The sequence below is a fragment of the Musa acuminata genome, chromosome BXJ2-7 (assembly GCF_036884655.1).
Source record: "Musa acuminata AAA Group cultivar baxijiao chromosome BXJ2-7, Cavendish_Baxijiao_AAA, whole genome shotgun sequence".
Lineage (NCBI taxonomy): Eukaryota > Viridiplantae > Streptophyta > Magnoliopsida > Zingiberales > Musaceae > Musa > Musa acuminata.
The window spans coordinates 7,775,096-8,053,539 of record NC_088344.1 but is presented as its reverse complement, the minus strand read 5'-3'; the positions used below and the strand labels follow the sequence as shown (position 1 = coordinate 8,053,539).

At 40.0% G+C, this 278,444-nt stretch overlaps 35 protein-coding genes, 1 long non-coding RNA gene, 2 other non-coding genes and 1 pseudogene across 100 annotated transcripts; 22 read left to right on the top strand and 17 right to left on the bottom strand.

Annotated features, from left to right (window-relative positions):
* Window positions 1-7,824: 7,824 nt before the first annotated feature.
* On the bottom strand, window positions 7,825-8,247 carry LOC135618055 (uncharacterized). The gene has a single exon (XM_065118955.1). The coding sequence runs from the start codon at window positions 8,245-8,247 to the stop codon at window positions 7,825-7,827; it is 423 nt and encodes a 140-aa protein (XP_064975027.1).
* A 4,718-nt stretch (window positions 8,248-12,965) lies between these two features.
* LOC103991347 (ethylene-responsive transcription factor CRF2-like) lies at window positions 12,966-14,940 on the bottom strand. Of its 2 annotated transcripts, none has more exons than XM_018828753.2 (2): window positions 14,572-14,940; window positions 12,966-14,314 (listed from the first exon to the last, which is right to left on the bottom strand). In XM_018828753.2, exon 2 carries the CDS (start codon window positions 14,271-14,273, stop codon window positions 13,257-13,259), a length of 1,017 nt encoding a protein of 338 aa, XP_018684298.2. In that variant the 5' UTR covers window positions 14,274-14,314; window positions 14,572-14,940; the 3' UTR covers window positions 12,966-13,256. The 2 variants fall into 2 exon arrangements, with proteins under 2 accessions (XP_018684298.2, XP_009409040.2); XM_009410765.3 differs by having other exon boundaries at window positions 12,967-14,314; window positions 14,685-14,940.
* A 3,146-nt stretch (window positions 14,941-18,086) lies between these two features.
* Window positions 18,087-19,482, bottom strand: LOC135616998 (F-box/kelch-repeat protein At3g61590-like). Its single transcript, XM_065116831.1, has one exon. The coding sequence runs from the start codon at window positions 19,480-19,482 to the stop codon at window positions 18,265-18,267; it is 1,218 nt and encodes a 405-aa protein (XP_064972903.1). The 3' UTR covers window positions 18,087-18,264.
* A 3,716-nt stretch (window positions 19,483-23,198) lies between these two features.
* Window positions 23,199-26,822, top strand: LOC103991344 (RING-H2 finger protein ATL67). Of its 4 annotated transcripts, XR_010488566.1 has the most exons (4): window positions 23,199-24,530; window positions 25,841-26,128; window positions 26,222-26,262; window positions 26,515-26,822. XR_010488566.1 is itself a non-coding variant. In XM_018828665.2 (2 exons), exon 1 carries the CDS (start codon window positions 23,939-23,941, stop codon window positions 24,509-24,511), a length of 573 nt encoding a protein of 190 aa, XP_018684210.2. In that variant the 5' UTR covers window positions 23,199-23,938; the 3' UTR covers window positions 24,512-24,530; window positions 25,841-26,306. The 4 variants fall into 4 exon arrangements, 2 of the variants coding, with proteins under 2 accessions (XP_018684210.2, XP_009409038.2); XR_010488565.1 differs by having other exon boundaries at window positions 25,841-26,262; XM_018828665.2 differs by lacking the exon at window positions 26,515-26,822 and having other exon boundaries at window positions 25,841-26,306.
* Window positions 26,823-28,795: 1,973 nt separating this feature from the next.
* Window positions 28,796-36,712, top strand: LOC135616994 (ABC transporter G family member 4-like). Of its 38 annotated transcripts, none has more exons than XM_065116817.1 (6): window positions 28,796-31,900; window positions 35,043-35,198; window positions 35,775-35,792; window positions 35,875-35,957; window positions 36,068-36,269; window positions 36,358-36,712. In XM_065116817.1, exon 1 carries the CDS (start codon window positions 28,879-28,881, stop codon window positions 30,799-30,801), a length of 1,923 nt encoding a protein of 640 aa, XP_064972889.1. In that variant the 5' UTR covers window positions 28,796-28,878; the 3' UTR covers window positions 30,802-31,900; window positions 35,043-35,198; window positions 35,775-35,792; window positions 35,875-35,957; window positions 36,068-36,269; window positions 36,358-36,712. The 38 variants fall into 38 exon arrangements, with proteins under 38 accessions (XP_064972889.1, XP_064972888.1, XP_064972885.1 ...); XM_065116816.1 differs by having other exon boundaries at window positions 35,866-35,957; XM_065116813.1 differs by having other exon boundaries at window positions 35,749-35,792.
* Window positions 36,713-37,281: 569 nt separating this feature from the next.
* On the top strand, window positions 37,282-48,394 carry LOC135616993 (transcription initiation factor TFIID subunit 12b-like). Its single transcript, XM_065116789.1, has 9 exons — window positions 37,282-38,106; window positions 38,242-38,460; window positions 41,502-42,071; window positions 42,655-42,729; window positions 44,120-44,198; window positions 44,560-44,624; window positions 46,920-46,955; window positions 47,068-47,304; window positions 47,975-48,394. The coding sequence occupies exons 1-8, from the start codon at window positions 37,474-37,476 to the stop codon at window positions 47,245-47,247; spliced, it is 1,857 nt and encodes a 618-aa protein (XP_064972861.1). The 5' UTR covers window positions 37,282-37,473; the 3' UTR covers window positions 47,248-47,304; window positions 47,975-48,394.
* Window positions 48,395-49,194: 800 nt separating this feature from the next.
* LOC135616992 (uncharacterized) lies at window positions 49,195-51,535 on the top strand. Its single transcript, XR_010488563.1, has 2 exons — window positions 49,195-49,466; window positions 51,245-51,535. It is a non-coding gene; the product is annotated as an uncharacterized LOC135616992 (long non-coding RNA).
* A 1,698-nt stretch (window positions 51,536-53,233) lies between these two features.
* LOC103991340 (BTB/POZ and MATH domain-containing protein 3) lies at window positions 53,234-60,379 on the bottom strand. 2 transcript variants are annotated; one of them, XM_009410759.3, is made up of 4 exons: window positions 59,684-60,379; window positions 58,538-58,886; window positions 57,109-57,385; window positions 53,234-53,598 (listed from the first exon to the last, which is right to left on the bottom strand). In XM_009410759.3, exons 1-4 carry the CDS (start codon window positions 60,073-60,075, stop codon window positions 53,399-53,401), a joined length of 1,218 nt encoding a protein of 405 aa, XP_009409034.1. In that variant the 5' UTR covers window positions 60,076-60,379; the 3' UTR covers window positions 53,234-53,398. The 2 variants fall into 2 exon arrangements, with proteins under 2 accessions (XP_009409034.1, XP_009409035.1); XM_009410760.2 differs by having other exon boundaries at window positions 53,448-53,587.
* A 1,845-nt stretch (window positions 60,380-62,224) lies between these two features.
* On the top strand, window positions 62,225-66,845 carry LOC135616988 (very-long-chain aldehyde decarbonylase GL1-8-like). Its single transcript, XM_065116784.1, has 7 exons — window positions 62,225-62,386; window positions 64,482-64,619; window positions 65,123-65,268; window positions 65,500-65,619; window positions 65,690-65,902; window positions 65,989-66,069; window positions 66,416-66,845. The coding sequence occupies exons 1-7, from the start codon at window positions 62,357-62,359 to the stop codon at window positions 66,483-66,485; spliced, it is 798 nt and encodes a 265-aa protein (XP_064972856.1). The 5' UTR covers window positions 62,225-62,356; the 3' UTR covers window positions 66,486-66,845.
* Window positions 66,846-68,094: 1,249 nt separating this feature from the next.
* Window positions 68,095-69,952, top strand: LOC103991336 (AT-hook motif nuclear-localized protein 20). 5 transcript variants are annotated; one of them, XM_009410754.3, is made up of 3 exons: window positions 68,095-68,452; window positions 68,638-68,732; window positions 68,821-69,952. In XM_009410754.3, exon 3 carries the CDS (start codon window positions 68,873-68,875, stop codon window positions 69,827-69,829), a length of 957 nt encoding a protein of 318 aa, XP_009409029.2. In that variant the 5' UTR covers window positions 68,095-68,452; window positions 68,638-68,732; window positions 68,821-68,872; the 3' UTR covers window positions 69,830-69,952. The 5 variants fall into 5 exon arrangements, with proteins under 5 accessions (XP_009409029.2, XP_009409026.2, XP_009409025.2 ...); XM_009410751.3 differs by having other exon boundaries at window positions 68,570-68,732; XM_009410750.3 differs by having other exon boundaries at window positions 68,555-68,732.
* Window positions 69,953-70,995: 1,043 nt separating this feature from the next.
* Window positions 70,996-73,201, top strand: LOC135616989 (L-type lectin-domain containing receptor kinase SIT2-like). Its single transcript, XM_065116785.1, has 2 exons — window positions 70,996-71,275; window positions 71,377-73,201. The coding sequence occupies exon 2, from the start codon at window positions 71,617-71,619 to the stop codon at window positions 73,030-73,032; it is 1,416 nt and encodes a 471-aa protein (XP_064972857.1). The 5' UTR covers window positions 70,996-71,275; window positions 71,377-71,616; the 3' UTR covers window positions 73,033-73,201.
* A 319-nt stretch (window positions 73,202-73,520) lies between these two features.
* Window positions 73,521-77,127, bottom strand: LOC135616991 (pumilio homolog 3-like). Of its 3 annotated transcripts, none has more exons than XR_010488561.1 (3): window positions 76,309-77,127; window positions 74,165-75,118; window positions 73,521-73,918 (listed from the first exon to the last, which is right to left on the bottom strand). XR_010488561.1 is itself a non-coding variant. In XM_065116787.1 (2 exons), exons 1-2 carry the CDS (start codon window positions 76,761-76,763, stop codon window positions 74,944-74,946), a joined length of 630 nt encoding a protein of 209 aa, XP_064972859.1. In that variant the 5' UTR covers window positions 76,764-77,127; the 3' UTR covers window positions 73,522-74,943. The 3 variants fall into 3 exon arrangements, 1 of the variants encoding a protein (XP_064972859.1); XR_010488562.1 differs by having other exon boundaries at window positions 73,521-73,829; XM_065116787.1 differs by having other exon boundaries at window positions 73,522-75,118.
* A 9,703-nt stretch (window positions 77,128-86,830) lies between these two features.
* Window positions 86,831-89,881, bottom strand: LOC135616987 (UPF0161 protein At3g09310-like). Of its 2 annotated transcripts, none has more exons than XM_065116781.1 (5): window positions 89,637-89,881; window positions 89,474-89,533; window positions 89,249-89,389; window positions 88,998-89,060; window positions 86,831-86,969 (listed from the first exon to the last, which is right to left on the bottom strand). In XM_065116781.1, the coding sequence occupies exons 1-4, from the start codon at window positions 89,854-89,856 to the stop codon at window positions 88,999-89,001; spliced, it is 483 nt and encodes a 160-aa protein (XP_064972853.1). In that variant the 5' UTR covers window positions 89,857-89,881; the 3' UTR covers window positions 86,831-86,969; window position 88,998. The 2 variants fall into 2 exon arrangements, with proteins under 2 accessions (XP_064972853.1, XP_064972855.1); XM_065116783.1 differs by lacking the exon at window positions 86,831-86,969 and adding an exon at window positions 86,976-87,198.
* Window positions 89,882-97,410: 7,529 nt separating this feature from the next.
* LOC135616986 (expansin-A4-like) lies at window positions 97,411-98,849 on the top strand. Its single transcript, XM_065116780.1, has 3 exons — window positions 97,411-97,652; window positions 97,752-98,070; window positions 98,158-98,849. The coding sequence occupies exons 1-3, from the start codon at window positions 97,508-97,510 to the stop codon at window positions 98,465-98,467; spliced, it is 774 nt and encodes a 257-aa protein (XP_064972852.1). The 5' UTR covers window positions 97,411-97,507; the 3' UTR covers window positions 98,468-98,849.
* A 3,521-nt stretch (window positions 98,850-102,370) lies between these two features.
* On the top strand, window positions 102,371-104,782 carry LOC135616985 (transcription factor AS1-like). 2 transcript variants are annotated; one of them, XM_065116779.1, is made up of 2 exons: window positions 102,371-102,703; window positions 103,539-104,782. In XM_065116779.1, the coding sequence occupies exon 2, from the start codon at window positions 103,598-103,600 to the stop codon at window positions 104,594-104,596; it is 999 nt and encodes a 332-aa protein (XP_064972851.1). In that variant the 5' UTR covers window positions 102,371-102,703; window positions 103,539-103,597; the 3' UTR covers window positions 104,597-104,782. The 2 variants fall into 2 exon arrangements, with proteins under 2 accessions (XP_064972851.1, XP_064972850.1); XM_065116778.1 differs by having other exon boundaries at window positions 102,373-102,703; window positions 103,555-104,782.
* LOC103991331 (transcription factor MYB3R-3) lies at window positions 103,406-116,253 on the bottom strand. Of its 5 annotated transcripts, XM_018829292.2 has the most exons (11): window positions 116,087-116,253; window positions 115,662-115,818; window positions 112,015-112,066; window positions 111,134-111,191; window positions 108,876-108,970; window positions 108,684-108,787; window positions 107,477-107,605; window positions 105,833-107,019; window positions 105,441-105,530; window positions 105,055-105,356; window positions 103,406-104,967 (listed from the first exon to the last, which is right to left on the bottom strand). In XM_018829292.2, the coding sequence occupies exons 2-8, from the start codon at window positions 115,796-115,798 to the stop codon at window positions 105,888-105,890; spliced, it is 1,707 nt and encodes a 568-aa protein (XP_018684837.2). In that variant the 5' UTR covers window positions 115,799-115,818; window positions 116,087-116,253; the 3' UTR covers window positions 103,406-104,967; window positions 105,055-105,356; window positions 105,441-105,530; window positions 105,833-105,887. The 5 variants fall into 5 exon arrangements, with proteins under 5 accessions (XP_018684837.2, XP_064972848.1, XP_018684836.2 ...); XM_065116776.1 differs by having other exon boundaries at window positions 105,055-105,530; XM_018829291.2 differs by having other exon boundaries at window positions 105,184-105,530.
* Window positions 116,254-116,673: 420 nt separating this feature from the next.
* Window positions 116,674-116,746, bottom strand: TRNAK-CUU (transfer RNA lysine (anticodon CUU)). The gene has a single exon. It is a non-coding gene; the product is annotated as a tRNA-Lys (tRNA).
* A 50-nt stretch (window positions 116,747-116,796) lies between these two features.
* LOC135616309 (uncharacterized) lies at window positions 116,797-120,714 on the bottom strand. The gene is made up of 4 exons (XM_065115505.1): window positions 120,606-120,714; window positions 120,222-120,482; window positions 119,206-119,288; window positions 116,797-119,120 (listed from the first exon to the last, which is right to left on the bottom strand). Exons 2-4 carry the CDS (start codon window positions 120,346-120,348, stop codon window positions 116,808-116,810), a joined length of 2,523 nt encoding a protein of 840 aa, XP_064971577.1. The 5' UTR covers window positions 120,349-120,482; window positions 120,606-120,714; the 3' UTR covers window positions 116,797-116,807.
* Window positions 120,715-121,153: 439 nt separating this feature from the next.
* LOC103991327 (epsin-3-like) lies at window positions 121,154-122,580 on the bottom strand. Its single transcript, XM_009410738.3, has 4 exons — window positions 122,412-122,580; window positions 122,211-122,333; window positions 121,974-122,135; window positions 121,154-121,886 (listed from the first exon to the last, which is right to left on the bottom strand). Exons 1-4 carry the CDS (start codon window positions 122,549-122,551, stop codon window positions 121,490-121,492), a joined length of 822 nt encoding a protein of 273 aa, XP_009409013.3. The 5' UTR covers window positions 122,552-122,580; the 3' UTR covers window positions 121,154-121,489.
* Window positions 122,581-132,670: 10,090 nt separating this feature from the next.
* On the top strand, window positions 132,671-137,394 carry LOC135616983 (uncharacterized). Of its 2 annotated transcripts, XR_010488560.1 has the most exons (5): window positions 132,671-132,848; window positions 133,271-135,047; window positions 136,272-136,431; window positions 136,506-136,777; window positions 136,896-137,394. XR_010488560.1 is itself a non-coding variant. In XM_065116774.1 (2 exons), the coding sequence occupies exon 2, from the start codon at window positions 133,476-133,478 to the stop codon at window positions 135,009-135,011; it is 1,536 nt and encodes a 511-aa protein (XP_064972846.1). In that variant the 5' UTR covers window positions 132,671-132,848; window positions 133,271-133,475; the 3' UTR covers window positions 135,012-135,172. The 2 variants fall into 2 exon arrangements, 1 of the variants encoding a protein (XP_064972846.1); XM_065116774.1 differs by lacking the exons at window positions 136,272-136,431; window positions 136,506-136,777; window positions 136,896-137,394 and having other exon boundaries at window positions 133,271-135,172.
* A 785-nt stretch (window positions 137,395-138,179) lies between these two features.
* On the top strand, window positions 138,180-143,489 carry LOC135616982 (UDP-glucuronic acid decarboxylase 6-like; annotated as a pseudogene).
* A 1,110-nt stretch (window positions 143,490-144,599) lies between these two features.
* On the top strand, window positions 144,600-144,673 carry TRNAV-AAC (transfer RNA valine (anticodon AAC)). Its single transcript has one exon. It is a non-coding gene; the product is annotated as a tRNA-Val (tRNA).
* Window positions 144,674-145,240: 567 nt separating this feature from the next.
* On the bottom strand, window positions 145,241-147,984 carry LOC135618054 (probable ADP-ribosylation factor GTPase-activating protein AGD6). The gene is made up of 4 exons (XM_065118954.1): window positions 147,846-147,984; window positions 145,961-147,702; window positions 145,691-145,780; window positions 145,241-145,621 (listed from the first exon to the last, which is right to left on the bottom strand). The coding sequence occupies exons 2-4, from the start codon at window positions 146,765-146,767 to the stop codon at window positions 145,241-145,243; spliced, it is 1,278 nt and encodes a 425-aa protein (XP_064975026.1). The 5' UTR covers window positions 146,768-147,702; window positions 147,846-147,984.
* Window positions 147,744-151,788, top strand: LOC103991324 (pentatricopeptide repeat-containing protein At1g62720-like). Of its 2 annotated transcripts, none has more exons than XM_009410735.3 (3): window positions 147,744-150,735; window positions 150,918-150,971; window positions 151,510-151,788. In XM_009410735.3, exon 1 carries the CDS (start codon window positions 148,423-148,425, stop codon window positions 150,163-150,165), a length of 1,743 nt encoding a protein of 580 aa, XP_009409010.2. In that variant the 5' UTR covers window positions 147,744-148,422; the 3' UTR covers window positions 150,166-150,735; window positions 150,918-150,971; window positions 151,510-151,788. The 2 variants fall into 2 exon arrangements, with proteins under 2 accessions (XP_009409010.2, XP_018684569.2); XM_018829024.2 differs by having other exon boundaries at window positions 147,744-150,831.
* Window positions 151,789-152,431: 643 nt separating this feature from the next.
* LOC103991323 (probable histone H2A.2) lies at window positions 152,432-153,269 on the top strand. The gene is made up of 2 exons (XM_009410734.3): window positions 152,432-152,688; window positions 152,772-153,269. Exons 1-2 carry the CDS (start codon window positions 152,479-152,481, stop codon window positions 153,006-153,008), a joined length of 447 nt encoding a protein of 148 aa, XP_009409009.2. The 5' UTR covers window positions 152,432-152,478; the 3' UTR covers window positions 153,009-153,269.
* A 145-nt stretch (window positions 153,270-153,414) lies between these two features.
* LOC135616981 (small ribosomal subunit protein uS8-like) lies at window positions 153,415-157,033 on the top strand. Its single transcript, XM_065116773.1, has 4 exons — window positions 153,415-154,922; window positions 155,787-155,930; window positions 156,012-156,172; window positions 156,766-157,033. The coding sequence occupies exons 2-4, from the start codon at window positions 155,798-155,800 to the stop codon at window positions 156,862-156,864; spliced, it is 393 nt and encodes a 130-aa protein (XP_064972845.1). The 5' UTR covers window positions 153,415-154,922; window positions 155,787-155,797; the 3' UTR covers window positions 156,865-157,033.
* Window positions 157,034-158,988: 1,955 nt separating this feature from the next.
* On the top strand, window positions 158,989-168,029 carry LOC103991805 (protein SODIUM POTASSIUM ROOT DEFECTIVE 3-like). Of its 2 annotated transcripts, XM_065116770.1 has the most exons (7): window positions 158,989-159,332; window positions 159,413-159,467; window positions 159,545-159,592; window positions 160,792-160,899; window positions 166,639-167,308; window positions 167,389-167,464; window positions 167,572-168,029. In XM_065116770.1, exons 5-7 carry the CDS (start codon window positions 166,895-166,897, stop codon window positions 167,745-167,747), a joined length of 666 nt encoding a protein of 221 aa, XP_064972842.1. In that variant the 5' UTR covers window positions 158,989-159,332; window positions 159,413-159,467; window positions 159,545-159,592; window positions 160,792-160,899; window positions 166,639-166,894; the 3' UTR covers window positions 167,748-168,029. The 2 variants fall into 2 exon arrangements, with proteins under 2 accessions (XP_064972842.1, XP_064972843.1); XM_065116771.1 differs by having other exon boundaries at window positions 159,545-160,899.
* LOC135616980 (actin-101-like) lies at window positions 162,056-165,222 on the bottom strand. Its single transcript, XM_065116769.1, has 5 exons — window positions 165,078-165,222; window positions 163,716-163,786; window positions 163,227-163,620; window positions 162,520-163,133; window positions 162,056-162,430 (listed from the first exon to the last, which is right to left on the bottom strand). Exons 2-5 carry the CDS (start codon window positions 163,773-163,775, stop codon window positions 162,365-162,367), a joined length of 1,134 nt encoding a protein of 377 aa, XP_064972841.1. The 5' UTR covers window positions 163,776-163,786; window positions 165,078-165,222; the 3' UTR covers window positions 162,056-162,364.
* Window positions 168,030-168,411: 382 nt separating the features above from the next.
* LOC135616978 (phosphatidate phosphatase PAH1-like) lies at window positions 168,412-176,837 on the bottom strand. Of its 2 annotated transcripts, XM_065116768.1 has the most exons (12): window positions 176,535-176,836; window positions 174,928-176,084; window positions 174,501-174,853; window positions 173,798-174,390; window positions 173,641-173,714; window positions 172,156-172,240; window positions 170,780-170,866; window positions 170,509-170,581; window positions 170,036-170,079; window positions 169,128-169,256; window positions 168,945-169,043; window positions 168,412-168,768 (listed from the first exon to the last, which is right to left on the bottom strand). In XM_065116768.1, the coding sequence occupies exons 2-12, from the start codon at window positions 175,893-175,895 to the stop codon at window positions 168,712-168,714; spliced, it is 2,562 nt and encodes an 853-aa protein (XP_064972840.1). In that variant the 5' UTR covers window positions 175,896-176,084; window positions 176,535-176,836; the 3' UTR covers window positions 168,412-168,711. The 2 variants fall into 2 exon arrangements, 1 of the variants encoding a protein (XP_064972840.1); XR_010488559.1 differs by lacking the exons at window positions 168,412-168,768; window positions 170,036-170,079 and having other exon boundaries at window positions 169,023-169,043; window positions 176,535-176,837.
* Window positions 176,838-179,937: 3,100 nt separating this feature from the next.
* LOC135616976 (protein GAMETOPHYTE DEFECTIVE 1-like) lies at window positions 179,938-188,398 on the top strand. Its single transcript, XM_065116766.1, has 6 exons — window positions 179,938-180,461; window positions 181,326-181,403; window positions 181,523-181,603; window positions 185,093-185,250; window positions 185,352-186,454; window positions 188,029-188,398. The coding sequence occupies exons 1-6, from the start codon at window positions 180,009-180,011 to the stop codon at window positions 188,151-188,153; spliced, it is 1,998 nt and encodes a 665-aa protein (XP_064972838.1). The 5' UTR covers window positions 179,938-180,008; the 3' UTR covers window positions 188,154-188,398.
* Window positions 188,399-188,537: 139 nt separating this feature from the next.
* On the top strand, window positions 188,538-195,441 carry LOC135616977 (zinc finger protein CONSTANS-LIKE 2-like). The gene is made up of 4 exons (XM_065116767.1): window positions 188,538-192,514; window positions 194,032-194,563; window positions 194,677-194,820; window positions 194,905-195,441. The coding sequence occupies exons 2-4, from the start codon at window positions 194,228-194,230 to the stop codon at window positions 195,193-195,195; spliced, it is 771 nt and encodes a 256-aa protein (XP_064972839.1). The 5' UTR covers window positions 188,538-192,514; window positions 194,032-194,227; the 3' UTR covers window positions 195,196-195,441.
* A 2,123-nt stretch (window positions 195,442-197,564) lies between these two features.
* Window positions 197,565-222,463, top strand: LOC135616975 (phototropin-1A-like). 5 transcript variants are annotated; one of them, XM_065116761.1, is made up of 24 exons: window positions 197,566-197,773; window positions 198,707-199,383; window positions 199,690-199,872; window positions 200,066-200,157; window positions 200,292-200,571; window positions 200,894-201,110; window positions 201,190-201,260; window positions 201,650-201,756; window positions 203,633-203,682; window positions 203,785-203,889; window positions 204,763-204,822; window positions 204,897-204,986; window positions 205,897-205,973; window positions 207,111-207,195; window positions 208,208-208,288; window positions 209,412-209,515; window positions 210,636-210,685; window positions 212,738-212,844; window positions 213,465-213,587; window positions 215,019-215,070; window positions 218,377-218,489; window positions 220,236-220,379; window positions 221,874-221,978; window positions 222,094-222,463. In XM_065116761.1, exons 2-23 carry the CDS (start codon window positions 198,710-198,712, stop codon window positions 221,970-221,972), a joined length of 2,964 nt encoding a protein of 987 aa, XP_064972833.1. In that variant the 5' UTR covers window positions 197,566-197,773; window positions 198,707-198,709; the 3' UTR covers window positions 221,973-221,978; window positions 222,094-222,463. The 5 variants fall into 5 exon arrangements, with proteins under 5 accessions (XP_064972835.1, XP_064972836.1, XP_064972837.1 ...); XM_065116762.1 differs by having other exon boundaries at window positions 197,567-197,773; window positions 220,239-220,379; XM_065116763.1 differs by lacking the exon at window positions 204,763-204,822 and having other exon boundaries at window positions 197,565-197,773.
* Window positions 222,464-223,501: 1,038 nt separating this feature from the next.
* Window positions 223,502-228,999, top strand: LOC103991318 (equilibrative nucleotide transporter 1). Its single transcript, XM_009410727.3, has 2 exons — window positions 223,502-224,077; window positions 228,052-228,999. The coding sequence occupies exons 1-2, from the start codon at window positions 223,540-223,542 to the stop codon at window positions 228,780-228,782; spliced, it is 1,269 nt and encodes a 422-aa protein (XP_009409002.2). The 5' UTR covers window positions 223,502-223,539; the 3' UTR covers window positions 228,783-228,999.
* An 8,633-nt stretch (window positions 229,000-237,632) lies between these two features.
* On the top strand, window positions 237,633-240,899 carry LOC103991317 (DNA repair RAD52-like protein 2, chloroplastic). Its single transcript, XM_009410726.3, has 4 exons — window positions 237,633-238,046; window positions 238,768-238,805; window positions 239,803-239,894; window positions 240,513-240,899. The coding sequence occupies exons 1-4, from the start codon at window positions 237,655-237,657 to the stop codon at window positions 240,648-240,650; spliced, it is 660 nt and encodes a 219-aa protein (XP_009409001.3). The 5' UTR covers window positions 237,633-237,654; the 3' UTR covers window positions 240,651-240,899.
* Window positions 240,900-241,230: 331 nt separating this feature from the next.
* Window positions 241,231-243,673, bottom strand: LOC135616974 (uncharacterized). The gene is made up of 2 exons (XM_065116759.1): window positions 243,138-243,673; window positions 241,231-241,641 (listed from the first exon to the last, which is right to left on the bottom strand). The coding sequence occupies exons 1-2, from the start codon at window positions 243,543-243,545 to the stop codon at window positions 241,468-241,470; spliced, it is 582 nt and encodes a 193-aa protein (XP_064972831.1). The 5' UTR covers window positions 243,546-243,673; the 3' UTR covers window positions 241,231-241,467.
* A 535-nt stretch (window positions 243,674-244,208) lies between these two features.
* LOC135616973 (14-3-3-like protein GF14-C) lies at window positions 244,209-247,376 on the bottom strand. The gene is made up of 6 exons (XM_065116758.1): window positions 247,238-247,376; window positions 246,544-246,981; window positions 246,348-246,426; window positions 245,721-245,843; window positions 244,514-244,630; window positions 244,209-244,433 (listed from the first exon to the last, which is right to left on the bottom strand). Exons 2-6 carry the CDS (start codon window positions 246,948-246,950, stop codon window positions 244,374-244,376), a joined length of 786 nt encoding a protein of 261 aa, XP_064972830.1. The 5' UTR covers window positions 246,951-246,981; window positions 247,238-247,376; the 3' UTR covers window positions 244,209-244,373.
* Window positions 247,377-250,497: 3,121 nt separating this feature from the next.
* On the bottom strand, window positions 250,498-251,419 carry LOC135616972 (HMG-Y-related protein A-like). Its single transcript, XM_065116757.1, has 2 exons — window positions 251,204-251,419; window positions 250,498-251,113 (listed from the first exon to the last, which is right to left on the bottom strand). Exons 1-2 carry the CDS (start codon window positions 251,252-251,254, stop codon window positions 250,652-250,654), a joined length of 513 nt encoding a protein of 170 aa, XP_064972829.1. The 5' UTR covers window positions 251,255-251,419; the 3' UTR covers window positions 250,498-250,651.
* A 3,053-nt stretch (window positions 251,420-254,472) lies between these two features.
* Window positions 254,473-274,556, bottom strand: LOC135616971 (probable serine/threonine protein kinase IREH1). Its single transcript, XM_065116756.1, has 18 exons — window positions 273,584-274,556; window positions 273,197-273,267; window positions 272,888-273,073; window positions 271,398-272,771; window positions 270,348-270,520; window positions 269,881-270,127; window positions 267,906-267,998; window positions 267,655-267,795; window positions 267,484-267,576; window positions 264,179-264,389; window positions 264,007-264,092; window positions 262,454-262,542; window positions 258,012-258,063; window positions 257,852-257,908; window positions 257,603-257,776; window positions 257,335-257,412; window positions 254,972-255,131; window positions 254,473-254,889 (listed from the first exon to the last, which is right to left on the bottom strand). The coding sequence occupies exons 1-17, from the start codon at window positions 274,293-274,295 to the stop codon at window positions 255,048-255,050; spliced, it is 3,921 nt and encodes a 1,306-aa protein (XP_064972828.1). The 5' UTR covers window positions 274,296-274,556; the 3' UTR covers window positions 254,473-254,889; window positions 254,972-255,047.
* A 672-nt stretch (window positions 274,557-275,228) lies between these two features.
* LOC135618052 (non-specific lipid transfer protein GPI-anchored 9-like) lies at window positions 275,229-276,379 on the top strand. Its single transcript, XM_065118953.1, has 2 exons — window positions 275,229-275,574; window positions 276,297-276,379. Exons 1-2 carry the CDS (start codon window positions 275,229-275,231, stop codon window positions 276,377-276,379), a joined length of 429 nt encoding a protein of 142 aa, XP_064975025.1.
* The last annotated feature ends 2,065 nt before the right edge of the window (window positions 276,380-278,444 follow it).

The following is a 278,444-nucleotide window of genomic DNA, read 5'->3' as shown; positions in this document are numbered from 1 at the left end:
TTCTAATAATGCTTAAAAAAGTATGACTCATATTTTAATAATATAATTCTGTTATAATACACTGGATAAGGTATACTGAGCACAGATATCATATTTTTCTAAGACATAGTAAAAAGATTAAGATTCTGACCTAACTCATGATATTTACAATAAAACTATCATTATTAGATTTGATAATTTTATATTTTTTTATCTAATTATCTTTCGACCTCATTTATGTATACCTCAAAGGTGTTAATGGCTTAAAATTTTTTTATATATTAGATATACATAATCATATATTGATAGGTTATCCATAAATATGATGAAATATTTCTTTCCATTAAGATAAGAAATATTAAGTTGTTCATAGATTTTAGCGTAAATAATCTCAAGAAATTCTTTATTTCTTGTGATAATTTTTTTTTACTTGCATAATTTACTTTTTCTTAATGCAATCTATGCAAACATCAAAATTAGGTCTAAATCTTTCAAAATATTATACTTTACTAATCTTTCAATTCTCTCTTTGAAGATATGCTCTAACAGTTTGTGTCATAATATAAAAGATTTCTTATCATTGAAATTATGTTTCAATCAAATATTTAATTGTAATCCAACTAATGTCTTTATAAACTCAATGTTGGGAAATTTTTGGGACGACATCACATGCGCAGCAGAAGAACAAGAAAACAAAATCCCTAATTTCCTAAAAAGATGTTCGTCATCGTGCGAAGATTCATGCGTAAAAATCTATGAAACAAAATGCGTATATGATAGATTGTGTTACCTATGGAGATCGTATATCCCTATTTCCTCGTAGATCACTAGGAGAGGGTAAAGGAGGTCAAGCGTCCTCCTCTCTAGCGGTGATCCACACAGCAAGGCTACAACGATGCTCCTCAAAACTCCAGGCCTGCTCTGAGGTGGAGAGGGGAAGGAGAATAGGAGAGGCAAGCAAAGGCCCTAGCCTATGAACCACTGAATCCCTCATATTTATAGACGTCTCCGGTCAAACCCTAATGAATCCTCTCATATTGGGTATTGGATCGGCATCTAATTACCTAAGTCTTTTATATTAGTGGATTTCTATCCAATAATCTCTCATGAGCTCTTATTGGATCTCATCCATAGGATCCAATAATTCATGAGCTTATTGGATATCCAATAAGATAGGGGCTCCGACGGATATCTCATATTCGAACCTCTACTCATCGCAATGCCTGCCATATATGTGTGACCCTCTAGGCCCAATATCAAGCTGGCCATGAGTCACACCTGTCAGAACTCCTTCTAACTCAGTGAATTATTATCTTTATAATAATTTACTCGACTCATCGACTACGGACGTATTAGGCCACTACACCGTAGTCCCCAAACGATACAGGGGAATCCAATTCATTAGACATGTCTGTCCTCAGTTACCACATACCTATAGTCCCTCATCCATCTAATATCCCAAAGACCGTATATTGGGCATAGTGTTATCAGATTCATACGGTTTCTACTCGAGTCTCGCTCTAATCGGATTCTCCTAGAGAACTCTTTCTCTCTTAATCCGAATGACCTTAGCTAGAGATTTGTCTGAGTAAGAACATATAGAATATTTCTCTCATGACGCCGAGAGTGGATGATCCTCTATCAACACTCAATAGCCCTCGTAAGGTCGACTGTCACTCCCAATGACCAACTGTACTAGATCTGGGACATCTAAACATATAAGTATGGTATCAAAGAGTGGAGCACTCATACAGGACATCCTTGGTATCTCAAGTCTAAGGATCAGATACACCACTATGACTACGGAATCACTGTCTGACAATAAGGCATCATCAATCATCCAACATTCCGTAAGCGAATCAATCAGTGAAGTCATTCTCCAATGAGCAGCTATGAGACCAACTGCATCCATCATATTGATAGGTATACAACACACTAGTCTATCCGGTTATCTCGATGTTCCTCTCGAGTAACCTATAACCGGGATTATTTAGGATCTATGTTTAAAGGTGAATCAGTCTCATTATCATAATCTCATCACGATCTGATTCTCATTGCATAGATCTAAGGACATCACAATATATACATGCATATATGCAATAGTCAATATAAAGTGATAAATGATAAAATATAATAAGCAAAAAGATTATGTGTCAAGTCATACGTGTCATCACTCACGTGATTGGCTTGTTGGGCACCTATGACTAGCACTCAAGATTTAAATTAATTTTATATAAACTATTATACAAAATTTCAAAAATAATTTTTATTAAATCATGAAATATAATGAGTTTATAATTACTAAAAGAAATATAATATCCTAACTAATTAATTCTAAATAAAAAATTAGAAATAGTAAAAAATATAACATGTGTTTGCAAGATCTATCAGATAACCCGTCTCTAAGTATAGATGATAAGTTACCACTACTATCACTTTCACTTTGAAATAATTCCCTATAGCGATAAATATTTTATGTTATTTTAGTTTTCAGTTTTAAATTTTTTTTTAATATTATTAGTAACCTGAGTTGAAGAACCAAAATCAATCCAACAAATATTATAAAGAACCTCTACAATGTTTAATTTAAAATATATATTTCTTTTGAACTAAGCCTTGCATTGAACATAATCATTTTTCATATATTCTTTTTTATCACAAATAAGCACTTTATCACGAAGACTTCACAAATTTATTTTGTGGATGATGCTATGACTTTTTTTTTTATTACCAACTCCTTAAGTCATAGTGATAACATTATGAAATCTTTCGTGTCTTAACCTTAGTTCTTTTTTAATATACATATATACTAGTCAACTTATTCAAATCTCATTTATTCATATTTATATTATAGTTAATTTTAGATAGGCCAAAGAAGAGAATTAAAAATAAACTCCATAGGAAAAGACACATCCATATTTATGTATAATATTTTAAGTTTTTAACTTTATGACTAAGATGTACTCCTTAATCCTTTGAGTGTCATTATATTGAGTCACAGTTGGTTCCTTTATAAATATATTAGCCAATGGCTTATCAATGAATTTAAATATATCTTTAATAGCTTCAAATATTCTTGTACACTAATTACAAGTGATAATGAAGTTTTTTTTATGTTACTTACAATCGTTATTCCTATAACATTAGACAAAGTCTATTAGATCTTTTCTAAATATTTATTTTATTAATTTATTTTATAGTACTTTTATCACTTAAGTCTATATATCTTTCAACATGTAATACTAGGTCAAAATCTAATATAGTATTAACTACACATGTTCTAACTATTTTATATAAATGATAAAATATTTATTATAATTTATATTTCATAAGCCTATCATCCTAGGTTATCTTGGCAGCTACAAGTCAAATAAAATATAGGGATATAAGTTATAAATAATATTCACTAAATAATTTTTATCTAATTTATGCATAAATAATTTAATAATAATAATAAAATAAAATAAAATTATTGAATATTATTCAACATAAAAGAAAACTCATATTATGATTGTAATCATGATAAAACATACATTGTGCTTTTATATATAAAAATATATTATTTTATAATTTTAAATATATACATATAAATAAATAAATATCTAAAATAATAATTAAAATTTAAATATCACAAATAATAAAAATTTGCCAATATTTCATATGAAAAATTATAAAATAAAATAATAATTTATATTTTTTTATTCTATATAGAACTCTAAATTAGACGAACCAAACCTATTTAATTAGATAGGCTCAACATTGGGCTAAACATTAGCCCAATTATGACAATCAAAATTAAAGTTGATCAAAGTAAAATATTAATCAAAATTTAACTTTTTCTAAATTCGATCAATGAGATTAATCAAATCTAAATTTAGTCATGTAGTTAAAATACTATCAGAATGAAGTTTGATCAAAATATTTGATTAAAGTATATCAAATTAGTCAATTTTATATTTGATGACATAAATTAAAGCCTCTCTTTTAATTTTTTTAATTGAAAAAATTAATGATGAAAGAATAATTGACGTTAAATGTTTTACCTCCATAAGTGTAGAGACCTAATACTATTTTTTAAAGTATAAAAATCAGGATGCTAATCATAGTTAACTATAGGGGTTATCTGTAATTACAATTTACTTTGTTTTTGGTTATAGATTCCTCGCACAATAAGGCTCCGGAGAAAGAAAGGGCTTCCAACTAATGCAGTATCAAATTGGATAGGACAATAAGAGGTTGTTTTCTTTTATTCTTGAATCATAGTCGATTGGTGAGCCTGTTCTTGAACGGTGGATGAGCACCGAAGCACACATTTCTTCATCCATTCGACATCATCTAGTGTGAAACTTCAAAAGTTTGGAACTCAAGTCCAAGACAGTCCCTCTGTTGAGACTCAAATCATGATTTTGTGCGACTGATGTTTCTTTTTCTTCCTAAAACCTTTCATTTAGGATTTCAAAAGGTGGTTTTTCCGCCTCTAATCCTTCGTTCTTTTGAGGCTTCGATGGATGCAGGCTGATGCGGCAACAGACGAGGTCCTACCCCCAGCTTTCTCTTCTTGCTGAAGGCGAGTTTAGGCTTCTCGATCTGCCATTTTATAGATATGTAAGACCTTTCTTATCTCTTCTGAACGTGTGAGCTTGATCATGTGTAGTTGATCTCCAATCAAATCATTTTTCTGTTGTCAACTATATTTGCATGCATACTCCTCTTGGTTTTTTTCTTTGAAATTAAAAATGTTGAGCACACACATACTGTGCCTAATATGCTCTTCTTCCTACGACTTGCAATCATTTTACATTTCATTATTTTATATATTGTACGTATTGCTAAGGCTCGATACTGAAGGTAATGTTATTCTACGTATTGCTATGGGTTGCCTTCCATTATATCGTGTCAATGTGTTAGAGAAACTTAGTTTTATTCTTAATACCATTATTTGTGTTATACTTGTTGAATCTCATATTTTGATTATGAAACCAATTGATATGTGTTTATGATTTAATTTACGTTTTGAGTGATGCGAGATGCTTTGATCAGGATGAGACAATTAAAGTAGAAAGAATCATGTTGTACCGGGGGAAAACATATCAGAATATTGGACGTCGGGCAAGAGGATCGGTCGACGTATCGACAGAAGACTTAGGGCCAAGAAAAACAGATATTGCACCAAGGATATCGGAGTTGCGGAGTCAACTGACCGATTGGGAAATAGACCACAAGAGAGGACGATGCGTCAAAAAATCGGATGAAGCATCGACGGTCCAATGACATGCCAGATAACTTGATTAATGCTTAGTATTAATTGTCTAGATCGAAATATATTTTTACATGTGTAGGATTAACTACGAGAGCAAGGCATGAAGCAAAATGAAGTCCCGGAGTCAAGATCAAAATTACATTGGGAGTTCGAGAGCTCATCGAAAGTCCGGACGTTCGTCGGAAGTTCTGGAGGAACCAGCCGAGAAGTCTCGGAGCTTGCCAAAGAAGCTCGTCGGAACTCACTAAGAAGATCGTCGTGAAGTCCAGGAGCTTGCCGGGAGTCCGTCGGAACATTGCTGAGAGATCGTCGGAAGTTCACCGGAAGCTCGTCCGAAGAATAGACTTACAGACTTTGTTTAGCTTAGAATATATCTTAGGATTCATAGTTAGTACATAATTGGGATTGGATTTGAGCCAACCCAATTATGGGCCAGCTAAGCCCATATAAAAACTGTGTTGGGCCCAATAAGAGGCCCAAACAATGCCCCAAGAAGTCTCACCGTCACGGCACAGTCTTCGAGATTATGTCAGGCGGTGGTATCGCTAGTCTGGGCGATTGTACTACCCCTGGCAGGGTGCCAGGCAGTGGTACTGCTAGTCTGGGCGATGGTACCGCCCAAGGCAGTGTCAGTGTCAGAGGGCGGTGGTACCGCCCGTGCCCGGGGAACCCGAGATGAAAAAGTTTTAGGCTCAAAGTTTGAATCAACTTAAAGCCTATAAATACCCCTCTTATCCTTGGTTAAAGTATACAAGTATTGAGTGAAAAAAAAAGTATAGAAACGCTGCTGCAATCTTGTATGAGCTCCTCTCAAAGTTCTAAAGTGTTAGAATAGTTTAAAAGAGGAGTGAATGAGGGTGTAAGGGTTATCTCCTAAACCCGGTAAAAGGAGAATTGAGTTGTAAAAAGTTATTGGCCTTCGCCTGTTGAAGGAATGCCTCTAGTGGACGCCGATGACCTCGTCGGAGGAGGAAGTCGAAAGTGGATGTAGGTCACGTTGACCGAACCATTCTAAAAATATGGTTTCATTGTTTTGAGTAATTTATCTTTACTGTAAAACTCTGCAAACTACCTTCCTTCCTTTATATCAACTATACTTCTGTATACTTTCAATATAAAGATATTTCTGAAATCGATTTTTCGTCGGAAATGATTTTTATCCGCTGCACTAATTCACCCCCACTTTTAGTGCGGACCCTTATCCTAATAATACTATGTGTTATTTATTCTTGTTTTAATTATTTGTATTATACTATTATATTGTACTAATATATTAAGTTGACTCAGAGAAAAAATTATTCTAGTTAAATATATTAATTAGTTGATCTAAAATTTTTAAAATTATATTAAAAATTGAAGAGTCTGAACTCCTTTTGTATTAAATTCATTCATTTACTATTTAGGTATCTTACAAAGTCATATTATAGATTTTTAAAAAATATACTAATTCTTTAGAAAATTACTTTTGAGAAATATTAATTATCTTTATTAATTGTACGAAGGCTCCTAAAGCCTATAATAGTGGTTTTTATTAATAAAATAAATATTTCAAATTTGAATGAAAAGAATTATACCTTTTTTTCTCTTACTTTCCTACTTATTCTACATCACCAATACATGCATTTTTAACATGAGAGTTATTGCAGAAGATATTCTTTTGTTTGTATATTCCTTATAGCCAAACTCCATCTCCATCTGTGTTGACTACGTGAATGTGACAATTATATAAAAATTATGATAAAATTATGATGCCAATGTAATAATTAGAGGAATTTCATGATATCTAAGACTATAATTTTTGTTCAGGAGATTTGCAAGTGTTTTGAGCTTTGCTCACATTTCAGCAAATCCATTTTTTCCTTCTTTTTCTTCTGTGTTGGCAGGTGCTCCATTACTCATCACACAGTTTGTAGTCTGTAGGAACACAATCTTAAGTTCCTTCACCATAAATGTAGAGAGAGAAATCCAAGCAACATAATATTATTATGTGTTGTTCTTGTCTTTTGGAATTCTTATGTGTTGTTACAACTGCAATTTACATAAACATGACATGCTGCTTATCTTCAAACTATGCTAAGATGGAAATACTAGATTTCCATAGTGATAGTTGTTGGGAACTCTTTTTCTGTCCATAGTCTATGCTGCAGCAAATAACTTACAGCCTGTCATCCTGTCACATTACATTATATAAATTATTTATATAATATTTTATATTTATGTTATTCACGTAAATTTAAACAAAAAATTTCTCCATAAAAGAGCTCTTAACTTCATATATATAATCTATTATTTAGGAGTTAATCAGCAATTCATAAACGCAAGCCATCACATCATTCTCCAATCATGCATGCAGTGGATAACATAACATATACGATCACGTCAGATCAGTGTTTCGATCTGTAACATTATATATGCCGGTGTTGCCTTGACTTTATGTCCACTGTCTACATTCCTAGACATCATGCAATACCTACTCTCGTCTGTTCATACAAGTCAAAGTCTTCATGTCGAAGCTTCCTCATCTCCTTCGTTCTCTCCCAAGAAACCCGCACCGTAGGAGCTGATGGACCTCAACTGAATTATCCTCATGATAACGCCGGCGGCGGCGGTGCGGTCGCGCTGGTGAAGCGTGCTGACATGGTCTTCCTCACCGACGCGCGGATCTCCGGGGAAGCCGCCGCTTCCTTCTCCGAGATCTCCGGAATCGAAGCGAGTCGACCGGACTTCCGGTGCGGTGCTCGATCCTTGTGTTCGTGCGACCGAACTTGAACCTTGAGCATGGATGGAACGTGGAGCACCGACCGGAGAAGCCTGTGAACTGATCTGAAGAGCTTGGAGGACTTCTTCCGGGCCTGCGCGGGAGGCGGATGAGAGGTCCCGGACAAGTGCGGCATCGACATGGTCCGGGAGGTGATCGCGGAGTCCAGCTGCTGCATGAAGGACTTGAGCTCGAAAGAGTCGTAGAGAGAGCTGCCACAGTCCCACACAAGGCTTTTGTCCTTCTCCATCTTATTGTCTTGAAGAGGAGAAGAAGAAGAAGAAAAAGAGGAAGGACTTATAGAGGAAGAGATGGGGGAAGGTGCTTCACGACAGGGGGATGGACGCAGCCCCAACGCGTCTGTGACGCAAAGGAAGTGTCACATCCCGTGGATCGGTACAGTGCCACCATTTCTACTGGTTGGTCGTTAATGAGATGGCACATCTTAACTACACCAATGGAAGAAAGGTGCAAAATGAAAGCAGCATTTTTCTAACCGGTGATGGAAGCTGAGCTCACATGGAGTTGGAACATCTTGATGAGGGGGGATTGAATGCTTTGGAGTCTACTCCTCCATGTTGGTCTCGTTCTGACTTGTTTAAAGGGGTCGCCTCTATCCCCTGAGAGTACCAAAAGTCTAATGGAATTGGTTGGACAAACCCAACATGATCATCTGTTTAATGTGGATAAGGACTTATTGCATGAGTAGATTTTTTTTGTGGCAGTGAAGTGAAGTTTACTATTCTGATGAGGCATATTTTGGATTTCAGTTATGTCATCACCCGTACCTCTGCCACATTAGCATGAGGGGAGACTTTCACGTGCCAAGACAGAGGCCATGCCAAGGCACCCCTCGGTACGTCTCGTCCCGAAAAGCTCGGGACGGTGTCACCTGGCGTCATTCCACGCATTCCGGGACGACGGCCGCACGAAGGTACCATCTCGCCACTTAGGGATCGACCGTCACGCTAAACCCGCGTACAACTGATTCTCGCATGGTAGTATAAAAGCCCCTGATCGGCATCTGGTTGGGGGGAGGCAAAAAAAAAAAAGGAAATCAATCACTAACTTAATCGTTAAGAGGCCAAAGTCGGAAACCCCCGAAGAGGGCCTTCTGTGCCGGAGCGTGGCCACACCTGGGAGTGCGATCGCCCCAACCGATAGACACCCTCCCCAAAGACGATGCCAGAATTCCGACCGAGAGTTGCTTTCACTCAGACGGCTTCGGCATCTCGACGTGTCGTACATCGATGTCTCACCCCCATTGATCGTGAACTCCCAACATTGACCCATGGATCAGACCGTGCTGACCCACCAACCATGGTGCATCAGTTCCTTAATAATTCCATTCTTCTTCTATTTTTTTCGAAGATGGAGAAAATTATAAGGTTGGCTAAATTAATATTCCATAAGAAATCATATGCAACTATTTTTTGGATTGTTAACATATGATTCAAATTACTTGGTGAAGACAAAATATTCAAGTACGAAAAAAGAAAATCTTTTGTGAATTAGGGTTCTTCGTAATTTTAAGAATGAGAAGAAATAAAATAGTTTTTATCATCACTTTAACTTATTAAGTCTTTAATTAATTAAAATTTTCTGGTCGATTTTTAGAAAAACGGGCGAACTGCTGCGAGGTGGAAAGCTTTAATCTTGCAACGCTGCAGGCTTCGCCGGTGATAGTCGACGGTTCATTGAGGGCGGTACGTGTCCTCTCCATCGACGCCGCCGGCGTCGCTCTTTCCCGACTCGAGGCATCCCTCTGCAAACAGGCTGGCGACCCCGATGCCTGCGTGACCGATTTCTTCGACATCGCAGCCGGGTCAGGCGCCGGGGGAGTGCTCTCCGCCCTCCTCTTTACACGAGGCCACGACGGTCGGCCCCTGTTCTCCGTCGCTGAAGACCTACGCCTGCTCGCCTAGCCTCTTCGGCCGCCCAGCGGAAGGGAATTCTGGGGGGCCTCCTCTGCCGGTCGAGAGGGCTGCTCCGACGGGTGTTCGCCTGTTCTGGGAGGCGACCCTGCGGGACGCCCTGAAGCCGGTGTTTATCCCGTGCTACGACTGGCGACGGGGGTGCCCTTCCTGTTCTCGCGGGTGGACGCCGAGGGCGACGATACCGCCTCACCTAGAGACGCCGACGACGATGCTGCAGCCGTCGCCGAGGCGGGCACCCGACCGGATGGAGTCGATGTCGGTCGACGAAGCGAAGCCAGCGGAGATGGTGGCGGCGGCGGTGGGTGTGGTGGAGGAAGTTGAGGAGGAGACGAGTGAGCTGCGGCGGCGGTTGTGAAGTCAGGTTCCATATACGAGAGAGAGAGGTTATGCAGCAGGTTGAGTGAGTCGGAGCCAGAATTGAGGCCACTCACCAACTCTGCATTCTATGTCGGAGAGAGAGAGAGAGAGAGAGGTTATGCAGCAGGTTGGGTGAGTCGGTGCCAGAATTGACGCCACTCACCAACTCTGCATTCTTTGTCGGACATGGAATCGTGAAAGAGATGGATGCATGGTGCAAGGCCCAAGAAAGCTCAAGTTGTTTGGACCTCTGGGGACTGCTGCTTTGTCCTATCCAAAGAAAGGAAGCGGTGGCAATCCAGTCATCGGGGAAGAAGCCAAGCAAACCCACCATCGTAAGGTGGTGGCAAAATATGGTAGGAAAACAAGGATAAGAAGCTTGTCTTTCTCTTATTTTACATCAATCAATTCTAACCATTTTATTCTATCTTTTCACTAGATTTAGAGAGTGCAGATTTACGTCATACACACCCATTTGGTAGCATTTCCTAACTAGCCTTTCAGAATCTTGATATCCTACAAGATAGTGGAGGTTTACAACACCATGTTAATTTAATTTGACTCCAGGAAATGATGTTAGCACTTGAATAAAGTCAAAAGGGATCAAAGAAAATACAAAAGACCAGACTTAGAGAGATAGGTGTTGCAATCATATCTCAGATTCTGGGGATTAAAATATGCAGTGAAAATTCCTGATTCAACCTGGAGGAGAGATGCAACTATGCCAGTGCTTCTATGATCATGATCATCATCATCATCATCACCACTTTGCAGCTATATATGGTTGCTACTCAGGATCAAAGATTTTGTCTGACACAATCTACACATTGGAGTGCAGGGCCATGTCGTTGTGAAATGACAAAAAGTTCCAAGGACCACAGAGTGTGACCATGGTCCCTCATCTTCTCCAAGATTTTATCCTTTCTTTTCTTTTCATTTCAGGGATTCTGACATTGTCTAACAAGAAGAAGAAAAAATTCCTGAGTGACAGGGGAAGTTAATTAATTTGACATAACACCCCGGATTCGACGTAACCCCCCTCCTGAAGGTCTCGTGCGGCGCACTGTCCCAGAACGAGCATTAACAGCGACATGACACGCACCCATATCGAACGTACCCAAACGATCCCCCTGACGGAACCTCCACCATCGGCCAAGACAGGGGGAGGCGTTGACTGACACCCCCCATACCCTGCGAAGGTTCGGCCCTCCACGCAACTACCCCAACTGCGACAGACGCTATCAGAGGTACGAGCCCCTGCCCGGGTAGTGTGGCACATCAGGTAACATCAAACCCGCTTATAAATATCCCCTGATTCCTAACGGAAAAAGGGGAACTCTCTCACCCAACGCTCCACCCTACATCACTAACTCGATCGTCGGAGGGGTCGGGCCGAGCCACCGACCCGACCTGTGTGCAAGTACGTGAACGTAGCTGAGCCCTCAGCGTGGCGGAGCTTCCCAGCCAGACCCACTGCGTCCGCCATCTCAGCGACACGAGGAGAAACCACGTCTGAACCCAGCCATTTGAAGCCTTGAACCAGCCGCGTCGACCCCAAGGTCACGGTTAAAAAGTTACTTACCGTAACACTGAGCTTAACAAATTGCACCTACTGAATCATTGCACAAGCAGAGACTAATTAACTGTGAGATAAAGGCATAACTATAGAAAGTAATGTCACAACCTCAAGTCTCAAAATATCATCCTCTTGTTCCACTTCTTCACATTGAGTTCATCCCACACACAACAATGATTTGTCAGCGACTGCAAGCAACCTGGAGCAAATAGTTCCTTCTGTTTCTTTGATTGTGGATGCTTGTGTGCTACGCTTCCATTGGGCAACCTCTTAAAGATGTATGATTACATCTTTCAGCATTCTGCAGGAGCATTTAAACAAACATCTTCGAGGGAACACACGGCACAGCAATGTATTGAGATTGTTCGAGTTGAAAAGTCTGGGCTCCTTCTTCTTGACCAAGACAGATGGACTCCACATAATCTCACTGGTGGAGTAAGCATGAATAGCTCTGGGGTGCTGCTCCCCCAGTGGAGCAGTCACTGACATCTCATGGGACGATGCATGTCACACCTTCGGGAAATCTGCCATCAATGTCTAGTTTCAATCGGGCTCAAAGATCCAAAGCTACAGCTGGTGTAACAGCTCTGCACCTTGCCTGAACCAATCAGCTGGAGTGGCAAGTCAATGTTGTTCGGTGTGCGAGAAGAAATCTGTGGAAAGAATTGAAAGCAATACTGTTCTGTCCCACCGATGGTTTCAGATGCAGACGAGAAACCCCATGTACCTGAAAGACCCAAATCATACTGTAGACCACATGGTACAGAGAACCCCAGCCATGGATTTGTTTTGGAATCTTCCATTTGCCTGTAGTTGGATTGCCTGGAAACAGTGACTTGAATGAGCATTTGGAATGACACTGACGTGGAAAATGGAAGATCTCATGGAGCACAGATGTACAAAAGATGAACAGTGGATGTCATATTTAGGGACTAAACCATGCAGACCGATGAAAACATGCTGACAAATGCTTCCACCACAATGTTAGTTGAGCAAAGATGTGCTTGATCTCATCGGAAAGGAGCATCGATCGACAAACACAAAGAGAAGCTACGTTTTGAAAGAGAGATGAGATGTTTCACAGGCCATGCTTCACTTTTGGCAGCAAAAAACAGAGAGAGAGAGAGAGAGTGTGTGTGTGGTCACCACCCAAAGCCAGCTTTCTGTCCTCGAAACATCCCACTTTAAGTACTCCTTTTAACGTGGCAGCTACAAACTCTCTCATGTACAATATAAATTAGAGAGGAGAAGGAAAATTTCCACAGCGCACGGGATTCCGTTCCGTCGCCGTTAACAGACGGAGACACGTTGGAGGGCAAAACTGCAAATATCGGATGCGAGAAGGAGGGGGGAAGCCGCGTTCCTTCGGCTGACAGCCACGACGCCAAATTAGAGGGCGGGGAGAGCGTCGATCGGGAATAAGTCGCCGATGTCCTCGAAATAGTCGGCGTTCTGCCACGTGGACGACAAGAAGTCGAGGTCCAGCTTCGGACCGATGAGGGCGTCGGTCATCTCCTCGGCGAGGTTGCCGATCGGCGCGGAGTCGCCGAAGTAGCTCGGCTCCGAATCCCACGTGTCCAGGAACTCGTCGAATAGCGCCGGTACCTCTTGGAACGGCGGGAAGTCGCCGAGCTCCTTCAGTAAGCTCCTCGTGCCGGCGGAGTCTGGCGCCTTAGGTGGTGTCGGCGTGTCGGTTTCCTCCTTGAAGCAGGTGGCGGAAGGTGAGGAGGAGGACGAGGAGGAGAAGCCGCGGAGGACAGAGGTCGGGGAGGAGAGGTTGCGCGACTCGTCGCTGGAGTCGCACGCGTCCGAGACGGAGGCGAGGTTGTTGTCGGAGCGGTTCTTCTTGGGTGGCGAGGCGGCGGCAGCGGTGGGCCGGGAGAAGTTAGTGGTGGCGCTGGGCCCGCGGAGCTGGATGGCGGCAGAGTCGTACACCTTGGCGGCCTCCTCGGCGGTGTTGAACGTGCCGAGCCACACACGGACGCGGCGCCAGGGGTCGCGGATCTCCGCCGCGAACTTCCCCCACGGCCGCCGGCGGACGCCGCGGAACCGCTTCACGCTCCCGTCCCCTTCGCCCGCGACCGGGGCCTTCCTCTTCCTCGCGGGGACGGCCTTCATCCCCTTGTTGCTCCTGCCGGCGGAGGAGGGCCGGGCCTCGAACCGTATCTCCTGGACGTAGCGGCGGGACTGGCAAGGCAGCTCGTCATCGTCGCCGGAGGAGTCAGTGGCGTCGAAGTCGTCGCAGAAGAAGCGAACGGTGCGGGGCGCGGGCAGCGACGAGAGGGGCTTCCGGATCACGTCGACGTGCTCCCCGCGCACTACGGGCAAAGAAGGCGTCGCCTCCATCGCTCTCAGCGGCAGAGGAACGAAACCACAAGCTTCACTCCGCTTCACTCCACTGGCCATCTAAATCGGCATGTGCTCTGCTTTCGCCCACCGACGCGACCCTGTTCCAGAAACCCAACACCTCCCACCATAAAAAATCCAACCTTTTTCCACGCCAAAAAGCGATCAGAGAGAGGGAAGAGAGGCAAAACGAACAAATGGGAAGCCACAAAAGGGCGATTCCTCTGATATCCCCCAGGCGAGGCGAATAAAGACTGATCGGATGGCTTGGACATCCAACAACGAGTATACAACGGTAGAAACAGAGTCAGGGAAGCTGAAGACAATAAAGCAGTGAAATTTCCAGGAAAGTTGCGACCTTTGAGGGACGATCACACCATTTCACCCCCTACGGGATTCCACCACGCGCAGGAGAGGGGAAGAGAGACGGAAGGGAGAGGTTCAAAGGGCAAACTGAGCTCTTTTTGGTACCTCAAAAGGGAATGGTTTCGGCAGGAGAAGCGTTCCCAGGAGAGCAGGCACAGCTCTGGATTGGGTAGTACTAATTCTGGTAGCTCAGTGCAGTAGCAGCAGCAACAGCAGCAGGGGCTTGTATTGGTGGAGCCTCTGCTTGCTCCGTGTAACGAAACAGCAGCAGTACAAAACACACAGAAGAAGATTGACAGAGAGAGAGAGAGAGATTCGAGTGAGTTCGTTTTGGAGCTGAGAGAGAGAGAGAGAAGGCTACAGAGCAGGCGTCGCCGTGCAGTTTTATAGGATCGGCCAACGGCTCGGCGCTCCACATGGTAATAATTAATTGTAATTCTAATTAGTTTCGGGATGTTTATTTATTTAAATCGGGTCGGGTTCATAAGATTAATTTATTATGCTCATCAACATGCTATCGGGTTCGATTCACTTAAGATCCGAATCCGAAACCATTCTGATACGTACATGTACCTATAAAACAATCAGATTCCGTACCCGAATCTTAAAGTTTATGTACTACGCAAAATCAAATTGTTCTTTATTTTTTTTTATGATTATTGAAATCTTTCTCATCCTACTAAAAAAAATATTAATCTTTATATTGGATCCACTAATGGAGTTTTTAAACTCGCTAATTAACTTTCCTTTATTGTTTCATTAAATTCAACACATAGCTTTGGGGTTTTTGACTCGCCAATTAGATGCATTTGGGAATTAATTGGGCACCTTTAATTGCATTTATCTTTGCCTATGGTGCCACAGTGCTACGTTTCCTTTGACCTTCCTACCCCCACGAGGCACTGCCCGACTCGAGCCACGGCTCCCTTGTAGACCAGCCCCTCGTGTCGTGAGTCGTGAATTAACTCTACGCAACTCGCACTCGGTCCAATTAAACCAAGTGTTGAATGAGGTAAAGGAATAATGACACGCAATTAAGCATGAATTGGTTGGGGATTTTGGTATTAGTCCAAGCGAAGGTCAGTATATAGCAAGAACGAGACAATCGGAATTTCTTCGATCTCAAATTTCTTGATATCATTACTTGCCTTAAACTGAATGATTTGGTCGAGTTGATTGTCTCGCATTGAGATTCCAAAAAGATTTCATCAGACGACGATTGGATCAATAATCGCATGAACTCAAACAATCGAGTCGAATAGAAAGGGTTGTATTATAACTCATTCGATTACGATAGGAGGAGTTCACATTGCCATCGAGGATGCTTTGAGATTCACGCATGAACTTAATAAATATCATTGAGATTCGTGCAATAACTTTTATATTATTATTATTATTATTGTCATCTCCTTATGTTGGATTCAGCAAACAAAAACAACTAAAAATTAAGAAGACTTAAGTTTTGGTAGATTGTATCGATCTCATGTGTGTTTTCATGTATTTTTCAATCAAATAAAATTAATTTCATATTTTGTCTCATTTATAATTTATAAATTATAGGAGGTTGACTCCAATGGTCAAGTTGACATATATTTATCATCTAAATATTTTTTTCCCAATAATTAATATATAAAAATTGTATATAAAAAATATAAAAATTCCAATAATTACAAGTTAAAATTATATATAAAAAATATATAAATTTTTTTTCCAATAATTAATATTATATTACAAATATCCTAATATTCAAGATAATGGCTCACTTGTAAGCTTTTTTCCTCTATACTAAATGCCCTATGAATAATTGCCTTTACAATTTTGTAATTTGTTGGCAATAGATACATGAGATGGGATCAATTTTTGGCTTCATCAAATTCTTCTCCCTTGTGGTGGTAAGATAGCTAATCTGTCATATGTCATCAATGGTGCACCTATTTTCATTTATTTTATTTGATCCTTTGAAGAGACATGTGATCTTTTAGTTTGAAATGAATTGGTTAAAACTTATTCCGATTTAGTTTTAATTTTTAATCGATTCATCTTTTGTTCAAACCAAACTATCATTCGAAAAAATCAATCATACCAATGGCTTTATAACCCAAAATTAATTAAAAATAATATACTCATTTTACTATTGATGTCAATTCTCAAATAGGTAAAACTTAAGATTTTATCATTGTTATTATAATTATTAATGTCAATCCTTAAATATTATTGCTGTTGTATTATTGATGCCAATCAAACTTATAGTCGAGATGTATAAGTTTGGACAATGGGAAGTAAGACACCGAAGAGAGAGAGAACGGATAGGTTGCTACTTCCTACCACCATAGCTAAGCGATAGAATGCTAATGGTAATAAATGGGTTCACGTGATAGAGAAGGCGCCGCTTTGTGATTCGCGCCCGCCACCCCGACGTGAGCCCGACGGCATTAATTGTCGAATCATTAATGCACCTCATTAATGCACATCACATTTGCATGAGCTCAACATGTGGAAATCGAAGTGGGTCATGATATGATCTCCGAGAGGGTTTTAATCCTAAGTCATGTAGTTGGGAAAAGAAGAAAGAAGAAGAAGAAGAAGAGATGATGGAAAGTGCAGTTGGAAGTGCAATTTTAAGCTTGGGAGAAAGTAAGTGAAAAGAAAAAAATGTAACCAAAATAATCCCTCCCTACAAATGGAAATGAATTATGTAGTTTTTCTTTTTGTGGGAATCATTAAGAATTCTATGTTTCAAGATTTGTGTATGTATGTCCAATCTTCATAGTATTAATCATTTGGTTGCTTTTTGAGTTAATTAAACAAAGAAGAAGAAGAAGAAAAAAAGCAGCAGTAGGTTTCCATTCTTTTAATGGCTGCTGGTGATCCAGTTGGGGACAGCAGTGGCATTGACGGGTTGGTGGAGAAGACAGTGGCCTTGGCTGCCTGTGTGCACCAGCTGACATGCCCCGACCATAAATGGGGGAAGCTGTGGACTGAAGGCTCCCTGCAGCCACACTTTTCCGCACACACACCAAAACCTGATGCCAACACTTCTTCTTCTTCTTCTTCTTTCTCCACTGGGCAACAACCACCTTCTCTAACTAGTGTACCTTCTCCTAGGATGGATGATCTCATTCTTTCCTCGGCTCCAGTGCTCTCTCTCTCTCTCTCTCTCTCTCTCTCTCAGCTCATTACCCTCTCAGTTCTAGGGAAGCAAAAGAATCTTCCTGTGTTGTTACATGCCAAAACCTTCCAAACCCTCTCTCTGCCTTCTTCTTCCGAGAGTACCATTGCTAATCATTTCAACATCTGAAACTTCCCCCCCCCCCCCCCCTCCCTTTTCAGCTTTAACCATCACCGGAGATCTCGAGTACAGACAACCATCGCATTCTTTCTAGCCATTGCCTTCCTGTAATCTTCACCTGATGAAAATGGAAAGCATGGCTTATTATTCATTGGTTTACACAGCAATAAGTCACATAGTACTGTTCCTGAAGAACCTTGACTTTGCAGAGACGAAGCTGGCAAAAGATGTTATGATTTGATGTTCGTTGACCGACACTAAGTCAAGTCTCAAAGAAGAGACTTTTTGGAGGCATGCATTGATCTGATTCTACTGTGAGGGAGATGGACATCTTCTGGATTTCTTTGGTTTCGGTGGATCTAACAAGGAAAAGCTGTAACGAATGCCATGAACAGGTCAACAGGTGATCTCGAGCCTGGGCTCGAAGCAGAAGCCAGTGAAGAGCTGCAGGGGGAACCTCTTCGTCACGGGCGACTTGGCGGACCACCTCCACTGCTTCAGGCTCATGTCGAAGGTGAGCAGAGCCGGGGATCCAAAGCTTTGTATGTAGATGAGGTCGTCGGTGCCGCTGCTGGCGAAGACATCGTCCAACTCACCGAACCCCTGGAAGAACTTGTGGGGCATCCGAGCAACCTCTCGCCATGCCTCCTTGTGAAGTTCCCAGATGCCGATCCCCTTGATGATGCCCGGCCGGTCGTGTTTCCCGATCCCACCGACCATGACCAGCCTCTCCCGGAGGTTCATCAGCCGTCCGCAGGTCAGCGAACATGGGACAGGGATGGCCATGCGCATGAGCGGCGTGCGAGAAGACCTCGTGGAGAGATCATACATAACCAGGCAGTGTCTGGACTCGGCATTTCCCAGAACACCTGTGGGGTAGATCAAGGAGTAGAGGACTCCATCGCAGATCACGCACTCATCCCCTCCCCTCCATCCAACCAGTACTTCTCTGATAGCGGTCACCCATGTCCTAGTCTCCGACTCGTAGATGTGGATCGAGAAGTCCCACTGGTAGTAGTCCTGCGGCACCTGCTTGCACTTTGCCACCGCGACCACGTAGCCGTGAGACCTCCTGTCCACGGACATGGCGAGTGCGGTGTAGTCAGGGAACTCACCACCGGGCGCATCCTGCAGCCTCTTCCAGTCCTTGGTGATCGGGTTGCAGACGAACACCCGGCTCCTGTTCTCGCCATCCATCAGGCAGACCAGCCCGCAGGAGGATGAAGTGGACCAGTTGCTGTTCTCGATGCAGGGGAATCGGAAGCCGTACCACTTCCGGAGGCTGGGGTCGTAGGCGTAGCCACCAACCACGTCGTCGCTGCAGGTGAACATGAAGTACCATGGCCTCTGCGGCGACATGGCAATCCACGAACGTCTCCCGGCATGTACAGCTTCGTGCCATCTTTTGCACACACAGCCCGACCTGATGATGCTGACGATGGGCAAGAAGGAGAAGACCTTCTCCAGTAGGTCATCAGGCAAGACGGCGTCCAGCGAGACTAATGTGCTTCCTTCTCGGCAACCACTAGTGTCCTCAGGAATCGCTCTCAATCCAGCAAGCTCGGTTCGGTGGAAGGAAGCAGGACATGATTCCCGGGATGCCTCACCTTCCATGAAGCAGAACGGAAGAACCTGAGGGAACGATTACCAGAAGAAGAATCAAATCTACATAATCGGCAAACCAGAGATACGGATCCAACTCTGGCAGCTGCACGAGATCGAGATTGGTTTTGGCCACCTCCGAAAGATAGCTCAGATGAGACAAAATCAAACACATTAGCAGACTCAAATCACGAAGAACCAACAACAGGCCTTGGAAATGTGCCAAAGCATTACAGGTAGGCGAACACTCGACAAGCCAATATCCCATGATACTATGAAATGCTGGTCTTGTCACATCTAATCACTGTAATCCGTAAGGACTAATAACAAAAGGAAAACATAAATAAATAGCCTCAGCAATCAAAAAAATGGAGAAATAATAGCAATAATGCAATTGATGACAGTGAAAACAAAATGATGCTAATCATGACCATGATGATACCAAAAAATAATAATAAATAAATAAAATAAATGCTGTACCTTATCAGAAGAAGATTAGACAAGAAGAGACAGCCAGATCCAAAACTTTATGTGCTTGGTTCTTTCTCTTAGTATGAAAGAGACATGTTTGTTGCCCTCTAATATGTATTCTTCTTCAAGATTTGCAGCATCAGAGAGAAGCACCTCTGCCTCCTCAAGGTTGATGGAGTGGAGGGACATGCAAGGAGATAGATATAACAGTAGGCTTGGCTTGCCTTCGACAAGCTACAAGGAGTTAAAAAGTAAAGGATGGGTGATGAGGGGAAGCTGGGAATGGTGGAAATAGTGGTGTGGAGATGTTGGCGATGATGTCTTGTGTGCGCCACTGGATATAAATACCTGCTGAGGGGAGAGAAAGGATTGAAGGCTAAGCTTGTTTGGACTCACTCGAGGAAATGATGGCCACCTTCCTCACCCCCACCACTTTGAGCTTTGGCCCATCATGTCTTTTGTGCCATGTATTCCCCATCCTTTCTTTAGAGTAGGGGAGGATACGGAGAAAGGAGAGGCCCCAAGTGTTTTTTGGCACACAGTGGTGAGGAGATTGGACCTTTCCCCTTTATCCTACCTTTTACCTCCCCTCACCTCCTATAGAGAGAGAGAGAGAGAGAGAGAGAGAGGAAAAGGTTGGTGATGGTTCTTGGTTGGATTGGGTTCCTCTTATAGTTGGTGGAGACACCATGGTCCACCTTTACCTAACTCAGAACAACAATGCTGTGCTTGTACTCATTAGATGGTGTTGATTGTCCTTGGCATGGTTCATCAAGACATGAATAGGGATTGCAATGGATCACTTGTTTCAGGTATTGTGTCTGTCCAATCCACTTATGTTGGATTTAGGTACTCCTTTAGAGGATTCTAACTTGAGTATAAATAAAAAATATATTTCCAGATTCTAACTTGAGTAATTTTTTTTTTTTTTGTATTTTTATCTATTCGACCTACTTAACATGATGATTATATTTTGAAAAATATATTTATATGCGGTTTTAACTTTGGCTACGAATTACAAATTGATATTAGTTACACAAATTCCATATACAAAAGATATATATATATATTATCGATGTTTCTTTCGTAGAAAAAATTCCTATTAAAATTTAAATATAATAATAAAAGGCAACAAAAATGGTAAATAAATTAAATATGAATATTTGGTTATATAAATAATTCAATACTCATCATGACTCCGATATTTGAATGTAAGCAATTTAATACCTACTTCGTATCGTATATTCCTTAATAAATTAAAATATCTCATGATACCGATGTCGTATCTAATCAGATTCGATATAGATATACTAAGAAACACTGAACTATGAACAATCCAATCAACATTTACCTCCCGATTAATGGTTTTGATATCAATATTCGAAGATATTTATCTTTGAAAATTAATAGATGAGATAATGAATCATCGTCGCTTGTTTAATTTTTTTGATACAAAAATATTATCAAACAAGATTTCAAACCCATAAACATTCAGAAATAGGTTTAGGGAATAAAATTTAGAAATTTGACATCATGTATACAAATCAATCCAACCATTTGTTGTCCGAAAATCCTAATTTGATGATAAAAATTCTTGAGTCATATTATTATCATAGGGCACCAAATATTGGTTCCAGAAATTAGGAACTGAAGTATTCTTAAACACACATCATTCCTTCACCCTGTGAATGAGGCACTTGTATATGATGGAAGTCATTCCAAAGTGTGTTCTCAGCCCTCCTCCTGCATCTCTTCTCCTTGGAACGGGCAGCCAGCACAGGGTGAAACCAAAGGGATGGGATGCAGAGGAGGTCATGAGCTCTGTGACCTTCCCTTGGACTCACCATCATGTTGCCGGACAATGGGGGCAGTGCAGACACAGTTTTAGTGTTCATCAAAGCAAGAACAACTGCTTCTGCCACTAAATCTTGTGGCCAAAGTAAACGTGCTTTCTCATTGGCTCTGTTGTGGCCTCTCACCTTCCAAAGTGGTACTCTTGACACTGTGTTACTACAGGGGAACTCATCAAGTGGTGGCCACACCACTACACCGGTCATGCTTCACTCAGTTCCCGTGGAGAGTTAGGGATGTCTGAAGTGTGTCCTCAGGCCGGGAATAAGAAATATGGATCATGGAAGACTGTGGCTCTCCTAAAAAACAAGGCCATCCATGACTCAGTTTCCAAGATCCAAGTCACACTACAACATCATTGCAGCAATGACTTGTATCATCTTAGAATACATTAAACATGTTTGCCCAGTACGATATGAAAGCTCATGCGACAGTTCCGAGATAAGTGGGTGCGACGTTCCTCCCAACAAAAAATAAAGTTATACTCCCCAACCTGAATCAACATAAAGCACAGATAACAGTAATTATATATATATATATATATATATATATATCGAATAATATATATAATTTATCGAATAATTTTATCAAAATGATGATAACTAGAGGAAAGGAAAAGGGAAGGCTATGTATCAAAATAATTAATTCAGATGTCAAAAGTAATTTTTGTTATGATTGGTGATGATGTGGCACATCTAGCTCTATTTTATTGTGTAGTGTCCACGTATTAAGTATTGTCCCTAAATGATATATATGATGGGATGGGATGAGATGGGTGTTGTGAGAAACATAATTATAATAAATGAGTAGTGGAAGCCATTGGTGGAGAGAAAAGATTTTGCTGCCGAAATCAGGTTCATGTACATCAGTCACATCACTATCCATAGCCAAGTGAGTTGGCCAAGGCTTTAATTGGATACAGGGAGATTAAAGACACCAGTGATCTCAATATGATGGTGGAAGGTTAGTCAAGGGTCACACTCTTTTAACTTCCATCTTCTCCTCCAAAGATTAGCACCATTCAAATGTTATTCATCTAAACATAAGTCTAATATATATCTTTATGAAAAAAAAAAATCAACAACAACAACAAAACAACAATTATTTGGATCAAGAATTTGGTCTGATAAGCTTTTGGATGAGGATTAGGGTCGATGAAGGTGGCAGAGGCATGGTAAGGACTCATTGAGATGTCGCTCCGATGGCACTTTGATCGATAGGACCCAATGATCGCTTAGAACATTATAATGTAAAACCAACATGTGGTCCTCTCTCTCTCTTTTGTTGTGCTCTCCGAGAAAGCCCGCCCAATCAACAACGACATTAAACACACACTGGAGATAATTGTTTCTGATCCGACCAAATCCAATTCTACTCTTGAATTATATGAATCGATCACAAGCTCTCATATCTAAATTTCACATATAATTCTCATTTTTCCCCCAACTCCAATCGATCGACTCACTGCCAATTCCAACCTCCCAATTCGAAGTATGCCACTATGCGTCATGTCTCGTTTTATATTTATATCCAAGCCTTTGGGTTCGGTCACTCGACGCGTCATCTCCGGTCACGACCGCAAGCGGGTCGGCGATCCCCGGCCGCGAGACCCCCACCCGGAACCACAGTTTCGTGTTCGTGATCGGAGACATACTCGATCTACAGCCGGTGGTTGCAGTGGCGTTGGATGGGCCGCCTTATCGGGTCATGAGTGGCGATCGTAATGCCCCGGTAGATTCAACCTCGCAGAAGAAGAAGAAGAAGGGAAGAGGAGGAGGAACGATGGATGGTTGACAACACTGCTTGCAGGCGTGCGTTGCGATCGTTTATATTTAGGTTGAAAGCGAAGCACAAATCGATTGGAGTTGGGTATTGTTGTTCGTCGATCACCAGTTTTGTCGCTGCAGCTCCAGTGTTTGCTTTCTTCCACTTGGGCACCTTTTCCGTGGACGGTCTAAAATTTTGTCCACCACCTATTTGATGCAATGCTCCTCACTTTCTCTCTCCGTCTCACTTCCCATTCAATGCAGTTCCTGAGCAGACCCACCCACCTCCCCCCAAAAAGGCTAACCCTTCCTTCCCCCTTCCCTCCCCTTCCCTCTCCTCTCCTCTCCACAATGCCACTGCCGCTCCTCTCCGCCGCAACATGTCCACTCACGCCTCCCCCGGCGGCGCCGCCTCCTCCTCCTCGTCCTCTTCCCTCTTCACGACCCTCAGTTTCTCCTTCGCTATTGCCGTCTCCCTCGGCCTCCTCTCCGCTCTTCTCGTCGTCTCCTACATCTGCTGCCGCCGACGACCCCAGAACCCCGGTTCCGCCCCGGGCCCGATCCCCGCCGAAGGCGTCCTCCAGCGACACATCATCTTCGTCGCCGAGGACGACGACGGCGAGGACAGCGAGGGCGGCGGCCGGGCATCGGGGCTCGATCAGGCGGCCATCAGCTCGTACCCTAAGTTCCCGTTCTCGGCGGCCAAGGGTGGGGATACCGTCTGCTCGATCTGCCTTTGCGAGTACCGGGAGGGGGAGATGCTCCGGATGATGCCCGACTGCCACCACTACTTCCACCTCCTCTGCATCGATGTCTGGCTCCGGCTCAACGCGTCCTGCCCGGTCTGCCGGACGTCGCCATTGCCCACGCCGGTGTCTACTCCAATCTCAACACCATTGTCAGAGCTCGTCCCGCTCTCCCATTTCGCAGCTGACCGCAGGAGGAGGAGCTAAAGCTTTTGCAAAATAATCAGTGGGTTAATTAGATCATCTGTCTTTCTTTTTACTTACTTTCTTCATTCTTACTGTTTGATAGACACAAGATAGCAAAACAAATTAAGTTTTGGACTAGAATCGACGATATATCGAGATTATACACACACACACAGCAAGGTCTTTGGGAAATCCAATTTTGTTGCTCAATTTGTTAGTCCCATACCTGAGGTAACATTAATTAATGTAATGTTGAGTTGTCAGGAAAAATGATTAAATGTTGGATTTTTAGTGTGAGCAGAAAGATCTTTTGAGTGACATTGTGTGGATCTTCATGAACTAAATTCTATGAATTTTCTCGGTCTTTAGGCAGCTATCAAGGAAACATAGTGTAGTTGCAAAGAACTTGTTAAGTTTGCGAAATAATTGATATGAATTCATAGAACCATTATCTTTCTTGCTTTCCAAATGCAATTAAGTATGATCGGGTCACTTAAAGTGACATATCATTTTCCATCAAATTTATGGATGGAAAGCTGACCCTTTTTTGATCTATTGCTTCAATTTTTCATAGTATACTGCATTTGCAGATGTATATCCAAAGGTTAGCTTGTGCCATTCAAAATAAGTGTGTAATTTATGTAAATGTACCATAGAGAGCTTAAGAGATTAAATATGTCCAGTTTTAATATAAAAAATGACTTTGCTGGTCAAAATCATCTGTTTGGAAATGGGTTTGCAATGGAGTAGAGGTATGAAAACAATTATGAACTGGTTTAGAGAAAACAACTTGCCAATGTTAGGAGTATTTTGTTTAGGTTATAGTTAAGCAAGCTTAAATTGTGAGTATAGAATGGGTCTAAAGCATTCCAATTCCTATACACAAGCCTGAAAAAAGCTGCTTGGTAATGGAAAATATCTAATTTAGGTATACTTGATTTAAGCTAAGCTCAAACATAAGGGAACAACCCCTGTGGTGAATAATTTTGTTCTCTCTACAGGTTTGTAGCTTTTTTTATGCTATCAAATAGTGAAAATAGTATGCCATATATGTATACATGTGTGAACTAAATTGTATTTTAAGTGTAATTGACCGGATTCTGAATAAACTATGATATTCAAGGCACAGTTTCAATTTTATTCCATGTCTTGCCTTTCCAAATTTTAACTTTTTGAATTTGTCTTTTAGAAGCAGGGACCTCTCCTGAAATTAAAAGGTTCTCAGTATTAAACTTTTGAAGTGTAATATAAGCTGCATTTATGCAACTGCAATTGGTTTTCCTTTGACTCCATGTAATCACTGTAACATCTGACCATAATTTTTCTTTTAAAAATCTCATGAGGTGACAGGCAGAGGACATATCTAAGAAAGGTCAGTTTGCTCAAAGTTGGTGAAAGTTTATCCTTCAAAACATCAAGATGCCTGGCTATTTTCCAGTGGGCCTATGCTGCTTAAATTGTATCTGATGGTATATGTGAAATCCAGTATGGGCTTTGTTGAACATCCCAGTGGAAATATGATTCAGAAACATATGAGCAGCCTAAGATGGGCGTTTTATAGGAGATGTTTTCCCACTGCCTATTTTCCCACAAAATTTGGGGCCCCAAAATTGCTTTTATGGGATCAATCATACAAAGGTTGCAGAAATAGGGAAATGTGGCTTCCAGTCTCTCTTTATTTTGTCCTATGTGCTTTTTAGAAAACTAAACATATATGGTGGGATATTGCAGGATTCTAAACAACAAATTTCCTCCTTTTGTCCTCTCTGATGGTTAGTCATATATTATGTTCATGCTGTTAGATAATTTTTAGTCATGTATGGCTTTTACCCTCCAGTTTTTCCATTAATAGTAAGTATTTGCTTAATTTTCTGTTAAACTGGTCTTAACTGCAGCATTTTGCTATGGGATAATGTAGCTGTCTTGTATTTGTATTTTTCATGTATGAATTTTCCCCTTGTCTGTAGTCTATAACAAAAATATTAAAAATGGTTCACGAAGTTCATTGTATCTGTACATCGCAGAATACTCTACATGGAGCATACATGCTGGAGGTTTGTGGTGGTATAATCCATTAAGCCATCTGTCATCATCAGACTTTTAAGACCTCAGAAGTGTTGAAAACAAGTTTTCAATCCACGAAAGACACTCTCAGTCTGTTCTTACTCAAATATTGGTAAATTACTCTTTCCCTTAATCATGGGTAGTGGTGCTTTCTAACAAGGTGGAAATAGTTTCCGAATTTTATCAGTATCTAGCATGTCTCTGTTTTTAATGAGAAGCTGGAAGTTTCTGAATTTCTAAGTATATAAGATAGATTTTGATTGTGCAATCAGTATCCAAAATTTTTTGGGTACATGTCCAAAAAATGGTGTACTTCATGGAAGGTGCTTCTTCCTTGGCAAGTGAAATGGTATTCCATGGTTACAGGTGTATGTTACACACCTTTTATTCTAGCCCTAGGAAGACTAGCTACCATTGTACGCTGGGAGAGTATCACTTGAAAAAACTCTCTGAGAAAACCCAAATCCAGTCTCCCAGGTTTCATTGACCATAACTCTAGTTTGGCACAAGTGTGCTTGAGAGGCTGGGGCTTAACATGAGGAAGCAGTCTTTTTCATCTCTCTTAAAAGTTTGAATTTCCGAGCTTTACTTCATTTCTTCTCGCTTGAATGCTCTGTCATATTATTTTGCTGTTTTGTCATGTTTTGCGTAGACAAAAATATTGAGGTTGATGCGTGAAGTTGATTGGAAAATAAATGTTTTTAACGACAAACAATTAGATGTGGTTCTCATAGTAGATAAAAGGAGAAACTTCCGTCCGGGAGATTTGTAAATGTTATTACTAAACAGGATGAGATAAGTAACATTGTTGTGAGAGAGGAAAAAAGGAGACCCAAAAAAAAAAAGCATTGGATATTGTCAAAAGGTTTAATTGCTCTCAGTACAATCAAATATGTTGTCTTAGACGGATATAGCTGATTCTAAATTATTAGGATATTACCACTTGTTGTTATTTGCCATGTTAATTGATAAGTACAAAATTCTGGATTTCTGTTATAGAGAAGAAAATTTGGGATAGACGTGATGTTGCAGATGTCACTCAACTCTATGAGCATTTGATCTACTTATTTTAAAGGAGGTAGAACAAATATGTCTCTGGATGTTCCTAGATATGATTGTATTGTTAGGTGATTAGATCTGATGGAAGATGGCATGTGTCGAATGAAAAATGAGATAAACATAGTATAGTGATCAGAAGTTATGCATGTTGAGACATAGCAGACTAGTAGAGGGGTACATTCTATGTTTTTCTCAACTATACCTACCTCCACATAAGACTCTTCCATGATTGCTCATGAACAATTATGTATTTGCATGACTAATCCTTATTTATTGTTATTATTATTTTTCTCTATCTGAATTAACATCAAGCTATTTGATTAAAGAATAATTCCGAGAAAAAGAAACAAAAGAGACTTGTGTCATCCCATTTATTTATTTGAAGTTTTCAACCTATATATACTCTATTTGTTCTTATATGTTGTGGTCACTGGGTCCTCCTCTCTCACCTAAAACATACATATCCAAACGGATGGCCACCCCGGCTATGTGGAGACTCTCTCTCTAGCATAACTTAAGAAGTAGACAACGAGGACAGAATTATAACCCAGCAAGGTCACGGGAAAGCACATTCCACACAGAGGAGGCATCCTTAGCGGGCGTTTGCTACAGTGGACTCGTGACTCATGCATGCATGCATGGTGTAGTCACGAGTGTGTGCGAGCGTGGCCTCTTTTTGACTTCACGTGATGACGCCTTATAATTAAGTTGATTTCATGCTCCGAATGATTGCTTGATGTTGGCCTATTCATGCCCGAGTATGTAAATAAATCAGACGTAAATTGTTTTTGTTTGGCTTGCCTCGACTTTTAATTTAATGTTCCGATTCGGTGACTCCAGCTCACAACTTCATCCATGTTTTCGTTTTCTGTTCACGACTTCCGGGTTGAGATTCAGATTACGAAGCAATTTTGTTTCGTTGCTTCGTAATTCTTGGAGTTACGGAAGCGGAATAGGTGTCTGCATGTTACATATATGACCTGACACGTAGCATACGTGGAGCACACACGTGTCGAGGTCCATGTAATTAGGAATTCTGAGTCTGAAGCTGACACGTCGTCGTAACGAGGCATCGACAATCTCATACACAAAGAAGAAGAAGAGGACTGACGGAGCGTGCCGTTTGCATGGGAAGTTATAAAAACAGTGTTGTTTGTTCACATGGTCGTCACTTGGTGTTTGATTAAATGCTTTAGCTTTTGGGTATCAAAACCTCCTCCCTGTCTCTTATTGTTTCTTCTATTCATCCTCTCCCCCATTGCAGGATGGAAGGACAGCCATCTTTTTTCCCCTCTGTTAGCAGCACTCCTTCCTCTTCCTTTTCTTCTCCCACCGCTTCCTCCTCCTCCCCCTCGACCACCATTGTCATGGCCGAAACACCACCGTCACCCCCTCAGCGAGAACAGAAGAAGACGAAGACCTTTGAACTGACGGCGCACTCCATATTTTATGTCAAGCCCACCGCCGTGCACGCTTTGAAACTCCTCCTCAACCAATGCCGGCCCTCCCAACCGACGCATTACATCCTCCGCGACGTCTCCCTCACCGCCCGCCCCGGCGAGCTGCTCGCCGTCGTGGGTCCCAGCGGCGCCGGTAAGTCCACCCTCCTAGACATCCTCGCCGCCCGCACCGCCCCGACCGCCGGCTCACTCCGCCTCAACTCCTCCCCCCTCCACCCGGCCTCCTTCCGCCGCCTCTCCGCCCACGTCCCCCAGCACGATGCTTCCCTCCCACTCCTCACCGTCGCCGAGACCTTCGCCTTCGCCGCCCGCCTCCTCCTCCCCCGCCACGCCTCCGCCTCCGCCTCCGCTGTCATCGCCTCCCTACTCGCCGACCTCCGCCTTTCCCACCTCGCCCACACCCGCCTTTCCGGCAACCTTTCCGGCGGGGAGCGCCGCCGAGTTTCCATCGGCCTCAGCCTGCTGCGCGACCCTGCGGTGCTCCTCCTCGACGAGCCTACATCCGGCCTCGACAGCTCATCGGCGCACCTCGTCCTGCAGTCCCTAAGGAGCGTCGCTGCCTCCCGCTCCACCACCATCATCCTTTCCATCCACCAGCCCAGCTCTCGCCTTCTTTCTTCCATTGACTCCCTCCTCCTCCTCTCCAAAGGCTCCGTCATCCACCACGGCTCCCTCTCCTCCCTCGACCACTTTCTCCTCTCCGCCGGCTTCTCGGTCCCCTCCCAGCTCAACCCCCTCGAGTTCGCCATGGAAGTGCTCCACCAACTCCCCCACCCGACCACCACCCTTAAAGCACAACGAGCTTCCTCCACCAAGTTGATAGAACCGAAGATCCAAGAAGAAGAAGAAGAAGAAGACATCACAGTCCACTATTCCAGTTCTCGAGTTCGAGAAATCCTGACGCTCTACGGCCGCTGCTGGAAGCTCGTGTTCCGCACCAAACAGCTCCTCCTCGCCAACACTATCGAGGCGCTCATCGTCGGCTTCCTCCTGGGCACCATCTACATCAACTTGAGCTTCGACGACGAGGGCATTGGCAAACGGCTCGGCCTGTTCGCCTTCACTCTCACCTTCCTACTCTCCTCCACCACCGAGACGCTCCCCATCTTCGTGGGCGAGCGCCCCATCCTCCTCCGCGATACTTCCTCCGGCCTCTACCGCCTCTCCTCCCACCTGGTCGCTGGCACGCTCGTCTTCGTCCCCTACCTCCTCGCCATCTCCCTCCTCTACGCCACCTCCGTCTACTTCATCACCGGGCTCTGCGCGTCGTGGGCGGCGTTCACCGACTTCGTTCTCATCGTCTGGGCCCTCGTCCTCACTGCCAACTCCTTCGTACTCTTCGTCAGCTCCCTAGCGCCGGACTACATCGCCGGCACGTCGCTGGTCACGGTGTCGCTGGCGGGCTTCTTCCTCTTCTCCGGTTACTTCATAGCAAAGGAGAGCATGCCGGAGTACTGGGTCTTCGTGCACTACTTATCTCCATACAAGTACGGGCTGGACGCGCTGCTGGCCAATGAGTACAGCTGTCAAGCGAACCGGTGCTTCGAGTGGGCCGGCAAGGAGATGGGAGGGGGGTGTTTGGCGACCGGAAGAGATGTGCTGGCGAGGCGAGGCTTGAGGGAGGGAGAGAGGTGGGCAAACTTGCAGGTTCTCTTTGGGTTCTTCGCGTTCTACCGCGTCCTCTACTGGATCGTTCTCCGGAGGAGGGCCTCCATGTCCAAGAAATGATCGAAAGATGGAAGCTTGGCTCCTCATCAAGTTGCAGGAGTGGTGTATGGTATATCCTCAAGTACGTACGTGCATGTGTTCCACTGTCTTCTTCTCACGTTCTTCTTCTTCCATCTGTAACCTAAACCTGCAACTAAGATCTTTAACTATCGTGTGTTGTCAAGGGTTTGCTTCGTGTTCATAGCTTCATCTTTGGAGGCAAACTAACCCATAGAAACTATTTACTGAACCCTAAGATGGAAGCACCTGACAGCTGCAGAGGCAACCGTGAGCGGGCAACCATGTCGTCTCCCTCCACCACATCACCACATGCTGCTGGGGCCATCCATGGCTCCCACTGCGACCTAATCGAAGGAGAAGGGCGAGGCGACGGTGTCCCGTCCTCTGTTCCCTTCTTGGGATGTGCGCAGAGCTCACGGGTTCTTTGGGCGCATCTGCGTCATGTGAACTTTGGCCGTGTCCTCTCTGTCGAGCTCGGTGTCGTGGTTTCCATCTCTGTTCGTGAAGCCGAATCATGCATCCACCGTGGTCTACATCATCGGTTCTTCCGTCTCCCAAAAGAGATGCACTCATTGCAGCGTCAATTCTGGCATGTTTGTGAGACACGAATTGTCATACGATCACATAAGACTGGTTTTGCTATTTGTTTCGAGGAAGAAAAATGAAAATTTTATTTAATAATTAATTATTACGATTATTAGTTATTTAAGAAATAATAAAGGCAATTCGTAGACAGATGAGACCAGTAGGACTGAACAAAGAGACAGGTGGCGATACGTTACCAACCCAATCCCGCCTGCTTCGTCTCGCCTTGGAATTCATCCCTCCTTTGCTCGATCAATGCGTCGTGGTTTCGTTAATCTGGCGCTCCGCCCCTGGCGATCGATCGCTCCCGGTTCGAACTACAATGGATGATTTAGGGGTTGAGCTTGTAATCGGCTATTAGAATTGTGGGTGGATGTGGAATTAGGGTTTTGGCAAGGGGACATTGAAGGGAACATTTGGAGAAGCTACTGAGGACCGGGCAGTGTACACTTGCCGGTGCTTCGATCGGAGTGATGCTCTCCGCTTTTGGATTCTCCGACTACACCGATTTCTGGTAATCCCTTGCTTTTCTGAGCGGGTATTTGTCATTTAATGTGCGATTTGGTTGACTTGGCGAGTTCTTGGTGGCTTAATTGATTGATCTTATCAAACCTATGCTTGTGTTCTGCTTCCTAGTGTTTTTCTCGAGTGATTGAAGTTAATAGCTTATGATTTATCTATGCTAGTTACTTGATTGCTTCTATGGGTCTACAAACCTTGTGGAGCTTTGGGCTCTTATGTCTTGATATATATGATCTGAAGTTTAATATAGATCTGCATAATCTTTGCTAGTAAGCGTGTTCGTGGTTGGTGATTGGGTAAGTATTTTTACTCTTCTTCGAAATTTGTCATCACCTATATGCATCTGGATGACTTTCCTCTGGTTCTGTAGTCGTACCTTCATCCTTGAAGCTATGGTTCTATAGGTCAACGATAATGGCAACAGAATTCAAGTACCATGTTATTGTAGATTACAGAATTTCTTTTTTTTTTTCTTCCATAGATCTCCATGCCATTTTGCCTCTGCTGAAACTCATTCTCTGGTAGATCGTTAGTTTCACTTCTTTTTTTTTCACTTCTACTCTTTCCCTTAGCTCTTATTTACTACCATCTATGGCTTATCTGCATTGCATATCGATTTGATATTTCTTATGCTGAAATTACGTATATTTATTGGTTTGAAATCATTTGGACACGACTGTAATCTTTCTGACTACTAGAATACCACTTAATTTTAAGGATTTTGGTTATTCTTCACTTCTAGTTAATTGGCTTCCATTTATCTTGTTTCTAGGTAAATGTGCTGATGTAACTTTTATAAAATTCAACAGCTAATTGGATTAAAACGTGAGTCTTGTATCATTGCTCTTGTTAAGTTACTAATAGGTCATTTCCCATTTACATATTTATTCTACCAAATTAGTTACTTATATCTTTTCTGATGATTATGAAAATAATTATCACATAACATACTGGGAGTTCAAGTAATTGTTTAAGCTATAGAACTAAAAAAAACATTAAACACATGGTAGCTCGACTATTTCATCATTTTGTAGTAGATCATGATAAAACTGTCAAGATTGCTACCTTTTTGCCACTAAAAAGTTGTCAAATAACAATCTTGAACATCATTTTAGAGTATCAGTTGGTAGGATTAAGATCTACAAATGCACGTCACAATATTGTCTTTTGCTTTGGATTTGTTTGGTTCTGTATGTCTGAAGTAAAACTTCTTAACTAATTTATTTGAGGATTTTTAGTAATTCAGCTATTTGTATTTTATAAATTAGCACCATTATATCAACTATCCAATAAATTTAGCCTTGTAGATCAAGTATTGACTACAAACTTTTCTAGTTGGCCTACATTTTGAATCAGTTTGAACAGAATCCAAAACATCTTACAGTTTCAGCACAAAGCAAAGCGGATGTTTTAGTTGTGTGTAGGCTTGCTTGATCTAGTAGAGCATGGGTCAGCATGGTTAACATGGTGTGCTATTTTAAAACATGGTTATGTAAGTATGTAAAACTCACTGGTGACATGAGATGGCTTAAAATAGATTAATGGTTCCAGCAGATATAAAGGAAGACCAAAAATAATTGTTAGAAACAACAAAAAGAGAAGTAGCAATATTGCCATTAAGACAACTTCATGATGAAGAGGGGTCAAAATTTTGGAACCCAAATGTTCAGGAACCACAGCTTGTATCATTATTGACTCGTGGTTATATGGAAAAACTTACCCTTCTATGCATGCTGAGTTGGAAATTGTCAGTTCATGCAAGCAAGGTTGTGAAAGTGGCCAGGTGGTCCATAAGTAGCAAGGTCCTTAAATGGCTCAGCATCACCTAGGCATTCAAACTGATTTCTTAGTAACTTTAGCTGTCCAATATTTCAAAAATAAAAAAAAGACCAATTAAACAAGAGTACATCTTATCATATTTTCTCAACCGAGATATATAATTGATTGCACAGTAATCCACTAAAGTTCATTATAGTTTGATATGAAGTAAATGCATGTGGCTATCCGACTAACATAGAACCTGAAATCTTTATAATTTTTATTTCAAAATTTTCTTAGTTTTTGCTAGATTTTTTTTCTTTTCACAGCAATTTGCACAAGACTGGAGATCAGAACTTGTTTGATCATTGATGTTAAACACATTAATACCCAGGAAAATTCCTTGAAATGAATCATGAAAATCAAAGGATTGTCTTACAAATTTTTCACTGGGGGTAAATCAATATGTTTTCGTTTGTTTTGATTGCTGAATTTAGTTTTTGAGGTTGTCTCCGAAGTCATTCAGGATTTCAAGCTAGAGAAAAATCCTTATGTAGGTGCCAAAGATGGTTGAGTTGAGCTGAAAGTCACCTATTACAAGGTCTGAATGCCTTCACCATGTGTGGCACTCATTAGTTGTAGAATGTATCTGCTGCATCTTGCTTTCTAGTCTCCTAAACTTTGCTGTCTGGTGTAGATGTTGCCAAATATAAAGTCTCTGATTTCTCAACCTTTCTATTGGAGACATTTGCAGAGTGCACAAAATCGAATTCCTGTCCTGTAAATTCAAACAAGCAGTTTCACCTGATGCAGGTAACAGCGACTCTCTCACTTGCGGCGGCATGCTCTTCAGCAGGTGTGACTGTTTTATTTGTGAAGGATGTGAATTTTTGCTCGAAGTATCATGAGTTTTCATGTGGCAGATACCAAATCTCCACTGCAATGGCTTTTATCACATGTTTGTTACCCACCAAAACTTCGCTGCTAATGTTTTGGATCCTGGCATCTGTTTGACCATACTTGTACATCCTTCATTGTAACACTAGTTTCTGTAAAACTAAATCAGTCACTAGAGTAGCTTTCCTCCCCTTTTCTAATCCTTTTGTGGGGGCTGAGGGAATGTGAATGAGTTGTAATGTGTTCCTTAAGTAGTTAAGATGATTTGATTGTTCTGTAAGCCAATAAAATTCAAGCCTTTTTGAATTTTTATACAGTATTTCAGCTGTTGTTCTAATTTGTTGTATTCTGTTATATGACACTGCAGTTTCTTTATATACACCCTCTTCCATTGTTCTTTTTGAACTTTCCAGTTGACCACTTGCAGCTTGATGAACCAACACAATGGTTCCTAAACCTATTGTTCCTCCTTTCTACAGGTTCCTGTTACTGTGCTTTGATGATGATCAACACTCCCTGCCTGGATTGATCACAGCTTCCTTTCTTCTTCAGTATCATTTGTCTGTACCTGAGCATGTTGAGAAACTTGTCAGTGAGTTGAGACACATTATAAGAAGATGGATGTTAAAATTAAGGTTGTTTTTCTCCTAATTCATGGGTCCACATTTTTTAGTAGATAGGTGGAAAGTAATCCATTATATGTTCATCTTTTTGTTGATTTGGAGCCATCTGAAAATTGCTCTTTTTATATTTTCATCGTATCCTTGAATGATTCCTTTTATCATCTTGCACATGCAACTTCCAGGAGAACAAAATTTCTTATTCCATGGGGAAAGAACATTTGTACCAGCATTTTGCATTCCCTTTATTTTTGTGAGTTCTGTGCCACCATCTAATAATCCTGTATCGTGATTTCTTTTGTATTTGTTAGATTTCATTCCTTACTGATTGAGAATGAGATAATATTACTGAGAACTCTTTGATGATGGTATAGACTATAGAGTACACTCTTTGCTGAAATTTGCTATAGTAGAAAAAACTAATTATTCCTGACAATTTGGTACATGAAGATAGCATCACAGGATTAAACTTCTTCTGTTGCATCAGTAACTACAAACTTATATTTCTACTGTCATGACATCCAACTATGTTTTAACATTATTTTACGTTCCTGCATCAAGAAAGAAGTTGCATGTTCTTGACTCTTCCAGTTGCACCAAGACAACCAGGTTGGCCTTGCTCACCTTTGTGATCTTCGGACGAGCTGATGCCAGGTGGTTCGCCAGACTAACTTTGTTGCAGCTGGAGCAGGTGCTGGTGGTGACGTCGAGAAGCCTTTGATACCCGAAGATGACCGGAGTCCGCTGGAATCACTGAGCAGTCGCATGTACAAGGTGATTCATCAAACCATGAACCTTGTAAAGAATCTTCCCCTCCACTTGCATGCTGAGTTATAGCTCTGTAGATGAATGGAATGATACCTTCCATTGTGCTTGCTTATTAGATACGGATGCTGGGAAGCTTGTGCAATTCTCTTGAAGGGAAAAGAGGGAGAGGGGGTTCGCATAAAAGGAAGAGCCGGTTGAGGCTACATGAGGTACAGTACTGTTTGCCACTGCTCAAGCAGTAAGCCTAGCAACTGTGAAGTCAGGAAAGCGACTTCAAAACAATACAAACATGGTAGAAGGAGAAGTTGATTACGAAAGGTTTGTTTCTGGCTAATAGCAGTCTCTCAGTTGGCATCTTGCTGTATCCATTGGTAATATCTAAGTTGAGTTTGCTTTCTGATGGCAGATTAATTGGGTTAGTGATCCAGTTTCAACTCTTTCTTCATGGATCACTCACTACCTCTCTTCAAGAGGCTACTGGCCAATTTTATGATCTCCACAATTTGGTGAGATGTTCCTCTCAGTGGCATCCTCAAACATGGGATACTATAAATGTATAATGGATGACACTGTAAATGTCAAATGGATTAGAGTCTGTTATATAAGTTGAATGGGAGAATTGAATGTGATGTTATAACCATGAAGAGATAAAACTGAAATGGCAAGACTCTTCATGACTGATGTTGTATAATATTTCTGATGTGTTTAGTAGTAAAGTATAAGGGGTAAAACACCTCTCTGGGTGGGAAGATTGTTCTGCATGTTGACTATTCTGCATGTTGACCTCAGAATGCTACCTTAGAAATTTGATCGAACAGTAGAGATTGATTTAAGTGGCAGATAGTAGTACAAGATAAGATTGTAGTGGTTGTTCTTTCATCTCCCTCTCTCTATTGCGAATTAACTTTGAAGGATCGAGTATTTGAGACGCATATTGTCTTATGACCGTGAGTTGCATTGTTTTGGTCGGTTACACCTATGTTTTCTAAAACACGGCAAAAACGAAAAACAAAGTCAGTTGCTGGTAAGTAAATGTTAAGGCCATCCAGATTCGGAAAACAAAAGGCGAAGTGCTTTTTTAAGTGTATACTATATTTATGTTTCTTGTTTTAAGAAACACACAGTGGAAACCATGCACTCCCACCCGAGCAAGCAATTCACAGCCCGACCCAACAGCAAGAGCGCATAATTGGGCTCGATGCCACGAGATCCCGTCGCCCTGGTGCCGCTCAGCTGTCACTCGACGACAGGCAACACCGCTTTGCCCTATATTATAAAGCCACGCGGGAAAAGGTTGGCTTCTCTTGCCATTGCGAAGGTTGTATGCTGTCTTGGTCAAGACGGGAAAATCCGTCTCACCCTTTCCCCGGTCGATTCGCCCCCAAATCCCTCGTCTCCCTTCCTCGGGCTCGCCTCGTCCTCCCCCTTCGACTCATCTCCGTCGATTCGACGCCGCCGAGGTCTTCTAATTTCATATAGGGGGGAGACGGAGAGCGAAAGAGAGAGAGAGAGAGAGGTGGCAATGGCGGAGAACCCTGCGTCCGCTTCCCCCAACAAGCCCCTTACGCAACCAGCACCTGGCGTCAGCGACGCCTCCATAACGCCGTCCAACCCCCAGAACCCGAACCTCCCTTCCCCCCAAATCCCCCCTTCGCCGTCCATGGCCGCCAGCGATCTCGCGCAGATCTCTTCCCCCCAATTGTCCCAACCCCAATCGCAGGCCCTCAACGCCGCCGCAGCCCTAGACTACTCCACCAAGCAGCAGTCCATCCAATCCCAGCAACAGCAACAGCAGCAGCAGTTGCAATCTCAGCAGCAGATGCAAAACCAGCAGCAGAATTTGATATCGCCTTCTTCAAGCTTCCAGATACAGCAGAACCTGCAGCGGTCCGGTTCGATGCCGCGACTGAGTCAGATCCAGCAGCATCTCGGCGCAGCGGCGGCCGCCAGCGCGATGCGGCAGCACGCAGGGATCTACGGTGGACAGATGAATTTCGGTGGCGCCCAGATCCAGCAGCAGCAGCAGCATCTGGCCGCCGCAGCCGCCGCTGCAGGAATGGCACGGTCGGGGATGATTACGCAGGCAGGACAGATATCGATGCTGCCCGGGCAGACTGCTCAGCATTTCAATCTGCAGTCTCAGATGCTTGCTCAGGTTAACCAATGCTCTATCAATGTCACTTATTCACATTACCTTGACACATGAAAACTTTTATTTCGTTTGATTGCAAAGGAGGAACAGAGTAATGTTGAAATGAAGAGACTGCTAAATACCTTTTCTTATTTGCAGCCAAGACAGAAGAGTTTGGTCCAAGGTGGTCAGTTCCATTCAGCTAATTCGTCTGGTCAGGCTGTGCAAGGAATGCAGAATATGGGAATGATGAGTAGCCTTGGTTTCAATCCACAGTTAAGAGCAAATGGCCCTCTACCATATGGTCAACAACGTTTAGTGCATGGGCAGATGAGACAACAGCAGCTGTCGCAACCAACAGCTCTTACATCACCTCAGGTAAATGCCTCTTTGAGTATTGTACATTTTTAGTCTTTTCCGTGGTAACTATTGAGTTGGTGAAAGAGAAGGAATCCCATGTAAGCTACATGTGTATTCTGTCCTTAGTCTTCTAGCTCTCTCTTTTGATTAGAAGAATATACGGGAAAGTAGGTGCTCTCAATCTCACCACCGGAAAGAAGAGGTGGTGGAATTGACGTGCTTTGATGTTATGAATACAACAATAACAACAACAAAATCGTAAATCTCAACTATTTAGAATCGGCTGCATAGATCTTTTGTCGCCATTGAGATCTTTAAAAAATCTTATATTTAGTTAAGCTCAGAATATTTAAATATTTATTTATAGTTTTTATTAATTTTTTTTTAATCTTCTTCTACCTGTCTTCTTACCACTAATATTAATTATTTCACCTTTTCTGACTATCATTTCCGGAGGTCTCCTCGGTAAATACTCATACCATCTTAAACGATTTTCTCTCATCTTGTCTTTTATCGAAGCGATATCTAGTTGTTCACGAATCAAATTTTTTTTTTTTTTTATCTTTTTTGGTAATTTCACACATCCATCTCAACATTCTCATATCGACAATTCAATTTTTTTGTGTATGTTTTTTCTCAACTGTCCAACACTCAGATCCATAAAGCATTATTGGTCTTATAATTGTCTTATAAAATTTTTCTTTTAATTTTATAGGTATCCGATGATCACACAAGACTCTTAACGTCCTTCATCATCTTAACCATCTTGTTTTTACTCTATGAATAATATCTTAATCGATCTCTTAATTTTGTTGAATAATTAATTCAAGATACCTAAGGTTTTTTACTTAAAGGAACTTTTTGCTATCTAATTTAACTATATTTTCTTGTTTATTTTTAGAATCACCCCCCATAGCTTAAGTTTATAATTTATTTCACTTAGACTCTCATCAACTAAGACAATATCATCGGCAAATAACATACACTAAGGAGGTCTATCATGCAAGAGACTAATAAGTTCATCGATGGAAATACTTTGATGGCATGAATAAACATCTAAATTCTTTGCTCTAATTCATTCAGCTGAAGTATGCAACTTTTATTTCATAACTTTTGGTATATTCTGGTTGGATATAAAGCATTACAATTAGTATGCTTTTAGTCTGAATGCTTAAGAATATATGTAAAGGGCTTCTAAACAAGATAATGTACAAAATGAATGTGCTAGCTAGTTTGGTTGGTAAACACTTTATCATAACATCAGGCTCCCCTGAGATCAAACCTGCATTTACTACTTACCCTTTGCAAAAAAATAAAAAAAAATAAAAAAAGAAAAATAGAAAATAATAATAATAATAATAATAATCAGCTATATGTCAAGTAATACATGCAGCTGAACTTTTAAGTTGTTCTTTGTGAGTGGGTTTTGCTGACTTGCAACTTAAATTTCACAAACTTTGACCACGTAATGATTCTAGATTGTTATGCTTGTATCATCATATGTCTAATGCTTTTATCCTTGATCATGATGCGGGAATATCATGTTTTAAAATTTTGCAGCATGCAACAATTCCATGACCAGCATGCTCAAAATTAAAAACCTTGGAGTATCTCTTTTGCATCTAGTGAATTAACCTAAAACCTTACTTTTTATAAATTTGTGCCTTGCATTTTGATGCTATTGCAAGATTGATACTGGTATTAGGATTGGATAAGGATAATATAATTGTCATTAGCAGAACTTGTTCAATTAGATTGGTGGATAAAGATCAATCAAGAAAAAAATTATCAGAAGTTAGAAAAAAAAACAAATGATTTTAAAATAAACGAATTGTGTGCTAGAAAGGATTCTTTAATTTTCAGACTTCATAAGATACCCAGAATGAACATTAAACTTAAATATAAAAAATGATAAAAACAATAAAGTACAATAACAATAACAACAGACATCATGTCGCGGTGTCCCAACTATTTGAAGCAGCTATATGAATCTTTTGTTGCCATTGAGCTCTATATAAAACAATATCTTCAAAATAATTTATTAAAGTAATTATGATATATTTATTTATATAATAAATATTAGAGATAATATAGTGCTAAATAACTTTTTTATATGTGTCATGCAAAAAGATCTAAAACTTATCATCTTTGAAGATAATGGTGAGCACCATGGTGGCTTCAATGCCTTTTTTATCACTGAAGTATTGGACAATGCAAAGTTGATAGGAAAAATAAACCTTTTAAAATATAATGTCCATAGGATTTGAAATTAATCATGAATTTCATGTCATCTATCGCGATTATGTTCACAATTCTATTTTCAAAAGAGTTTAAGGATGATTAACTGTCATCTCCATATTTCTATATTGCCTTTTAATGGTGAATGTTATGATTGTTGTAAATATCAAATGCAATTGTGGCAACATCAGCTCCTTTATTTCACTGTCATAGTCACAATTCATTTTTGTCTTTCCTCTATCTTGGCTTCTCTTCTTCTCCTACTTTGTGTTCCCAGTTCTTTTTCTTCTATTGAGGCTAGCAAATCAGAACATAGTTAAATTCAATGAGTTCTGGCTGCTCACAACCTACTCTCGATATTAGGCTGAAAAATAAAAAAAATTGCTTGATCCTTTAATTAAACACATACAGATCAGGTGTATTTATCCAAATTGGTCAATACCGTGAACTACTGATGTGGGGAATTTGATCTCCTAGTAGTGGAGTTATAATGAATGATTTTTTTTTGTGTGTGTGCTTCTTAGTTTCATTAAAGTTCATTAGTGCTGATAAATTTTGGCAACATGTTTTCTGATTTTATTTGTATTTTAATATCTGTTTTAATTTTGAGCATTTGATTTTAGATGTTACTTCTTTCTTGCTGTCCGGCTATCAGAACAAAATTTATGCAGCATTTTGTATTGCTGCCATAGTTACTGGATGCATGAACTTCTGTTGATTGCCATGTGGTAATTTTGTTTTCAAAATTATTGGCAACTGTTTGTGTTTTGGTGGTACTTATTACAATAGGCTAACGGTAGAATACTTGGCTGGTCTGGCAGAAGCTGCCTGGTCAAAGCTTACCCAGGACACCATCAGCTGCTGCACTTAATCCACAAGTATCTGGGTTGACTCAAAACGGACAATCGGCACTTGTACAGACTAATCTTTCTCAACAGCAGCAGCAGTGGCTGAAGCATTTGCAGCCATCATTGCCTTCACCAGGTTCTCCTTCATTTCATCTACAACAGCAGCAAAGGCAGCAGCAGTCATTCTTGACACAGCAACTAGCTTCATCGCAGCTGCACCAAAAATCCATGGCCCTCACTCAACAGCAAATTGCTCAATTGGTGCAGCAGCCACAGCTACCTAGCCAGCAGCAGCAGCAACATCTGATACAACAACAGCAGCTGCAACAGATCCAGCAGTTGCAGCAGCAGCAGCAGCAGCAGCAGCAGCTACAATCTCCACGGCTACCTGGGTCTGCAATCCAAAAATCTTTAAATTTAACTGGATCACAACCAGAAACACCAGCTTCGGGCACTACCATGACTGGTGGAAGTTCTAGTCAAGGTGCAGAAGCAACTAATCAACTTCTTGGAAAGAGAAAAATACATGATTTAGTTTTACAGGTGCCCAACTTACCCAAATTATAGTCAATGACAATTTATCTGTTTTACCATGCATATACTAGTTGTTTGCTTTTGAAATCCATAATGTATGATAACTATTTGACATATCTAACCACAAATGTTGTCAGTATATATGCATAAACTGATACAGAACACTGTTTGGTGTTTATGTAGATGCCTTATAGACTTTGTTGGACAAAATTTGATATTAGGAGAAACAATCTAATTTTTGTTTGTTTGTTTTATAATTTAATTTTCCACAACCTGTACATTTTGGTGGATAGCAGCAAGCATGCTTGTCAATGTTTAGAAGGATAAAGAATCTGCCTGGATAATGTAATGAGTTAAGGATGAGGTTTAGTCTCCTTAAGGAGTTAAAAGTGTGATTTAGTTTGTAGGTGGAGTTCATATTAGATGCATGTGTATTTAATATCCTTGAATATGCATCTACAGTGTCGATTTGTGCAAACTTGATTTATTTATTTTGTGGTCTTTGGTTTATGTGGGTAAATTGGATGGTGGAATTCTTTCTTCCATGTCTTGATCGTTTGGCATTTACTTATGATCTTTGCTGTTGTTGCAGGTAGATCCCATGGGTAAATTGGATCCAGAAGTTGAAGACCTCCTTTTGGAGATAGCTGATGACTTCATTGACTCAGTAATGTGCATATATACCTTATGTCTTTAATTTTCTTAATAGAAGATGAAAGCATAACAGTATCGTTGGCTGTGAATATGAATCTTACTGATTCCTTCTTCTTCTTGTAATTTGTAACACTATCCTGGTATCTTCCTTATTTTAAGAGGTGAATGTATACTGATGATGCCACTCCCGCTTCTGTTTCTCATGTATTTCGTGTCCACATAGGCCTTGCTTTGAGCAGTCACGATTATCATATTTCGTTCTTGAGTCAACATCTATAACTCTTAAGTTAAATATATGGGAATTTGGCATATTTAGAAGACCATATTCAACCAGATTTCTGTGACAAAAACTGCCAAGAACTCTCTTGTCAAGCATTAGAATGTTGTTGTTAAGTTTGACACTAATAGCAACTAATGCATATTAACTAAGAAATATCCCTTGATATTGCTTTTTTGCAACAAAAAAGTTCTCATTTGGTCTACTTTTTTTAGCATATTTAATGCACCAAGAGTTTGAACCATTCCGATAAAAAAATGTTTATGCATTTTCATGCTGGAGCACACATGCAAGTGCAACAAATTTAACCATATGCAAATATGGTGAACTTGAGGGGCATATACACAAAAGTTCAGTTTATTTGAATAATCTAATTAGAAACTAAAGGAGGACAGAGTTTTGCCTATGGACTTACTAGTTCACTGCCAGTAACCGGAATCTAAAATTTTAGACCAAGTGCTAGGCATGCTACATAACAAGTTTCTAGATCTGAAAGTTATTTTTGTGCTGACAAATTAGGATAAACAAACTTTGGTTAAGAATGTTATGTGCATTATGTGTTGTATAGTAGTAAACATGTCTATGTTCAGCTGTGAGTGTTTTCCCATATGTGCCACTTCTAAGAACTTCAAATTATTAGACTAGTGTCAGACCTATTTCTGCATTGACCGACTGGAGCTAATCAATGAGCACCTATGGTATATGTGATGCATCCAAAATCCATCAAGATATTCTGTGTCAATTGACATTACCTTTTTTTGTCTGTATTCTAACCATTTGAAGAAGCCATTTGATGTTACAGACTAATGATATATGCAGTAGAATATATGCTGCATAGTCTTTAGTCTTCGCTGTAAATAAATAACTTCCACTGGTGGGCTTTCTAGAGCATTCTCCTATCTCTTTAGCATTTCTTTTATGTTGCATGTTTGTTGCTTTTCTAATGCACCTTGACCACATTGAATAAATGTCTTCTGACCTTATCATGTTGATGTTGCATAACATTTGAAGCTTGCGTTCTTTCCTGTAGATTTGTCTATCTAAATGATGTGAATGTTGTTTAGTCATCACATGATGAGTTTCTATCTGACCTGTGGCATTCATGCAACTACTTTTCGAAGTGCAGGTTACATCATTTGCTTGCAGTCTAGCGAAGCATCGCAAATCCTCAACTTTGGAGGCTAAGGATGTATTGCTACACCTAGGTTTGCAACTTAGATAACTCCTCTAAATATTTAATTAATTTCATTCAAAGAACTGCTTTAGCCAACATCCTTGTTGCAATTTGTGCTTTTCAATTCACTCTTTTGTATGTTAAAAGTTTATGCCCACCACCATTTCACCACTGGTTGAAATTTCTTGTTCATTTCTTTTTCTCTGTCTATCCACTGTGAAGTAATCAAAATGAAATTAGATCTTTGATATGTGAAAGGCTAAAAATTGTACTACTTCAAATATATATGGGAAAAGACATTATTCTTCTCATTCTTTCGAGTACTTGGCCAGCGATGCAATATGGCCATGGCTTTTATTTCTTTGACATAACTTGAGGTCGATCTTATGCAGAGAAAAACTGGAACTTGGCTGTTCCAGGTTACACAAGGGAGGAAAAGAGTTACCAAAAAGAATCTGTAAGTGTTTCTTTAAGTCTTTTCTTTTTGTCATTTGCTGCATGACCTATATATTGTACCTATTTCAATTCCCGACTTTACTTTCTGAATCAACTTAATGGGATGAATCAAATGAAATTTTATCATCAAAAAATTATCTCTAATCTAATGAATTTGAAGGTAAATCACTGGGTCACAGCCTTTAGGTCAGAATGCTGTGTTTGCATGAACAGGTCAGAATGCTGTGTTTCACTTCACCATTTTGCTTATTTCGTAATGATGATGGTTTTAATCAAATGAAAGCTGATTGTTGAAGAAACTATGTAATGATGATGGTTTTCGTCAAATGACAAGGTGAATTTGTTGAAGAAACTATGTATCACAATATATGAAGCAAGGGTTTCCATGTTGATCAGCACGTGTTGTCATGGATTAAAACATACCATTCCAGAAAGGTATGGGGAGGTGTGATGCCAACACATGCCGAAAGTCATGACATATGTTTAGACAATCTTTTGGCATGTGCCAACTATCATGAAGCCTTACCAACTAGCACAATGTGGAGGCCTGCTGTTCTAGGAAGATATTAACAGCTTCTCTGCCAAATAATTCGGTTTATGTCCAAGACTGAGGTGAATTTATAAGATATTCTCTCTTGACAGCATATCGAGCACTTTAGGTTCATTATTTTAGGTTATGATTCAGACTTAATCACCCAGAATCCTAAGGGTTTATAGAGGTTTAAAGTAAATGTTTAAATGTTTCTTTTAATTTTTCTTTCAATGTTTGACTGCAAGTTGTCGGTAGATTAAGGACATAAAGGATTTCCATGCAACAAATGTGGTTCCAATTGTCTGATTTTGTGTGTTTGAGTTGAACAGTGCTCATATAGAATTTAGTGCCTTACCTCTTATGGAAAGTTGTACCATCTCTAAAAGAGCAATGAAACAAGAAGGCACTTATGGTCGCATGATCTATTAATATAAGTGGCCTTTCTTGGGCCAAATATTTCTTTTAATTGATTGTCATATACCTTTTTCACCAGAGCTTGTGTTGCTCAGGGGCATTGTTCTGTATTTAGGAATTGACCTTGAAATAACACTTTATCATAATTTTTTTTTCAAATCATCCATGGAACCTTCTCAATAATGATTTAAGTTCCATAGCAAACCCACTGACGTGAAATGGTATATATTATGAGGAGCCTTTTAGGGGCAGTATTCATGAACATTATAAAAAATTCCTTTGATTTGCTTAGAAGAAAAGCATGAATTGATTTTCACTGCACCATTGATGTCTAATTTAATACTTATTTGACAAATATCATAAGTTCATCAAAGATGAATTGTGCAATGACAAGAAAGTTTAGCATTAGGCTTAACCATAAGACAAAGGTAATTAAACCACTGCAATAGGATGCCATTGATGTCTTTGATGTCAGATATTCAAAATTCTTCTACTTAGGATTCATGATAATGTGCAATACCTCAAGGCTTACACATACGATTTGTACGTAAGTCATGATTCACGTACTATTTGTAATTTGAGCATAAGCATTTTGCGCGACGTGTTAAGGCATCCTTTCTACAAGTTATTACACAGTCCTTGTGTCATGATTTGGTATCAAAGTAATTCTATGACCCTCCATGTGAACCAGCACGAACCATGATCGGGATTTCCTTGTGCATATCAAGTGTTCCCACATGTTGGTCACAGAATGAATTCTAGACATTGTGATGATTGTAGGCCTTGATTAAAAGACGTAGACAGGAGCTTTGTGGTGCCCCAGTAGTCTGACATTGGGAGATCACGAGTTGATTGGTAAATAAGATTTGATGGCCTCTGGTAGTAAGTTGGGCTTGAGTATTTTAGGTAATGAAGTTAAAGCTTTTCTAATATTGTGGGAAATGAATAACAGTTAGTGTGTGAGTTAGTGTATGCTATAGTGTCATAATTGTATAATAGTTTTAGTGAGTTGATTGCTATGTTTACTATTATGGTGGGAAATGTAGAAATTTAATAAGGTTGCCATGCAATTGATCTCGTGTTAGATCTAGAGTCATCACAAATGTTTGTTCCAAAGACAAACATGAGAACCCTTCCCCTATGGTTGCCATCCTGAATTTTAATGCTTTTCTTCGTTTACTTACAAATCCTGTTTTCAAGTTTCTTTGCTTCCATTCATATCTGTAATTTATAAATATCTTGGAGGGACATGTAACCTTTTTTGTATCTTTATCAATATTTTGTTACTTGATCAGCATGAGCTTCCTCAGATGATTAGAGGAGTTCTAATTTTATTATTCTAAATTGCAGTTGCCTTTGGATATCCATAAACAACGGCTGGAAATGGTAACCTTCTCTCATTTGCTTCTTGGCAAGCTTTTGTTGTATTATGTTTTCCTTGTAGACCATCATGTTGAAGATCTCTGCTAAGTACTAATTGAAGTGCAAAATTTATCAGATAAGAGAGTTGGCTGAAACACATCAATCAGATGGAGATATAAGTGGTGCTAAGGTCACAAATAAACAGGCCATAAACAATTCGGGAAGTGATCACTCAATAAAACCTTCACCAAGTTCAGAGCAGTTATCGCTCCCTGCAGTTGGCTCACAACTTATGCACAAATCCCAGCGGTTTTAGATATTTCTGTGCGTTACAATCTATGACTTCATCTTCCTCCCTGTGATTAACTGCCCTGTAAGTACTCTTGAATCAGTTTAGATTAATATTTGTCTGACAACTTATTGCTGCTTGGTGTCTGGTAACTGTGCTGCAAGAGCAATATATTCACACTTGAACCATTTTTCTGTGGTCAGATATGCTTCAGTAGATGCTAGAGAATTCTCTTAAAACGTGTATTCTGTTCAGACAATTGAAAAAATCGAAAACCGTCTAACTAAATAAGCTGGAGAAGAACGATGTAGCGTACCCATCACCTTGGAATTAAATATGAAACATCCAGTCCATGTTTTGAAAAATTATGACCCAGATCCAAGGCATCTATATGAGGGTTAAAGTTATTGGCTGAAGCTAGTATGTCTCTCTATGATCTCATAGCTACTGAATCTGATTAGTTTTCCATATGTTAAATAAGTTGCTTTAGCTCTTTTTAGATATATGTTATTTATCAAGTATATTTTTCCCTAGACCTAGAGGCAAACATCTTTTCACGTGGTAAACATAGCATTAAAATCTGGGTGGGAAGCATGATCATCCTCTAAAAGTTGACAGCATATCTTCTGTGTATCCTGATCTTCATGGCATATATTTCAGTTGTGTTTAGACTCTTCACTCATTGTAGGTGAAACTAAACTGTTTAATAGTTTGCTGGATGAGTTAACTTTTGTCAACTTTTCATGTCTTCCAGGTTAGTGGTTTGCAAATTCAGTACTTGCTTTCACTAGGAGTACGGTGATACCCGAACTCATGGCCAGATGTTTGCTAGTGAGTAAAGCATAGATTTCTGGGGACGAATTGTTGTGTGCATAATATGTAGAAGCATGCAGCTATTGCAGGACCTTGAATGGTGAAGACTTAACTGAAAATTAGCATCTAGATTATTATTTTTTTCCCTTATAATCCACTTTGTTTTCTTCTTAGAAGCTTAATTGGTGATAATTTGAATTTGTTAGTGGGGATGAACAAGAATTATTTGGGTGGTATTGCTCTGACTTGGTGGATCATATTTGTTCATAAATAAACTGGGGAATGAAATGGATTTGAAGGATAAGAAATGTCTGCTTGTTAGATGTTTTAAAATGGAAGTCTATAGTGCCAATTCGGTGTATCATGCTCTTAATTTTGTTGATTCTGATGATCATATGGTTCTTGGTGTTGTAATATGCTTGGAAGTAATCGCAACCTTCTGCATTAAATTTTCTTCGATGTATGAAAACCCAGCTGCCTCCTGCGGGGTCTTGTAGCTTTGATCACTCTTGGCTCTGTAACAAACCTTATAGCTTAAATGTTGTCTGTTAATAAAAGGAAAAATTAGATATGAAGTTAGTGTACGTAGTAGTTCTGATACAATCTTTGTTGTTCTTCGAGTTGGAAACTAAGAGTAGAAAATTATTCATGTGCTGATTGATTGATTCCTAATCCATATTATTATCTCCTGCGATGTTCCAAAGAAAACCATTTTTCATTAATAAGAATCATAGGTGGATGAAATCAACGGGTCAAAAATGAACCAACCTAAAGCACGTGATATATAGAATCTTGGGAAAAGAAACTTCAAAACCAATATAAAAAAAATAAGAAACATTAGAAATTACTACTCTTAAGTTACACAATAATACTTAATATTGAAGTATGAGATTTATCCATATCTGTAGATTAAAACCCATATTTTTGTATCAGTATCTAAAATTACATTATCCTATAATATATATATATATATATATATATATATATATATATATATATATTGAAGAAATGGCCATATCCTTTATATCATCATTCTTTATTTTGCCTCCGCCCTCCTGAGTTATTAAATACATTATTTGGATTATTCGTTTTGTTTATTTGATTAACTTAATAAAAAAAAGTTGGAGGGAGTCTATTTGACATGAGGTCCGTCTCCTCGTGTGGGTCCCGCAGAGGCCCGGTTGTTGCCTCCAATAACAAGAAGGGAAAGCGAGAGGGTACAGCAAAACAGAAAAAGACAAGTATTTTGTGAAGTTTTAAATGCAGTTATTCGCCCGCTTGACGTCCGCCAAAAAGCCACGGAGAAGACACGAAGAGCTCGAAGCTTTTGGTGGTGGGGTGGGGTGGATGGTGGCTCCGATCCATCGTGCGACCTCGTCATCGCCCTCGCGGAAGCCGCTTTTTCTCACGCCGTGATCGGAGAATCCAAATCGGTAACCTCCTCCACCCTCGTTTTCTCTCACATCTTGAGATCGCTGCGGTTCCCTCGTCAACAACCTCTTAAGAACGAGTTCTTGATCGGACAGGGCACGGAATTGCCAAAATCGGTAGTGTATTATGACTTCTTCCTCTGAAGATTTCGTTTCCCTCTCTTAGCTGGGTAGATCGGTAAAAGATTGGTTAGGAGAGTTCGTTCTTGGGGTTTTCTTGAGAGATCTTGCGGTAGAAGAGGGATAAACGTCAAAAGGTAAGCATGATGATACCTACAATAGCGCTTTCTTAGAATACTTGTGTTAACTCTGCGGTTGATAAGAATGTCCCACATGTAAAGATGATAGAAATCTGTGTTAGCTTTTAGGAGGCAAGAAAGATATCGATTAACTTTGAGATCGAGCATGAGAAAGGTTGGTCAGTGGGAGAACGTTCCTGGATTTTTCCTTGGGAAAATCTTATGGAGCGGTCGATAAGATGGTGCCTACACGAAACGATGATACAAATATGTGCTAGCTAGCTGTAAAAATGCTAGAAAGATATCGATTACCTTTGAGATCTCGAGCATGAGAAAGATTGGTCAGTGGGGTATGTTGGTTTTTTATTGGGAATCATGGGGGAGAAAGAGGAAGAAGCATCATAAAGCATAAAGGTTGATTTGTTACTCCTTTCCTTTAATCACTTAACATCTCTCGCCATTCGATGATAGCTTCATCCTCAATTTTTGATTCATTTAATTCAGCTCATTCGTGATAGCTTTTGACTGTTAATTCTAGCATAGTGCTTTTTCTCATGATCGACCAAATGTCAAGATATGATGCTGTATACCGATTAAAATGCAACAATGGCAAGGTTCAATCATCTATTGTTAGCTTCCAATGAAGCACCATGCTCTCTTAACCACTCAAATACCATAGCTAAAGTTCTCAATCAGTCCTTTCGAATTCTTTATCTTTTCCTGATCAAGAACGTGATGGCAGCTATCTTAGCGTCAGAGTGATGACATACAAGGAAATAAAAGAGGAATTATGCTGGGAAGTCAATTTTGATGGTAGATGGCAAATTTTTTAGCTTTCTTATTGAGTTAGAGCCACACAAAGCATTTGGATTACAACAAGAACAAGAACAAAACTAAAAGTCTCAATTATTTAGGATCGGCTGCATAGATCTTTTGCTATCATTGAGCTACTTAAAAAGTCATATGCTTAGTTAAGTCTAGAGTACTTAGACCTTTATTTATAGTTTCTATTAAGGTTTAGAGTACGCAAAACATTTGGACTAAGTTGGGAAAATGTGATGCCGGTTTCTTGCACATCAATGTCAATAGATGATAGATCCGTCAGTTCAATTATCACCTTCAGAACTGCAGGATTTTTCGCTCTGTGGGGAAGCTTATTGATTTTTCGCTACGAGAGCAAAAGTGAATGTGTGTTTTGGAATTGGGAAGTCTTCTTCTGGTTCCAACGAAGGTCCATGTGTGTATCAAAAGCTGAAGGATTCATGATTTCTCCAACTAGTTCTTAGTCCAAGAGTAGTATTTGAGGTCAATTAATGAAGAAACGATGACGCCATATAGCTAAAAGACAATGGTAGGAAGATGATGGACATGAACCAAAGAGATAGAAATGACAACATCAACACATCGCTAAGGGAATGCACGAGCCTATTCCTAATAAATAAAATGTAACCATTATTGGAGCTAAATGTTCGGTAGTATCACTAGCAGATTTTTTTTTAGTTTAAATCATGTGTTCTAATGACAATTTATCCTATAATACAGTGCAGCAGGGACACAATGTTGGACACAAATGCAGGCCACATGTTCCTGCAAAGTATCTAGTCAGGCTGAAATATCAAAATGATGTACGCAACCAGAGGTAGACTATTCTTCATGGAGCCTTTTTATGATCACGAGCACTGTTATGGGCAATATGTAAATTCATTAATATTACTTATTGTGCACCATTTTAGTACTCCAGCCTGGTTCTCTAGTATCTGAAACTTGCCTTGCCAAATATGTTACTGATATATCACAATGGTAGCATTTTGCACCGATGGATTTTTTTTCTCCCCCCCTAAATTGTTATGGTTCTTGCATTGGTAAACTTAAATTGATCCATTGTGATGGTTTTAAATATGACTGACTAATCGCAATCATGGGAGGTGTTGGCTATCTTAGTTAATAAAGACTTTTATAGATCATGCCAAGATCCTTTGATCAAATTTCGTCTCTGTCACTTCATCCATATCATGAGTTTTACCACTTATGTGACGTGTTCTTCTCGGTGTTTGCAACTTGGAAGTTCCATGTGTTATTATCTGAACAAATGTGTGGATAGTGCAAACTGTATGTTGGTGAATTGTAACAGGTGTCGCTCAAAGCACATTGTTATTGCTTATGAACATGCCTATTGGTTTGAGATAGCAGGCAGGTGACATAGAACATGTCAAGTAGCCCGTGAATGAATGCACGATATTCATTACATAGTTCATTGTTTTTCTAACTATATATTATCTTTTGTGGCTAGCTACCTTTAGCATTCATATTCCTATGTTTTAAAAAGTTATATTGATATTTCTATAGTTACGAAAGTAAAATATCTTGATTTTATCAACGAAATTACGAAAACAAAGGATAAAAAGATAATTTTAATATTTCAATTGGTGACGACGGATGATGGTGACATTGGGGGTCCCGAGTAACTATTGTGGATGAAAAAAATAAAATATATTATCTTTTGTGGCTAGCTATCTTTAGTATTTCGGTTTTTACGTTTTAAAAAGTTACATTGATATTTCTATAGTTATGAAAGTAAAATATCATAGTCTATTTACTCAAACATCGTTCATTTTATCAATTGAAATACGAAAACAAAGGATAAAAAGATAATTTTAATATTTCAATTGGTGGTGGAGGATGATGGTGACATCGGGGGTCACGAGTAACTATTGTGGATGAGAAAAATGATATTGAGATGTAAGAGATGCTCAGTAATTATGGTGACATCGACGTAAATATAAAATGATATTATTTTGTATTTGCATCGGCATTAATGCAAATGTCGAACGATCCTTTCATCGCTCAATAATTATGTCAACATCGATGTCGATGTAATTATGAAGCGACAAAAAGACCATTGACGTAGATGTAGAATGGTCCTAATCTCTTGTCACTATTCTCCTCGTTCACAACAGCCACCTATGGTGCTGTCGTTCATCACCACTGACATCGTCTGCCACCATCAATTAGTATGCCAAAATTATCTTTTTTTTTATTTGTTTTCATATTTTCGTTGATAAAATTGATAACGTTAACGTAAATAAACCTAAATGTTTTATATGATATTTTAAAATATAAAAATTAAAATACTTAGACGTAATATATAATTAATCTCTTTTTTTTCTTTTTTATGTATGTTATATGTGTTAACTATTTTCCATCTCCTTGTGAATGAGATAGCTGTGGCCTGGCTTTTATGAATTGATGATCTTAGTCCTCTCATGCAGCTTTTTTTTTTTTTTCTTTTTTTTTCAGCAAAAGTTACGTGCCAATCACGTTATGATGGATGGGGTTTGCCTTAAATCGCGCGAGTTTCTACCTGGGTTTGCTTGACTAAGTAGTGTCTTTGACCGCCAACAGAAGAAAAATAAATAACAGGTTAAATAATTGTGCAGAAACAATTATTTAACAGGTTAAAACAACAGGATGAATTATTCTCTCCCCTCCCCCCCCGCCCCCGCGGGAACAAACAAAAAGATGCACTGATGATAACCAAAAAGGAAGCAAAGTTTGAAATAAGCTAATAGAGTTGTATTTAGACACAAGTCAGTCGAACAACCTCATGACACAAATGTACAACAGAATCAGAATGCATGTGTGCGAGGTGGCTTACGCACATCAAAGGTTACATTTGAATTTTGAGAGACCTAACTGCTACATCCGCCTGCGCAATCGCCTCCCCCCGTTCAAATCAACACTGTCCATTGAATTCATCCCCAGGTTGCTGCTACTGCTCCTCTTTCGGCACACCTGACCAGCATCGTTATCCACAACAGCAACAGTTTCCAAAAGTTCTGCAAGCACCGACGGACACGTTCCCTCCAAATAGTTGTATCCTTCAGTCTGCATCACAGCTGCAAGTAGATGATGTAGAAACTTTGGACCATAAGCAACAACAAACAGTGATCATCTCACACTAATAGGCCTTTAAAGAAAACTGATTCTTCACCATTTCTCTAAATTCACCATCAAAAGATATTACTAATACGGCATATTTTAAGACAAAAAATAATAATAATAAAGGCATGCTGCTGGCATTTGACACAACAGATAAGTATGGCTTTTATACCACACCGTCACCACCATGAGCCAGAAAGATACAAAGTAAAATCTGGTTCAGAACATGCAAGACCACAAAAGACAGCAAATAAAAAGTATAAAAATTGGCCAGATGGGGAGAAATGAGAGTTTGTGATTTGTTGTCAAAAGATAACGTTTTTGTGGTACAACAAACCACCCTATCAGAAACTTTGGGTGACTAACATGGAAGGCTAAAACCCTATGGACCATATCAAACTTCAACAGTCACTCTCGACACATGCTCAGATCCAAGTCTTCTCTTCCATCCATCAAAACTAATGAGAGATCCACGCACAACATATATCTGAAAAAAAATGAACTAAGCAAGGTAACTAAGGGATTTCTTTTTTTTTTTTAAATAATCTCTTAGATGAAAATTATATGTCAGAGGAGGATTGTAAATTCCACCCATAAGTGGTAAGCAAAGAATTAAAATTGATCACATTCCATCCATCAAAACTAATGAGAGATCCACGCACAACATATATCTGAAAAAAATGAACTAAGCAAGGTAACTAAGGGATTTCTTTTTCTTTTTTTTAAATAATCTCTTAGATGAAAATTATATGTCAGAGGAGGATTGTAAATTCCAACCATAAGTGGTAAGCAAAGAATTAAAATTGGTCACATTCCCATAAAAACAGAAGTATATTGAGTTTTCGGGAAGAAAAAAGGATAAGAAATATGTGTTTTCAAGACTCAACAGAACTACCAACTGCACCCTCAACTTCACTGGACATCCACTTGTTACTCAACCACCTCTTAGGTTTAATCCAACATCCATATCTTTCAATTTGCTTTTGACATTAAACCTATATCGCATTTTGTTCTTCACGTAGCAAATTTAATATTCAAAGAGAAAAGAGGCCACTAGGCCTGATAATTACACACTACCAATGCCATCAAAGACACACTTATGTCATGCTATGGCTCCAAGACCCACTAAAGCAGATTTTGAGCCTCGCTCGAACAAGTCTCATAGCCTTTACTGACTTCTTTTATTCCAAGAACAATCACCAACGAAGCATGCCTCTATCAATTTGAGATATAATCCATTCTTCATCACTAATGAAAGATTTTTGTGATGCAAGAGATTTATGTTAAATTTACAAATAGAATGGGTAAATCATATTTTCCTTCATTAAAAAAAAGGAGATTGAATAATTGAAATATCAAATTGTCAATCTCATCTATATTCTCCTTTCATTCGACTCTTCTTTCCTTTGTTATCTTCTACTGTTGTTTCCCTCTTCATCTTGTTCTTCATCATCTTTAATCTATTGCTTCTTTTGAGATAATGAAACAAATTGTTTACAGGAAAAACTTAAATAAACTCATTGCATATTTAAGTTACTTTTAGTACTAGTATTGTTGCCTCATCTCAATCCTAGGCTTCAAGAGATGCTGGCACCTCGATGTGCTATATATAAACCACGAAACATAATCTAATCAAGGCTGGTGACTCAAATCTAACTATTTAAATTTCAGATGTCTATGTACAAATTTAAAACCCAACACAAATGGTGAACCCGGTGCAGGAAATTCCACCATTGGATCTAGAGAGGGTCCATGCACGCATCCTTATACACAAATTTCTCTGTCATCTTCACTTGCACTATTGCACAATAAACATCCATGTACTATAAGATCTAGAAAAACCACGCATCAATATACATAACTGTAACATGTATGCTAAATATTACCTGCAAGTGGACTGCCTAAGTCATTTACCATCAGGTAACCTACTTGCAAGTGTTTGGCTGCCTATAAGTATGACATTTGCAGCATTCACATATGCAACTAGACCTTTACATGCTACATGTAGGCTTGCAGTTTGAAATTCTAGGTTGCAAATCACAATTGGAATTGAATATCCCCTCCATCCTCTCATCTGTTGCCTCTTCAGACTTCCCACCCTTTTATCCTCTACTGTAGACCCAATAAACACTACCATGTCCTTCATCGTGCATCCTTTTACAAGCACCAGCAGTCATGTACTTAATTGCAACTGCAAGTAGCATATATACATACAAGCTCCCAGACAGCTACACATGTAACTGCTACTTCCAGCATTTACTTTTGACAACAATTGTCACTTGCTTGCATTCCAGGTCTAGGCAACCCAATGCCAAGGAAAGTACATTAGCTGAGCTTAAGCTGTTCTTCATCTGACTCGAAACTTGAACATTCACTTGTACATGTTCTTCTCTTGTATCTTTCTTCTTTATTAACCCTACATACATAAAGCTATGGCCTATACAACTAGTTCAGATCAGATTGCAAACATGGTCCACAGAACATAACCGAGCCAGCATTGTTCCAATATTATCAAAGAAAAGATATCTCTTGCCCATAGTAGATCATACTTGTATGCTTCTTGCAATATTTAAGAGACAAGGCATCAGTGAGAGTACATCAAGAACCTCAATAATTTGTTATACCAACACAACTCCAGAACCAAGTACAAAAACAAGACCAAGTATACAATTCCGTTTACATTTTTACCATCCAAAACCGAATACAAGTTTAAGTGTTTTAACAGAAATAAATTATCTATTATTCCTCTTCTTTGTTTCATTTTTTACATAATCTTGACAAATAGGCTAATATCTCATGTTGAATTGATTAAGTACCTTTAAATTCTTCCACTATGCCATCTTCATATCACTTGATATGAATTCTTTTCCCAAATAACTATTTTGTGCACTCTTCCAATTAACAGAATCTTTTTCTGAACATTCATCATCAATAGTCAATCGGTCAAACTTCAATTCTAGACACTTCCACTCTAATGATAAAAAATACATGCCAACAATACTGGTGCTATATATTCTAGGTCTCTAGAGTTCATACAATAAATCCCACTAACAAATCAGAATCGATAGGGCCTAAAATATTGACCTTCCAAATGCATCCATCAAAAAATACCATGAGCTTATTTAGCCTACGTTAGTAAAACTTTTGACTAATTTCTACAGTTAACTTAATGGCAGACCGGTAGTCACTCTATGATCTTCATAACCTTTTGACAGTTACATATATATATATATATATATATATATATATATATATATATATATATATATATATATATATATATATATATATATATATATATATATATATATATATATGAAGCATATATTGAATGTCAGTATGATGTGATCGGGTAGAAGCAGATTTCACTTCTGCACTTTAAAATGATTATGCTTGCAAAACAAAACGAAATGTCCTTGCTATAAACTGGAAAATTAAGTATTTTAATCATAAGAATTAAAACTTACCTCCTAAGTTTTCTCGAACAGCTATGAATTTTAGACACACATTCTTCAGTTGAACACATTGGTGTTGTTCAGCGAGGGCTAAGGTTGTTGCTACTGTGTCAGCAGTGATTCCTTCACATAATTTTGCTTCACACAGCAACCTCAGACGATCCAAACCATATCTATCAGCTGCAGCTAATAAATGTTGTATCATTATTGTAGATGTACACATTGAAATTGAACCAGTCAATTCATGAACATCAGGAAGCTCATCCGAATATATGAAAATGAGCATGGCCTGCAGCAGAGAGAAGTCAAATAACAAATTTGAGCACGAAGAAGTAAAAATTAGCTTTCTACAAATATCATAAATTAACTTTCTAAAAATTTGCAGAAACTATTCTGGAAAAAGAAAAGATTCTAAAATGACCATCCATATCCATAGCAGTACATTAAAGTGCTTAGTGTCTGATAGTAAGGAATGGCATTAAATTGTCAAACAGAATATAATGCCATATTATAAGAAATTGATGTGAATGCAAATGGTAACTGTAAGATTTATAATCATGTTCTAAGTAAAAATTGTGCCATACTATTTTATCAAAATTTGTTAAATATGGTTCCTTTTTTGTTTTGAAGGTTAACCACAATGTCAGCATGTTCTTCAATCTGGAATAAGTCATTGATTTAGGCAACAGAAATTAAGCTAGGCCATCCATACATCAAGAACAAATCTGCAACATGTGAATGTTAAACAATTGAAAAAAAAAAAGTAGAGGAAAAAAGATATAGGAAATACAAAAAGAAGTATCTGAAATATGAGCCTCAAAGCATTATGCATGTTTAAAAAGTTCAAGCACCATGAATAAAGCCACTGAGCAGAAGCAAGTCTATTTGACAGAACCAGACAAGAATCACTTAAACCTTTAAACATATCGAGAAAAGGTTCCAAAAGAAAAGAAAGGTAGGGTTCATGACTATCATATGTTCAACCAAAACAGTCCTTATAGGTCAAACAATATACCTGTCAACAATTTTCTTTTACCTGTCAATAAATTACTGCAAAACAAATGCCACTTGCCAATGCAAAAAAATAAGGGCCAAGGAGATTAGGACCAACGTAAGTCATAAATTTTTCTTCAATGTGGATAAAGTCCCTAGAAGAAGAGGTGATTTCTCTCTCTGAAAGAGTATCAGATACAAGAATCTTGAGTATGTTGAGAAGTGGTAAAAAATTGGTTGCAATTTCTTTTCTTCTTGACTGGATATATGCTTGCGTTAAGTTGTAAGTTCAATTATTAAAATATCAACTCAAAAGAAAGCCTATATATGTTTATCAGAGAGTAATTACTATCTGAAAGATCCACAATTTCTAAGAGCATAAGAGCCAGCCGCATATCCCTTTTAATCTTTCCAACAGAGGTGAACGCAAAAGCTGCAGTGCCATTACCTTGAAAACAGGGGGTTCCACATCCTCTACATCTACTCTATCCACATTAGGATTCCCAACGAGGCCATAGAATTGGGCATTAAATACTGGAGAGCGAGCAGCAAGAATCCGCTTGTGCGCTTTAAATGTCTCATCCCCAACATGAAAAACTATGTCAGAACCAATGCCAGATTTCAACAGCTCCTTTAGACACTGACCCAAGTCTGGTGATGGTACACTAACGGAAAACTGTGTTGGTGTTTCGATACGGTTCCTGACAACACCAACCGTACAATGCATAATCAGACAGTCGTCCTTGAGGTAATCCGATGTTTCTAAAGCTGTTCTTCTGTAAAATCTCTTGTAGCCCCTAGCAAAAATGAGAAATACTTTACACCATCATAAAGTTTAACAGTAATGATAAAAAAGAACCTAAAACAATGAATATGATAAGAAACAGAGTAAAAAAAGGCAACAGAACCGCCCCAAAAAAGGACTGAACAAATAATTATATACGACATTGGTATTATCACTCTAGAGGATAGGCCCTTGTATCATGGGAAGGTTATTCTTTTGTAATCTAAATCATCAGTAATCAAGTTACAAAAATGTTCTCTATTACTGCATGGGTAGGATTTGCATACATCGAAGCTCCCCAGACCCCCTGTTCGCAGAAACTCGTACACCGGGACGCCCTTTATAGTGGTATTGCCACCCTAATTGACTGACTGCAGTCGACAAATCAAGCTTAAAGTGACTCTCTCTGTATCAAACTTTTAATAGTACAATTCTTTTAAATATACCAAAAGTATTGTTTCTTCATATGAGAAAAAGAAAATCTATCTCAAAGTATAGTAGAAAACTCAAGAATTCAGAAATTGCCTATTCTATCAACTAGGAGGTGGATGTCGGCATCCATTCCTAGCCTCAAGTAGTTATCTACATGTGCACAACCAGAGTCAAATGCGACATGATACGAGATAATAATTCAAAACGATGTGCATATAACTTCGGCATCAGACAACGGGTTAAAGAAATAAGAAGTGGATGCTCTATATGAAAGAAGAAGATCAGGGCTCTGTACGATTAATCAGAATCGTAACACATAAAGATACATCGAGCAAAATGATGTCTCCATCTCGAAAGAGGCCAAGAAACAGGGCTTACCACATGCTCCCTCGGTACTTAAGGGTGTACGGCCCGCCCTCCAACGCCCGCTCGAAGTGACTGTGCACCTTGTGGCGGTCCTTGCCGCTCTGGTCGAGCATGGTCAGCTCGAAGAGTGCCCGCACGTCGGTCCCCTCGCTGGCCAGGGCGATGAACACGGACACATAAAGAGAGTTGTCCTCGGGGTTCTTTCCGTCGGGGTAGAAGTAGATCGCCCACTTGTAGCCCCCCACATCGAAGGTGCCGCTGGACATGTACTTCCCCAGCCCCATCCCCTTGGCCAGCGAGAACCCCTGGATGGTGTACCGGTGCGACCCATTCACGGTCTCGCACACCGACTTCGACTGCGACACGTTGATGCCGCCCCTATCGCCATGGACGACCTTCTCCATCTCATTCCAGAGATCCGGCTTCGTAGAACCCCCTCCCCTCCCCAGGAACCTCGAACCCTAACCCTAATCGAAATCCTCCCCAATTCCCCGACAATTTGCGACGGGGAGGCCAAATGGGGGGCGGACCGCGGGGGTCTGAGATCGAAATTGGGGGATTCGAGGGAAAGATTTGTTTCGAATCGAAGAAGGGAGAGGGTTTGACGTCTATCGAAGAGAGATGTCGGGAAGAATGGGAGGGGTAAAGAGGCGAATTAGGTTGGAAAGGGCTAAATGGCGAAAGCGAAGAATGAAAGAAGGGTTTAGAATTTATAGAGAGAGACAGAGGAAGAAATAAAACAGGAAACCGACGTGTGTGCTATGTAAGGCGTGCTAATGACCGCATATTAAATGTCTCTGCGGTAACACTTGGGTTCCATGGATCTCGATCATGTCGATCAAATCGAACGGCATTCTCAAAGCAGCGCCGAAGCCGATCAACGGGTTGGATTGGAATGGATGAATTATATAACAGATTATGTTATGTATATATATAATCGAAGGAAAAATAATCAAGTGATTTGGGCATTCATGATTATTGTTATATTTCGATGGAAAATGAGGACTAAGGTACAAATGAATAATATTAAGATATGAGTAAATCACATCCAATGTGCATTCAAATTATACTAAATTATCAAAAATAGTTCACCAAGTTAGAAACTTTTATGCCATATCGATTTTTTTTTTAATGTAAGTGATGAACATAAAATTCAATCATAATATTTTACTATTAATAATTAAGATCTTCATCGGGTAAGCATGATATGCCTAAAATTTTGGCATCGACTAAAGAGAGAGAAAAAAATTGGCTAAATTAGTGAATTCTTGAAATAGAAACATAATTTATGTACCAAAAATTACTTTTTAGTATATATAATTAGAGTTTCCTGATTTAAAGAATGAATTATTGTTATACTTTCAGATGTAGATATTGGGGAATAAATGCCCTCTAACATATCTGACCATGGAAGCTTGACTTGTGATGTTACAATCATTGATGACTAATAGAAGGCACTTATAAGCTTATTAATTTATAGTGATTTACTGTAAGATAAATTTTATTTGATGAGCTGTGTGTTACCTAAGGACAGATGCATTTGATTTGACTTTACAGAATTACTCTTGGCATTTGATTATAGCTATAAAAATTATATCTGTCAAATTTTAATATCAAAATCTGAAATTAAACAATAATATATTTAAATTTACGATGCACATATTCTTAAACAAAATTATCTAATTTATAAACATACCATCGTTGAATCTGAAGATTATAATAATATTAATCTGTAAGAAAAATTAGATTTATAATCTAATTACTATAAATGATGGATCCGTATAATCTGTAATCTCTCAGTAATTTGGTAATTTACTCTATCATACTTACACTTTTTTTTAATTATTTGGTAATTATAATTTAATTATATTAATAATATATCTTACTTAATTAAATAATACTACACAATCTAATATTGATATCGTAATTTAATTTAAATTTTAATATATTTTTAAAAAATATTTTTTTAATATTATATATTTTTTATTAAAAAATAACGATTCAAACCGAACCTAATCAGGCAAGCAGTACTCTTCTGCAGTGGCAATGGTTTGCCTATTCAACCATTGGGTCCCATCAACCCTTTCCAATGTTCAGCTGACACCGAGTCAATTAAACTAAAGCTGATACCCTCCACTCTACAACCAACTAAGCGAGACCTGTAAAGAAGAAGCGAAAACAAATGATGAGTCGTGGGGCTTCACTAACATGCCTCCATGTCGGATCCGATAATTCAAAGTCCGGATCCGCAACTCAACAACGGTCCTCGTGTTATCAAATTCGGATATGGATCACAAGCGGGCACGATCCGAATCCGATCCAGCGACACCCGTTTGCCGTGGTTTTATCAAAGCAAAGCACGTCGTGCGAGGGGCGGTCACCACACAGCACCCTCCGGCCCCCACGAAAGAAATATCATGTCCGGCTTCCACGTGTCGGAGCCGCAATGGTTCTTGGGTTTTCGATGAATGAAGGAACGAGTAGGAATGCCGGGTTTGTGGCGACGCGGACGCTTGCGTCTAATCAGGTAAACCTCCAAAAACACCACCACGGGGGGTGACAGACTGTCGATCTATTTGATTTGTGGTGTGCCTCCGCCTTCGCTTCCGCCTCCTCCGCCTCCACCTCTTCTTATTCGCCTTCCATCTCGCTTCGACGTCGCCAGCGATCGCGCCCTGCTCCGCCATGGCCTCTCCGCTCGAATCGTGCTGGCTGGTACTCTCCCTCTCTCCCCCTAATGTCGTGCTTCGGATCAGTTTCGAAACGGAGGCCGAGGGCGGATTCGTTTGTTCGAGCGCCTGTTATCTTTGAACTTCGAGCTAACCACGAGGACTCGTTGGTTGAGTAGGTTGTGATCACGATCTAGTTCGTCGTTGTGGTTCTTTCACCTCTGGATTGTGCTTTGGCGTCGCTCAACATGCCGATCGAGGCATTGTGTAGGTAAATGGTCATGTGTCACATTGGCGTGAGGCTTGACGTGATAATAAGCACGAGAACACGTTTTTCCAGCCCAATTTCTTTTTCCTTTGCGAACTTCATTTCGTCACCTTGTCAGATGATCTGTTGGGGATTTGTGGTGGGGGATTTTTAGCCATTGGTTCGGGGGTTACGGCTTTCCAGCTTGAAATGTGATCCAAATGCATACCGTTTTGGAGTTAAGTTTTCAAAGCGGTTCTTCCTGATAGGGATTTGACCCGTCACTCCAAGAACACGATGCTCCTCTGGTCTTGTTATGAATTCACTTTGCTCATTGTAGGCTTCGCTTGAAATCTTATGATCGATTTGAACGTGGGCCACTAGTTCTTGCGATAAAATATAACGTTTTCAGCATAGTGATGTTCTCTGTTTATAGTCTCTTATTAGGGATCGAAAATGAAGCTAGCAGGATGATGCGAACACTTGCTTGTTAGTTAAAACCAGAATGATTGGTGATCATTATGGTTCCATCTAACATACATGATGTAGAAGCTATATGGACTTGTTCTAGTGAGACCCTTTGAATTCTCTGCTTAACTTTTGATGTTGAGGGATCATTATGTTCTGGCTCTTACAGCTACCATGTCGGTGATTTAATGTAAAATATGATTCAGCCACAGAACAATTTGATGTTGCATGTTCATGGAATGATGATTGATGATCAGAAAAGGCTGGCAAGACTGAGGAGCAATATATATGCTCAAACATTTAGATCCTTTTACTTGCGAATTGTAGCCCTTTTCATTAAGGAACTGCACAAATTAACCAATCTACAACTTTTTTTTCTTATCTTGCCCTAAGCTTTAGTGCGGCGTCTTAAGTAGGGTTGTCGTTTCAAGTATGCCGTGTTGGGTTGCCAACAACACCTTTATGCTTTCCTGCTCCAGCTATTTGCTAGAAGCTGTTCTGCGGAGCTTTGTTGCTAACACTCAGGAAGAGGATGCCACTACTGTTGCATGATGACCAGCATCTTATAGTTGTTGGAATGTCAAAAGCCCAAGAGAAAATTGAAATTATTGGAATTATACTTAACTTCATCATTGTTGGCTAGAAAAAACAAACACCTTTGTTTTGGATGCATTGATGAGAAACTAACAAGCAATTATTGGTCACTTTTCTTGAAATCTATTAATAATTAAGAAATCATTTTGGATTCTAGAACACAAAGCTAAATACCGAATAAATGGTACTATGTCACTCTCACTACTATCTGTGCATTACCTTGAGGTGGGTTTATTTGCTTTGTTGTTGTTAAATTTGAATAATTTCTTTTTTTATCTCTTTCCCAGAACTCAATTAATTAGATTTTGATACTTTCATCTACAAAACTCTAAAGTAATAGCGCTTGAGAAAAGTGAGATACATGTGCTTTACCTGCAGGCATGCTTTGAGGAACTAATATGACCTGTACAAGTTGTTTAAAGTAATTGATGAGGTGCTTTTAAAATTAGTTGTCTTAGAAACTCTTCAGGCAAAACACATACTAATAAGAAGTATGTCAACCTTTGTGAATGTGGCATTTGAGTTTGCATTATTGCTTATAATACTATGCTGCTTGGATATAATTATCTTCTTTCATATTTGTCATGTCGACAGTTAACATGTCCATATTGAATTTGTTTGCCAGTAGTAACAAGTGAATTATGACATCATCTTCCATAAATTGGCTGGCTAGCTTGTGAGCACATAGGTTTGGCCTTTTTTAATATAAAGAGGGTATTTTCTCTTTTCACTGATGAAAATAGAGAATCTCTGGCTTTCATTTAAGAATCTCAACTATTGCTCTTTGACTTGTGTAGTCTATATTTAATGAGTCTTGTTCTCTGTTATGCAGTATCTCATCACTCATTTCAGCGAGTTCCAGTTGGCGACTGTCGGCACTTTCTTAATTCATGAAAGTGTCTTTTTCCTATCTGGACTTCCATCTATATACTTTGAGAGGTCAGGGCTTTTCAGCAAATATAAAATTCAGGTTGGTCAGCCTAAAATACAGAGATGTATTTTGTCAGCATTGATAAATTTGTATGGTTTTACCAAGCCTTTCTTTTTAAACTACTTGATCACCGTTGCTTCTGTGTGAAGAATCCTTATTTTAGTGACAACGAAATTTTAGATATAACCAAGGCCTACATTGATGTCCGTGACTAAATAATTATGCTTTATATTCTGGTAGTATCATGTTCTATGAGACTTGTATTTATGCGACTAAAAGCAACTGTGAGTTATATGCAATTCATGGACTGTTTCGTGGTTCCTCAGATATGCTCTTACCTGAATTGTACCAGTTTTCTTCTGATTTACCAGCACTAAAATATACATGCCATAAATGTAAATGTTCCACATGCTTTGATCTCTCCAAGTTTTGTTGCCATTATAAGATATATTCAAGAAAAGAATATTTTGTTTCTATCAGTTAGCCATTGCCTTTTTGCTTGAACGCCACATCTTGGTGAGCTACTTGCCTTGCGTTTTCAGAAAAAGAACAATACTCCAGAAGGGCGAGAGAAATGTATTGTGCGTCTTATCCTGTACCATGTATGTGTCAACTTACCAGTTATGCTCATCTCTTATCCTACATTCAGATTCATGGGGCTGAGAAGCAGTCTTCCATTGCCTCACTGGTATATTGTTATCTTCTCTTTAAAATGCTTTGGAATAATATTTGAATGTTAAAGCTACAATTGCAACCCAGCTTCACACACTTACATATGTTAGATAGAAGTACAAGTTTAAAAATATTAATTCAAACTAAAAATTTGACTGATGGAACATGGTCAATATAATATATCTAGCTTTCGTGCTTTCCTGTCTGAAGCTTTTGCTTGTAACTCTTTTTTTTTTTTTTTCTGTAGGACTGTCATCGTATCTCAAATTATTTTTTACTTCATCTTGGAGGATTTTGTCTTCTACTGGGGACACAGGATTCTGCACACCAAATGGCTATACAAGCATGTTCATAGTGTCCATCATGAGTACGTATGATGGCTTCTGTAGATATTTGTTTATGATTTCTTTCATTTATCAATTATTTTATTTTTGTAGATATGCTACACCTTTTGGACTGACTTCTGAGTACGCCCATCCTGCTGAAATCCTTTTCCTTGGATTTGCCACAATTATTGGTCCAGCTTTAACTGGTCCTCACCTCTTTACTCTCTGGTTATGGATGATATTGAGAGTCTTGGAGACGGTAGAGGCTCACAGTGGGTACCATTTCCCATGGAGCCCCTCAAACTTTTTGCCTTTATATGGAGGGTGAGTTACATCACGTTATCAGTGTGCTTGCAATAATACCTGTGTCGTGCGATGTTAATTTACTGATTGTTGATTGCTTGTTGCAGTTCTGATTTTCATGACTTCCATCACCGTGTGCTTTATACAAAGTCGGGCAATTATGCATCGACTTTCGTTTACATGGACTGGTGAGTGATATCTTCTTTCTATGTACATGTTCATTGCCTCAATTGAAGCAAATTAGGCAGCTCTACAACAACTAAACTTGCCATATCAAAATAATTCATAACAATCATATCATGGGTGAATTAGTAATATGTGGCAGTGCATCAGAGATGTCTTCTTATTAGCCTCTCTTAACTGATAACCATCTGGATTTTTTTTACCTTCACGTTTAAAAGATTTTATCACTTTTGGTCTATTAAACCTGTGGTTACTGTTTTCAGCTGACACAGCATATTTTCAGATTAATGTGGTTATTATTAGTTATGGAATCATCACCCCGATATCTAACATTTCCACGTTATCTGTCAGGTTGTTTGGCACCGATCAAGGTTATCGGAAGCTGAAGGCCCTCGAGGAAGTAGAAGGAAAGAAATACTAAGCACCAAGAAATATCTATTCTGACATCCTAAGCCTATCTGAAGCATCATCTGAAGTTTGGTGTCTCCTCTTCTATGTCTGGATGGCACAGAGATGATCTTCCAATTGTAGTAAGGACTTGTAAACCTCGTGCCTTTTCCACCCCAAAAGGATGAATCCTCTTGTGGGCATCCTCTCTCTTTGATCACTGAAGTTAGCCGAGTAGAGGTTGGGTTGTGAAACAGCTTCTATTTGAATGGTTATATTCAAAGTACTTGGAATTTGGAAGTGTCATGAGACATCAGTTTGACATTTGCATTAATCAGGCATGTAACAATGGGTCAAAATTCAGTTTAAGGTATATATTGTTATTTCCTTTTCATCCATCAGTGATCAGAGTCAAATATATTCTAAAATGGTGATGTTTTGAAAGATCTTTTTTGTTAAGTTCTACATGTAGTATGAATCCAATGATGAACACCTAATTCAACTTCAACTTTTTAACTGACCTATTACAGACCATTTGAAACACATCCAACAATAACAATTTACTCTTACATAATAATTCAACACTAACATAAATTGCATTATTTATGGTTTAATAGAAAGCATTTGGCAAAGTCGTCCATTTTGGCCTGACATGAGCCATGTGGTCACAGCGGATAGCAACTTTCGCAGAATCCAATATACAAATCGATTCAATTTGTTCTTGTAGGGTACAATTGAAAAGTACAAGTGGCCAGATTTTAAGGACTGCAAAGAAGAGTCAAGTTTTTTGCATGATGATGAACTCAAATCATGCTCGTTCATCCCCTGTCCCACCACTTTCTTGGTGCCTGCCTTTTCCCCTCATCAAGTACAACATTTTCTTTCAACATGCATTGCATGTACATGAATACTCCACTGCCAGCACACCATTTCAAGGCCTCTCCACATGTATAGCCCTCTGTGAGCGGTACGATCCTTCGTTCGCAGCTACGTAGCTCTCTGTGGCACGAAATTTGAGGTGGAGCTCTGTCACGGCGAGTGGAGAACAAACGTATATGCCGGTCAACTTCCATAAGAAAGCCATGCAAACAGCCACGCGTGGCGTGGCATAGGGCGTACCCAACTCGCCTAACCGCCCTATTATCGGAGGGACCGATGGACCGGAAAGCGGGTCCCGCATGGGCCCTCACAGCTGTCGTATGTGTACGAATGCTTGGTGTGTAGACGGAGAGCGTGACGAGGCACCGCCGCAGGCGCACCGCTGCCTGAGATAAGAAGACTGTGAGGCGAGTGGGTAACCCGTCGAGGGTGGGTGGGAACGCTGTTGTCGATGTAAGCGTAACAGCAGCGCGGGCAGGTTTTGACCGGCCCGGTCCAAATTGGCAGACCGCGATGAATTGATTAGAAGCTGCTTGGTCCAGCCAAATTGGCCGTCAAATCGCTCGGCCCGGTCGTGGAGAGCAGACTCCTCGAGGGATATATATATATATATATATATATATATATAGCCAGGAAGGACACGACAGATGTCTTATCTCCGACCCCATGATTACGGGATGGGCGCGCAACACGTACTGCTCTCCTGGCTTAAGAAACGGTGATTGAGGTTTTTGTCCGACACCACCAGCCGCTGTAGAGGAGGTGGAAGTCTCCCTCTCCCCCTCTCTCTCTCTCTCTCTCTGACCTTTGGGTACAGGATACTGTGTCGAGACTGGAGACATTGACGTGCTCCCACTCTCCTCCCACTTTCTCATGCGCACGTTATTACCCCACACGAACCCATGGATCACCTCTCACCCTCTCCACCCTCGAACCCGACGGCCAATCCTTCCTCGTCGACTAAGTGATGTCGCAGAGCAACCGGTGAGCCGATATAGCGCAAAGAAGAAGCTAGAGGAAGAGGGAGGGATAACCGTGCTGCACGTCTCTCTTCTTTCTCTAATGGGGCAAGATAACGACAGCTAATCGAGCAGCTGCAGCAGCATAAGGAGTCTCTTTCTGGTGAGACCACCACCTGTATCTGAAGCCTGTCGAGCCGCCCTTCTTGAACCTGTGGATCATCTGGCTCCTCTTTGGGAACCTTCATTACCGCAACTGGTTTAGTTCTTTATGTTGTAGGTGGCGATCTTGCAGTTGTTTGTGAGGAGTTTCTACGTTCTTATTCTTGGTCGCCGTCATGTCACCAGATCCGATTGAAGCAACCAAACGAGGAAGGATGGAAGCAAAGAGAACAAAGCGCTGATTGATCTGCATGATTATTATAAGGAGAGATCTGTAAAGGGTGGGTGTAATGATGGAGGAATCTTTATGATATGAATAACCACCCGAGTTCGTCTCTACACACTCTCCTTCTTCTTCTTGTGATGCAGACTGCAATTGACGGCAGAGCTGGCGAACCGTTGGTGGACCGGAGCTGTGGAGATGGGCAGGGTCGACCCTGGGGTCACGTCCGCGACCTCGGTCCCTCCCGTCCATCTCCGCAACCTCAACCGCGCCGACGACGTCCCCAGTCACCACTTCAACAGAAGAGACCGAGAGGCCGGCGCCGCTGCCACGACTACCACCGTCAGCAGCGGCAGCAACAACCACCCCAACGACGACGAAGGCAATGCCGACGACTCCGCCGGTGGCCTCGAGATGGTCGAGGCCGGATCTGCCGGCGCGCCGACGGGTACCGCCTGTCGCCGCCCCCGTGGCCGTCCGCCTGGGTCCAAGAACAAACCGAAGCCACCCGTGATCATCACGCGGGAGAACCCCAACGCGCTCCGCTCGCACGTCCTCGAGATCTCGAGCGGGGCCGACGTCATGGACGCCATGGCCACCTTCGCCCGCCGGAGGCAGCGTGGCGTGTTCATCCTGAGCGGCAGCGGGGTCGTCACCGACGTCACGCTCCGCCAGCCCGAGGCGCCGCCGGGGGTCATCACCCTCCCCGGCCGCTTCGACATCCTCTCTCTTTCCGGGGCGTTCCTTCCGGCGCCGTCGCCACCAGGGGCCACGGGCCTAACAGTCTACCTATCCGGCGGCCAAGGGCAGGTGGTGGGCGGCAATGTCATCGGCGAATTAGTCGCGTCAGGGCCGGTGATGGTGATCGCAGCCACCTTCTCGAACGCAACATATGAGAGGTTACCGCTCGACGACGAAGAGCCAGCGGCGGCAAGCGCTATGCCTGGCACAGAGGGAATTCAGCTTCAGCAGAGCCCGGGAGTAAGTGGAGGCGGCGGTCGGCCGTCCTCGCGGCAGCCACATGCAGGGTTGGATCCGTCGTCGATGCCGCTGTACAATCTGCCGCCGGATCTTCCACCAAATGGCCAGACGCCCCACGAGGTTTTCGGCGCCTGGGCCTCTGCTGCAGCTCCTCGGCCGCCATCATCCTACTAAGTCTCCTCCCTTCTACTTCTGCTCCTGCCGTTTCGTGCGACGGTGATGTGTTCGTTCATCATCCTCATGTTCTCCTTCCTCTGTAAACATATTTAGTAGTTGCAGGTCGATCGATTTCTTTTCTTTGTCAGTACAAATCACTGCCAAACACAGACTAAAATGTGGAAATCATAGGTCCAGCAGATTGCTTCGGTCTCAGGTTTCGGGAGAAGTCAGTGGGTATGGAAATCATAGTCATTCATGATGACTATGGGCCATGGCGAAACCAAACCAGTACCATTTAGTCCCTCCCATCTCTTTCTGCCCATCTGTCATGGAAGATGCTATTTGTCTTCCATGAGCTGACTCCTTGAATTCAAGGAAAGTTTCAGATGGCCTGTTAATTGCATGATATCCATCCAACTCGTTGCAGTCATTCATTCATGATGGTTGCTGCTGCACACAGGGGAGGGGCCCAACCTGAGGCCCGCAGGGCCGGCCTCTCTCTGTAGGAGGCCCACAAATCCGGCCCGTGGAGCACTACTTAGTATCTTTATCTCCTTGTGGCTATCAGAGACGGTCTTTTTGCTCCACAACTCGACAACATTATCATTAAAGCTAATCAACATCACGTGGTCTTCACTTATTGCGGCCGTCTCATCCTCTCTTTAAATAAAGCACACATCTTCATCAAGTCAACGTCAGGAAATATATCCCTCTTGTGTTTTAGCTTCATTCTTCTTATTTCTTTCAGCCATATATAGACTCCTCAGCCATGGTCTTTTCCAATGCCCTCGCCTCCATGGACTTACACAGAGGACACAGCTATTGTGGTCGTTGGCAGTTGGAATGACGTCTCCTCGTTACCGTGCTCACCCGGACATCGTGTCTCACGCACATCGACACAGCTCACCTCCCCGGTGAAAAAGCTCCCACACGTACTCACCAAAAACCCACTGTGGGTCCCACTCAACATAACGCAGGGACCCATCTACGGACTCCACAATAAATACTGTCTCCACAATGAATACGAGTACGGAGCAGGTCAACGTCGGCGACTCTCGTCGACCTCACATGTTAAAGTTGGGCCGACATATCTACCGCGAGACGTCATGTCGCTTTCTGCAGTAAAGATCTCTGCAAGTTGGGGAGTTAAAAACGTCGCTTTGCAGTTACTTTCCATGACGATAACCTGTCAATACAGGATACAAGGCGAGTAACTTGGTCTTCACTCTGCTCCTGTTGCAGGTCCGACACCAGCCATGCTTCTTCCCGGGATCCTCACTGTTATCCTTCTCGCCGAGCTCGCGGCGTCCTCCGATGGTAACTTCACCTTCAACGGATTCAGCGGCGCGAACCTGACCCTCAACGGCTTCGCGGCGATCACCTCCGAAGGCCTCCTGTGTCTGACGAACGACACGCAGCAAGTGATCGGCCACGCTTTCTACCCCTTCCGACTCCGCTTCGGTAAGCCTCCGTCCTTCTCGAGCACCTTCGTGTTCGCCATCAAACCCACTTTCCCCCAAACGAGCGGCCATGGAATTGCTTTTGTCCTCTCCCCCTCGAAGGAGCTCCGTGGGTCTCTGCCCAGCCAACATCTCGGCCTCTTCGCGGACACCGGCAGCGCCAGAGACCATATCGTCGCTGTGGAGCTCGACACGGTCGAGAACGTGGAGTTTAAGGACATCAACAACAACCATGTCGGGATCGATGTTAACAGCTTGGTATCGGTGAACTCGACGCCGGCGGCTTACTTTGACACCAAGGAAGGCGTGGTCAAGGGGCTCCAGCTGATCAGTGGAGAGCCGATGCAGGTTTGGGTTGATTACAGTGGCGAGGACATGCGATTCGATGTTGCAGTGGCTCCTCTCCGTGAATCCAAACCCAAGGCTCCACTTGTGTCCTCGAGGTTTAATCTCTCGTCGGTCATCTCGGATACGATGTACGTGGGCTTCTCTGCGTCCACCGGTGCGGCTACCGGATCCCATTACATTCTGGGATGGAGCTTTAGCCTCGACGGAGACGCTTCACCACTTGATCTCTCTGCTCTTCCTCGACTCCCTGGTTCGCCAAAGAAGAAATCGGTAGTCTTGGTCATTTCGTTGCCTGTAGCCGCAGTGCTTCTGCTGGTAGTCGCCATGGTCATCGTCGTCTTGTACCTCAGGAGAAGGAAGAAATTTGCAGAGGTCCTCGAGGATTGGGAGCATGAATTCGGACCTCATAGGTTTCACTACAAGGATCTGTACCGAGCGACCAAAGGGTTCGACGACGAGAACCTGCTTGGCGCGGGAGGCTTCGGTCGGGTTTACCGCGGCGTGCTGTCGAAATCCAAGATCGAGATTGCTGTCAAGAAGATCTCCCATGAGTCGAAGCAGGGAATGCGGGAGTTCATCTCGGAGATCGTGAGCGTGGGCCGGCTACGGCACCGGAACCTTGTGCAGCTGCTGGGATACTGCCGGCGCCACGGCGAGCTGCTCCTGGTGTACGATTACATGGCAAACGGCAGCCTGGATCGGTTCCTCTTCGACGGGAATCAGGCACCGCTGAATTGGTCTCAGAGGTTTCACATCATCAAAGGAGTGGCGGCAGGGCTCCTATACCTGCACGAAGGATGGGAGCAAGTAGTGATTCATCGAGACATCAAGGCCGGCAACATTCTCCTCGACAGCGAGCTCAACGGGAAGTTGGGAGACTTCGGGCTAGCGAGACTGTACGATCACGGGACGAATTCGCAGACCACCCACATCGTCGGCACATTGGGTTATCTTGCTCCGGAGCTCAGCAGGACGGGGAAGGCCACCACACACACCGACGTGTACGCCTTCGGCGCCTTCCTGCTGGAGGTCGCCTGCGGGAAAAGGCCGCTGCAGCTGGACGCGCCAGGGCTGGTGGATTTCGTGCTCGAGTGCTGGAAGATGAGTACGATACTGGAGGCGAGAGACCCGAAGATGGGGGACGACTACGCGGCGAAGGAGATGGAGCTGGTGCTGCAGCTTGGGTTGCTCTGCTCACACCCAGACCCCATGTTCAGGCCGAGCATGAAGCAGGTGGTGCAGATCTTGGAAGGCGACGCTCCCTTGACTGTGTCACCGGACGGCATGATCAGCTGCCTCTCCGCGCGACAGTACGATGAATCGTTCGATCATCTCGTCTTGTCGTATCCGTCGAGTTCGGCTGCTACGCATGTGTTACACTCATCGCCGTTGTTCTCTGCTACTCGCTGATGGTTCTTGCTGATGAAGCCTTGTAGATTTGGTGTTTAGATGTCCTTTTAGAATTGGATGGAAGAGGATGTTCATCTTTTGTTTCGACTTGCTGCAGTGGATTGCCGTAGACACAGAAGCACAGTGGAATCTGTTTCCTTCATAGTTCATAGCTTCCAATTCTGATCTAGGAGTTTGCTGGTGCCACTCTCTCTCTCTCTCTCTCTCTCTCTCTCTCTCTCTCTCTCTCTCTCGCTCTCGCTCTCTCTCCATGTGATGGTATTTCTGGACTACTGGCTTTCCTTTGTTTCCTACCTTTGTCTAGTGTTGGACAGACAATGAGCTGGAATTATCATACCTGCAGTTTATTTTATCCCCCATGGAATGATAGATCTGATTGTGTCTTATGAGACAACTTTCTTGGCTCTATGATGTTGAAATTGATATTTGGAGCTCATGTATTAACAATGGCATCTCAGATTTCACCATATCATTTCAATCAAGCCCAAAGAGATCTCAATTTTCATGAGGATCATAATTTACAAGTCCTGCAGAATCTCAAGAACCATTCAAAGGGTAGCAGCTCATGCTGTTGTTTTTCTGATATGATAACTGTGTCATTGATTACAGAGAGAGTGTCAAAGTTTACAGGAGAGGAGAAAGAGGATGAATCGATTGCATTTGAAAATTGTACATCATCACATACAATCCCATAATCAAATAAAAGAAGAAACAGAAGTAAAGAGAGAAACATCGAGCAGACTTTTCTTCCTTTGTGGGGCAGTATTCTTATTTCCAACCCAGCAGCTTGCACATACCTAAATAGATCAAGAGGGACTCAAAATTAGCATCGGTTAGCTATACAGTTTCAGTTTCATCCCCGTGCCGGCACAAGAGATTCACCTCTCTGCAGTAGAAAACAACATTGCAAACTTGTTTTGATAGGTCAAAGTGAAAGGAAAAATGTGAAATTTTAAGAAGCTCCTGCATGTCTAAAAAGAATCACCTATGTCCTGTGCATGTCTAATATTTGTGTTGAGAAGGCATAGCTTTCTTGAAAGCAAAACCTTTCGAGAATCCGTAGGAAGCCATTCCAGTTACAGTATGAAATATATGAATTGAAAGAAACAATAAAGGAAATCAATGCACTAACCTCCAGCTACAATGAGTTCTCCACATGGGGAACTACATGCTTCCTGTAAATATATTTTTTAAGGGTATTCAAGTGGATCTTTATTTGCAAGCCGATCAGCTCTCGTTGCTGATCATCCTGAGTCTCTAATACTTTCTGTGCAATGTAGTTAGCAAACTGGTCTTTCATCATAGACCACCGCCACCCATGAAGAGAAATAAAGGACAAATAATGCAAGTCAATTAGACTGTCTTGTAGCTACTCAACTCAATTATCAACCAAAAAACAAAGTACCAAGAAAGAGATACTGCCCTCGGAATGTCTAACAATGAATTCAGGTTTTGAAGATCATTCAGATTCAAACTTGGAGCTTTCTACTAATGATGCACTGATATGTCAAGTGTTAGAGGAATATGTTATATCCTCTACAAACAGAAGATATCAGACATAGGTACAACAAGTAACAATATCCAGCATGTTCGGAGCACAAATATGGCAAACATATTAAAGTATCCATATTCCATAGATATAAAGGTTTTTCAGCCCAAAATACAAATTTGCATCCGACAGCTTTCTGAGAAGTTTATCCAAAGGTCTCTTGTGATAATAAAGGTATTTCAGTCCAAAATACAAATTTGCATCCGACAGCTTTCTGAGAAGTTTATCAAAAGGTCTCTTGGTTTATCACATGTACTTGGTTCATGGGGTTTGATGCAGGGCAGCCGTGCAGCAGATATCAGAAGAAACATAATGTGAATGGAAGAATGATGGTCTTTTATATGGACAAAAAAATTCAAGGATTACAGAAACATTTCCAGTGGCATGCAATTTGAATTTTTCTTATTGGCATAGGCTACCGATAAGAACAATATGTTTACCTTGTTGATTTCTGACAGGAACAATATGGAACCTACAAAGCATCCATGAGCTGTCATAGACCGCATCCATGTGTCACAGTCACCATCATTTATGTGTCTGCACATCATTTTTATAAACATGGGTTAAGGATGTCATCTTTCGGACTCTCTGCTCTCTCATCTAACTTATATTACCATCTTCATAAATTGCCTTAGCTTGTGGTCCTTGGTAATGATCCAGACAGGCTCTGAATGCTAGATCAAATCCTCCATGTTTTGCAGCAACAATTTTCATATCATTTTTCAAGCACATGACTAGATAAAAATATGCTCACTTACCAGGCATTGACAATCTCTTTCAATACATGAGATTTGCTGTTCACTAATTGGACTAATTATCAAAGAAGCAACTTGTCATCTAGAATCAAGTTTCAAGCCAAGCATCATTTTCGAATTCTAGCAAGATGCTTATGGTGACATTTTCCATGTTTCATATAACTATACCCCAAATATATTGCCAAAAATTGAGTAGCATGCAACTCGAAACATTTCCGTAGAAACAAATATAAAAACCGCATCCTTCATTCTTTTAGATTTTGTGCATGGGTGCTAATTTTCGGTTTGATCTGACCAACCGACCTCGTCCAACCACAAAAAGAAGTTCGACACATTTGACTGAACTGCGTCTAACATTAGATTTATATTTACAAATTTCAATCAGACACGGGTTCGTGTGTTCGAACACCCTATGAGATAGGTAGTTCTAAACTATTCTTTTTATGAGAACCTGGACTGGCTTGACATGTTTTATAACTTTGATTAAGATATCTGGTCAAAATTGACAGGGATTTAATGGATCAAAAACACAGATCTATGCAAGTTGTCTCAACACGACATATCTGGATATTGATCGAGGTAGGTCATGAAGGGAAACCAAGTTCAGGTTCGAACAAGCTATAATGTAGATACCTGGGCTCGATCTAGCACTTCACATTACATCTTAATTCTGTTTGACACCGGACTAATCTTTTGCCACAGCTACTTCTAAATCTCCAACTTAATTAGTCATGCAGATAGGACGATGCCGAAGAGAATAACAAACGATACCAAAGCCACACTCCAGAATAATTTGCACACTTCATCTGAGGATCTCTGTCTGTTCAAGAAAGGAGAACTTTACAAAGAGATAGGACAGCAAGTTGAGCTATCACTGTGCAATTATAGCATAAGTAGAACATTTAGGCTAAAGTATCATCTGTAAACTAAATGCATATTACGAACAGGTTATTGCTTTGGATTGAGGATTACCTGAACAACGTCGACAAAGCTCCTCTTCCTCCTCGCAGTTGGTTTTCTTTGAATCCTCGATCCCTGCCCATAACGGAGATCCCCAACTGAAGCCTCTGCGTGGATCTCCAGTCCTCCTTGGAGAGCACCGGTGGCGGCAGCCGAGAGTTGAGATTCACGTGATAGTGGTGGTAGGAGACACATGCCGGATCGGATAGGAGTTCCTGCCCTGTTGAAAACCCATTCCCGTTCTTTACCGCCGGAAAATCTGAAATGCCGGACGCGACCTGGCGCCCAGATGTCCCTCCCATGGCGGTGAGAGAGCCCTCGACCGTGGGTGGAGCGGAGCCATTGCGGAAAATCCTGAGCTCCCTCTCTCGATCCCTCCCCTTTTGCTCCCTAAGGAGAAAGCCCAAATCCTCTCCACCAAAACCATCTCCGCCGCTGCCGATCATCGGTGGGCTCCCAGTGACCATTCCAAGAACACAAAAGGAAGATAAAACATGAAAAAGGAAGAGCAAGAAAGCGCAACTTTGGGAGCTCCGAACCTCAAGAACTACAAAATAGCGAGGTTTCCGCCAAAAAGATCGAATCTTTCAACATTAAAAGGGAGAGCAGTCACATCATTCCCCGACCGAGAACCCAAAATTCCTAGCTCGAACGCAGAAAACACGAACACATTTTCTCCGCTAATCCGAGAAATGATAGCAAAAAGATGCGATCATTGCAGCTCCGCCGATCCTTCCTTCATTTCTCGTCGGGAAACCCGTTCTCGTGACTCCGACCTGCCACCGGTAACTGCAATGGACAGAGCAGGGGAACGAATTAGAACAAGAGAAACGATATGGACCGTCGGATGAGCTCACGGACGGCGTAGATCGTTCGATGCTCCTTGAGCCCTCGGTGGTTTTATTACATAGCATTAAATAATCGAAGGAGGATCGGAATATTCTCGCACATCTATTAATATCTTAAACATTAGTATATCATATCCATTAATTTGATGATGATGATGAATGATAAGGGTAAAAACGGATTTGACATAACACACCAGATTTGATATAATACACCCCTCACGTCAGACACCCCTGTGCGGCACACTGCCCTAGTGTCACGACCTTAGCTGGTTTTGCCTAAGGCGTGCGGCACCCTCGCACGTCCGTCCGCAAAGGTCAGCCTCCCCGAAGCCTCCCATTGTCCCTTAGGACCAACAAAAGAGAGAACGGGTTAAAGAGAACGCCTCAATCGGGATCCACAAGCAAACATGTCCGAAAAACACTTCATAGACAATGCAAATTACAAACAGACTTTACAAGCTCTGAATAGTTGCACAACAAAGGGTAAAATGGTCCATTATAGATCGAAAAGCTCTCGAACGTGTCCACATGACACAACCTTTATTTACAAGCCTAAAGAGGCCACCAACCCAACTAAAATGGGACTATTAAGCCTTCGGCCGCCCCTTTACATTCTGTACAAGGCATGAACATGCCAAAAGACAACGGACAGACATAAGCATTACATCCAACATCTTGTTTAGAAGTTTGTCCGTTACATTCTCCCCCACATATCCCTTCGACGTCCTCGTCGAAGCCTTTGTGAACACTGCAACTCTTCGCCTTTGCTGAGTCTTCAATCTTCCGCTCCAGCTGCAATGCGCCTCCTGGCTCCCAGCTGCTCTCCGCTGCTGTTTCTGAGTAGTCGAACCTTTGATCCGCCATGCTGCTTCAACTCGCCAATGACTCTGACTCTGGTGTGGGGTTGGCTGAGTTGTATTGATCCTCGTTGATTCCTGCGGATCCACCAAATGAAGGAAAAGACCATTCTTACTGCGCCAGTTTCTCAAAATTTCCACATGCTGCTTGAACTGGGTGGATGCTTGTTGGAGCTTTAACGAGCATCGCCTCGCAAACTTCTGAAGTTTTGGGTCCTTCCTCCACAAAATCTGCTCATTGACTCTTCTTTCAGTTAGTTGTCACATCCAAGTAGGTTCGCATCACTTCCGCTTTCGATTGGCATTTCGTTGGGAAATGAAGCGGACAATCTACTCTCAGTAGCACTGATCACCGTTGGTGAGGATTTTGACAACTATTGTCTTCCATTATCTTCGAAGGGTCTTTGAACTTGTGCAGAGCTCCTCTTCTGGATAGATAAGAGAACTGGGGTACTCGGTTTCGCCCATTCTCTTAAGAGTTGAGAAGGCAAAGGTTACTTAACTTCGCCCGCCTCCTCGAGGTTGTACTTCATGCATCGAGCTGGTTACTGGCCTTCGCCTGCTCTTTGCTCACACTTCTGAAGCACTTGAAGTGTTTGCACTCCTTGCGTTGAGTTAGCTACTGTGATTCACCTTCTCAATGCCATTGAACTTCTGGAATGCAGGAAGTTTTCACCCCAACTTGGAGTAATTCTCTGATAGATGAGGTCGCCTCTGGGATTGTACCGTCTTCTCCATCAACCCTGCCGCCTACTCCACTGAGTAGCAAAGGTACAGCACCACGTACTGCCTGCTTCGTTCCTTGGTCGTGCACTCTTGCATGACCCGAAGTCCTTCACTTACGGCTATCTTGATGAGAAACTTGTTGACACCGGTCTTACGAAGTTTCTTGGCCTCTGCCCTTCAGCCTTGTCTCGGTACTTGGAGATTGCCTCTGCATGCTCCACCTCCTCGGCCCCTTTCACGACCAAGCGCTCTCCCTCCGTGAGAGCAAGGGATCAATGACTTGCACGGAAGTCCCGCCTCTGCGGTACCATGGCGCTGCCATGCCCATGGCCCTACTATCCGTCGCCTCGCCTCTGTATCCCTTTCCTTCACAATCAGTAGAGATGTCTCTGTGGCACTCCTCTGAGTCCACCTCCATTCTAACTGATGCTTGATTTTGGGTAGCTAAGTCCCTCTGGACTCGTCGTCGCTTCCTCGCCCCTTTCGACCTCCTGCTTCAACACCTCTGTGTTCTCCAAGCAGTCTGTTTGGTCGATGGAAAGACAAACTGCAACTCCCATGCATGGCCTCTGCCATCACATTGTCGGGTTTGTACCGATTCTGTTCTCCTTAGCTTCCTTGGTAGCAACGTTCGCTTACTCGACCTTGTCCTCTGACTTGTCGGGCTCCCTTAAGCGAATATGAGCTCTGGAGCAGTCCAACTCTCCAGCTGCTTCGATCATACCTCTGCATGATCAAGTCCCTCTCATGGGACTCACTGGTACTTGCATTCGAACTTTTCCCTTGGTGGAACCCAGCCCCCATATGCTGATGACCAAGGTTTTCATCCGATGCAAAATTCGGTGCACGCCCGGAAGACCCGCCTCTGCGGTACCATGGCCTTCACTCCTTGAATCCATAGCCCTTCTTGTCGTCGTGTTGTTCACCAAAGCGGAGCTCCCAGTAGCTCCCGATCATACCTCCATATGATCTCATCCCTCACGGGACTATGTCGTGTGTGTCGCATTGCCACGAACTGTTCCACCACGATCCGCTGCACCATGTCGCCTCCTGGTGACATCTCCATTGCATTCTGATCCTTGTGGAATAAACTCGAATTGTGAACCCTCCATGTGTGGCCTCTGCCAATACATCGCAGGGTCTCCTCCACCTTCGATTTTGTTCGCTCCTTTGGCAATCGACCTTCATCCACCCACTCTTGGGTCACACCTAGATGAAGCACCGCTCTAGGACAGTCCGTCGCCTAGTAGCTCCCGAAGTCCACCGACTTCGCTGTAATTTGTGCACCATTGCCTGGATCCTGGGCCTCTGCCCCTACCAGCACAATCTCCGCTGCGCACTGCTTCCTTCATAGCAACTCAAATGGCAACACTGTGGCATATTCTTCAAGAGTACCCGCCTCTGCGTCCTCTTGCCCCGTGCTAAGGCCTTCTGTACCCAACTTCGCCTCCGCAAATTGAGTCGCCTTAGTTCCTCCATCGAATGCTCCTCCGAGATAAGGTGCATGTGCCCCGAAGCTCCCTTCGTCTTTGGCACCATGCAAGATGAGTCCGCTCTGTCAGAATGAAGGACCCAGGGAACAGCATGATTCTACTCCTGCCTCTGCAAGAGTTCATGTCCTTGACCTCTGTCTAGGGAAAGCGCTGTGCCTCTGCTCCATGTTCCAACTTCTATGCTGGCTCCCTTCATGCGGCTTGGGTACTTCGCCAAGTTACACCCAAGTTGCTCCGCTCCTCGTTTTTGCATTGAGTCGATGGTGGCCCTCGCGCCCACCATTCCACGGGTCAGCCCTCCCTTGAGTCCGATCTCCATATCGACTCCAAGTGTACCTCCATTTGAGTTGCTTTGGGTCGCTCCCCCACTTGATCTCGCAATGCATCCACCAATGCATTCTCTCAAGCGAGATCATGCGACGACTCCTCGCCGCTTGCTCAGTCCATCGAGCTTCGTGGAGTTGTTGTTTGTGAGGTACTCCTCCTCAACATGTGAAGTCCGTCTCACATGATTCTCCCTCTGGAGAGCTGAGACTTATCCCTCCTGGATAACTGTCCCGTTGGAGCAACATCTCTCTTCGTTTCGGAGACCACCATCCCCTTGGACTACTCCGATCTGCTGAACAAACTGTGCATTGTTCTGCCTCTTGCAAACGCACTTACTAGATTGCGCCTCCACGTCAATACAGCCACCGCTGCACCCCTCAAGGCCTAGCAACATGCTGAACTCGTTGCACATTTCAGCCTCCTCCGGACGTATCCTTCGCATGTCGAAGAGAAAGTTTCAATGCTCCATGGCGCCGAGTCTCGACCGCCTTGGGATGGCCACGAACAATCCATCGTCCGCATACAAGCCCATGCATGAGTACCGAATTCTTCGAGTTAGCAATTCCCCTCACCTCTGTGAGCTTTGCACAACTCTTTCGGTCGCTGAGCAACTCATTCCACTTTGCATGGTCTCGTCCTTTGCCAAGCGCCTCGCTTGCCTTGAGCACCATCAAGTAAAGTTGTCAACGTTGAGCCGTAGCTCAAACTCAGCCATCCCAACCTTTGTGCGCTCCAAATTCTTCCAAGCTTGCCTGTTCTCGTGGTGCCTCTTGCGCGAAGGGTTGGCCATTCCTCTGAATGCCAATCTCAGATGCCCGCTCCTCTGAGCGACTCTTTTCCCTACATCTCCATGCTCGTTTTCCCTCAAACGGTCGCGCGTGTGCTGACTGCCCTCAACGCAGCCCCGCTAGGTCCCCCACGTTTGCATGTCAAGTGTTTCTATGAGTGCTTGTCCCGCTCTGATACCACACTGTCACGACCTTAGCTGGTTTTGCCTAAGGCGTGCGGCACCCTCGCGCGTCCGTCCGCAAAGGTCAGCCTCCCCGAAGCCTCCCATTGTCCCTTAGGACCAACAAAAGAGAGAACGGGTTAAAGAGAACGCCTCAATCGGGATCCACAAGCAAACATGTCCGAAAAACACTTCATAGACAATGCAAATTACAAACAGACTTTACAAGCTCTGAATAGTTGCACAACAAAGGGTAAAATGGTCCATTACAGACCGAAAAGCTCTCGAACGTGTCCACATGACACAACCTTTATTTACAAGCCTAAAGAGGCCACCAACCCAACTAAAATGGGACTATTAAGCCTTCGGCCGCCCCTTTACATTCTGTACAAGGCATGAACATGCCAAAAGACAACGGACAGACATAAGCATTGCATCCAACATCTTGTTTAGAAGTTTGTCCGTTACACCAGGGAGCGAGCATTAACACCGACGTAACGTGCACCCGAACCCATCGTACCCAAACGACCTCATCGGCTGATCCCTCATGACCGACCGAAGCAGGGAAAGGCGTCGACTGACCCTCCCCACACCCTGCGGCAGCTCGGCCTTCCACGCAACGCCCACGACGACTGCAGACGCCATCAGAGGTACGGCCCTGCTCCAGCAGGATGGCACATCAGGTAACATTAAACCCACTTATAAATACCCCCTGGCTCCCAACGGGCAAAGGGGGAGGATCTCACTCAAAAACTCCATTCCGCATCACTGACTTGATCGTCGGAGGGGTTGGGCCGAGCTACCGACCCGACCTGTGTGCAGGTACTCAACCGAAGCTGACCCTACTCGACGTCGCGGAATTTTTCAAACGGGTCCCCTGCATCGACCACCGTAAGATCCCAAGGGGAGCCACGTCTGATCTCAGCCATTTGGAGCCCTGAACCCGCGTAAATCCCGAGGTCACGGTTAAAAAATTACTTACCGTAACAATGATGATGACCTATATCTTATGGTGGCATACATCACATCCATTTATCAAAAACGATATATTTGGATTAATATCTTAAAAATATTTTTTATATAATTTTATCAAACATATTGCATCCACATTAAAAAAATATTACTTCTTTATCTTTGTGTGCGAGAGAAATATACATTTCATGGGAAACAAAATGATTTGTTCTCTCTCTGTCCATCCCTCGGCCGATCTCTATCTCTATCTCTATCTCTGTCTCTATCTCCTTCAAATATAGAATAACAAAAAGAATAAAAATGCTGTGGACAAGGAAGCTGTTTCTCTCTCATCCTCTCTGTCTCTGCCTCTTCCTCCTCGGACGACAGTGAAGGCCGACTCCAAGACAGAAGACGACGTGGGCGTGCGCCGTCACGGGTAGTCCCTCCAGCAGATGAGCATGGTGACGCAGCGGCGCATGATGTAGAACCTCGCCCGCTGCTCCTTCACTAGGCTCGCGCACCGGCTGGAGAACGACTGCCCTGCCCTCGCCGCCGCGCTGCTGCTGCTGTTCCCTCGCCCCTCCCGCATGCTCGCTGACCCCTTCCACGAGAGGCCGCCGCCCTCTCTCCTGCTCCCCTTTTTGGACAGCTTCCACTTCTCATCCATGTACAGCTCCATCTCCAGATCTCACCACCACCAAACTTTGCCTTCTCCCTCTCAGGCTTTATATAGAAGGGCCGAAGAGAACGAAGAGAGAGAATGAAGCAGAATGGAGAGAAGAAAAGATGCAGCGAGAAGCCAAGCTGGTTGGGAAAGTGAGATTAGTCTGATATATATTTATAGAGGAGAGGAAGAAGGGGGTGTAACTTCGGGTCCTTCATGTCTCCACCCACAGACCCACACCTCCACCCACAGACCTTACCATTTGGTCCACCGATGGTGGAATCTAATGTTTTCCTTAAAGGAATCTGTTCCCGAGGCCAGCATCGGCGCTGCCTCCTCCTCATCCTAGTTTACTCCTCCGCCGAATCTCAGTCGGCTCTTGACTCAGTCTGAGGAGCTGCCGAGGCTAGAAAAGCCACACTTTTCGAGAAGACCGTGCTCCAATCTTCCTCATTATTTCCTTCTGCTGCTGCTGCTGCAGCTGCATTACTGTGCTGAATCGCTATCGAGTTCGAATCTCAGATATTAGTTTTTCTTTCTTCCACAGAGCTCATGCATCACCACCGCCCACAGATCAGTGGCTGTGGTGCAGTCAAAGCAAGCAGAGGAAAAGGCTCTGCGTGTGCTGCTGCCCGAGGGGGCACCACTATCAAGCTTGAGCTTGAGGGTGTTTGAACTCACTGATAGTTTGCATTAAAACCAGTGCTCGTTCTCGGTGCGTCTGCAGTGGAAGCAAACGTCACGGCCTGGAAGCTACAGTAGAAGCGGTGGCGGTGCCTGACAGGCCGGGGAGGATCCAAAACGTTTCACTGCGAGCCTCGGTTGCATCAACAGTCGGTACTCCTCCATGGCGTGATCAACTCGTTCTGTAATGAATGGATGTCGTACTTGGTGACCACCTTTCTATATGCATCATGTCCTTCATGCTCTCGATTTCTTCTTCCTCGCGATGGCAGCCATTCATGTGCAGTCAAATACATTTTATTGATCTGAGACAAAGAGTTAGGTCGGAGAAAAAGAGATGATGAGAAGTCAGGTGTTACTTGAAGATGATCATGCAAATTATTCCTGAGATAGTGACGATTTAGATCGATCATTTTATTGATTTGAGAGGAGAATCTTAATGTCCTCGTTTGCCAGGTGTGGTCTCTGTCCTCGTCCGTTGGTCCCACACCGCCGGTCAACGGTCAAAGCAGATCCAGCCACCGTTCTCTGGAACAGGAGCTCATGTGGACGCAGGTCACGTGCATGGAGATGGAAAACATGCAGATGAGTCACTTCCATGTCTGTTCTTATCTAACATCATCTTCCTCTTTCCTCGCCATACCATAATCTATCCATAAACATGGAGGAGAAGGACGCGAGTCACATGGACAACAGTTCATGTGCACCAGACACCACCATGCATGGTTTGTGCTCGACGGAATGCGGCAGTCAAAGATTTGTATGTGAGCGGTTAATGACCCATACATACACCGTGGACGATGATGGGTTCAGGTTTACGCTGCACAGAACAAGTTGGGTAGATTAGATGGAGCAGGAAGAGTTGAGCAGTAGAAGTACTTTCGGGAGCATGTGATCACATGTCTTTTCATTTATTGGGCGAGCACAGCAGCAAACGACGAGCCTTTGACCGCTTGTTTCTTCGTCCTCATCTGCCTTGGAACGGCAGTGATGCATGTGGGTGGCGGAGACACGGCGCCGCCATGGAAGTCCGGTGGCTGTTTGCGCTCCACATGACTCCATGTGATCCTCGTGCACCAACCTGCACTTCATCCCCGACGTCATCCTCCTCCTCCTCCTCCTCCTCGTCCTCTCTGGCTGGACCAAAGCTTTTTGATGAGCCAAATAAGAGAGAGAATGGAGCTCTGATTCTTTCACTATTGTAGTACATCAACCTTAGGAAAGGACATGCTAATTAACTTTGTTTATGAGGATGCTCAAGTTCCCCAACTTCAAGAAGCTCTTTAAGATAAACACATGATGCTCTTATTAGTACGATAGCAATATCAAATGTTTGTCTACTTTATCAGATGGTAAATATCGGTACTAACACTGTCCCAAAATCATTATATTAGTACAATGACAATGAAACATTTGTCTACTTCATCAAGTGACAAGTGCTCAAGCGGTCACTCTCAGACTATCAGAACATTGGATGCCTCTTTAGTCTATTTCATTTTTCTTCTTTGGATATGACCTCATAAAAAATCTTGATAGTGTCATTGAGATCCAAGGCAGACATCCTTATCCCTGTGCTTCGATCTCCGTGTGTTATAATGAGTTCTTCGCCATCGTTTGCAGTCCAAGAACATCAATGGCAATGTATAAGCCTCGGAATTACTAGTATTACAAAGAGAGGAGCATTCTTGAATATAGATACAGAGGAACAGAGGACCTAACACTGAGCAAGCATCATATAGAGTACAACAGCAACATCTGCTATCTACAAGACGCCACCTTTGCCCCACCGGTGTCAAGCGCAGGCCTCCCTCCTGGGCGCCAGGGCAAAGAGGGCCTCGAGATCGGGCGGGTGGAAGTAGCCGTTCTTGGGTGGGTCTCTCCTCTTGCCGAATGCCACCGCGGGGGACTTCTTCCTGGGCGGCGGGGGGCACCGGGTCGCCGCGGGGATCCTACACTCCGCCCTCCTGGGCGTCTCCCACCCTCCTGTCTCCCGTTCCTCCGACGCCTCATCCCGCCGCTCTATCTTTATCTTCCGCAACCCCAGAATCGCCACCTCCATGTCGCTCGCCTGCTTCGAGGAGAAAGGATTTCAAACGAGGATTGGGAGGGAAGAGTTTGGGAGGGTTTTGGGGATATATATATATCTATAAGAAATAAAAGAAAGGTGAGGTTTGTGTGGGATGAGAGCGGCGGGAATTGGGCGGCGACATGGCGGGAAAACCCACCGCTTATTCGCGGGGTTTTTATTATTTTCTTTTTCTTCTTCTTATAAGAAATGCTTTTCCTAGCCGCTCGGAAACACACACTCGGCTACCCGCGCCACTTGTCCGGACGCATGACGGGACCCACGCAAATCATGAGAGAGGTGGGATTCTGCGGGTGGCAGTTTCCTCTGTTGTTTCTTAAAACACCGCCTCGGGTTCTTTAAGTGGCACTGTTGCGGGAATTATCTTATTTCGAATTTTTCGAAAAAGGAATAAAAAAAGAGGAAGGAAATCTCGGGAGATTTCGCAGCGCGGCGTTGTCCGACTCATTTTTTATTCGGTGAGTGCGGTGACGTCGCCGGGTCGGTGGCGGGGGACGGGCACGGGAGAGGGGGGATGAATCCGGCGCGGCTCGCCGGACTGCTACGGGCCACGTGCGGTGAGGAACGTCGGGTGGCGTCTTCACCGCGTCGGCTTTGGATTCTCCCTGGCCATCCCGTGTCCTTGACGCCCGTTGTAAATGCGGACCCACTAGAATGAAGACGTGGAATCGGGAGAAGGTATCCAATTGGTGGGAAGTTGCTGACACGGATCGGAGAACTTCTACGGCTACATCTCTTTCTAAATAAATCCAACGGCTCACAGTGTCCGGTGAAGGCCGCGGGAAATAGATCAAATGGGCCGAGTCTCATCATTTCTTGATGAAATCTCTTGCATGACACATGAATTATTTATAATTACATTTAAATTATACGATAGAAAACATTGATAAATCAAATTAGGTATTTGCGCATGCAGTCTGCACATATTCCACGAGAAATCACAACAAGAAGAGAAGTAGTGTGAAATTACACTCAATAGATATACATCCTAAAATAACGTCACCTGAAGACAATGTCTACATCCTATAATAATGAGATACACATCATGGTTAAATTTGATGCATTGCCGAGTGATAAGAAGCCACCTGAAATTTCAGTAAGTACAGACGTTAGTTTAGCCTCGATAAACAATGCCTTAGTAATTAGTTGGGCAGGATTAAACAAGTTGCAAGCTAAATTTCCGCAAAAAGTGCAGGTCATCCATGTCCATGAGTTAATAGTTCAGAATTAATGTCATGGAAATCATTGGACCAACGTAAAATGCAGTTTATTGCTCATCCAAACGGTCCATATTCATCTCTTCCAACCTTTTGCCTGCAAATACATACACTATCAATCACCCGGAATGTATTTGACAATCAAAAGGATTTTGAGTTCATCAGCCGAATAGTATCGCAAATCTGATCCAAATGGTGAAACTTGATACAAGTGGGGAATTTTTACCTGCCTCGAGTCCCTCGTCATAGATATAGACAAAATAGAGTCCTTCAGCAAGGATGTTTCAAGATTCCCACAGTTCAAAATCATGGAAGGAAAGAAAAGAATCCTTTTCTATTTTTCCTTATTGTTATCAAATTATAAGTTTCAACGACAATAGGCTCTTTCACCAATTTGTTGGTTTGGTGTGGCAAATGTATAATTCAAGAAATAGTGTCATAGATATAGACAAAATAGAGTCCTTTAGCGAGGATGTTATTCCACCTCAAGATTCCCACAGTTAAAAATCATGGAAAGAAAGAAAAGAATACTTTTGTATTTTTCCTTATTATTATCAAATTATAAGTGTCAGACGACAAGAGGCTCTTTCACTGATTTGTTGGTTTGGTGTGGCAAATGTATAATTCAGGAAAGGCAGTCTCGGCAGTCTATTATACCAATGTAGTTTAAGAATAAATCAAATGATAGAAAGAAGGGGAAGGAGTCTGTTATTAGCTAATCTTCTACATTATATGCATCTGCTTCAAAACACACACACATTGTAATATTAAAATGCATCATTAAATATTTTTTACTAACACATGTCAAATATTCAAAAGTTCTCTAATTAGCGTTAGGGAATAAAAGGTTGAGACTTTCAGTCTTTTTATGATGACACCTCACATGATGCTTACTGCAGAGGTGGCAGAATGAGCTATTTAGATTAAATAAGATGGATGATTGATGCAAGGCCTTGAGATTTCATATCTTGTTTGGAACAATAACTCCACTGGTGTCTTTCAAATTATTCAAACTCTTATTCCAATTTATTTAATTACTCGGAGCAATTTGGGCTAAAATTAGCCTATTTCTTATTTAGGGATGGTGGTGGTGGTACATGTCACAATATAATCATAGGTTTAGTATCTTCATTTCCCAAGCATATTCACGATGTGCCCCTGCACATCATGCGTCCATGACTGTGCTTCATAACATTTCTCTATCGGTGATTAGGCTTTGCACACTCTCACATCCCCATTCATTGATATACGGAGTTCAATCAGGAATACCTTTTCAGCAATATCGATTCAAACATAATTCGGTCATGGCAAATTGTGACATAGTTATCTCTTTAAAAATGAAAGTTGATGCATGGTGTAGTTTTCTTGCTAGAAAGTCTCTAGTGAGGATCAACACTCCACTCTAATTCAATTGACTGACCAAAACTGAACCAGAGCAGAAAAATAAAACCGCAAAAGATTTAAGGGATAACTGGTAAAAAAGAAGGATAACAACAAAGAAAGACCAGGAGTCTCTCCGACTTCTCGACATAATAACAACTTCTAATATCGCTGTTCTCATAGCAAATCCTTCCTTCAGGTAAAGTTTTCACTCCTAAAACCATATGAATCCTAAATTTGGGCCCATATATGATTTTCTAACCTAGTCCCCAGTTCCGAATCTTAGAACATAGAAACAATAACGACACGATGCCCAACTTGAACCAAACACAACAACTACCCAATGTACGCCGCGAGAACATTTTCTATGCAGAGTAGAATAACAAAACCAAGCCAGAACCAAGAAATTAAAGATGACATGAAACAAACATAAACAAATAATACAAAGTAGATTTAGCCTAGTACTCAAATTGCATTTATGCAGGTGGAAGAAGCAAAATTCTTTTCATTAATTACCTTAGTGCTCTTCAAATGACTCTTCTTCACCAAACCACCTGGGGGGATCAAATCCGGTGCCACCTGCATATCACATTGAAGTATCAGTCCAGTGACTAGTGCTTCCTAAACAGCAACCATGTTACTGTTGGAATTACCATGGAGGAGCAGTCAGAAGATTGATGTAGATGAAACAGATTGGAACATTGAATGCATCATTATAAGACAACAATTATGTAGATGAATTAGGGTTACATCACAAAGTAACATACCAAGAGGATTGCAACGGCAGAGACGCCAAGCTGTCAAGATTGTACCCTTAACCACACCATACTTTTTGTATGCCACCATCGAATACTCGCTGCAAGTTGGCACAAACCGACAGCTCGACAGCATCAGCGGTGATATTTCTCCTACCCAAAGATAAAACCTAGTACCATCATCAAGTAGCCAAACCCCAAAGACTGCATCAAGATAAAGCCCACAAACCCGCTTACTCTTGTAGAACTTGAGCATGGATAATGCCACTCTGACGCCCAAATCTTTGACCTCCTCATCTAGTATCAAAAGGCGAAAAGGAGGAGTAAATGGCGATGGCGATCACGCATTCCGCCCAAGATTAGATCCTGAGAGAGCAGAGGGTCGAGCCGAAACGCGTACCTTGCAGCGCCTTCCCGTTCGGGTCTTTCTCGGGTCCGTTCGCGGGGGACGATCGGACGCGGGAACAGGGTCTCGTCTGCAGGACAGAGTTATATAGAGAAGGAATCGAGCTCCGGGGAGGGGAGATCACGACAGACCGATGAGGAGAGGGAAGGCGGCGAAGGGTTCCGAGAGAGGGGCGCGGCGGTTGCGCACGGAAACGAGGGTGAGAGGACGCCATAGGAAAGAGGCAACAAGAATGAGAGGTCCTCTTATTTTATCACGTGGATTAAAACGCTACGTATTCTTGTAACGGTAATCACAACCGTTTTGGGCGGTCTCCGATCGGCCCACTCGGCAACGATCGAACCCGGTCTGGCCCAAAACTTAGGAGCCCAGCAGACCCCCCCCCCTATACATATCCAAAATGTTACGAACCATCTCCCTCCCTCTCGTATTTATTTTAAGCTTTGGATCCAAAGATTAGGCAAAGCAAATGTGTTGTGTTCCTCATGGAAGAGATAAATCGGGCACATCACTATGTATTGGAGCATTATACATTAAGATGATTACCGTGTCTTAGGTTACGGCTTGCCTCAAGTCTTTTATGTCAATGAGTCACAACATTCTTTGCTCGGACCTCAGTGTGTTCATTATGCTATTGAGAAGCTCAAATTGAATAGGAGATTGTTGCTTGCAGAACCTTTAGCGTCAGTTTGTTCATTAGAAGACACGAACTGCGAGTTTTTGAGAACTTGTAGGGAAATTTGGAAATAAAACAAATGTTTGAAGCTTTTAAGATTTTAAATGCTTGTGAAAATTGCCAATATTGACATGTTTTGTTCATACTGCAGATGATGAACGAGAGGGTGCAGCAGTTAAGAGGCACAAAAAAATAAGCAATTACATGCATCAAAACTCAGTTAAAGGTAGAATGGTATATTTAGAGACGCCATAAAATAAGCATATCGCACTGTAACTCGTTGAAATAAGCATAAGAATTGAAAATTCTATCGTGAAACAAAATAAGCAAAAGGATAACATTACTCACTCAAATAATATATATTTACACAAGTTTACTAATCAGTCAAAAGTATGAACGTGAGAACTATTTAGTTGAAGTCTGACAACTTGACCTTTAAAAAAATAGAAATCGATCATAATATGTTTAATACATGAGTGGAACATCGAGTTGGCGCATAGGCATATAGCATCGATATTATCATAATATATTGTATGAGTGGATTGTGAGATGATGCAAGTTCATATAGTAGATTGGTGATCAAATTGAGTTTTACAACGATGGTAGTGATAGCTCATATTCAGCTTCATTTTTAAATAGTGGATCATAGCAATTATATTTTATTTCTTACAACTCCAACTAATCAAATTGTCTCCAAAAAAGATAATGAAGGCTGATGTAAATATTCTACGATCAGTGTTACCTACACAATCAGTAATGACGAATGCATAAAGACAAAAGTGACGAGACCCTTTAAGATATTATAATATATGTTTTAGAGTAGACTAATGCCTAGTTGAACCATAGATGAATTATGATAATTTATTAAATATAAATGAAATGTATAAACGTGTGAGAGATAAATACTACAAGGAACAATATTTATTTGTATTGTACAAGATCTATAGTAGGGCTGCCATAATATAATTTAAATAACTCAATGGTAGAGAGTGGGGTGGCGTCTTCTTTGACATTCTGAATGTTCATCTTTGATAATAAATTTCAAATATACTTCTTTTAGGATAAGAAAAATATAAAAGATATGAATGTTACTTCTACTCCAAGAAAATAACTTGAAGTTCTTATATATCTTCGATGGAGAATTAATATGCTAATTGCTTAAGGAATTACTTCATCTCACTAAAATTGTTACATATGATGATAATATAATCGATATAGACCGATAGATATATTATATATCCCTTTTATTATCGTAGAAAATAGACTTAGAGTTGATAAAGTTGGTTGACATAAACTAATAAGCCAAGTTTGGTATATCAAGCTACTAGAGAGAGGCAAAGTTCATAAATATTTTTTCATAATTTACTAACATTGTTTGGATATTGAGAATGGATGAAACATAGAGTTGTTGCACAAAGAAATATTTAGTTAATGTCCCAACATAAGAGAGCATTATTAACATCCCATTTGCACACATACTAGCCATGAGTAATAATCAAACTCAAGATAAGTCGACTTAACATTGGTTTAATAGTTAGATTAAAGGTCTTTATAAAATCAACAACTATTCATTGGTGAAACCGTTTGGCTAATAGACATGCTTTGTATCTAGCAATGGATCAATTTGAGTTTCACTTAAGTCGAAAAATTCACTTACACCCGATGACATTTTATGTGAAGAAAGATGGTATAAATGTTCATATGATATTATGAAATAAGGCATCATATTTCTCATTCATAGTTTTAAGCCAATGAGATTTTTAGACTTGGATGATGGTTGTGGGTTTAGTAGTTTTAAGTAGAGAGCTTATAGTAGTATGGAGATTAAAAATTTAACATGGTCTGAAGATGTCATTTTTAGAGTAGGTTGTCATGTTCAAACTTAGTGGTATTATTGAATTGCATTGAAGATGTAAGAATTGGTAAATACCTGATTAGTCTAATGTACCTTAGTGTCACTTAGCCGAGAATAAGACAAAGGCATCTTTTAATGCTGAGGGTGTTGCTTCATTGGGGCATTGTAAAGTGAGTTTACAGAGAAGTAGAGGGGGTGAGGTGCTGCTGAACTGAAGTAATAATAGAGTATAGATTTAGATGAGAACTACTGGTTAATGCAGTGAGAGGTACACTTGAGGGAGTTTGAGATTTACTCATATAAACTTAATGATGGATTATTATTGTAGTGACTCGCATTATTGAAATAGCAAGATTTTAAAATAAAAAGGTAGACTAAAAAAATAATAATACGACATGATACAAAGACTTTTTGAGTTTGAGAATTATAGCATTAAAAAGCATCATATTTAAAAGATAACTTAATAAAGATGCAAAGCTTAGATTTTGATGTTAAATTATGTGAAGCAAAGAGACATAGCTAGGGATAATATAAATAATCAAATAATTTAAGTTTTTTAAGGTTTAAGATTTTATAAAATAGTTTTTTAAATAATGATTGATGTTGTAGGATTGGGATAAGCATATAATTACCGAGATAGACTATAGTTTGAAAAACTGTTAACCAAATAATCAATGACATATTAGCTTAGTGTAGGAGGATGAGACCATTTTTTAATTCTATGCCAGTGCTTATATTTGACATAGCTAAATAGTTGAGATATGTGTAGTAGTGACTCCAAATTTATATTTGAGATGATATAGCCATATATATTTAGTGAAGTAATATATGAAAATAACATAAAATCTAAAATTATCAAAAAAAGTGGTTGGGATAGGGCCTCACACATCAGTGTAAATAATTTCAAGTAGATTGAAGTAGGGCCCAAGATATCATTATAAATAGTTTCAAGTGATTTGGAGTAGAATACCTTCTAAAAGGTAATCGATGACTTTTATTATTAAAGTAAACATCATAAATGAATTATAATTATGCATGATTTAGAAGTTCAAAAATAGTAATGAGAAATTAGTTATTGTTGAATGGATAGTGACAAATAACCAAGGCAGCGATGTCATACATCAATTGAAGCAATAACTTAAGTACAATTGATTAGCCGAATCATTTGTGAATCTAACAATTACTCATAGATGTTATTTTTCTTCTAATCTTAGAACCATGAATGCCCACATGTTTATAAGAAGGTAGAAAAAAACTCAATAGTAGTGTTATTTTATTTCTAGAATTAAGAGACAGAAATAAAATTCTTTTTTATATGAGGTGCACATAAAATATTGAGTGTAAAAGTGTTTCTATGAATTAAGTATTGTGAAACCTATTGAGTGATATGGATCTCATTACTGTCACTAATGATGATGTCTTCATTGTCTTCATAATTAGTGTAGATGGATGAATTCTATAATTTAGATATCATGATGAGAAGTACTAGAGTTAATAATCTAATTGCTTGAATGAACAGTTGGAGAAGTTATGATGTTTGCTTTAGTCCAATTGAGTGTGGCAATAGGTTTGGGTCGAGATCAGAGTTGATAGATGATTTTTTTACTAATTGTTATTATTGAAATGCCAAAACTACTGATAGTGTAGTTGAAGTTATTTTCTGAGTTGTTTAGATTAAGGTTACCACCTTGATTAGAGAATTAATAGTATAACGGAGGATGATAGTTGTGTTACTCTAGGTGGCATTTTGTTTGAACATTTATTGAAGTTCTTGTTTGATTGTCTTTTCCTTTGAATTTTTGATTGAATAAAGTTGTGATAGTTGGTCTTATCTTCATCTTTTTTTATTTCAGATATGTTTCATGATCAATCAACTTATTATATAGTTCTTCAAATGACATTGGTAAATCACGTGTCTTAATTGCTACTATCATTTCCTTATATTCATAGGACATACAGAATGTGAACAATCATTTCTTAATCACTTGGGGATGTCTTATTAAAGCTAAATCATCTAATAATAATTTTTAGATTATATATATAATTAATAATAGTATTTTCCTTTTATGTTATTTTTATCAGAGTAGATAAAAGTCTTAGCTTGTGAGTGCAAGATCGATCGGTAAGGATGACTTGTAACTTGGACTATGTTTTTACTGTAATACTATATGAAGAAATTAATAATGGTATGGAGGTAACAATTAAGGTCTTGTAGTATAAGTCGATATGCTTGTAGTCATAATTTATGAACTGAATTTGTCATACAAATGAATTCTCTTGATATGTGAATCTTTTATGGTATATAACTAAGAGAGTCATTGATGTAGCATAATAAATAATATCCAAAAAAGAGATTGGTGAATTGTGTTTGCCAAGATGTATAGTTCTTACCATTGGAGAGCTTAAAGGGGATTTGTGTTTTTGTATTGATAGATATGATTCTTTTAAGTAAAGATAAATTATTATTTTATAAAATAATAATAATTGGAGTGTCAAATATAGAGGAGGAACATATGCTTAGAAAAAATTGTGATCTAATAGGGGAAATCTAGAATCAACTGATGATCTAATTTGGATCCAGTATATATCTAATTTGTTGGAGGAGATCCGATTTGAGAAGTGCATAGGGGAGGACTTGCAATGGAGGAGATTGCAAATGATAAGAGTACAAGAGGGATATGATCTTAGATGTGTAAAGAAGGATAATCTCTTCCTTTCTCTCTAGAGTCCTTTTGATCACGAGTGCTGATGGTGCGATCGAGAGGATGATGAAAGACAATGGACTATCAACAAAAGATCGATTGTGAATCCAAGACAATGAATTTGGTAATTGATAAGAAGGGGATGAGGACATTGGTGAAGATGTTGGATAGTAGGCGTCGGTGTATAAGCAAGGGAACACCCGTCAAACAAAACTGAACAATAATGGAGGATCATCGGAGACATAGATAGATCGCCGGAGGAGATTGATTAGATTAGTAAAGTGAAATGGATATGTTGCAGAGCAAATTATACTAATAGATTAATAGGGAATACACATGCTTAACAGAGAAGAGAAAGCCTTGCTCGATGCTAATACCATGAAGAATTAAAAAATGTATTGTCAAATAGATGATATCATGTAATATATATTTAGAGAGATTTTCTCAATTATATTTCTAGTTGCAAGAATCAAAAAAAAAAAGGGGGTCAAGCAGCATGAAGGTGGAAAATGAAAGAAGCGGAGGAATCCAAAGGATCACTCATACCATCTGCCTTCTGCTACCGTCAAATGCTACGAACCAACATGCATTCTGTCAGTTCGCATCCAAAGGAGGAGCCAGGGAAGCTGTGCGGAGTAGTCAGTGCACGGTGGTCAGTTCGCATCTCCCTAAAGCCCCTCCTCTCAGAGGGCAGAAACCGCCAATGCCTACTCCCTTGGAGTCTCTGGCCAGTGAATCCCTGGACTCGGATACACCTGCTCTGTTGACTTCAGTACAGGCTACAAACCCTAGGTTCCACTCCCCAAGCCTTAGAGGGAGGCAATTTGTCAACACTGTCAGTCAACATGTAAGTGTTCTCTGACTAGTTTATGCCTCCTGTGCCAGAACTCAAATCTCAAGTGTACGTGTATCTTTCTGTAGACATCCACCGGAACCAGTCTGTAAGTGTTCTTAATTCCGAAGCTCTCAACGATAAGCTCAGTGGAGATGAGCCAGGCGTAAATTGGACGTCTCTCATGTCCTCCACTCTTACAAACGATCTATGCTCACTAGTTCATCGAGGTTGGGCCGAGGAGGACGAATGGTTGTGAAACTGGGTCAAGTGTCGGAAGGCCGAAAAGAATGCTGCAACTAGACGCAGCAGAAGTCGGAGAACACGGCGCCATTCGGCGGTCGCCTCTTCCTCCGCACGGGAAGAAGAGTAAAATACAAGGAAAGAGGCGTGTGAAAGACTCGACGCACGAATTTTGGAGCAAGTGGTGCGGCGTACCACTGCGTGGGTGGCACAGAACACGCTCGCCTCATGCCGTACGCCACCAGCCGGTGATATGCCAAATAAAAGTAATAAATGGTAACTTTGTAATTAGTGGCATTGGATGGGGGATAAAATGGTCTGTTGCGACCACGTTATCCCATTTGTTTCCACGGGCAGTAGTGGTGCGTCAGGTTGATGTGCATGACTCCCCCATGGCATCCATCGTCCATCATACCACGAGGCCACAGGCACGGATCTCGAGGCCCCACGCCGCGAATCAAAGCTCGCTTTACACCGGATTAAATGGGACGACACTATCGATCCGTTTTCCTGTCCTGTGATTGGGGGAAAGGGCGGTGTACGGCGCGGCAGGTGAGTCAGCACGGGTTAATGACACCGATCTGGCCGCCGTGTGAAACCAAACCCTCTTTTCCTCCGCTTCGCTTCCCCACGACAACCACCCGTCCCAATTGACCCCACCCCACCGCACTCAAGCCACGTGGTCTGGCCCCACACGACAGCGACGCCCGAGCGGCGCGTCCCAATCACGCTGCGGCCCGCGCTCTCCCTTTTTCTCCGATGCCCCCACGTGTCCCTTGTCGCCCACCCGCCCGGTTACTGGAGATGCCTCGGGACCCACTCCTTTTGCTTCAATGCCAAGCCGCCTGGGTGTGACCCACGACGTGTCGGTAAACCTGTTGATGGGTCCCTTTTCTTTCTTCGGCCCGTCCACCTTTACAACGAACCGAGTTGATCGAGTTGGTTCAACAAAGTAATACAAGATGGCTCGATGTGGGTCCGAGTACACGGTCGGCCCGCCGAATCTGGGCCGATAACCACGGAACTGAGCTCGAACGGAGCCCATCGCATATATATATATATATATATATATATAGGTTTGAGACAGTGTTGTGTGGGAACGGTGTGCCGTAGGAAAGCGGAAGCGAATCAGAGCCGTCGGTGGCGGCACAACTTTCAACGGATGCAAAGCGGAGGACTGCGGTCTTTTGGGTCCCAAAGCAAGACCACCTTTCGCTCCCGTTTCCCGCTTCGTTTGCTTCGTTTGGGCGCGACTTCAGTTACGTTGCTCTCTTAGTAGACCAATCACGGCCGTTGGCTAATCATCTGACGTCTTACGTTGCTGACGGTGCTATGATGTATGGTGGCTCCCCACCGATTGACTCGTATCCAGTGTTCCCACGACCCTTCAATCAGAACGGAAGCGCCTCGCTGCCTCCTCCATTTCCGCTATTTACTTCCGCGAAGCGGCATTAATTACTCACACTGCCATTCTTCTCCTCGAGTCCATAAATAGCCCTGCTTCCCGTCTCTCTTCGGCCCCATCCCCCACACTCGAGAGCGCTAGCGAGCGAGATAATGGCGTTGGCCTCCTTTGTCTCCGTCGCCCTCCTGGCTCTTCTGGCGCCGGTGACTGCGCGCATTCCCGGTTTGTACGCCGGCGGCCAGTGGCAGAATGCCCACGCCACCTTCTATGGCGGCAGCGACGCATCCGGGACCATGGGTAAGCCGCATTCCTCTATTAGCTATTGATCTGTGGCGTTGAGCATCGAGAAAACTTGAAGCCGATGAGATCTGCTTGCTGTGGTTGGTGATTGTGCAGGAGGGGCGTGTGGGTATGGGAACCTGTACAGCCAGGGGTACGGGGTGCAGACGGCGGCTTTGAGCACGGCGCTGTTCAACGAGGGGCAGAGCTGCGGGGCGTGCTTCGAGATCAAGTGCGCGGGCGATCCGCAGTGGTGCCACGGCGGGAGCCCCTCCATCTTCATCACAGCCACCAACTTCTGCCCGCCCAACTACGCGCTCCCCTCGGACGATGGCGGGTGGTGCAACCCGCCCCGCCCTCACTTCGACCTCTCCATGCCCATGTTCCTCAAGATCGCCGAGTACCGCGCCGGCATCGTGCCCGTCTCGTACCGAAGGTACCACCCGCCCGCCCCTGCCCTCGTAGATCGGCATCATCAGGATCTTCGCATGACATGTGTTTGCTGATATGTCTGGGACCGCAGGGTGCCGTGCAGGAGGTCGGGAGGGATCCGGTTCACCATAAATGGGTTCGAGTACTTCAACCTGGTGCTGATCACCAACGTGGCCGGCGCCGGCGACATCGTGCGCGCCAGCGTGAAGGGGTCTCGCACTGGTTGGATGCCCATGTCCCGCAACTGGGGCCAGAACTGGCAGTCAAACGCCGACCTCGTCGGCCAGTCCCTCTCCTTCCGTCTCACCGGCAGCGACCGCCGCACCTCCACCTCCTGGAACATCGTCCCCTCCAACTGGCAGTTCGGCCAGACCTTCGAGGGCAAGAACTTCCGGACCTGACAACCCATTCCCGCGAGAACTTCTCCACTAGTAATAGTAGTAGTATGTGTTAGTAGTGATGTCTGTGTGATTCGCGCCAAGCTTTTTGAATTCGGCGGTGCGACAATGGCAGTAGATATATGCTCCTTGGAATTCGTGAAAGCAAAAGCAGGGTAGAGAGAGAAGAGGTGTTTGTGATGTGCCTTTTGACCGTAGGGGAGCGGGGTGGAAGAGTAGGGGACGGTGCTGTTCTCCAGGTAGTGGGAAGAGAAAGAGAGAGTACAGAGTATGTAGTATGCGGTAGCAGAGGCTGAAGTGGCTGCAGACGGACAAAGAAAGTGATGTAGCCCGCAGTTGCTGATATTGATATATCTGAATTGTCTCATACTGAGAGACTTCACGATGTTTGTGATGTGACTCCTTTAATCTGATGATCACCCTTTGAAGCTTCTAAATACATAAATGCATTAATTTTGATGATCATAAATGATCAAATTTAATACTAAGACAGTGATTTAAAAAATGTTTGGTGCTTGTTCGAAAAAAACGAGACACAAAAATATAAAAATATATAATATAATTAATAAATATATTATTTAAAATTTTAAATAAAAATATATTATTAAATTAAAAAATTTAAGATATAAAATTATGTCACGTTAATAAAAAGTTTCAAAATTCAAATATTGTTAAAAGTATATTGTATAATGTTAATAGTATACAGAAGGAGAAGAAGGAAGAGGGTGCTGAAAAAAGAGGAAGCGGCAGCAAGAGTTAAAATATAAGGAGGCAGCGGAAGCGAGAGTGTAAGGAGGTAACGACAGCAGGAGTAGGAGTGTCAGGAGGCAGCGAGAGCGAAAGCGGCGAGCGACGACAGCGACAACTGTAGTGGCAGCGATGAGCGGTGACAACGGTAGCGGTTGCGAGCAGCGACAACGGTGAGCAACGGTAGTGGCGAGCGGTGACAATGACAACGGTTGTGAGTAGCGACAGCGGCGAGCAGCGGGAGCGGAGCGACAACAAGTAGGGTTAGGGTTGAGCAGCGACAGCTGATATCGATTTTAGTTGGTTCGATTGAACTAACTAACCATCGGAGATCGAACCAGACTTAAAATCCTGGTTCGATCGCCTGGTTTAACCCAAGCGCTCACCCGAAGCACCCAACGTCTAGGCTTGGGCGAGCGCCCAGGCGATGCCTCTTTGAAGCGCGTCGTTTGGAAGTGAAGCGAGGCGCTCGAGCCTCGTCTCGCCTCGCCCGAGCACCTAGGTGAGTGCCCGAGCACCTTTTGAAATTACTGTACTAACAATTGAATAATCCAATTATAAATCACCATCGAGTGCGTCCTTAGCATTGAAAAAATTAGCTCGAAGGACCAACATATGATGATTTCAATAAATAAATTTGACACTAATAATAAGTAATTCAATCATAAATGTTTGTCGATTATAATGGAATGATAGGAAACTTGAGTGACTATGATCCAAATCCTAATGCACGGTTTGAATTCCTCTTAGTGTATGATGAGCTGCAATAGCCACCACGGTCACACACGAAGTACCTCAGGAGACAGTCATATATATGCTCTCAAGTGGCCCGTGGTGTAAACACGAGTCATAGTGGACCACTAGGGATAGTGGCTTCTGCCCCCCTGCAGTGTTCTCCTTTGCTTGCTCCGCTTAGGTTTTTGTCTATGGCAGCAACACATCATGAGAGGCTCAGCATGAGTCACTAGCATTTCATCTATGTCTCACCTCATTAATTCAAGACACCTAAGTCACTAGCCTAAAATATTAAAAGCCCAAGTAATAATTTCTCTATTTAAACTTGATGCTATCGTCAAGTACGATTTCAAAATTAAACTTGGGTATGTTATATGTGACATCTAATCCAATAAAAATTGAGACCAAACTGGAGTGCTATTGATTGGTCGTACCACTAATCTATTATAAGGCCTAATGCTAATAAGAGCAATAATACCAATTCCGATCCTCAAATATTTCCATTAATAATGACTCACGGGTCACCTTTGTCTCGCCTCATACTCTCTCTGTAGTATCTATGGTTAATATTGCAACAATTGCATTGCATGCGCACGGAAGATTCCATGGCATCCAATGATGATCACAAGAACTCGGTCGTTTATTCATGGAGAGGTTTCCAACACGATTTGCTCTAATACGAGAGCAAATTTAATGGAGGAGTCGATTTGAGATACACAGACAATAAATATCTGCAATCTTATTCTCATCTACCCTTCATTTCGCATTCAATGGTCGTACTCAAACACTACCCTCCTTAATGATATCGGTTTCTGTTTCTCCATATCTTTATCCCTTTCCTAATCAACCATGTGTGCACTGCGAGAGCCGCGCGCAGCGGGAGAGTCCACCGGGAGAGAGAAGGAGGAGGTGGGTCACAAAGGAGAGCTGGAGTACGGGTCGGAGAGAAACCCGCAGTGGATCTTTCTGTGGCTCAAAGGAAATGGCGGGGGAGGCGGTGGGTGGCAGCATGCACGGGAGAGAGGGACGTAACGAGTCACTGACATGTGCACGGAGATAGAGATGACAGGAAGAAGGAGGTGGAGTAGAGATGGCCTCGTCTCTCCGTGTGCCGCGAAACGCGGAGCACAGTCCCCCCAACGCCTTCCTCCCCCCGCGCAGTACTGCCGCGTGCTCTCCTCCGCCACCGTCCTGCTCCACTCCTCCCGAGACAGCCGGCCCCGCCACCACCTCCTCGTCAACCCCACCCACATATCTCTCTCTCTCTCTCTAATCATGGCCTTGGCTGGGAAGGGTAGATAAAGCGGAAGTTCCCGCTCGTACCGGGGCGGACGAGACGTCAGTGTCGCCTAAAACCACTCCATGACTCGCTCGCTCACTCCTCGCCCCACCCAAGCTTCGTGCGTCGGTCGCCCTACAGTCCAAAACCCTAAGCAGCACGGAAGGTTGGGAAGAGACGGGTTAACGACGAGGAGAGAGAGCCACACAGTATCGGTAGCAAGCGCGAGTATAGTCACAGAGGGAGATTGGTGTTTGTACGAGAGTTGAGAAGAAGGAAAAGTGACGCCTTTGTACGATGCTACTGTTAAGATTTAATGCTCCCACTGCAGAGAAAGAGACGAGCGCCAGCCCTTCCTCGTCCTCTCTCCCGTGAAGTTACATCTCTCTGTCTCTCTCTCTCTCTTTCTAAATCTTCTTTTTCCTTTGATGACGGAACGAAAGATCATCGAAGGTAGCAATCTGTAGGGAGGAATAGCTCAGCTGTGTTTGGAGCACACAACCAGGATTCCTTGGCTTGTCACCGAAGAAGTCCTCAAATCTTGTACGTTCTAATATGAACCGAGCCAACATGTGCTGGTTCTCATCGCCGATTGCATTGTGCGTGCTGAGGGTCGAATACTGTTAGAGAGCAGATGAAGAAGGACGAAGAGGAGGAAAAGACCAAAAAGATAGGGGTGGGTAGGTGGTGTTGGGAGGTAGGAAGAGCTAAAAGTTAACTGCGACCTCCTCTCTCTCATTTGGCTCTTTCCCCACCCCCCACCCCCTCTATCTCTCTCTCTTTCTCTCGTTACTCGCTTGTGGTATCAGGAAAAGACGTGACGGAAATCCTTTTCCTTTGTCATTTCTGTCTCACTCAACTCACTGGTCTTTCTACTTCCCCTTCTCTTGTCTCTTCTTGTTTCATTCAGCTACACCGCGCTCCTTTTGTCGTCACCAAATCCCTTCCGTCTCCTCAACTCTCTGCGCTCTGTGTAGTCCACGGCTCTGGTGGCCATGGTGGGTTCCACTGAACGAAGAGACAGAAAATGCTGGACTCTGTCTTGATCGACACAGTGGAGCAAAGGCAAAGGGAAAGAAACAAAGGGATTCCCTGTCATTTTGTCGTGCCTCCCATCTCTCTCTCTCTCTCTCTCTCTCTCTCTCTCTCTCTTTTTACCATTCTCGTCCCCTCTCCTTTACGTGCTGTGCTGTGGGTCACACGGGTAGGTACGAGATTTGACAAGATTGATGGTAGGGATCCTTTGAGAACAGGGTCCTGCTCCCGCACCAGGTTGGTAATCCCTTTCTTCACCTCCGCCTCTGCCTTCTACTTATACTCTCTCTTCACCTCCCTCCCTTGCTCTCTCTCTCTCTCTCTCTCTCTCTCTCTCTCTCTTCACCAAGTGTCATGTTTCAATATGTATCTGCCCTTGAGCTGTCTTGCTTGGGTTTGAACAGCAGGACACACTCCGCACCGAAGCTCGGACGGAGGGCGCCGTAAGTCTTCGTTCTTCTGTTCTACACATCTCAGTGCCTTCCTGAGGCCTGATGCCATGCTTTTCTATTGACCTATTTGCTTAAAAGCATGTTCCTGAGGTTTCTCCTTTATAGTTCATGACCATTCTTTGCTTGGTCTTCATCTCCAAAAAAAAAAGTAGTTCTGTAGATGTGGATTTCTCTATTTCTAACAAGGCAAAGATTCTAACAATATTGAAAAGCAATAAGGATGCATACCTCTGGAAATGTAGAACTAAAAAAGACAATAGAAAGGGGCAGCGTAGTAGAAATAAACACAGATAATATGACATAGTAGACTCTGAACTGAAAATTTAGAGGGCAGTGGAAGTCCTTACCAGAGCCATTCCAGATGGAGAGAAGTTGTCTTTTCCATGTTTGTTGCAATCACACCACAGCATGAACGAGTGGCTAGCTGGTACTGATTGTCTTTCACATCTCAAGGACCTGCACAGATTGCAAAAGAATTTGAAGTAGCTTCGGATCTGTTCATGTACCATCTCATCTTCTACGGTTTTGACACACTAAGACTTACTCTTCCTTGTGTTTCATGTCAATTACGCCATGCCCATTGTGTGCATTTGTTGTTCGCCTTGTAGTACAAGAAGTGATGTTTCTTTGATGCCACTCGGGGATCAAACACGCTGCTGGTCTGATATCCCACCTTTGTTTCGAACCTTTAGATTTTGATTGTTTTGGTTCGCTGAACTTACGCATTCCGACAGCTGACTTAAATGCATCCATATGCGGTTCCTAATTCTTGTGGTCCATCATCTTCTTAAATCTGCCTTCTCCAAAACTTACCCGAGATTTTTAGGCACTGTTGATTGCAGATCGGTATGAGGTGTCTTGTGAGATGGAGACTGGCTTCTGCCGATGAAGGAGAGGCAGCGGTGGAGGTCTGAGGAGGACGCCGTCTTGTGTGCGTACGTGAAGCAGTATGGGCCGCGGGAGTGGCACCTGGTGTCCCAGCGCATGAACGTGCCCCTGCTCAGGGACGCCAAATCTTGCTTGGAGAGGTGGAAGAATTACCTCAGGCCGGGAGTTAAGAAGGGGCCGCTCACCGAGGAGGAGCAGCGCCTCGTGATCGGGCTACAGGCCAAGTACGGCAACAAGTGGAAGAAGATCGCCGCTGAGGTCCCAGGCCGCACCGCCAAAAGGCTCGGCAAGTGGTGGGAGGTCTTCAAGGAGAAGCAGCAGAGGGTGGTGCAGCGAGAGATTAGCAAGTCCGTGGTAAGCTCCACCGATCCGGGTAAGTACGACCGCATCCTCGAGAGCTTCGCGGAAAAGCTAGTGAAAGAGCAGCTGATGGCTGCGCCATTACTTCCCCCATGGCTTTCTTCCAACACCAACGGCGCCCACCGGCCGCCGCCATCTCCCTCCGTGGCTCTTACTCTCTCGCCTTCCGCTGCGCCCCCTGCCCGCATGCCCTGGACGCAAGCAGAGCGAGCCGTGGAGAACGGTCCGGGTTTTGTACCTGGGTTCGCCGTGGTGGATGGCCGCGTCGTTGCCGACCTGGTCGAGTGCTGCAAAGAACTGGAGGAAGGGCATCGGGCGTGGGCGGCGCACAAGAAAGAAGCGGCCTGGAGGCTGAAGAGGGTCGAGCTGCAGCTGGAGGCGGAGAAAGCCTGCAAGAGGAGGGAGATGATGGAGGAGATCGAGGCCAAGATCAGGGCGCTCAGGGAGGAGCAGCGGGCGGCGCTAGAACGAATCGAAGCGGAGTACAGGGAGCAGATTGCCGGACTGAGGAGGGAGGCGGAAGCGAAGGAGCACAAGTTGACAGAGCAATGGGCGACGAAGCATTTAAGCCTGAGCAAGTTTCTGGAGCAGTTCGGGTGTCGCCAGTGGCCGTCGGTGGAGATGAACGAGCGCTGAGGAGGGCAGTAGGGGTTGGGGCTGCTCTGTTTCTGCATCATTGTCGCTGCGTTACCATCCAACGTCTGTAGCTTTTTTCCTCAGATTTCCTTGTTCTTGAATCGTAGCAGTCAGTGAATCGTGTAGAGTCACTCTGTTTGATGTCTATTATAATTTTCATTTATCGAGCATCTGAACACTTAGACACTCCTAACAAACTTTCAAAATGGATAGGGCCAGTAGTGGGCCATTTCCATCCTTATCACGTCATAGTTCATGTGGCATAGAAGGTGAAATAGATGCAAGAGGAAGGGAAACAGACCTTGGGTATTTGGAGCAGCAGCTTACCCTCAGATTCCAAAGGTCCGTCAGTCTTCCAGTTTGCCATGGCACTACAAAGCAAACACAAGCAACTGAATAGAGAGACCAATTAAGCGTTCCATCTGCAAGCGAAGATTGAATACGATAATAGCATATACCTTGATGAAGCTTCCGGTGCAGTAGCATACCATGATGAATACGATAGTAGCATACCATGATGTAAATGAACGACATAGCAAACAACAGAGTATAAAGGTCAAGGAGACGATGATTGAGGAGAATCCTACTTGGAAGTAGACGTGAAGGCCGAGTGAAGACATGATGAGCTTTTATTCCACTGCAGGTTTCTAAAACCATTTCTCTCATCTTAAGGGGGTTTGTTTATGTACAATTATGCCGTTTTGGATGCTTGAACATCTTCCATGTAAGTTGGACATCTTTTGTGCAAAATAGCATATTTCTGCAAAATTAGGACATCATCTGTACATTTCAAATGAGAAACCAACGCAGACTTGCATGACCACTGGGTATCCGTGGAGATTACCAATCCGCCAAATGTTTACTCAGATTTTCAATTTTGGATCTGCAGCACATCTCAAGTCTTTAACCTGCTAGATCCAAGTAAGAATCATACCTGTCAACAAACAGGAGCAAAAAAAACAAGTTAGTAGGTCATAATTGGCAAATAATCAGTTCATAATTGTCGGATAGCAAGAATCTTTCAAAAGAGAAAAAAAAAGGGGCAGATAAGTAGGTAGTTATAGTATATTTAAAAATTCAAAGGGAAATCCTTCAGTATGGTATCGTATATAAGTACAAAACTAAAAATTGAGTACTAAATAAGTTAGTTCGGTCCATGTTAGATATCTAAAGGGAACTTGTATCAACCAAAATATGCACCGTTTAGAACAAATCAAGGTTACAAAAGATACTTACATCTTGTGTATGAGGTGGTCATGGCCATCTTAATGTTTTTTTAGTTCTTGGCACTTTACGATCCAATTGGAGGCTCAGTTAATTTCCTCTCCTGTATGCTCGGAAGGATGGTATTGGAACTATGGTAACTGCTGTCTGTAGGCAAGTTCAGGTGTTCAATATTACCATCACAATCATTTTCCTTGAATGTAAAATCAAGCTGCTTCTCCACTGATTTGACGATTGCAGACCTTTTGGACCTCAACCTGTACGCGGGAGAAACATTAAAGCTCTTTCCATTGTATAATATGGTTCCACTGTCACAAGGACTAGAACTGAATTTTGAAGAATCGGTTGCCTCTGAGTTATCTCCACTCTTTCCTTCTACAGTAGTACCAGAAGTGTCCAGAATTTTTAACCTATCTGGCTGTGACGAACTACTATCAGAAGCAAACATCGTTTCTGCTTCCCTCTTTGTCCTCCTGAAAATAGAGGGAGTATTGGAGAAACTTCTAGCTGCACTTTTTAATACAGATTCAACACTTTGAATTGAATTCCTCCCGGTCACAGAGGGAGGAGTCAGATAACTATTTGGTGAAGTAACAATCGCTGAGCAGTATGATTGTTGGATGGAATCATGTGTGGTTAATAGAGTAGAAGCTGCAGAAAGGCAAACATCTTCTAGTTGGAATGGCTTGTAAAAGAGAGAACCAAAAACAGGAGGAGTTTCCAACTTCGATTTTGTTGGTTGAAAGGTATCATTCAGCTGATCATTCTCACCGGAGTTGCTACACTCTGCCAACTCTGTTTCTGGATCAGATCTAGTGCAGATATCAGATGTCGAGGTATGCTTGCTGCATCCAGTATCTGGATCATTAATTCCCCTTACAGTCAAATTTGTTAAAGCTTCTGTCTTAGAGTCTTGAACTGTTGACAATGCCAACCAATTATTTTGGTCTTCCAATTGACATGGTTCAGCAGGCAAACCAGAATCAAAGGAACAAACTGATCCAGAAAAAGCTCTGGTAATTGTATCTGATCCTTCGCTCAAACTAAGAAGTGAATGTCTACCATCTAGGTTGGTTATTGCCTCTGAATCATCAAGCATCTCAGGTTTTGGAAACAGTGGAAGCTTCCCAGAAGCCATGAAGAAATCTAACTTTTTCTTTAAGGAACTATTCCAGTGATTTTTTATCGAGTTGTCAGTCCTAGCCACAGAAAGAGATTTAGAAAATCATACCAAAATGATGAGTGCTAGCAAATGAAGAAAGCCAGAAATTGACGAGTATCTACCAAAAATAAAGTCAGTTAATACTAGTTATAAAAATGTTAAATACATTCACTTACATTATATAATGTCCAGACTTATAAATAAGTATGTCCATAGAAAACAGCAGATAAGTGCTCATAGTAAAGAGCATAACAAAGACAAGATAACCTTACCACCAAAAATTGAGTGGATGAAATCCAAAAAGATAATTCACAATAGGAGTCGCATTACAGAAAGTAATCAGTTAAGCCCCATAAAATTTTGCAAGAAGCTACAAGCCTAGATATGCATGTTTTACACATGCTCAGGTTTTCCTTTTCTATGATTAAGAAGTTAAACCATTAGAAGACTTCCAGAAAATACAACTGACTAACATGACTGACGAGAGTCAATACCTTCCAGGTAAGACCTTTGCAATTTCTGCCCATTTATTTCCATGTACACAATGGGCATTCATGAGCACAAGTTCCTCCTCTACGGTCCATGCATCTTTCTTTATTGTAGGATCCAAATGATTATGCCACCTATAAAGTTAAAAAATTGCTCCTTCAAATGAATTTTAAACCATAAGTTCATTAAGATATCATTAAACTGTAAAAATTACAGATTTAAGTTGTCACTTACAGCCTATAGAAGTTACATGAAGTAGGTACTTGGAATCAAAACATGGATGCCAGATTAGTTTTCTCATTTAGGACAATGAAAAATCTAGTCATATTAAAAAAAAAATACAATGTTGACGTAACAAGATATTGGTGCTCGCTAGGTGTCGAGTCCATAGATTAGTTTTAAACCATAGAAATGAGGTTCTTTGGTGAATTTAGAAGTTTAACAGGAAATATAGAAAAGAAAAGAGTTAATCAACCACCAAACCAGAAATTCAAGTAAAAGTTCATATTCACTTTTCATGGGAACAAACATCAGCAAATCACTAGAAGCCAAGTGTATTATACCTTCGAAGGATGACCTATTAATATCATAATACAGCTTCTTGAGTACAAGATGCTCCAAAATTGATTTTCATTAACTAAAGATCATTTCCTTACTAAAGAAGTTATGACTGCAATAGTGTGCGAAATATTGACCGGTATTTTCTGAGAGACCATGGAGTCATGGAAATCCCTTATGTCCAGTATGTGCAAATGGGGTTGACTGACATCCTTGGAGTATTTAGGAGTAAAATTGTTGTTTCTTATTCTATAGTGGCAAATGGGAAAAAATTATTTATATTAGGAAAAGAAGAACAAAAAGAGGTCATTCTTTCAAACTATAAATTTCTTCTATTAGCATTTTCTCATTATCACCAAGATAGAAGATTGATAAGAATAAATTTACATTATTTTTGGCCAAAGTAGCTATTTGGAAAGCTCAAGTTCACCTAATTTCCTAATTTGTCATTTATTTTATGCAAACAACTTTAAACATTTATAGAAAAAATTCCCCTTAGAGGTAAAACTTTAGACATAAAAAAGAACTATGAAACTAATTTCTCAAAACAAAATGTAATTACAATGAATAAATTTCTCAAAACAAATTCCATTATATAAATTTCTCTTCTTGACATTGAGTTAAGTAGTTGCAAAGCAGATGATCTGAATTCACCTCTCTCGGCATTGCTTCCCAATTCGACCAGGAAGAGATTTTGCAATTATAGACCATTTTGTTGCCCCGTACTTTGCTACAAGACTGATGATCTTCTCATCCTCCTATAATTAAAATGGGAAATAAGATCGTGTCTTGAAGTATTAATTCTCTAAAGCTACACCATACTAAGAAAAGAAGCAAGCATCAAACCTCGGGCATCCATGGACCTTTAATAAGTTCAGGATTGAGAACCTTTTGCCACCGATGAAGACATTGTACTTCAGTTCTATGTGGAAAAAATTCAGCTGCACAGACAGAGAATAACATATAGCATCAAGTATTGGAGAATGTTTGTAGTAACTTCTTATAAAAAAGTTGCAGTGTTATTCAGGATCCTAAAGCTTTATATATTTAAAACCTTTGAAGTGAAAAGACTTTTGCAACAACTGTAACATAAACCAATAACTCATAGCTCCATGCAAGATGATCTAACACAAAAGTACAAAGAGATGCCTGGGCAAGACAAATCTCATTATGTTTTAGTAGATGCAAAAAAAATAATATCAAGGAGATAGTTGGAACATATAATATATCCTGTCCCTAATAAAAAAGCTATAATTTAGTTTTATGAAGCATTTTAACCAACTAGGCCTTAGCCTAGTGGTTGGTTCTCCTCCTATTGAAGCGGTTTCAGATTTAAATCTTTGTAACAGTGGCAACTGAGAAGCTGACACCAGAACCCAGGTAATCCAAACAGTGGGGAAATAACACTTCTGTTGTTCTCAAGTTCTTTTGAAAGATTTTGTTGGCAGGATGTACTAGTGAGACTGCCAAAGTTCTCATATAATGGACAAAAACTTGGGATTTTGATTCTAGAATCCACACAATCTGAACATACACTGATTTATGCTGGGATCACCTTCTATCATCATACCTGCAAACTTAGAGACCCTTAAAACCTCCTTGGTCTCCGTATGGCATTGTATAAAATTAACAGTTTATGCACCAAAGATCATCATGGATATAACTACAGGTACACTCACTAGATGTTAATTTTCCTTTTCTTTTTTCATTGAAGTAGCACCAACCTGTTATTAGATTCAAGACTGGAAATTTGCTTCATAATCAAATTGCATGCATGTCTCTCTGGTACTGTCTATGACTGAAGCATAAGAAGCATAAATATGATCTCAGTGCAAAAGGCCTCTTTATCAACTAGTTGTACTAGAGCAGTCATGAATCTTACCCTTCATACTATAAATGAGAAAACTATTGACCTTCTTAGATCGACAGCAACACTTAGCTGAGCAGAATTTCCAGTGAATAACACTAAACAAGAGCCACTACAAACAGAAGTATCACCTGAAATATTCGAAGATACTACAAGACAGTTAATATTCACAAACCCTTTTATCAGTTTGCAATCAATTAAAACTTGGTATGTCAGGACCGTACCAAATTAATAAGTTGTCAAAATCATAATTGGACCAATAATGAAAGCCTTGCTTCAAGATAATTTTGAAGCATACTCCCTAATATACCAGTACCATATTGGTATGATCATTTATCAAAACTAATATCTGAGAGAGATTTAAATCCTGTCATGAACTAGCTCTAGTTGCTCATACAAATTACTATAAATCTAAATTTGCATTTTTTAGAATGTTTAAGAAACCTTCTTATACAGTTCTTTTCCATGCAAAGTTTCAATAAAGCTTCAAGCATAAACATGTAATGCTTGTGATGCTCACAAAAAAATATTCTCTCACCCCAAAGACATGCAAGTGTCTATACTCCCTCTATACCTAGATGCTTCCAAATTTTGATGCGTTACCTATTCATGTCTACTATAAAATCAAAAGGTACTAACCACTTAGTAACAAGACCAATTTGCTAAGTGAACTGTAGTTAAACTTCATGCTCCAGATTATCTTATCAAAAACCTCACTCTTGAAAACTCTAAGAACTTTCTCCAATTGCTAAAGATATCATTCATTATATGTACATACATATAGACATATAAAGGTTGACTCAAGGACACATGGCTCCTGTGGAGGGCCAATGTACGCATCCTTAGCTACTAGCAGAAAAGTTGTTTCGATGACTGCAACCTTACCCTGACACCAAAGCTCGCTATCATGATGTGCAAATCATGGTTCGCCTTATCGGTTCGTACTGGTACCAATCAACTATCAGTATGGTACATATCAAGCCGCACCGAGCCATATTGAGCACACTGACACAGTACATGGGGGCGTACCAATGTATCACCCATACTGGTCCCCTATTGGACCAGTACATACCACCTATATCGAGCGGTACGTTATGTTATGACGAACCTTGGTGCAAATATACATATTGCATAGATTTGCAAACTACATTTGTAAAGAAGAAGACAAATGGGACTAAAGGAGACTATCTTGGTCTATGGATCATAATGAATAAGCAGTAGCATGAGATCACTATACCTATTTTCTTCCAACATCTTCCTTTGTAAGCTTCAACAGCTTTCCTTAGTGTCTCATCCTATGCCATGTAAAAAAGAAAAACTAAACATAAGTAGCATGAAAAAAATGAGAGCATTCATTCAGATGATCGTTAAATTACTTATAATACCAAGATACCTAGATGTAAGTTAAAATGTCTAGTATGCCTAATACAAATTCAAGCACTACAACAGTATTTAATAGAATCCTCTGCTTCTTAGGAAAACTTCTGCGGTTTCAGAAATCAAGGACTTGCTCCCTTGAGCTAATTAATTTTTGGTCAGATTTTCTTCCAGCTTTCCAAATAGAAAAGATACTATAAAAAATCATTCCTAAAAAATTAAACATTATTGTATCAAAGTGAAAAAAAATAATGTTACTAGGACTTCAGCTTCCGCACAAGCAGAAAAACTTACCAAAGTTTTTGCTTATATTACAAGAAACAACTTGGAGATGAAATGGCACTAGATCCTTTTTTATTTCCAGAGTTCTTATATTCTTGCATCATAATATTGCATTCACAACAATAAATGATATGTGACTCAAATAATTCATTAGCAAATTATTATTCCTCTTTGTATACCCTTTTATCATTTTAGCCTCCATGCCTAATCAGACAAATATGTGTCTGAATGTTGTCAACATGTCGTTATCCATGAGAGACTGGTCAAACACGGTACCAGGAAATAGTTATTGGGTTGAGACCTCATCAGGTCGCAATACCCATCTGGGTTTGAGAGACAACAAATTTGCAAGTCCAAGTCAGATAATAATTCAAAGATATTTATTGAAATTCTGGATAGCTTGTGGTTCTTAATGAACCCAAATACGATAGAAGCCGAGAACAATGAAAAGCCACTTACCTCTTGTGGTGTCCAACCACCCTTAGCTCGCCTTATAGGACCACTAGTTCTCCTAGATATAAGATAAAGACCAACAAAGACAAAAGGAAGTCCATATAAATTAGTTTTCTAAAGAGAACACATAATTAGTAAAAGAAAGGGCACAGCCATACATCTTGAAGCTTAAATATCAAAATGAGACAAATACCAAAAAAATATTGCCATTTCTAACAAAAGAAGCAGTACATGAAACAAAAAAAATAACTTATAAGAAAAGCAAAATCAATGCTTGCATAACAACTCAGTGTACTTGGGCACTGAAAAAGTAGTTATTGCCTATTTAAGCTTCATCTTTTGTACCCCTTTCCCAAAAACATAAAACGTTCATTATGTATGAAATAACCTCCAAGAATTTATACAACAATCCAAGGCATACAGTTTCGAATAATACCGTCAGGTACGGGTGGTACATACCGGTCCGTCAGCTGACCAGTACACGGACCGCCCATTACTAGACGGTATATATATATATATATATATATATTAAAGGTGACGTCGCGTCGCCTTTTATAAATATATTTTATATATAAAAATGAGGCGACGTCGCCGAATTATATATATATATATCGGTATACCGCTCGGTATACTGTATCGTACCGTACCAAGCGAATGTCGAAACGTCGGTACGGTACGATATTTCAAACCTTGCAACAATCTATGATTAAAGCTTTTGTTTGTCTAGTAGCTTTTTCATTTGTAGATTCTTTAAGCAAAATGCTTAAACGAACTATGGAAAATCACCATTAAATGCACCCAGCTAGAATAGTTAAGGACTCAAATCCTAGGAATTCGATAAACTCTGTAGAGTATATAACACTGATATCCAGGTCCCATCATGTAGGTCCTCACGAACCAATACCAAAACAAAGAAGGATATGCCAAATTCTGATTAGTCAATGTACAAAGTACAAACTAACCAAAAAGAAATCACCAACGCAGCTACATTACGAAGACCAATCGCTACATGCATACACATGTAATTAATATCAATGTTTTTGGACTGTCAAATTTGCCTTATGTGTGCACTAAAAGACCACAGAACTTTTATTCCCCAATTTCTTGATGTCAACAGAAAAGTGATAGTTTTACATTTTGCAGAAAGAGTGGAGGTCTTTCCACACTTTTACATGTACCTAGCAACTGAGTACATGAGTCTAGATATATATATATATATATATAACTAGATTTTAAAATATATGACCTAACTTTTTTATATTTTTATCTATACTAATTTGTAAAAAAAAATTTATATGTTAAAAATATATTAATACCATTTCAAAACTAAAGTTATTTCTGAGATTTTTTTCTTTTTTTTTCCCTTTTTTATTTCTCTTCTCTTCTATTTGTCTCCTTACCTGTATCGTATTTTATCCTCTCCCCTTCTAATTTATTCTTTGTTTTCTTTTTCTCTTCTCCTCCACTAGCTTTTCTCATCATCATATGGCTGAGATACTGTTAGTTTTGCACATAATAGGACTGCTTTGTTAAAGGATCTAAGTTGTAATGTGTGAAAAACAAGCTATAATATGACAACTATTTGGGCTAGCTACATGGATCCTTTAACACCACCAAATTTTGTTTAGGGCATGGTTTGACCTTTTAGATACTGAATCAAGAACCCATATGGGTTCTGTATGTGCAGGAATACCATCACACAGTATGCCAGCATGTGGTATGTAACGTGTTTTAAGATTTGAGTACATGCAGTGTTGGGAGACACATACTGAATCCATGTGGCGAAGCTGACATACCATCGGACTAATACGAACCACCCGATATTTAGAGATCAGATCAAAACATGGAACCATGGTTTAGAGCAACCTCATAATTTTGCATGAATTAGCACTGAATCCCACGTGACAGGGGCAGGAGTTGCTTTCAAAATATCTCTCTCTAGGTACATGTAAAACTTTACCCCAAGAGGTCCTACTGCAAACTATAATCTAGAAACCTATACATGAAGTGCACTTTCCCTCTCTTGCACCCTCATGCAAGCAATTGAAACAGCACAACAGTAACACATCATCTTCTCTGCCTCATGATTTTTCCCTCATCTTATTTTTCTTAGTGCTACCATTCTCTCTCTCTCAAATTCTTCTTCTCCAACGACTGATGATCCAAAATCTGAGAGAATTGGTTGGTTCTAACCTGAAATCAACAAGTCCAACCTCGGTCATAACCAGTCCAACCAGGCTGCATACTCATATACCACATCAGAATCATATTGTGTTATAGCAACATGGGTATACTGAGGTAAAGTGCCGGGCCCAAGCACCATGGATACAAAGAGTAATACTAGATGGTCTTGAGTTCAAGAAAATTACCATAATTTTATAGAGAGAGTCAGCCATGAAAAGATTGCTATCAAGTTTTGTATCCAACTCTTGTAATTTTCAACTTCTGTATTCCCATTTAGAGTTCAAAAGAAATCATCAGTCATAAATCTGCTTCTATTGTTTGAGAGAATGATTCGGTCCTCAACAAAGGAAAGCTTGTGTATCATTAGGTTGCCTAAAAGATACATCATATGTACTGTGATACCATACAAAAAGAAGCACCAAAGCAAGTCTTGGCAACATCTATTATTATCTCATAAAGGCTTTCTCCAACATTTTTCGTGATCCCGCCCAACAGAGTAATTTACCTATTTACTTGATGAACCTGAACCACTGATCCAAAGCTCCTTAAGTCTAGGTTAATCTTCTTAAGTCCAAATTGATGTGGTACATTCAATCTAGTCCTATAAATCAACTCAATTGTCTCTCACATCCGTTAAACTGGAATGTCACAATCTTCCCTATTTAAGACTTGTCATCCTCGGTAAGACCCAAACATAACTCCAAATCATCCTAATACACTGAATGTATAGTCCAACTTAGTGATGGCTCCACAACGTGGTGTACCTCCAATCTCACCCACCCACAAGTAGTTCTTTTCCACTTGGGCCCCTCACCATAAGCAATAATAGAATGCTCTAATACTATTAGTCATGATCCAACTGGAGATCTCGATAAGTCTGAACCATTGGTCTATTATACTTCAGTCTTAAGTTAATGGTGATGCACCCACTTTGGCCCTAAAAACCAACTCAATTATTCTTCCACGTTCAAGATGGAGCTAAACTAGGGTATCATAATATTATACAAAAGAAGGCTTTCTAACAAGAGAATCTAAAAAGATGCACTAGTAGAAGGTTGAACATTATGTTCACCTTAAGATGTCCTTAGACAAAGTGGAACTAATTAAATGTCTGAAAGATTCATGTCACAGGAGATCAAGCCAGTTTCTGTTAATCAATATAGTCGATGAATTAATCATCTCATTAACCACATTAATTCTACAAAAGACTACATGAGATTTATTTTTCTTGAGTTATCTGAAATTCGTAAAAAATATATGCAAAAAGAGTAAAAGAACTAAACTTAACAAACCTTCTCACATATTGAAGCAATTGAACACAAAAAACAATTTAGCTACTGTTCCCATTAGCTCAAAAACCAATCAGTCGACTTAGATAATCAATCAAAATTCAATGGAGAACGTAGCATCCGTATTTAAACATCACTACCCTAAGCATCCGAATCCAAAATTAACACACAAAGCAATACCTCCCCGATGGTGAAGGCGCTGGCCTGCTACAAACAGCAGGTGACATCCTAGTCATTCCATAACTACCCTCGGACAGGGATGAGCTCGAGGCTGCCGCAGATTGTTTGTTCTCCACACAACTTTGCTCAATCTTCATTCCAAAGAAACCCCTATGACCTACAAATCACATCAAAACACGACATCAAAAGCAATTCAAACGGCCGAACCCAAGTAACAATAGATTTTCCCAATCCGAAACCAGCAGCAACAGCGGCAATCGACTCAAAGACTAGGGTTAGAGACCAACAAAGAAGAGAACAAGACCAAGTATGATCGACAAAACTCCAGAAAAGCATCGATCCAAAGCGGTTCCAAGAGGAATTCATGAACAGAGATCTCTCAATCAGCGACGCAGAAGATTAAGAAGGACCGCAGAATCGAGTACCTCCAGGGGATGAGGAGCGGAGAGGGCGGAAGGGGAGCTCGAGATCTGATTCGAAACCCTCGAATCGAAAGAAGCTGGCGGGACTCCCCAAGACGGGCAGGTCGTTCGAAAGGAAACCTCGCCCGTTGAAGCAGAAGGTCAGAGAGAGAGAGAAGGGGGGTGAAATAAAATAATACTATATACGAAGGGAGAAAGGGAAGCGATGAGTCTGGTGACGGCGCCGTGATGAGGGCGTTAGCGTTTGGGCAACAATGGCAGGTCTGGCGGCACCGGTCACTGACGGTGAGTGTCTTTACCGTTAGCTAGAGCCAAGTTTGAACCTCGAACGGTCCCATTCACTTCGCTTTTTGGTGTTGGGTCGGTTGCGGACCGTCGGATTTGGTGCGAGGATGCTGATTCAACGACTTGTTGTTTTCCGCGTTTTTGGGGATCCGTTAAAACCGACCCTGTAGGATAATACGGGTCGGGCCACCGACGTGATACGGATGGAGGCTCGACCCGGCTTAGATCCGACCCGAATCGCGGACGTCGTACGGATTAGACCTGGCTTAGAGCGGACCGGAATCGTTGCCTAAAAACAAAATTCGCGCCCACCGTGGGGCTCGAACCCACGACCACAAGGTTAAGAGCCTTGCGCTCTACCGACTGAGCTAGACGGGCGATGTTAATCAACTAAAACTTAATTATATATATTATAATATTATTAGCACTCATAAATCATTCAATTATAATATGGTACATGAAGCATGCTTGAACAGGATAAACCAGCAAACTCGAGGACAATCTCATCGATCAGGTCTTCCAACAACAAATCTTCCAGGTCCAGAGCTACGTACTCGGTATCATGTTGAAGGTTCATCCAGCCGTCGTTCCTCGTGAAGTCTCGAGCTACGGTACTCTCCACTGTTTGATCCAGCAGCAGTTGATAGCTGAGGTGCTTGCTGATGACTGCCCACACCTCTTCAAGCACTCGGTGACCCACCGGCAATGGCCGGATCTGGCAGTCGGCGTGCAGAACCCAGGGGCAGTAAGCGAACGAGGTGTCGTATGTTTCCAGCAACACTTCGTTGATGAGATCGAACAGGAGCATGTGCTTGAGCGTGATGTTTGGTTCAGCTGCAGCAGTCTCGAGATCATCCAGTGAGTCTTCGAAGAGTGATGGGTCGACGGGCTGGTCCGGCAAGTGCCATTCTCCAAAGGCCTCTTCGCTGCTGAAGCCAGACATCATGAGTATGTTCCTCACGTATTCGAACTCAGCCTCCTCCCCTTCGTGCACTTGGATGTGGAAAGAGCTGAATTCACTGAACTTTGTTTGAGTTGGTGTCTCCTCAATCTGCTGCTGTTCTAAATTTTCCATAGTAAGAGAGGCATCGATGCCAAAATCAGCTTCTGCAATGGTCATCAACTCCGACTCCTCAGTCTCGCTCTGTGGAGTTTCCCCTGTTGGACTTGTAGTATCCTCATGAACCTTCGAGTCTGTGACCAAGATCTTGCTGCCGTCCAGGGAGTTAAAACTATCTTCGTCTACTATGGACTGTTCTTGTTCATCAATTGGCACCGACGGTTCTTCGGTTTCAACAGGTATCCCACTAACATCTTCCTCCATGAAATGTTCTACCAGCTTCTCTGGTTCAATGCTTTGTTCATTGGAGGTAAGAGCAGCTACTGAATCCAGCTGACTAGTGTCACAGGTTTTCACAGTTGTACTACGAGCCACAGCTCTTGAAGTTGGTCGCACCAGTAACTGAGAATTAGAGACTTCATTCCTGAGATCTTTGCTCGCAGAACCCGTAGGAAGTTCTGGAAGCGAAAATATCCTTTTCAATAGTTTTGGTGTCTTCTGCCTCAGTGAATCTGTATCTTCTTTAATCATCATTGACATGTCAGGAGACCTCTTAGATTCTGTGCTCGAAACAGATTCTAGCAACTGCGAGTACCTGCCCAAGGATTCTGTGAGAGAGGAAGACTTCCTGATACTTCGAAGCGTCTGCTTGTTGCTTGAAGAAAGAAGTCCAATCTTCTTAGCTCTCGAGATGCTCTTGCCTAGTCTACGATGCCAGAGACCCTCGGCTTCTTTCTTCACATTTTCTGAGACTTTCTCGCCATAAGGAATCTTGTGAAGGATGCTATCCATGGAGATCCTTTGGTGTTCCTTCTTGTTCTCCTTGATGATGTACTTTATCTTCTGCTTAAGGACCTTAAATCGTGTCGAAACATTTCCAACATTCTTCGTGTTCTTTGTTTCTGCAAAACCAAGTTCAGCGCGGTCTAAAGCTTCAGATTCTGCTTTAAGCATGTTAGCAGCATCTGGATGAGCCATTGATTCCATGGAATGTGCACCATCCTCGACGGCATTACAAGTCGAAGATGGTGCATCTATAGATCCATTTTCTTCCTGTTTATCATCAAGGCTTAGTGGTCTGTTTCTATGAGACCATCCTGCAGCAGGAAATGAACCAGACTTGGTCAGTTTCATGGCTGAAATCGAAGCTGCTTGTTCTTGCGTGTAATCGGTGAAAATAAAGGTAGGATCCTGCAGAAACTTCAGGAACAGTTCCTTGTTCTCGCTGAACAACTGCATCATCTCCATGAACTCTTTGGATTTATAGAGTGCAGCATCTCTCCCTAAGTCATTTGGTATGGAGTCTCTTGCTATATTTAACTTCTTGTCAACGAGCTGGTGGCGACTCGCCCAATTCACGTGACTCTTGCTTCTGCCAAATCGAGATTGCTTCTCAATAGCACCTGTCTCGCTTGTCATTGGCAAAGGTGGCACAGCTTCGTTGCTAGAAGAGCACTCAGTCTCATCTGAGGTAAGCTCAGTTGCAAAGTTCTCATTTTGAGGAGTAAGTTCATCAGGAGAGACATAGTCATCGCTTTCCAAGTGATGAATGGAGAGGGTGCGCTGCATCTGTGATGACGAGGGGGAAGTGTTTTGCTTCTTATCCTTCTCCCTGGACCTCCTTCTGGAGATCAAGCTTTTCATAAGAGCATTAGGGGAGCTTCTGCCTCCAGAATTCTCTTTGTTTTTGGTCTGAAAACCAATCGAAGTGGCATGTCATGCAACGTTCAGGAAATCTGGAAGAAGCAGAAACTTGAAAAGCAAGGTAAGAATTTACAAGCAAGTCTTCATCTTTATCCAAAGAGTTCTGATCGTCGCCAACTGAAGCACTGTTCTGTTTCTTCTTTGGAGATTTGACCCCTGCAGGAAGAATGCCATGACTAAACATGTAGCCCGACAGCAGAAATACCAAAGAGCAGTTGAACTACCATGCAATTACATGTACAAACAGATATAAGAACTACAGACATTTTCTTTTGGAGGTTTAAAGTGTATTGTGCTGATTTCTGCCGCAGGTTCTAATTCTGGAGTAATTAATTTGTAGATGTCTTTTATGGACAATGGAACCAAGCATATCATATTAGCATGGAATCCATATACTTCTTTTATGGATTTCAACGTAGAAATGAACCATTAAGGATCGAACCAAATCGAACTAGAAAATAGTTCGGTTTCATTAACATAAGGTAGTCCGAACCGGAATCAGTTCGGACCGATCTAATTGAACTGATTTAAAGCATATTAATCAGGTTTGGTTAACTAGTTGATCGATTTTTAATTTTAAATAATTTAAAAAATATATATTTTCAATTGAATCGATCGACTCAGTGAAATGGTTCAGCTCAAGTGAATCAAACCAGAATCTTTGTTCAATTGTGTGAACATTCTCAAAAAATTTATTTCACAATTGTCATCCTAAACATTCTCGACAACAACTGAATACCCAATCAAATACAGAATCTTCATTTTATATTAGTAAAGATTAAAACAAGAAAAAAAAGATAACATAAACAAATATGCTCATTTATAGTATGCCTTTAAAGTCTTTAGACCAATTTGAATCGATTAAGGATTGAAGGGAATGAACTCGGTTATATTGATATTTTTAAATTAAAATCTTCAATCCAAACCTATTAATCGAATCGAAGAAGATAATATCGAATTGAAACTATCTATAGCATTTGGATTTAGGTTTAGTTTTTCGGTTCGATTTTTTATTCAATGTCTCGTCCGAAACAAAAATCAAAACAAACAAACAAACATCAACGGGCTACGGAAAAGAAAACCACTTACTCGCGGAGCTGCTTCTTCGATACGCCAAGGTTTTCCGTATGCGAAGACGCTGGTGCAGATCGAGGAAATGGAGGAGGCTCTGCATGCATCCTGGGTGATCATTTTCATGCCGCAGGGCGTCGGCCATTTTGGGGGCGTCAACAGACGAATAGCATGCGACCTCCGATCCGCTCGACGCCGCGCGACGGCAGGAGAACCAGATCCGACCGCGAATGGCTGGGTCTCAATCCGTCAATCAAAGCCATGTAGATGGAGCTGCGTCTGTAGAAACAAGAACAACAACTCGGGGGGTGGTGGGATGATCGAAACCAGAGCTAAAAGAAAACAGAGGAGGGAAGAGAGAAGCAATTGAATCGAATGGGAGGAAGGGGATGAGATGCGTACAAGTGTTGGGTAACGATCGGGGACGAGGCCGAGAGGTGGGAGAAGCGATCGCCCCTCCGCTCCATTTCCGGTATTCTTCTTCCCTCCTCTCCTCTCCTTTTTACCGTTTTTTACGCCCCTAACGGCGAACCGTCAAGAAAAATAATTTAAAACGATATTATAACTCCGAGAAATGATTTACTTAAAAGTCTTTTCTATGTCTAAATTCATCAATAATTAATTGTTTTTCCCAAGAAGAGGTGTAAAAATATGGATTAAATGTCTAAAATCCAACCAAAGAATGCTCAACTACTATGATTCAGAGTCGTAAACATTTATTATAAAATAATTTCTGTTAATTTCAATGAAATGAAATTTGGAAATTATGGAATTTGATATATTTCTGTTTTTGGATTTATATAAACAAAAAATGAGCATTTATTAATAATATAAATAATTATCATCCAAAGTAGAGATTTCTACCGTATACTGCATATTATGTTAGAAGGTGAAGGCATCCTCTTTCTTCTTCAAATCAGGGTTTATGATGATACATGAATCAAAGCACAGAAAAGAATCTCGCAATTCATATATTCAATCATCAATGCAACATATGCTCATAAATTAGAGCTGTCAAAAGAGGACTCCACCTAATGCAAAGACTAGAAGTAAACATGCAAATATGAAGGAAAAGTTGCAGACAAGAAGTCAACATCATGCCTTTCTCAAGCACATTGAGAGTATGTGACTCTTTTGAACAAAGGATGTTGAGACTGGATTGATCAGGAAACATGACATCAAAAACCCCGCAGTAGAAGCTTCTGTCAACTCTTGAGCAGGTGATCCAAGTTGTGATTCTGGAAATCATCAAAAGAGAGATCTTTGAGGAATTAAATCTCCCTTCGTCAGTAATGTAGCAGTGGCTTTGATTCCTCTGGAAGATGCATCTTTGTTGTAGCCGGACTTGCAGTTCCCTCGGTTGCCAAATTCTTGTAGCCTGAGTTCTCTTGTAGGGGTCTTCTTCTTGCTGTTCCTGCCGCTCTCCTTATCTGTCGATCGATCCCTGCATCGCGCTTCGAGTTCTCCTTTTCGCTGTTGACGATTGCATCATGAACCCTTGAATCTACCAACTCAGGTCGATGAACAGCGGTTGATGACCAACTCAGGTTGAAGCTACCGAATCCTTGAATCCCACGAGAGATATTTCTCGCCCGCTCGCGCTCTTCCTTGAGATGTGGCCCTTTCTCCAGCAGCTTCAGGACCCTCACTGTTTTCTCTCTCGCAGCCACGCCCCAATCGAACCTGTGAAGAAACCACCGAAGCTGAGGCAAACAGAGGATCGAACACCAACAGAGCACGACTACATGTACCGGGATCATAAGTGCTAACCCCCGTTCATCGATGTACTCGATGTTACCGAGATCTCGTATAGCTTCTGTATCGCTCTGGAACTCATCCGCGATGCTCCCAGGTCCGTGGGTGAGGAGATACTCGAGAAGTATCAGAGCCTTGTAAGGCTCTCTCCACTGCCGCCTGTCGAGCTTGTCGAACCTGGTAAACCAGCATGGATGGCATCAGAAGGATCAGACTGCGCCTGTCGATGAAGCGCTGAAGCGAAAACCAAACCTTTTGTGCAAAATCTCCACGATTCTCCAGTAGTCGTCGATCTCGAAGGCCGCCCGCGATATGCAGCGCATGGTCTTGGCGTCCGGCGCCGACGAGCTCGCGTTGGTAGCTTCCTCAGTCAGTCTGCGTGACCGATCGAGCATGGATTCAGCATGAGAAAGAGATTCATGTCGATGGCGGGGGGACACAAGACGAGCTTACAGTTGAGCGGGAGTGACGTCGGTGAGAGCCAATCGCGCTGTCTGGATCTTTTGCTTGAGGAAGTAGGAAGCCTGCTTTCGTAGCTCATGGAAGAAAGGAGCGTCCATGGTGATGGTAGCAGCAGCAGCAGAAGCAAACATGGCTTCGGTGGAGAAAAGGGTCAAGAAGCTGGTCGTGTTGCTTTATTTGAATTTTGAATTGGTGATTTAGCCGTTTGCTACGGCCTGTGTCATTAATCACTATTGATGTCATCTTCTCGTTTGTTTATTTATTTATTTTGCTGTCCTATTACTCCAATATATTATATGAATTTTTATTAAAATAAAATTCTAAAAAAAAAAATTTTGCTTGTAGAGCGCCCATTCTAAAAGGCACAATTACTGTTGATATTCACCGGTTAATCATCACCTCTGTGATAACGATCTTTATCCCATCATTTTTGCTTTCGAACTTATCTTCATTTGTTACTGTTGATGTACCTAAGGCTCATCATCCCTATCATTGACCTTATTGCCCTATCATCCTCATCGTAAATCTTACCGTCCTCATCGCCCTGCCTACTCATTGTCAACTTTGTCATCCTTATTACCCTATATCCTGGATTCTAAGCCCTCTTATGCTGAAGGAGCACACTCATTACTATCACTCTATTAGGTTTGTAAAACAGCTCAGGAAATAAACATTGGCTAGAGCAATGGGTCATATGCAAGAGAAAGAGAGAGAGGAAACCCTATTGTGATCACCTCTTTCTCCTTCATCAAGATTGACAATGGGACAAATACGAAACCGTTTCGGTAGACGACGATAAGATCGACAAAATCTCATTATGGAGTAAAGATGATAGACAATGGTGAGGAACGATGGTGGTCATAGCGGAATGACAGGACAGAGATATTGACCATAGATAATCTCATCTTTTTGAATATAAAATATGTTATATCGGAGTAAATAAAAAAAATTTATTTACAAAAAAAAAATTGAGACAGTGCATGAGGAATTTATCTTTTTTATTATACAATAATGATGACAACAAATCCTAAATTCTCAGCTATGTTAATTTTTTCAATTAAATGAGTGGGAAATCCCCCCAATTAGTACAATTCCAATTCCCACTTTGTTAACCCTCGTATCGTAACAAAGGCCCCTATTCACCTGAAAAGGAAATTGTCTTCTTGTCACGAAGAGGAAGAAAAAGCTACTTTACTGCTTCATGACCTGTGGAGTTCAGCAGGAGGACCAGTCGGTGTGCAGCTGCTGCTGCTGTAATGGTGGTGGGATGGCCAGTCTTCGCCGTTCGGTGAGCTCTCTTTCCGAGCATTCTGAAGCTGGACTCCATCAGATCGTGTTCGAGCCACCGGGTACTCAGTGATCAGAACATGAGATTACAGAGTTTTCTTCCAATCAGAACAGTCAACCGAGCCATGTTCTGGGGAAGAGTATCGAGTTGATGGTACCTCATCCTGTGCGCTGCAAGAAACGACAGATGCTGTGGTGAGCACAGCCAGAATCTTGTTCCATGTGCACACCATGGCCATCATCTTCATGGTTCACATGCTCTCTCTACTGTCTACTCTCACAGGCCTCACACAGCCTCTCTGCTCTACAGGCTTGAGCATGCAGCCATGGAGGAACAGGGACGATACACTGAGGGCACAGTAGATAATGCTTGGAGTCGATCAATTGATCTGATGGAACATCCATGTCCTAACCTAAGTCAAACCCATGAATCATTGTTAGTGCATAAAAATAAGCTTTGGGTTGGTCACCACATTGTTCCCTCATCATATCATATATGTTTGTTGTTTACACAGAGGCCAAGACATGGTGGTCATCATGTCCGACTCTTCCAAGGTTGTCACTTCTCTCAAGATACACTAATCATCTCTCAGAACATTGCACTAATATCATCAGCGTTCAACAAGATGACAAAGATGCAGCTTTTTGCTTGTTGGAGAATATTGATATCAGCTTTCTCATGTCTTGTAATTGCGGCCACCTCAAGATGGAGGGGTGTAAGAAAGATGATGATGATGCTGAAGCTGAAGGAGAAGCACTGAACAAAAACAAGAAGACAACATGAACAAACAGTTTCACTGCACATCTGGAACGATGTCAAGGATAGATTTGTATTCATCTTCACCAACTTTACAGAGATCAATCGGAAATGGGACGTGGTTTCTCATTCACACTTGTGATGTTTAAGGGAGAAGAAGGTGATGGACTAATCACCTGTCCTTTTAACTGTGACCGTGTGCCTGTGGGGGAGGAGGCAGCAACGGGAGGATGAGGAGCAACAGAAGCTTCCTTCTTCTCCCTGCTTTCGTTAAGGTTACAGCTTCTTTGAACCTTTAGCGCTTCGTCCATTAGCCTCTTCTTGTAGTGCTTTTCCTCTGCGTCCATGAGGAACTTGAGCGTCGGAGGTGGAGAAGACGGCATCAAAGTCGAATCATCTTCCTGCGACATCTCTAGCATATTTCTCAAGGTCCTCTCTGCGGAACGTTCGGTGTTCTCCCCCACTGTGGATTCCCCATCCTCGGTCTCCAAGTCTTCCTCCTCCTCCTCTATGATGGTGAAGAGAAGCCTCGAAGGACCTGCATAGCACCAGAGCTCTGCGTCCTCTGTGTCTTCTCCTCCAAATGGCATCGCAAACATATCCTTAGTGGAGTTGGATCGGAGGTGGCGCCGCTCGTCGTCAGAGTAAGCTGCTCCGTTCGACGAAATGGAGACTTGTTGAGGTTCGAGAACTGTGTAGCTCTCGTCAGACTGTCCCTTCCAGCAGCAAAGACTGGGGAACGCCATGGCAAGGCCAGCGTACTTGGCTTCCACGTCTCTGTTGGTTCTTCTCTTCTTCCTCAGAAAGAAAAGTATTACTCTGCAACAAGAACCAAGAAGATGTAGCCTGAGACTAGAGTCAATCCGACGCCCAAACGACCCAAAGGTTTCATCTCCTTCTCTGCATATCATGACAGAGAACACCCCCAGAATCGCCTTCACTTCCTTCGAACCAACAACCACTTACGAATGAATCAAACAAAGAATTATTAGCAAGCAAGAATGCGAAGCACAGAATGAGCCTCCAAACAACTCCAAGGAAACGGAACAGGAAAGGAATCAGAGTACCAACATCTCTTTCTCGCCCCACGGATCAACACAAACAAACAAGACTACGAAAAAAGATTACACCTTTGCCATCAACATCACATTCTGAGGCCAATCATTGAGAACAAAGATCTTACGGCGACAGACTCCAAAACCCTGCTCCCGGGTCCCAAGAACCATTTGACCAGTGAAAGAACATCCAGGTCAAACATTTGCCACCACAATCATATTTCGAGACACATCAAACACTGCTTTGGCCTCCATAGCTCCAAACACCCGACGATATTCCCCGAGAACATGCGGGGATGTTGTTCCCAGGTTTACCTGAGAAAGCCGCTAACCACGACGGGAAGCATCACGGAGAGCCAGAGGAACAACACAGTGGCGCCTTGGAGCTTGGTTGACGACTTCGCCGTCTCCGACAGCGCCTCACTTGGGCTGGAGAAGGGCGGGGGATGTCGTTTCCCATTAGATTAGAATATCACCCAAAACGGAGGTAAACCTGTCGTTCGCCCATTGCCGGAAAAGAGACGGCATCAGAGGATGCCGATGATTTGATTTGGTTGGTCGGCTATGCAGTCTAGTAGGGAAATGAAGCTTCCCATTGGGTTTCAACGATCGATCGTGTGCCCCACTACGTCCCACCGACCAAATCGATCGATAGTGGGTCCCACGACGTCCCACCAACCAAATCGATCGATCGGGACCGATTAGGTCGCAAGCGGGAGGACATCACGTGCGGAGTTCGAGCCAAATTGGGCCCGAAGAAGCCCACCTGTGGCCCACTAGCGATCGACACGCTGTTGGATACGTAGAATATAGCGGCACGAACAAGCTTTAATAATTGAATTGACCTAATTGAATCTAGATTGATCCAAATTTGATTGTACTGATTGGAACCCATCCAGAATCACCTCAGATAGATTGAACTGAATTGATTTGATTCGATCACTTCACAAAGCAGCTCACAAGGGACTGCAAGTGATCCGTGGGGGATCACTGGTTAGACTGCAAGGGAGCTAACTGAGCCACACCAACCCGTCGAGCCATAGGGACTATGGTCCAAATCAAGCCAATGATTGAGTGGGTTGGGTTCGATCTAATTCGATTGACTAGTCTCACTAAGTCAAACTCGATCGAAATAGATCCGAATCTCTTGTAGTATAATTTCAATCTATTTTTTTTAATAAAAATTTAAATCAACATGTAATTATAAACAAAAAAATTACAGTATCTAAATATAAGAATTATTTTAATAATAACTTTAAAAAAACACCAAAAGGAATTCTAAACATACTATGATGAAATATTATAAATATAAATTTAGGTGCATGAATCTCACGGAATTATATTAGAAATCATATATAAATAACAAAAAACAATACTAAAAATTATGAATCATATTATCAAAATTCATAAGCAAGTAAAATTATAAATTAAATAATCTAAAAACAATAAATGAGAGATATGAAATTACCCTTCTCCATCACATTGGTCCACCTTCCTTTGGATGCCCCTCACTAATGCGCCGATTGATGAACGAAATTTGGATTTGCCCATCATTAAATAGGAGAGGACGAAGTTCTCTTCGAGAGTACAAAATAAATTTATTTTTTTATATTATCTTATTTTAAATTTATATTTTTATTCCTAACTTGCTAGCACATAATCGGCAATAGATTTTAATTGTTAGCTTATTTTTCTTTTACACATGTAAGGAAATAAAGTAAAAATATTAAGATGGGGTTTTAATTATAGAAAATTTTAATTTAAGAATTGGGGAATAAAATTTTAGTGATTATATTTCTTTCTATCTTTAGTAATTTGGTACTCAAATTTGAATTATCTCAAGGAAAAAAAATATGGATATTATTCCTTGACATACTTTTCGCTTGATATTGCTTCAAGCAAATATTTACTAATAATATAAACTTATATTTTTCAAGACACACTTCTTTCAAGAACATTTGATGATTTTCGAGCATCATGAAATAAAATTCATCATGTATACTTAGTAGTTGGTGGTAGAGCTATGCAAGACACAAATAATATGATGTTATGCAAGATTTTAACAAGGCCTATAAATCTAAGAGTTAAATTATCATTTTATCGAATCTCATAACCCCTCTTGTTAGAGAATCCCTTCTCTATCGATTATTTTTATCTCTTTTTTCGTGTTGTTAATAGTCTAATAGATTCTTTGGACAACATAAGCATCATTTTGAATTATATATGGTCCAAAAAGCTTTCTTTCTCCGTCTAAATAAGACATGTTCTTATAAAAATCTCGTCAATATTGTCTAGTCTAGTTATTAGTTCAAGTTTGAAAAAGTTATATTATCTCTTTACCGTATGCCCAAAACATTTTACAAACTTCCCTAAAATAAAACCTCTACCTAATATAATATGATCTCTCTAACATATAAATCTATTAGCTTGTTAATTAATTAACTCTTATTAACATGAAGAAAATTGATAGGCTTAGTTAGAGGATCCATAATCATCCAAATTTCATTATTTATTTATTTTACATTAACCTACTCCTACTTTTATTTAAGGATTGATATTTTTTTAGATTTACTAACAAGTCTTTAGTGCTTGGCCTTCGTTCTGAACATTTAAAGACATATTCCTAACCTTTGTGATAATTAATTATTTTTAATTTAATATAATTTTAATCTTTGTATGGATCAATAAAAAGACTCAATCGCCTAACATGCATAAGTTCATTAAACTAAAAGTTACACTTACTCAATTTGACATAATTTTTTTTTTCATCTTAGAACTTTATGGGCTATCTAAGATGATATTCATATTTCATTTTACTCTTGAATTATATTTGAATATCATCGATATATATGATAATAATTTTTTCTAGATATGAATGGAAGTTTTGTTGATGACATTCATTAAGGCAACCTATATTTTAGTTAATCCAAAAGACACTATTAGAAAACTATTTTCTTAATGATTTTAGAACTCAAATCAATCTTTGAATGTACTTTGATCGAACAAATTATTTTTATTATAAAACATATATTTATTCTTATAATCTCTTAGTTGTATTGTCTAGAGTTAAAGATATATCTCGGTCACTCATCTTTCTTCATGAACATAACAGGTGCACCCCTATAGGGATACACAAGGTTAAAGTTTCTTTAGCTCTTCTAGTTCAATAATAAATTCAATTTACCTATTCTAGGATAATCCAAGCAAATCTCTTAAATAATATATAAGGAAATATCTTAGAACAAGGTTATTATCTAACTTTAGTTTTCTCATTCTTTTCTCTAAGATAAGGGAAAAAACAATTGACATTTCTTTCTTTGTTAATTATCTTTAACCATTTAGTGTCAATATAAGCAAAATAAATTATTCTAAAATTATAGTGAATTAAAAGGATATTGATCAAGTGAAGGTAATCAAATAAGTTCAATCAACAATATTATTAGCATGATACACTAAAATCCATGAATATCCAATATAGTATCGAATTCTCAAAACTCTAATCGATAAAGATCGACTATCAAGTTATGGTAACACACAATTCTTAAATACTCGATCTACTTATCAAAGAATTTTCAACTGATATAGCTAGATACCGATGATGATAGGCTCATGGTGCCTACATGTTTTTAATCATACTATGAAACCATAAAGATGTTACATATCATTTTTCTTTTACAACATAGCAATAAGATTTGGTATAGTTAGAAGATTGTTGTGTAAACCAAAAACTAGACATATCAACAAAATATGTTCAGTGAGAACCTCATAAATATATTCTCAAATACTAAAAAATATTGAATAAAGTGAATACAAAACATATATTATTATTATGATAATCTCAAATTGATATACTTGATGATATCTATTAATATATTTTTCTAATAATGAATGAAGAGGTCAGATAAACTCTATATTCTACTAACAATAAATAAAGATAATTTATATTGTAATCTCAACCCTCACGTACTAAGGCGATAACTCGATACAGAGAAGCTTCTCAGTATCAGCAGCCATAATCCAACATCTGTTGCAGTCTGGAGAGAGAGAGAGAGAGAGAGAGAGATGCCGCCAAACTCGAGGATTGCTGCACCATTCCTTCATCTCCTGCTGCCGAATGGTGCAGTAAAGCAACATGAATGTGGTGCCTATGGGAGCTCGACACAGATCCTCCCCCTCCGACATCTATCGGATGTAGGGCGACGGGGAAGCTTCTGCAATGGAACGCATGGGAGCACTGACTGACGGTGGCCGATAACATCTCGGCTGCTGCTTCCTCCGAAGACTTCAGTTTCTTATGATGAACTATCTGAGTCAAAGTTTTCTTTTTTTATATATTTTTCATAAATAAAAAACACTTTTTTCTTTCAAAAATCAACAAAAAATTACACGCCAAAGTTTTAGATGATAAATAAACATAAGAAGTTTTCATTTTTACTTGATGATAGTGTAATTATTAGTGATGTTCCTGTTAGTCTAACTTAGTTTTGAGCCGCATGCATAATAGTTTCAAAACGAACGATAAAATAGTTTAAGTATTTATCGAGCGGACTTGTAAGAAAACTATAGTTGGATGAGCTCATCTCGATTCTTTCGATGCTCAAATTAAAATTGATGTGGAAAGTAAAATTACAAATGAATAATAATTAATCTTGGTATTAGTAAATAATGAGCTTCATAGTAAAATATGTCTAAAAACATATTTTATGAGAAAGATAGAACATTCACTTTTAAGTTCTTTATTATCTTTGTACTTTTAAGATAGTCTCGTGACGAGTGTTACGATTATAAGATATGGGGTTTCACACATTTATCCTTTCAAATTATGATTATAATATTTTTGTTACTTTAAATTATAATATTATACATCATCTCGAAAATTTTATTCTCAGACACATATATCCCTCAAACATTTAAATATTTAGTCACTGACCTCAAATCAATTTAACTGCTACATATTAGAATTATAGTTTTAATATTACTATGCTAATGATCAACTGATGGAGATTAACATTTATCCGAAAAATTTAAACTTTACAAAAATATATGCTAGAGTTAAATTTAAGATAAACAAATAAAAAATAATTTAGAGTACAAATATGTCTAAATTTGCTATTAATTTATTACGTGGCTTGTGGGATCATAAACTAAAATTTCAACTTTTTTATGGGACTATGCGATGTATAAAATGCAATAACATTGCATACAAATAATGCCAAAAAAAATCAGAAAACTATAAACAACAAAATTATGGAAGATATGAGCAAGAAAAAACAAAAAACAAAGCAAAACCATCAAGAAAAAAATGTTTTTGATTTTTTCTTTTGTAGGAGACATGAATTTGCTTGATCATCTGATCCTTGAAATTGGGTTGCATGAACAACTTTTTATTTTCCGAATGCATTAAAATATTGTAGTATTTTTCATGATTAATTTAAATTTCAATCTGCACCTTCGTTTTCTGTTTAACCATAATAAATATGAAAAACTAAGAATTACATGCAAATAAAATATAAAAAATCATAATAATAAAAAACACCAAAACTCGATTGATAATAATGCCAATGACACATCACATCACATCATATGATTAATAATGAAAGCCAAGACTCCAACCACTTATAACCATTATAAAGCACTACAGCGTACGTAAAATAGTGCCCAGAATATTATTCTTCCACTCCGCTTTACGAACACGCAACGACACCCGGTGACGCGGGGCCCAACGCACCGTCCCGTCCCCACCGCTACAGCTGTCCCCTTAATCTACACTTATGATCGGTGGCTGCCTGGTCAAAATAAAATTGCTTTGGATTTTGACCCGTTGATTTCTTGAGGAGGTCAACCGTAGCGAGGATGAACGTATCCGTAAACCTACACCAGCAGATCACCATGGGACGCGTTCGGTCGTCTCATCGGGCCAAGGAATGAGTAAAGCTATTATTCTGTTCCGCGAATCCACTTTACAGGTGGAGAAGCGTACGCATGAGATGTTTGTTCCCTTGTTGATAAGGTCGGCCGCTACCAAACCCCCCACACACACACTGATACGTTGCCCTCATGATCACAGACGAAAGGGGACAAGTCATAGGGACATGGCCTCCGCCTTATCATAATTGTTAATAAATTATACATATTATATATTGGATTTTTTATGGGTAAATTAAAAAGAAAACTTTCAACTTCTTTTTTCTAGAGTGCTTAAAAAATTCTTACATAGCATTTCTGATCATATAAAAAATTATTTTATCACGAATGATCATCGTCCTTTACTCAACCGTTACCAACGTATTTATTTGTATCTTTTTCTCCATAATAATAGCGACGTATTTTTATTTTTTTCTATGTTCGGCACTACGTCTAGAAGTCTTAAATCACGTTATCATTATATCCAAGAAATATGACTCGAGGCTTAGTCCATCGTCAATAAAGTGCTACGAAAAAGAAAAAGTAATCCTATTGTCTTTCCTCCTTTTTCTCATAGGATTATTGGCAAGGTATATTAGGGCAAGACCTCGTGTGAGAATAATAAATGATTATGATGAAAATTGCAGGTCGATAGAGAGTAGACATGAATGAAATTAGATAAAGGGCGATGGTCGATAAAAGTAAAATAATTATTTTAAAAAATTCTATCATATTTTTTTTTAAGTATGAGCATTTTGTAGGAAAAATGCAAAACCTTTTTGTTGGAGAATTCAAATTTTTTATTTTTTTAATAAATAAAAATATATTTTTATTTTTTATGATTCTTATTTAAATTTAAAATTTTTATTTAATATCCTAAATACCTCTTATCTTCGCCTAACCATCTCTTATCAATCGTCCGAGGTATTTAAAATATTTGAAAAGAATAAAAATAATAAATAAATAATTTTTTTAAAAAAAGACGAGCGGCATCATTGAAAAAATACCTAAAAAGAGAAAAAATATTTTAAAAGTTACTAGATCGATAATTTTATTTATTTTTTTTCATTATGATGGACGGTGGAAAGATTAAATGGTTGAGGAATAATGTGATATACAAAAAAGTTAAGCGATTTAAATAATATATCCGGTAAGTAGAGAGAGAACGCCGTTACCGTCAAGTAACGGCCGACGTAGGTACCATCCGGTGGAGGGCGTTTCCTGAGGGCGGCTCTTTAACCGGCGCACGTTACCGTTTCGCTCCGCCTTCGGCCGCTTTCTCCCGATTTCCCTCTACTCCTCCTTCCAAATCCGCTGTTAACTCCAACTTATCCTAAATTTGGGAGCCATGGTGGATTTGAGGCTCACGAGAGGCTTCATCTTCTTCGAATTGGAACCCTAGCGATCTCCCCTTGATCCCAAAAGGTAATCTTGAGGAGATCCCAATCCGTTTGCTCCGGGTCTTCGGCCTTGTTTCTTCCCGCTTCCCCCTTCTCCGCTGTTGTGGTGATGTTCTGCTTGATATCTTTTGTGCGGTTTCCACTGTCGTGCTTTGGGTTTTCGCTGATTTCATCGCTTCAGAATCGGTAAAAATATCATCTTTCTGTCATATACCCGTTCTTCCATTCAAGTTTCTGGCGCTTTCATTTAGAAAGATCATGGAAAAGAACTTTTGACCTGAGAGATTTGGTTGTATTTGAGTGGATTTAAATGCTGCAGATCTAAAGCGATCAGAAAAATCTCATCTTTTTCAATATATACACGTTTATTTTGTTCTTGGTCTCTGAGCGTGTTGGGGTTTCGTACTGCTGAAACGAAAAAGACTCTTCTTTTGTTCGCTTCTGCAGGTGAAGTTTTGTTGGGTTCGGGGGTTACTGGCATTGTCTTGGTGCATTAGGAATCGGGTGGTGGGATATATGGAATGGATCTGCGTGTGGCGTCTGTGGCATGCGTTCGTTGACTGCGGCAAAATTCGAAATCCACCCATCAGATAGCAGGAGGAGGAGGAGGTGACTGCAGAGGTTCTAGGGCGAAAACAAAGAAGAAACAAGGATGGGAGAAGATCTCCTCACCACCTTATCCATGGAAAACCATCACCCATCCACGCTCCTCTCCATGGATCCATCTGGAGGCCTTTTACTGTCTTCGTCACACGAGGACTCCGACCGTGAGCTCTTGATCCAGCGGCCGCAGGTTGTCCTTTCTGGTGCCCCGGACATCAACGTCCCCCTCTCGGCCGAACGTTCTCCTTCCCAGCAATCGTGGAATTCAGACCCTTTTGACATGCTGGATGTTGGCCTTGGCCCTCAACTCTATGATGCAGAGGCAACCCTTCACATCCCAAAGGTCACTGCTGCTCGCAAGTGCACCAAGCGAGGGGATAGCATTTGGGGGGCGTGGTTCTTCTTTAGCTTCTATTTCAAGCCTATTCTCTCGGAGAAATCCAAGGGAAAGGTCATCTGGGATGAAAATGGGGTTAATGGCTTTGACAAGTCTGATGTTCGCCACGATGTGTTCTTGGTTCAGCATGACATGGAGAACATGTACATGTGGATTTTCAAAGAGAGGCCAGAGAATGCGCTTGGGAAGATGCAACTGCGGAGCTATATGAATGGGCACTCTCGTCTTGGTGAGCCACAATTCCCATTCAGTGTTGACAGGGGTTTTGTTCGGTCCCACAGGATGCAGCGCAAGCAGTATCGGGGACTGTCGAATCCACAATGTGTCCATGGAATTGAGGTCATCAGGTGTCCTAATCTGATGGTTGTTTGTGAGTTGGACCGCAAAAAGTGGGTGGAGCTCACGGGCAGGGATCTTAATTTTTCAATCCCTCTTGAAGCCAGTGATTTTGAGTTGTGGAGGAATCTAACCAACACTGAATTTGAACTTGAGAGGCCTCCTCCATTGAAGAACATTTCGCATCCCCATCCTAAAAAGTCACTTAACGTTTCGAGTTTGAATTTATCTTCACAGTCAAATCATTCTAATGGTGATGGGATGGACCTTTGTCCTGTTTGCAGTAAACGCAGGAAGGATTTCTTCCCTCATGTTATGCATGAGGATTTCTGCCTTCCTGCAAATCCCCATGCTGAAAGAGGTCAAGATGTGGAGATGCACGAAGTCGAGCCATCATGGTTGAACGAATTCACTGGTGTTATGAAGCATGCATATGGACCTGTAACTGCTGCAAAGACAATATATGAAGATGATGAGGGGTACTTGATAATGGTGAGCTTGCCATTTGCTGATCAACAAAGAGTGAAAGTTTCTTGGAGGAACAATCTTACACATGGAATTTTGAAGATAATTTGTGTCAGCACTGCCCGAATGCCTTACATAAAAAGGCATGACAGGACTTTCAAACTAACTGACCCTTCCCCTGAGCATTGTCCTCCAGGGGAATTTATAAGGGAAATAGCACTACCGACACGTATCCCTGAAGATGCCAACCTGGAAGCATACTATGATGAAACTGGTGCTTTGCTTGAGATTATGGTTCCAAAACATCGAGTTGGACCAGAAGAACATGAAGTTCATGTGTGCATGCGCCCCCCTCACCTTGGGGCTAATGATCTTCTGTTGACCTGAATAAGTGGTGACACCATGTGTGCAGCTGGATGCATGGTTAGGTTTCCTTTGACTAATAATTCTGTACCATGGAAAGGAAACCTGTCAATTTGAAGTGCGTCCTTAGTGTTTTTAATGTTTCTGCTGATTAGTTATGATGCAACAATTTGCTGATTCTTGCACCTTGATTGGGATTGGAGTCTTTCTGGAAATTTAGTAGGAAGGTTAAAGCGGATAACTAAGATTGAAACTTAAATTTATTGTGGTGAACACACATAATATTGGCTTTTCTTTATGTAGTTATGTTGTTATTCCAATTATTGATCCCTAATTTTTGCCCCGAGAATATGGTTACATCTTGTCATAAGCATTTTACAGCATGTTTAATCAGAAAGTTCTAAGGAATGACTATGGGGTAGGGTCTTGTCCTATTTCTATTGAACTTATGTATATTTCCATACTTCAATTATAAAGTCTATCACATACCACTTGAGTTTGTTGTGGATGTTTAATTTTCCTTTATTCTGTTTGAGTTGACACACATGGTATGTAGTTGTTAAAGTAGAAAAGAAGATAGTTCCTTTCTTGGTGAGAGTAGAACCCCAAGTTTCTAAATAGGTTTAATTATTCTTGCAAGGTGGTCATTTGATAAATGTGTTGCTTGAAGTTTGTTGTATATTTCACTGCTATGCAGTGGAATGATCCGCCTTAGTTGTTATTTGTTTGCGGCCAGTTCCTAATCAAGCCGTAAACATGCTTCCATTATTTTTTCTCTTTGAAGATCATGTTATATATATATATATATATATATATATATATATATATTCATTGGATGATTCCAAAGGGACTTTTCTTCTATTGGATATTCAGCTTAGCTGGTCATTGTCTGTGGTGTCTTCAGTACTTACTGTGGTGATAGGGGTCAAGATGGTGTTCATTGCTAAGCCATGAAGGAATTGAGTAATCATGTGTGTAGGGATGAGTAATTGTGGTCAGTTTCTGTGATTTAAAGGACTTTACGCTCCAGTCGGGATGATGAGTTTACTTGTATGGTTGGGTTTCCTAATCTCTTTTGGCTTGCAAAGATCAGATTGAAGGATGGTTTTCTCCCTTGTTCTTAATTTGTATATTTACTGTTCGTCTTTACATTTTTTGATTATATGATTGTTATTCTCTTTGTGTTTTACTTCTTTTTTGCACATTACTTCTCGTATCAATTTCTCATTGGCTTTTCCTTCTGAGTGCGGGCTTCGTGCACTGGGCTTTCCTTTTTTGGAGCAGATGGAGAAGATATACTCGTCGGTTTGGGATCAAAAGGATGATATATGAATCAGTATTTTCCAGACAATGGGAAAAGAGGCCACAGCCACCAACAGCAAGTTTGGAGCTTCTGTTTATATTCATCAGCATTTATTAGCTTACACTATGAAGTGATCTTGCTGTAAGTCCTTCACACCCTGCACTTTTGTTTCGGTTTACATCTTGGTGTTTCTTTTTTCAATCCAACCTGTGCAGGATTGTCTTCGCCATGAACGAGATGGTGGCATTTACTCCCTCTTAGAGATGTGTGCTTTGGTCTTCAAGATTTTAAACGGAGCTACCTTCTTCCCCGAGCCTATACAACTCTGCTTCGATTTTGCCCACAACAAGATCATGTTCTGCTGTCACCTAGTTTTCTTCATGTAATTGGCTGTGTGTGCTGCAGATGTTCGGATACATGGTGGTCGTGGCAGATGTATCGGAAAGAAATGATCCATATAGCGGCGGCGGATCATGTTTGGACTTTGGTACGTACCGATCCGAATGAAATTTAAAGTTATTTTTTGTAATTCATAAACTTAACTGAAGGATGACAAGAAAGCAAGTCCTAACTTTCTTCTTCTCTTCATGAAACGACTTGGAAAGATCAACAGAAACATGCCAACACATGAAGACAAGGTAGGTTGGCTTGTTTCCTTGTTTCATGAAGTAAATTGCTGCAGTCGTGGTGCTTGACGACGACAGCTTACCCGTGCTCGGTGCACCCACTGTCGACGAAGGGCAAGAAGAGTGGGAGAAACACAGCTTTCATGGGAAAAGGGAAAAGCCAACACAGATTCCTCTCGTTGCCTTCAGCATATGAGCTGGTCGTTTGGAATCTACTCAGCTAGTAAACACAATACTCAGATCAGTCTAAGACGGAAAAAACTCCTTTTCATGCATGCTCAGATCAGTCTATTATAAAACCTTTTCTCAGATGGATTTGATGAGGTCAGACTTGGATTATTCATTTGATCCATTCGACATGTCTTCGAATCGAGACAATTGTCGAAAAAGCTTCGTTTCCAAATGAAACTTTTTATTTTGATTATATGATATTTGATGTGATCAAACTGTAATAGACTTGGTGGAATTTGGAATCTTATATTGCTTATCATTACAAATGTGGGTTAGTATTCTTATCATTACAAATCTTTATAATGCATAAATTCATGAAGATTATTTAGATAAAATGAGATGAAAAATCCTTGATCTTTTTCTTTAAATATATGTTTCTCCCACAGCATTCCAAAGTGCGAGTGCAAAAATGATCTCCATCTAATAATTAAAATTATGCAGTATATGTTCTTTATTAATTATTTTTTGGCTTATAACATAATTTAATATCAGATATGGAAATTACATCACGTATTATCCTCTCTCTTAGTAACATAAACTTTGAAGTATTTATAATAATATATTAATACAACAACAAATTTTCCTACATCTACCTTATTAATTATTTGGAGTAAATTATATAAATATTTAAATATAAATATATTTTTTTATGATTGTATCTACATAAGGTGTTTCAGTAACTTGGAGTTCAAAAAATACTTTTAAAAACATAAAACAGAAACAGTGTTATGAAAAACATCTGCAACACTTGGTATTTTAAACGATGAGACAACACCACGTGAAACAGCGGCATAGAGGAATCAACCGTCCAATATCCAAGGACCCACTGATCGTACGGCTGATATCTGAGATCAGAACGTCTTTTAAGCCGCTTGGCGCCGCAAATCCTCCCCAAATCCCGCGTCCGACGAAACACTCTCGTTTCCTACTCTTCAATCCCTTGTCTCATTCCGAATTCTTCGATCCCGTAGCATAATTCCTCAGATTCCTCTAAGGTAATCCCCTTGAAGTGGTTATCTTTGGATCAATTGGGCTCTTTCTGATCTTTGATGACGATGTAGTCTGTTAATGGAGTTAGAATCATAATCGTTTGGTGTATGAAAGGGATATCGGTCTCGACGAGGCCTTCCGAATCTTTCTTCGCGTGTATTTTAAGCGTTATTGTGATCATGGTCGCTACCGCCTCGCCTTTTGTTAATCGAGATTCATGTTTTTGATTGCGTCGGTTGGTGCGGGTGGTTTGGCTCTATATAAGGTCTTTGGATCTCGATAGTTCCTTCCGTGAGGTGCCGTGAGTAGAAGAAAAGAAAGGATTTTGATTGGTTTACTAGAGGGGAAAAAATCTTGGTGGGGAGTAGTTGCTGTGTTCTTATGTTCTTTAGCGTTGTTTCGATAGGGTTTTATTTTGATATATTATGTTTCGAGATTCTGGCCTTCTGTGTCAATGAGATCTAGAAACATTCGTGCAGGATCTGAGGAATGGCGACTGAAACAGCCAACGGAAACAATCATGTCGTAGCAAAAAATGCCTCCGACCCCTTCCCCTCTTCGAAATTCCTAGTTTTTGCAGGTTACTTCTCTTTGCTTTTGTTTCTGAGGCTTGATGGAAGCTTTTTTGGGTACTGGTTTTAAGCTTTTAAGATCCGGAATAGTTAGATCTCCGAGTAAGAAACTTGATTAATCAATTATTAGTAATGATATTCTTCGTTGTAGAGAAATAATTCATCATTATGAGTTTTGTATAACATTTGCTAAGGACTAGATTTGCAATGTGATTTCAGTTTTCTACAGTTTAATCAACTGGATAAAGTAGGATAATCAAATTTCACTCTGGGATATGTTATTGGAATTCGAGTTTTGTTGTTCTCTGGCTCTTCAGACTATCGTAAATCATTTTCTCATGGAAAACATTCTGAGTTCATTTGACATTTCCGCTTGACAGTCCAATATGCAAATCTTGGTTACTGGGGGTGCTGGTTTCATTGGTTCTCATTTGGTGGACAAGTTGATGGCAAATGTCCACCAAATGAAAAGAATGAGGTATATATCTGGTTTGCTTTGTTCAGTTTTCTTACGCTGGTCATTCTTATCAGACATGATAGCACTAGAATAATTTCGATATTTAAACAGAATCTTATCTTTGTTTGCCCAAGGAAGTCATATTTTAGAAATAATCTACATATTCTTTCACTGATAATTAGATCCACCCTAAATTGCATGAATTTCATAAAGATGTGTCTTGACTTGGTTGTATCATCAGTCATGAGCACTATATTCTAGTTAGAGATTAACAGTTTAATTTAACCTAAAAATATCTTTACCATAATACCATAATGCTGCTTTATTAAATATTTTGATTTCAGTTTCACTAATATATTTCTAGCAAGGCTTTTCCTGCAATGTTAGCCTCCAAAGATCATGAGTAGAATTATTCTTGTCATTTTAAGTATATGACGATCACCATTCTTATTATTTTCAGAGACAGAACTAAACATGCAAATATGATCAGAGGGCATAGATTATTAGTTTATACATATGGATTTTATTTTATAATGATAAATGGAATTAGATGATTTATCCACATGGGAGTTTATGTTACAATGGCAGGGTACTTAGAGTAATTTAATTATTTATATCTCTATAAAATTTAATTAAAGTTTGAAACAGCTGATATGAGAAGAAATGAGACAAAAATTGAAAATCTTGCTGATGAAGCTGTTCGGATATCTTCTAAATATAATACAATAGTGGGAAGATCCATGCAACAACCCCAAATAGTTGGAATTTTATGGTCGGTTTGTTTTTGTATTTTGATCCCCTTGTTTTTGTTAATAAAAATTGTCTTTACAAAAGAATATTTATGTATTTGAGAAAATTTGAGCCCATGTTTTCTTCATATATCTACTACGTTTCACTTCCAAACCAAAAAATATGAATTGAAGGCTCACTTTTGACTGTTTTATATCATAGCCCAAAAAATGGTGAACTCAATTGAAACACTGATATAACATGACAAACAGATTGACAAGCTTTGGATTTTGGTGTCCATACAAGCATATCTGTATGGATTATCACATAAATTGATATTTCAATACAAAAGCTTGATACCACTTCTGACATACTACTATCTATTTTATCCATTTTCATGTAACAAATTGTTGGATATTGACTGAACACCTTTGTATTGTGCATTTTTTTAACTTATGTTGGTAGGTGATAGTTGCTGACAATTTCTTTAGTGGCTCAAAGGACAATCTCAAGAATGGATTGGCCACCCAAGATTTGAGCTGATTCGACATGGTACTTTCCTGTTATTTGAACAAGTATTGAGTCATCTGAAAGAGTGTCTCTCTTCTTTGAGCCTTTTCGTCGTGTTATGACCCTTGCTCAAGTTCTCTTCTATACAATTTTTAAGCATTCTAAGATACAACATGGTTTGGTTGGTTAATGTCTGTAAAATTCTGTATGCTTAATGGAAAATGTGTAAATATGCTGTTCTAATAAAAGACTTGATCTCATTTATTAGCTCATTTCTGTCCTGTCAGATGTCACAGAGCCACTATTGGTGGAAGTTGATTGTATCTATCACTTAGCTTGCCCTGCTTCGCCAATTTTCTATAAATACAATCCATTCAAGGTATGCATTTTTATATGGGATAGATACTAAGACATATGTTGAATTTGACAACAGAATAAAAAATGTCTGTTTCTGTATCATGTGCTGTTTATCTATTCTACCATGCATTAGGTATCTGTCACTGGAGGATAGCTTGGTTTCTATGGATAAGCTGGATGATTTGTCAGTCTCCCAAACCTACATAAATTCAACAATCTCATTTACGTAAGCTTTGCAATTTGAAAGTCACCATTTCTTAGACTGATTGTGATTGAACTTTTATTTTGTAGATTTTAGTTAAAGAATTCAATTTAGTGTGTGATGCTAGATGTTAGAAATCTATATTCATTTTATTTTTTTTCTCATTTTTCTTTGGTACGTAATTTTTCTTGTAACTCTTATTTTTTCCAACAATTCCTTATTGTCTTCTTTGTTAGCTTGGAGATCTTTCAAGAAACCTTTTATATTGTTTTGGCAACTCTGAGATACTGATTTTCTTTTTTATTTCAAGATGGTAGCTCTGTATTATAAAATTAGCTTTTCTGTTAGCTATAATAGGTTTTTGTTCCTGAAAAGAATAAGTATATTACTTCATCAGTCTAAGACTGTTCCATGTGTTTACTACCATTTGTCAGCTGCCTTTTTCTCAAACTCGCTTGTTGCTGCTGTATGCATTTTTTATCATGAAGTTTAACCAGGACGAACATTAATTTCAAACTGGTCTTGCTACAGACAATTAAGACAAATATGATTAGCACACTGAACATGTTGGGGCTTGCAAAGCGGGTTGGAGTAAGGTATGGTCTAAAACACTAGTGTAATAACAAATCCTAGGAGCATATGGTGTGTGCATACAATTTGTTTCCTGTCTTGCAGGATTTTATTGATGTCAACATCAGAGGTGTATGGTGATCCCCTGGAGCATCCTCAGAAGGAGGAATACTGGGGAAATGTTAACCCAATTGGTATTTATGTCTCTCTTAACTGGTGGTTTAGTGTTACAATGTGACATGCCTTAATTTATCCTCTTAATGTTCACCTTATGAACTTTTAGGGGTCAGGAGTTGCTATGATGAGGGGAAGCGTGTGGCTGAGACATTGATGTTTGATTATCATAGGTAGCATGACATAGGTAGAGTATTCATATCTAATCAGCTCTGTGACTTAGAAAGTAAATTACAGGAAAGAAATAGCTAGGCAAGTTCTCACCATATGTTTCTTCACCTTTGGGATTGTTACTCTTTACTAGAGATCCAAATTGCTAGAATCTTCAACACCTATGGACCACGCATGAACATCGGTGATGGTCATGTTGTCAGTTACTTTGTAGCTCAAGCACTTAGGTAAATTTTATGATCTCATCAACAAATGAACTGGAAATTCCTTTGACCATGGTTACTTAATCTGGTTATGGTTGCACCCAGTGGTGAGCCCTTAACAGTTCAGGCTCCAGGAACACGACCAGAAGTTTCTGTTATGTGTCTGACATAGTAAAAGTTTCCTTTTTTATGAGCATAAATTTTTCAGGCCTTAGCTTGTGCTGTTAACACTAGTAAAAACTTTCTGTTGTACCATGAAGGTTGATGGGACTTATTCGGCTGATGGAAGGAGATAACACTGGGCCTATTAACCTCGGAAACCCTGGTAAATTTCCTTGATTACCTTGTAATTTCATGATTGATTACTGTAATTTCCTTGTTCATTAGGAAGCTTACTGCTACAATTTTCCTTTTCTTTCAGTATTACTGGTCAAGAGGTGTGAATATCGGCTTCAAATTTCAGAAACTTTTAGGATTTTCAAGTTCCAAAATGAATGCCTTTCTCCCTCTCCCTCTCCCTCTCTGGATCTCTCATTCATGTGTATAATGTAAGTCAGTAATAGCCAATATAACATGGCAATATGAGACTCTCTCTGGTTTACCAACCCTCTTTTCCATTAGTGCACATATTAATACAATTATGACTGATCTTTAATGACCAATTCATGTCGTACAGTGGTTTAGGATTTTCCTTGTCACCCAGGTGGCAATTTCCTGGGGTTTTCATGATTCAATAGTATTATGTAGCTAATTAACAGCCTTGGGCATGGTCTCTAAGTGGGATTTGTGTTATCTGTAGGTGAATTTACAATGATGGAACGTGCTGAGATCGTGAAGGAGGTAAGTTCTCTTTTCCTTGCCTTGAGCAACTTTACACTTGTATCCCTTTTTATCCTATTAAGTAGGATAAACAACCGTAGAATCTTTTTTGGTGAATAATATTTTGGTATAGAGAGGAAAACAACAATAATAATTACACAACACATCTTTTGCTTAAGTAACTGTACCAATAATTATCACTTAGATTATCAATAAAGCATCCAATTAACTAAATAATGAGTTGACAAAACTCTACCTCCTTATGCAGCGATTGAACTCTCAGTATTGATTAAAATGATTGAAAATGCTCGTGATGATCCACGCCAAAGGAAGCCTGACATCACGAAGGCGAAGTATCTTCTAGGATGAGATCTCAAGATTATATTACGACAAGGTTTGTCTCTAAATTCAGACAGTGACTTATCGTGTTCAAGAAAGAATGAGCTTTGAAAGGTGATTGATTTGTCTTCGAATAAATCAATTTCTACTTTTGATTGGTTCTTGAAAAGTATGTAATTTGAGTACGTGAAGAATTTTGTTTTCTAAGATTGGTGAGGTTTTATGATGAGCATAAGTCGTGTTTGGGCATTACTTTTTTTTGTGCAATGTAATGGATATGTATATAATAATTATTAATTTGATGGTGTTATTCTGTGAATGGCTTAACTGTGTAATATAAGGTTTTCCAGATGCCAGTGATTCCAGCTGCTCCAAATGGATGCCTCTCTCTATAACATGTTCATGTTCCAGTTCTTACTGGAATGATACAAATTGTTTATTTGCAAATGCATGATGATTTATTTATATGGTATCGATAGTAAAGGGATATGTCAAAATTTAGGTGTCTATCTTTCGAAAATGTATTTATGAATTATATTTTATCATGTAGGCAAATTAGTTTTGTAATAAAAATGCATAATATAAATATGTGTAGGCTACCGAATATACTATATGGTTTCTATACAAAATATGCTACAGAGACCTAGCTGGCCTACAATACCCTCAACTTTCTCTGCAACCAAATGACGTATCAGGGGTACTTAAGTCAAATCAATCGTCCAAACTACTACACACCTCAACCTCGCTCCCTATTTAAAACCCCTTCTTCCCTCTCTCTCTCTCTCTCTCTCTCTCTCCGTTTCAGGAAGCGATCCTCGACAACAAGGTATTTGTCTGTCCTTTCCTCGGATCTGATCTCATTTCTTGATCTCCTTCGAGTGAATACGGCTTAGGATTCATCGGATTTGCTTGCTGGGATTCAATCTGGGGTTAGGGATTTGGGTCATTCTTTTGATGTTTCTTGAACCGGTAATGTTCTGAATGCTCGGTCGGTGTGTCCGTCTTGGCGTTGTGAGATTTCTTGCGGACATGGATTCGTTCTTCCTACGGAATAGTCTTTGGCCTTCTCGGTGTTGGATCCATTTTCTTCCTCGCTTACCTTGTGTTCTTATGTTCTGGGGTGTTGGCTAAGGTGCCGAGAAGCAGAAGACTTGTGGCTTTTGGATCCTCCGATTTCTTGAGGTGCTTTGTTTTGTAGGGGAGTTGGAAACGAATCCGGGCAGCAGCAGGAGCCCTCTCCGAACCTATCCACTTGTTGGTACTAATTCTTCAGCTAGACGACGACGGATCTCGTCGTTCAACTTGAGTCTGCAACCTTGGTTCCCAAGGGATAAGATTAATTGACACACTCGTTACCAAGGTGTCGTGGTGTAGTTGGTTATCACGTCAGTCTAACACACTGAAGGTCTCCGGTTCGAGTCCGGGCGACGCCATTATCATCATCTCAGACCTTTTTTAACGTGGCTGCTGTGAGAATAAGAATCCAGAGTCGAGTAGCATGAGGTAAGCTCACCGAACGGTCTTCGTTAACGATGACGCTTTAATTTTGTTTTTCTGAACCAAATTTTCATTACAAAATTAGGTATTACCACCGGAAGTCTTCACAACTCTCAGAATCGCCCAAACGAAGCCTTTCGTCAAGTGGTGGCGTTCTGGTAATTAACACTCACCCTTTCTCTATATTTATCATTATATAATAATACGTAACAATATTAAGTCATAATATCCGATTATTTTGGATCGATTATGGATTTTTAATCGTTTTGAGCTTACTAACAATTATATCCTTAATTAAATTAATAGTATTTAAATTCTTATTTCTAATTTTTAGTTATTTTTTTGTTTTTTTTGCATCATTAATACTATTTATTTCAATTTTTTTAATACAAGAATCTACTCGTCTCAACATCAACAGATACAGAGAGAGAAAGCAACAAAAGATGAGACCTCAACATAGACTAACAGGACACGTTCACTTCGCTTCTTCCAGGCCATATAGATCACTTGGCACTCTTGGGTTGATGATGGCTGATCTCCTGCTCATCATCGTCGGCTTCATCCCACCACGCCCAGCTATCCTCGCCGTCGGTGTGCTTCCTGTGATCCTCCTCCTCCTTCATCTCGCTCTCATTCCAATCACCCCGCGAGTCTTTCGCCGAAGGATGCGTTTGCCGACCGCTTCCACCCTTGCTCTCCTGCCCAAACGCTTCGGAGTATCTGCCGTCGTCACCCTCGCTCCACCCCATTCCCTCCATCTTCAGCGACGCCATTGCCATTACGCCTCTCATGATCCCCCATGTCCTGTGACCGATTTCGCTGGTTCTTGCTGTTACCGTGTTCACTGTTTCATTTACCTTCTGATCATAGTTCACCTCCATCACCTGCAGTACACGTATATTTGGAACACTGTATCGTGCTCATCAACAGGGACAGAGGAAATGAACCAATACCTTGGAAGTCAGCTCCTTTGTACCTGCTTGGACAACATTAGCTGCAGATTGCGCAGCAGAAGCAGCGGCCATGGACAGGCGACCAAATCCCTGTAGACACAGCATGCAAAAATAAATAACATATATCTTTATTAAGAATAAATCGGTATAGAATAATGTTGTTTATTCTGTCAGAATAAACAGCATGCAAAATAGATGTATAAGTTGGGAGAAAAGGACCCGATCTATAGATTAAACTCATTCTGCCATTCTATGACTGGCAACATTCACCCGAGAGACGACGGAGAGCAAGTCATCCTGCGAAGCACTCCGTGCTGGCCGAGTGGGGCTCGATCCGAATCCCACGTACTTGCCGCCTTGTGAGGGTGGGATCCCCTCCGGCCGAGTACTGTTCTCATACATCTTCATCGCGAAGAACCTCTCCTTGTTCGCCGGCTTCTGCGCCATGGCGGGCAGATCCTGCGTCGACCGAGATCGCAGCGACGTCGCTGCTCCGCTCCCGCTCCCGCTCCCGCACCCGCACCCAAGGTCACCCACCGACTGATTCCTCCTCATGTTCGAACTAGCCGCGAGGTGGTCGCAGCCGTCCTCCTCCTCGTCGTCCCACCTGTCCCACCCGGACGGATTCCGCGGCGGCTTCCTCGCGCTGGGCTCGGTGGTGGCCTCCTTGACGACGGGCGGGTCTTGCCAGGGGTGGCCGTCGGCGAGGGCCTGGATGCAGTCGCGGTAGGCTGCGGCAGCGCGGGACTTGTACTTGGTGGCGGGGTCGGCGTCCCTGGGGACCCTGCGTCGGGCGAGGAAGGCGTTGAGGCGGTCGTTGCCGCCGCACTCCATTCTCCGGAGCTGGGCGTCGGTCCAGGAGTCCATGGTGACGGAGCGGACGAAGCTGAGGTGCACCCCGAGGCCGCGGTGCTTGCCGGAGCACTCGAGGCACATGAAGACGCCGTAAGAGATGGAGGCCCACTGCGGGTTCCTCTGCCCGCAGTCGACGCACGCCCCGTTGCCCGGCTCCGACTGCAGCGCTTGGAGCCGTCGTAGGGCGGACGACGAGGACGTGGATGCAGCAGCAGCTGCCATGAAGTGGAGGTCGATGCGGGAAATGCGTACGCTTTCGTGCGGGGGAGGAAGAGGGAATGAGTGTGGTGGGGGGGAAGAGGGAGGGAGAGGGATGGGTAGGAGAAATGGAGCGAGCTCTCCTCTCGCCTTCTCCAACCTGTGGCTTGCATGGCTCGTGGAAGCCTAATTGTTCGGGATCGTTTCGCGGACTACAACAGATCCAACGCGATGTTTTGTTGCGTGTTCGGATGTTCCACATAAAAAGCATACAATTTTCTTATTCTAAATATGTTATAAACTAATATACATGTATGCATACATTAAAAAGGATAATCTTATCGAATTTTTATCAAGGAATCATATTGGGCTTTGGCGTACAATCTTAGGCGTACATGTATGCATGTATTTGGGCTTTGTTGGTACTAATATACATGTATGCATACACTTAGGCGTACAATCTTGTATTTTCAAAATTGAGTTGGTCAAACATTCTATAAATCCCTTATATATTGTCTAAGACATGAATAAATAAATTGAGAAAGCACAAACATTACATTGGGCATCCCTAATATTTAAACATCATTCATTAGTCTTGGATTAAAGATTTATATTTATCAACTTTAATTTTTAACTAATGATTTATGTAATCAAAATTGATGAACCAATTTTTGTTGATTGTTCAAACTATAAACCACCTGTTTAAAACTATTGCAAAACATGTTGTTGAATCTAACCATTTTTGGGCAAAGGGATCATCTCATGAGGGATTTTGCTCCTCTCAACATCTCATGAACAAAGATGTTCCTGCAAATTACAAAAAAAAAGAGTAAAAATCCTACAAATTTAAGCTGAGAAGATGAACAAGAAGGCAGAATTCAAGAGGTGGACGTCGGTTTTTAGGTGTTTATTCTCGAGAGGAAGATCCAGCCTTTCCCCTCCGCAGCGATCGGCCGTGCCTGTTTTAGCAATATTAAAAGCAAAAGCAATTAATTAGAGACGACGAGATGCAAATCCAACAAGATCTGCTAATTCACAAATGAAAAACTGGTGAGTTGAAGAGTGAGAGGAAGAAGGGAGGGCGAGGCGATGGTGGGGCTACTTGCTGCACGATCGGAGGAAGCTCACGGCGCCGACGGCCTGGTCGGAGATGAACGCGGGTTCTCCCTGAAGAACCCGATTCCAGCAGACCTCAAGGTGAATGCGAGGACCTTTGCGGCTCTGGCTCCCCCGCTTCTCCGCCTGCCTGGTTCGACCTTGCGGAAGACGCGTCATGTCGGTCTCGCACAATTACAATAACAAAAACGAATCATCGTTGATGATACCAAATCGACACGGATATTTTGGATCGATCAAAACCTAGGCGAGAAAGAACACGACCTAATCGCAGCGTAGGACTGGGAATCTCAGAATCAAGAAACGCAAGAAGGAGAAGGATGGGGAGGCATAGTTTCCGGAGGAGAGTCCGGCACAAGAAGTCGGGAAGAATAGGGATTGAATTGGATATTTGGAGAAAATATAGGGTGGGAGACTCCGAGATCGGAGGCGGGACGGCGATGAGAAGGAGAAAGGGAACGATAACTTTGGTGAAGCGAGCGCTTGGGGCTGCAGTGCAGTATATATAGAACGGTCGCGGTGGTCGAACTGGCGCGCCTCGTCCGCATCCTCCTGTCCAAAATATGACTGCTGCTGGCATATTACCGAACACCACAGCTGCAGCCTCGATAACCTTCCGAGCTCTGATGAGAGCACCACTAGTTCGATTTTCTTCTTTCTGCTCCACCCTTCGTGACTCCCCCTTCGCCGCTTCACCTCGTCCATTCCACGCCTCCTCCACTTCATCCCCACGGCTCCCCAAAACCCCCTGCTTCCAAAGACTCTCCTTTTTCCTTCAATACCTCTCTAAAACCCCCAGCGACCCCAGATCCCTTGCCGCCCTCGATTCCGCCCTCGCCGAAGCCCACCTCCTCGACTCCACCGCCTCCGTCCTCCTCATCCGCGCCCTCTCCCGACGCAAGAAGCTCACCAGAGCGAAGTCTGTCCTCTCTGGCCTCAAGCAGCGCGGCATCGTCCCCGACCTCTTCCTCTACAGCCTCGTGCTCCAATGCCTGCTCCCGGAATCCCCCATCCGCGACGTCGAATCGGTTTGGCATGACATCAAAGGGGGAGGCCCCGATGGGATCTCCGGCGCTTCGGATTTCTTCATCGGTCTCTGCCGGCGCCGCGTTGACGCGTCTGAGATCGAGCAAGTCTATCGCAGGGTTTCGAGGAGCCGGTGGAGTTTGAGTAGGCAGAGGTACATGGCCTTGATTGGTGCTTTCTGTCAGAGTAGCTGCCCGAATCCGAGTTTGGCTAGAGCTGTTCTGAGGGAAATGGAGGAGAAGGGATTTGAAGCAGATGAATTGACTTACTTTGCTATCTTCCGCAGCTTCTGTCGAGTTGGGAACGTCTTCGAAGCTGATTTGGTTCTCAGGAGCATGGTGGATAGGTGGAACTGTAAGCTTGACATACTGATCTACGGGAATTTCTTGTATGGGTTGTGTAAGTCGGGTAAGTTGCGAGAAGCGCGCAAGTTGTTCGATAAATTGTTGAGGAAAGGCCAAAACATCAAAGATAGCTTGATTCCAGTGCTAAAGCCAGGAAGGCGAGTCATCTTCCAACTGAGCTCCACCAAGTTGATTTCTGAAAAGGTGGCATTTGGGGCGTACTTCCAATCGCTTTGTAAAACAGGGAGAGTTGAAGAGGCTGAAATGCTCTTGAAAGAGGCAACAGAGAAGAACATTCCGGTGGAGACCCGCGTTTATGTGTCATTCATAGGGGCCTTGTGCCGGGCTGGTAGAGCAGAAGATGCGGTCGAGTTTTTAGATCTCGAAAAGAAGAAACAAAGTGTATCTGTTGGTGATATCACTGTTGCTGTGATAGCAGGTCTCTGCAAACTAGGCCAGGTTGATGATGGATATAGGCTTCTCTTGGAGATGGTAAATGAGGGAGTTTCTCCAACTGCTCAAGTTTGTAATTGGATTCTAAAAAGCTATTGGGAAGCAGGGAGGATGGAGGAGGCAATTGGCCTTTTTGAGAAGTTGAGGGTTGGGAATTGTGGTGGTTGTGTTAGGCCCAATGCATCGACATATTCTTTGATGATCCATGGCCATCTGGGGAGGGGGGATATTGCGATGGCTGTCTCTTTCGTTGAGCAGATGGAGAGGGAGAAGATGCAAGTAGATGTTGGCTTGCACACATCTGTTGTTCGAAGTTTATACACTACTGGAAAACTTGAGGAGACACATCATTACATGAACAAAATGATTGAAAGTGGGACTATAGTTTCATATGCTGAATGGGAAGAGTTCGTGAATTCCATGACAATGAGAATCGAGGATATCTATACCTTGAAGTCGGTAACAGAGATTAGAGGCCATTAGAGGAACATAGAAACGAAATTTGTGGTTGCCTATAATGCAAGAATTTTGAGGTAATGGAACAAGGTCCCATATTAGAACTAGTTGCGAATGCAATATTTACATTATTGATACTGATCTTAATTGACTGTGATGTTGAAACCACATCTGGGCTGGTACAAATTACCAGCTGATGATCATTGAATAACTTTTCTTGATTCTGATCTTAATTGACTGTGATGTTGAAACCACATCCGGGCTGGTACAAATTACCAGCTGATGATCATTGAATAACTTTTCTTGGTGATCATTGCTCGTGCGGAATGCCCAAAAGAAGTGTACCAGCATTCATTTGCAGGATGATATCATGAAGTGATTGTCAAGGCATGTTATGCTTGCAGCACATGTTCTTCATCACTTGATTATGGACAATGAGTGTCTGCTGATCTTGATATATGGAACTCCTATTGGCAGAAAATGCACATTGAAGTCGATTCAGCTTGTTCTGCTAGGTGGGGAGTTTTTCTAGTACTCTACCAGTACCCTGCATATGAAAATGATTTGTTTTAGGATCTTTCTTAAATACAATGCAAGGTATTGCTTCTTGATTCCGTTATGTTATACAAATAGCTCTCTCACTTTCTCTAGTCCTGCTCTCTCAGTCCATTATAAGACCAAACTTGTTCCAAGGTAAAAATGATACTGTGGAAGTTCTTACATTACTGAGTAATTTTTCAACAGCACTTAAAATTTTTCTCTCTCTCTAAATTTTTCAGGGACTATGGATATATCGTAGCTGCAGTTGGTTTTCAGATTAATTGCGAAAACAGGTATCTAGTAGTATTGACATCCAGGCACCGCACAATCATGATTTTTTTTCGCCCTTAAATCATGATTCTTAAGTAGGAAGAAAATGGTGCACTTGGTACCTAAAGCAGCTTGACATGGCATGTCAGTTGTTGCATGTACCTAAACCACACAGACAAAAACATCCCTATGCATGTTCTAATGGTTAGCATATTTTGTGCACCGTTAGGTGATTAAGGAATTTTAGTATCAAGAAAAAATATTTGGATAGAGTTGATCATGAACTAGTGGAAATTCTCAGCCAGTGAATCTGGTACATGATTGATCTATCCAATGGGAGTTTATCTGGTGGTACTTCTTCTAACAAAAGTGAATGCACTAGTTTTGGCTCACATTTTTTGTAAGCAGATCCACTGAACTCATTGCTAAATCTCATTATCATTGTTCTTGCTTCTGCAACTTTTGTCTGTCCATTGTGCTCATTCATGACTGATAAATGAACCTGAAGAGAAAAAATCATAGTACATCTGCTCAACTTTTCTCCATTGAATCTTGATGCAGGTTAAACTAGCAACAAAATTTCCTGTAAATGAAAAGGATCACTCTGCCGATTTGGAATGCAACAGTCACAGCTTGACATGTACAGGCATAAATGCATATGTATCATCAGGACACTGGTTCATAGACATAATTTTGAAGTCAGACAAGAATTTCCTCAAAGATGACCTTCATTTAATTCAGATGCTATTTGTGTCTCTCAAGCTCATGCTACAATCATATAGGGGATGGAGGAACAAACAATCAAATTATTATTTTCTTCAATATTAAAGGTTTGATGTAGCTGGTGAGTTATTTAGATATTGATAGGATTAAATTCCTATCTATATTTACATTAGAAAGATTTAAATATGAACATGATGTATGCTTATGCAACTTAAAAGCAAGTTGAGTTCCTTGCATGTGCTGTGCTTGCATGTAACTATATCACAAGTAAATATTAATCAAGGAAAGAGGGAAAAGACCGTGACTAACGTGCACCCATTTATTTGGGACCCACCAACGCAAATGGAACTCAACACCTATTTAATGAAAAGCGAGAAGCTATATTTTAATTTATTCTTTTCCTGTTTTATTTTGCTGACATGGAAATATGCTATTGGTCAGTATATATTCATCCTACGGGGCGGGTAACTTCATTTAGGGTACGAAAAGAAATGTTCGATTCCGTGTTAGGTGGGCCCGACCCAGACGCTTACTCTAGTCTACATTGGCAGCTCCCCACCGTCCGATGCTACAACGGACCGATCTGATGATTGCATCTGTCAAAGTAGTCTCCTATTAGCTCAATCGCGAATTCACGGATCGCCAGGCTGTCGATATCCAGCGGTCCATTCGAAACGCATCCAACGGTCAGTACCGACTGCACACAGGTCACCAAAACACATGTAGGCAGTGCGTATATAACAGCAGGCAAACCGCTCCCACTATATCGGGTTTGTCCAAACCGGCACGAAGCGCAACGCCGAGTCGATGGAGGCGACCGGGAAGGGCAGGAAAGGCGCCGGCGGTCGGAGGGGCGGAGGCCCCAAGAAGAAGCCGGTCTCCCGGTCGGTGAAGGCCGGCCTCCAGTTCCCTGTGGGCCGTATCGGCCGCTACCTCAAGCAAGGCCGTTACGCCCAGCGTGTCGGCACTGGCGCCCCTGTCTACCTCGCTGCCGTCCTCGAGTACCTCGCCGCCGAGGCAAATCGATCTCTCCCCCTTTCTTTCTGCTTCTAGGATTTTTCTGGTCTGCTTTGATTGACGATGTGCGGTTGTGGAGGTAGGTGTTGGAGTTGGCCGGAAACGCGGCAAGGGACAACAAGAAGAACCGGATCATTCCGCGGCATGTGCTGCTGGCCATCAGGAACGACGAGGAGCTGGGGAAGCTTCTCGCCGGCGTGACGATCGCCCATGGCGGGGTGCTTCCTAACATCAACCCCGTGCTCTTGCCGAAGAAGACCGCGAACAAGGAACCCAAATCGCCCTCCAAGCCCGCCAGCAAGTCGCCCAAGAAGGCTTAGTGGGGCGTTGGATCCTTCAAGTCTCCTCTTTGCTCTCTCTTTGTGTGTGATTCTGTGGTTATATTAGCTTCTTTTTCTTCCTTGCTTTCTTTTGTTGGGGTAGTGGAATGATGGGTCGAATCTGGAAAAGGGGGGGAGCTTTGTTTGTATCTGTCGTGGTTGCTTTTCCTTGCTGGGGATTTTAGACGAACAAAGCGTTTGAATTGTGGAACCTACGACTCTCTAATGGGGAATTTGAAGTGTTCTCGTTGCAAATCATAAGATCTGTTGCAATTGGGAAGGGGAAAGATGGGAATTTGGTTTCAGGAATTGAGGCCATTGCTGTGTGAAAGTGTCCTCTGCATTTGAGTTCTTACTTTTATATCAGTTAGTGTTCCATACTTTTCTGCTTTCTCATGGTCTTGCTTCTTCGTGAGTTCTCCTCATTGGAGTGCCTGAGGTGCACCCTGTGGTTATTAGTAAGTAGTACATAGGCAAACAAGCTTTGTTGATTCTTTCTATGTCATAGTATATATTGTGTGGTCTGATGTTTGCAGTCTTTTGTTCATTTTGACTATTGGATTACCTAAAGTTGGTGCTTGAAATCATAGCACAAATTCCAAATATGTAGCTTTATCTGTGTTCCATGTTATGTTGCCACATCTTCTAATTCAGTCTAGACTCTTGTGATCCAGGCAGGGTCATGTAGTAGCTAGATTCACTCGACCAATGAGTGGTGGAAGAGTTCATGCAATCAATTCATGTTTGCCAAATGGGCTTTTGTTTCTACTCCTTCCATTTTCTTTAGTGATAATACTAAGTATTTTGGAGCTTGTTATTGTTTCATTAGCACTTGAAACAATTGTCTAAATGTCTTTGGTTAATAGACTTTAGCTTATTATGGTCAGTAATTCAATGTTGGATCACTTACAGTCTGAATCACTTGCTTTACATCTGTTTGTTTGGCACTTGTATCATTACATCTGTTTCTCACTTGATTATTACAAGTTGCTTGTCAATCATATGTTTGGGACTATCTGTTTGATATTCCAATATGTAAATGATGATTATATTGTTTCTACAAGAAGTGTTTTCTGTTTTTGTTGGATCACTTACAATCTGCTTCATTTGTTTTACTGATCTTGATGGGATGTCACTGTTTGCTACTTAACTTGGCACATTGGCTAGCTTGCTTTTTCTGGAATGCTACTGGTTTCTTCAAGAACTTTGATCTGAATAAGTTTATAGTTCCTACATAGAAGTTGGAGGATGGTTTTAGATTTACAAGAAGCTCTACCAAATTAAATGTCTTGTAATATCAGTCATCAAATGTTTGCTTGAAATACTATCTTCCCTATGTTTTTGCATCTTAGGTTGTATTTATGTGAACTTACCTCATAGAACAGAGACCTTCAATTCTGAGTTTTCAAAAAGAAGAATAATCTCATTGCAGGGATGTGACATTTATTTGAAATCCAAACCAATATTTGGTCAAAGATAAGATTTAGTTGGTGATGACGTGTTAGACGTATTTATCAAAGGTTGAAGGTTTAAATTTTTATTCGATATATTTTTAAACATATCACTTAATTTATTTAGTAAAATATTTTGATAATTTATCGTAAAGATCTAAGAAATATTTTGACTTTGATGGACTGTGAAGTCAAACGGATCTCTTCTTCTCCTGGCCGATCAGTCAATGGGTTCGGATCCAAGTGCAGGATGATGGGCTGGCCCGGTGAATGTCAAAATTAGGGCTTCTTTTCTACACTCGATTATAACCGTTCGATCACGATCCAAGGGACCGGAACGATAGGAATCACTCGAACGGAGGCGGATATAAACCCACGCCTCCGTTCTCCTCCGCTTTCGCTTACGCTGTCGAGTTTAGGGTTTGGGGCGGTTCTCCGCGTTGGCGAGATCCTTCTTCCGGAGGTGCGATCTTAGTCTTTTCCCGCTTGTTTTCTTCTCCTGCACTTCGTTCATACGAGTTTGTTCTTTGAATCACATCGATCTGCTATGAGACGGATCGTTGCTGTGTTTTGATTTCCAATCGATCGATTTTGTTTGTGCGTTTCATTCTTCTGGGTCCTTTTGTAGGATTTGTTTTACATATAGTTTTTTGGACTCTAGTCTGCTCTCTGCATCTGTTTTTGATCTAACATGTTTCTTGGTATTTACGGTCAATCTTGTTGCTTGTTTGCACCATATGTGTTGGTCTAATTGTAGGGTGGGTGCTATATCCAATTAGGAAAGCATTATCTATTAGTATCGTTGTCTTGGGCAATCTTCTGATCCATTTGATTCGATGTTTGCTGTAAGTTACCAACGAAAGTTGCAGCCCGCCGGCGTTTTTGATCTAAAACCATTCCTACTTTAGAAACTTCGTTCTCATAAATTGTTAGGTCAGCCGGTTTGGATTAAGGCTTCCGTGATAATGTTTGTCTCGAAATATATTGGTGGTTAGATCGAGTTAGAACGAAACTGTATTCTGGCATGCTTTTAGGGGTTACAAGTGGGTGACTTTTTTGGGTTTGCTTGTCCAAACCTTCCATGGTACCTATTTGGAACAGCTTAGTATTTTAAAGTTATTTTTGTACATAGAGGAATCCCTTGGTGCTTAGAATATTATTCTAGCTTGTTAAGCAAGCTGGGAGGTTTCTAATGTTTATCTAATTAGCTTTGCAGCCTAGATGGTAGGTCATGGGAAGGTCTCATCTTTTCCTTTGGGTCACTAGATTTTGGTTCCAAGTTCCTTGTCTTTCATTTAATATATGTGACCATTTGATTTTTATGCAGGCTTGACCAGGATGGTGAGAATCAGCGTTTTGAATGATGCTCTCAAGAGCATGTACAATGCAGAGAAGCGTGGAAAGCGGCAGGTCATGATTAGACCATCATCTAAAGTGATTATTAAGTTTCTCCTTGTAATGCAGAAGCATGGTTAGTGCTTTGATTATGTCTGTGTTTATACTATAAAAATTACATTGTTTTGATGATTCCTCGACATGTATGTTTCTCCAGGATATATTGGTGAGTTTGAATACGTTGATGATCACCGGGCTGGTAAAATAGTTGTTGAGTTGAATGGGAGACTGAACAAATGTGGTGTGATTAGCCCTCGCTTTGATGTGGGCGTCAAAGAGATTGAGCCTTGGACTGCCAGGCTACTCCCATCACGTCAGGTAAATTGCTAAAATCCTTCCATATCTGTTTATAGTTCTACATTTTTTATATTGGCAAAACTACAAGTATATAATTCAAAACTCAGCGATCTATGTACTTCAATTCCTCTAAATTTAGGTTTAACATTTATATCCCTGTAAAATCTAAAAACTTGCGCAATGTGATCTTAGTTAAGACCTTTTAGTTGACCGTGATTTTACTGTCAGTTAAATCTCTAATTGATGTTAATACTATAAAAGCTATTATGATTGTAAGATTGTTAACAATATTTTCAAGTATGTTTTGTTCTAATACAATTCTCAAACTAAAACCAGTTACAAACTGTGGTGCTTGACTTGAGTATCCTGCAAAAAAAAAAAAAAACTTCAGTATTCTGTGTGATTCTTAATGCTTGGGTAGACATGCTAATAATAAAATTTGTAAGGGCAGATATTTTCTTTATAAACTTTGCAAGAATAGATATGTAGATACTTGTTTAATTGTTTATTTGATGTGATTTGTATGGTAGCCATATTCCTTTTCAGCTCCATTTTGTCAATGGTGTGAAGCATAGATAAAACTAATGTCAATTTTTCGGTACCAATGTATGCAGTTCGGTTACATTGTGTTGACCACATCTGCTGGAATCATGGATCACGAAGAAGCTAGAAGAAAGAATGTTGGTGGTAAAGTGCTCGGCTTCTTTTACTAGATGGGCTTTTTTTTTATGAGGCTGCAGATCGTAAATGTAATCCTGGTGAGAACGTGGTAATTTTGGATTATGGTATCCGTCTTCTCTGTCAGCTCCTGGATCTGGAGTCCATATTGAACAAGTCAGATACTCCATTTCAAAGTAGACCTGATTGATTCTGCTTCCAATAGTTTATTATCTTAATACTTAATCACGAAAAAAATTTAAATGTGTTTTAGTTCTTGGTAATACATAATTTCAACTGCATAAACTCTGATTCTTTCAAGTTGGAATCATATGGGAAGCTAAGAAGGTTTCATCATTCTTGTGTCTTGAGTTTCCATGGAGGAGTTGATTCTTGTTATAACGTGGGAAAACAACTTGCAGACTCACCATTGTTTTCACCCGCTGCTGACAATAACATCTGACACGTATCACTGACAAGGACAAGGTGATATCTTGCTTAGAACGCATTCAAATTCAAAGTGAACTTATGGACTGGGCTAACTAAGGTAGGTAGTTTGTTAGTTATCTTTAGCGTGGTTCTTATATTTTAAAAAATTGTATTGACATTTGTGGAGATATGAGAGTGAAATAATTAAGTTCATTTATTCTAACGATTTTAGTTTTGTCGATGAAAATATGAAAATAAAGAGTAAAAAATAATTTTAACATTTGATGGTGGATGGTGTCGATAGTTGATGGTGGCATTGTTGGCATTTGTGGTGAAGGATTCCTCTCCCTTTGCATCTGCGTCGATGTCGATGCAAATGTTGAACGGTCGTCGCTCTTTGATCTATGCTCCCTCAACAAGTTTTGTATCATCTTCGACTTCTTCATCGGTTGGACCCATCACCTCATCGTTGATCTCAGCATTCCTTACGTTGTCTTCTACTCCTCTGGCGCCTTCGGCATTTTTGTCCTTAACCACATCTAGTGACATATGCCCCCTGCATTCCCTACGTCATCTTCTACTCCTCTGGCGCCTTCGGCATTTTCGTCCTCGACCACATCTAGTGACATATGCCCCCTATTCCCTCTTTCGACGTTGTCGCTTCCTCCTTTTCCATGACCCTCGTCTCTTCCTTCTCTTATTCTCATTTCCTTTTCGTCTATTGTCGCTACAAGGCCAGTGACTCAGACTAGGAGTTCATCATGGACTCTTTCCTGACCAACGTCATTAGCTAGGGTGATGTCAACAACACATTCGACAACCTAGAGGGTGACTACCTCCCCCACTTGGGAGTTCATCATGGACTCTTTCCTAACCAACGTCGCTAGTTGGAGTGATGTCAACAACACCTTCGACAACCTAGAGGGTGATTACCTCCCCCGCTTAAGGCAGTCCTATGGCCACGGTCGTGTTTGGGTTGTGGGATCAATTCGCCCGACGAAAGACTTGGGGTGTGTGACAGGCAAGAGGTCATGGCATGGTTAGACATGTGCTTGTCACGATCGATGGTGTACATCTGCTTCGGGAGCTAGTACATGTCGACAGAGGCTTAGATAGGTGGGATCATAATGGCATTATAAAAGAGCAAGGTCTTTTCCGTATGGGCACTCGACATGGCTGGAGCCATTTGAGGAGGCGAGAGGGATGGTAATGCGAGAGTGGACGTCGCAGGTGGTGATCCCGGGCCACGCTATAATGCTTCGTTTGTGACTCACTATACGTGAACTCGATGCTGAAGGGGGTGACGTCGGGAGGCTGATGGAAGCGGAGTAGTTCGTGAATGTGAAGTTATTGGTGGAGGATAGAGGGGTAGCTCTTTGGATGGGTGAGGAGTCTTGTCATGACTGTTGCCATTGACATCGTCTATCACTAAACGTTAAAATTATTTTTTCTCTTTATTTTTATATTTTCATCAATAAAACTAATATCATTAGACTAAATGAACTTAATTATTTTAATTTTATATTTATAGAGATGTAATGCATACTTTTAAAGTGTATGGACCGGAATGCTATATCAATTTTGTTCTTCATTATTTATAAACCATGTACAATAAAAAGAGACCGAGTAGATTCAAGCTAGATTTTGCCACTAAGACATTATCGATTGAATCCAAATAGCTCAAAGCATTGATTTTTTTGGGGCCAAGCTATGATTGGATTAAAATCAATTAATGTCAAATTTGGTCAACAGTGTTTTAAAGTTGACCCAACCTGATCTACTTTTTCGAAGGTTTGTTTCCTTTAGGTTTGAATTCGAACCCAATCCAACCCCAATTTATCCCTCATCTCATCGGTGGCCCCATTTCAACCGGGTTACATTTCAGCAACCGGACTCAACCCACCCATGTGTATACCTATATAAAACCCAATCCACCCCCAATTCAACCATGTTCTCCCCGTCTCATCGGTGTCCCCGCGCTCTGCCGACCCAAATCCGTAAACGAAACCCTCACCGCAGCCCGCTACTCTCTCCGTCACGATCACCAGCTTCAGGAACCTCGGCCGCCCTGCCGGCCCCGCGGCTCCATTCTCAGGTCCTCTTCGCACTACACCTCTTCTCTTTTATTCTCTTTTCCTGCGGTCCTCGAGCTGACACTCCGTTCCGCGCGCGCAGGACGATGGTGTCGCAGCTGGTCAAGCACGAACGCATCGAGACCACGGTCGCGAAGGTGATTTCTTCGAGCACTTGACCGTCTTTGCTGCCATGTCGTTGTTCGTTCACTTATCGTTTACCGCATGTTGTCAGGCGAAGCAAGTCCGGCGAATTGCTGATAACATGGTGCAGCTGGGGAAGGCATGTTTAAATTCTCTGCTTGTTGATTCTGATTCTTAGGGTCCTTGGTTTCGGATTCTCTGTAGCAGTTTCAAAATGCTTCATCGTATTAAAGTACGATTGGAAGCACAATGTTAGGGTAAATGATTCTCACAGAACTTTCGTAAGTTGATGGATGAATTTAAGGAGGATTTGGTAATACAAGCACAAGCACTTTGTTGTTTTTGATGAACTTTTTTTAATGATATTTTCTTGCTAAAATCTAAATGCTCTAGAGCATTTTTTTTGTCCTCAATTTGAGTGGTTTGTTCATCTCGGGATTTAACTGTTCCTTCTCGATAGTTTATTTATCTACTCCAAGCGATTATTTGGCAAAAAATTAGAATCAATGTGGACAAAGACTTGCTTGTCTTACCCCCAAGAAAATCATGCTTATATATGCCCATATATAAGCGATCAACTGTTCTTATATATATATGTTCATCAAGGAAACAAAGTCTTCTTTGCTTAAGTCAAATGCTGACCGATTCAATGCTTATGTTTATTTTATGTTCCATTAGTCTTCCCCCCTTTTTTTTTCTCTCATGATGTTTTACCTTATAGAAGCCTATTTCTTTGTTTTTTTAAGATTATGTTTTTAATGATTTGGAGCAGAATTTTTAAGTCTCATTTAGCCATTTTGGTAAAGGGGAAGACAATAACTACATTCTGTGTAAAACTACTTCAGTAATACCATGTATAAAGCCAGATTAAAAGCAACGTAGGAACACAAATAGCTGAAATATCCCTATCATGTGGGTGAGTATAAGATAGAGAAACTTAGCAAAGAATGCATCTTATACACATGCTCTTTTTTTTGTTCAAAGTTTGAGAAATCTACTTCATCTTCAGCAGAACTAAATAATGGGCCGTAAGTCTGGCATCTCTTATTGTCAAACCAATTGTTTCTGTATTTGCTTCATTTCTTTAATAATTTATTTATTAACTGTTCCCTAGTTTTGTAGATCTCATGATCAACATAACTAGAACCACATAGGTGGATATGGTCATTGTTTATTATATCAAGAGTTTGACTCTTTACAGGATACACTTCATGCTGCATGTGTGCTGCTGCTTTTGTTCGTGGTGATGATGTTCTTCATAAATTGTTCACAGAGCTTGCTTATCGCTACAAGTAAATGTTTGATCTATTCACCTTGTTTTGCCTGTTTCGTTGCTAGATTCGGTGAAAACTTTGTTATCAATATAAGGGACTGAGTAGGCGGATATGCAAGATTGCTTCGAACATTCATACGAATGGGGGATGCTGCACCAATGGCATATATCGAGTAAAGTTCTTTTTCTTGATTTGCTCATCTGAGAGATTATTTTAGTGTCAATATTAAGCACATGGTGTTTTCACTTTTTGTTCTTATATTGTTCATTCTCACACCATATAAAGGTATGAAATACATGTCCTGCATGATAATTTACTTGGCTGGAAAATTTATTATGTTTTGATTATCTCAAAGTGATTTTTTTCAATTTTGTTTATAGATTTTGTTCTAGTCATCATCTTTTCATTGTTTAAAATAATCTACCAGGTTTAATTTTCATCTAAATTCTAACCCCTACTTTTTAACAGGTGTTAGTTGAACTGTATCTTTGTTTCACGTTTTTGTTCAAATGAAAGTCTAAATGCTACCCGTTACATCAAAATATCCTGGATGGCTTCACATGCTCATTTAGATGTGTTGCTTATATGTTGATTATTTTTGGTTTTGAAGATCATAAAATGACTAGTTCATTTCTCTTCCAACCTATAACTAAGACACATTTTATAGGTTCACCTATATTATCTGTATGCTTCTGAGAGCTCCTTCTGATCCCCGATCAAAATCCAGTGCTAGCCAAATGCAAACGCTGCACAGAAAACTGATCCTTCTATTTCAATGTGGTTGCGGTGCAACTTCTTGCCATGGCCACAGGAGCATAAAATAGTAGTGATGGATCATGGTTAGGCCTTTTAATGCCCAAGTATTCGTACGTAACTATTGCAATGGCATCGGTGCATGGGCAGGCTATCTTGTTCATAATTGTAATAATTATGACACATCAATGACACATATCATTGTCATAATTGTAACAATTACGACAATGATATGGTGCAATCTCTAATGCTTTATTTCCAACTATGGAATGATGCAGCATCATACCAGATTTGAAGAACCAGCCAGATATGGTTCATGGTTGCTGGGACTGCTTTGAGTTTGTGTGTTTGCTCGATGAGAGAGGTTACTGGGCTCAGCCACCGCCATTATTAGCACCCATGGCAAGTGATTGTCCAATTAAATATTGTCCAAGTGTTAGTACCGTGAACTGACTCGGGTTTTCCACATCTAGAGCCCCCAAATCTATACCAAAAACGAACCATCAACAAACACATGAGATTAAACCAAGGAAATAATAGCTGATAAACAAGTGAAGACACCTGACGCGAGAATCTGATGAAACATGCAAATAGCAGATAAACCAGGTAATATACTTCATACAAGAAATCAAGCAGCAGGCAAGCCGCGGAACAAGTCCCGAACCAAGATAGACACTAGAACTACAATACAACGCTACACAAAACCAGACAGAGAGAGACACATGGGTACAAAGATACATGTACTTGTTTACAGCCACCCTCCTCGTTGAAACATCTGTGAAGGAAGCTATTCATCAATCCATCCTCAACCGTACAAAGACGTCTCAAGCACTCTTTGAACAAGGCATGATTTCCAAACAAACCCAGGACTACAAAGAACAAGCTTAGAAGCACTTCCGGTGGACAATTGCCGGACCAGATTCTTCGTATTCCCCCTTGGTAATCCACATCTGCAGATTTAAGCAAACGAGGTGGTCAAATAGAGTATAGATAGATCAGATCCGTTGCATGGCTTAAACTAAGATGTATAAAGCTTTACCTGCTGGAAGGTACTGAGGGAGGCAAGGATGGAGCCTCCTATCCAGACACTGTATTTCCTTTCGGGTGGGGCAACCACCTTTATCTTCATGCTGCTTGGTGCAAGCGCTGTGATCTCCTTGCTCATGCGATCGGCAATACCAGGGAACATTGTTGATCCACCGCTAAGCACAATGTTGCCATACAGATCTTTCCTGATATCCACATCACACTTCATAATAGAGTTGTATGTTGTCTCATGAATTCCAGCGGCTTCCATGCCAATCAACGATGGCTGGAAGAGCACCTCCGGGCACCTGAATCTCTCAGCCCCAATCGTGATAACCTGCCCATCGGGAAGTTCATAGCTTTTCTCCACAGCAGAGCTAGTCTTGGCAGTCTCCAGCTCCTGTTCATAGTCAACAGCAACGTAGGCAAGCTTCTCCTTGATGTCCCTTACGATTTCCCGTTCTGCAGTGGTAGTGAATGAATAACCCCTCTCTGTCAGGATCTTCATCAGGCAATCCGTGAGATCACGACCAGCAAGATCCAAACGAAGAATGGCATGAGGTAGAGCATATCCTTCATAGATAGGAACGGTATGGCTGACACCGTCACCAGAATCAAGCACAATACCTGTCAAAATGGCATTTAGCTTGGGCATCTCAGTTGAAAATAAAAAGAATGACCAACTCCATCACATCAGGCAAGCGATCACAAGATACTAACCAGTAGTACGGCCACTGGCATAGAGCGAAAGGACTGCCTGAATAGCAACATACATAGCTGGTACATTGAAAGTTTCAAACATTATCTGGGTCATCTTTTCCCTGTTTGCCTTTGGGTTAAGAGGGGCTTCGGTGAGCAGTATTGGATGCTCCTCAGGAGCAACACGGAGCTCATTGTAGAAGGTATGGTGCCAGATCTTTTCCATGTCATCCCAGTTGCTGACAATTCCATGCTCAATCGGATACTTCAGGGTGAGGATACCCCTCTTGGACTGTGCTTCGTCACCAACATAAGCATCTTTCTGGCCCATCCCAACCATAACACCTGTGTGACGAGGTCGGCCTACAATGCTAGGGAAGACTGCCCTAGGTGCATCATCACCAGCAAATCCAGCCTTTTGACAAAATAAACACAAGACTCATTTCAATTTGTAAACCAAATGCTGAAAAAGAAAGAACCGTTGCTCATCTGCAACAAGTACAAACTAACCTTGACCATTCCAGTTCCATTGTCACAAACAAGTGGTTGAATATCCTCTGCGTCGGCCATTTCTTATAAATCTGTGAAATGCAAGTGAGAAAGGAGCTTTCTGATTAGGACAAGAAAGACTTTTTTTGTCCTTTATCGAGACTAGTTTCATAAGATAGAACCTTGAAGTCATCTAGAATCTGTGTTCAAGCACATCATACAAAAGAAAATAATCATACTAAAAAGTTATATAAGCAAGACATCATATTAGAGATGACAGCCATCCGAGTTCATTAAGGTACATCGTGGTATAAAGCCGCCAGATACATGAGATGAAAAAACTTACTTCAAATGGGAAAGCAATAAAAAGCTGTCATGGGATCTTTTAAATTTTTACCACTCTTGTTAAATTGCAAAAGTGTCCTACAAAATAAGAAGGAACTTCATTTCAAATCTGAAAAGTTCCAAATATTTCACGGAAGTATCTAACCCGTATGCAATGCATGTACATATATGTCACAGTAAGGGTATTGCATCACGGAAACTTGCAAAATAGTGCATATACATTGACCCTCCGAGGCCTTATAGTGGCTGGAGACTCGTGCATTGGGCCATCCTTAGTCGGGGAATGAGCAGAAATCCCCAAAACTTTTAATATTTACTCATTGACTTAGGTTCCCTAAACATGCTAAAATAATCCAAAGGCATAGTTCAGCTATATCTTGAACTAGTACTGTTATTCCACAAGAAAGAATTAATTTTGATACTACGATTCAAAATAACACCCCAGATGGTGGAAATTCCATTCCCAAGGTCGTTCAGTTGATGCATTCCAAGTTGAGCTACAAGGCCAGATCCAACATAAGCACTAACAAGATAAGATACAAATAGGATACGAGAGGTTAGAATCCTTAGATTCAATGCTCAATAAGGAACAAAAAAGGCCAGTGTGTGAAAATGAGCATCAATTAATTTACACACGACTAACAACTGAAATATCGATGAGACAAAGAAGTTCCTACTGGATATAAGTGAGCTGCTATTCCCAGATCAAAGCAGCCTTTAGTTCCAGAACGTTAAACCAAAACTACTGGAAAAGATAGATCCAACGATCCAACTAAAACATTAGCAAGGATTTGAAGAACACAACCGTTTGACGGCCAAAACATACTAGATCGCGTCCGATCAACCGATCCGAACACAAAAGCCCAAGATCTGAAACGATCTGGCATAGCGATGGTATCCAACCATCACAGTGCTCCCGATTCACTCGGGTAAGGAGAAGATTCCAAGATCTGGCCCGCGCGAGCCACAAACGTGCAAAGACAATCACAATAACACACGAAAGAACAGAACAAGAAGATCGAGAGACTGCGAGCTGACCTCGTCGAAGAGTGCAATCCAGACGAGATTTGACCTCCGCGAGAGATCGTAGGAAGGGTTGGTGACGAGCGAGAAAGGAGCTCTCCTCACCCAAACCAAGAAATGGCACGGGGGAGATGAGGTCGGTGGCCCCTTTTATAGGCTGAGATGGACCGGTCCATTTCCGGCCCAAAGGTCTTTAAACAGCTCCTAAATAGGCCTTCCACAATCAGCCCATTGGATTTGAAGCTTTATGGGAAAAGTATTTCTTTTTTTCCTCTCCTTATTGCTTATTAATTTAGAAAGATTAGTAATTAACCTTTCTATCCCAATTATGTGCCATTATATTCACAACCATGCTTGTAAGTTGGAAATTTTTTTATTTTTTTATATAAAATAATTAAAAATTATAATATGCCTCGAAGCAATTCCAACTTGTTACAAAATAAATTTTACGGTTTAATAGGTAACATAATTGAACCCATGAATTTAATCCAAGTTGAGTACAAAAAATTTTGCTTCAAAATGAAACATATTTTTCTATTACTTTCTTTAGATTGTGTTAAAATTGTTAGGGAAGGAATCACATAGAGGTGTGTCCCAAGAGAGAAAAGGTGATCAATGGATTTTATTGTTTGCATATCACAAAATGGGATGAACTAGTAATTGCTTTGTGTGCATGCATAACATGTTGCGTAGGTCAAATAGAAACATTTGCTTAGAAAGATTCAATGAGAGAATACTTTCGCAATTGTCCAAAGCGATTGAATTAAAAAAAAATGTTATTATTTAGTTGTTGTAAATTATGTTTCTAAATACCTATTTATTTTTTGTATTAGAACACAATTGATGATTTTTTTATTATAACTAGAAGAGCCAACTTGATTTCCACTACTGCATGTTCATTGCATGTGAGTGGGGCCCTTTTTTTTTTTGTTTACTTTATTTCATGCCAGTTATGAAATCTGATCATTTCATGTGCATAATTAATGAATGGACAGTCTGATCCATACATTCTCTCATTATTAAAATATGAAAAAGTAAAACAACATGATATTTCTATTTTCCTTCCACTGTCGATTTTGTCTTTCATTCATTGAGTACACACATTTTCTAGTATAGCCCACATTAAATATTATAACCTTATATTTTTTTCAAAAAAATTATTATTTCAAAATTCTCCTTAAAAAATCTCCATCTTGAAATTAAAATAGAAGGTAAAAAAAAATACTTACGAGATATTAAACTAAATGTATTTCTTTATAGGTGTAGAATAACAATCTAAACTAAGAGATTTTATCTTTAAAATTATATCTAATCAATTTATCTAAAAGATAAAAGAATAAAATGTTAAGATCTTTCGAAAGATAATTTTTTAAATCTTAACACTCTCCATTAAGATATACTTTTGAAGTTAAATTTGAACTTGTGATTTTTATCTTTGCTCTTAATGTCATGTTTTTTTGCAAATAATATGATCTGCATTTAAAACCACTGCCAGTCCACCTAAATTTTGTTGCCAAAGCCTTCATCGAATAATATATGCATACATTAGAGGACGCAGAAATTGTCTGACCTGCAGCTTGCGTTCAACGAGAAAGCTGCACTTCAACGGACTCACTGTCGCTGCACAGAGATTATGAATTCTGCTCCGCTAGAAGTTGAAATCACGTGAAGTTGCCAGTGATTATTCAGTCTACCGTTGCATCCCTAGATTGTTCTAGCCGTTAAGTTCTCTCTCTCTCTCTCTCTCTCTCTCTCTCTCTCTCTCTCTCTCTCTCTCATACATTCATGTTAGTATTCACTTGTTCAAAACGACGCCTTTGCTCTTCGAGGAAATGAAGGGAGTCAACTTCCCCTGTGCATCCCCAGCATCAGCAGCAATATGCACCAGCGTAGGCCGAAGGTCCATGGTCCGAGGCAGCACCGGAAGGGCCATCGACCGCCACACGCCTCACCTGGGAGATCCGCGGCGAGCAAAGGCTGCTCTCAACTCCGTGTCTCATGCTCCCACCAGGACAAAATCCCACTTCCAAACGAGCAGGGAGAGTCCGAGAGAACCAACTGGCCGCAGCAGTCATCCGGGCTCCTCACGAGGTTTACTGGACGACGACGCATTTGATGTGTTCCCCAGCGTGGGGACTGCTGCTCCTGTTACCTCAGCAGACCCGTCCTCGCTTCAGGGTGCCAAGAAAGATGAATCCGCCGTCTTCAAGCCACCACCATCTCCTCCTGCTGCCTCGAAGGAACAGGTTTGAGAGACTGCGTTCCGTGTTAGTATTCTTCTGACTTGCTGTGATCGTAGTAAGTTAAGATGGGGGTGTTTTCGAAGGTCGTGCATTTGAGGGTGTCTTTGCACTGCAAATGCTGCGAAAGGAAGGTCAGAAAGCACGTCTCCAAGATGGAAGGTGAGAGCACAAGTTCGACCCGGTCAACCTTTCTTTGTTCATGGTTTTCAACGTGCTGTTAGCTTAAGGATTTTGTTAAGCAAGGCTACACTAATTTGGGAAAGCAGGCGTGGCATCATTCAACATAGATTTGGCGACAAAGAAGGTGACGGTGATGGGAGAAGTGACGCCGCTGGGAGTTCTAAGCAGCGTCTCCAAGGTTAAGAACGCGCAGCTCTGGCGATCGCCGCCACGCTCGTCACCTTCCTCTCGGTCAAAACTCGCGTCTCTTGGGCGCCGGTAGAGGTACGGTGTGGGGGTGGGGTGGGGGATGTGTGAAAGTAATTGAAGGGAAGATTATGATTCTTCTCTTCATCTTATCAATTTCCTATCTGTTGTTTCCTTGGAAAGTATGCTGGTCAGTCTAATTAATTTAGTCTGTGCACGACAAGACGAGACAAGGCTGCAGTTAAGATCCTGTTCCTAAAATGGTGAGCTTAACAAGATTTCTGTTCCTGCTTGTCCATTTGGTTTGAGGACTCCCCTGTCCTCTTCATTGGTTTTAATATCAAACCTACTCCCAACAGTCTGCAATTAACCAGCAAGCAAAGCCGAATAGCGGTTGTTCAAAATGTCATGTCGAGAAGTGATTGGGAATTTGCAGGTGATCATGTAAATTCTAAATGGAAAGAAAGCAATAAAGAATTCAAAGGGTTTGATAAATGCATGAGATTAGGCATTACGTTTAATATCAAATGAACAATTGAACACCTTCATCACTCAGCTGTGTAAAAATGTGCATTATATAAGGTACAACTGCTTTTGGATCCTTTCTGATCTTTGTAGAACTCACATTTGGGGAATGGCAGCAAACTGTTCTTGAGAAGCTTTGCCTTGTTCACCTCTGTGACTTGGATGAAGTGAAAACTAAGCAGGTGATTTCAACATGACTCTTTAGGGCGATAAGCTACAAAAGAGTACAAGCTATAAGTATAAAGATTAAAATGAACAAGACAGGGACCATTTCTTTACAGGTTATCCTCAACATTATTTGCCGACCACTGACCTCAGGGGAGGGAGTAAAGAATCCTCGAATAGTCATCGCTAATTTACAAATGTAAATAGCCCCTTAATAGAACGATAGTAACAAGTTTGCTTGTTTGAATCAAATGAACCAAATTACCGCCTGGCTGGCCGCTGATAAAAATGGTGGAATCGTTAGTCACCAGGAACTGCAGTAAAAGGTTGAGGCATGCTATTTTGATGGACTAGCCCTCGATGTTTGGCAATGGCATCTTCCAATAATTCCAAGAATTATATTCCTCCTGCACAACAGAGCAAAAGATCAATTATCCGAAAGATTGATTAACTGTAAACGCATAATGCATTTAGATTAAAAATGCAAGTGCTAGACCATCGTTCTTTGACTCTTTTTTCTAGTAGAATGTTCGGCATAATTGCCATACACAGGATCATCAATCCTTTATGAATGAATACACACCTGCTCAACCAAAGAAGTGGGTGGAAACATATCATTCACCAGGGTATGCAAGGAGGTATAAGATTTCACATCAATGCAGTGATTGATTGCCACTTCACCCTGTCATTAAGAAATAACATCAATAGGACCATGCCATAGTAAATATTCCTTGCGAACATTAAAGTTGTAGAGCAGCACAGCTACCTTTGGGTTTATGATGAATATCTTTCCTTTGGGAATCCCAATTTTTCTGTAGCTGAGCTCATCAGTGTCTCTGTTCCCAAAGCCCGCATAAAATGGGTTGTAATCAGAAGGAAAAAGTGCTTTAATATCCTGCAAAGGGAAAAGACCTAATCAACAAACTTGAGTTTGATATTATAAAGGAAAATGTAAATTTCTGAGAAAATCTCTGAATCCATTCCGCTAATAAAACAATTATAAGTAATTGACAACTCCCATGCTTAGAGAACTACAATGGCATCTTATGTAACTCTAGCATTTAACAAGAATAATTTATGAACTATGGTGTCTTGGACAAGATGAACGATAGTTTACCCAGATTCTTTCAACAACAATGGCATCTTTCAACTTGTGTTATCATTCTAGAATTTGATCTGTGAAAAAATCCAAGTGGAGAATTTAAAGTTTCTCTCTCTTAAACTCATGCCAATATATTAAGAAAGTAGTTTACTGATAGAACACCAGTCAACTATGTAACTTGAAATGTTTACCCAGTTTAAGTGTGATTCAGTTGTGCACCAGAAGGATTTCTGGTCATGGATAACAGAAGAATGAGACTGTCCCTCTTATACTAGAAATTAGCTAGAGGAGACCTATCTAGTCTTGTCTGATGTTATGTATACCATTATTTACAGACTCGATAGGCAGTCAATAGAATTCCAAATTTCTAGACTTGTAGTGATAAAGGATGTTCCTTATAATTTTCTCCTAGCTAAATATCCAGATGAACCATGCATGCCATTGTTGTAAATCATTTTGGTGGTCATGCATGCTGGGGAAATATAAGTTCACTTCTTGTTGAACTGATTCTACATGTTTGTCTCATATAAAGAAGAAACAGAAGATGCATATCTATTAGGGAAAATAATTACCTCCAAACATGCAATCTTGAACTCATGAGGCGCTCTACGTATAACTGTCAAAGTTATAATCCGGGAATTAGGAAAATGGAATAAAAGATCCAACACCGTAGTATTGATTAGTGGTAAAACTTTATAGTCTTCAATAATGGTGGACAAAAAATGCTTGGTTAGCCTTTTCTATACATGTTCAACAAAAATTGAACAAAAGAAAAATACCAATGCATACAGTCAACATATCATCTAAATACAAGTAAAATCTATTCATAGCAGAAACTGTTGAAGATTGCCTGTGGCAGAGTCAGCTGCTTGGATGAGACTCTAATAGAACTGTTGCTTGATTAACAGTTCACGAGAATCAATGTCTTTGAGCCATTTCAACTTGTGAGGGAAGAGCTTAAAATTTGAAGTAAATGACTATAGATCTTTAACAAAAATTCCATTGCCACAAACAAAATCTTCAAGATAGGAAAAAACCAATTTACCTTCTCTATAAAGCGAAGGGAACAATCCATCAGGTGAAATTACAACAGGCCCATTAGGTAATGCTTTCCCATCCTGAAAATAGTTAGAGATTCAGAGAATATTGATTTAGCATAATTATGATAATTTAATGACAATTAATTGTGAACCAAAAATTGTTGGAAATAGAAGTAAGCCCTTTCACACAAGGAGCCAATGCATTTATTACAATCAGGCACATGATAAAATATTCTACATAGTTAGACCCAGGTATTGAAGTGATCATGGTTATACCTGTTTAAGATTGAGAAGAAAACTTCTAGTAAGATATGCCTGAACAATAGCCCTTGCACTCAGGAATAGCAGTTGATAGCCATTTTCCTGGTCAAGAATGAGACAAAGGCATCATTTTATATGTTACATAGCACAAAGTATGTGCTTATTCCATTGCAAAAAATAACAGCAGAATAAACATATGTCCATATCTGTGGCAAATACATTTTCTGACCAAAAGAAGCAGCAGGCAAATATATACTTCAGAGAGTGTCAAATCATCCTAGAGAGATTTCCAGTTAAGAGCGATACTATACTGTAAATTAAGAAAAATGAACCTAAAGGCAAAACAAACAGTACTAACATGAGAAAACTCTGAACAAACATTATTATTATTATTATTATTATTATTATTATATATATATATATATATATATATATATATATATATATATATATATATATATATATATATAAACACACACACACACACACTAAAGTTAAGAGTCCATTTTAAGAGAGTCGGTAGTGGTGCAAATAAGTTCAGAAAACAATTACTACTAAGAGATCTTGATTCAAAGATTGACAAAATTTTAAGTATGTAAAGAATTTTGAAAGATATATAACAACCAAAAAGATGCAAAAGAGTGTAAGGATGATAAGATTCAAGGCTTATGATAATTTTTACAATAAACTTAGTACTAAGGATGAGGAAAATAATATTTTCCAAATTGCTGGTCTATTTCCGTGAATATGGTACACTGAAGCCGAAACAGACAGCAGTATTGCTGGGTGAGGGGTGAACAAGAAAGAAGACTAAGAAGAACAAAGAAGGAAGAGGAAGAAAAGGGGTGAGGAGGTGATGTACCTAGCGACTGGCAAAAGGTGGTCAAGATGAGATACTCACAAGGACCTACACATCCAAGTCAGTCAGACTAGTGGAGACTGGCCAAACCATGCCAAACTGTATGAAGTTGAAAATCCTTGTGATAATTACTAGCAGAACTAAAACAGTATCCACTATGGAAATTTCTGGTGCTTCAAAGAGTCGAAACATACCAAAATGGTTCCATAAGTTGTAATGAGAGAAGATGAAAGATGAATAAGACTCAATGCAAAGTTAGCATAATAAATTGGAACTCGGTTTGCAATGGTAGCAAAAGCAAACTAATCTACAAAATGCTTTATAATCCAACCCTTGTTTCTTTGCTTCTTCTATTGCATTCAAAATTTTTAACACAATAAAGACTCACTTATGTAAACATATTCTTAGCACATTGATTTTTTATGAAAGAAAACCAATTCAAAACCATTTATTAGGTAGATACAAAGAGAGCCTATAGAAAAACAGCAAGAGCCCATACACAAACTTCTCAAATTAGTGCATAGCGTGTAACCTTTATTGCAGAAAAAAGTCCAGCTACCCCAGATTGAGTCCAATCCCTTCCAACCAGTGGCATGAACTGTCCTAGAACATCGGACCTAAAATATGCAAAATGAAGTACTCCATCATATCATTCTGAAATTACAAACTAGCTCATAAAATTAAAGGTAAAATGCATGAAATCAAGACATAATACACAAGATAATCACCCTTTATAAAACCGCAGCTAGTTGGAGTGAAAACCATGATCAAATGTAGTTATGGAATTCCTATAAAATGTTAAAGTTTAGAATGAACCAATGGTTGATAAAGGCCCATGCAGTCTATTCCCATCACAATGGATACAGAATCAGATAATAGGTGCCTAATAAAACCTTTCCTTACGGCCTTTGAGATTTGAACAAATCACATCTGCACAATTCAAAATTTGGGGAACTAATTCTTAAACTAATATGGGATTTAAATTTAAGAGCAATAACTTTAGTATGATGATCAGCTAAAAGCAAATAATTGCCTGGAAACTTCTTATATCATATCTACACTATAGGAGAACACAAAATGGGAACTGATACTGAAACTTATGCTTAGCCCTGATTGACCCTGATTTACATAGAAGCATGCTACGTTGAGTTTCATAGAAGCATACTGATGTACTTTTCTTTTCTTTTCTTTCCTTATGTATGTGTTGGATGTGAGGGCTATAACTTAAGCTCTAATGTCTATTATTTCCAGAAATTCTTCATAAAAGCACCTATGCAACAGTATTGATAGCCATCCGAAGTTGTTGCCACGAGATAGAGAGTTCATAACTAGGTACCTTATTGGGTCTTTCATATAGTTCCACTAAGAACTGTTGGAATTTTTTATTGGAAGCGAAGAATGTATCTATTCCAGCATTAACCAGTTTTTTTTTTTTAAGTCACTGACCTTCAGAATTTTTGCAGTAATTTTATGTATTTTCCTTAAAATTTCAAAAGAGATGTTGGGATTTTGATCATGTGTAATCAAAGCCAGCTAAAGTATCTTACCTTCGCACCGGATGCTAGTTAAGAAATAGCACAACAACAACTACAATTTCATGGATGATTCCTCTCTCAGCAATTGGAAGCAGCAGGAACATCATCTGAAGTAACTTTTCCATGATTGCCAACTGCTTGATCGACTTAAATAAACAACAAAATGCTTAATTCTGTAGCGTGTCAAGCTTGTTGACCAAAAAAAAGTTGAATGAACATAAACATTTGAAGTTCCAGACTATGCCTATTAAACACCTAACAAAATCCTGAACGGAAATTCTAACCCTCTATGTTAAGTCACAAGATTGTCTATTGTAGACCGTATAGGATAAAGTAATTAAGATAATTTAGAAGTTATATCGTTCTACAATGTACATTTCAGTGTTAGCTGGAAGTTCGCTAGTATATTCCATGGTAGTATTAGCATATACTTATATGTATAGGTCATCTAGAACTACAACTAGGCAAATGAAGGTTCTTACTTTGTAATTGTTCCATCCACATCAGATATTACTATTCGTGCATTCCACCTCCACAAATAAATGTGTGCATCAACCTGTCAAAGTAGCCTGATCAAATGACTGGATCAAATTTATAGAAGCACTTGACAACCAAAGATCCATTAAAATAACATAAAACCTGTTGCCTCCCTAAAACTCTGGTAGAGAAACTAAAGGCTATCATATTCTGTCCCTCCTTTAAATTTAAAGAAGCAATCTGCTCATTTGTAGGAATATTTGTCCGAAAATATTGCTTGCGAGGAGACTGGTTCATGTTACCATTTGCTACTTTTTCTGCATTTGGACTTTGCAATCCAGACTCTGAATCAACAAAAAGGTCCTCATTAGATGAGTTGCTATTGCTATGCTGAAGAGACCTGTACCTCCTAAATGGAATTGGCCACAGTCTCCATCTGCGACTGGAGGAAGGCGAGACTCCTATTGCATCCTCTTTCAACTTTGCTGCATCCTCATGTTCAACAGGTATGCAGTCTTTTGGTTCAATTGAAATGTTTAGATCAAATACAGCCTTTCCAAGTATGATATGAGCAGCTTTATCCCAATGCAAATACTTGTTTCCACATCTGACAACAAGATTACCATTCTTAATAATGGATGAACCAGATGCCTCGAACTCTTCTTCAGATATACGATGTGCTTCAAAGAATTCCTCAGCAGAATTGCGACCCATACCAGGATGTAATAAGTTTCCACAAAGTGAAATTTCAAAACCTGTAGAGGATTGTGAATGAGTGACTGACAGAGCAAAAACAAATCATTACAAGGCCACGGAGTGAAAAAAAGGACCTAACTATTGATCCATATTGTTGTTATCCACTTACCCAACCCAGATATGTTACTTTCCATACAATGACTCTCCGTTGGATGGCATTCTTCTTCAGCAGCAGAACCACTAGGAGATGTTTGAAATTGTTCTTCATCATTAGTTACTGAATGGACAGAAGTAGTTGCACTCTCCTGTCGGGTAGTTTCAATGCTCAGGATCTTCTCATCAGAAATGACATATTCAATGTTCTCTACCATTAACCTCTGCGAGCATGATAAATCATAACCCTGATTCTGAGTCTGAGGAGTCAAATGTCGCTCAACCTCATCATCTTTCCATGTAGTGTCAACATTGTCATTGTCTTTCATATCTTCTGTTTTTGTCGTCAAGGTTTTTTGCGCATCAGACCTGGAGTTAGGATAATCGTTAATCGTAGGATCCTGGACTGTGATCATTATGAAAGAAGAAAATTTTGAGAATACCTGGACGCATCTTTTGCATCTAAGGACACATCTTGAGAATCAACATCCTCGGTATGTGACATAAAATCCAAACAGCTCTGAAATGTGTCATTTTTTCTCAGACCTGCAACAAGATCAGTAACATCACCCACTTTATAAGCCTCTTTATCAGATATAGGATTTTCTATACGTGCACTAGGGACTTCCAGCTGCTGCTCAGAAGCATCTTTGTCTTTCACAGTTGATCCATCCAGATCACCAAACAAACCAGATTCCCATGCATCTCCTCTGCCACTGAATTCTTTGGTGGATCCTTCACCAGGTCCAAGGTGAAACTGAGGCGTATCCAATTGCACATTGTCTGTGGTCTCTTTATTCGACGAGATTGGTGCAGTCAGAATGTGCCCATCTACACTGATCAACACCATCTCTGAATTAGAGTCATTTGATTCTTTAACCATATCTTCCACCTCGTCAAGGCTCCCATAGTGGTAATTGCTAAACCCTGAGGACCCAGCTGAACCATTCGGTGAAGCTTGTTCATCTTGAAACATGTAAGACTGCTCATCACTTATAGCAATTTCCCCCTTTTTTGTGTCAAAATCATTCTTCTGATCAACGACATTACTGTCAAAATCAATGCTTGGTCTCGAATTTAAAGTGTCGGATTCACCTATAACCTGACTGCTCGATCCTGCATCGTCACTTCCTGGCACAACCTCTCTCATGAAATAGGCCTGCCCAGAATTATCAAGATACATATGGAAGTTCGCTTCAACGCCATTGACGGAGATCGTAACGACCTTCTCAGCACCTTTTAGAACACCTTGGAACTTCCCAAACCGGACATACCACGGTGTACTGCGGTAGGTACCATCCTCTTGCTGGACAACAATGACATCGACAGCGCCACCAAAAGGGTGGAAAGGGGTTGCCACCGAGTAAACGCCTTGAGAGATGAGGCTTCCAACTCTTCCCACCACATTCATCTCGAACAACGCTAGAAAAGACTAGTGCATAATCTGTAGCTTTCGAGAACGCAAATTTGAAGAAAATCCTCTTAACCAGCTCGCCAAATATCAAGATTGGATGATCAAACAGATTCCATTAAACTAAGCCTAACTTTGCTCCTTATAGGTGGTGTCCTACCTCCACAGATGCTGACATTCTGCCAAATTCTGAGACAATTAATTGGTTTATTGTGTGTTAGACCAAATTCTCGAATATTACATATCAAGAATGCAGCAAATCGTAATCTAAATAAATTAACACAAATAAAAGATACATTTTTCTCCATCAACTCCCAGTAAAATTCTCATTTTGCTCTCCACCGTCTGCCAATTAGAAACCCAACACAAAACGAGATAATTGCCAACGTAGGACGAAGAAAAAGAAACCCTAGCAAAATCCTAACCTCGTTATTGCAAATCAAGAAGAGCCCCATTCACCAAAATTCGTTCTCACCGATGAAATCAAACAATTGAGACCAAAAAATATGAACGTGACGAAATCGAATCAACGATTTAATCCCGGAAACATGAGCTAAGAGATTGAAGAATCAAAGAATTGATCCAAGCGAGTACGAAGACGAATCGAAAACGAACGAGCCAAAGAAGACGATTGCTGACCAGGCGAAGAGAACGCCGCGCGGGCCGTTGGCATCGATTCTTTAACTACGTCGGTACCAAATCTTCGGATGCGGCGATCGGATGATGATTCCGCAAACGCACGCATACAAAGATCCGTTCGTTAGCCCCTCGCTCGGACGATCGGCTCTATCTCGTACGAGCTCCGGAGCCGATGGTGGGCGAAACGAGACGCGCTTGAGCTAAAAAGGGACGCCCGGCGGTGTCCGCAACCCGTTCCGTTCCCTTCCCGTTCTTATCCGATGAAACCGGAGAAAATTTCTTTCACATAACCCCCTCCAAGAAAACTACGTTTAACTTCGAGTCCCCATTATACTTTGGCTTATCACAATAACGGCGTCCCCCTCGCGTGGCGGAGAACGTGCGCGGGCTGCATAAGAGCCGAAGCGTTTTCGGCATTGTTTATTTGGGAGAACGACAACACGTGTACGGCACGTGTAGGATGCTCCCCCCTCGTTCTCCCCGCCGAAGGGAGTGGAGACATGTGATACGGTAGGATTTTGTGCGGTTGCATGATGATGATGATGATATACAAAATATGCGTCACATGGGTAGAAGCCATGCTTGCGTGTCACCGACCAGATCCATGAAATGCTTGACCCCATCACCTTGACACGCTTAAGCTTCATCGCACACGTTTATGTCGTGCCCTACTAAAGTACTTCATTAATTGGTGTTTCAGTTGTGTTGATAGTGATGTTGTACTAAATAAACCACTAACAATTTTCTATTTTGTAAGTTCGTCCGACTCCTATAAGGATTATTGTAATTTAATCTTCTTTGATTTGATCAAATCCAATTAGATTCATGTCGGTCTCCTTAACGTACAAACATTGTATAATTGCTATAATGTTACCTCTTTGGTTTTTTTTTAATGCATCAGAACCCCCCCAAGAAAAAAAACCGAACCGTCGACCGATTTGGTCCACCAATTTAGGCTATTTGAGTTTTAGAATAAGTGAAATGCCCGTAATTAAATTCTCCAGTGGTGTATCGCATGTTTGATTTTATGTATCTTTTTCAGTTGGATATTAATCTCTATTTTCAAATATAATATTTTTTTTATTTTCTTGATTTGCATTATTTTCTATTCCAGATTTGGTTCCTTAATTAGATGTTTGAGTCTTCAAATATTTGAAATGATATTTTTTTCAATTATTTTCAAATGCCTCTAAATTCTAACTAACTCTTTTTTATTGTAAGGATAACATATAAAAAAATTATCGTATCCTCTTTTTACTATTGATAAGGAATATTTCAGGTCCCAACCACGTCGCAACCGGTACCATATCATGCCCTCGTCAAGTCAGCATGAGTACTTTCACTTGACAAGCCAGGATCTGTACCAAGACGCCCCTCGATATATCCCGTCCCAAGAAGCTCTCGGTCGTATGGCATCATTACATGCATTCCAGGATGACGATCGTGCACATATACCACCTCGCCCCTCAGGAATCGATCGCCACACCAAACCCACATACGACCAATCCTCGTACAGTAGTATAAAGAGCTCCTGACCGACATCTAACCAGGGGACGAAAAAAAAGAAAGAACCAAGCACTGACTTAACCATCGAGGAGTTAAAGTCGGGAACCACCTGACGATGGCTTTCTGTGTAGTAGTACGATTAACTTGGAAACACGACCGTCTCAACCGAGAGGCGCCCTCCCTCAGACGGACTCTGCATCCCGACGCGCAGGTGTGATCAACTCTGGCACCCCATTCAACCGATCGTAGACTTTCAATATCGACCCGTGGATGAGGCCGTGCTGACTCACCTGTCACAGTGCATCAGTTCACCAACAACTATATTATAATTTCATTATAAGGATTTAATCGAAAGATTTAATTATAACATTGTGACCGGTGTCTACATATGTATTTCCAAGTAGATTAACTAAATCTTGCATGACACCTACAATTGATGAGGCCATGTGAAGGATATAATATTTCTAGTGGGCATGTTGGAAAATATAAAAACATATCAAAACTATCAGTAGTAATAAGATTTATTTACTCATTGTCACTCGTAAAAAATGTATTTATAGACATAGTTTAGCTCAAAATCGAGTTGTATACCTTGCAAAATTCATCTCTATGGTTAAAATGTGCACAAGAAAAAAAAAAAAAGGATGAATTGACGAGATTTTTTTTTTAGTTTTTCACTTGAGGATATCGTTTTAGATATTTCTCAAATAACATTCATTATTTTTCATAATGTTAGAAATGTTTCGTGACAAGATAATTGAAGCAACACATGATAAACCTCGATCCATAGGATTAATGAATTCAATCGTAATGTATAAGATTTGTATAATTTAATCTTCGATAGCTTAGTATTCAATCCTCGATTCATTTATAGTATTTTTGAACATGCTTATAGCATTTTTGATGCCTCCATCAAAACATAATAACTAAGGTAAATTTATTCAAAACATAATAGAAATTAGCTCATCTCAAAAAATAAAAATAAAAATATGTATTATTATCGGTTTAGGAAAAAAAACAACTAAATGGGAAGAATTTTATGTTAGTTATAATATTTTTATGTACACTTACAATGATTTTGACATCTTCACCAAAACAAAACAAGCTTACAAAAACACAGAAGCAAATGAACTTAAAATCAAACAAAAACCAACTCATATATAAAAATATTTTTTTTAAAAAAATATATTATTGCCAAACAAAAATAATCAAATAAGGATAATTATAAATAGGCTTATATTATTTTTTCTACATCCAAAAAATAATAAATGTCTATTTAAAAATAGACAAATAGACTTAAAACCTAACAAAAACCACCGCATACATAAACATAAGATTTCAAATAGGTATATTTATTTATTTAGGATTAAAAACAACCAAATAGAGAGATTTTGAGATCTCAAAAAAAAAAAACTACAACTCTATTTACAAGTATTATTATTAAGGAATTAAAATCAATAGGTATTGCTTCAATTATCTTATTACAAGTATATTTCAAAAATTACAATAAATGATGGCGCCATTTCAAAAATATGAAAGGGGTACCTCCCTAGAAAAATGTTTTAAAAAAGAGATTTATTTATGGAAAATTACTCAAATAAAAATAAAATATATTTTTGTAGATTTGGAAGACCATTATATCATATATAAAGATATATATATATTTATTTATGTAGGTTAGATGGGAGTTCGTGATAGAAGTCTGTCCGCTTCCTCAACAAACATTCAGCGACTTATGTTACGAACGAGGGTGGGAAAGAGGATGGGCGCCTCCTTATCGGCTTATCCTGGTGGGGAACAAAGTCGTGACCTAAGTCGGATCATGAAACGTTTTGATCCCGCTGGGAATCGGAGTGGGCAATCAATTCGTGCTATAAACATATTTCAAACGACGGCCCTTTTGAGACGTGACATTGAAACCTTCTGTTCGCCGACTTGTTTTGCCGTCGCCCGAGGCCCGTCTTGGACATGACCCTTTTCTTCGATTTTAGCATCCCCTTCCTCGAGCGGGACAGCGGCGGGGGCGGCGGAGGTGGCACCTCGTCGGAGAACAAGGCGCGGAAGGACGCGCGGCTGAGGGCGGTGGTGAGGGCCATGGAGCTCGGCTACGCCGGCGTCGCCTACGACCGCCCCTTCCGCGGCGTCCTGTCCGACGCTGACCGCTGCAAGATCGCCCCTTTCCCCCTTTCCTCCCTCCTCAAGGCCGCCCCCGCCCTCGCAGCTTCCGCCGCCTTCCACCGCGACCTCCTCGGCGCTCCCCTCGCCTCCCCCTTTCGCCAGTACACCCGCTTGACCATCTCCGCCCACTGCGCCGCCTCCGCCGTTGCCCTCAATGGCAACGCCCTACTAAGGACCTACGACCTAGTTGCCCTGCGCCCTCTGAACCAGGACGCCTTCGACAAGGCCTGCGAGTCCTCCGAGGTGCAATTGAGTTCCAGTTTTGTCTTTAGCGTTCATAACCTTATGCACTAATTTTGTATTTTCTAGAAGCGATTTGGGTTCAGCCGTAAATTGCACCTTAGAATCAGATTAATTTGGATTTCTTTAGAAAATCGTGATGTTTGCCAGATGCCAAAGAGGACGATGGTTACCGAATTCAAGAACGAATTACTTAGATGATGAATCAGTATGATTAATCTCATTGCTTGGAAGACACGGGCACATAAATGCTCATATACGAAGGGCAGTGCCGTTGGGGTGCTAAGAATGAAAGCAAATCTGAGAATAGCCATATGTTGTGTAGTGTTAGTCCTCTTTTTCCGAGGTGATGAAGCAACATAATTCTTCGTGATAAAGTTCTTTGCTTCACATTTCAAACAATCAATTAACCTTCTAAAATTACTTCCTTGAATGCCATTATTGGTTATTACCAGAGGATAGTTTTCTGGTTTCTTTTACCTCATAAGAGGCTTCCAAGCCAAAAGATAATTCATTGCTTTCATCTATTGAGTACATTGAGTGGCAATCATGAAGCACAATTGCAGAAGCATCATATACATTTATTAGACTGTCATTTATTTGATTCAGTCCTACAACTAAAAGAATATATACAAACTCCTAATAAGAATCGTTTTCTAAAAGTTTATAAATTGGTACATATTCTTGTTCCATGTAACTTAGTGCCTATTCTTCTGGTGCTTCTGACTTTTGTAATCCTGTGTTGCAAATTTTGTTGATGATGGTCTTTTTATCTTTCAACCTATATATTTTTCATAGAATTATTTCATAGTTTTGGTTGAGATCTGAGGTTCAAATGAATTTACTTGTTATTAAAATGTTAATCAGGTTGATATAATTGCAATGGATTTTTCTCAAAAACTTCCCTTCCGTCTGAAGCTTCCGTTCATTAAGCTTGCTATTCAGGTGCTGTAAGTGAGTATGCTGCATGCATCGGTTCTTTTATCTCGTTATAATTCCTGATCGTCTGGTCATATCTGCATATTTTTCTTGCTTATATCTCATTTTGAATTTTTTTTTTGCAGCGTGGATTATATTTTGAAATTACCTATTCTCACCTTATAGCTGATGTTCATGTTAGGAGGCAAATCCTATCAGATGCCAAGGTGAATTAGTAATTTTTCTCTGCTTATTTGAGAAACTAACTTGAGCTGTGCTATTTGTTTACTTTACAGGCATCTGTTGGTGGGTTTATGTTTAGTGTATTCTATTGTGAATTTGAAGGATACCTATTTCCTTTAAACCAAGTGTCGTGCAATATGTTCTTTGTTCTCTTACTCTTGGTTCTGTAATTCAGTTCTCAAGCTTTAACTTGTTCTCTTATGGATAGACTGAATATGTGACTTATTTTCTCTCTTTTGTTTTTACCCATATATATTTGTGGTCTAACCAAGGTTTGAGTATATGTCTAACTAGAATCTGGATTTTGTTTTTGTTGAGAGCAGAGCACTAAATTTAGGTTTCTTCTATTTTTATCTGGTTGAAGAGTAATTGTGTCATTTAATTTTACAAATATTTATTTGTATCTATAGAGAATTAGTTGGGATATTCTTCTTTTTATGTTTTTAGGTAAAGAGTCTAAGTGATGGTGTTTGACTAAGATGTTTCTTTCTTTAGTTTAAGGTTGAGAAAAGGTCCAGATTTGTTGAATTTTGGATTACTAGGGAGGCAAAGGTAAGAAAGAAACCTTGGTTGCTTTTCACATAATGTTTCTGTTTATGCTACTGTAGCTTAAACAATAAGTACTATAGTGATTTGAACAATAACTCCGTGGCTGTTTCATTTGCTCTTTGGGTCCTTTATAAGAAATTAATCAATGCATGTTTGAGCTGTACCGGCCTTTAGAAAAGGAACTACTATATGATTTGTATTAAAATTAAGTAAATTTTCTCGTCTGTTTCTCCTAGACACAGTTTCTTCTTCCTCTGTATTGTTTCATTTGTTGCAACACTTCTCTTCCTTCACCAATATCTCTGCACAATCATCATGCTTCCTTCATCAGGAGGCACTTACGTTGTGTGCCGAACAAGAGTCCTCTATGGTTCTAAGGAAGCCAAAAAGACTTGTGGAGAGAAGAAGAAGGTGATTATTTGCAGATCTAGTAGTGAAAATAAGATTTTCTCTAGAATCTCTACCACCCATCACATGGATGCTATCAATTGCTCTATGGTACATCAACCTCTGAGATTTGGGATTGATCTGCAAAATATTATATTGAAAACCCATCATTGCGATTGGATTACTATCTGTTGGGAGTGGCGTCCCTTTGCTTGCAACTGTTAGCCATGAGGCCATGAGACTGTTGACTGTCTCCAATCAGGCTAAAGTACCATTTTGTTGTGTTGGCTTAAGATTTGTCATTTGAGGCCTATTGATAGGTGTGAACTCCCAATATATTGGTGTCATATAAATATAACTTTTTTAAGTAAATTATAGATTGTGATGCAATATGTTGAAGCTAGAATTGAGCATCTAGACATCTGTAACTCAACATGAGAGTTTTATTGGAGAGAATATTTATATGGTCTTTTGTGTTAACAACACTTGAATATATAAACTAGAAAACATTGTGTTTGTTCTTAATTTTTCAAACTCAAGAGTCAAGATGGTCTTCTTTTAGATTTCATATAATCATGTGTTTGATAATGATTAGACTGTCTTTGACTCCTATACTAGCATCTTTGGGCATCTTTAATTATTGACCAGACTATTTTACGGCATGGCATGGACTCTGAGATTGATATGGCTTGATCCCTCATTCATTATGATAACTTTATTCATTGTATAGTTTGGTCAAGTCAATAATCATCATCTATGAAGTATGTAAGAAGCATCACAAGCATAGATGAGTAGCAAGCATTCACAAGATACTTTAATGGCATGTGCAAACTAGAAAACACTAAGTTAAAAGTTCAAATCACACACACACACACACACACACGCATCACGAGCATAGATGAGTAGCAAGCATTCACAAGATACTTTAATGGCATGTGCAAACTAGAAAACACTAAGTTAAAAGTTCAAATCACACACACACACACCCACACATATCTGACATGTCTTGAAGTCTCCTGTAGATTATGTAGACCTATGTACATGTAGCCTATTAACATAATTGTGTGAGATAAATGTGCATTATTATGTTCTGAAATTCCCAACATTTTTAAGAGGTATCCAACATATGCTGGTGTCCAACACGAACAAAACAAATGTTTTGAAGTGTTTGTGCTTCGTAGATTTTGTGTGGAGTCAGTGGTCCCTTCTCATCAATCACATGTATTGTATGTGCAAAATTTTAGTTATGTCATACTTGGGCCCATGAGAAAGATCGTTCTTGAGGTTAGCTTTTACCTGCAATGTGATTAAGTGTACTTTAGAACAAATACTAATCCTGATGATGTAATTAGGAAGGACAAATAGTCTAGAATATACTTCTATTTTTAGGTCTTAGATGCAAGGTCTTCTAGTATACAATTTGAAGCCATAACCTTCAGTTTTTGTGATATTATTTAAGTATATGTTCCACTGTCTTTCATGAAAAAGTGCTCTGAAATAGAATGAAGTACCTTTATCTGCAGCTTTATTTGGCTTTGCTCCTAAATATTTTTTTTCTTAAGACGCAATGACAGATATATTGTTTATCCTATGAAATCTTAAGACGTATAACCAGTGATAGCATGCTTATCCTACTAATGCTGATGGTCAGAGAATTTGTTGTAGTCTCTTGTAAAAGAATTAAGTATTGCTTGCTAAATGTCACATGCTGTTATTATTTTCTATTACTAGCAATAGTAAGTATCCAGGAATACCTTATCACTCACATCCACCCTCATGAATGGTTACGCAAATCCATGTATCCAACACATATGAATGGGTAAAATGCTCATTAGCCTTTTTGATTATAAATCTTACATATCATCTGATATCATGCTACTAGAAGTGGATCTTTTTGTTATTTGGGCCTCTTATGAACTTCTGCTGCTTGTCATTCTCTCGGAATATTGAATTTTAAGTATGTAAATTATTTTAATTATCTTTCTTTGATATTAAGTTGGACAAACAACTAGGATTTTAGATCAGAATCATGTGTCCATATCATTATAACATTTCCAGTATAAAACTTGGTTATCTAAAGCCACTACAGTGCATGTCTGGAACTATTTTTAAAGAAGGAATTTAGAGTGAGGAAGTACCTAGAAAGTGGGTGTTCTGACGAATTTTAACAGAGTTGATAAATTAGTAATGCACAAATACAACTTTATGTCTGCTCGCAAGAATGAGAAAAGCTTTAAAGAAACGGAAGGACAACTGGGATAGCAGAGGGGGTCAAATGAATTTTGGAAGGAAGAATAACTTTTGAGTCCAATGTCATATGGTTACTGGTCTTGAAAGATTGTGGTGACATATGGTGAAGCTTTATGCTTCGGAGATGTTGTCTGTTGTAATCTCTCCAGACATCAAGACTAAATCTGTTTCATAATTGGCATGTTTGCTAGATTAAGCTTCTCTCACAGTGGCTCATCTAGTCTTTTAGCTGGTTGTATTCTAAAACATAGATTTCATGCATAACATGTTCACTTTTGGATTTATAGCTACTAGCTGACTGGACCAGAGGAAAGAATCTCATCTTTTCAAGTGCTGCTTCTACTGTTAATGATGTTAGAGGGCCATATGACGTTGCCAACCTGGCAGTATTTTTGCTTGGTCTGTCTTTGGAGCGAGCTAAAGCTGCTATTTCGGGAAATTGCAGGTTGATTAATCCTCTCTTTTAAATGGCTGAAACTTCTTATGCATCTTATGTAATATATATTGCATATGTTTGTTGTTTTATGTTGTTTGTTTCATTAACAGGTCACTGGTAGCTAATGCTCTAAGGAAGAAGCATTTTTACAAGGAAACTATTAAAATCGAAAGAATCTTACCGGATGAACAATCCAACTCAAAAAGATTTTGGTTTGATGACTGGAATGAATGGGATCCTCTATCTAGTGGGAACGGTGATTTGCCATCATTGGATAATATCCCAAAAATGTTCTCTTCTACTAGCAAACCGCCTTTTAGCTCAAATTCAATTGATTTCACATCTATATTCAGTGAATCACCATTTTTATTTGGTGAAAATGCTGCATTGACGTCATCAATCAAGACATTTGGGTCACCTACTGCTCCCAATGAAATTCCTGCTGCTGTTGCTGATGATGCAACAGATCAAGTTGCTATTGATGAAAGTTCATTGTTAAACAAGATATCTATGACTCCGACAACTCTAAGTCAACAGAAGCCTGCCTGTGAAGATGTTCTAGTTTCCCCAGATGATATGACAACAGTACTTGCTGATTCTAAGGAATCTTGCCAATCTTTTGAGCTCAGTGAATGCCTAAAAATTTCAGATGAATGTATGGTTTCTCATACTGGTACGTTGCCTTCAGCCACTGCAGTATCAAAGGCTAGCAACTACACTTATAATGATGATCTTCTACTATCAAATGCTGATCAAACATCCTCTGCTGTCACGGAAAAGAAACCATCTAATATGCTTGTGGAGGTTCAGAAAAGTTCAGATCAGTTTTATAACCATGCCATTGAGACTTCAAATGATGCTGCAGAGTTTGTGGAGTGCATTCCTGATGTTGCAGGTGATCAGATGTCAGTGGATGATGAAGGGCATTTTTTTGCTGATGTAGTGGTGAAAAAGGATATACCAAAAATAGTTGAGCAAGAGCAGAAACGTCACGGTGATCATTGCATGACTCTGCAGAAGTGTCTTATACAACCTGTATCAAGTAACACAGGAGCAAGCTTAATATCATCAGGAGAGGATATTCTATCAAAAGGTGCTTTAAAGGAGACCAAAGAGCAGAAGGAAGGAGTTCCTTTTTTTAAAATTGATGCTCTAGTAGAGAAAAACACAACTGTGGTCAAAGATGAGATCCAGAAGTCAGAAACTAAATCAGGTACTGCGATCAATATGATTTCCCTGTCATTTATATGGCTACCTAAACTATCATTGTAGCTTGGTTGAGTTTGTACAGAAAAAAAGGATGAATCAATAGCTTACATATGTAAAATTAAATGTTTCATATTCTAATTCTCAATTATTTCCTTTTTTTCCTATTAAGCAGCACAACTTTATTTTCCTTTGCCTTGCCAATCTTGCCCATTGACATGCCTATGGTCAAGCCAAGCCTTGGTGATGGTTAAACCATTTCTATTAAGTACTGAAGTATGCTATAGCATGCACATGTCTTTTGAACATTGGAGTTGTATGATGCTTGTTGGATCCATGAATGTCTGCATTGCTAGGGTTCTTGTTTATGATGTTTGCTAGGATGTAATGCATGGTCATTTGTTGGTTTACATACATGCGCTGGCATATAAGATAATCATGCTTCAATATCAAGCGTGCCAAGTGCAATAAGCCTGATTAACCCATCCATGTCGGTAGTCCTGTTTACTGTGACATAGCATAGTATTTATGCACTTATATTTGGTGGATAGAGATAAGCCTTGTGCCCTATATATATATTTGTGTGTGTGTGTGTGTGCTTAAATGCTATGAGACAAGGGAGGCAGAAACACTTTCTCAGGTTTTCTCCTTCACTGTTGTACTTTCCTTTTTTTCTGTATTCTATTTTGTATATTTTGGTCCGGTGATCCCTAAAAACCCATTAACTTTTGTTGCGATTTCTTGATGGTGTCTGACTTGCTGTGTGTCCAGATTATTTGTTGTTTGATCCTTGTATGTTTAAGGGTGACATCTGCTGTCTGTCCTTTCTACATAAGGTTTGAAAATCTGCTGTCCCACTACTCACTAGAAAATCTTGGATCTGAAAATCATCAAACTTATTTTGAATAGTTTGCAGTATGGCCCAGTAGAGTATGGCACAAGTGCCTAGCACCAGACTTGTACCCAAGTGTACCACCTGGTATGCCTGTTACAGGGCCATTACTCCCTGATAATTGGCAGTATAAGCTATGTACCAAGCTGTTTCTATTTTTTGTTTTTTAAGCCTTTTTAGGTTCTTTTTCGGAGCCTCAATACATACACATACGGACACTGCTCTGACTGACAATACCAGTACACGAAATTTGCGAAACAATTTAGATAGTCTTAAAGCCTAACCTAACCATATGTTTATTTGTTTGAAGATTTAATTTTCTTTCATTGATATGATTTTTATTGAATTATTTGTTGTAAATTAGGGTTCTAGGATAGTAGGATAATTTTCTGTTTCTAGTCAACTAGTTCTAGAATTAATTTTGGGTTTTATTGAGATATTTGGATTTTGCTTTTTGTGTTTGGGGATTACTGGTTCTTGTGTCCTACAGTAATTGTGATAAAATTCAACCATGTTTTAGATCATGAATGCAAATTTCACAGCATATTTGACCTACATGTTTGTTGGTTACATACATGGAGTCAGATGGTATTAGTTGCTTTTGCAAATAGTCTCTTGAGTTTGTAGTTTTCATTGTCAGAAACTTTTTGAAAAATATTGTTATATGAGTTATTCTTGGTTGCTTGCAGGAAGAGGAAACCATAGAGAAAGGTTATCTTATCCAGCTTATCCTTTGCCTTTTAAGAGTCTGTTTAAGCCTTTGCTTTTCCGGAAGAAACTGTGCAAACCAAAAAGAAAGAGGAAGCATTTATAGGAAAGATGAGTTATTATCCTTTTTAACAGGCATATTTCTTGATATATATTTATATATATCTCAGCTTTCTTTGTTTTGCTTCTCTTCTTTCTATCCTTTGGTTTTGTTTCTATCTTCTTGCTCATGTCAGAAGTTTGTCATTGGCTCATATATCTCTGCTACATTCGTCTGAGTTTTTCTTCATCTAATAGCTTGGGCAGTTGATGATACCTGTTCAATACAAAGCTGAATTTTTTGATGAACAATATGCAGTATGTGGAACACTTCATTGCTTTTTATATTATGTTGTCATCATTTATGTAAATTATACAGGCTTCTAAATCTGCTGTATAGGTTAGCCAGTGATTTTTTTATTATCATTTTAACTTGACAAGCAATCTGCTTGTTGCAGATTACAGCTGAAATTCGAGGAACAACTCCCAGATCTTTGAATGTCGTTCTTTAATTTAAAATTTTTACTTTGTTCCAACATTTGTAGGTACTGTATCTTTTCTAGAAGAAGCTAAATAATTTCAATGGTGCACAGTTTGGTTGGGTTGTGTATACAGTTAAACTGAAAGCACAACTGATATGTTCAATTTTCCTAAACAGATTTGAAATTAACAAAGAAACCAACAGAGCATATTTGGTTTGGCTTGGTTCTTGTCATCACTTTTGCATTGGATGGTTCAATTCTATGTTATATGCATGTTTGCCCTTAGGGGGTTACCAACTGTCTCCATGTCAATGCAGAAAGGGAAGATTGGTTCTTAGACAACTAATTTTCCTCAGAAAGATAAGTAATAATATCAAGAAAAATCATCAAAATCTACAGCGATTATTGTTGGGCTTGGATCAAAGACAGAAGTTCTAAAAAAAAAAAAGTATTTAAGAAGAGAGAGAACATGCTTAACTATTGCAGTAGTGGTCTAAAGTGGTTCGAACTTGAGTGACAATCCTATGCTAGTGAAGGAATTATTTAAAAAAAGGTGGTGACAGTTCGACTAATAAATGAGCCATGTGTGTGTGGTGGAGCTAGGATCAGCCACTGGTGGAAGAAAAGTGAGGTTACGTTGCTGTACTAGTAGAGGGAAATAGATAGATAGATAGATATATAGATAGATACAGAGGAAGAGGGGATAAGGATTGAGCACCTCAAGGGCTAACATGGTTTGGGGACTTGCATTTTTTTTTTAGCTTCCCGAAAATGTTGATGGCCCCTGTTTGGTTTTTGTGGTATTTTAAATGCCAAAATGAACTGGATTGATTTTTTTTGGGGTTTTCAACTCCTCAATCTGTGTTATAGTATACAAATCTTCTGTAACTGATATAGTCTACTATAGTTGAATGCCCAACTTCTCAATAAGTTGAGACTTATGGTTTTGTTGTTATTGAATAGTTGAATGGCCACCTCTTTGTGCCTTTACTGTGAAAAACCTCTTCTGCTTTGAGTTTGTCAAACTTTTGTAGTGAAATGTTCTTGATCTACCAAAATAGTCCAACAGGTTCCTAATCCTGCATGTTCTGCTAGGAGTTATATTTGTAGCCTTCAATTGAAGAGGTTGGCTATGACATGGAACATGTTGCTTAGGTTGCATTGGAGCAGCCTGACTGGCCGAGAAGGTCTGGGCTCTGCTTATGACCTGGGCCACCTGGTTAGTCCAATACTTATGATCCCCAAGCTCAGTCCTGGCAGGCTTGCTGACACTGGCTGCATTGGATCCTTCTTAAGTTTGTAGCCCCTCCCAATTTCATTGTTCTGGTCCTATATGCTGATGAATAGAGTATGTTGTTATTGGTATAGTAAGTACTATACAACAGTATGTCATGGTGACTATACTACGGAGATGTAACTCAGAAAAACACTAGTTTGATGTATCTGCTCAGGCTGGAATTGTGGACTTCAAGCATTAATTAAGGCTCATTTCAATGGGTCTTTTTGGGCTATGACCAGCCCGTTGGTCTGAGACTGCCTAGCCCATGAATAGGTCTAGCTCCAAGGTTGCACTAGCTCCTACCTGGTAGGGTAAGAGTTTTTAGTAGACCGTTGTATGAAAATCATGTAAGAGTAGCCTATTAATTGACTGAAGGTTTCAATTACTAGTTCAATTGATACGCATTGATTTATAGTTCCAAGGATATTAGAATGATATTATTCTAAAAGTACCTAAAAAGATATTCAGAGTGGATCATGGTAGATTTTTTATTCCAGTCGATATAATGTGCCTTTTTTTGGCTATGACCAGCTTATCAGGGCTGAGACTGCCCAAATCATGAACTGGTCGAGCATTGAGGTTGCACTAGTACCTACTCGGTAGACTAATAGGAGTAGCATTGCAATTGAATGATAATCATGTGAGAGTAGCCTATTTTTAGAATCAAGGTTTAAATAGTAGTTGGATCAGTACCAACTCATATTTACCTGTCTAACCATGAACCAGTGCCGGACTATATTGGTTGATACTGTGATATTTAATTTTTGCATTTTTTCAATGATATTAGGTGGTTTAGGTTGGTGTATTTCGTGGTATAGCAATAAAGTTCTAGTCCTATCAGTTGTTGAAATTGGTACTGAACCAAGATTTAAATACCTTTTTTGAATTGTCTACATCGATCTTGTTGTTTTTTGTCATAAGTAGCATTAAGTATGTGATTTTTATTTTTGAACTTGTCTTGCACTAGGGAATAAAGTTTAATAAGCTTGAAGAGATATTTAACTTGTATATGATTTATTAAATGTTTTTGTGTGAACCTACTACAACACAGAACATTAAGCATACAAGTACTTGATTAGATTGGCTTTATATCATTATCGAGAGATATAATTAACATATATATATATATATATATATATAATACAGGTACTTAACTAGTTAAGAAATCAAATCTGTCATAAAGTTTGGGGCTTAGACTTGGCATGTTTTAATGCCAACACCTAGAACTTTGCTAACTATTTCCATGCATCTTGGTGTTCTCAAAGGTTCTAGTCTTCTGGATATTGATATGCACTATGATTGCTTGAACAGAAGCATAAGATATTGGAAAGATGAGCTATCTCTTGGAGGGGATGCAAATCATTACTTCCAGTGGTCAATGGATTCCTCAATCTTTCTCCTATCATTGTTTGGTTGAATAGCAATAATTTGCACCACTACCAAGGGAAACATCTCTTCAAACTATTTTCAGGAACACTACTGGATTTTCATGTCTCTTCTCATATTGAGACTTACCGCACTTTATGAACATTCACATTCCATGTCAACTCAAAATCATTTAACTTCCTAAATGGAGGAGATTCTAGGCATCTGAACACTTATCATGGATATCAGTTGTGGTTGCATGAATTATGACATATTATGTTGGACATTGTGTTCAACAACATCCTTGATGCGCATCACCTCACAATAATTGCATGCCCACTTATGGTTGTAGTGGTGCAACTGTTTTGCCTGTTGACCTTCAAAGAGTAAAGTTTGGACTACCAAGGGTTGCACCATATCCTAATCTTCCCACTTGTTTTCATATGTTGCTTCCAATGGCTCTAAGCATGGGTGTGCGAGAAAGTTGGAATGCATACTCTGAAACTCTAGATTTTCATGACTACCCAACAGTACAAACTATGTAACTTCTGTTTGCTTGAATCTCAACATTGGTTGCATATAAACAGTTAATTGAGTTCACAAGTCTGCAGTCATCTTGGAATACCCAGTAGCAGTCTCAAATCATGATTTTTAAACAATCATGTTTTGAGGTCATTTTCAGAACTGGTACTGGATGTAGTCGTCAGTTCTACAGATGACTCGTAAGCATGCAATCTTTATCAACGACATCTAGGCTCTGCATTTGTTTTTCTTTGGGTATTGCAGCATAATTTCTCCTAGTGGGATCTCTAATCTTTTGCATCCTAAGGGTCAACATATCTTTGCAAGCTATGATGTAACTGGGTGTAGGATGGACTGTATGATGTTGGGTTGGCCATGACTACTTTCAAGTTGTTGTTCTGACACTATTGGGTTATGTCAATGTGATGCTTGGCTCTCGATGTGGGCTCTGGGACGGTTCATGGAATATTTAGAGGATCTTACTCTGATTGGTTTCGGGCCTGCTGATTCTGTTATGAACCAATTGGTGACCTAAACTGTACAGATCTCTGCTTATTTTGTGACTGAACGTACACATGCTGACCAATAGGTGACTGTGACAACATTTGTGTCTCTTTTATAACTTTCTTATCTAGTACCTTTGCAGGCAGCCATGTTCAAAGGGGAAATTATACACCTGCAGAAGCCCTGTGAGATGTTCCTTTGAACTGTATCAGGGGACCCTGGTGGAACTCAGGCAGGGTCAAAAAATGCTTACAACAGTAGTCCACTCAAGATGTGGTAATTTCCCAATCTCTCTCGTCTTTGAAGTCTTTCTGAAAGGGAAAGGATTTTATATGCATGTTGGTTTAATAGTATCAAACTAAAACGACATGTTTTGATTGTTTGACATGCTGTTCTAAAGGTTGTTCATATGGACATGAGATTCTGAAATAACCATTGTGCATTAAGTTGAAATGATTAGATGCTGGGATTCTTTAAGCATCCAAAGTTGCTGCTAAACACTTTTGTTTCATGGGGTTCCTCGCTTCATGGGGAAAGTGGTAGGTCCATCTTAATCTAGTCAAATGCTAGTTTGAGTACCCTTTTGATGTGCTATGAAGTCAGGAAGCAATATGAGCTACACTACTATAGGATATTGCTTCTGGGTGAGTGGCCCACTATCGTGACCAAAAAAACCTGCACTACATGTTTTGAGCTGAGATACCACCATCACCTGTATGCTTCTGCTTCCTTTATCTTTGATTTGTCACTTGGTGGAAGGGGACCTCTATGTGTTGGTATGACACAAATCCATTAAAAGTTGACCTTATTTCTTCTGGGTTATGCTAGATTGCTTATCCTCTTTATGTGATTCCATGGTGTTGATTTGGTGACTTCCATTCTTTGCTAGTTGCATGATTAATGATCACACAAGTTGTCTCACATCATCAGTAGGATGGATTTCTTGTACTTCATCTCCATATAAAGCAATCATGTCTCAGTTCCTCATGTTTGCTATTTTTCTCTGAATAAACATTGCGTCTTCCATGATCATATGTATTGATCATCCCTTTCTTTAATCTAAAGCATAAACGGCATTGATAGAGGCATGATTGGATCCAAAGTGCTGTAGGTGTGGTAAGGCCAAACTACATGTAGGATGTAGGATTTCAGGCTTTGTCTACAATATTAACCTCTTTCCCACCCGCTCCAACAGTACTAGTAGCTGCCTCCCTCCAATAAAAGGAATACAAGGAGACCGGAGTTGGGCATTATTTACCGCAAAGCTTTAAATATTTATATTGTTTGGTATTGTTGGATAAAATAATAAAACATCGAAAGATGAGTGGTGTATTATTATATGCTCGTCTGATCCTTAATTTGAAGCATCATTTCTTGATGGGTCAGAAATGTGTGGGTCATACAGGAGTCTTCGACTGTGTTGGCAACAACAGTCGTGTGTCAAATCAGGGAGTTGACTTGTTTGCTGACTAAATGTCATGGGGGGGCAATCTTTGGTGTTGTTTGAGCTATCTCCACTTTTGCTTGGTGGGACTCTCGTTCCTGGGAACAGTCCCTTCTTCCTCTCACTCTCTTGGCGACGAATGAATGACCAGTTTTAGTTGGATTGAACATATCATAGTTGAGGTGGTGCATGCAACTGTAGTACAGATGGATCGAATTGAAACTGTTTAAAGAAGAAAATAAAATTAGAATTATACCAACCAAATCAATTGACATCTTTAGATAATTTAATGTCACATGCACTACAGTTGATAGGTATCATTGATCTCTAAAACCTTCGTATCGCTTAGGCTTGTAGGGGCATCCACCTCTGTCTGGGAACCCGCGAAGGCATCTCTCACCCTTTATCCGGACCCACCAAGGTCAAACTACACTTGTCGTGGCCGATGGGTCCCACCATCTCTCTCCCCCTCCCTTGGCGCTCCATAAAAGCAGAAGCCCGTTCCCTTTCTCCGCCTCCTCAAGCCCAAGTGCGAAGCCAGCGCCATGTTCTCTTCCTTCTCCTCCTCCACCACCACCACCAACTCCTATGGCGAGCCCAGCCTCCATCACCCCGAATTCTGCTCCGCCACCTCCCCTCAAGGCCTCTTCCCTGACGCCAATAGCGCCTTCCCTTCATCCTCTCCTCCCTGTACGTCCTTCTCCTCTGAATCGTATCTCCACGGGGGCGGCGGCACCCACTCGCTTCCCTTCCATCATCACTACATTCCCGACTCCCTCAACCAGCCACTGTACTCATCGTCGCCGTCCTCCTCCTCCTGCGACTACCTCGACTTCAACGCTGGCCCGGTGAGGCGGGTCCTCAGCACCGGCAACCTCCAGGTGTGACCAAATTCTCCGCCTTTCTCAGTTTTCGCACCTAAAAATCCCATTTTGAATCGTTTCTCACGTTCAAACTCGGATCTTTGCTCTCTCTTGACGAACTCTTATGACAGGGGGGCAATGGCCTGCACGAGAATTCTAGCCAGGAAGGAGGGGTAGCCGGGAAAGTCGGCCGATACAGTGCCGAGGAGAGGAAGGAACGAATCGAGAGGTATCGGAGCAAACGCAATCAGAGGAACTTCCACAAGAAGATCACTGTATCATTCGATCCAATCCTCCTTGATCAGTCGTTCGTTGTATATTAACAGTTATATTTACGCGGCTCCTATTTCGCATTCCAGTATGAATGCAGGAAGACGTTGGCCGACAGCAGGCCGCGAGTGCGGGGCCGTTTCGCGAGGAATGGTGAGACGGAGACGGAGGCGGCGGTAGAGATGGAGACGGGGACGGATACGGGCGCGGCGGCTGTGAACTGCTTCGACAACTACGAGCAAAACCAATTAGGCGGCAATGGCAGCGATTGCTGGAGGCAGTTGCAGGCGGCGTTGGCGATGGACGACGAAGACGAGTACAGCTACGACGAGGAATTCCTGGCCAGCTTCTCCGACTTCTACTCCATGAACACTCTCTAATGCAACTTCGCTTCCCTTGATGTCTGTTCCTCTCAGTTTCTTCCCATTGATCACACAGCTTTTGTATCATGTCGATGCCACTGTCTTAAACCTCTACATGAGAGAGCCTTTGGGCAGAGGCATTGCCTATTTCATGCATGACTCATGAACAAGGTAAAGACTTACCTGATCACATAAGGTGGTATATGACGCACAAGATGATTTATTGAAGGATTAAACCCACGAGATACGGGAAAAGCCAATGGAATATTGCATCTTATTATGTACACAACAGGAACAAGAAATGTTGCTACAGAAAACAGAGGACTAACAGAGAACATGCTGATTAGACTAGTGTTTCATTAACTTGGGACTATCAACTTTGTTCAAAGGCTACAACACTACCTGGTGAGCCACTGTGTGTGATTCCTTGTTGGTCTTCACTCATAGATGAGAGTGAGCAAGTGCTCTTATGTTTCTTTGAGAAAACATTTTTTGGCACATCAAGTTGCTTTCTTTTGACATGACTAACATAGGTTTAATGCTTATGCTTTTATATGCACATGCCTTGGCAGTGCAGGATGGCCAAAACCACACAGGCAATGAAGCCTCACATAGTCTCACACTTACAAGCTGCCAATGTCTTTGCTGCTTGTTTACTACATGACTGACATACTAGGAAATGCTACAAGTTGCTGATGTCTTTGCTGCTTGTTTACTACCTAGGAAGGTTATCAATCATGTGTTCCACTTAACAACTGGTGGCAGGAGAAATCATGAGTGGTTAACCATGTAGTGGATCCTTCTTAAGTCCATTCATGAGTGGAGAGTACATGCTAAGATCTGGGAAAGCAGCCTTTCTGATGCTCATGTTGAACATGAACAAGTAATTCTATTGAGAACCCACAAGTTCCTTGACCAAGATGTGAGGATTCAACTCTGCAATCAGGAAACCAAATCCATGTGAATTCAGTGAAATGTAGAGCATCTTTTTGGTAACTTTTATCCATGACAATGAATGAATGGAATCCAGTCCTGCTAGTGAAGAACATGAAATAAAAAAATAAAAGTAATTTTTCACTTGATATCTTAATCCTGTAAAACACATCTATTTTCTGATCCTTGATACTTTACATCCACAAAAGCTTACCATACACATGCTTCACAGTCTCCTTGAAGTTTCACAGTAATAATATTTGAAGTTCAAAATTGAAGTTTCAACTCATTTAAAACTCAAATCAGCATAGTAAGCACAATAAACATTGATGGTAAGAGAGAGAGAGAGAGAGAGAGAGAGGACAGTTACATGACCGCAACATATGCTACTAATAGTAGAAGGTGCAAAGGAAATCGAAGACATGAAAGTTACACAAAAGATGGCCATCAACAGTTTGGCAGAGACAAAATGGGATGCTGCAGTTGTCTAAGATGAGAGAGAACTGGACCTTAATAACACCGCCGTCGTCTCTTTTCTTCCACTAGAACACTTGTGAGAACGAGCACATGACCAGAAAGAGACACCTCGGTAGACAAACAAATAGCTAACCCCCAAAAAAATGATTACTGTACATGCCTGCTGTAACTCGTGATCTTTTCAGCGAAATGTCACTTGGTCAAACTCCTTGTAGCGCCCTTATCCGAGCTTATGCAAGACGACGCCACAATTCCAACTTGGGATCATCACTCCTTATCAGCCACACAGCAGCCTCACATTCGTTTCTCTAGTGATACGGTAGCCAACAGGACAAGTAGAAGAGTCTTCAATTCCTAAGCTGGACTTTAGTGCAAGCGGAGGCTCATCTCATATGCTGCTGTTTTCACGCGAAAACCGCGTTTGTCTCTTTCTCGCCACCGCGAAGAGGGCTGTCAGTCGCCATCTAGTTGATGAGAACAAGAGAGACCAGATGCCTTTAATGGATGATAGAAGCCAGATGTCTGCTTGACTTCCATGGACGGACTCATAAGCTCACAAATAAATGCTCACCATTGATTTCTGGTGGCAATGAACAACACAGCTATCCATCTTGTGGTCACTCCATGTATCTTCTGCTTGTTTGAACTCCTGATACATCCATGTTTACGGCTATCCGTATCCCCAGTGACGAGCAAAACTGCATCTAATGACACTGATAATGCTCGCCATCAACTCAGCATCGTCGACTGCCATTGTGCATTGCGAAGCACGAGATCGGTCATGTCACGCCATCAAGAAACAAAGTTAATGCTCGGTCAAAGAAGTGCAGGAGACAAGGATTCGTCGAAGCGAGTGACCCACATAATCCAATATCTCACAGCTTATTGGCCGCTGCCGAGATATACGCCGGCAGAGGCCCACAAGCACGAGGCATCAGCCAATCACGTCAGCCGATGGCAACAAATAAGATATCCACCGAACACCCTCCTCTCTCTCTCTCTCCTTCATCCCCTCGCTTCAACCCACTTCCATCCTCAGAGTCCTTAATTTCTTCTCCTTTTCGGCTGTGTATGTGCTCAGTTTCATAGCTATAACGTGTAGGAGACGACCGAGAAAAAGACGAAGAGTGCAACTCCAAAGAGAGAAGAAGAGTCAGTAGAGACAACAACTACAGCTTGAGTTCAGGTACTTAGATTGCTCTACACTCCAATCTTTATCTTCTGTTCTTTCATCTGCATATACACATTTTGAGGCTCTTCTTGTGGCATTCTTCAAGATCTGCTTTCCTCCTTCAAGATTTCATGCTACCTCCTCCACCAAAATACATGTAGCTATCGTATTCTTTCCTTTTCCTGAAGAAAATTTGTTGAAATAACTTGGAAATTTGAGCAGCTATTTTAAAGAGTTCTTCCTGCTATCGGGCATTTCTAGCTATTTTAGTGTGAAAATAAACATTAAAGTACTTAGTTAAGTATAATATCAGCTTAATTCCAATGACCTCTCGAACAAACAAGCTCACATGTTGCCATGCAAGCTTGTGAATTGAGCCCACGTTGCCTCGTAACTCGATCTTATGGGAGAAATCATGGATTCGGGATAATTGGATCTATGCCGGAAGATCCGAGACGCTTGCATACGAGTTAGCTCTCATTCATGTGCTACTTGAAATTTGCCATGATCCAACTGTGTATTCCTCTGCAAGATAAACAGATATCCCATAGTTATCGAGCATAAATTTTGTCCTTATTCAGACTCTTATCTTTAATGGGATCCACAAAAAAGAACAAACGCAATCACAATTTATGATCGGTAAATGAGGTATCATTTTTGGATTTGTTCTATTGCGATAGGTCCACTGGTCCTAATTCTTGATGTGCCATGCAGAAGCATTTTTTAAAATACTTTTTTATAAATCGTTTCCGATACTTTAAGAAATATGTTTGAATATACATTTTTTTCATAAAATAAGTAAATATTTTAAGAGATTATATGTGCATTGGATACGACCTATTGAGAATTTAGAAATAAAGTAACCGCTTATTCCCTTTGCTAAATGTGTTTGATGTTTAATAGATAACGTTTCTGTTTTTTGTTTTTGTTTTCTGCTAATTGTTACAGGAAATGGACGAGGAGTCACCAACCCACCGACCCACCTCCTCGCTCATCCCACCTCTGCCACGCGACTCCCGTGGGTCCCTCGAAGTCTTTAACCCCAGCCAGCCCAAACCCCGCTCCTCCCCCTTTGCCACCTGGCAATCTCGACCCGACCCACAGCTCTCGGCCCACCGGGCCCCACCTCCGCCCGCCGCCGCCAGCGCCGGCGACGACGACGACGAAGACATCATCCGCCCATGGATGGCCCTCCCCTCCACGTCGGCGGCGGCGCCGCTGCCTTATCTGCCCTATCCCATCTCCAAGAAACCTCCCGCCGCCGCCGAGGACGTCGGAGCGGCGGCGCAGCGGGCTGCGGAGTGGGGCCTGGTGTTGAAGACGGACGAGGAGACGGGGCGGCCGCAGGGCGTCGAGGTGCGGAGGTCGGGCGACGAGGCCGGGGACAAGGGCCGTTCGCGGAGAGCCTCTGGGGGGAGCTCGTACCGGAGCTCGGAGGACTCGGAGGTGGCGGCGCGGGGCGGGTTCCCCCGGGTGTCGGAGGAGCTCCGGGAGGCGCTCTCCGCCTTCCAGCAGTCCTTTGTGGTGTCCGACGCGACAAAGTCCGACCACCCTGTCATGTACGCCAGCGCCGGATTCTTCCACATGACCGGCTACCTCGCCAAAGAAGTCATCGGTAGGAATTGGTACGAAAAATCTTTGCCCTAATTTCTATTGTAATTAATCTTTCTTTACCATTTGACATGGGAAAGAGCACAACTATGTGGAGAAAAAGAAATGTTCTCTAAATTTAAGTTCTTTATCTTTTTTATAAGTAATTCATCGAAAATGTTTGCTTTGATTCTTCTATCGAAAAAAAAATTTGCATTCTTGAACTCGTTAAATGATTTTCAAAGGCTAACAACAAATGTAACATAGGTGCAGGTTCCTCGGAGTAGATTTATAATTTGAACTTGATAGTTCCTTTTTTGATTGAAATTGCTGTTGCGCAGCCGATTCCTACAAGGTTCGGGTACTGACCCTGAAGAGATTGCAAGATTAAGGGAAGCATTGTCTGCCGGTACAAACTATTGTGGTCGCATATTAAATTACAAAAAGGATGGCGCACCATTTTGGAATCTTTTGACAATTGCACCCATCAAAGATGAGGCTGGAAACACTCTCAAGTTCATTGGGTAAGATGTTGGTTATAGATCTTCCTAACTTCCAGCTATGATGATTGCTTACAGAATAAAATGATTGGTAATCTACCTCTTTCAAACTTATCCGTCTTAACTGTCTGACCGTTGGAAATTTCACAGTGTTCTTGTATGTTGATATTGTGCATATGTTCCTTCTTGGAACTGAACTTGGTCATTGTTTCTGCAGGATGCAAGTGGAGGTTAGTAAATACACAGAAGGATCAAAGGATATAATGGTGCGGCCCAATGGTTTACCAGAGTCTTTGATTCGATATGATGGTATTGGTTCATCTTGATTTATTTCTGTGTAATAGAACATTGTCAAATTAATTTGTCTTTATTTACATTATAGTTTTAACTAATAGAATAAAATTGTTGGAAACCACTTTTTCTTATGTAGATTAATCTTGCAGCTAGGCAAAAAGATAGGGCTCGCAGTTCAGTCTCTGACTTAGTGCTGGCCGTCAAGGATCCACACTCACTTTCAGAATCAAGAAGTTACCCTTTTATGAGAAAATCTGAAGGTGGTGGACAAACTGTGGTGTCAGAGGTTCCTGGAAAGAAGAGTTCAGAAAATGCCACTGCTGCTAGGCGTAATTCACGTAGTGGGATGAGGAGTTCGATGAACAAAATTTGTGAACTTCCTGAAGTAGCAAATAAATCAAGAAAATCAGGTCTAAAGTCCTTCATGGGGTAGGTTTTATATTTTTTCTCTCATGATTTTTTGTCTTAAATACAGCTCTGGTATTTGTTAACTTTTGTGATTCAACCATTAGTGATGTTAGTCAGTAGTGACTGGCCTTCCCACAATGCTATAGGAGTTCCTTTCAACTATGATCGTAAGCCATCATTTGTCTCCACTAAGTCTCTTAGGATATATGGTAAGCGTAACTAATCTAATATTCAAAATCATTGGCGTATTGCTACTTTCTGTTACAAAGAATACAATTACTTTGTCCTGGGACAATTTGAGTGGAATAAAGTGGTAGTCATTCAGCCATATTTGTGTTTGCAGACTTATTGGCTTTGGCCATTTGAATGTTGAAAAGCATGAGCTGGAAGTTCCTATTGAGGAGTCCCTATTGATGGAAAGCGATGATGAAAGGCCTGAGAGTTTCGATGATGAGGAAAGAAAAAAAGAGATCAGAAGGGGCATCGATCTTGCTACAACCCTTGAACGCATTGAAAAAAATTTTGTCATTACTGATCCAAGACTGCCTGACAATCCTATTGTAAGATTCACAAAGCTGGTTCTTGTTTCTAATATGTTCATTTCCTTCTGTTGGAGTTATTTGATGATTTTCTTTTCAGATATTCGCATCAGACAGTTTCTTACAACTGACAGAATACAGTCGTGAAGAAATATTGGGAAGAAACTGCAGGTGTGCAGGAATTTCCTTTGCTCTTTTAATGCCAAATATTATATTTGATGGGCCAGGACAACTTATTTTGTATCTTAATATCTTCAATAAAATGCAACCTCACATCTTAACATAATTTTTAATTTGTAGCTCAGCTGAGATAGTAGAAATAAGATTACAATTTACAAAATCTCATTTCGGTCATCATGAGTTCTTTATTCCTATGACAGTTGTTGTTATAATGTCTTGGTTTGTATAAATATCAAAATAGATGAACTTTAATTACATTGGTATTTAAATGTATAAATAAGGTAGCTGAACACTGTAATCAAAATAAGGGCCATTAATGCACATTTCCAAAATTTAGTTCTGTTTATTTGTTACTTTTGTTGACTCTTTGGAACTTGTAGGTTTCTCCAAGGCCCTGAAACTGATGCAGCAACTGTGAGGAAAATAAGAGAGGCTATAGATAACCAGAGAGACATAACTGTGCAGTTGATAAACTACACAAAAAGCGGTATGCCTATTTTCTAGGAAATGAATATTACTCTTATTCCTGGCAATTCTGATTAGTTAAAGTTCATTTTTTTGAATATGGATAAATTTGTGGCTTCACATAGTGTTTTTAAGAATATTATCCTCTTCAGCAAAATAACTATCGCATGATGCATTGAATTTCAATTTATCTCATTCCTGAATACCATTTTGGTCACAGTTGCTATTGTGCTGTCAGCTTATTTGAATATTTCTGTGTTATGACCTTTAGGGAGCCCCTCTATAATGCACTCCAAATTCACGACTGCTTTAGTTTTAACACTTGTTACACTTTTCAAATCCTGCTTAGGACTGTTGATGACAATTGATGTTATCACTAAACAATAATCACTATTGATGTTTCTCCCAGTGTCTTAAATGTGTCGTTCATTTTGGTTGTTAATAACAAACCTGAAACTTCAAGTTCAACTTATGGGGAGATTGATTATATCATGGACCATGATTTTGTAGCTTGAAAAGAGGTGGTGGAGTAGGTGCAGATCTTCTAGTAAAATTCAACGAGGATCATGTTTAACAAAGAGCACTTTCCGCCTTTAACATCTTTTCTGCAAATTGACAAGTATATACTACTGGATTAAATCTCCTAATTTCTTGTGACAGATTCAAATCTTTTTGACAAATGAAAAAAAACTTAAATTCTGAATGTATATTACCTTATCACTTCATCCTTTGATTTTTAGCACAGTTGTTACTCTATTTTTCTTTTCACTAGAATATGCACCCTTTTATCAAATTTCATTGATCTTGAGATGGTTTTTTACATTGTTTGAACTTTGAATCTTCTTCCTCTCATCTGTCACCCTGTAGATTAAGGATCCCCATGAATTGGATTCAGTAGCTACTTGTAGGCTTGTAGCCTTTCCAGTGCTGGAATTGTTTTCCAGATATAAGTTTTTACTTGCAAGACAGATGCCATTATGCTGAAACCATCTTTATCTTCATGTCTTCATGCTAGTATCAGTGGGCATTTGAAGTGACAAATTCCAAAAGAGACAATTACCAGTTATAATTATAGCATCAACAAAGTTGTAACAGTGTTTGCATTTCTGATATGTAGAATGTTGGATCAGTTTCAGAAGTCTAATAGTGTCATTGGATCCAATATCATCTTATGAAATGACACCACTACTGGTTTCTAATTTCCCATTCTTGATGCATTCTGATTCTTTTTACTAATTTGTACGTCATACAGGTTGTCTAGATCCTGTTTTCCTTTGATGTGCCATCTTTTAGGTACTATGTTGGATCAAGAAGAGTACATGAAACTAAGGTTTGAAATATCGTACCGTATCAGCGTTTCGACATTCGCTCGGTACGGTACAATATAGTATACCGAGCGGTATACCGTTCGGTATATATATATATATATATATATATATATATATATATATATATATATATATATATATATAACTCGGCGACGTCGTGTCACCTTTAAAATATATATATATTTTTTGTTTTTTCCTTCTCCGGGTGACGTCGCCTTTAAAAAATTATATATATATATATATATATATACCGTCCAGTAATGGACGGTCCGTGTATCGGTCAGTTGACGGACCAGTAAGTACCACGCATACCGGGTGGTATTATTTGAAATTGCATACCTTGCATGAAACAACTGTAGTAAATTGCTGTGTTCATTTTACTATGATATTTTAGTTTGCTACTACAGTTGACCATTTGGAGCATCTGTTGGCTTCATGTTTCAAATTTTATGCTTTGAAAGTAGATTTTTTTTATATCCAATGGATAATGTTAACAAGTTAAAGATGCGGTAGAAAATTTCCTATAATATATCATGTTGTTGTAATTTATTAGTTATTTTCATCTGTCAGGTAAAAAGTTCTGGAATCTCTTTCACTTGCAACCCATGCGCGATCAGAAGGTACATTATTAAGATAATTTTGTATCTCCCATTGTTTGAGAAATTGCACATATTGGGTTACTTATATATCTCAGTAAATATGTCTTTGCGTTTCTCAAACAGGGAGAAGTTCAATATTTTATTGGGGTCCAGTTGGATGGTAGTGAACATGTTGAGCCGCTACAGAACTGTATACCAGCAGATACTGCCAAAGAAAGTTCGAAGCTGGTCTGTTGTCTTGTTCAGTTGCAACCAATTCTAAAATGATTGTTACATAAATCATTTCTCCATTTTGGTGCCATGTCAGAGTTCTGTGTTCATTTTGCATAACTGATAGTTCACTGAGTATCTCAAACAAGTTGGTCTCCAAAGATTTTCTTTGTTGATCAGATGCCCGCTGTTAAAAGCATGCTTGCTGCTAGCTCCTATATGCTGTCCTGCCACAGCATGATAAGTATTGCACAAAGTGATATGTAGAGCTACCTCTTTTTCTTCTCACCCTGGAACTGACTGATGTCAGTTGATTTTGGGGCCTTGAATTGTTGGATTTTGAGAAACAAAGCATCTTAAGGTTCAGGTTTGACTGATCCAAAATTGTATTAATTAATGAATTGGCTGGATTTGATTTTTGAAACTTGATCTGATATAGATTAGCCTGAATTAACCAGTTGAATGATTGGTTTAACATGAAACATTTCATGTTAAGGTTGGTATGTTAATCTTTCCATGTTTAGGTCATGTCAGTAGGTGTGGATCATACAAGGTGGTCAAATTTTGTTGCAGATGGATTATTGTGTTGCTCTTGACTTGAATCAAGCTGTCCTCCTTATCGAATGAGTTTTGCAGTTAGGATCAGCTTAGCTTGGTTATATATGAATCATGGATGGAGTTAGAATGTTGAGATGCTTGACAAATGCTTAGTTTCAGGTTCACTATCTTGGTCTAGTATAGGCATCTTAAAGAGACCTTGCCACTTGCCAACAAGGATCCTCAATCTTCAACATTCGCATTACTCTTGTTGGATCTTTTGAGTTATTATGAAATGCTTTTTGGTGACTATATATATTTCCATTAATTGAATGCTTATGATATAAACTTCAGGTGAAAGAAACTGCAGATAATGTTGATGAAGCTGTTAGAGAACTTCCAGATGCTAATTTGGTGACTCATACACATTTTGTGTTTGACAAAGGTTCTTGTTATTAACTCTGATGATATTTCATGATTATGTGCAGAAACCTGAGGATTTATGGTTTAACCATTCAAAGTTGGTGCTGCCAAAGCCTCACATGCGGAATGATACATCGTGGAGAGCTATCCAGAAAGTATGTGATATTTTGGATGTGTAATTTTTATTTTTAACTAGGAAGAAAATTTTGTTACATTAAAAAACATGCAAGACAACTCACATATGGGCTTGGATTGAATTTGAGACTCATCAATTGTGCAATAGTGCATTAACCATTGGAATGTCTCAACATAGATCGGATATGCAAACTTTAGTATGGAGTCTATGAAGATAATGTTTATTTAGAAAACTTATCTTATGTTTATTGCATTCTAGTAGTTTGAATTTCCAATAAAACAGATTGTTAAAGCTATTGTTAAATTAAGCAGTGACTTAACATATTTTAACATTTATTTTAAAAAAATCTTTGGTTGACATGGTAAGTGCTTGTTTTAATATATAAAAAACATATTTCTCTTGTTTTGGCATAGAAAAAGAAAGAGATAGAAGGGGAAAACAGCCTTATCATTGTTGACTTGTGACACTATAGGTTAATCGCTGCCTTTTTAGAGTAAGGAAACAAATTAAATTTCTTCCTGGGCTGTCATGAATTATGGCCATTGACAAGAGGGGGATATGCTTATTTTATAATCGAGTAGAACAGTGTGCTTCATGATGATGACATGAGCTCTTTACTGTTATCTATTGTTTATATGATTACACTGCCTAAGTCAACTGATTGTACCAATTTAGTTCACCTGATCGTGGGAGTACTGCAAACAACCTACTTAATATTTACGCAGGCATGTAGTCCAGTATCCTCCATTAAGATTATATGCAATATGTAGTTCTCTGCTCACTTGGCATATGGGAAGATTTTACGATCACAACAACTAGCTCTTTATAGAAAAGGCACTCATTATTTAAATAAATTGGCAACATAGTTTAAGAGCTTGATCTCATGTTTGCCAATAGTTCTGCAGTTCACAATTAGTATTCATCTACAGGTTGTAGAGAGTGGAGAAAAGATTGGATTGAAACATTTTAGACCTGTTAAACCTTTGGGCTCTGGTGATACTGGCAGGTGACTGTTTTCTGTGTACAATATCTCGATAATTGCTCTAGGCCAATGCATCTAATTTTGTGTACATTGCTCATTTCTTTTTCTTAGTTTACTATGAACTAGATCGCAATGCTATCCTATACATCTGATACCAATTGTTTACTCCAATAATGGGACTTAGCTTCTTTGTTTATAAGTTCTCTATCTTGGCATATATGTGCCTGCTCTTGTGAAATCTATATCACTGAGGGTATAGTATATGAAAAATTTTATTTGCCCCAGAACTACCAATGTTATTATCAAATTTCTTGAACCATTCATCGACTCTTCATGTCTTAATATAGACGTATGTTTTTTAGCATCGCTGTGTAGATTATTGTGATTGAGAATATGGATATGATAGCTTTTGGTAATTGAATATGCATTAAAAAAAAAAAGAACATGCGTTTGGTATGAGTCACATAAAGTGACATATCCGTCCGTGTACACATTATTTTGCTCTTGAGGCCCAATTTGAGTTTCTCAAATAACTTTACAAAAATGCTTCATAAGATGGTAACCTTTATAGCCTATACTAGAAAGTCCCTTGTGTCTGTTGTTTCTGTTTGATATCAAGGATTTAAGTATTAGTCTGATACGAATTTCATTAGCTTATCATACCAATTCAGTGCTTGTATATGGGGAGATTTACCAACCTATACTGTCCTATATCATTGAATTAAGTATAAAAATTAAACATGAATGGTGCATTTACCGGTTTCGAGTTATAAATTTAAGTACCAGTACTTGGTTAGATCAGTAAATACCAGTAGATGCATACTAGTTCCACCGGTAATAAAAATATTGTTTGAAGTTGTCATGCTAATTTGTAGTCTTATGCTGTATATTCTCCAAATGAGCAATGATACTTGTGTTTTGGTAACTCCTACTTAACCAATAAAATCAGTTTCTTCATAGAGCATATATGCTTATGATGCAGATTGATGAGTTTGAAAAAAAGTCATCAATGTGCCTTTCTTGTTGGTATCACCTTTTGTGTGTTCCACTTATATATATATATATATATATATATATATATATATATATATATATATATATATATCTTATTATTCTTTTAACTCAATAAGTTTAACAAATTTGTATGCTTTGAAACGACAGCGTCCACTTGGTGGAATTGTTAGGAACAGGAGAGTACTTTGCAATGAAGGCTATGGATAAAAATATCATGCTTAATCGTAACAAGGTAAGGCACTGTTTATTTTGTTGCTGACTTGTATATTAACATACATTTTCTGTCTACTGGTAATTGAACACGCATTTGTTATGAGTCAGATAAAATGATAGTCTAAAATGGTTGACAAACTGTTCTCCTTAGCATGATCTGGGACCAGCTTCAGAGTGTGCTGCATAGGTTTGACTATCTACCAACTATTCAAGTGCCACTGAAACCACTTGTTTTAGCCAATGGCTGGCACAGATATACTGCTATGGCATGACAAATTTACATTGACACAAAAAGTGTTGATTGGAACAAATTGTTCAGGTTTAGTGTCAAATAGAATTGGTATGGCCTATACGACGAATGTGTCACGCTATGGAGTACTGAGATGGACAATACTGGTTACTTTTCTTAGTATGTCAGCTTGAGAGTTTTTGGCCAATGCAATAAAAAATTTCCAAGATTTGAAACTTTGCTATCTGCCTCCTGAATTATGTTCTTTTTAAATCGGGCAGCAAATTAACTTAGTCATCCATATCATGTAGCATTCTTAGTGTCACCCCATGCAATTAGAACATTGGTTAGACATGTCATCTTTGACTGCTATGATCTTTTTTTGAAAGGGTAAGCATAATTTATGAAAAGAAGGATATGTGTTTAAGCCCATAAAAGATGCAAAGAAACTTGATAAAGGGGGGGGAATGGGGTTCCTGTTATCTGTACCTTGACATAGTATAAGTTATACTTTTCCATGAATAATAAGAAGCTTAATTTTGTCAATTATTCATGGAACAAGAGGCTTGTAACTTCTTACCAGAATGCTTAGTTTTCTTGGTCATATGAATCTAGCATTTTCTTCCAAATTACTACTTGAGTAGGGAGTGTGAAAGAGTCATGAATTGCAAGAATTCCACTTTCAAACTGCCTATGTGAAATTCTTATTCTTTATATGGTTCATAATGATTCATGGTTTATGGAGTCACCAGATGTTTAAGTCAATGTGAACATTTGATAAATTGCTGATCTTTTGCTTCAGGTGCATAGAGCTTGTGCAGAAAGAGAAATTCTTGATATGCTCGATCATCCTTTCCTTCCTACATTATATGCATCTTTTCAGGTTTAATTCCCACTTCTCTGATGTTTTAAAGTCTAATACATAGTGGAACTGACTGTTCTACACTGAGATCCTAGCTTTCATGACTATCATTTGTGATGATAATGAATACATCTCTATGGATAGATTTTGCAGTTCTAGAGAACTCGGTAACAAAACAATGAACAATGTCTAGAGCCAAGCCAAAAAATAAAGAGAAGCACCTCGTTTTAGTGTTTAATGAGTTTATTTGAAGAACACATAATTGTGCAAGGCTAAGGTGCTCACACATCCCTCAAATAACTTTGTCCCACAGAGAGGCACAATCTGTTGTAAAAAGGAAGCCATTTGTGATAGTCATATGGAGGATATAAACCACTTAGAAGATGCTTAGAAGCCTACAGAAGACTTAAACCATAATAACAGCATTCAATTGAATCAACAACTGTTAGTTATGAATACTTATGTCTTTAGTGCAAAACAGATCCTTATCTACATGCTTTCTTGAAGAAGTCTATCTGTCTTATATAGATATAGTCTTTCTGGATAAGATGGATAGTCTACAAATATTGGTCCTTTTATTGGTGTTTTACATTTGTTTGTCTAATTAAAGTTCCAAAGCCCTTATCTCTTGGTTAGTTTACATATGAAAAAAGGGATACTCTTGTCAGTATGGTTCTGAGAAGGGTCAATGTACATAGTTGATGGTCTTATCCCTGCAGGTAAAGAAGCTGTATTCATGACTTGATTTCTGGTCACCCAGGTTGCAAAATAGCAACTTCATGTGGCACCAAGGCTTGCCCTCTTTTGTTAGTTTTAAATATGTCAGGGCTGTTATATACTAAACAAAAAGGTTGTGATGATCATAACAGGTTTGGCATAAAGAGTTATGCATGCATTTTATTTTCTTAATGTACTAAAACTGAAATTCCATATAATTTCTTATCTACGTTGGTCCAGGAGTCCTAGGCGTGTTCAGCTTATTTCAAACAAAAGTTTTCACCTTATGCAGTTCTCGTTTTTTATTTTCTTTATATTTTCCAACTTTTGTTTGAGTTGCTAAACTGCTATCTAATGGATTTTCCTCGTGTTACATGCAAAATTATTTCTGCTGAGGATAATACCCATAAATTCTTATGTACTGCAGTCCAAGACACATATCTGTTTAATAACTGATTACTGCCCTGGTGGAGAACTTTTCCTACTACTAGACAGGCAACCTGAGAAAGTCCTCAAGGAGGATGCTGTTAGGTACATTTTTTTTAAAAAACATGTTTACAGTGGTTGATTAATTGTTTTGTTGTTTTGTGCACAGAACCAATAACATAAAACATAGTGCACCATGTAACTTATATATAAAAGTGGTATGACATTTTGAGGTGTCATTTATTGTCTCAGTAAAAATTAATTAACCTTCATAAGCATTGTTGAGTTGTAAACATGGATGCTACCTCTCTTTCCTAGTTCTCTATCTTACTAATGCTTATAGCACTCAAAGAGAGATGATTGTTCACATTTTATAACGACTCCTCATTGCAACTTGTCATATTTTTACTGAATTCTATTATATTCAGGTTTGGATACTTTCTTGATGTTGGTGTGAATTGAATCAAAACAAAAGAAATGAAAACAAAATTGTGGTTGCTAGTCTTAGGTGTGAGCAGTTTACAGTAATTGTATAAAAGACATCATGCAGCAGGCAAATGCATTGCAGGAGAACTTACTTGACAATCTTTTCGCACTCTCCTTTTACCAAGCAGTCTAGTACAATCTATTATGATGGTGCCAAACATTCCAAGTTATTTCTTGAAACAGATAATAGATGCCGCCTACAAGATCATCTTTTTTATTTATAGGTATTGCTCAGTTGACTTGGACAACCCAGCTCCCTGAGAATCTAATCCTACTTCTCCAGAACATACCAAATTAAAAAAATTGCAAAACAAGTCAGGAAATGAAGGTTTTCATTAAACCTCAACCTACCACTTTCATTTTGTTCTCCTCTTCTTCTTGTTTTAGCTTGATATTCAATAGAATGAAGTAGATAAAAATTGCTCATCTTTCCTTAAGGGGGGAAAGGGATTTTAGAAGAAAAATAGAAATTGATCGGGGTTCAAAAGAACTCAAATTTGATAGTTTTGGATTGCAATTGAGCTAAATTATATAAAGGATATTGTTAAATATCTATTGAAGTTGATGAGGAAAATTTGGAATCTGGAGTTTATCCCTAAAGCTTTCATCTTCTTATATTTGTTACAGAAAAAATCAACTGATTTTTGTTTGTAAGATACTCTATTTTTCTGTAGATTCTCTTTTTCAAAAGAGTACTTGCATCTTTCTGAATGGTACTGAAGGCATCTTTTTTGCACAGGTTCTATGCTGCAGAAGTTGTTGTAGCACTTGAATACCTTCACTGTCAAGGTATGTAGCTATTTTTTAATAAACGTAACTGTTACTATTAGTAATGCATCTTTTTAAATTATTTTTTGAATACTTCTTATTGTCAAGATATATGTAATACCAAGCCCATTTTATATAAGAACCTTTATTATAACAAGTCCTTCATAAGGGTATCCTTTTAAGCTCATTATTTTCTCTTGGACAAAATATAACTTTTGCATATGTTATGATTAGAGCTCTGTATTATTAACTTAATCAAAAGAAAATTTTCTCTTGGTTGATATTTTGTCCTGACCAAGAGAAAGATCTTTTAAACTACCACTTTGTATATTTGAAATTTCGAATCAATAAAATATCACTCCTTACTAATTGGTATGATTGGTTTTTTAACTTTGCTAGAAACTATAAAAAAGATTTAAATATTCCAAGTTAACTAAAAATATTATTTTGTATAGAGCTCAATGGTGGGAAAGGATCAATGCAGGTAAGATAAATAGTTGAGACATTATGACTTGTGTTGTTTTATGAAATGTGGATAGCTCATGGAAAGAATGTACTTTGTTGGTAAGTTACCCAAAAAAAGAAAAACACTGTCAATTGTCGACATCATGTATCATCTATATTCTATATACCTCGCTGGTATAAACCACACAAGGGATGCATGCTAAGCAAGTTAAATCAGTGTCCCTGAGTTTTCTGAATCCTAAAGATTATCACTATAAGTGTAGCAAAATAATGAAAATAGCAATTTTGTCAACTTTTTTACAGAATATATCAAAAGCCCCTTTGACATACATTTCATTATGGAAAAGCATTTTATTAAATTGCAAAAGGCTACTTGTTTGGTAATTCTCGCAATTCCATCGCCAAATTTAGGCTGAAGTAGAGTCACTATTCAGGAAACAGATACAGCAGCAAAGATCTTGTTTGACTTGCATATGCATGAGTTGTTTGGGACAATTAAGTTCTGTATAGTGTTCAGAAGGTGACAGGTTCTGGGTATTTATTTCAGCTGAAGTGTTTTTAAAGAGCAAAAGTACATTTTAGCATTAACAGATGACAATGACATGAGTAGATATTCAAAAAATAATAACATCTAGAAAATAAATTTAAACTTGAAATAAAAGACATGAAGACATAATTTAGATTGGCCTCACAAGGAAGCCAACAAGCAGAGCATAACAGAAAAGCAAGTATTATGAACTAAAAATAAGAATTCGAGAAAAGAAAAGGGTCCCAACCTCCTTCAACTGTTAACGTATTGATGCCTCATGTGTTGAAGGGCTCCCTCTGTCATAATAATAATAAAAAAAATCTAATTTGATTTGTAACTCATTTAAATGCACATTACAAAGGGAAAAAAAATAAAGGGAGAAATAAGCGTTCTCTGTGGTTTACCCCTGCTAGGTACATAGACATTGAGATCCTGCAACTATCTTTACATGAAGCAATTGAACAGCTGTGAGATAGATAAAATCAACTAACTTCCATTTATGCTCAAGGTCATAAATGCTTTGTGTGCCATAGGTTTTGCCCTCACCATGGCATGAGGTGTCCCATCTGTGTCACTATACAAAAGCATTGCATATATGTACAGTGACTTGTTTTATTCAGGGGAAGCAAACTAACCTTGCTTGCGCTCTTGGAATTCATTTTTGTTATGCATGTGTATGGTATATGCTAGATGTTTGACAATTTAAATTGACTGTGGTTCCTGCTAATTACTTCAGTTCCCTGCTTGTGCATCTATATCGTGGCCCATCCTTGTGTCAATCTCTAAGAAAAAATTGAAAGTTGAAACATATATATTTTTACCTTATTCTTTATTTGGTTGCATGCGGTTGAAATGATTTTACTAAAATATGAGTTGTTGTTATGCATCTCATACTACCAGCTTGCATTGGTTTTCCTTTTAAATATACCATGTCAGAACTTATTGTTATACTCCCTTCCCTTGTTATTATAGAGAGTACCCATAGAATATACTTCACAACTTGGCAAGAATTTTCTATCAGATTTGCATGTTTGATCTTCATATATTTCTGGTGATGAAAGTTTGTTTACTTTCTATAGGTATCATATACCGAGACCTAAAGCCGGAAAATATCTTGCTTCGGAGGGACGGACATGTGTCTTTGACAGATTTTGATTTATCATGTTTGACATCTTGCAAGCCACAGGTTGGTAGAATTTTTTATGCCATCATATGTGAAACTGTATACTCACATCCAATATGTCTATTATCAATTTTCCTGCATTAATGACCTCAAAATAAATTATTATAAATTCATTCATTCCCCATTGTCTCTAACTCTCTATTATATGATTAGCATTTTATCTCTAACTGAAGGTCTAGATAGAATTCTGCATATGTTTGTTCATGCTGATCTAAAGAGTGTAACAACTTGCTTAAAAGAACAAGTTCCAGAAGTTTCTGTTATATATTGGCCATGGTTGGCTGCTTTCCATTGAACATCCTTATGGCATTGCATGCATAAATTTGAATCCATTCTTGATGACTCTGTATGATCCTTGATCATAGTTATATGGTGTTGCCAAATTATTTTAGCAAGGTCTCCACATGTGGCTCCATGGCAACTTTTAGCCTTTTCTGGAGATTTTTGGTATTACATTTTGTTTGTTTTCTAGTACAATTAAATCAGATGCAGTAGTTAGATATGTTATCTCCTTAGGGTCCATTAAGAAGCCTTTTATCCCGGACTATATTATTCTTTTAGAATTATGGTGAACTGTAAAATTATTTTCTTGTATGAAATGACTGATCTGCATGTGTATCTAGCTTTTGCTTCCAACAGTGGAGGACAAGAAAAAGCAGATAAAAGAAAAGATTTCTCCAATTTTTGTAGCTGAACCAATGCGTGCATCAAATTCATTTGTTGGAACTGAAGAATACATTGCGCCGGTATGTCTTATCATTGAACTAAACAATTTTTTTTCACTTGGTATGAAGGAATACTTTTGATTATACCTCTGTGAAAGCAAATTACTGGTAATTGAAGATATTAACAATGTAACAGGAATCTGGCCAATATGATTTGACATTATACAAACCAAAATTGTGTCTTTGATCCATCTGATGGTTCTTTCATGGGAAAGACTACATCATTGTGAACATTCCATGTTTACTTGGAGCTATTTTTTCAATATGATTTTACTACTGTTTCAACAGGTTCTTCATCATAATTATTGACATGCCTATTTGAGGGTAGATTGAATGAAAATGTAATAAAAGTGTTGGGAATGAGTAGATTATTCTTGCAAACAGTGTTGCTTTTTGCATTTTTCTTCTTGACACACCAAAATGATTCATGAACAGTGTAAATCAGCTTTTAGTGTATTGTAATTCATTAGTAAGCAACTTGCTCACCCTGAGGATGGGGAAAAAGGACTTTTTCAAGTCTCTCTCTTTTGCTATGAGATTGCCCTATTCCTATGGTTTGATTTTGGAGGTACGACTTTTTGATTTTAACTTCACCATCTTCTGTTCTCAATGCAGCCTTTTCTGTCACTAAAGTTTTTAATATATTAAGTAATATCTTCTTCAATTCTCTTACAAATTGTTCCTAAATGTTTACAAAAGCTTTGCAAATTTTTGCTATATATGTTGTTTGCAAACAATGCTTCAATAGTTCTCAAGATCACAAATGATATATCTTGCCACAACTCTGAGCTTCTGTGTTGCTCAGAGCTGCATTTTGTTGAAACAATCGGACTGAACCTAAGAGGCACTAATAGCATTTTCTAATAATGATAATAATAGATGCAACAGTGGACTGCTCTATTGATTGCATTTTATAAAACTTCAGTTCATTTATCTCATGTGGTTTTTGCCAATTAGTTCTATGACATAGGTCATTAGTGTCTGGAAGCTATCTTTGTTCTGTTTCTGCATAGGTACTGCTAAGCATCAGATCTATTTTGTTAAGGGCACGATAGAATGAAATAGTAACTTCAAGTGAAATACCAAGACCTGAAAATACATTTTTTTTCAAGAATATTCATCTACATACATAAATTTAAGTACATAATGTAATCTTTTAAATACATAATTTAATTAGTTCTGCTGAATTTAGACTTACTAATTCTCCTTTCGATCATCTTGTTACACTAGTATTTGCGAAGTTCAGCTTGGGTGGAAGTAATATATTCATTGTTTCATATATAATTTTTTCAACATATATATTTATCATTCTTTTTGTAAAATGATTATGTATATGCATCATACATGGTTCATAGATATGAATGTAACACATATGTTGGATTAGATATTTAGCAACTTTACTCCAAAAACATTACTTGTACAAGGCCAATACATCTTGTCATTTTCTTGCAGGAGATTATTAGTGGAGCTGGCCACACTAGTGCAGTTGATTGGTGGGCACTAGGTGGGTGAATTTTAAAACAACACGAAGCTATCCAATTTTTGGAATGATAGATAATATCAGTGACTTGTTAGATTGATTCATTCTTAAAACTGTTTAAACATGAAAGTGTTTCAGGATATAGACAAAAATGGTTGTCTGTTATATTATGAGTTTGTACAAAGATATCAAACATGCCAGTTCAAAGAGGAAGAAACTTCTGTGTCAATCATTTAGGAGGGGAGAGGCTTGTTGACCCCATAGTGCTGCACTCATGCTAATTAAAGAATGATTTTTCTAGTGGGCCGTCTACTATACACACATGTTGTCAGTGCAGTTTTCTGAAAAATATCCAAGTTCAATATGAATCTGATTCTTTTTATTTTCATTATTTAAAGCAAATGACAGAATATTTGTCAGTCTTATTTCACTAAATTCATGAAATAAGGACAGAGAGATAAAAGGGATGAAGAAGGAGATCCTGTGATTAAGGAAAGAGGTTAAAGAATTATGGATCCAAACAGACAGGATGTTTTAGGAGAATGGAATATCACAGTTCACTGTTGATCTTCCAGGAAATAGATCATCGGATAGCATTCTTCAGTTATCTATTCATTAGCACTCTGGAGAATTAAGTCGTCCTTGTTCTTCCACAGTTGTCCCTGTTCTAAATCTAGATATTAAATAAACTACCAACCAGGTGTGGGATAATGGATTTTCATCTAAGAATTGCCTGGCAGTTTATGCTGATGAGATGAAAGTCAACTTTTTCTGGTAGATTTTTAGCTTAGAGTTTTACGTGGAACTTCTATACATGAAGGGACCACTACCTGATTAAGCATCTTGTGAATGTGATATCTATAAATCAACTTCTATACATGAAAGGCCACCCCCTACCTGATCAAGCATCTTGTGGATGTAAAATCTATAGATTTAAAGTTGGTACATGACTGACATGGCCAGGAATAATGTGACCGAGATATTTGCCATCCTGGTCCGACACCATCGCATACTTGGCTCTTTTTTGGCAGATTTTTTCCACATGGTTATAAGATGGTTATATATAAATGTTGATATTAATAAATGTAGACATGCAACTTTGTGTTTGTATACATGTAATATGAGAGAGGGAGAGAGTTAATCGAGCTGTTATCCACTTGGAGGATAAGCATCAACAAAGTTCAAATTGAAGATGGGACACTAAATTTCAAAAGTTGCACCCTTAGACATGATGTATACGACATCTATAATATCGAGAGAGAACTAGTCTATTGTTCTTAAGGTTCCTAACCTTGGTTCGTCAATCAGATACAAGATTGTCTTAATAGCATATTACAATATTTGTGGTGATTTAACATTCTAATTTAGTTGAATTGTGCTTGTTTATATCCCTAAACACTGAGATCAGAATCAGTGAAATTGATCTTGACTAATATTGTTAGCACTTTATGTATCACTGATTTCATGCGTATTTAATGTAGAGGTAAGACATACTCTATAATCATGGTTTACTGATGTTAAGTTCTCTAGATGTTATAGATCATGTTTGGTAGTAAGATCTCCCTTTTAGACATGTGGTCATTTGCTTTTAGCTGTTAGGATTAAAGTCTCGGTTTTCGATAGAATCACACCTCTCTGTCTTTTCCTTAAGGGCATGAATATGTAGACATGTTTATACATTTATGTGTGTAAATATGACATATTCAGTTGTGGTGAATGAACATATATACATGCACAAATGTACATTTTTTTGTCAGTATGTTTGAACATTGACAGTATACACAATGCTCATGTTGATATATGCAATATGGTAAACAAGTTCGATGATAACCTAGAGTGTTTCTGTTAGATAACTAGATTAAAGCAATTACAATACTTGGTTTCCACATACAATATCATATTTCATGAAAGGTCGAAAGGTAACCAAATGCACAAGCCTCCTACCTCTATTGAAGATTGGGAGAGTTAGACATACAGCCTTAGCTATTAACCACAATACAGAAAGTCCATTTCAAGTTTCATGAACTAAGAAGCATGTTATTGCACCTATAGAGAAGAACACTGATTCAAACAAAAGTCCTGCATGAGGCAAGGAATTACGTACCAGGTACCAGGTACTAGTCCAGGTTCGGACTGGTACATATCCGAGCCATAATGGTGTATTGTGTGTTGGTACGTTGGTATGTACCATGATACTGTTGGGGGAGAAAGAAAAGGGGAGGAAAGAGGAAGAAGATGAATAAGAAGGAATAAGAGGAGGTGGTTGAGGAAGAGGTGTAAAAGAGGAGGAGATGTACCTGATCTGGGTAGACTGTCACGAACGGTCGTCGTGCACTCGCAACAACTCCATTCAACGAACCGTTCGTCGCTCACACCTACATGTATAGCTGCTTGACAGCATGTTTTGTCTTGGTTTTGGGTCATTTTGCTTGTAAAAATATAAGTTCGAACAAGCTGCAGCGTTACAAAGCGACCGCTCACCGAATCGAGCAAAACAGCCCCAAAACATCCCAAAACAACTCCGTTTTCGTGTGCCGCGGGCTGATTTCTGGAATCCACCTCCGCTCACCAAAACGTCAGCCATCTCAACCCCTTGAAACCCCCCGGGTGGCACAGGGCTGGATGGGGCTTCGGTATAGTACCGGGCGTTGAACACTCCTTCACAAGTTGCCTTGACGGGAACTTGTTGTCGTGCCCGGGACTCGGTGAGCAGCTGTTTGTGGGCTTGCAGCTGTTCGTTCAACCTTCTAAAGCCCTTGTTTTCCCCCTCTCTCTCTTTTCTCTTGTGCACGCAAGGTGCTCGCTGAATTAGAGGTTGCAAGCTAAGTTCGCGTCTTGGCCGCAAGGGTGCCTCACGCCTTAGACAATTCCAGCTAAAGCCATGACAAGACGGCAGGCACACAAGCAATGGTGTGGCGGGTGCGCGGGAAACAATGGGCAGTGGGCTTGCAGGCAGTGGCTGGGGCACATGGGTGGCTACGCAGTAGTGGAGAGGAACACTTGTGAGGAGTCGCAACTCATGACCCTGACCCTCATGAGCTAGCACTCTAATGATTGGTTTTAAGGGCTGCTCTTCATGCCATCTGGTGGTCGGACTGGCAAATACTGGTTGAACCATAGCGAATTGGTTGGTTTGCAATCCTTGACAGGACATGCCAGGAACATGACAATACATCTGTGTCATCTATTCAGATAAGACATCTTTGTGGTATTCTGTTCCAAGGTATCTTAATGCTTAGGTAAATCTGGAAATAGGTGATCAGATTTGTTGGGTTTTCCTAATTTCTCGCCCACTTTACCTGATTATACTGCTTCTTTCTATTATGATAGGCATTCTTCTTTACGAGATGCTATATGGATACACACCATTTAGAGGAAAGACAAGGCAAAAGACATTTGCTAATATTCTTCACAAGGACTTGAGATTTCCTGCCAGTATATCGGTGAGTCTTTTGATCACATTCAAGTATTTATTTAAAAATAAAATAAAATGTATTTATTCAAATTAGAGGCTTAACAGTGTGCATTATGCATAGTTGGTTATATTTGTAATAGCAGATGTTTTGTTTTTCATGCATGAATATTCATATGTGAGGTGAAACAAGTGTGTGTATATTTTCTTGCAGAATTTTTTGTTTCCTTGGGACCCTTACTGATTTCATTGTACCATAGGCAATATTGAGCAAAGATTGACATTATGTGGCTCAGGAATGTTCCATTATTTTTTTAGCACAACATAATCATATCTTGCTAGTTGGCATGGATGTCCATGTCCTGACCAGCACGTGCATTGGCACCTTTGGCACATGTCAGCAGATATTGAGCATTATGACTTATACACCATATATAGATATAGATCTACGATCCCAATAAGTTCCGTTGTTTGTTGTGGCATTAGTTGAGGAAGGAAACTTGGGATTGGTATATTTGATCAAGTTTTGTTTATTTTGTTTCGAATTTAATTTTTCTGATGTGATGATATTAATAACCTGGCTTGCAAATTCTAGCCTTGTTTGAAATGAAGCCTGTGGATGGTCCCATTAGCTGACATGGTTAAGAGTTAAGACTAAGCATCTATGCAGCAAGTATAATGCAACTGTGGATTCAAATCTTGACTATACTGGTCGATATGATCTGGTTTTTGCTAGTAATGACAAACCGATATGTGGATGAGACAATTTCACTGGGTCCAGTCTGAAGTTGGACAAGCTGCACAGGAAGCTTACCACACCAGACTTCTCAGATGGTAAGCTAATCTTACCCAACGATACCAGGTGATAAGCCTACTGTTTAGTACTTGCACCTGTGGTACCCAACTTTCTTTTTTTTACCTTTTTCTTCTTCTTCCCTGCTGTGTTGCTGCCTCCTCCTGGTTGATGTCACAGCTCCAACTCCTCCTCCACTGCACTTCCATGTCATGACACCGCTCTTCTGCCACATGGCACCATTCGTCCTCCTCTCTTCTCTCTCCCTCCTCCCTCTCTCTCTCTATCCATTGGTCCAACTTCTACCTGTATTGACACTATATTGTATTGGTACCATGCAGGTCTGGCCATCAACCAGTATTGGAATGTCCTAAATTTTAATGCATGATTGTAATGTCACTTTTTTTTTTCTCATACCTAAAGAAGTGTCATGTCTGTACCAATCACTTCCAGCTTCAAGGATCACTCTGTTTCTTACAGCATATATTGTATAGATTGCTTCCTTTAGAGTCATTTGTGCTGACTTTAAATGTCATACATAAGGTGATTGGCTAATGATAAGGAATGTCTTTGCAATCTATTTATTTAATAATGCTCAGTTATTTATGGTATCTGTACATTTGTTACAGAAAGTACATGTTATATTGGCAACTTGGTTATCTGTATTCCAAGTTACTTTGCTAAGTGATCCATACAATGCTGACTGCTTTTTTCACAATATATAGATTGTTTGCTTTCTAGTCATTTGTGCTGACTTTAAGTGACATACTGATACATAAGGTGATTGGCCAATAATAAGGAATGTTTTGGCAATCTGTTTATTTATCAATGCTCAGTTGTTTTATCATTTTGGATCTTTATTTCTTTCTTTTCTGATCTCTATTAGTTTTTCAAAGAAAGTACTTATTATCATGGCAATTTGATATCCATACACCAAGTTACTTTGCTTAGTGGTTCATACAGTGCTGACCTCATTTCTTTTAGCAGGTAAGCCTTCCTGCAAAACAGTTGATATATCGATTGTTGCATAGGGATCCTAGAAACAGGTTGGGTTCATGTCATGGAGCTAATGAAGTTAAGAAGCACCCATTTTTCCGTGGCATCAATTGGGCCCTTGTGCGTTGCATGGTAGGACTCTGTTGCTTAAGTATATATTGTGATGTGTGGTAATTTGAATGTTCTTTCGTATATGTGTTTGCTTTCTTTCCAAAAAAGAAAACTATTATTAATGATTGAAATGCATACACACATCCCTCCTATCTGAGGAGAGCAAAACATTGAAATATGGAGGAAAGCCATTTTCCCAAAAAGTGCCTACACTATTCATCTATGCATAATTGGTTAACCAATGAGCTGCACAGTTCCTTATCTATGAATATGTGTAAGCTTTGCATAAAAACATTATAGTAATCCCGAAATGTCACATCCAATTTGCTATCATCCAAGGTGGATCACTGCCATAGCATCTGTTTCCACCTGCAACCATTGAATCCCCACACTTCTTGCTGCAACAAGGCCTTCCTTCATTGCTGCAGCTTCACTAAATAAACTTGTTATGTCCCTCTTATGCTTGCATCCTGCAAAAATCACATGTCTAGAATAAGATTTAATATGTATATCCTAACCCTCCAATCTGAGATATACTACCTAAACTGTTCCATGATTCCTCAGGCAATCCCCATTTAACCAGGCATGGTTTGTTTTCATTCCTTCCACTAAATCCCTCAGATGTAAGAGCCTCTTGATAGTCCAGGCAAGAGCAACGACTCCATGGAGAGTCACATAAGGATTCAGCCTTCCACCATTAAACTTCGCATCGTTTCTAGCCCTCCAAGTCGCAATTATAGCTTGATTAAGGCATATCATCTTCTTCCTTGAACCAATTACCATCCACCCAATTATTTAAGTATTTAAATTGAAATAAAAGCTTCTGTTGATATAAATTCAAAAACCTCAGTAGCAAAAGCACAGGAAAAGAAAAGTGATCAGTTAAAGTTAAACAATACATGTCAAACTAGAAAAAGCTTGTTGCTGATGCTAAAAATGACAAGTTAGAGAACATGGTGAGATATGGTCCCATAACTGGGCTGAACTTAAAAACAAGGGCATATTTAGGCCCCTTTTATTTATGTTTGTAAAGCATTTGAGGACTGGCACAAGCATAGGGCTGTGAAGTAAATAATTTGACAAAGTAAAATACAAGTACCGGACATGGATATCGCAGGATATAGGAAATATAACAATACAAGCTACATGTCTCTGCTGAAAATGCTAAAATACTGTGCATTTGAGAATCTTGTCAAATCAAGTGATCTAACCAACCTTCATAATGGAGAACTTGTTTATGACATTGTATAAATAAACTTGAGAAACACATGAATCTTTTGTGTCTTAAATCTTAATAGTGTTATCCTAAGTTAGTCATGGTGACCTTTTAAGCTAGGAAATCTTAGCAATGTATGATCAACGGGAAAATAAAGCAATAAATTCATTACTTTGTTATTGTATCTGGAGATCCTCTTTGAATGTAGAATACACTTTTACTTTTTATTGCTTGGTGGTCAAGAAAATCAGACTGTTTGTTTTATGTTCCCAATAAGAAATATATTTTGTATTGGCCAGAGCCCTCCCAAGCTTGACACACCACTATTCGATCCTAAAATGGCAAAGGAGGCTGAAATGGTAGATACCGAACTGGTAGACGTTCAGACAGTCTTTTGAGTAGAGGTATTTGCTCATTTCCACGACCTATTTCGAGAATTGTACTACATATATACTTGCCAGTTTATACATGTAATTGCCGTATTTCCAGAATAACATACCTAAATCTTGTGCTTTACAGCAACTGCTTGGTCCTGCAGTATTTTTGTGGCATCTCAGTCGTATGTGCATGTCTCCAGCAACTAAAGCTGATCCACCTTATAAGCTGATTCTAATGCCAAGATCTTCTTTTTCTGTTCCAAGAGGTTCTGCTTCCCTTGAAGGATATCCGAGACATAAAAAGAGTAACTTTCATGCTAGTGTATGAGTTATTTATTTATCACTGGCTCAGCCATCGGTTTCTTAGAATCTGATTTGAAGTCTATGGTTGTATGTAAATTAACGCAATAACAATTAGATGCCATGTAGTTAACAGCGATAATGCGCCACTTCCCGCATGCCAGTTGAACTAAATCGCTTGTATATAACATGACACCACTGTACCAGTTTCACTGTGCTTCCATTGTTTTCTCTTAAATCTGTGTAAAGCTTGTGGTGATGAAACTCTAAGAAATTCTATCACCGGTAGACAGACGATTCTATTTCCCAGCATTGAAGCTGCTGGCTTGCTTCACATTTGTGATTTGTAAGAGTTAAACTTCACCCATGGTTCAGTGAGTGATCATAAACCAGGAAGGGAAAAGGTTTTAAGCATTCTGATGGCGTTTATAACTCAAGCTTATATGATAATTTTGGCTCACTATATGTGGACTTTGGTATCACAGCACCCCAAAGGAGATTTGTTGTGGTAAACACTGCTCCTCTGGAGAAGGTTTTTATTGAATGTCTCTTTTTTGTTGTTGTCATTTTTCTTCTTTTCTGTCCCATGCTCATAAATTCCACATAAAAAAAACCATGATTAGCAGCAACATATTTTGTATGGATGCAGAACGCAAGTGTCCGAATGGCCGGTACTCGGACACGTCAACAAACCTCCTCCAGCGGATAGCAGCCGGGCCCATTCTCACGTCACCCGGTAATTCCTCCTGACGAAGCTGATCCGTGGAGCCCGCAGGGGAGGAGGATCGGGAAGGAGCCACGTCGGATGAAAAGTTGTTCGGGGCAGCAACTTTTGGTGCGTGTTAAAGGGGTAGTTGAACTACTGCGATTCTTCTCCTTCCTTGGAAGCAAGGCTGTGTCCGAGTCAGATTCCATGACGAGGCGAATGATCCTCTGCAACTGGCACTACATATCGGAGTCTTGCAATTCGTACGTGTCGTTCCCCGTTGTCCTCACCTTTCATATCTCCACCGTCCGCGCTACCAATGAGCCTGTCTAACTTAAGATCTGAACCCTCGCTCATGTGGGCTCCATCCGTCATCTCGATGATGGACGGTTGAGATGGGAGATGATGTGGAAGGGACACGGTGGCGACGCAGAATTTTGGAGGGGATCCTTGCCTCCCTACTCGGCTACCAACATCAAGTGCTACTTCCGAATCTCAAAGCGCTTGCACGCCCAGACCGTATATCATCTCCGGTCGTTGGTCAAACGCTCACAATAATTGGTCGGCAGACAGAGAGAGAGGATGGGAGGAAGCGGAGAGGACGAGAGGACGGGCCTCCTCGTGTCGGCGGCCGGCGATGAGGAGTCGCCTTCGAAGGCGGTGGTGGCTGCCCCGAAGGACGTGTTCCACGTAGCGTACGCGGTATACTTCACGCTGGGGGCGGGGTTCCTCCTGCCGTGGAACGCCTTCATCACCGCCGTCGACTACTTCAGCTACCTCTACCCGGATGCCCCCGTCGATCGTGTCTTCTCCGTCTCATACATGCTCACCTGCCTCCTCTTCCTCCTCGTCATCGTCGGATGGGCCCACTTGTCCAGCGCCCCCCTCCGCATCAATGCCGGCCTCGCCCTCTTTGTCGTCTCCCTCCTCATCGTCCCCGTCATGGACGCCGCCTACGTCAGGGGCGTACGGGGCCTCTACGCTTCCTACGACGTCACCGTCGGTGCCGTGGTCCTCTCCGGCATCGCCGACGCCCTCGTCCAGGGCGGTGTAATCGGATCTGCCGGAGAGCTTCCGGAGAGGTACATGCAGGCGGTGGTCGCCGGCACTGCTGCTTCCGGTATTGATTCTCTATCAGATCTACAGTTTTTTTTTCCTTCTTTTTCTTTAATTAAAGTCAAAAGATCAATCGGATCTGGATGATGGGATGGGGTGGGTTGAGGAATGAGAAAGTTCAGTGAGAATCACATGGATAATACCTTCGAAATCTCTTTTAATAGTCATGAGAGAGGGGAGAAAAGGGCACAAGGCATATCGTTTAAAAAGAAACTGCAAATCACAGGCCGATAGTACCTTTAAATGATAATTGTTTTTGGATGACAATGACAGTCAATTATTGAATAAAAACTTCATTATTGAATAAAAAACTTAATTGGCATAACAGTTTGCATCTTACGTTGCTCAATTAATAAAGTACATTCACAACAATGTGCAAAGCCTACGAGAACTTTGGAAAATTCTGACTATAACTAGTTGTTTTTAATTTTTTAGAGTGTTGCGTGTAGCACAACTTAAACTTGTTGACTCTGTGGTATAGAATACAAATAAGGGTTTAGCTTAATGATACTTCAATGCTGATATAGGTATTATGTTCCTATTGGCTAATATTTGTGGACTTTTGCTTCAATGGAATAATTTTGTGTGCATTTTACAATTGGAACAGTTATTGGAATTAATGCATATCTTGTGATAGTCCAGTGCAGAACTTTGTTTCTTTCTATTTCAAAGTCAAGACCAGCTGGATAAATAATGAAATTGATTGCTATCTAGGTACTAAGTGCTTACGCATTGACTTTATAACTGTTTATTGGACTTGGCAGTATTAAGGTGAATTCTAACTATATTGACTAGTGCCTTCAATTATAGTCTGCTATGTCAGTGTAAAAGCATGCATATTAGTAGCCTTCATGACTTTTGGATTTAGTATAGATTTGGTGACCCAACTATATTTTGGTCAATTTGTCAGTTCCTCTCCCATCATCTTATTACACAGAATTATCTGGAGAGTACTCTTCAACGACTAAAGATATTATATTTACCTTATTTTTTAATGCATTTTATCTGTCTACCAAGAACAACATTCAATTTTGTTGGAATTGATGACTTACTGTTTTCAATTTGCTTTCCAACATGGACTTTTACTTTCTGATTTTGTTCAATTGCTCTTCTTCTCTGTATCTTGGCTTCAAAGCATTAATTTTTCTGAAAGTAGAATCTTAATTGTGCAATTAATTTTTTTTTTGCACGGTGATAATTAGTCACATCTTTTTTCTTCATGGGCATCATCACATATTAATTGGTTTCCATCCTACAATCCCACCATAAAGTGAATTTAAACTCTACCTATGGGATATATTATGATCCACAGCCAAGTAAGATTGACCTCTCTCCTAAAACAGCTGGATGTTTTGTTTGGTTGAAGAGTTATTTATTCATTCCTTGTTCTTAGCACATTAGTCTAGGCTCAGAATTGATTAAATTTAATTCAAGACTAACTGAGTCAAGTGAACCAGGGATAGTTCAGTCTGAAGCAACTTGTATGAAGTACTCGCGGTAATTTTTAGTCCAATGGAGCTAATCCAACCCATAAGAAACTGGGTGTGGCATACTGTGTAGGTAAGCGTCAGATTGTTCAAACTGGATTGGTTCTGACAGACATGCTATTCCATCTTGCTTTTTCATGAAAGTACAGGTTAGTTTTATTTTATTTAAATTTTTATGTTTGGTGAAAATTTTAGATCAACCAGGTCAAGTCTAAGACTCTAGGTAGATAAAAGATTTTATCAAAATAATGTAGAGTTCCTTTCATACATTATGTTAGATGAAATTTTGAATCAAACTTTGTTGTGTACAGGTTGTCCAAAAATTTTAGGTTTTACTTTGGAGAAACCATGATGTTTAAGAATTAGGTTTGGTTCAGGTCTAAGTCTAGTTAAATGTGACCTTACAAGAATTTAAGCAGAATCCCTTGTTTTTCTGTCAACCCTTGTTTGAAGCTTGACTTGCACATAGCAATCTTCAAGACAAAACTAATATAATTACAAGCATGACAATTCATAGACTGTATATCACATTTAATGCCCAAAATATGTTGTTTCATACACTTGCTTTTCATGAGACTGGATATGTGATAATCGATAACAGTCTGTAAGGCCACAGAGATGGGCTTAGATTCAGATTTGACTGCTTTCTGCCCTTTTGGATCTAGAAAGCATGGCCTTCTGTAAGAAACACAGGAAGCAAGGAGAAAATATAGATGATTAAATAAGGAGGGAAAGGACAGTCTTTGCACTAATTATTAAATCTGAAGGGACAGCGACAAACTTAACAGACAAATAGACATTTGATAAGTTTTACACAGAGATAATAAGAAGAGGAATCATGAGATAGCACATAGCTGTTTGATTACCGAGATTTTCCACCAACCAAAAGTGATACAAGACTATCTGTCATACCAGCTGAGTACCTCAATAACAATACCTAACCTGACCTTCTAAATAAAGTATAGCTCTATGACACCCATTATATGATAACAAACCAACCAGGATACCCCTTGTAGATTGAGCAAGTCAGATCTAGGACTTTTTTCTAGTATAAATCATTAATTTATTGTTCACATACAAAGGCCTTTTTGAGCATCTGACTTATATTAGACCCAGGATAATATAAGACTGAATTTGATTCAATTTACAAGACTGAACTTGACTTCAATGAAGCCCTAAGTCCTGTACCTATTGGGTTTTACCTTACACTATTATCTATGTGAATAATTTACAATATAGCAAAAGTTTCTGAAAAGATCTAATTATCATGCCACACTTTCTTTTTATATTGCACCATTTTGTGCATGCTTCTCCCGCTTTTTTTTGTTTTCATATATCCATCTTTATTGATTTTCTTATTATCTCTCATAATATTCTTTATGCTTATAATTTTTTATTTGCACTTTAAATTTTTAATTTTTTTATGTTTTAGTCGAAGCAATGGCTCTTTCTCTCTCGCTCTATCTTATGTGTACATGGTACTTTTCATTTCACTTCTCAGTTTTGTGGATTTCTTTTTCTTATTGTTGTGTTTAATTTTCCTTCTACCTCTGATTTTCTTTCTCCTTAGCCGCCTTCCTTTTCATATACTTCTTAGTTGTGGGCACTTTAAACCTCAATAGTTGTCCCTGTAGCTAATGCATCCTTGATGTCTGAATTGTTCTTTAAATCCATAATTACTTAATTATCCTGAAGAGCTAATATTTGCTTTGGTTCAAACTTTCATCAGGGACGGGTATTGAATGAAGATGGTTAAAATATAGGTAACAGTTATTTTCAGGAATTTTCAATTGCAATCTTTAAATCATAGGATAGATCTAGAAATCTGAAAAAATTATAATTGGTTAGTAAAATTTCACCTTAAAGTTGAGTGACTCAAAATTCAAATAATCTTCCACCATCCACTAAAGGGATTTTGAAGGAAATTAATTCTTAAGCCCCCAAGTAAATTCGCTAAAAGCCTAAAACATTGCCAAAGTAAATTGGAAAAGGAAAAGCATGGGTTTGAAGAAGCATGGAGTATTAACTCGATGCCCTTCCAAAGTAAATTTGCTAAAACATTTGAATCCAGATTACCATGGAGGTTTCTCTCAATTCAGCTTAATCAAGCCAATTATGATGTCAGCTCAGATGCAAGCCATAACTAACCAGAACTGGATCTGTTCTTAGTAATGTCTTCAGAGACATAGAACTCTCAGACACTTCATAAACTTGAAGATAGCATTTTGGATGTTGGAGATGATGGTTTTTTTTTTTTTATGTGGTATTAAATCATATGGTGGAAAAAGATTAATATAGCAGGCCGCAAATGTTTGGGACCTCCTGTTGTTGACATAGTGTGGTGATTGTGGTGTTGTGTGGTGAATCTTAGTATTCCAAAGTTTACATGAATATGTAAGTTCATCAAACAGATTATCGTGTGGATTTTCCTTATCTTGGGACTTTTTGCATATGAAACCAACTTTTGATGCTATGAATCTGCTTTATACAGGGGTACTTGTGTCAGCTTTGAGAGTAATTACCAAAGCCATTTATCCACAAGATGATAGTGGGTTAAGAAAAAGTGCAAACCTTTACTTCATCGTCAGCATTGTGGTGATGGCCATCTGTATTGTTTGCTATAATATAGCAGACAGGCTTCCTGTTGTCCAATACTACAAAGATATCAAAGGACAGGCTATGAAAGAAGAGAGGAATGAGAAGGGTCCCAAGAGTGGATCCGCATGGAGGTCAACCTTGTGGCACATCGTGGGACGGATCAAATGGTCTGGTTTTGGGATCTCCCTCATCTACATTGTTACACTTTCCATATTCCCGGGATACATCACCGAGGATGTTCACTCTGATGTCCTCAAGGATTGGTATTCAATTATTCTCATTGCTGGATACAATGTATTTGATCTGGTCGGCAAGTCTCTGACCGCAGTCTATCTTCTTGAGAATACTAATGTTGCAGTTGCTTGCTGTGTCGGAAGGCTTCTCTTTTATCCGCTTTTCCTTGGTTGCTTGCATGGCCCCAAATTCTTCCGCACAGAAATCCCAGTCACAATTCTGACATGCCTTTTGGGACTAACAAATGGGTATCTTACTTCAGTGCTGATGATTCTTGCACCCAAATCTGTGCCGATACAGCACTCCGAGACTGCAGGGATCGTTATCGTTCTGTTCCTAGTGATTGGCCTGGCTACTGGTTCAATAGTTTCTTGGTTCTGGGTCGTTTAGGTGCAGTTGTACTCGAGTGAAAAAAATGCCTCATGTCTGGAGTTGTCATTACTCATTTAAGTATTCAGCTTTGTTGGTTTGTCAAAAATGTAAAAATCATGTTAATATTGGCACTTAATCTCCAGAATGTATTGTTGTTTTCATATGACAAAATAGCCATGGCAGCAAACATATTGGTGGCTTTTGGTAAGTAAGCACACAAGGTGGGTTTTGGTCTTGTGTATTGTATGTGAATTTGTGAAGCATCAAATGTTTTGGATGTGTTGGATATGGTTATGTTGGAAACCTACATAACAAATTTCCCTCTGGAATTTTTGCTGATGTTTTTCTTTTGGAATTTTTGGTAATTTTACAGAATATCTCAATCTTACTAGTAAATATATTTGTATTGTTTTTGTGCGTTTTGCTTCAAAACTGTAAGTGAAAATAGATTGTTCATCAGAATAAGTAAAGTTATCCCAAAATGACTTAGTTTTTACATGCCACAGACTATTTTTTATAGGCTACGGTGTGAAGAAAAATATTAGTCATCTTAGTACCTTGGAATCTCGAGGGTGGTATTTGGTGGGATGGGGATATGAGATAGTGTTGGACGTTGATTGGATTCACAAGTTTGTACGTTAAGCCTACGGGACCTTGCCAACACGCCTAGTACCTAGTAAGTAGTTGTTTGTGAGACGTCGGGACTTATCCATCATTTGCTTTCGAGCTAATCTATTTGCTCTTTTACAAGTCCTTACGAACCTACACAAAGTTGTAACTATGCTAACTATTTGTGGATGAATAATACAAGAGTGCCTTATGACTTAAGCAATTATAGTTATGTTCGTGATATTATGGTAACAAAGCGGGCAAGCAATTCAAACAAACAGTGAAAGTTTCACGATCTCGTCATGGCGAAGCATCGTGACGAATCGAGAAAGACGAGATAAGCTAGACCTACAAGTGCAAACTCACCTTCAAGCTATTGGAGTTGCTCAAGAGGAGTGACAGCGAATAAGACGAGCAAGAAGTTGACTATTTTCCATGAGCGGAGGAAGTGCAATCTGGAGCACCAACCGAGAAAAGAAGCCATAAGGAGAGGCTTACAATTGTGGAAACCCATCTTGACGTTCTTAAAGTGAATCTAGAGGAACTCTACCAAGGCTAACGAAGGCTTCTTGGGATAAAGAACTTACAAGAAGAGGCAGAATCTTAGACCAATAAGGTCAAATCTCTAATTGATCAATTAACCGAAGACACTAAAGACTATATGCGACACCTACATAAAGTCATAGTGAAACTCACGTCTAGGATTACATTGCTCACAATAGATCTTAATACGGGAGGAAGCAACACCCGCGTTGCTCTATCACAAAACTTGAGGGCACCTGAGTCGCATTACTATGAAAGTTCCAAGGATGCGAAGGAGCTCAAGAATTTTCTATTCGATATAAAATAATACTTCCAAGCTACGAGGCCTGATTATGAAGAAACTAAAGTTTTGATAGCAATCATATATTTAAATAAGGATGCAAAAGTTTAGTAGCAAATATATTGGAAAGAGATTCAACAAGGGCGGTGTTGAGTGGACACATGGGAGGATTTGAAGCAAGAGTTGAGAACTCACTTCATACTTGATAATATGGAGTTCATCGCAAGAATGAAGCTAAGATAACTTCGCCAAAGTACTTTTATTCAGGACTACGTAAAGTAATTTTCTATACTCATGCTGAACATACAAGACATGTTTGAGAAGAATAAGCTATTTAGCTTCCTCAATCACTTGAAGCCATGGGCACAATAGGAACTACATCAAAGGAATGTCACTGATGTGATTGAGACAATCACAGCTACAGAAAGGCTCATCGACTTTGTTTCCTTAGAGGACTCGAGAAAGAAGAAATAATCTTTAGGAAATCGTCCATCCAAATATTCCCTAAGAAAGGAATCCGAAAGCAAGCAAAAGAAAAAGAGTTCCCACAAAGGACTAAGTTTAAAAGGCAATGCCCTAAAACTTGACAGATCCTTCTTTTGTGGAGGACTACACATGGTGAGGGAGTGCCCACTCAATGCATTAACCATATCAATCCATTCTCCTAAATCAAACAAGGGCAAGGTCATCGCCCTTAATTTGAGTAGTTCAGAATCTAGTAGTGATAATAACAAGTCACAAGAATAAATGCATTGTAGGATCAAGTGGGGGAGAACATAAAGACGAAGCCACAAAAAGTATGGAGTAATAAGCTGATATATGTGGATATCAAGCTAAATGGCCAAATAACCTATGCGATGGTAGACACGGGCGTTGCCTACAATCACATTGTCGATCGAAAAGTAAGGCAACTTGGGCTGAACTTAGAGAAGAACTTTAGTCAGACAAAAGCTATGAACTCAAAGGCTAAGTAGATATCCGAATTGACAAAGGGGGTCCCTATCAATATCAAGACATAGAGTAGAAGCACAAACATGATTATGGTGCTATTGGATGACTTCCAAGTGATCATCGAAATAGAGTTCATGTACACAATGAAGTTGATGCTAATGTTGTTCCTAAACTCTCTATGCTAATTGGTGGTGACGACTTCAATGTGGTTCCTATTTCTTAATGAGGAACTAAGGACCTACGACAAATATATGCTTTACAACTGAAGAAGGGGTGTTAAAGGGACAAATATATGCTTTACAATTAAAGAAGGGGGTGTCAAAGGGAGAACTAACTTTTATGGTCGTAATAAAGCTAGAACCACTTAATGTGGAGGCCACTCATGAACTTACTGTAGCGACAAACGTCTTGAAGGAGTTTATTGATCTTATGCTACTCGAGTTGCTAAAAACTCTGTTGCCATGCAGAGGCATAGATTATCGCATCAAGCTGAAGTAGGGAGTGAAGCTTCTAACAAGACCATCATATCACATGACCCCCCAAGAGTTGGCAGAGCTCAAGAAGTTATTAGATAAACTATTAGGCGGTGGTCTTATTTATAGTTCTAAAGTATCATTCGAAGCTGTAGCCCTTTTCCAAAAGAAACAAGATAGAACTCTCTGATTATGCGTCAACTATTAGGGCCTAAACAAGGTAACAGTGAAGAACAAATATCTCATCCTACTCATAATAAACATATTCAATCAATTGAGCAAAGCAAATTATTTCTCTAAACATGACCTTCGGTCGAGTTACTGGTAGGTTTGCATTGCTAACAGAGATGAAGTGAAGTCTACCTATGTTTATGGAGCATTTGAGTTTTTGGTGGTTCCTTTTGGCTTATCTAACACTCCAACTACATTTTTGCACTCTCATGAATAAAGTATTCAAAGAGTTTCTAGACAAATTTATAATCACCTACTTAGATGATATAATCGTTTACAGCCAAACATTCGAGAAGCATGTCAACTATCTTTGAACAATTTTTAAGGTTCTCAATGAGAACACTTTATTTATGAAAAGGGAGAAGTGTCACTTTGCTCCGACGAAGATTTGATTCTTAGGACATTGAATTGGCAAAGGTTCAATTCGGATGGACAAATCAATGTGCAAGTTATGGTAGAGTCGCAAACACGAAAGAATGTGTCAGAGCTGAGATCCCTCATTGGTTTCATCAACTATTATCAGCACTTAATAGTTGGGTACTCTAAGTGTGTAGCTTCATTGATAGAGTTGCTGAAGGAGTATCCTTATCGATGGTCAAACAAATATGAAGCAATATTCTAAGACCTAAAGGTTTCTATGTTAGGAGAATAGTACTCAAATTATCGAACTATAGGAAATCTTTATAGTCAACACAAATGTTTTAAACTTCGCTATTACAGGAATACTTATCTAAGAGGGTCACTCGATGGCCTACAAGAGCTGCAAGCTCGACGAGACCGAGTGATGGTATCTGACGCATAAGAAGGAGATGACAATAGTGGTCCACTATCTACGAGTTTAGCGGTACTACCTTTTCGGAACATAATTTATGCTAAAAATGGACAACATCGTATTAAGTTACTTCCAAACTTAATAGAAACTCTCCTTAAAGCAAATACGATGGCAAGACTCCCAAGTTGAGAGGGAGGTCCACTATCCCAATTCAGGTACATAGACACCATTGTTAAAAATTTTAGCATGAAAAATTCTAAGAGATGTCTCATACCAATGAGACATGAGATATCATTTTCTAGGAGTATGTCCTCAAAGACTTCTGAAAAAAGGGCGAACATGGATAGGATACCCTATGCCTCAACGATATAGTCTATCATATATGTTATGTCATGTACCATCCCTAATATAGCGTATGCTCTGAGTATCACGAGCTGGTATTAGGCGGATCTAGGCTTGGAGCATTGAAAAACAGTAAAGTGTATCCTTTAAGTACTTGAGAAGGACTAAGAATACAAGTATATAGAGGTAGTAGCCTCAAGGTTGAAGGGTACACAGACTCGAGCTTTCAATCTGATGTCGATGTTAGTAAGTCTAATTCGGGGTATATGTTCACCCTGAATGAAGGAGCAGTATATTGGAAGAGTTCCAAGCAAGATACTACTACTGACTCAACCACATAGGTTGAGTACATTACTACAGTAGAGATAACAAAAGAGAAAGTTTGGACGAAGAAGTTCATCATAGATTTGGGAGTCGTGCCGAGCAGCGAAGAGTCAATTCCATTATATTGTGACAACAACGGGGCAATTGCTCAAGCCAATGAACTCAGGTCTCATTAGAAGTCTAAGCACATTCTATGGAGATTCCACCTGGTCAAAAAGATCGTGACTCGAGAAGATGTAGCAGCGGAAAGAGTTCCATCCGAAGATAATATCATAGATCCATTGATAAAGCCATTGTCTCAGATTATTTTTTAGTATCATAGGGGTTTGATAGGGATCAGACACATAGGTGATTTGTTTTAGGTTAAGTAGGAGATTGTTAGTCATATGTGCCCTATAAGCTAATCACGTGAGTGATGACATGTGTGATATGATATATAGTTTTTTCGCTTATTATATTATTTAATATTTTATATTATTTATTGCTTGTTGATATAATCAAATCGTGATGGGATCACTATAATGAGATCGATTCACCTTTAAATACAAACCCTAAATATTCCTAGTCATAGGTTACTCGAGATGGACATCAAGATAACCGGACAAATAGGTGTGTTGTATACCCGTCCATATAATGGAGGTAGCTGGTCTCATAGCTGCTCGTGTGGGGACACTAGGCTACAGTGCAGGTGCTCATTAAAGAATGAGTTCAATGATTAATCCGCTTACGGATTGCTGGATGGTTAATGATACATCATTGTTAGACATCGATTCCGTTATCATAGTGGTGTACTTAGTCCTTAGACTTGAGACACCAAGGATATCATGTATGAGTACTCAACTCTTTGATACCAGACTTATAAGTTTGAAAGTTTCAGATCTAGTATAACCGATCATCGAGAGTGATAGTCAACCTTACGAGGGCTATTGAGTGTCGATAGAGGATCATCTACTCTCAGTGTCATAAGAGAAATATCTCATATGTTCTTGCTCAGACAAATTCTTAGCCAAGGTCATTCAGATTGATAAAAAAAGAGTTCTCCAAAAGAATTTGATTAGAGCAAGACTCGAGTAGAAACCGTATGGGTCTGACAGCACCATACATGGTATATAGTCTATAGGATATTAAATGGATGAGAGGCTATAGATACATGGTAAATGAAGACATATAGGTCCAAAGGATTTGATTCTCCTATATCATCTAGGGACTACGGCGTAGTGGCCTAGTACGTCTACAGTCGACGAGTCGAGTGAATTATTATGAAGATAATAATTTACTAAACCAAAAGGAGTTTTGATAGGTATGACTCACGATTAGCTTGATATTGGGCCTAGATGGTTACACACATATGGTAGGCATTGCGACAAGTAGAGGTTTAAATATGAGATATCTACAGTAGCCCCTATCTTAATGGATATTCATTAAGCCTCTTAATTATTAGATCATATGGATGAGATCCAATAAGAGCCAATAAGAGATTATTGGATAGAGATCCACTAGTCTAAGAGGCTTAGGTAGTTGGATGAAGATCCAATACTCGATATGACAAGATCTATTAGGGTTAAGTTAATAGGGGGCCTTTATAAATATGAGAGAACTAAAGGCTCATAGGCTAGAGGCTTCTTAGTTGCCACCTCATATTCTCCTCTTCTCTTCTCCTCTTTAGATAGCAGGCGTGGAGATTTGGGCAATAATTTGAGGAGCATCGTCACAGCCTTGCTGTGTGGATCGTCGTTAGAGATCGTCACAGCCTTGCTGTGTGGATCGTCGTTAGAGAGGAGGGCACTTGAACTCCTTCATCTAACCTCACAGATCTGTAGGAATTCAGGGATATACAATCTTCTTAGGTAAAACACTATCTCACATATGGTTTTAAGTTTCACGGGTTTTTACGCATCAATTTTCGCACGATGACAAGCACCTTTTTGGAAAATTTAGGGTTTTTATTTTCCGTTCTTTAGCTACACATGTGATGTTGCCTCTAGATTTCCCTAAAAGATAGACTATATAGTGATGCCAAGTCATAACCCTAATGCACCTAATCAAAGAGGGCAAGACACAGTGATTTTGGATCTAAGAGTGACTCATCTACATCAAACGGAATAGAGTTTATGTTTCTTAAGCAGACAATTAGTTAAAGATGACTAATATGGAGAAATATGTTCGAACTTGTCTTACTTGCTAACAAGATAAGGTAAAGTAATAGAAGCCGATGGGACTTTCAAATTCGTTGCCCGTACTAGAAAGGTCATGGGAGAGCATTTCCTTGGATCTCATATCAAGCTTGCTGGTAATACGGGGACTCAGATTGATATTCGTAGTGGTCGATCAATTTTTAAAGTATGCAACATTCATTGTTCCACCTCTACACTGCTTAATTTAGGAGGCAACCAAGTTGATGATGAAGAATGTGATAAAGTATTAGAGATTTCCTCATAATATCATCAGTGATTAAGATATGCAGTTCTTGGGATGATTCTAGATCGAGTTATTTAAAATGCCCGAATCTAAGTTATACTTCTCCATAAGCCTCCACCCCCAAATAATTTTTAAACTAAAAGAATAAATTCACTTCTTAAGTATATTTTAGGCACTATGTGAGTGTCAACCAATGAGATTAGGTGAAGTTGTTAGACGTAGGCTAATTCTCTTACAACTTACAATAAAGTTCTATATCTAACAAAAGCCCCTTTGAGACCATTACGGAATAGTAGTCATTGACTTTTTACACCTTGGTGATCGATTATATAAGGAGTAGTCCATTAGCATATTACTTTGCAAGGGAATGACATCGAAACACAAATATTGTATAGGCTTACTTAAGAAGAAGATTAAAAAGATGAAGATGACTTGGTGTTGGTGAAGCTTCAACAACATCACTCTAATTCTTTAGACATAAAGTACATAAGGGATTGATATACAAATATGGACCCTTCCCAATTATCAATAAGGAAGATAATGTCTTTTACAAGTTGCAAATACTAGCATGACTCAAAATTCATAATGTTTTCCACACAAGCAGCTTGAAAGCCTACCACTCAGACCTTTAAGATACTACCAGGAGTATTCCAACTCGGTTACCCTCCATCAAAGCCTCATACAAAAAGTGAGTTAAAATCATTTTAACGTATTAAAAGATAAAGCTTCCTAACATAGTATAGCAAATCAAGTACTTGGTAAAGTGGAAAAAGTTTTCCTGAATAGAAGCCAATTGAGATCTTGAAGATATCTCATGACACAAAGAAGCAATCATCAAAGTCTACCAATAAGCATCGACAAAATTATCAACAATTTAAGTGGGGGAGAATGTCATAGATGGTCATTACATACTTGTAATACATTTATCAATGGACTATTCATTGCTTTTATTTACTTGTACATATATTTAGGTAGTATGTTTTATCTCATTTTTGTATGATTTATTTGAAAACTACAAGCAGGAACATTTTGTAATGTTGTAGAGCAATCACCCATTAAAATGAGCAAAACTATCCAAAATGATTCAGCTTTTGTGTGTCATAGTATGTTTTCTACAAGCTATGGTGCAAAGAAAAACGTCAATCATCTCAGAACCTTAGAACTCCCAGTACGGCACATGGGAGGATGAGGGTTTAGGATAGTGTTGAACATTTATTGGATTCATAAGTTTGCACGTTAAGCCTACAGGGATTTACCAATGCGCTCGATATCCAGTGAGTAGTCATTCGTAGACTTGTGATTATTTGTTTGTTTTCTAGAATCATTATTTTCTCCTTCTTCATTTTTCTCTCTTGCATAGAAAGTATTTATAGAATTACTTATAAAACTGTCATTTTCATGATGCGTCGGGACTTACCGATCATTCCCTTTGGAACTAATCAATTTATTTTTACAAGTCTTTAGAGATCCGAGCAAGGTTATAATTAGACTAATTCTTGTGAATGGATAACGCATTGATGTCTCATGACTTAGACAATCTCAATTAAATCCATAATATTAACATAAAAATATCTCATGATTTAAATAATTTTAATTGAGTTCATGACATTATTGTAAGGATGTGTAAGACAATTCCAACTAAGTCTGTTATAATTCTATAAATAAATTTAAAAAAATTTAAAAAAAAATTTATTTATGAAACATGTCCCCTCTTTTTTTGTATCCAACCCGAATCCAATTAATTTATGTTCTTTTTCCAGTCTTCCAAATTCACTGAAAGTGTTTTCTGATCCGGGTTAATTAGCCTAATACCTAAAAATCCGATCCGCTGTCATCCAATGTGATTGATTGGAATAATAATCGCGAAGACGACGGCCAACGGCTGGTCGTTAGGTAGAAGGTTTGGTAGGCGGTTCGGTTGGTAGGTTGCGGGTACGATCAAATCAAATGCACGAAAATAAAGGCATCGCCATCTCCCCTTTCCGCCTCCCGTCGACGTCTGAAGTCGCCCATCCTGCTCCAGTGTCGGTGTGGCGTATGGAGACCTCCTACTTCTCGTCCCTTTCGGTCTTTCCCGCCGCCGCCGCCGCCGCCGCCGGAAAGAATGTGCGCCCACTCTGCATGGCTCGGCCGGGGCGTCGGGGCTTTGCGGCCGGAGCAGGATCGAGCAACGGGGGGAAGAGCGGCGGAGGATGCGCCGGGGTGCCCAACTCCAACTACGTGGTGCCGCTCGATAAAGCGACCTCGTCGCTCGCCCGTCCCCTGAACGAGATCCTCAGGGACCTCAACAAGAGAGTGCCCGACAAGATCATCGACACCGCTGACAACACCATCCCTTGGTAATCTCCATCTTCTCCGTCATGTGCTTCTATGAATCAAGAATTTCCTAACGCTATATCAACGAAATTGGTACTAATGATTGGTGGATTCAGAGAATCCCCCCAAAAAGGACACCTTTTCCCAGTTTATAATTAGGATGGAATGAGTAATATTTGATCAATTTTCTTCGGGGATGCAACACATATTGTGATTATTGATGATGAATTCTGTCTGATCAAAACCGGCATGGCTGCCGGATGTGGTTGATCGATCGAATTCTCTCTTCTACATTTCCATAAATCTCCATGGGAGCTGAGAAGATAAAAAAAGAGTCGGAAAGAATGGTGTCATTTTTATTGTTGCCATTACTTATTACTTACCACGCGGTCTTACAAGTTCTTGAACGACTACAAACTGTTCCTTTGCATCTCGAAGGGGCTACGTTAATAGTACATGTCTTTTTCGTCCAATAACCTGCATATAAACTATGCAAATGAGTTGGCACCTTCATTAGAAACTTGTTTTTCACATCAAGGACCATTAACAATTTAATTTTGATGGATTACTTCCTACTGACATCTATAGAAGGGAAGGCAAAAAATAAATCATGTTCAGAGAGGTTTCGAGATGGAGAAACATGCTGCCATTGATCTTTTGTACAGTTTACTGATACTTTTCTTTCACTAAGTGCTATGTAGATCTTGTTTCTTGACTGGGTTGACTCATTTGTTGTTTGTATAGGTACCACACCAATAGAATGCTGAGCTTTTATGCCCCAGGTAAATCTCTCTTCCTTTATGTGTATTAGCTGCCTATCAGTATGACTTCTCATCTTTTTGTTCTATCATCATAGACTCAATAGGAGCATCATCTCTGATGTACTAGAATCTAACCTACTTCCAGAGGGGCTTTATGCTGCTTCAGTTTTCTACAGAGTAGTAGAATCAATGCATCTATTATAAATAAATTGCTTGTTCTGCATTATGTTATTGTACTTTCCACTGTTACCATTGTGATACATCAGAATGTTAGTTGTGTATACTTTCTTTTCAATTTTCTCATGTACTGGTAGCAACTAAGTGAACCACCATAAAGATTAAAACAACGGCAAGTTTAACAGTCCAATAGAATCGAGGATGTATCATGTGACACTCGTAGTTTAGTCAGATTTGAATTGATCCATAAATGGGATGTAATATCATTAACTCGGGCCTAGATAATTTAGGTCAATGGATCGGTGTTAAAAAGCTAATTATCGTGACAAATACTATTAGAGGTAATCTAATATTGCAATATACCTTAGTAGGAAAGAGACACTCGTAGATGAAGCTGGAGAGATTTCACCTTCCTTTTCGAGTCCAAGCATGATGCATATGTCATAGTTTATAATTGACTATCATCCTGGTTAAAGGCAGAAATTTGATAGTTCTGTTCTGCATATTCTTCTTCTGATTTATTTAGTTGTTGATTCCTCATTGGTAGATGGCTTTCCACTCAAAGAAGTTAGATAGTACTGTGGCACTCCAACTGATACACCTTCCTGCATATGGCGTTTCCTTTCAAAGCTATCCTATGTTTGCCTCAACATGGTGCACATTAATTGCCATCCACACAATTATATAATGTCTTCCTAAACTTCAGAACATGTTTTCTCTTTGTCCTGCAGAGTTATATGAAGGGTTTAACAAAATTGTCAGTGGTTTAGACCTTTTATGAGAGCGGCAGGATTGCCCATTCTTTCATTTCTAACTTCTTTACCACTACTTGTGTCCTCAGGCTGGTGTGGAGAAGTACGCGATGTTAGATTCTCAAATTATGGTACTGTGACCGTGGTGTATCGAGTCACCGTTAGAGGATCAGATGGAGAGGTATTTATCTCGGTTACATTTCTCAACCTATGCTTCATTGTGTTAATCTCTCGGGTTTCTATGAGTAGAATGCTTTTCCAAACAAGTAAGACAGGCACCAAATTAAATCAAGTAGAATGAACTCTCGAGATTTTAGAGCTTCAAATGGCCAGTAAACCATAATATGGTCATCTACCTGGAAAATTCTAAGATTTCTCAAGGTCTGCGGAATATTATGCTGCTTCTCAGTGATCAGAAGGTTAGTAGAAGGGAGCTCAACTAAGAAGATACGAGCGATCGCTCGATTCAAAAACCAGTCCCTAAGTCGCCAAGCTTCTGCAGCAGGCACCCACCACCATGAAAGCACGCACACTGGGATTCAATAGTTTGCCCGTGATCTGTTTGTGTTCAATCACCTTGAGCACAAGTAGCAAGGAATTCTACAAAGATTAGCCTTCATGTTTTGGTATTTGAGTTGATTTCAAGGCACAGAGGGCTTCTCTATCACACCAAGGACATTCACCATCCTCATGAGTTTCAATGTGTTGATCTATGTGGGAAACCGGCTACTTGGTAAATCATTGGAACGTCAGATTCCTCTATTTGGATTTCTTACTAGTGCTGCATGCATCGTTGCAGGCTCACCGTGAGTCCACCGGAACAGTGTCCGTGAACGACGGCCAGCTTGACGACCCAGTTGCAGCAGCTGAAGAATTGGCCTTCTGCAGAGCCTGCGCAAGATTTGGTTTTGGCTTGCATCTGTACCATGAGGACTGAGCATCGTATAACAAGTCACTCTTTACGAGCAATCTTGTAGTCCTTACATGTATGCGATGAATCACTAACACAACAAGCGTGAGCCTGTTATTTTACTGTCAGGAAAAGATGAATCTCGTGTGCTCAAGTAGAGAACCTTATATGGTGAATGCAATCGAAATTGGGCCACTGTAATGTTATTTGGGAGGATCTTTTTACTCCCGACTTGTCGTTTAACTCTCCAAAATGACTTGCAAAAGTCATTTGATAGAGCTATGAAATCTTAATAGATTCTTCTTTTTTCTGAAAACAAAAAACAAGAAGTACCTGGCATTCACTCTACTGTGTTTGATTTGGTAGTTCCTCATTCATTATTATATATCATCAATTTGCACACCGGACCAATCAAATCAAAACATGTCAAAGACACAAACATGTGCGGAAGACATGCACAAAGTACAACTTATATCAGGGGGTATTCGTATAATACTAGACTTTGGGTAGGAAAACAGGAAAAAATCTGGTGATTTGAAGACCTGGACAGAATTTACTTATTGTAAGGTCACATTAGGTAGAAATATGTCACCCACCAAAAATATGCTTCAGTTATGATGGCTTATATTTGGCCATGGCATTTCTTATGAAAAACACATGCATTCCAGGTGATTTCATAGCCTATGTTCTACGATAAAGATACAATCACGAAAACATAAACAAGTGCGCCAAATACAAACTGATGCTTACAATTGATGGCAAATATTTCGTGGAACTGAACCTGCACGATGGTCTGCACTGCCTTAATTAACTGATGGCACCAGAAACTATCAGATATATAAGGCTATTCCAGGCTCGGTGCTACCTCAGTTGGATTTGCCTCAAACACATCAGTGTTTGATGCCTCTGGTTCTTCTAATAGCTCGCGGGACTGAATAGACTCCTTGTAGACAGGTGTTTGCCTAAAATCGGTTGCGCCTTCATTATATGTAGCAACAGCAATCCCACAAGCAATCAGCTGAGAAAGCATTGCCTCAGTCAGAACATACCCAGTGGAATTCAAGTGGTAACCACTATGAGAATAGTATAGCATGCCCATTTTATTCTTTGCAGTCGGTATCTAACTACCGTTACATGACATCAAAGAGCTCATGATCCAATATGTTGAGGTCAAAAACTCGAAAAGCAAGGATTTCTATGACTCAAAAAACTACACTAATAGCAGAAACCTAAAGATCGATTCCGTTCGGAGCCCTGCAGGCTGTAAACTGCAGCTAAAAGCATCTTCTAAACATGCCAAAAAGATGGTATAGCAAATTATATGGGTGATTTGCCTCCGACAAAGATGAATTCTATTTTATATTTAGTAAGACATACTGAAAATGCCTCGTATGACAGCTTTGATTTTGGGAATGCAATTGTAGAAAAAAGCAACTAAGGAATCGTCTCATCAATAGCATCCTTTGAAGATAAAAGCTACCTTGCAAACTAACTACAAATATAACCTTTGAAGAATTCATTTCTTTTAATCTACCAAGACTTAGCTAAACAGACAACAACCATATGCTTTACCGTGCAAGCACATCGACAATCCAAGAAGGAAAAGGATAAGATTTTGCAAATTCTTTTGCACAAGCACTAAATTTATATTGTTTTTCAAATAATATAACAAGGAGTATTACAATCTGAAGACTGACCACAATATCTAGGCATTAGTGTACACTTAGAAATAACAACTGTATGTACCGATAGTTCTCAAAGAATAACATTTAACTAACTTTCCTGGAATAGAGACCATGTTAAGGTAGACAATCACAAACCGATGGTTACGACAATATCTTTCCAGGAAAATATCGGGATACTTCTTTAAACACCTATGGTCTTCATGATGATCCACTAAGTATAGGTTCCTCTCTCTTTCAATTTTTGTCATTCAATTGTTCTACAAAGCTCTCAATCACTGCAGTTTACACCTAGGAATCAGATTCTGGCAAATTGTGATCACAGATTTGCATGAGATAAAGAGTGCTGGGATAATTAAGACAAATTCAACATCTAAAGTGATGCATGTGGCTGCCTCTTGTTCTCTCCTACAACCGGCTCAGGCTTCGTTTCCATGTACAAGACTAGTGATTCTTCTTGGACTTCTCTTATAAATGACTTCACAAGAATAGTTATTCACAAAAATTAGACAGCTAATTCGCTAATTATGAAGAAGAATGAGAACAATAAAACCAGAAGAACGACGCAGCAATTCAAGATTTCCCCAAACAAGATATCATGAGCAAGGAAAGCAAGAGAAGTTCTAACAATCAACAAGAACAGGAAACAAATAGGCTAAACTGTAAAGATGGTAGTAGGCAAACAAGAATGAGAACGAGAACGACAAATCATAAGCAGAGAAGGCAGTAGAAGTTCTAGCAATCAACAAGAACAGCAAAGGGCACGAGAGCAAATAGGGTAAACAGTAAATATAGAGATCCAAACAAAGTAGTAGGCAGGGGGAGGGATTACGGCAAAGACGATGCCGAAGGCCCACTGGTACTGGACGAAGAAGCCGAGGGCGTTCCACTGGGGGCCCTCCCAGAAATCCTTATCCTCGCCCTGTAGCACCGGCATCGGCGTCGTCGAGTACTCGAACCCCTCGATCCCCCCTCCTCCTGGGCTCTCCATGGGGAGCATCCCCCCTCCACCAACCTCCGCCGGCGGCGCCTCGTCGTTCACCGTGGTGGCGCCACCCTTCTTGTCCCGCTTCTCGAGGCGACGGGAGCGAGAGGAGAGGCCCTTCCTCGCACGCGCCACGTGCGCGGCACCGCGACTGGTGCGAGCGGGGGAGGAGGGGATGGAGGGGAAGGAGTCCTGGTGCCGGGCGGCGAACACACCGGCGGGCCCGGCCATGCTCGAGATCAAGGAGAGAGACATAGTGGGCGACAAAGAGATGAGCAGGAATCAGTTGCTACAGGTTCGCCGTCGGAGGCATCAAGAACCGCCCCTCTGGTTTCGCTCTCTTGGCGATGCCAAAGATAAGGAAATGAGACGCTCCTCTTTTTGCCAATTTATATATATGTATAAATGAGTTGTGTGTGTATATATATATATATATATATATATATATATATATATACAGCAGTCATTATCTATGCAACGATACCGAATTAGATATTTTAGTAAAGCCCCCTCCAAAATTAAGTTTGGCCTCCAATACCATATAAAACACAAAAAATCTAATAACTTAAGCCGTCATAGATATATATTAAGCTTGACATCAAAGCTTCGGATTAAAATAAAAAAATCTCTAATTCAGATATTAAAAATTTAAAATCAAATAACCAATAAAACTTTTAAGATTGATTCAAACTGAATTTATTAAATGATTGCTGGGAGTCACAGAAAGAGGACTTATTTTTCAAACTCTGAAAAGATTGATATGTAAAAAAAACCGAAAATTCTTCATGGAGTTGTGTCCGCCACACAGATCGGGCACCAATAACGCACCTGATGACCTGAATGATTCAAGGCCACCAAAGCTCAAGATTCATATCTTCCACCACAAGAAGCATATAGAAATCTCCACAAACGAATTACTGAAGACGAACAAGAATCCAATCTTTCAGAAATATTAGTATCCCAGTATGTTTCTCCACTAGGCAGAGGAAGAGGTGGACGATTAACAAACACAAGATTCTGGCAACACCTACTTAAACGATAGAATCTATATGGACGATAAAACGATAAATAACTAGATCATGATCACTGGCCATCTCCTGATTCCTTCTTCGGAGCTTCCTTGATCTCATCAGCTCCATCCTCCTGCCCGGCAAAAACCAATTAGCGAAAAGTGGTAATGGTGTGTCGATAAAGTTCAGTACCAACCAATGAAATAAACTGACCGTGATATCCGAGGTCCATAATGTCAAGTTGTCTCGGAGAAGCTGCATGATTAGAGTACTATCCTTGTAGGATTCTTCGCCCAAGGTATCCAGTTCAGAGATGGCCTCATCAAATGCCTGTAACATCAGAGTAAGTTCAAACAAGATGAACCAGAATATTTTCTTAGATCTGGAAGAGTCAAGCAGATCAACCCTCTGGATTGGTGAACCAAGAGCTCAACAAATCAACAAATGTTCTAATCCTTGTCAAACATGTTCCCAATGAAACCTGGGTTCTTAAAAACTCAACGGTTGTGTGCTGATTGACAAACTAGCTCACTGACCTAACTATTGAAACCTGTGAATTTCACAGTGATTTAGATGATCTTGTTGACCACAATCACAGTGAAAACTAAATTTTAGCTACTCTCCATTGGGCAAATCATAAAATAGGCTTCCAATGCAAGAACCCGTGAACATAGTTTTGACTTTTGAGATCTGCTACTACCTTTCCTCGTCTTACTCTGGGAGAAGTTCCATACTCTAGCCAGCCATGTGACATTAACTACAAAGCTGAAGTTATTCAATGCAGATGTCAGGTTTTTTTTTATGGCAAAACTATTATAAAGCATTTTTAAGCCTTTCTTTTTGACTAGATAATATTCAAAGACAGTATTTTGCCTACTTAAACTCCCCAAAAAACACTTAGGAAGGACCAATGAAATCTCTAACAACACATATGAATGTATATAGTATGAAATTTAACTCGATACCAATAAACTGAAAAGGACCTTAACAGTGTTGTCACTTAAACTGATACCCTAGCTACATGAAAACACAACTATGATAGTTCTCTTATAGAGTAAAGATAATACACATGGTATGTAGTCCCACCATAATTAGGGAAACAACTTTATATTTCAGAATTCATCAACTGTTACATGAAATTTCCTATTTCAAAATTATTTAACTCTGCCTAGAATCTGTGCAACAGAAACTCAAATGTATACACAATATTAATGCAAGCAAAGCAATCTGAATCCAGAAGATATATTTTCAAATCTCACGTTTCTACTATATTTTACAATGAACTTAGTTGCTAGCCGTTTTTTTTTATAAAGGTCTCTATAAAAGCTCCAAGATAACATTTCACATCAAGTCAGATAGAGTCAGGAACAATTTAAACATCACACATGTATATCAAGCTGAGTGTGGTTTTGAGATAAACCTGCTTTGCAAGGCTGCATGCACGGTCTGGTGAGTTAAGAATCTCGTAATAGAACACAGAGAAGTTAAGTGCCAGCCCAAGCCTTATTGGATGAGTCGGAGCCAATTCAGCTAAAGCAATATCCTGTAATAAGTTTTGTCAAACGTCATATTTTGAACCAAAATTTACAATAGTGCCTTAGAAAGAGAATAAAATAAAAGTTCCAGTAGAAAGTATGCATTACACAAACATTAATGTCAACAGTTATGAGTATAAGCCCACATATATATATATATGGCATCTTGGAAAAAAGGATAGCCTAGTGCACAAAACTCCTGCCAAGCTCTCAGTCTTTCTCCTACAAACAGAAACTGTTTCTGTGACCTCTAATCTGGTCACCAGGGTTGCAAAGAAGCAAACTTACCATGCTGAGAAACCTCACTTTCAACCATACCAGGGTTGTTTCTTTTTATTTTTTTGCTCTCCCAAATCCATGATGAATAAGTCACTTCACATACCTCTGTTTTGTCTAAAAGTTAGATCCTCAAAAGAGAGTAACGTTTTCTTAGCATTGCGCTGGGTTACTTCAGAGGACATATGATAAAGATGGAAAAATCAGCAAAAGGCTTACAGAAAAATAGCACATACCTGCGCAGATTTGTAAGCCACCAGAGTGCTCTCAGCTGCTTCTTTCCTCTCAGCTCCAGTCTTGAACTCTGCAAGGTACCTAAGCACAGATCCAGAACAATTCCATAATTACCAAGATTAAAAGATGAAATAATCAACTATCTTCAACTGGTGAAGAAATCTATTCAATTTCTCAGAGGACTATGCTTAATCTAACCTGTGGTAGTCACCCTTCATCTTAAGGTAAAACACCTTGGACTCGGCGGCGCTCGCAGAGGGGACGAGGTGAGAATCAAGCAGCTTCAGGATCCCATCACAGATCTTGCTGAGCTCGGCCTCTATCCTGCCGCGGTACTCTTTGATGAGCGCGACATGCTCCTCGTTCCCGCGGCTCTCCTCCTTCTGCTCGATGGATGAGACGATCCGCCAGGACGCGCGGCGAGCTCCGATCACGTTTTTGTAGGCCACCGAGAGGAGGTTGCGCTCCTCCACGGTGAGCTCCTCCCCGCTGATCGTCTTCACCACCTTCTCCATGAACTCCACCATCTCCTCGTACCGCTCTGCCTGCTCCGCCAGCTTGGCCATGTACACGTTCTCCTCGCGCGACGACTCCACCGGAGACATTCTGCTCGATCTCTAGTAAAGTATTTCCTCTCTGCCGAATCATGAGCAACAGATCGACATCAAAACGATAACTTTCACCATTCTTTACGCCCCCCAAATCAGGAAAAATGAAGGGTTTGCATAAGACAATAAATCCCCAAAGAAATTAAATCCCAGCACGAAAAGTCGGCTATCAGATGAACTCATTGGCACAGAAGGATCCCCAAACACGTAAATGTTGGGATTTAGCGATCAAGAACGATATCATGCAGAGGCACAGGAATTCGAAGAACAGAGTTAACATTCACCGAATCGAGACGCTTAGGGTTCTTGCTTTCCTCTCTTTCCGTGAGGACGAGTTGCGCCGCTCGACCGGATTTCAATTTGGGTTGTTTGGCCTTTTTTAGGGGAAGAGAGGGCGAGGTGATAGGAAAACAAAGAGCAAACTTACTGTACCTTGCAGTTCGGTACCCGTGACTACACCCTGTTGTTATATGAACCAACCTTAAAACTAACTTATCATAAGGCAGGTATTAGATTGGGTAGAAACTGACGGGTAGGAAAAGTGGTATTGGAAAAGAAAGGGTTATTGAGGTCCTCCTCCGGAGGAGGGCCCAACACGTGGACGGAGCAGACGGGCCACCGTCGGCTGGACCACGCGGAATGCAGGGCCTTTGCGCAGCCCAATGACGTGCTGCCAAATTGACACACAGGCACGCGTCGACGTCACCCAACGGCTCGGGTCGCCCGCAGCCCTGTTTCGTGCCATCGATGAGACGGGTGATCAAACGGGGTTAGAAAACGGGCGAGGATACGATATTACGGGTTGTGGATAGATCCGATTAGATTCAGATCCGATGACGATAGATACCCTTGCTCGTAACTTGCGACCCGTTAAGAAGAAGTAATGGGCCGCGACGCTTGGAAGGTGATGTTATTTGAGATTGCTATCGAGGCATTTTAAACATGATTTGATGTGACAAGATGGCATTCACTTTATTCCGTCGCTTTCTTCCCATCAAGCCTTCGGAAAGCTTCCGAGCCGTTGACGAGAAATTATTGAGATTTGGATGTGGATGGGGACGACAATAGATTGAGATTATTTGTTTGTGACAATTTTACCTACTCAATCTACCTAAATTGGCAGTCTCTATTAAATTTGAGATGAAACATATGAGAAAAAAAGTACTAAGATTTGAATTCTATTTTCAGGATGTCGATGTATTGATCGGTTGCTGATACTATATATACCACCATATCAATGTGTCGACGTATGGTATGATGAAACTGATAAATCGATATGTATCATCCATATCGATCTCGAAACTGATAAATCGATATGTATCATCCATATCGATCTCCTGTTAGATCAACAGTATACAGAACGGTATGACGAACCTTGATGAAAGAATCCCATTTGGTTAAAGTAATATAAGTGTTTTTTCTTATTTGAAACAAAGACATTGCATTCAGAGAGACTCTTAGATCTTAGGTTTACTTACTCATCGAATATAGGTTTGAAAAATGAATAAAACTTCAATTATATCGACAAAATGAATTGGCATATGGAACTCTATTATGTTAGCATCTACCTTGTAGAGAAGCATAATGAACAAGAATAAAATACCATTATTAAGATGTTGAGGCATGAACAGCTTCAAATAAGATAAAATTACATGCACTAATTAATATCCACCACCATCGGATTCTCTTCTATCCTTTCATGTTATCAAGAGGGAAAAAAAAAAAGTATCTAACAAATCTCATAGCTCAAAAGATCATATTCCTTTTTTGTTTTTTAGAGATAAAAGGACAAAGATGAGATACCTTTATCAAGGTCGAAGTCTTTACGGAATAAGCTACCTCTGCATCCTCTATCCGTATTTCTTTGTAATGCACAAGGCATTTCATTTCTGGCAGCCACCCAACTAAAAACTGACCTGAGCAGAGTAAAAATTGATTGCATGCAGAAACACAAATAATTGGGACAACACTGCTGCTTCTTGTTGTTCTATCAAACATTTGTCAGAGATCATGTTGGTAAATGAGGATTCTAAAAAATGCCAGGTAAGACACATTGTCAAGGTAATAAGACCAATTCATGCACATTTATTACATTCCTCTTCAATCCTCAATTTTACCGCAAAAAGCATGACACCAGCAATTATCCAATCTGATGATGAGTTAACAACAAACAATAATAAGCAATATGTTAGTTTTCAGAGTTTTGGATAGGGAGGTTCCTCAGCTACATTCCTACTGAACCTGCTTAATCCAGATCATGATACTCGTTAATCAGGTACGACACAGATTTATGTAGGAGAATAGGTATCCGAGTCGATTTTAAGATGGGTTTTGAGCACCGCGGATCCCAATCTATCATCATTCCTATATGGCAACAGATCAGATGCCTATCCAACTTGCATAAGCTAAATTAGGATACATATTAACCAGATTAATGTGTGCTAGTGGGTTTGGGATGGATTCGGATACTTGGCTTGTAAATCTCAAGTTCGGGAATGGGCATGACAAAATTCACAAGTATCTCATTATCATTCCTACTTTTTGAGCCAATAAGCTCTCTTAAGAGAGACATCACTACATAACTTTAGGGAAGTGAAATGCTATTTTTATCATTTGCAGCAGTTGTTTCTTGTCTTCCTGCTAATGTGGAAAAGTACACCTTGCCTAATTAGCATGTTTGTAGATCTATTTTGAGTATTCATGAACCACCTCAAATGATCTTTGGCACAAGTCCTCCTTAGTTGTTACTATCACAATATTTTAAATTACATTTTCTTTCTACTCTGTTTGCTTTGATAACTCCACATGTACCTCAACATCCTCGTCTTCTGACACTATGTTCTGATCCCGCTATCTTTGATTTTTTTGTTTTCATTTTTTGGTTCTCACCCATACAAAGAATTTGATATCACAAAACTATCTAAATGTCCCACTCCATTCTGATCGGTCCTTTTTAGTATTATAAGTAATATCTTCTTCCAACTATCCTATAAGTTAAATGTAAGGCCTAAGACAACATAAGTTTTAGTTTCTGGAGCTTCATCCATCTGCGCCAACCATACCTTAAAATTTTCTCTTGATGCCACTAAGTTGCAATTCACATATGAATCCTTCGTTAAATCCGGCACGGTCCAAAATCTCATCCTAAGTCTGTTATCAAGAACAGCAATACATATTTGAATGATTAAGCTCCAAAAGTAGCAAGTCAGAAAAAGCAATAAAGATTTAAATGCCAACAACAGAGCAAACTACAATTGCTCAAGTGGATTTGCTACCTTATATGATCATGTTCCAGTTCATACCACTCAAAGTGCTCAAATAATTGACATAACATTCAGAACAAGTTCAATGGTAACAAGCAGCTTCTTGTACAAACCTTGATAGTTTCCTAAACATAGTGTAAATTCATTTGAATGCATCAACGTATTCAGGAGAACACGTTAGCATAGAAGCACTACATTCAATTAGCAAGAATCTTCCCTTTCTCAATCAAAAGAAGTCAGCACAATAAAAGTTAGTTCTTTTAAGAAGAAGGAAGGCATCGGAACATCAAGCAGTGGAATTAATTAAACACTCACCTCATAGTCTTGTGCAACATACAAGAAAACCACAATCCAACCCCACTCCCATCAACTTGCTTCCACAATCAAAATGCCAACTTGTCTGAATAATTAGCATCCTCCTACTACCCCCACAGCTCAGACAAACCCGACTTCCCTGAACTGCGTCCTAACTTTAGGTGGCCTGCCCCTCGGCCTCTTGGCCAGACCAGCCTGCCTGGGGGCAGCGTCAGAAGGGGCGTTCTTGCGGGGGCGACCGCGGGGGCGGGGGATCTTGGCGGGAGCAAGGGGGTCGGCGGGCTTCGGCGGACGGCCGCGCCGCCTCGGAGCGGCGTCGGCCGAGACGGGGATCTTAGCCTTGGGCGGCCGCCCGCGGCCGCGCTTGATGGGCGGCGGCGCCGTGTCGGGGCAGGACCGCAGGTATCCGCCGTCGACCAAAATCAGCTCGCCGGTCTCCGTCATCCGGGCGAGGTGGGCAGCCAGCAGCGAAGGATGGGACGGCGGCAGCTGGCCACTGTGGGAGGACTCGATGTACTCGGAGATGGCCGACTCGCTCGTCCCGTTATCCTCACCGAACGCCGAGACCGCGGTCAGAATCATCTGGGGGAGGGAAGCAAGAGATCGACAAAGATCAGAGGGAAGAGCAGGAGCAGTAGGATAGGGGGTCAATTAGGGTTCATGGAGTACTACCTCAGGGTACGGAGGGAGGGGGTGGGTCCGCGGATCTTCTTCTGTGCCCATTGGACTACGGGGGGTGAGCGACTCTGTGGGGTTGTGGTCGGAGAGGGAGAGGGAGGAGGAGACAGAAAGGGATCGGAGGAAGAATAGTCTGTCTGCTAATGGGATGGAATTAAGTGTGACGCAGTGGGACGAAAGGGAAAGTGAGGGGGAGAGAGAAAGAGAGGGGTTATATATTAGGAAAGTAGTAGACAAGGAGAAGAGCAACAATGGGTGGGAGTTGGGGTCATATAATGCCTAATTTTTATTATTATAAGAATATTATATAAGTGTAAATAACTGCTGCTTAAAGCATGTCAATAAAATATATATATATATATATATATATATATATATATATAGGGTGATTATTTTCAACCTCATTTGATAAATTTATAAAATAATATCTTGTCTAATCATCACATGATTATGAAATTATTCATCATTTATCCTTTACTAATAAATATATATATATATATATATTTGGAATGATTTTAAAGTTTAAAATATTATTAATGTGAAGAATTTTCTTGGAACAAATGAGATTCTTGATTTAGATTTTATAATTTTTTTATAAAAATATATAGCGAAAGTAAAATTCAAATCGAAGATCATACGATAAATTATCAAGATATTTAACACCTTCTTTAAATATATTGAATCTTTAATCTTTAATAAGTAGGCTTAGTATATCATTACTTGACTAATATTATATATATATATTTATTTAAATAATGTTCTTTCCATCAAACTTAATCATTATTAAAAGAGACACCGTAGAAACTATTTGAAATTATGAAGGTAGAATTTAAATGCAGGAAAGAAAATAATGTCACAAAAAATTTCTAGCCATTAAGAAATCAACACAGCCATGGCTCTTAGAATCAATCACCAGAGAGAAATGGAGAGTGCAGCAATGTCAAAACAAATGGAGCTTCCAGAGTTGCACATCCTGTCTTCCACGAGTTGCACTTCAAAATCCCATCAGATCATAGCGTAAATGTAGGCATATGCAACCAAACTTCATTGCAGCATATTTTAAGTGGGTCAAATATAAGGAAGGACATGCAGTCATGCCAAGGTAAGATAGATCGATATAGTACATAGGAAAACGTATTCAACCAATGCAAACTTCAGGTATTGGAATGTTTTTTGTTTTGAGGCAATTTGAGGATTGGAAATATGAACTTCATTTTTCTTGCTTAGTTCTGTAACGTACGATATTGCAACTCCGTTTTGGTACTACAAACGATACACTCCCTGTCAGCTGGTAATCGATCACAGATTTTTCTGATAGGAAATCGAGTCCCCTACGAAGTGTTCGACCAGCGATGAATGCTGAGTGACACGTTTCGTCTTCTTATTAGGTTTCTTGAGTGGGCCCTACTTAAAAATAAGCCGAAGCTCGCGAACCGGTCTCCTTCCTCCCTCCCTCCCCTCTGGAAGCAGCGCGTGACGCTGAGACTACGGTGGAGAGGTTAGCCGAGGCCTGGTGGGCGTCGATGAATTGGGTACCTGTCTCCGCCGACAGCAGAACAGCGACGGCGACGGTCGCCTTGTCCTGGTTCTTCCGCCTTTGGCGGGCCACGGCGTGACGTCCCGCCGACAGACCACGGGATCAATGGCATTCCAGGGAAGCGGATGGACGGGCTTCTCGGCCTCCGGCCAATCCCGTTCGAGATAGAGCCTACGGTGGGCCCCAGGGAGCCTCTTAATCCCGCCACGATTAGATTGACACGTCACTAATAGCGAATATCTGGGACCCACACTCCGCATGGTGGCTTTCCGGCTTCCTGCGAACATGAACCACTTCGGCTACTTCTACGCCCGCCACGCCGCCGGCGAGCGCTCTACTTGGAGCATTGGCTTCTACCCCGGCGATGAGCTACACCGAGAAGCAGCACCCGGCCAGCGCCGTGGGCGCCAAGATGGTGCGCGCCTGCGACGGCTGCCTCCGCCGTCGCGCCGATGGTTCTGCGACGCCGACGACGCCTTCCTCCGCCAGGACTGCAATGTCTCCTCCGTCCACACCGCTAACCCACTCGCCTGACGCCACCGCGCATACGCCTCGAGACCTCCGGATGTCCTCCTTGGCTTCAAGCGGGGCACGTCGACCATCTCGCTTCCCTCCTTTTTATAATTTTATTTTTTTATATTAATTTTTGTTTTGTCATTATTTTTTATATTATTTTTTTATCTATAGAAAAGGCTTTGTATGCTAATTTGTTAGTATTCCACTAATTATGATCAATCAACTATGTGAAGAGGATTAAGTTAAAACATAATTATAATTTAGATGTCGAGATGGTTAAGTAGGGATAAAGATGGGATGAGGTTGCAAATCAGTTTCAGAGCATAATGACACCGTAGCCGTCCGTCACAAGCAATAGAATTTTACTGCAGCAAACCTCTTTATCTATTGACGTAGCTTTATACGAATGAAGAAGGAACAGAGAATAAATTGTACAAAATTATTAAAGTACAAAGAAGATAGATAGATTAATCCTACATTAATCATTAAGTGTTTGACAACTGCACATCCACAATTTGGATATCAAAGACTACATACCACAAGCTTGTCCTTCTGCCGTAAGCTTTCTGAAATGGTTGGAGAACCAGATGTTGAGAATTTTTTGCCGTTCCTGCAACTTCCATACAGCAGTAGATACTCGGAAGTGAGATTAACCTATCAAACCTGACAAAACATACAGCTATATATTCCTACATGATTGACTCCATTTTAGACAAATTTATAAGACCGTACATCCTCACAAAATTTCTTGCAGAACAGAGTTCATGTAATTTCAACTACGATCTTTATTTGGAAACACACATACAAAATTCTAATATGCCAGCAACCCATCAAACACTTGGGAGCTGAATGATCCACCTCGTGGCCAAAGTGAAGGGAGAAAAGATAATTTATAGCATGTTAAAATGGAGACCAAAGTTCATGTGACAATGGAAACAAATCTCTATCTCATAAAGATAATTTTATCAGCACAGAGATGGTCCGTTGACAGAACCTTGCGCAAAAATTTCACTGCACCACACAAGGGAAATAAAGGAAGAAAAATCATGAACGTAACTGACAAAAGCAGGTGATAGTTGAAACATGAACATTAGGCACTCCCTCACGTGCAAAGAAACCAAATCGTGCACCAGGCACACAGCACACTCAGGTGCATAAGCAAAAGATCAACTCTATCTAAAGACACAGCTCATAACATAACATGCATCGATGCAGAGAATGCAAACATGAATAAATTAGCAAATACAAATTGGGACATGCATCCACACAGAATAACTGCTATAAGCCACAAGGACCAGCCTTCACTCTTCTTCCTTGTTCAACAGAAAACTCCTCTCTCTTGGCATACAGGCAAATTAACACTCACGTACAAGTAGATTAGGCACAAGACTGCCAGACCATTGTCACTAGTTGCCGGGGCATCACCAGTCAAAGGGAATATTTGCAATTTCCCAGCTTGAATTGTTGTTCCATGCCATAGGCAATTTCATGGGCAAAGCCATTCATGGAGAATGAATGATACAGAATCAGAAAGGACTGATCACTCCACTAAAATTGTAGGCAGCCATTGGAGCAGTGGTCTACAAGGTGAAGAACACCAGCCTGTAGTTGTCCTGAGCCTATGTCTCTGGAAGAGTAGAAAACAAGATCAAGAATAAACAAGCAGTAATGAAACAAATCTGAATTTTTATGTGCTGTTTTTCACTTACATTTACAAGATGTACATGAGACACGAAGATTTTTATGAGATTGTTCGAATGAAACAACTTGCAAAAGCAATACAACTTAAGTTTCAGATTTTGGCTGTGGATCCTCCTTCCAACCCTTGCTGAGCAAATCATAGTTGATCGATGCAAGCTGTGACAGGTTCTAATCAACAAAGACAAGAGAGTTCAGGATCAAGTTAACGGAAAATGCAGAAAACAAGTAAAAAAGAATATAAATGGCTCTTCTTCGAATGGTATGAAATTTAGCTTATTTTATTATCCTCACTAAACCTTAATGCCAAATCTCTCTGATGCAGATTTATAAGAAGCATATTTATGTAGATTACACTTTAACTTTGTGGAAGCTAAATGGATGTATTCATTTGCCAACGCAATGTCCTGACTCTTTGATAAAAGTCCAAACCAACAAATTAATCATGACTGATTACCAAGTCAACATGGCTGTTGCCATTCCCTTGTTTCCAACAAGATACTATTGATTAAGATTACCTACTGAAACTGGTGTCATCTGCTACATAATGATGCACTTGGATGTTGCAGCAGCAAATTTTGTAGTAATTTTCAAGAAATTCTTGATACTTGAAGAGCTTTCACCATAGAAGGGCAATTTTAATGCCTGGTTTTTTAAGCGACAATTATGAAGCACATGCTGTACAACAATAATCACATGTTTTTTCTTTTTTCATTACAGTTTAGGGTTCTGAGGGCATCAAAAGAGCTTGAATATTGAGGAAATATTTACTGGACAGTTTTTAAGAGAGAATGAATCCCTTTTACTTCTAATGGCATATGGCAAACTGACAAGTTTCTTAAGCTCTTCAAGCATGCCATAACTCCAGGAGAGCAAACACGTATAACTGCTATGGTGCTTTAGAAGTCAAGATTGATACAAATATATCTCAAACATAAGTAATGTCCAGACCAGGTTTTCAAAAAGTACTTGGCTAAACCCCTGTGTAGGAACCCGGAGACAGCAAAACACAACACAACAGCAAGACAGTACACAATATATTGGCCAGCAATTATTGTTGAAAGCCAAATGTGATGAGAGTACTCCAGGAATTGAAGGCTCACAACACATTTGCATTTAAGATATCTCTCTATATAGCAGTTAGCATATCATCTATAAAATGATGCTTCTAGTACAAGAATTATGAACTTGAATCTTTACCTTAGGCTGACTAATTCTAGCACTTTACAAATAGTTGTCTTGAATTCTTAGAATTAAAACAATTAAAAAAGTAAATGTTGCAAAGTATAATACTTGAAGGATGTCATGTGATTCTAGGTTAGTGCCAACCTGGAATATTCATCTCTAACCATACCCAAGAAAAAGTCATAAGTAAAGCAAATTGTAAAGCACAACTAAGAAATAATGCTTGGGGCATCTCATCGGCAGAATCCATCCACCACAATTAACAACCATACATATTCTACAAATTGAATGCTGTCTTCCTCATTTTGATAAAACAGAAAGTTGGGTGATCACTTTCCTGATAGCCAAAGTGAGAGAAGGCCACAATTAGACATATGATCTAACATCCCTGATCACATGCAGACCAGATGAAGGATCAATGGGCTTGGCATGTGAATCAAATTGTATGATAAGTGACATAAGTCAAAGGTTAACAGAATCCAGAAAAAGACCCGGGTTAAAGATCAAAGGGAAAGGGAAGTATTAAGAGTGCTAAATTTGAACTCATCACCTGTTGTGATACTACAATAAAGTGATAAGTAGCATGACCACTTCTTGAGGCTTGAGACAGTAGGACAGGCCCAAACACTACATATAAACTTTTAACACATTTAAAACATGTAAACCCCCATTCAAATTCTTGAAGCCTACATATGGACTTCTAAATGTAGCATCCTTTTTTGTATCCACAGTTAACAATGGAAAAACTTGTTTTTCTTTTCTTTAAGGTCAACAAAAGGGGAAACCTGTAGAAGCTTTCAGATAATTGCACTAGACCAAAAATATTAAAGATCAACAAATTTTGTTGTAGTGCAATTTGCATGCTTTATTCTTCTCTCTTTACTTCAAACTTTTTGGGGTTTCACTCATCAAGTTAATTAACCTAATCTTTTTAACAGATGTTCAACATATGCCTATCCGCAACTACTATTTGCAGTTCCTCTACCGCTGCTGCATGATTGTAGCACATCATCTCACAATATCTTCTTTGAATGAATCTATAGAATTGCTTTCTTAATTCTATTGTTTTCGACTATCTTTGGAGTAAATAATCTTATGCCCAAGACTGCCTAAGTTACTTGTAGTGTCAGAAACTTTGACTGAAAGTAATCAACAATAGAAGAAAATAATATGATTGAGCTGAAGTTACCTTGAAAGAAAAGTTACTAAATGAATAATTGACAGATGAGCCAGAATCAAACTCAGCAAGGCCTCCACACTCATCAACCTGTTTGTCATGATTAAAACAAAAAAGATCAACATTCTTTGCAATAGAAAATTTGAATATTCCAATACAAAAGCATAATTGGTAAACATTAGTAGAAAGATTGACTAGTCAGCAAAAAGAAAATAAAACCATTATTTTCTTGAATAAATTCACCAAATAAAAAAATAAAACCACAAGCACAATTTCATACTATTTCATCATGGTGGTTGCTTAAACAACTACTGTTTCCACTTATGCTTCCATTATCACTTGAATCTTCAAATTCACTGGCTTCATATATCTGTTCGTCTGATGGGTTCCAAGAATAACGACTGGTGAAGTAACTCGTATCAAGTGCATTATCAGATGAAGGAACAAATGCAGCCTGCAAAAGTAGCAGCATTAGCAGACTCATTTTAGTGTACAGAAAGGCAAATAGGAAGACAATAATTGGCATCACCTTCTGCCTTGCAAGTGTGTCCCAATTAATATCTTTGAAAAACACATGTTGCTTGACCTAGAAAATTATATTTGAGTAAACATCAAGAAGATGGAGCTTGGTATGCATAAACTAAAGACATGCAGCCATAAATTATAGTGGCTACATAAAGACAACATACTTCTGATGCACCTTTCGCTCCAAGTCTTTGATGAGGATCTTCGGTCAATAATCTGCAAGGAAGTTGGCAACAGCAGAAAATCAACATAATATCATATTCGTGTGCAAAGATCAAGTCTCCAAGACCAGACAATGAAAAAACAGAATAGTACAGTACCTTTATACTGACACAAATCTTGTTTGATATGAAAATGCAAAACAGCTAGCAATCAAACCCTTAGCAGTCTACAGCTTGTCTTGTCCATGTTTATATTGTTCGTTCAATTTAGTTTGGAACAGTAGGTTCAGTGTATATAATGCAAGGCCAGTCAGAAGAGACCTGCTATACATGGTAGACGTTGTTCTACCAGCAAAAGAAGATCAACGGGATCTTTTAACTAGTTTGATATAGCAATCCACAAATTCAACTGTTCAAAAATATATTCTTGTCCATGTATCAATTGCAGAAAGAATCTAGTTTGGGTAACAAAAAAGTATAACCTGGGTTTGGGTGCATACGGTGCAGGACCAGTTTGAAGAGCCCCGCAATATCTGGGTGGAGTTTCTTTAGGATCCATAAGGGTTCCATAGAATTTAATGTTTGCTGTAATTTTTATCAGATGGAATAACAGCAGGATTCTTACAATAAGTTTATACTATAATGCAATAGATACCAACTGTTAATCTAGTAACTCAAGAGAAAAAAGGCCAAGATCAGATAGGACCTAATAAAGCTAGTTGCAGAAACTATTTTCAGCAGAAAAAAGAATCAAACTTAGAGTTATCTGACAAAATATGATATCAACAACGGATACTGATTTTTTAATCTGGGATCTTGTTTGTATGGAAGAATTCAGTCATATCTGCTTCAGAAAAGAGTTCACTGATAAACAAACGGAGAAAATAAAAGGACAGAAAAAAGTAATGCTCGGTTATCCTTTTTGGGTGATTTTAATTTTTAATAGTGTCAAAGCAAAGGTTTTTACTTTTTAACTACATCCGGTTCAGTATGGTTTGGCTGGTATTTACCAGTCCAACCATCAACTGGGTCGCAGACCACTTAAAATAGGGCAGTCTGGTGTATCTAGTAATGTTTTCTTTTTTTATTAACCATCTCATTTTCTTGCAAATATGTCCATGCAACACTAATTCAAATTTGTTTATTCAGATTTCCACTGTGGGAAATTAGAGATGGTTCACCATGAATGAAACATGGGCACTTCAAATGCCTATCTCTATCGGACACCAATACTTGTCCGAAAGTTTAAATTATATAAGGATTGATACCATCAGCATTTGTTTGTGTATACATATATGCAGGTACACCTAATTCATATACAAAAGGTTTCAGGGCGTGTTGAATATAAGCAGGTGTATGCAAGGCAGTGATTTAAAAAGCGCTAGGCGCCAAGGTCCACAAACGCCCGAGGCGCTAGGCGCTCGCCCGAGCGAAGCGAGGCGCTAAATTATAAAAATATATAATATAATTATAACAATAATTTCAAATAAATAAAAATTAACAACATTAAAATCAAAATAATATATTATTAATCTATTAACAGAAAATTAATCATTTCAAAATTCAAATAAACTTAATATTAAGAGTATACTGAGCCTGATGGAGAAACGAGGAAGCAGAGGCGAGCGGCGGCAGCAGCAGCAGTGAGCGGCGACAGCGGCAACAGCAGCAGCAGCGGCAGCGGGAAAGGGAGCGGAAGGCGCGAGCAGCGGGAGGCCTCGAAGGAGGCGCGAGCAGCGGGAAGGCTCGCGGGAGGGCTCGCAGGAGGCGAGAGGGCTCGCGGGAGGCGCGAGCATCGGGAGGGCTCGCGGGAGGCGTGAGCAGCGGGAGGGCTCGAGGGAGGCGCGAGCAGCGGGAAGGCTCGCGGGAGGGCTCGCAGGAGACGCGAGCAGCGAGAGGGCTCGCGGGAGGCGCGAGCAGCGGGAGGGCTCGCGGGAGGGCTCGCAGGAGGCGCCAGCAGCGAGAGGGCTCGCAGGAGGCGTGAGCAGCGGGAAGGCTCGCGGGAGGCGCGAGCAGCGACAGCGGCGAGCAGCGGCAGCGGGAGCAGCGGCAGCGAGCGACGAGATCGCGATCGGGATCGGGATCGAGAGCGGCAGCGGCAGCAGGTTAGTGTTGGGTTAGGGTTAGGATTAGGGTTGGGGTTATATCGGTTTAGTTGGTTCGATTGAACCAACTAACAACCGAACCAGGGCCGAACCAGACCTAAAATTCTGGTTCAGTCGCCTTGGTTTACCCAGGCGCTCGCCCGAAGCGCCCAGCGCCTGGGCTCGGGCGAGCGCCCAGGCGGCACCTGTTTGAAGTGCGCCGCCTAGGACATTAGCGAGGCGCTCGGGCCTCGCCTCGCCTCGCCCAAGCGCCTAGGCGAGCGCCCGAGCGCCTTTTGCAATCACTGATGCAAGGTTCTAAATACCGTATCGTACCGATACATCGATCAGCCATCAGTACGGTACGTACCAAGCTGTACCGAACATACCGACACATGATACACTAAGGTGTACTGATGTACCGCCCGTATCGATCTTCTATCGAACCGATATGTACTGCCCATACCGAGCGGTATGGTATGGTATTACAAACCATGGGTGTATGTATTCTGGACTTCTAATTTACCCCTTGATCTAATAAACTTATGTTGAAGTTCTTTTGTCAACATATCCTACATATGTTAATGGTTGTTGTGCTGATTCATTTATATTGTTTATCTTTCTCAAAGTATGAAATGACAACATATAAAAATATACATGCATTAGTGCCTCGACCATGGAGAGATCTGTCCTACTTTTACTGTTTTACATGACCTGCGGTGTTAGCATGTCCACATATTTTTGTGTTTATGTCAATGTCTGTATCCATGCTTCATAGTTTGCTAACTATATTATGTTCTCACTAAACTATGACATAATTATGATACAATATTTTCATAGTTAAATGCCTCTGTTAAGGCTTAATCTAATGTTTGATTAGCAATGGTGGTGGTGTAAGGTCCATATTGTGGTGAAGATTATGTGAGTAGTCATTGTGCTTTGCTTGATGTAGAATTCATTGATTTGCTTGAATATTTCTGTACAAAATAAATAAAGTGAAAAAAATAAATTTTGCAGCCCGCTCTATTTCACAAGATAGCTAGTCATTAGATAGCTAGGCTTACCAGATGATAAATAGCTGTCTGGTGCTGCTACCGACTTCTTTATATTTTTCTTTAACAACTGACCTCTCATATGCTCTCTCTATGCTTTCTTTCTTTCCCAGTTTTGCTGTCACCTACTTCCCACGATGTCATAGCTGCCATGTCCACCCCTTCATGTTGCCACCATCTCCTCCTCATCCAAATCACTGTCTTCACCTCCTATTGATAAGGCTCCTCCTCCTCTTCTGCCTTTTCTTCCTCTGCCTCCACCTCCTCCTCGTCCTCTTATCCTCCACCACCTCCTCCTCCACTTTCTCCCCTCTTCTCTCCCTCTCTCTCTAGTCCGGTGGCATCGACCTACAATTGGGGTCAGTATGTCAAGCTATCCAGCATCATGCCAACCCAACCATCAACTAGTATTGGCATTGACCGAGATTCTAAAACCTTGATTCCACCTTACCAAACTAATAAAACCTCTCCAAAGGGGCTAGTCAGTCCTAGTTTCCTAATTTACCAAATCCAGTAAAAACTCTTTTGTAGAGATCTGGAAATCTTATTTCCCTACTTACTGATCTAGTAAAAACAATGTAATAAAGATCAAGAACAAAAAGAAAGACTTATCAGGTGAACCACTATATATAAAAGGCAGGACACTGACTATTCTGAAGCTACATGATTCCAGTTGACTTGGACTCATAAACAATGTGAAACAATAGAGCTTCAGAGACTTCACCAGTTAATGAATATATCATACAAGGACAATAAATGATTTCGCATGATTTCTTGCTAAAGTTTTGGAATTTTGGCAATAAAAGTTTTATTAATAAAGTATCAACTCATGAATTTCAATACTTAATCTATTTAAAAAGTTAAAAGCATTAATTATGAATGACCATGTGATGTCAAATAACAATGAGATCTAAAGATATGATAACTGAAATATTTTTTTAACAATTACTATTCTTGATCATTAAACATACTCTGGGAACAAGGAAAAATCCCATGAGCATCTTTAGAGTATATGAGAAAGACAAAGCAAATTAAGAAGCTTCGTGCCCTAGATATGATGGGCACATGTAAGTCAGGCAGTCAGGGCAACAAAAATCAAATACACACTGAAAAAGAAGCCATATGTAAAAGGCATCAAAGACAATACAAGATTATTAAATGCAAAAACTAAGCAATTTCAAAAAGAGAAACTATGCAACTAAAACAACAATTGTCATATGCAAGTCAACTAAAATTTTGCTTGATCCAATGCACTAGGTAAATACAACAGCATGCACATTGAAAAGCACAAAAAAGAATTATCTCTTACTTGTCAATAAGATCTTGGGCGTCAAAGCTCATTTCTTCAGGTACTCCAGGCCAAGGTATTTTACGATTCAGAATATTGTCAAAAATTTTCTACAAATATAATCAACCATCAGAGAGAAATTGGTAATTAACAAATAAAAATTACAATGAAGAAGAAAAGGTATCAAAACTAATTAAGTGTAACCCAGGCTTTTAAGATGCAGAAGGGAATTCAACGTTGTTATTCCATAATCAGTTCATCAAATACAAAGAGATTAAGTGTTGCTATTTATAGTGTACTATATCAATAAAAGATTGAAGAAGATGAAAACTGATCATATCATATGCCAATTGAGGTGATTGATGGTTCAGTTCTGATAGCATACTTCAACAGAGTTTCAGGTCTATTCAGGAGGCTTTCTCCTTTTAAAAATCTTAATTATGTAAATCCAAATGGGTCATCATTTCCTTCTTCAGATATGAAAGCAAATAACAGGCAAAAAACTTAATTAATTTAAATTTAATAGTCTTTAAAAAATATTCAGCAAAACCTATAGGGAGACAGACATTTTAAATTTAATAATATTTAAAAAATATCAGTAAAGAATTCTTTTTCCAGCTATGTAATGTACATCAAAATGCAAATAATTTAACAAAACAAAAAGGCTGATCAATAAACTGGATCATGCATTGACCCGATTAGTTTATCTCTTTTAGCAATTCCTACTTTTAGATGAAATGTTCTGATCATATATTTGCATCTTAGATGAAATGTTCTGATCATATATTTGCATCCTAGTAAGAACACATATAAAAACAGATCCCATCATTATAAATGGCAACTTCATGCAGTTGTTGCACAGACTACATTCATGTTAAAAATCACCACTCAGTGGTTTCAGAGTTCTATCCTTGCATCCGCGATACTGTGGAAGACAGACCTTAAGGACAACATATAAAATGTGGGATGCCTTAGGGCCACAAGAGCTTGCATATATTATTATTATGGTAGTTAGTGCTATTGATGAAGTAATACCTAGTACTAACACTTTCCTACTTTTGTTAATCAAACAATCACCCCTAGGAACAGCTGAATTAATATTTGTACTTTTTAAATCCCTAAAAGTTTCTCCTGGCACATGTACACTGGTAGACTGTGGCAAAATTAAACAGCGGATCAGCAGATCACTCTGTTTATGCACCACTTGTAACAATTTAGCTATCGAACCCACCCAAGTTCACTGATAAACAAACACAAATAGTTAGTTACCTTGGAAAGCCCAATCCACATTAAAAGAATAAGTGAGAGCTTCTTCATGCAGTCAGGAAAGCAACAATTCTGTGAATTTTAGTAATTAGTTTTGCATCTGTGTACGAGGCATGTGAATTTATCAAGACCATCTTATGATGATATTTCTTTTCAGGGTATCTATAGTCATAAAATGCTTTAATAGTCAGGCTCATTATTTTTTTCCCCCTTGTCACATCTGATTGAGCTAAAATAAGGATACAAAGTATTTGGATTCATCTGAATGAGCTAAAATAAGGATACAAAGTATCTGGATTTTATAGAACCTGAGGATGTTCTGCATTGAAGGGTGGAATTCCAACAATAAGCTCAAAGAGAATGACACCAACTGACCACCAATCAGCACTTGCACCTGCAGATGTGATATTTTTAGTGACCAGAAACAACCAAATAGTATGAATGTCACCAAATATTGCATAGCTTGTACAGACTACAGACCATGTCCTGTTCCTAGAAGTATCTCTGGTGCTAAATAATCGGGTGTACCAACAGCAGACCGTTTCTTCCGACATTCTCGCTGATTCAATTGCTCAGATGAAGATATCTGGGGTTCGTCTTCTCCAAATAATGATGTTCCACTAACAGCAGGGCCAGATAGATCATCCGTACTGTTAATGAGACCAACCTTGGAAAGACCAAAGTCGGTCAACTGCCAGGACCAAAAAAGATAAGAACAATGAGAACAGTATCAAGAAGAATAAGGTTTGAAGCATGTTCAGTAATATGTATATTTTGTAATATAAAGAACCTTATGTTCCAACAATTACAATTATTGAGAGAGCAATGCATATACCGATATTCATAAATGCATGTGCAGGTATCAATGTGTATGTAGAGAAAGTGAGAAAAAAATATGATAAAAGTTTTGATCTAATCTTTTGAATGATTAAGATACATAATCCAATACGAGAACATGATCATGTATACCACAGGTGCAAAGTTTAGTAAAGTTTAAATAAATCGATAAGCAGAATCTCGACACAGATGACACATGAGCTAGTGCCTAGGCAGTATGCATGCCACAGAAACTTAGATATCCTCACCTTGACTACCATATATGCACATAAACAAGCAAGCATATCTCCACATATAATTGCATATGCATGCAATATAAACATGTGCCACTATGAGATAACAACGCTATATGCTAGTTTTTTCATGTTTGTTTTTCAGTTTAATTACTCGACAAACCATAACATATCTACTGAGAATTTTAAAATGTTAATATCACAGCCATTAGAGTCGAGGAACAATCAAATGCTATTTTTCTAAAATTAATATGAAGCTTTTATAACAAAAATGCATTAGTTAAATCGGAACAGTGACTTGACTGCATTAATTTGACACTTGTGCCAAGACCTATGTGCCTAGCCTTACTCCTGGAATTGATAGGTTTGTCCCCAGGAGTGCATAGGTAATTTAACAACTATATAACTAATTTGTGCAAATTAAAGATGATGTGGTGCAATTAAAGACACCAAAGAATGAGGCTGAACCAGGTCTCAGTTGTTTCAATTCAGACACATTTGCACTAAGATTATAATAAAAAGATTGAAGCAAACTCAATGAATACATGGGATAGAAATACAAGTGAACTTTTAAGCACTAGGCCAAAAGTGAGGGATCTGATAGCCACATATAGAAGATTAGATGGAAGGAATATACTGGAATTTTCTGAAATGGAAGCTTGGCCACCAAGAATTCTGAAATGAAAAGCTTGCCCACCTTTCCTTGAACTGATCGCTCTGTTAGACTCAACTATAATTCCACATCCACCATGCATTGACTGAATCAACAATATTTGCAGCTACAAATCAGCTAGACTGTCCTACGTCACCTATAATGTGTACATGCAAAACCTGAAAGCCATTCACTAATACTTGACTGGTTTCAGGCTTTCAGCTAGGTTGGTGGGAGTCATCAGAGAATACCACCAATATATTACTTAATTTTCAAGTAAAAGAACCTAGCAACAATTTTCTTCATCAGAGATAATATTGCATGCCATGTAAAGCCAAATTTCACCAGAAAAGCAGTGGCAGGAGACACATTTTTAAATTAATTTTGGCTATATAACCTGGACCAATCTTCATAGTTATCAGACATGGGATAAATCTTGAAGCAGATGGAGAAAGCAAAGTTTAACACAAGGAATGCATTCATAAGTTAAAAATCAGATAATGTTCAGATATTGGAAAAAATCTTTAAACTGTCAATAATTGTGAAGCTAACATAGCATAACACAAATATCAGCTAACACACACACACAAATACATACACTGTCTTGTCCTTCTCTATCTCCCAGTTGCCGCCTTTGCTCAACCACTGTCTTTTGCCTGACCACCATTGTCTGACTCGCCATGTGCTACTTACCACCTTTCATGCAATCCTCTTCCTTCTTCCTCTTTCTCTTCCACTCCCTTCATCGCTTCCACTTCTTCTTTCCTCTTCTCCTTTTTCTTCCTCTATACCGATGTACCAATACTTGGTACACCAACACGGGCAATACATACCAGTTCGACTTGGGACCAACAAGGGTCCAATACAAGATTGCACTTATTGCCATAGACAAAGACAAAGATTGAAATTTCGTACCGTACCGAAGTTTCAAGATTCGCTTAGTACGGTACGGTACTGTAAACCGAACGATATATTTCGGTATACCGCTCGGCACACACATACATACATACATACATATATATATATATATATATATATATATATATATATATATATATATATATATATATAATCTGCGACGTCGCCTCTCTTCTCCCTACGTAGGGCAACGTCGCCGAGGACTCTTCCCCCGCGCAGATGAGAAGTCGCCAACGGATGAGGAGGGAGAGCAACCCCGATCTCCAGGTTCTCTTCTTCTCCCTATTCTTTCTTCCCCTTCTTCCTCTTCTTTCTTCTCCCTCAATTCTCAATCGACGGTACCGTCCAGTAGCGAGCGATCCGTGTACGGTCTGCTAGCAGACCGGTATGTACCGCCCGGTATGGGCGATATTATTCGAAATTAAAAACCTTAGGCAAAGAGACACAAAAGTTTATTGCAATTCAGTCTACGTTAGGCTACACTTTCTTGCAGTGCTTCAAGACCCAATTGAGTCAAGCATGTCAATATTGACCAACTAGCTTCAGAGCTTATACATGGTTCAGTGATTATTATACCTGATCCTTTAAACAATCATAATTAATCAAAATCAGGGCAGGTGACTGAACCAATTGAAAAACTGAATTGTTCGGTTAGCTATTTTTGTGGGTTAAAAAATCTTCAAAGTGGATGCAATGTATATTATATACTATATACTGTTCACATCCAGAAAGGATTTTATTTCCTTTCATACTTAGTTTGTCATGGTTCCTAGCCTGCACTCCAGTCTGCCTCCACCAGTGATTGGGCGGCCTTAAGCTGCCAAACCATCTTTCTCAAAATCAAACACTAAGTCCACCACCACAACCACAATAGTTCTTTTTCACCCCTCATGCAAATATCGCTTGCCTACCATCGACCACCAGACAGGAGCTCTCCAGACTAGCTATGAACTCTTTGACCGAATGCGGTCATAGATCAATCATAGATTGACCAGTCCTTAAACCACAGACCCATGACCCATGCAAGAAAAGATTGGATCACTGTCATTTCAAAATGTTATTATTTAGTGAAATACTTCAAAGTATATGGGGAAAAGTCACCACAGAACTACTAAAAACACATGCAAAGTATGTAGCTTCAATACCTTAATGTGACCATCATGAGCAATCAACAGATTGTCTGGCTTCAGATCACGATGCACTACACGCAATGAATGTAGGTATTCCAGTGCAAGGACCTGCAAAATTATTCTCCAGTTACAGTAGGACAAAAAAAAATTGCAGATGCAGGAAATAATTCTCAAAGAATAACGTACAACTTCGGCGATGTAAATTCGAGCAACATCTTCATCCAAGCAACCTAAATTCCTCAGTAATGAATACAAATCTCCCCCATTCAAGTATTCCATCACAAGATATAAATTCTCCCGAGAAGTAAAAGAATAAAAAAACCGAACCTTGCACAACAAGCATTCCAGTGAGATAAAAGTTAGAGAACTTCAGTATAAGGATATAAACTTCTAGATAACTTCAGTATAAGGATATAAACTTCAGAAAAATTGCTCACCACAAAAGGATTGCGAACTGTAATAAGAATGTTACGTTCAGCCAATATACTCTCAACAGCATTTTTGCGGATCATATCTGCCTTTTTTAGAACCTGAAAAAAATTGGATGGAATTTTCACCATAACAAACTAAGAAAATATACACAACAGGACTTGTGAATAACAAGAATGTAACCATCCGAAAAAAATTAAAAAGTATAGACCAAAGTACATCTCAAAACCAAAATTGAATCTGGAAAATTACAATAATAACAATAGGAGTTACAAATGAGATAGAAGAGAGAGAATTTCAGAACATGAATCAGCTATGGAAGTATATTAAATATCGCCTCAGGATATGATGAAAAGTATTGTTTACTTGAGGCAAAATTACAATATGCACAATGCATATGATAGAATGACAAAAGGATATATGAGACTCCTTGATCACGATTCATCACTCTATGGCCAAACAATAAGCATTGTATTGAATTAGGGAACAACCACAACAAAAAAGGAAAATTGAAGCACAACGGAACTAAAAGGAGACAAAGCATATTACTCTTGGTTAAGTACAAAGATGCATCAAGAACAGAAATTTTGTAAACAAGTCTTGATGACCATTCGTTCACATTAGCAGAAACTCAGCAGTGAAAAGAATATATCTTCATAACAAACACCCACAATTTTCGATGCTTCCAGATCTATTGGCTCTGATCACTTCAATTAAGAATTCTCCCTCTTATAATAATTTGAAAAGGCATGTGTGTATGAATGGAAAATAACCATTTAGCATGCACATCCTCACTAACGAAATGGTACATTGTTCTAAATTTCTTAAGGATACATTCCTGAAGTACGTCTGGAGTTCGTGAAGGTATATAATTTTATTTCCAGGAACAAAAGGTCCAAAATAACCTTTGTGCATCCAGATTTTCAACAAAAAGATGAACTATATACGTACCTTTTTGTCTATACCACACATTATAGCTTCTTGCTGTTTATGGCTTGTAGTTGTACCACATTGTAAATTGAAGGGTAACATGGAAATTAAGCTTTTTAATATGATTAAGCTACATTTATAATTATTTAACATTTAAGATTATAACCTTGGCTAAAACTTAAAAGTACATGTCTGTTAAGATATAGTGGCTCATGATAGCACATAATGTACTCTGCATACTGTGATAGGTCATGAATTCATGAAACATATATAAACCACATGACCCTGCACATAAACTAAGCCATGTAGATACAATTGAAAAGGACAAGCTGCAATTAAGTAGTGGTATGCATTCCCACTATGCCCAGACAAATGTCTATCAACATGGAAACTCTATATGTAATGATTAACTGTATGAAGGTACCCCATGGGATCAACAGGTCTGGTCAAACACACTCAATGAGTGTAATAATAAAAACTGAATGATGGTAAGCAATAACAAGCATGGATAAAAATATAGGAAGTAAAAAGTCCAACACCCGTGGAATGAATTTTCTTAGTTAGAAAACCCAAACGAAAAAGATCACGCATTAAAGGTTGCAGCAAAAAGAAAATTGTGTAATTACATCAACGAGAAAACACGCCATCGTTTTAATATATTTGGTTATGCATAGTCACTACCAACCAAAACCCTCGAGGATTTCAAGATATTCATTTTTCTCAATTTCTACATGTCACTCAGTACTTGATATTCTAAATTAACCTGTCATTTCAAGGATTAGATTTAAGGAAATTCCAAAGCAATCATCATCTGGTGCTATCTCAGGGTAAGTATCTCAGGCTTGATATTGATGCAGTCAGTGTAACCACTTCAAAAAATAGAAAGGCCCTAGATGGATATAGGAAAGGTCTGTATAAGACATGATAACAACAAAATTCCATAGATACAAGATCAACATAAGAAGCAACCAAAAAACACTCGTGATAGTACACAATCATTAGAGCTGACCTCAGGAAAAAAAAAACCTGACAACTTCAGGCATCACTCAGTACCTTTATTGCAAAGAGATCTCCTGTAGTTCGTTTCTTGGCCAAGAAAACCCGACCATATGCCCCACGGCTGATGGGCTTAATAATTTCAAAATCATCTATAGATGTTCGATCCTTAGTGGTAGCGTGAACAGGACTTGCTTGCAAGCTGTGAACTACATCATCTTCTTCATCCATCATAGTACTTGTTGCCTCAACCTTTTCCATGTCAAGCGAAGTTACTGTATCGCAAAGCTGCAAGTACTTCTCACTATAGGATGGCACATAGCAAAAGGTAAAGAGCAGTCATGATCATAAGAGGTGAGAGAACAAGAGAATACAGAATGCCTTGGCGGAATTGAAAAAACATCCAAATTCCAGAGCATATTAATCTTTCTTGAATGCATGCATGCATGCAATTAAACTTCTGAGAAAAAAATGAGAAAACAAAAAAAGTTGACACTCTTATGACAATCGATAGATCTACCTACCGATGGAGCTTCTCTATACGGGTTCCAAATGTCTGCACTGTAAGTGCTTCAAGCTTCCGACGGTTCATAACTTCTTGTAGATCTTCCAAACATGAAACTAAATAGTTCAAGGATTTTTCTTCATCCACCAGAGTATTTGCTATGCATCGAGCAATATCAGCAAGTTCAATCATCTGCATCATTCAGAGAAAATTGAGCACCCCTGATGAATGACATGCTTAGTCATAAACAATCTGTAGCTGCAAACAAATGCAGTTGGAGAATCCAACAACAGCATCATGCTTTTACAATTGAATGAAGGAGTTTGTATTCCTCAAATTATCAATGCTTTAAAATTGGATCAATCAATTCACTACTTGAAGTGACTTAAAAGGGACTGCCATGTTTACACAAACTGACAATGAAATCTACAACTTTTCATACTAATTTTCCAATAATATCAGGCCATACCTTAATTTACAAAACAACAGAAATAGACAAATTCAGTTCCTAGTTAAGATTGAGATATGAAAACATGACCGAATTCAGAGAAATACTATAAGTAAATGGAAAGTAAAACTGTTAAAGCAGTACAAAGTAATAGCAATATATACTTCAACAGCAAATAAAATAAGCTTATACATCTAAATTAAGCATCGTTACGAGATATTATGTGTCATAATAATGGATAAGTTGCCAATTAGAAATTTCTGAAAATCCTCCCTTTCCTAGAATAAGATGATCAGATGAGTGAATAATAACAAATACATCAGACCACATGCAAATAGTAGGCACAGCTTGCATGCATCATAGGCAACAAAAGCAAATTTCAAAAAGATTAAGAAAAAGAATCCTGATTTGCTAACAAAGACGGGCAAAATAATACATGTATAACATAAATGCATGTACATTTATATGTGAGTGTTTAGATTCATAATACAAGTAAAAATAATAAACCTGAAAAACATAATTTGTCAATTAAGCTAATTGTTAGAAAGCAGACATGAAGAATGGGTACCAGTGCAAATGTTTAAAAGAATGAACATATTGCATTCATTAGATAATAACCACCTGCGGGAGATCCTCACACTCAGAAGTAGCATTCTTCCCTGTCAAAAGCATGTCAATATGGCTAGCCCTTGGTGTCATTATAGGCGATCGGGGAGTCATGCTGCCTGCTGATGAGGTAGTCATTCCTTGATCAGACTTTGAACCAAAACGAGTCTTGCAAGTCATTGATGACAGATTTTTTAGGTCATCGAAAAGAAGAGTATTTTCAGTCTCATGAAGAGAGTCAAGCATATCAGCCGAACCTAGCCGGGACCAATCACTTAACTTTGGATAAGGAATATCTGATTCTTCAATCAAACTTGTCCTAGAGATATTTGCTACATCCGGGCTTCCAAGAACATTAGGAAGATCTTTCTGTTTATAGGACTCTACCATCTTCTCTAGAGTCTCGGCTATTCTGATGAGACGCTCGTCAACACTAAAACCTTTTTGGTCACATCTATCTGCAACAGCACAAACTTTTGAGTGTTCCTCCACAAACGAAGTAGGAACATACTCCTCACAGATACGACACATAATTGATCCTTCTTCAGAAATACTCTGCTGATCTGACCAAAAGCCCCATGAAACATTGTGCTGATGCTTGGAAGGAACAGATTGATTCACAGAGGCATGAACAGAACTAGTTTGCTTAGGAGGATCAGTGGTGATCAAGCCTTTATCTAAAGTCGCTCTCAGTTGTGAGCATTCGACCTTCCCATTGGGTGATTCATCAATAAGGGGTATAGACTTTTTTTTGTCCTTTGGTGCAGGTGATGGTAGAGGTTTCCAAGAAGCCATGCGTTCTCTGGAAGAAGGGGAATCATCCTTTGCAACGTCAAGCTGTGAGAAGAAATCGACAGGCTTTATCTCCTGGCTTCTTTTCCATTTTAAGTTGTATTGTTCTTGACTATAGGACCTCCTTGAAACAACTGTTTCCACAGAGTTCTTTTCAGCCTTCATAAACATATGTTTACTATCTTTTGCTGGTACTGATGCTACCTCAGCAGAATGCAATTTCTTGGATCCTGGATCCATAGATATCTCATCCTCAGCAAAACCACTTTCCTTGTGAAATTGAAGTAATCTAGTGCATCTAGTAAGGATAAAGAGCATGTGTGTATGAAGCTTCTTTAGCATTCCTGAGGGAAGCTCCTGGCGATGATCATCCAAATCCTGAACTAAGCCTTCACACTGAAGCCAGAATTCCCCGGGTGACATAACACAACAGCTCCGAGCAAGTATCAACAAATCTTCTAAGATTTCTTTCCACTCAGGATGGCTTTCTAGATTTTTCTCCATTATACTAACCAAATCACCAGCAAAAATAGCCAGATCCGAGTTTACCTCATCCTTTGCTTTCTCGAATTTCACCTGAATAACTTTCAAGACTTCCTGTACAGCACATTAGAAGTACATAACCATCCTATCCAAAAATTTCCAAGCTTATATGAATAGAACATTCAGGAAGGAATTTCTCAAAGAAGAGTTTCAATGAAGACTGTAATCACCTTCAAATTGTATGCACTTCTAGGCTTCCAAAATGGAAATGGTCGTACTCCTTTGGAGCTCAGCTCATGTGAGTAACTTTTAACATCTCCAGGAAACTTCTTCCTGGGCACACTAGTAGCCTGCATTATTTCTTTAAAGCGAGGAGATTCAGACTCCTTAGGAGTTTCACAAGCATCATATGGTGACTGTAAGAGCAAACAATTAAAACCATTATTCACACCTCAATCAAAAATCTTATATGAAGTGATACATGGCAAGACATGAATACTAATTGTGCTTTAAAACACAAAATGTAACTGATGTCCAACCTCTGCTTCCGAAGCAAATGTAGTATTATTACTTAAATCCTCATATTTATTCCATGGTAGATCAGCTTTTCCTGCAAGGGAAAAATAATTAGGTCTATTGGCAGTGATGAAAATATTCGACCTCATGACTACGATCAAGTATTCTTATTGGAATTAGCCGAAATAATATCACATGCAAGCATATCTGAACAAATTTGCATATTTATTTACAATTGTAGGCGAAAGATTGGAACATGGTAAATTTATTATGATAACCAATATACATCCATTGTTCATAGATTGGATAACTAAGATATTAACACTAACACCCAAAAAGGTCATGTCAACAATAATTTCAATGCTACATAGACGTATCCATCTGAAAAGCAAAAGGTTGAAATTATTTACCCTGCCACCCGAATGGTGCATCCATGCTGGCTGTGAACCACTGCTTGGCACCACCCCCACCGTGATCAGCCCAAGAACTGGTACACGACTCGGGCACCTTGTCTAGGGTCTTACCGTCCTTCTTCGCACCACCACTGTCAACCCCTGTTCTAGCCATCGAAGTGGACGAAACATATGCTGAGGCAGAGCCAGTGGTTCTCGACAAGTTGCTACTCCCGAGGCCCGACATCCTGTGCTCTCCACGGAGGCCTTCCTGCGGCAAAGGCCCGGATCTAGTTTTTATCCGGTTGAGACCGAGCGAGGATACCAGGATGGGGGAGAGGGCTGCCGCCGGCCCAGCCCCTTCCTTGCCCACCGCCGCCCCTTTACGGAGCTTGGCGGGCGACGAGCCGCCGTCGGCAGCGGCAGTGGCGGCCGCAGGGGAAGGCTTGGGGGAGGAAGCATGGGCGGTATCCTTCCCCTTGGAATCTTTCGCATCCTTATCCTTCTTCTTTTGCTGGTGCTGCAGGTGATGCTTCTCGACGGCGTCCTTGATGAGGGTATGGCGGGGGGAAGCGGCGGCGGGGGCGGCGTTGGATTTGGACTTTTTCTTGTCGGATCGGGCGGTGGAGGGGGAACCGAAGGTGGAGCCGCCGGGGCTATTGGATCCGTCGGGGCTGGAGGAGGAGTCCGACTTCTTAGAGGAGGAGAAGAAGCGCCCCTTGAACACCATCTCCCCCTCTCTCTCCTGCACACTCGGGAGCTGCGGACGGCGGCCAGACCACAGCAACGGAGAGAAGCGTGGCGTTTCGGACAAGTCTCGGGGTGGTGAGGGGGACAGCGGAGAGGAAATGTAGGGGCGTGCGAGGAAGAGAGGAGGAGTTGAACAGCGGAGGGATTCCAGATTTGGTGACCGGAGAATTAGGTTAGACTTGCAGCCTTGCTTGGCCGTAGACCGGACTTGACACGTGTACAGGATTGGCAATCCCTCAAATGGAAATCCCGAGGTAGAACATTTCACATTTATAATGTCATTTTATGTAATTCCAATTGTCGCATTTATTTAAGAAGCATCGCCCTCTTTCTTTTTCTTTAATGTCGAAGGAATTAAAAAAACATTATATAAAAACAATAAAATAAATAAATAAAAGGCTCAGAAAAATGAAATGAAAAAAAATAAATTTGACCAAACATAATCGTCTAAAAATATTATTATGAAGACCTTCTTTCAAACAATTTGCATATGATTAATATATTATCTCTTAAGATAAATGATTATTTTTTTTGTGAGTCCAACCTAAAAATTCATGTCAAAATGAAGCATATAGATAATGAAAGGAGAAAGAACAAGTCTTTCTTTGGTTCACGCCCATGTCACGTCCACTTGATTGCCAAGGACGATGGAGATCGTCATTTTGAATCTTCCACGTATCATCTTGTATGCGTTTGTTCGAGTGGGAATATATATATATATATATATATAACACGTGGCAACGACCAAGGGAACATCTGCAGCACCCGCAAATCCGCAATAGACGGCGAAGAAGACGACCAGCCTGAGCTCGACGTCTCAGAATAGGAATCCTTCATCGACTCCTCTATCCTCCTCACGCACACTCGCCCATCAAATGGCCGCCCGCCCTCGTCCTCCTCGCGATACTGCGCCATGGCCGCCCGAAATCTCATCGCCTTGGGTGCCATCATCCTCTGGTGGTGCGCCCCTGCCGCGGTCTGCGGTGAGGATGGGATCGTCGATGGGGACGTGACCATCATCCTCCCCTGCCTGGAGAACCTGATAGCATGCCAGGAGAATTTACAACAACCGGTCGCCTCCTCTGCGTGCTGTTCGCCCATGGCGTACTTGTTCGAGCACAACTCCATCTGTATGTGTTCCCTCTTCTTCAACGAAGAACTCCTGCACAGCTTCAACGTCACGCAAGAGCAGATATTCGACCTCACCATCAGATGCGGCATCAGCGTTGCCGCGAACTACTGCAGCAAGTACATTGATGGTGATCCATCTCCTCTCTCTCTCTTTCTATCTTCCTCGGCTTCCTTTACCTCATGTTTTGGCCGACCCCCCGTGCACCGTCCAAATACAATACAGGAGAAAACAAACGACAATCTCCATTGAATCATAACCTCATTTGAGAATACAATGGCTGAAATGAAGCTTTTTCATGAAATTTCTCTTACGCATCAAATGAATCGTCGATTTCCATATAATTTATACGAATTAGCTCTCTCTCTCTCTGAGATTTGCTATTTCACTCTTTTAGCCTCAATAAATTGATCCGATGAGACTAGTTTTCTCGAGAAAATTTGTTTTCAAAATTCTAAACTCCAAAAAACCAAAAAAAACTCTTTCCAAGAAGGAGGCCATATCGAGTGAGGCCTCTTTAATATTGATCGATAAATGTTTGACTTTGGTGAAGAGTATCAAATGCAATAAAAAGATAATATATTTGTATTGCACCATATTTATCTCGTTACGGTCGTAGCTGCATGTTGTTAAGGAAAATATTAGGAGAATGTTCTTGCTATGATTTGGTACCAACATGACAAATTCTATCAGCTCATTTCGACGATATCTGACTGTTTGGACTCATGTATTAAGCCTCGATTGGTGATGAATATTAGCTATATCTGTATACATAATATAGGATTACTATTACATCTTATTCATGACATGCAGCACCAACTTGCTATTTACTTTTGCGTTTTCTGTGTGCAGATGATGATGTTAAAACCGCATTGTCACCTCAAGCTCTAGCAACATTAGCGGCTCCATCCCCTACGAATGGTACAACACAATAACATTCAACATCTATGATAGCCCACACTAATTTTCAATTTAGCTGTTGATATACATAAATAATATTGCATGTCATACTGATTGATCATCATCGGTGCAAGCCTTTTCAAACTATGATGAATTATATGTTCTATAATTTTGTTCATTTGAAATAGACCTCAAAAGATATCTATGAAAAGGAAATTATCCTCGGTTCTTTGTTAAATATTGGTTTCTTTAATCCAAACCGATGTGAGATTAAATATGTTCATCGAGAATAATGTTAAGAATGCTCGATGCTTTATAGAGCTACATGGTGTTCTATAAATAGAATTGTTTCTTCTTATTTTCTTGAGGTAAATATTATCTTTTTGATGTTATATTTATAATTTAATGTCACACACTTTTGTAGAGAGCTTTATTTTTCTTTTTGAAATTTCTTTCACTGTTTGACTAAGAATAATTAAATTATTCAATTGAGATTGAATTAGTGCTCATGGAGAATGAACACCTCATTCCCTTCTTTTCCTGGTCTTCTTACTCTCCTCACTTATTTTCACTGATCCAAGAATTTTGGGGCGCAAATAGATTGATGTTTACTAGAAGATCACATAAGATGATTTTAAAGACTTCCACTGAATCACAAATTGGTGACTTGTGTTTTCATTCCACAGAGTTAAGCAAAGCAGCTCCTCGAAAAGGATTGGAGAGTGTGATGGCCATGATTCTGATGAGCAAGATGATATTATTTACATTTGAGTTCAAGATTTGAGTTCTCTTGTTGCACAACTACTCAGTCTTGTGAGAGTTTGGAAGTACAGATACAATGTAATGATGTTTTTTCTTTTTTGTTTGCCTCTTCTTTCTTTCTCTCCTTCTTTCTTAGAATAAAAGGCTACAGTTCATGTTTCATTCCAATGGTTGAAACTTGAATCCAAAGGCCACAAAGGGAAGAGAAGAAGAGAAACATGGTGGTGTTTCTGGCAAAAGATGGTTAGGATTCTGTATCGAAAAGTTCCAAACTCGTGCACTCTTCCATCTCAAACTGCTGCCATGGCTGGTGCAGATGGAGGAAGAAACTATACTTATCATTGGAATTTTGCATCCTTGTAAGATAGTTTTCTTATTGATCCACCGTTTGATTTGGTTGCATCACATAATTTAGCTTGTTGAGTTGGATGGAGAACTATATATATATATATATATATATATATATATATATATATATATATATATATATATATATATATATATATATAATTTCATATAAGAGATATCGTCTAATATTTTTACAAAGTATATTTATTTCGATTCATCGATAACATTTCATTAGATAAAAATATGCTTATACAACAATAACATAATAACCAACAAGATTTGCCCATAATTCTGAATAGCTCTCCACTGTCTCAGCCCAATTCAAACATCTCAAAAAGTGATAAGCTGACCTGAAAGATTTATATAATAACGGAGTGAGTTAAAAACAGCTCAGTAAGTGACAAAGCATATCTAGCACGAGAAATGACAGTTTCAAACAAACAAGATATCACAATGCAAGACAAAATCCAAGAGATTCAAGGATATCCTCTCATTAGATAGAGAATCGCAAATATCATTTCATTCATAACATATTTGGTTCATAACAAATAGAGCATAGAGTAATTGGAGTATATCAACAGCATACGAGATGTTTCGGAGTATATCAATTGCAAATAAGACATTTTAGAACATATCAGTTTATAGCAAATGGAGCATAGAGTAATTGGAGCATATCAATAGCGTATGAGATGTGCCGAAGCATATCAATGACAAATAGGACATTTCAGAATATATTAATTTATAGCAAATGGAGCATAAAGTAATTGGAGCATATCAATAGCGTATGAAATGTTCCGGAGCATATCAATGACATATGGAATATTTCGAAGCGTAACAATAACAGATGAAACAGATAAAGGATGAAGTGGGATTCCAAACATAATATGGTCCATCCATTTCTGAATGACCACCAAACATAATCTAGAGCATCGTAGGCTCTAAGCACATACCCTTTACAATTTCTAGCAAAGGTCCAAATAATCCCACAAA

Excerpts from the sequence above, each read along its gene's own strand:
- LOC135618055 (XM_065118955.1), bottom strand. The coding sequence starts at position 8,247 with ATGGAGAAGGACAAAAGCCTTGTGTGGGACTGTGGCAGCTCTCTCTAC.
- LOC103991347 (XM_018828753.2), bottom strand. The coding sequence starts at position 14,273 with ATGGCCAGTGGAGTGAAGCGGAGTGAAGCTTGTGGTTTCGTTCCTCTG.
- LOC135616998 (XM_065116831.1), bottom strand. The coding sequence starts at position 19,482 with ATGGAAGGTGAGGCATCCCGGGAATCATGTCCTGCTTCCTTCCACCGA.
- LOC103991344 (XM_009410763.3), top strand. The coding sequence starts at position 23,939 with ATGTCCACTCACGCCTCCCCCGGCGGCGCCGCCTCCTCCTCCTCGTCC.
- LOC135616994 (XM_065116830.1), top strand. The coding sequence starts at position 28,879 with ATGGAAGGACAGCCATCTTTTTTCCCCTCTGTTAGCAGCACTCCTTCC.
- LOC135616993 (XM_065116789.1), top strand. The coding sequence starts at position 37,474 with ATGGCGGAGAACCCTGCGTCCGCTTCCCCCAACAAGCCCCTTACGCAA. Across the intron at positions 44,625-46,919 it reads AGAGTTACCAAAAAGAATCT|TTGCCTTTGGATATCCATAA; the intron begins GTAAGTGTTTCT and ends TCTAAATTGCAG. Across the intron at positions 46,956-47,067 it reads ATAAACAACGGCTGGAAATG|ATAAGAGAGTTGGCTGAAAC; the intron begins GTAACCTTCTCT and ends AAAATTTATCAG.
- LOC103991340 (XM_009410759.3), bottom strand. The coding sequence starts at position 60,075 with ATGGAGAAGGTCGTCCATGGCGATAGGGGCGGCATCAACGTGTCGCAG. Across the intron at positions 58,887-59,683 it reads AAGTACCGAGGGAGCATGTG|GGGCTACAAGAGATTTTACA; the intron begins GTAAGCCCTGTT and ends CATTTTTGCTAG. Across the intron at positions 57,386-58,537 it reads TGGAACCCCCTGTTTTCAAG|GCCATGCTCATTTTCATATA; the intron begins GTAATGGCACTG and ends TCTCTGCTGCAG.
- LOC135616988 (XM_065116784.1), top strand. The coding sequence starts at position 62,357 with ATGGCCTCTCCGCTCGAATCGTGCTGGCTG. Across the intron at positions 65,269-65,499 it reads AGTCTTCCATTGCCTCACTG|GACTGTCATCGTATCTCAAA; the intron begins GTATATTGTTAT and ends TTTTTTCTGTAG. Across the intron at positions 66,070-66,415 it reads ACTTTCGTTTACATGGACTG|GTTGTTTGGCACCGATCAAG; the intron begins GTGAGTGATATC and ends GTTATCTGTCAG.
- LOC103991336 (XM_009410754.3), top strand. The coding sequence starts at position 68,873 with ATGGGCAGGGTCGACCCTGGGGTCACGTCCGCGACCTCGGTCCCTCCC.
- LOC135616989 (XM_065116785.1), top strand. The coding sequence starts at position 71,617 with ATGCAGGTTTGGGTTGATTACAGTGGCGAGGACATGCGATTCGATGTT.
- LOC135616991 (XM_065116787.1), bottom strand. The coding sequence starts at position 76,763 with ATGGTCACTGGGAGCCCACCGATGATCGGCAGCGGCGGAGATGGTTTT. Across the intron at positions 75,119-76,308 it reads GCTTTGTCGACGTTGTTCAG|ACACATAAATGATGGTGACT; the intron begins GTAATCCTCAAT and ends AATGATGTGCAG.
- LOC135616987 (XM_065116781.1), bottom strand. The coding sequence starts at position 89,856 with ATGGCGTCCTCTCACCCTCGTTTCCGTGCGCAACCGCCGCGCCCCTCT. Across the intron at positions 89,390-89,473 it reads CATGCTCAAGTTCTACAAGA|GAGAAATATCACCGCTGATG; the intron begins GTAAGCGGGTTT and ends ATCTTTGGGTAG. Across the intron at positions 89,061-89,248 it reads CTGCCGTTGCAATCCTCTTG|GTGGCACCGGATTTGATCCC; the intron begins GTATGTTACTTT and ends TGTGATATGCAG.
- LOC135616986 (XM_065116780.1), top strand. The coding sequence starts at position 97,508 with ATGGCGTTGGCCTCCTTTGTCTCCGTCGCCCTCCTGGCTCTTCTGGCG. Across the intron at positions 97,653-97,751 it reads CGACGCATCCGGGACCATGG|GAGGGGCGTGTGGGTATGGG; the intron begins GTAAGCCGCATT and ends GTGATTGTGCAG. Across the intron at positions 98,071-98,157 it reads GTGCCCGTCTCGTACCGAAG|GGTGCCGTGCAGGAGGTCGG; the intron begins GTACCACCCGCC and ends CTGGGACCGCAG.
- LOC135616985 (XM_065116779.1), top strand. The coding sequence starts at position 103,598 with ATGAAGGAGAGGCAGCGGTGGAGGTCTGAGGAGGACGCCGTCTTGTGT.
- LOC103991331 (XM_065116776.1), bottom strand. The coding sequence starts at position 115,798 with ATGAAGATTGAGCAAAGTTGTGTGGAGAACAAACAATCTGCGGCAGCC. Across the intron at positions 111,192-112,014 it reads GTGGTTGGACACCACAAGAG|GATGAGACACTAAGGAAAGC; the intron begins GTAAGTGGCTTT and ends TACATGGCATAG. Across the intron at positions 108,788-108,875 it reads AAGGTCCATGGATGCCCGAG|GAGGATGAGAAGATCATCAG; the intron begins GTTTGATGCTTG and ends TTTTAATTATAG.
- LOC135616309 (XM_065115505.1), bottom strand. The coding sequence starts at position 120,348 with ATGGCCGACGCCCTGCGGCATGAAAATGATCACCCAGGATGCATGCAG. Across the intron at positions 119,289-120,221 it reads TCGAAGAAGCAGCTCCGCGA|GGGTCAAATCTCCAAAGAAG; the intron begins GTAAGTGGTTTT and ends TTCTTCCTGCAG. Across the intron at positions 119,121-119,205 it reads ATAAAGATGAAGACTTGCTT|ACCAAAAACAAAGAGAATTC; the intron begins GTAAATTCTTAC and ends ATTGGTTTTCAG.
- LOC103991327 (XM_009410738.3), bottom strand. The coding sequence starts at position 122,551 with ATGTTTGCTTCTGCTGCTGCTGCTACCATCACCATGGACGCTCCTTTC. Across the intron at positions 122,334-122,411 it reads GACGTCACTCCCGCTCAACT|ACTGACTGAGGAAGCTACCA; the intron begins GTAAGCTCGTCT and ends TCGGTCACGCAG. Across the intron at positions 122,136-122,210 it reads GTGGAGATTTTGCACAAAAG|GTTCGACAAGCTCGACAGGC; the intron begins GTTTGGTTTTCG and ends CTGGTTTACCAG.
- LOC135616983 (XM_065116774.1), top strand. The coding sequence starts at position 133,476 with ATGGGAGAAGATCTCCTCACCACCTTATCCATGGAAAACCATCACCCA.
- LOC135618054 (XM_065118954.1), bottom strand. The coding sequence starts at position 146,767 with ATGGCAGCTGCTGCTGCATCCACGTCCTCGTCGTCCGCCCTACGACGG. Across the intron at positions 145,781-145,960 it reads TGCTCTCCGTCGTCTCTCGG|GGATTTGGTCGCCTGTCCAT; the intron begins GTGAATGTTGCC and ends CTGTGTCTACAG. Across the intron at positions 145,622-145,690 it reads CAAAGGAGCTGACTTCCAAG|GTGATGGAGGTGAACTATGA; the intron begins GTATTGGTTCAT and ends CGTGTACTGCAG.
- LOC103991324 (XM_009410735.3), top strand. The coding sequence starts at position 148,423 with ATGACTGCTGCTGGCATATTACCGAACACCACAGCTGCAGCCTCGATA.
- LOC103991323 (XM_009410734.3), top strand. The coding sequence starts at position 152,479 with ATGGAGGCGACCGGGAAGGGCAGGAAAGGCGCCGGCGGTCGGAGGGGC. Across the intron at positions 152,689-152,771 it reads TCGAGTACCTCGCCGCCGAG|GTGTTGGAGTTGGCCGGAAA; the intron begins GCAAATCGATCT and ends TTGTGGAGGTAG.
- LOC135616981 (XM_065116773.1), top strand. The coding sequence starts at position 155,798 with ATGGTGAGAATCAGCGTTTTGAATGATGCTCTCAAGAGCATGTACAAT. Across the intron at positions 155,931-156,011 it reads CCTTGTAATGCAGAAGCATG|GATATATTGGTGAGTTTGAA; the intron begins GTTAGTGCTTTG and ends ATGTTTCTCCAG. Across the intron at positions 156,173-156,765 it reads GGCTACTCCCATCACGTCAG|TTCGGTTACATTGTGTTGAC; the intron begins GTAAATTGCTAA and ends CAATGTATGCAG.
- LOC135616980 (XM_065116769.1), bottom strand. The coding sequence starts at position 163,775 with ATGGCCGACGCAGAGGATATTCAACCACTTGTTTGTGACAATGGAACT. Across the intron at positions 163,134-163,226 it reads TGCCAGTGGCCGTACTACTG|GTATTGTGCTTGATTCTGGT; the intron begins GTTAGTATCTTG and ends CCATTTTGACAG. Across the intron at positions 162,431-162,519 it reads CCCTCAGTACCTTCCAGCAG|ATGTGGATTACCAAGGGGGA; the intron begins GTAAAGCTTTAT and ends TTAAATCTGCAG.
- LOC103991805 (XM_065116770.1), top strand. The coding sequence starts at position 166,895 with ATGAAGGGAGTCAACTTCCCCTGTGCATCCCCAGCATCAGCAGCAATA. Across the intron at positions 167,309-167,388 it reads CTGCTGCCTCGAAGGAACAG|GTCGTGCATTTGAGGGTGTC; the intron begins GTTTGAGAGACT and ends GTGTTTTCGAAG. Across the intron at positions 167,465-167,571 it reads GCACGTCTCCAAGATGGAAG|GCGTGGCATCATTCAACATA; the intron begins GTGAGAGCACAA and ends TTGGGAAAGCAG.
- LOC135616978 (XM_065116768.1), bottom strand. The coding sequence starts at position 175,895 with ATGAATGTGGTGGGAAGAGTTGGAAGCCTCATCTCTCAAGGCGTTTAC. Across the intron at positions 174,391-174,500 it reads AAGTAACATATCTGGGTTGG|GTTTTGAAATTTCACTTTGT; the intron begins GTAAGTGGATAA and ends AATCCTCTACAG. Across the intron at positions 170,080-170,508 it reads CCCTTCGCTTTATAGAGAAG|TTATACGTAGAGCGCCTCAT; the intron begins GTAAATTGGTTT and ends TAACTTTGACAG.
- LOC135616976 (XM_065116766.1), top strand. The coding sequence starts at position 180,009 with ATGACCCTTTTCTTCGATTTTAGCATCCCCTTCCTCGAGCGGGACAGC. Across the intron at positions 185,251-185,351 it reads GCTATTTCGGGAAATTGCAG|GTCACTGGTAGCTAATGCTC; the intron begins GTTGATTAATCC and ends TTTCATTAACAG. Across the intron at positions 186,455-188,028 it reads GAAGTCAGAAACTAAATCAG|GAAGAGGAAACCATAGAGAA; the intron begins GTACTGCGATCA and ends GGTTGCTTGCAG.
- LOC135616977 (XM_065116767.1), top strand. The coding sequence starts at position 194,228 with ATGTTCTCTTCCTTCTCCTCCTCCACCACCACCACCAACTCCTATGGC. Across the intron at positions 194,564-194,676 it reads TCAGCACCGGCAACCTCCAG|GGGGGCAATGGCCTGCACGA; the intron begins GTGTGACCAAAT and ends CTCTTATGACAG. Across the intron at positions 194,821-194,904 it reads ACTTCCACAAGAAGATCACT|TATGAATGCAGGAAGACGTT; the intron begins GTATCATTCGAT and ends TTCGCATTCCAG.
- LOC135616975 (XM_065116761.1), top strand. The coding sequence starts at position 198,710 with ATGGACGAGGAGTCACCAACCCACCGACCCACCTCCTCGCTCATCCCA. Across the intron at positions 203,890-204,762 it reads CCAAAGAAAGTTCGAAGCTG|GTGAAAGAAACTGCAGATAA; the intron begins GTCTGTTGTCTT and ends TATAAACTTCAG. Across the intron at positions 207,196-208,207 it reads TCATGCTTAATCGTAACAAG|GTGCATAGAGCTTGTGCAGA; the intron begins GTAAGGCACTGT and ends CTTTTGCTTCAG.
- LOC103991318 (XM_009410727.3), top strand. The coding sequence starts at position 223,540 with ATGGGAGGAAGCGGAGAGGACGAGAGGACGGGCCTCCTCGTGTCGGCG. Across the intron at positions 224,078-228,051 it reads CGCCGGCACTGCTGCTTCCG|GGGTACTTGTGTCAGCTTTG; the intron begins GTATTGATTCTC and ends TGCTTTATACAG.
- LOC103991317 (XM_009410726.3), top strand. The coding sequence starts at position 237,655 with ATGCACGAAAATAAAGGCATCGCCATCTCCCCTTTCCGCCTCCCGTCG. Across the intron at positions 238,047-238,767 it reads GCTGACAACACCATCCCTTG|GTACCACACCAATAGAATGC; the intron begins GTAATCTCCATC and ends TTGTTTGTATAG. Across the intron at positions 238,806-239,802 it reads GCTGAGCTTTTATGCCCCAG|GCTGGTGTGGAGAAGTACGC; the intron begins GTAAATCTCTCT and ends TTGTGTCCTCAG.
- LOC135616974 (XM_065116759.1), bottom strand. The coding sequence starts at position 243,545 with ATGTCTCTCTCCTTGATCTCGAGCATGGCCGGGCCCGCCGGTGTGTTC. Across the intron at positions 241,642-243,137 it reads CCTTCGGCATCGTCTTTGCC|CTGATTGCTTGTGGGATTGC; the intron begins GTAATCCCTCCC and ends ATGCTTTCTCAG.
- LOC135616973 (XM_065116758.1), bottom strand. The coding sequence starts at position 246,950 with ATGTCTCCGGTGGAGTCGTCGCGCGAGGAGAACGTGTACATGGCCAAG. Across the intron at positions 245,844-246,347 it reads TGGCTTACAAATCTGCGCAG|GATATTGCTTTAGCTGAATT; the intron begins GTATGTGCTATT and ends AACTTATTACAG. Across the intron at positions 244,434-244,513 it reads TATGGACCTCGGATATCACG|GAGGATGGAGCTGATGAGAT; the intron begins GTCAGTTTATTT and ends TTTGCCGGGCAG.
- LOC135616972 (XM_065116757.1), bottom strand. The coding sequence starts at position 251,254 with ATGGGCACAGAAGAAGATCCGCGGACCCACCCCCTCCCTCCGTACCCT. Across the intron at positions 251,114-251,203 it reads CCCTCCCTCCGTACCCTGAG|ATGATTCTGACCGCGGTCTC; the intron begins GTAGTACTCCAT and ends TCCCTCCCCCAG.
- LOC135616971 (XM_065116756.1), bottom strand. The coding sequence starts at position 274,295 with ATGGTGTTCAAGGGGCGCTTCTTCTCCTCCTCTAAGAAGTCGGACTCC. Across the intron at positions 264,093-264,178 it reads ACTTCTAGGAACAGGACATG|GTGCAAGTGCTGATTGGTGG; the intron begins GTCTGTAGTCTG and ends TCACATCTGCAG. Across the intron at positions 262,543-264,006 it reads TCAATGCAGAACATCCTCAG|AAAATTTTTGACAATATTCT; the intron begins GTTCTATAAAAT and ends TTATATTTGTAG.
- LOC135618052 (XM_065118953.1), top strand. The coding sequence starts at position 275,229 with ATGGCCGCCCGAAATCTCATCGCCTTGGGTGCCATCATCCTCTGGTGG. Across the intron at positions 275,575-276,296 it reads CTGCAGCAAGTACATTGATG|ATGATGATGTTAAAACCGCA; the intron begins GTGATCCATCTC and ends TTCTGTGTGCAG.